The sequence below is a fragment of the Argopecten irradians genome, chromosome 4 (assembly GCF_041381155.1).
Source record: "Argopecten irradians isolate NY chromosome 4, Ai_NY, whole genome shotgun sequence".
Classification (NCBI taxonomy): domain Eukaryota; kingdom Metazoa; phylum Mollusca; class Bivalvia; order Pectinida; family Pectinidae; genus Argopecten; species Argopecten irradians.
In genome coordinates this window covers 50,460,730-50,709,809 of record NC_091137.1, presented here as the reverse complement: position 1 = coordinate 50,709,809, position 249,080 = coordinate 50,460,730, and the positions used below count along the sequence as shown (strand labels likewise).

Here is a 249,080-nt window from a genome sequence, read left to right as displayed (position 1 = left end):
ACTTAAGTATACCTGTTGATTTCCTTACTTAAGTATACCTGTTGATTTCCTTACTTAAGTATACCTGTTGATTTCCTTACTTAAGTATACCTGTTGATTTCCTTACTTAAGTATACCTGTTGATTTCCTTACTTAAGTATACCTGTTGATTACCTTACTTAAGTATACCTGTTGATTTCCTTACTTAAGTATACCTGTTGATTTCCTTACTTAAGTATACCTGTTGATTTCCTTACTTAAGTATACCTGTTGATTACCTTACTTAAGTATACCTGTTGATTTCCTTACTTAAGTATACCTGTTGATTTCCTTACTTAAGTATACCTGTTGATTTCCTTACTTAAGTATACCTGTTGATTTCCTTACTTAAGTATACCTGTTGATTACCTTACTTAAGTATACCTGTTGATTTCTTTACTTAAGTATACCTGTTGATTTCCTTACTTAAGTAAACCTGTTGATTTCCTTACTTAAGTATACCTGTTGATTTCCTTACTTAAGTAACCTGTTGATTTCCTTACTTAAGTAAACTGTTGATTTACCTTACTTAAGTATACCTGTTGATTTCCTTACTTAAGTATACCTGTTGATTTCCTTACTTAAGTATACCTGTTGATTTCCTTACTTAAGTATACCTGTTGATTTCCTTACTTAAGTATACCTGTTGATTTCCTTACTTAAGTATACCTGTTGATTTCCTTACTTAAGTATACCTGTTGATTTCCTTACTTAAGTATACCTGTTGATTATCCTTACTTAAGTATACCTGTTGATTACCTTACTTAAGTATACCTGTTGGTTTCCTTGTTACTTAAGTATACCTGTTGATTTCTTTACTTAAGTATACCTGTTGATTTCTTTACTTAAGTATACCTGTTGATTTCTTTACTTAAGTATGCCTTTTGATTTCTTTACTTAAGTATACCTGTTGATTTCCTTACTTAAGTATACCTGTTGATTTCTTTACTTAAGTATACCTGTTGATTTCCTTACTTAAGTTTGCCTGACGATTACCTTACTTTAGTTATACCTGTTGATTACCTTACTTAAGTATACCTGTTGATTACCTTACTTAAGTATAACCATTAGTACGCCTGTTGATTATCCTTACTTAACTGTTGATATACCTGTTTGTTTCTTACTATAGTATACCTGTTGATTTCTTTACTTAAGTATACCTTACTTAAGTATGTTTTGCCTGTTGATTTCTTTACTTAAGTATAAGCCTGTATTACTTAAAGTATACATGTTGATTTCCTTACTTAAGTATACCTGTTGATTTCCTTACTTATTAACCTGTTCATTATCTTACTATAAGTAACCGGTTGATTTTCCTTACTTAAGTATACTGTTGATTTCTTTACTTAAGTATACCTGTTGATTACCTGACTATAATGTATACTGTTGATTTTCTTACTTGAAAGTAAACATGTTGGTTTCCTTAACTTAAGGAAACCTGGTGTTGTTTTATTACCTTACTTAAGTAAACATGTTGAGTACCTGACTTAAGTTATACCTGTGATTACGCTTACTTAAAGTATATACCATGTGGTTTCCTAACTTCAGTAACCTGTTGATTTACCTTCTTTCAGTAGACCTGTTGGTTTCCTTGAACTTAAGTATTAACCTGTTGAGTGATTACTTGTGACTTAAGTATACCCTGTGATTACCTGACTAAAGTATAACCTTGTTGATTACCTTACTTAAGTATACCTGTTGATTTTCCTGTCATTAAGTAATATCCTGTTGATTTCCTTACTTAAGTAAACCTGTTGATTTTCTTACTTTTAGTATAAATGTTGATTTCTTTACTTAGGTAAACCTGTTTTTGGATTACCTGACTAAAGTTATAACCTGTTGATTACTCTTACTTTAAGTATACTGTTGGTATTCCTTTCTTTAAGTAAACATGTTGATTACCTTTCTTTAGTTTGCAGTTGTATTTCCTTAATTTAGTATACCTGTTGATTTTCTTACTTAAGTATACCTGTTGATTTCCTTACTTAAGTTTGCCTGTCGATTACCTTACTTTAGCTTATACCTGTTGATTACCTGATTTAAGTCTACATGTTGTATTCCTGTTTAGCTTATGTAAACACTGTGATTCTTTACTTATGTATGCAGGTTGATTACTTTGTACATAAGTTTTACCAGTTGATTTCCTTACTTATGTATACATGGTTGATTTTCTTTACTTAACGTATAACCTGTTGATTTCCTTACTTACAGTTTGCCTGATCGAATTACCTTACTTTAGTTTATATCCTGTTGATTACCTTACTTAAGTATACTTGTTGATTACCTTACCTAAGTATGCCCGTCTGGTTTCCTTTACTTAAGTATACCTGTTGGTTACCTTAACTTAAGTATATTACTGTTGGTTTCTTTACTTAAGTTTACCTGTTGATTTTCTTTTACTAAGTATACCTGTTGATTTCTTTACTTATGTAAACTGTTGAATTTCTTTACTTAAGTATGCCTTTTGATTCTTTACTTAAGTTTAAACTGTTTGATTTTTCTTACTTAAGTATACCTGTTTGATTCTCTTTTACTTAAGTATTACCTGTTGATTTCCTTACTAAAATGACCTGTTTTAGAGTCGTCAGCAAATAATTTTTACTTAAGTATACTATGTTGATTTCCTTCTTAAGGTCATTGATATATTCAGAAACAAGTATACTGTTGATTACTTTGTTGTATACCACTAGTCACATCTACAAGTCCAGAAGTTTCAACATGAATAACAACTCGTTGTTATAGGTTGGATAAGAAGTCTTCTATCCACTTCAGTACTTTTCCAGTGATATCGTAACCCTTTAGTTTTTTAAGTAGATGTTTGTGAGGGACTTTGTCGAAAGCTTTACTGAAGTCTATATAAATCGAATCGACATTACTCCCTTTGTCTATGGCTTATTCCCAGTGTTCAAGGACCTCCAATAGATTGGTAGTACAGGATTTACCAGATCTATAAAGCCATGTTGATGTTCTGTGAAGAGATGATTCCTGTCCATATGATCTACGAGCTTGTCCCTAATGATTCTTTGGAGAATTTTGCCTGGGATTGAAGTCAGACTTATTGGACGGTAATTCTCCACTTTGTTGTGATTCCCACTCTTGTATAAAGGAGTCACATTTGCAATTCGCCAGTTGTCAGTTTCCTTCGTCTTAAGATTTCCTGAATAATATTTCCAAAGGTTGTGATATTTCATTTGAAGTTTCAACAAGAAGTTTAGGATGAAAGATGTCAGGCCCTGGAGATTTATTAGGGTTTAATTTCTTTATAGTTTTTTCAATTAAACTCCTGTGGAATTCAATATCATCAAGTTCTGTTTGATATGGTCTCTCTTGGAAGTGTGGTGGGTCTTCACTTTCTGGTGGGTTAAAGACTGATCCAAAGTAGTTATTCAGCTCATTGGCGGTATCATAGTGGTTAGTGGTGTTAGTACCATCCTCTTTTACCACGTTGGTTATAGACATTCCTGTTCGTGTTTTTTCTCTGACATATTTCCAAAAGAGCTTGCTGTTATCTTTAATGTCTTGCACTAGTTTCTTTTCATAATAATAGTGTGAATGTCAAATCTGTCGTGTTGCAGTGTTCCTGGCTCTCTGATACACTTTAAAGTTACTTTCTGTTTTACAATGAAGGTATCGGACCCACTTCCGCCTTTTTTGTCGGATGGACTGCTTGGCTTCGTTGTCAAGATGGGGCTTCCAACGCTTCCTAACTGGGAATGTCTTGTTCACGGGTATTTTATCTTCAATTAGTTTGGTTATGGTTTCAACAAGAACATTCCATGCTTGGTTCGTTGACATGTCCTCAACCTGAATGATGTTTAGCCAGTTGACAGAGGTTAGTTCTTCGCGTATACCGTCGTAATGCCCTTTGTGATAATTCCTCCTCTCCTGTTTAGTATGATGGTCACAATGTAATACACTCAGTTTAAAAGGCAATAAAATATGGTCACTCCTTCCGATACTTGGAAGATAGTTAACATCGTTGACAATCTGTTCGTCGTTGCTAAAAACTAGATCCAGTACAGATGGATTTTGACCTTCCCTATGACCACAAGTAATTGTAAAACATACATATATATTGATAAAACATACCTGTTACCTGTTACCTCTTCTTAGACAGCGTAGTTAGCTGGTTCCAGCTAGTTGTGGCGCGTTTTGTTCAATTACTAGGTTATCGTCCGGTTGTGCCATATAAAAAACTGGGGTAAAATTTACATGGTACTGAATTCCAGTGAGTGTTCAGTCGGTTTTTTAAACGAGTTCAGAGTAGGGGCTTCTACTACGAAGTTTAGAAGGGAGTTCCACGAATCTACCACTCGCCGACTAAATATACTTTGTGTGACTTTAGTCCTGCTCTGTTTCTTAAAGAGTTTTAAACTATTACCTCTAGTACTAGCTGAAGACATTGTAAATAGCTTGTCTTTATCTAGTTTATCTATTCCATTCAGAATTTTATAGACTTCGATCACATCGTTCCTTTTACGTCTATATTCTAAGGTGGGAAGTCCCAACTTTTTAAGTCTTGAATGGTATGGTAGATCTTCAATAGAGTGAACTCTTTTAGTAGCTCTTCGTTGGACGTTTTCAAGAGCGATCTGATCTTTTTTTAGCAGTGGAGACCATACCTGGGTTGCATATTCTAAGTTAGGTCTAATTAGGCTTTTGTACATGGTTAAGAACATAGTTATATCTATATAGACAAATGTCCTGAATATTAGCCCCAGTACGCGATTTCCTTTGTTAACTGCTTGACTAACATGCTGACTAAATTTAAGTTTGTTGTCGAAAAGTACACCTAAATCTTTCTCACACTGTACCTTCTCTATTTGTTCATTTTGTGGGAAGGAATAATGCGTATCTTGTTCTAGATTACCTATATTGAGGTGTTTGCATTTTTTAGTGTTCAAGGCCATTTTCCAGTCTCTAGTCCAAGTGACTACACTGTCTATGTCTGCTTGAAGTTCTTGAGACTCAGTAGGGTTATTGTTGTTTCTAAAAATTTTAGAGTCGTCAGCAAATAATTTTATTGTGCTATGTTGGACTACTTCGGGTAGGTCATTGATATATATCAGAAATAGAACAGGACCTAAGACACTACCTTGTGGTACACCACTAGTCACATCTACAAGTCCAGAAGTTTCAACATGAATAACAACTCGTTGTTATAGGTTGGATAAGAAGTCTTCTATCCACTTCAGTACTTTTCCAGTGATATCGTAACCCTTTAGTTTTTTAAGTAGATGTTTGTGAGGGACTTTGTCGAAAGCTTTACTGAAGTCTATATAAATCGAATCGACATTACTCCCTTTGTCTATGGCTTATTCCCAGTGTTCAAGGACCTCCAATAGATTGGTAGTACAGGATTTACCAGATCTATAAAGCCATGTTGATGTTCTGTGAAGAGATGATTCCTGTCCATATGATCTACGAGCTTGTCCCTAATGATTCTTTGGAGAATTTTGCCTGGGATTGAAGTCAGACTTATTGGACGGTAATTCTCCACTTTGTTGTGATTCCCACTCTTGTATAAAGGAGTCACATTTGCAATTCGCCAGTTGTCAGTTTCCTTCGTCTTAAGATTTCCTGAATAATATTTCCAAAGGTTGTGATATTTCATTTGAAGTTTCAACAAGAAGTTTAGGATGAAAGATGTCAGGCCCTGGAGATTTATTAGGGTTTAATTTCTTTATAGTTTTTTCAATTAAACTCCTGTGGAATTCAATATCATCAAGTTCTGTTTGATATGGTCTCTCTTGGAAGTGTGGTGGGTCTTCACTTTCTGGTGGGTTAAAGACTGATCCAAAGTAGTTATTCAGCTCATTGGCGGTATCATAGTGGTTAGTGGTGTTAGTACCATCCTCTTTTACCACGTTGGTTATAGACATTCCTGTTCGTGTTTTTTCTCTGACATATTTCCAAAAGAGCTTGCTGTTATCTTTAATGTCTTGCACTAGTTTCTTTTCATAATAATAGTGTGAATGTCAAATCTGTCGTGTTGCAGTGTTCCTGGCTCTCTGATACACTTTAAAGTTATTTTCTGTTTTACAATGAAGGTATCGGACCCACTTCCGCCTTTTTTGTCGGATTGACTGCTTGGCTTCGTTGTCAAGATGGGGCTTCCAACGCTTCCTAGCTGGGAATGTCTTGTTCACGGGTATTTTATCTTCAATTAGTTTGGTTATGGTTTCAACAAGAACATTCCATGCTTGGTTCGTTGACATGTCCTCAACCTGAATGATGTTTAGCCAGTTGACAGAGGTTAGTTCTTCGCGTATACCGTCGTAATGCCCTTTGTGATAATTCCTCCTCTCCTGTTTAGTATGATGGTCACAATGTAATACACTCAGTTTAAAAGGCAATAAAATATGGTCACTCCTTCCGATACTTGGAAGATAGTTAACATCGTTGACAATCTGTTCGTCGTTGCTAAAAACTAGATCCAGTACAGATGGATTTTGACCTTCCCTATATCTGGTAGGCTTTTGGATATGTTGATATAAAAAAGTGTCTCAAACACACTCCAAGAAACGAGTAGATATATGGTTTTCTGACGTACTAGTTGTCCAGTCAGTCCAATTTATTTCAGGAAAGTTGAAATCTCCAGTGATCAGAACATGTTTTACGTTTCTATTTGACACTTCTCTCATTAAATTTGTTAGGTAGGTGAAATTTTCAGCTGTACTGTTGGGGCTACGGTAGATATTTGCATTAAGTAGCTTGTCACCATTACTCAACTTGATTTCAACAGCTAGGTACTCTTCAAAGGTTGTTGTAAATTTTACTTGCTGGACTGTGATTTGTTCCGAGATATAAATGGCTACTCCACGTCCTTCACTGTTGTTGGTGAAGCATCTAAATCCAGGTATTTTATAGAAACTGTTGTCCAGAGGGGTGAAGCATCTAAATCCAGGTATTTTATAGAAACTGTTGTCCAGAGGTGTGAAGCATCTAAATAGAGGTATTTTATAGAAACTGTTGTCCAGAGGGGTGAAGCATCTAAATCCAGGTATTTTATAGAAACTGTTGTCCAGAGGTAGTATCTTGTTCTTTTGGTGGATTTCAGTGAGTAGGATTATACTGGGTAACGATTTTTCTACAAGTTCCTGAAGTTCATCCATCTTACTAGTAGATAAAATATCTACATTTGAATAAAATACGAGAAGGTCGTTACACATATATTCATAAAACCACTTTGCTTTCATGACTTCTTTATTTTCCACACATTTGCTAATACATGTACATGTATTCGCGATCAAGTGCTCTTTTAGACAACTGCACTTTTATCAATTCCTTTAATACAATTATTCACAAAGCATTGTTATTCACATTCAAGCTCTCTTACGAAATTGCATGAAAAGTTGTATTTTACATGTTTATAATGAATTTCTATAACACACTGCTTAAGTTGTTAAGTCCCAAAAAGTTTGTTTTAACCATGTTTCTCTTTCAACTTTTATTTCAGTTGATATCTATCTGAAGGCAGAACGACCAAAAAAAGCCTTAAAATGGTGTAAGAAAACCAGAGAAAACCACAACGACAAAGAACTAGCACTCAGGTCTGTCAAAATTCTTATTTTCTATGGATTGTGTACACATGGTTTTTGGGTGTACATTATTAATTATTATTTCTTTACAAGTTAACAAATATTTCATATTATCATTTTTTACAGAAATAAAACGAGCAGCCACCAAAGAATATGTGAAACGTCATGTTTAATTACTTGATTGCGAAGAAGCCAAGTGTTACCTCCCATGTCTAATTCTATGATTAAAAGGAAGCCCAGTGTTACCTCCCCTGTTTAATTGTGATAACAGGGAAGCCCAGTGTAACTCCCCTGTTTAATTTCATGATTACATTTAAGCCCAGTGGTACCTCCCCTGTTTAATTGTGATTACATGGAAGCCCAGTGTTACCTCACCTGTTTAATTGTGATTACATGGAAGCCCAGTGTTACCTCCCCTGTTTAATTCTGTGATTACAGTGACGTCCAGTGTTACCTCCCCTGTTTAATTGTGATAACATGGAAGCCCAGTGGTACCTCCCCTGTTTAATTGTGATTACATTTAAGCCCAGTGGTACCTCCCCTGTTTAATTGTGATTACATTTAAGCCCAGTGGTACCTCCCCTGTTTAATTGTGATTACATGGAAGCCCAGTGTTACCTCCCCTGTTTAATTGTGATTACAGGGAAGCCCACTGTTACCTCCCCTGTTTAATTGTGATTACATGGAAGCCCACTGTTACCTCCCCTGTTTAATTGTGATTACAGGGAAGCCCAGTGTTACCTCCCCTGTTTAATTGTGATTACAGTGACGTCCAGTGTTACCTCCCCTGTTTAATTGTGATTACAGGGAAGCCCAGTGTTACCTCCCCTGTTTAATTGTGATTACAGGGAAGCCCAGTGTTACCTCCCCTGTTTAATTGTGATTACAGGGAAGCCCAGTGTTACCTCCCCTGTTTAATTGTGATTACAGGGAAGCCCAGTGTTACCTCCCCTGTTTAATTGTGATTACAGGGAAGCCCAGTGTTACCTCCCCTGTTTGATTGTGATTACAGTGACGTCCAGTGTTACCTCCCCTGTTGAATTGTGATAACAGGGAAGTCCAGTGTTACCTCCCCTGTTTAATTTCATGATTACAGTGACGTCCAGTGTTACCTTCCCTGTTTAATTGTGATTACAGGGAAGCCCAGTGTTACCTCCCCTGTTTAATTGTGATTACAGGGAAGCCCAGTGTTACCTCCCCTGTTTAATTCTGTGATTACAGTGATGTCCAGTGTTACCTCCCCTGTTTAATTGTGATTACAGGGAAGCCCAGTGTTACCTCCCCTGTTTAATTTCATGATTACATTTAAGCCTAGTGGTACCTCCCCTGTTTAATTGTGATTACATGGAAGCCCAGTGTTACGTCCCCTGTTTAATTCTTTGATTACAGGGAAGCCCAGTGTTACCTCCCCTGTTTAATTGTGATTACAGGGAAGCCCAGTGTTACCTCCCCCTGTTGAATTTTGATTACAGGGAAGCCCAGTGTTACCTCCCCTCCCCTGTTTAATTCTGTGATTACAGGGAAGCCCAGTGTTACCTCCCCTGTTTAATTGTGATTACAGGGAAGCCCAGTGTTACCTCCCCCTGTTGAATTTTGATTACAGGGAAGCCCAGTGTTACCTCCCCTGTTTAATTGTGATTACAGGGAAGCCCAGTGTTACCTCCCCTGTTTAATTGTGATTACAGGGAAGCCCACCTCCCCTGTTTAATTGTGATTACCCAGTCCCCCCTGTTTAATTGTGATTACAGGGAAGCCCAGTGTTACCTCCCCTGTTTAATTGTGATTACAGGGAAGCCAGTGTTACCTCCCCTGTATTGTATACTCCCCCTCCTGTTTAATTCTGTGATTACAGTGATGTCCAGTGTTACCTCCCCTGTTTAATTGTGATTACAGGGAAGCCCAGTGTTACCTCCCCTGTTTAATTTCATGATTACATTTAAGCCCAGTGGTACCTCCCCTGTTTAATTGTGATTACATGGAAGCCCAGTGTTACGTCCCCTGTTTAATTCTTTGATTACAGGGAAGCCCAGTGTTACCTCCCCTGTTTAATTGTGATTACAGGGAAGCCCAGTGTTACCTCCCCCTGTTGAATTTTGATTACAGGGAAGCCCAGTGTTACCTCCCCTGTTTAATTCTGTGATTACAGGGAAGCCCAGTGTTACCTCCCCTGTTTAATTGTGATTACAGGGAGGTCCAGTGTTGTTACCTCCCTTGTTTAATTCTGTGATTACAGGGAAGCCCAGTGTTACCCCCCCTGTTTAATTTCATGATTACAGGGAAGCCCACTGTTACCTCTGTTTAATTGTGATTGGGTAGCAGTGTACAGTAAGACCGAATAGCCATGGGTGAGATTTTTATTAAGCAGAAAGCCCCTGTTTTATTATATGCATAAAAAAATAAAAAATGTATATATCCTAAAATTGGTGAATTCAATCTAGAGAATTATATGCAGGCTTCACATTTGCATAAAGAAATTCCCCAAAACGGGTTCGAGATTAATGGTTTAGAGGGTATCCGAATGTGCGTCTCAGATGGAAAAACTCAATACTGTAGCAGCAGAAATTGATAGCCGGGGTACGAGGTAAGATAGCTCAAAAGTTTAATGATATACCTATGTCGAAATAGGCTCAGTTCCGCTATCACGGCAGTGATGCTTGGTTTTAAACTGTGCCCAAGAAAAAAAATTCTCCTAGAGGGGGTGTAATTTTGGGTTGAAAATCCCAATTTTTAGCATTTTTTCAAAAAAACAAATTTGGTTACCATGGTTTTTACAGGCTCACAAAACCACAAGAAGCAGACCTGTCCAAAAATGAACTCTGCATAACAATTGCAAATGTTGTGTAGATTAAAAATATATATACTTTTATATAGATGTCATTTAAGGTTAAAAAGCTGTGTGTACATAATTAAAGCCTGCACTTTATTTTGCTGAATTTTTCAAATCTACTGTACACTGCCACCTTGCAGGGAAGCCCAGTATTACCTCCCCTGTTTAATTGTGATTGCAGGGAAGCCCAGTATTACCTCCCCTGTTTAATTGTGATTGCAGGGAAGCCCAGTATTACCTCCCCTGTTTAATTGTGATTGCAGGGAAGCCCAGTATTACCTCCCCTGTTTAATTGTGATTGCAGGGAAGCCCAGTATTACCTCCTCTGTTTAATTGTGATTGCAGGGAAGCCCAGTATTTCCTCCCCTGTTTAATTGTGATTGCAGGGAAGTCTAGTGTTACCTCCCCTGTTTAATTTCATGATTACAGGGAAGTCCACTGTTACGTCCCCTGTTTAATTGTGATTACAGTGACGTCCAGTGTTACCTCCCCTGTTTAATTGTGATTACAGTGACGTCCAGTGTTACCTCCCCTGTTTAATTGTGATTACAGGGAAGTCTAGTGTTACCTCCCCTGTTTAATTGTGATTGCAGGGAAGCGCAATGTTACCTGAACATGAAGAAGTCAGATAAAGCTATTGAACTTCTACTGACATACTGTAAGGAGATGAGATCTTCAGGAGGGGGACCCAAAGGCATTAAATATGATGTACAGGTACAGTTCAAGTTCAAAGGTCATAGGTCACGGCTACTCAGGGGTTAATAATCTGCCGTAATCCTATAGTCTACATTGTAAGTTTTTATGTTTAAGGTACACAAATAGGCAGCCATTAGCACATCAACTGATCTCTGTACAAACTAATACAATAATAAAATCATTTGTTGGAGGACTTAAAGCCATCATACTTAATTCGTTTTCATGGGCAAATTCAACTCACTTTGCAAATATCTACTCAAGTTCCACCAATTTTGAAAGAAGTTTACATCAGTTTTAAGGCAAGGAAAAACTAACACAGTTTCGGAAAGCACACTTACGCATTTCATACTCAGGAAAAGCATACACATACATTTTATCTGTTTCTTTGTTTTTCACAGGTGATGTTAGCAAGAGCATATCTACAGAAGGACCAGAAGGATATGGCTATCACAGTATTACAGGTAAATATAGGTCTATGTAAGGTCATCACAATATTACTGGGAATTATAGGTCTATGTAAGGATATCACAGTATTACAGGAGAATATAGGTCTAAAGAAGGATATCACAGTATTACAGGGGAATATAGGTCTATAGAAGGATATCACAGTATTATAGGGGAGTATTGGTCTATAGAAGGATATCGCAGTATTATAGGGGAATATAAGTCTATAGAAGGATATCGCAGTATTACAGGGGAATATAGGTCTATAGAAGGATATCACAGTATTACAGGGGAATATAGGTCTATAGAAGGATATCACAGTATTATAGGGGAGTATAGGTCTATAGAAGGATATCGCAGTATTATAGGGGAGTATAGGTCTATAGAAGGATATCGCAGTATTATAGGGGAATATAGGTCTATAGAAGGATATCACAGTATTACAGGGGAATATAGGTCTATAGAAGGATATCACAGTATTACAGGGGAATATAGGTCTATAGAAGGATTCACAGTATTACAGGGGAATATAGGTCTATAGAAGGATATCACAGTATTACAGGGGAATATAGGTCTATAGAAGGATATCACAGTATTACAGGGGAATATAGGTCTATAGAAGGATATCACAGTATTACAGGGGAATATAGGTCTATAGAAGGATATCGCAGTATTACAGGGGAATATAGGTCTATAGAAGGATATCACAGTATTACAGGGGAATATAGGTCTATAGAAGGATATCACAGTATTACAGGGGAATATAGGTCTATAGAAGGATATCACAGTATTACAGGGGAATATAGGTCTATAGAAGGATATCACAGTATTACAGGGGAATATAGGTCTATAGAAGGATATCACAGTATTACAGGGGAATATAGGTCTATAGAAGGATATCACAGTATTACAGGGGAATATAGGTCTATAGAAGGATATCACAGTATTACAGGGGAATATAGGTCTATAGAAGGATATCACAGTATTACAGGGGAATATAGGTCTATAGAAGGATTCACAGTATTATAGGGGAATATAGGTCTATAGAAGGATGTCACAGTATTATAGGGGAATATAGGTCTATAGAAGGATATCACAGTATTACAGGGGAATATAGGTCTATAGAAGGATATCACAGTATTACAGGGGAATTTAGGTCTATAGAAAGGATAGGATGTCATCAGTATTAATAGGGGAATATAGGTCTATAGAAGGATATCACAGTATTTACAGGGGAATATAGGTCTATAGAAGGATATCACAGTATATACAGGGGAACATAGGTCTATAGAAGGATATCACAGTATTACAGGGGAATATAGGTCTATAGAAGGATATCACAGTATTACAGGGGAATATAGGTCTATAGAAGGATATCACAGTATTATAGGGGAATATAGGTCTATAGAAGGATATCAGCAGTATTATAGGGGAATATAGGTCTATAGAAGGATATCACAGTATTACAGGGGAATATAGGTCTATAGAAGGATATCACAGTATTATACAGGGGAATATAGGTCTATAGAAGGATATCACAGTATTACAGGGGAATATAGGTCTATAGAAGGATATCACAGTATTAACAGGGGAATATAGGTCTATAGAAGGATATCACAGTATTACAGGGGAATATAGGTCTATAGAAGGATATATCACAGTATTAACAGGGGAATATAGGTCTATAGAAGGATATCACAGTATTACAGGGGAATATAGGTCTATAGAAGGATGTCACAGTATTACAGGGGAATATAGGTCTATAGAAGGATATCACAGTATTACAGGGGAATATAGGTCTATAGAAGGATATCACAGTATTACAGGGGAATATAGGTCTATAGAAGGATATCACAGTATTACAGGGGAGGTCTCGGATATAGGTCACATAGAAGGGATATCACAGTATTACAGGGGAATATAGGTCTATAGAAGGATATCACAGTATTACAGGGGAATATAGGTCTATAGAAGGGATATCACAGTATTTATACAGGGGGAATATAGGTCTATAGAAGGATATCACAGTATTACAGGGGAATATAGGTCTATAGAAGGATATCACAGTATTACAGGGGAATATAGGTCTCATAGAATGGATAATCACAGAATTACAGGGGAATATAGGTCCTATTGAAGGATATCACAGTATTATTTGAATATAGGATCTATAGAAGGGATAATATTACAGGTCAATAAGAAGGATATCACAGTGATTACACAGGGGAATATAGGTCTATAGAAGGATGTCAATATGTATTATAGGGTAATATAGGTCTATAGAAGGATAGTCATAGTATTACAGGTGGAGTATAGGTCTATAGAAGGATATCACAGTATTATCAGGGGTATTAAGGGGACAGGATATCAGGAATTATAGGGGAGTATAGGTCTATAGAAAGGATATCACAGTAATTTACAGGGGAATATATAGGTCTATAGAAGGATATCACAGTATTACAGGGGAAATAAAGGTCTATAGAAGGATAAATCACAGTATTACAGGGGAATATAGGTCTATAGTAAGGATATCACAGTATAACAGGGGAATATAGGTCTATAGAAGGATGATCATAGGTATTATCACAGGGGAATATAGGTCTATAGAAGGATATCACAGTATTACAGGGGAATATAGGTCTATAGAAGGATGTCATAGTATTATAGGGGAATATAGGTCTATAGAAGGATATCACAGTATTACAGGGGAATATAGGTCTATAGAAGGATTCACAGTATTACAGGGGAGTATAGGTCTATAGAAGGATGTCACAGTATTATAGGGGAGTATAGGTCTATAGAAGGATGTCACAGTATTATAGGGGAGTATAGGTCTATAGAAGGATATCACAGTATTACAGGGGAATATAGGTCTATAGAAGGATTCACAGTATTACAGGGGAATATAGGTCTATAGAAGGATATCACAGTATTACAGGGGAATATAGGTCTATAGAAGGATATCACAGTATTACAGGGGAATATAGGTCTATAGAAGGATATCACAGTATTATAGGGGAATATAGGTCTATAGAAGGATATCACAGTATTATAGGGGAATATAGGTCTATAGAAGGATATCACAGTATTACAGGGGAATATAGGTCTATAGAAGGATATCACAGTATTACAGGGGAATATAGGTCTATAGAAGGATATCACAGTATTACAGGGGAATATAGGTCTATAGAAGGATATCACAGTATTACAGGGGAATATAGGTCTATAGAAGGATATCACAGTATTATAGGGGAATATAGGTCTATAGAAGGATATCACAGTATTACAGGGGAATATAGGTCTATAGAAGGATATCACAGTATTACAGGGGAATATAGGTCTATAGAAGGATATCACAGTATTACAGGGGAATATAGGTCTATAGAAGGATATCACAGTATTACAGGGGAATATAGGTCTATAGAAGGATATCACAGTATTACAGGGGAATATAGGTCTATAGAAGGATATCACAGTATTATAGGGGAATATAGGTCTATAGAAGGATGTCACAGTATTATAGGGGAATATAGGTCTATAGAAGGATATCACAGTATTACAGGGGAATATAGGTCTATAGAAGGATATCACAGTATTACAGGGGAATATAGGTCTATAGAAGGATATCGCAGTATTACAGGGGAATATAGGTCTATAGAAGGATATCACAGTATTACACAGGGGAATATAGGGATCTATAGGGGAAATATAGGTCTATAGAAGGATCACAGTATTACAGGGGAATATAGGTCTATAGAAGGATATCACAGTATTACAGGGGAATATAGGTCTATAGAAGGATATCACAGTATTACAGGGGAATATAGGTCTATAGAAGGATAGGATCACAGTATTACAGGTGGAATATAGGTCTATAGAAGGATATCACAGTATTACAGGGGGAGTATATAAAGGATATCACAGTATTACGGGGATACAGGGTCTATAGAAGGATATATAGTCTATAGAAGGATATCACAGTATTACAGGGGAATATAGGTAGGTCTATTGTAAGGATATCTACAGTATTACAGGGGAATATAGGTCTAATAGAAGGATATCACAGTATACAGGGGAATATAGGTCTAATAGAAGGATATCACAGTATTACAGGGGAATATATAGGTCTATAGAAGGATATCGCAGTATTTACAGGGGAATATAGGTCTATAGAAGGATATCACAGTATTACAGGGGAATATAGGTCTATAGAAGGATATCACAGTATTCACGAGGGAATACCAGGGGAATATAGGTCTATAGAAGGATATCACAGTATTATAAAGGATATCAGGGGAATAATATAGGTCTATATAAGAAGGATATCACAGTATTACAGGGGAATATAGGTCTATAGAAGGATATCACAGTATTACAGGGGAATATAGGTCTATAGAAGGATTCACAGTATTACAGGGGAATATAGGTCTATAGAAGGATTCATAGTATTACAGGGGAATATAGGTCTATAGAAGGATGTCATAGTATTATAGAATATTTCTATAGAAGGGATATCACAGTTCTTACAGGGGAATATAGGTCTAAGGAAGGATATCGCAGTATTACAGGGGAATATAGGTCTATAGAAGGATATCACAGTATTACAGGGGAATATAGGTCTATAGAAGGATATCACAGTATTACAGGGGAATATAGGTCAATAGAAGGATATCACCGTAGTATTACTAGGGATGTCATAGTATTATAGGGGAGGTCTATAGATAAGGATATCACAGTATTACAGGGGAATCATAGGTCTATAGAAGGATTGTCATAGTATTACATAGGGGAATATAGGTCTATAGAAGGATATCACAGTATTACAGGGGAATATAGGTCTATATCAGAAGGATATCACAGTATTAACAGGGGAATATAGGTCTATAGAAGGATAATCACAGTATTATTAGGGGAATATAGGTCTATAGAAGGATATCACAGTATTACAGGGGAATATAGGTCTATAGAAGGATATCACAGTATTACAGGGGAATATAGGTCTATATAAGGAAACATAGTATTATAGAAGGATTCACAGTATTACAGGGGGAATATAGGTCTATAGAAGGATATCACAGTATTACAGGGGAATATAGGTCTATAGAAGGATATCACAGTATTACAGGGGAATATAGGTCTATAGAAGGATAATATCACAGTAGGTCCTACAGGGGGAATATAGGTCTATAGAAGGATATCACAGTATTACAGGGGAATATAGGTCTATAGAAGGATTCACAGTATTACAGGGGAATATAGGTCTATAGAAGGATGTCATAGTATTATAGGGGAATATAGGTTCACATAGAAGGTCTATAGAAGGAATATCACAGTATTACAGGGGAATATAGGTCTATAGAAGGATGTCACAGTATTACAGGGGAATATAGGTCTATAGAAGGATTCACAGTATTACAGGGGAATATAGGTCTATAGAAGGATGTCATAGTATTACAGGGGAAATATAGGTCTCATAGGGAATATCACAGTATTAAGGGTATATAGGTCTATAGAAGGATATCACCCAGTATTACAGGGGAAATATAGGTCTATAGAAGGATATACAGGGGGAATATAGGTCTCATAGTATTTCACAGGGGAATATAGGTCTATAGAAGGATATCACAGTATTATAGGGGAATATAGGTCTATAGAAGGATGTCATAGAGTATTACAGGGGGATGTATAGGTCTATAGAAGGTATCATCACAGTATTTACAGGGGTGCAATATAGGTCTATAGTATTATAGGGATATAGGTCACAGTATTTCACAGGGGAATATAGGTCCTATAGAAGGATGTCATAGTATTATAGGTCAGGGGAATATAGGTCTATAGAAGGATATCACCAGTATTACAGGGGAATATAGGTCTATAGAAGGATATCACAGTATTATAGGGGAGTTTACAGGGGGAATATAGGGTCCTATAGAAGGATATCGCAGTATTACAGGGGGAATATAGGTCTATAGAAGGATATCACTCAGTATTACAGGGGAATATAGGTCTATAGAAGGATATCACAGTATTACAGGGGAATATAGGTCTATAGAAGGATATCACAGTATTACAGGGGAATATAAGGTCTATAGAAGGATATCACAGTATTACAGGGGAATATTAGAATGATATCAGGGGAATATAGGTCTATAGAAAGGATATCACAGTATTACAGGGGAATATAGTGTCTATAGAAGGATATCACAGTATTACAGGGGAATATAGGTCTATAGAAGGATAGTCACAGTATTACAGGGGAATATAGGTCTATAGAAGGATATCACAGTATTACAGGGGAATATAGGTCTATAGAAGGATTCACAGTATTACAGGGGAATATAGGTCTATAGAAGGATATCACAGTATTACAGGGGAATATAGGTCTATAGAAGGATGTCATAGTATTATAGGGGAATATAGGTCTATAGAAGGATATCACAGTATTACAGGGGAATATAGGTCTATAGAAGGATGATCACAGTATTTATGGGAGTATAGTTCACATATAGAGGGAGGATATAGGGGAATATAGGTCCTATAGAAGGATATCACAGTATTACAGGGGAATATAGGTCTATAGAAGGATTCAACAGTCACAGTATTACAGGGGAATATAGGTCTATAGAAGGAAATCACAGTATTACAGGGGAATATAGGTCTATATAGAAGGATATCACAGTATTATAGGGGAATATAGGTCTATAGAAGGATATCCTCAGTATTACAGGGGGAATATAGGTCTATAGAAGGATATCACAGTATTACAGGGGAATATAGGTCTATAGAAGGATATCACAGTATTACAGGGGAGTATAGGTCTATAGAAGGATATCACAGTATTACAGGGGAATATAGGTCTATAGAAGGATATCACAGTATTACAGGGGAATATAGGTCTATAGAAGGATATCACAGTATTACAGGGGAATATAGGTCTATAGAAGGATATCACAGTATTACAGGGGAATATAGGTCTATAGAAGGATATCACAGTATTACAGGGGAATATAGGTCTATAGAAGGATATCACAGTATTACAGGGGAATATAGGTCTATAGAAGGATATCGCAGTATTATAGGGGAATATAGGTCTATAGAAGGATATCACAGTATTACAGGGGAATATAGGTCTATAGAAGGATATCACAGTATTATAGGGGAGTATAGGTCTATAGAAGGATATCAGGATATCACAGTATTACAGGGGAATATAGGTCTATAGAAGGGATATCACAGTATTACAGGGGTAATATAGGTCCTAAATAAGGATATCACAGTATTATAGGGGAATATAGGGTATATAGAAGTGAATTCACAGTCACAGAATTAGGTTCTAGAGGGGAATATTATAGGGGTTAAATATGGTCTTAATAGAAGGATTATCACAGTAATACAGGGGAATATAGTCTATAGAAGGATATACAGTGGGAATAAAGGTCTATAGAAGGATTCACAGTATAATACAGTCTATAGGTCTTATAGAAGGATATCACAGTTATTACAGGGGAATATAGGTTCTATAGAAGGATATCACAGTATTATAGGGGGAATTATAGGTCTATTAGAAGGAAATCACAGTATTATAGGGGATATAGGTCTATCAGAAGGATATCACAAGTATTACAGGGGAATATAGGTCACTATAAGGATGTCATAGTAATATCATGGGAATATAGGTCTATAGAGGTGATATCGCAGTATAGGTCTATAGAAGGATTTGTCACAGTATTACAGGGGAAAGGATAGGTCTATAGAAGGATATCACAGTATTACAGGGGAATATAGGTCTATAGAAGGATGTCACAGTATCTGCAGTTAAAGGGGAGCTATAGGTCTATAGAAGGATATCACAGTATTATAGGGGAATATAGGTCTATAGAAGGATATCACAGTATTACAGGGGAAATATAGGTCTATAGAAGGAATGTTCACAGTATTATAGGGGAGTATAGTCTATAGAAGGATATCGCAGTATTAAAGGGATATAGGTCTCTATAGAAGGATATCACAGTATTACAGGGGGGAATATAGGTCTATAGAAGGATGTCACAGTATTATAGGGAATATAGGTCTATAGAAGGATATCACAGTATTACAGGGGAATATTAGGTCTTAAAGAAGGATATCACAGTATTACAGGGGAATATAGGTCTATAGAAGATAAAATCATGGGTAGGTCTATTATAGGGGAGTATATGTCCTATAGAAGGATCTATGCAGGATTGTCATAGTATTAGGAAGGTATATAGGTTATAGTAGGATATAACAGTTATTAAAGGTGAATATAGGTATATAGAAGGATGCATAGTATTATTGGGAGAGTATAGGTCTATAGAATGGCAGTATCGCAGTATTATAGGGGAATAATTGGTCTATAGAAGAATATCACAGTATTATAGGGGAGTTATAGGTCTATAGAAGGATATCGCAGTATTATAGGGGAGTATAGGTCTATAGAAGGATATCGCAGTATTATAGGTCTATAGCTGTGTAATATAAGCCTTCCACAATAGCCATGAATGTACTTATATTACATAACTGTAAACACCTGTAAATGTTATTACATTCCATCAATATTTCAATATTATCATAAGTTGTATGGCAACTAGTCATATTATGTTGTATGTTCACAAAAGGTAATAACCACTGGGTATGACTCGGTAAAAGGCTTACTTATGGGAAGACTTGATGGAGATATAATGACTATTATAATTATACACACAGGGCGTTTTGCGTGAAGATGAGAAGAATGTTGATGCCCTGGCAGAGTTTGCTCCCCTGATATTCCCCTATGCTCAGCCCAGTCAGAAGGATAACACTATGTCAGTGGTTCTCACACTCCTGTCAAATAACAAAGGTATGGTCATAACAATGTATGGTCCAACAACAAAGGTATGGTCATAACAATGTATGGTCATACAACAAAGGTATGGTCATACAACAAAGGTATGGTCATAACAATGTATGGTCATACAACAAAGGTATGGTCAAACAACAAAGGTATGGTCAAACTACAAAGGTATGGTCATAACAATGTATGGTCAAACTACAAAGGTATGGTCAAACAACAAAGGTATGGTCATAACAATGTATGGTCATACAACAAAGGTATGGTCAAACAACAAAGGTATGGTCATAACAATGTATGGTCATACAACAAAGGTATGGTCATAACAATGTATGGTCATACAACAAAGGTATGGTCAAACAACAAAGGTATGGTCATACAACAAAGGTATGGTCATAACAATGTATGGTCATAACAATGTATGGTCATACAACAAAGGTATGGTCATACAACAAAGGTGTGGTCAAATTACAAAGGTATGGTCATAACAATGTATGGTCAAACTACAAAGGTATGGTCATACAACAAAGGTATGGTCATAATAATGTATGGTCATACAACAAAGGTATGGTCAAACAACAAAGGTACTCATGGTCATAAACAATGGTTATGGTCATACAACAAAGTTATGGTCAAACAACAAAGGTATGGTCAACAAGGTATGACAAACAACAAAGGTATGGTCATACAAACAAAGTGTGGTCAATTACAAAGGTATGGTCATAACAATGTATGGTTCATACAACAAAAGTATGGTCAAACTACAAAGGTATGGATCAAACAACAAAGTGTATGGTCATAACAATGTAAATGGTCATACAACAAAGGTAGGGTCAAGACTACAAAGGTATGGGCCACACAACAAAAGTATGGGTCATAATAATAAAGGTATGGTCAAAACAACACAAGGTCATGGTTATAACATTAAAGGTATGGTCAAACAATATTTAAAGGTATGGGTCATAACAACAAAGGTATGGTCAACAAACTACAACAAAGATATGGTCAATACAACAAAGGTATGGTCATACATCAAAATGTATGGTCAAACAACAAAGGTATGGTCATAAATACAACAAAGGTATGGTCATACAACAAGGTATGGTCAAACAACAAAGGAATGGTCAAACAACAAAGGTATGGTCATACAACAAAGGTATGGTCATAACAATGTATGGTCAAACAACAAAGGTATGGACATACCAACAAAGTATGGTCATAACAATGTATGTCAAACAACAAAGGCATATGGTCATAACAATGTAGGTAAAACCAACAAAGTTAAAGGTTCAAACAACAAAAGGTATGGTCATAACAACGTATGGTCCAAACAACAAAGGTATGGGTCAAACAACAAAGGTAAGGTAATAAACAAGGACGGTTTGGTCAACAATCATAAGGTATGGTCAAACATCAAAGTATAGGTATGGTCAAACAACAAAGGTAATGTCAACAAAGTATGGTCAACAACAAATGGTAAGGTCAAATTACAAAGGTATGGTGGTCAAATTACATAGGTAATGGTCATGCAACAGTATGGTCAAACAACAAATGGTATGGTCCCCAGACAACAAATGTATGCGTCATAACAACATATGGTCAAACACCAAAAGTTAATGGTCAAACAACAACAAGGTAAGGTCAAACCACAAAGGTATGTCATATACAACGTATGGTCAAACAACAAAGGTATAGACTAACAACAAAGGTATGGTGCATATAACAAAGGTATGGACAAACAACAAAGGTATGGTCATACAAAAGGTAATGATGTCATAAAAATTACAGCCGTGCTACCCCAACTGAGGAACATGCGTGTATATAGAACCCCGACCGCTCTGTCGCTGACTTGTATCAATGTATTGGACTGAGTGAAGCTAGTTTTATTTATAGACTTGAGTACTGTCCCCAATCCACAGGTAAATCGCGTGCCGCTCTGGCAACATCAGCTTGTACCAAACACAATCGTAAATGTTAACAAATACCGTAAAATCTTGTGTTTACCTTACAACACCAGTGTACTTTGCACAGAGTATTTATCTTATGGCTCTCAAATGCTGGAAGAAAAATCATCTATCTACTAGTATCGGTAATATTTTGCAATTTTGGGGAAAACGAAGTCCGGGGAACCACAAGTTCAGTGTACTAAAGGTGGTAATTTCATTGCAAAATATTCCACAATTAAATACTTGACAAATTTGCACCAAAAGTTGTTGTCTTTAGAAGAATTAACAATAATTGGCACTGTGTTTTTTGTTTTCTTTTATGGACCACCGTAACTGAAAAACATGAAGATTAATCTTGCAGGAACATGTCAAAAACAATGGCATTCCTGCCGTACTCCGTACAAATGTCAATGTCTGGAGATATTAAGCACATGAATAGTTATTCAGCACTAATTGAAAAATAATATTATTTAGTTACATTAAAATTGCCACCATAAGTTTTTAAGTTGTGTTTGATGAACATTAACATACTGTACAGAGCAATTCCGATGAGCAATTACGTTTGCTTCAATAATCACATTGTGGGGGGGGGGGGGGGGGGGGGGGGGGGCCGGGGGGGGGGGGGGGGGGGGGGGATTAAACTCACTACCCTGTAACGGCACCAATCCAAGCTGATGGCTAATTAAATATAACAGTACGGTTTAAAATGCCACTAACCTTGTAGCTTGTCAGTTTTTTGCCTGTAATAATATTACAAAACCACCTTATTGAAAATCCTAAAATAAATCCCACGTGTGTTTTGGACTTTTGCACACGGCCTGCAGCCGGGAACAAAGTTTTGCCGGTTCCCTACGTAATGAGCAATAGCTAGATCTAATAAGGAGTTTCATATGCAGTTTTACCTAGAAATATTAAGATTTGTTAAAATATCTAAAATAAAGAAATACTAGTCAAGTGAATTTTTATTGCAATTTGAAGATATATTTGTTTTGTATATAAGTAAGATACAGACGCATTGTTTATAAAGATATAGATCGGGTTAAGCTAACTAGCCATTCAAGTTTCGTTAAGCTGGATGAGAGGCCCGAGCGTACACTCCATTCGAAACATCGATACAAGTCAGCGGATAGAGCCGTAGGGTTTATATACACGCATGTCCCCGTTCTCAGTTGGGGTAGCACGTCTGTAAAAGGTATGGGCAAACAACAAAGGTATGGTCAAAACAACAAAGGTAAGGGTCAAAACAACAAAGGTATGGTCAAACAACAAAGGAATGGTCATACAACAAAGGGTATGGTCATAACAATGTATGGTCAAACAGACAAAGGAACTGGACATACAACAAAGGTATGGTCAATAACTAAGTATGGTCAAACCAACAAAGGTATGAATCAAAGCAACAAAGGTATGGTCATACAACAAAGGTATGGTCATACAACAAAGGTATGGTCAAACAACCAAGGTATGGTCATAACAGGTATTGTTATACAATCTACAGGTATAATTATTCCTACCAATTTAACGGGTCCAGAAATTTGCTCAAAACAAAAAGTCCTATAAAAAGACGATATATAGAAACCGGCAGAATTAATGCATGTACGACCCTTGTAAAATTTAAAGTTTTAAGAAGATATTCAAATAGCAGATTCCAAATATATGCAACATTAACCACATGTTAGCATTGTTTTTCACACTCCTTGACACTTTGACTACTGCATCAAAACTAGTGGATGCGCGTTATTATCGTATAAGCGATATATTCCAGGTTCCAATTTGAAAACGATACGTATCGCGGTACCGATTTAGTCGTATCGGTTCACTCGGTAATTATACGGGGATTTTCCGTATATTTCCGTGAAAATTTCGTTTTTTTGACGGGAAATATATTTTTAAAATGAGATTTGTATAAAATTAATTAAACATGAAATATATATTTAACAACATTTCAAGACAAATGTATCAGGTTAAGATGGATTTTTGGGATGTTATTATACGTAGATTATGATTGATCTTGTTTGCTTAGTAACCGTTTCAAAAGGCGACCTTCATAGGCACGAAATGATAACCTCGTAAAAAATCCCAAGCAAAAAGCGGTTGTATGGCTAGCATTTTGGCCTTATAGTACGTAAAGGGGAAATAAATAGCGAGTAAAGCATCGCTTGATGTCGAATTGTGTACGGCAATCGTTAAATGTAGTGGCGGGAACAAGGAACCATGACGACTCACTTGCGATCGACATCACCCAGCTACTGAGTCCCCGTTCCAGTAGAAAGTGTTTGCAAAACATCGAGCGGTAAGTAACACAGACATTATCTCGCATTTTTAGATAAAAAAAACAAGAATAAAAGTGATATATTGACAAAACCATTTATCGTCCATACTCCTTTTTAGGTGATTGACAGAAAAAACCATGCAATTCTTTATTCTACAAAAAAATACCAAAATAACAATGATAACGTATCATAATACTCTTATGATGTATCGTGATATATCCGCGATACAAAATTTTTTCGCGATACCCAACCCTAATCAATACTGATGATCCAGCACAACAAAGTATACTCTATAAACAGTACATCAATACAAGTCAGACTGGTTGAGCGATAGTGGTTTATATACCTGCATCATTCTCAGTTGAGGTAGCACAGCAGTGAGGTTGATTGACTAGAATGGGCCTTGACCTTCTTGGACCTTTTTCATGTGTAACAATGTTAAAATTTTCCAAAACAAACAGCTTGTACTGGAGAATTCTGAGTAAATAATACAGTGTCTTTATTGGTAGTAAAAGGTGATCATTTTCAGCCTATTGATCTTTTATATTCTTTAGCCAAAGGGACTGACTGCAGTAATGATACTTTTCTGCAATAGTAAGATGAGTGAAAATGCATGGGCCTCACATTTCTGCTAGAATCAAGGGCGTAGTCACTGGTTTATAACTCCCCATATCACAGTAGGCCATTCTAACAGTAAGTGAATAAAAGTAAATAAGGGGGGGGGACTGACGGTAGTCGAGTGTGTTAAGATGTCCTCAACATATTATATCCAGCCCTCCACCCCTGGTCACAAATTCTAAATCCCCCCCCTGTGCAAGCAATTGCCAGGTACTGTCGCCTGGTCAGGGGGTATTCCTCTGGTTAACTCCAGCTTTCCTCCACCTAACAAATCTGGCAGTCGATACATGACCCCTGGCTGTAAATATTAGGGTAACACAGATAAAAAACAAACCAAATCCAAAGTTTAGTAGAAAAAATGACTGTTTGTTATTCCTGCCGTGCTAACCCTACAGATTAAAAACCAAGTTACTATTAGACTTTTTTTGATGTAATATATATTTTTTATGTATGAAAGAATTTTCCAATATTATATACTGTGAATAATTTTTGTTTTGCTTTTTCTAAAGATAACAGCTAATCAGGGAGAAATTTGCATCAATGTGGTAAAAGCTGAGCAAGGGACTGGAGGTGTTGGAGAGGTAATGCTTTGATTTTAAATATTCCCCGTTTGATAAATGAAAATAATGTAATAATCTCCTGTAAATCACTTCAAAGTTACAGGATTAGAGTTACCTTCCCCTTCTCTTAATCCCAGTTATCAATGTAAGTTAAATTCTCCCCCCTTCTCTAAACCCCCAATGTATCACTATAAGTTACCTCCCTTCTCTAATCCCCATGTGATCACCATAAAGTTACCTAACCTTCTATTATCCCCAGCTGTATCAATGTAAGTTATCTCCCCTTCTCTTAATCACCAAATTGTAACAATACAAGATTACCTCCCCTTCTCTAATCCTTTAGAATCAATGTAAGTTATCTCCCCCATTTCTAATCCCTAGAGTATCAATGTTAGTTTATCTCTCCTTCCACTAATCCCTTGTGTAATCAATATAAGTCTTCCCACCTTCTCTTATCCCTAGTGTAATCAATTTAGAGTTCTCTCCCTTCTCTAATCCCTCAATACATTTGTATCAATATATGTTTACCTCCCCTTTTCTCTAATCCCTAGGTGTAATCAATTTAAGTTATCTCCCTTCCTTAATCCTCATCAGTGTATACACTATAAGTTAACCTCCCCTTCTCTAAATCCCCTACGTGTATCATTATAAGTTATATCATCCCCTTCTCATAATCCAAAATGTATCAATACAAGTTAACCTCCACTTCACTAATCCCTATGTAAACCAATATAAGTTATCTCCCTTCCTCTAATTCCCTATAATATCAATATAAGTTATCCCCCCTTCTCTAATCCCCAATGTATCACTATAAGTTACCTCCCCTTCTCTAATCCCTAGTGTATCAATGTAAAGTTATCCCGCCTTCTTTAATCCCCAAATATCACTATAAGTTTACATCCCTTTCCTCTAATCCGCCAGTGTAATCTAAAGTAATTTATCCGCCCTTCTTTAATTCCCTAATGTTATCACTATAACTTAAACCTCCCCTTCTCTAATCTCCAGTTTATCATTGTAAGTTATCCACCCCTTCTCTAAGCCCCAATGTATCACTATAATTTACCTCCCTTTCTCTTTATTCCCCCCAAATGTATCAAATGTAAGTTATACCCCCCCCTTTCTCTAATCCCCCAATGTTATCACTATAAGTTATCCCCCACCTTCTCTAATCCCTTAATGTGTTTCACTATAAGTTATCCCCCCCTTCTCTAATCCCGCAATGTATCAATATCAAGTTACCATCCCCTTCTCTAATCCGCTAGTGTATCAATATAAGTTATCCCCTTCTCTAATCCCAAATGTATCAATACAAGTTACCTCCCCTTCTCTAATCCCTAGTGTATCAATATAAGTTATCTCCCTTTCTCTAATCCCTAGTGTATCAATATAAGTTATCCCCCCTTCTCTGATCCCCAATGTATCACTATAAGTTACCTCCCCTTCTCTAGTCCCTAGTGTATCAATATAAGTTATCCCCCTTCTCTAATCCCCAATGTATCACTATAAGTTATCTCCCTTTCTCTAATCCCCAGTGTATCAATGGAAGTTATCCCCCCTTCTCTAATCCCTAATGTATCACTATAAGTTACCTCCCCTTCTCTAATCCCTAGTGTATCAATATAAGTTATCCCCCCTTCTCTAATCCCCAATATATCACAATAAGTTATCCCCCATTCTCTAATCCCCAGTATCAATGTAAGTTATCCCCCTTCTCTAATCCTTCAATCAGTGTATCAATATAAGTTACCTCCCCTTCTTCTAATCCCTAGTGTATACCAATTTAATAATTATCTCCCTTCTCTAATCCTCCATCTGTGCCTCAGTGATCAAAATAAAGGGGCTACCTCCCCTGCTCTAATCCCTATTGTATCAAATATAAGTTATATCCCCTTCTCCCCCCCTTTAATCCCAAATGTATCAATACAAGTTACCTCCCCTTCTCTAATCCCTAGTGTATCAATATAAGTTATCTCCCTTTCTCTAATCCCTAGTATATCAATATAAGTTATCCCCCCTTCTCTAATCCCCAATGTATCACTATAAGTTACCTCCCCTTCTCTAATCCCTAGTGTATCAATGTAAAAAACACAAACAAAAAAAATTATCCCGCCTTCTACTTAATCCCCAAAATAACACTATAAGTTTACCTCCCTTTCTCTAATCCCCAGTGTATCAATGTAAGTTATCCCCCCCCCTTACTCTAATCCCTAATGTATCACTTATAACTTACCTCCCCTTCTATAATTCCCAGTTTATCAATGTAGTTATCCCCCCCTTCTCTACATCCCCCAATGTATCACTATATTTTACCTCCCCTTCTTCTTATTCCTAGTGTATCAATGTAAGTTATCCCCCCTTCTCTAATCCCCAATGTAATCACTAGAAGTTATCCCCCCTTCCTTAATCCCCTAATGTATCACTATATAAGTATCAATATTAAGTTACCTCACTTCTCGAATCCCTAGTGTATCCCCTTCTCTAATCCCTAATGTATCAATACAAGTCACCTCCTTCTCTAAGTTATAATATAAGTATTCTCCCTCTCTCTAATCTCTCTATCTATAAGTGATTCCCCCCTTCTTCTAATCCCAATGTATCAATAAGGTAAGTCCCTACCTCCCCTTCTCTAATCCCTAGTGTATCAATAAGTGAAATCCCTAATGTATCACTATAAGTTACTCCCCTCCCCTTCATATAAGTTATCTTCTCTAATCCCAAAGTGTATCAATAGAAGTTACCCTCCCCTTCTCTAATCCCAATGTAAGTGTATCCCCAAAATATAACAAGTTTACATCCCTTTCCCCCCAGTGTCTCTAGTTATCCCCTAGTGTTATCCTAATGTATCAATATAACTTATCCCCCCTTCTCTAATATGTAAGTTTATCCCCCTTCTCTAATCCCAATGTATCACTATAAGTTTATCTCCCCTTCTCTAAAAAATTTTTTTTTTTTTTTTCCCCCCCAGGTATCATATAAGTATCAATAATGTATCACTATACAGTTATCCCCCTTCTCTAGATCCCCCCTTCTCTAATCCCTTGTAACACTATAAAATGTTCAATACAAGTTACCTTCTCTCTAATCCCCCTTTCTCTAGTGTATCAATATAAGTTATCCCCCCTTCCAATCTAATCCTCCCTTCTCTAGTCCTAGTGTATCCACTATAAGTTACCGAATCCCCCTTTCTCTAATCCCTATGTATCAATGGGAGTTATACCCCCTGTCTCTAATTCCACCTAATGTATCACTATAAGTTACCCCCTTCTCTAATCCCTAGTGTATCATATTATCACCCTTCTCTATAAGTTATCATCCTTTCTCTAATCCCAGGGTATCAATGAGAAACGTTATCCCCTTCTATAATCCCCAATGTATCACTATAAGTTACCTCCCCTTCCCTTATCCCTAGTGTATCAATTTAAGTTATCTCCCCTTCTCTAATCCCCAGTGTATCACTATAAGTTACCTCCCCTTCTCTAATCCCTAGTGTATCAATATATGTTATCCCCCCTTCTCTAATCCCCAATGTTTCACTATAAGTTACCTCCCCTTCTCTAATCCCTAGTGTATCAATATATGTTATCCCCCCTTCTCTTATCCCCAATGTATCACTATAAGTTACCTCCCCTTTTCTAATCCCCAGTGTATCACTATAAGTTACCTCCCCTTCTCTAATCCCCAATGTATCACTATAAGTTACCTCCCCTTCTCTAATCCCCAGTGTATCACTATAAGTTACCTCCCCTTCTCTAATCCCTAGTGTATCAATATATGTTATCCCCCCTTCTCTAATCCCGAAGGTATCACTATAAGTTATCTCCCTTTCTCTAATCCCCAATGTATCTGTAAGTTATCCCGCCTTCTCTAATCCCAAATGTATCACTATAAGTTATCTCCCTTTCTCTAATCCCCAGTGTATCAATGTAAGTTATCCCCCCTTCTCTAATCCCTAATGTATCACTATAAGTTACCTCCCCTTCTCTAATCTCCAGTTTATCAATGTAAGTTATCCCCCCTTCTCTAATCCCCAATGTATCACTATAATTTACCTCCCCTTCTCTTATTCCTAGTGTATCAATGTAAGTTATCTCCCCTTCTCTATCCCCAGTGTATCAATATCAGTTATCCCCCCCTTCTCTAATCCCCAATGTATCACTATAAGTTATCTCCCCTTCTCTAATCCCTAGTGTATCAATGTAAGTTATCTCCCCTTCTCTAATCCCCAATGTATCACTATAAGTTACCTCCCCTTCTCTAATCCCTAATGTATCAATATAAGTTATCTCCCCTTCTCTAATCCCTAGTGTATCAATATAAGTTATCCCCCCTTCTCTAATCCCTAGTGTATCAATGTAAGTTATCTCCCCTTCTTTAATCCCCAGTGTATCACTATAAGTTACCTCCCCTTCTCTAATCCCCAATGTATCACTATAAGTTATCTCCCTTTCTCTAATCCCCAATGTATCAATAAGTCTCCATTTTTCATTTCATTGTGTTAATTTAGAATTATGTACCCTTAAGTGTATTAAAGATACTGTATAATTCAGCTGGCTAACTTTGACATTCTGATCTGTTACAGTGTATCTGGGGGTGCCTGGAAAAACATTTCAGCTCTCATCTTTATGGCCACATCTCTACGTGATTGCGGAGGTAAGTACTGATCGTGTCTTCACCAATCAAAACGTCATTTCAGACGGATCTAAACACCAATCAAAATGTCATATCAGACGGATCTAAACACCAATCAAAATGTCATATCAGACGGATCTAAACACCAATCAAAACGTCATATCAGACGGATCTAAACACCAATCAAAATGTCATATCAGACGGATCTAAACACCAATCAAAACGTCATATCAGACAGATCTAAACACCAATTAAAACGTCATATCAAAACGTCGATATCGATTCTAAACACCAATCAAAATAAAACGTCATATCAGACGGATCTAAAACACCCAATCAAACACATATCAATACAAAACACAATGTCAATTGCATGTCATATTACAGACGGATCTAAACACCGCAATTAAAACGTCATATCAGATTCTAAACACCAATCAAAACGTCATATCAGACGGATCTAAACACCAATTAAAACGTCATATCAGACAGATCTAAACACCAATTAAAACGTCATATCAGACGGATCTAAACACCAATTAAAACGTCATATCAGACGGATCTAAACACCAATCAAAACGTCATATCAGACGGATCTAAACACCAATTAAAACGTCATATCAGACGGATCTAAACACCAATCAAAACATAGTATCAGATCGGTCAAAGCACCAAACAAAACGTCATATCAGACAGATTTCAACACCAATCAAAACGTCATATCAGACAGATCTAAACACCAATTAAAACATCATATCAGACAGATCTAAACACCAATCAAAGTGTCATATCAGACAGATCTAAACACCAATCAAAACATCATATCAGACAGGTCTAAACACTAATCAAAATGTCATATCAGACAGATCTAAACACCAATCAAAGTGTCATATCAGACAGATCTAAACACCAATCAAAACATTTTGTCTCGCCTGAGACAAGAATCTTGTATTCCTATTGGTTAAAATGACGTCATGTGATATCCAAGATATAGTCATATCAGGTTAGTAGAAATTGTATCAGGTTTGGTTATCGTTCTTTGCCCCTAACATCATTAGTTACAAGGTGACCGTCAAGTAACGCTTCGCGACGACGTCACTCAAAAGAGATGGAGGCAAAATGTTCGAATGATAGCGCTGATGACCACTTTCAAAGCAAACCGAAATCAACAACACTTATTTAGGACTATTTAACAGAAATGGACCATGACAACGCATTCGAGTCTTCAATGAGGTGAAAATTGTCTACATTTTGAGTCATCTTGGTTTCCATACATAATGCATTTTGCAGTTATTTCATTGAAAGGGTCTTTGATGGGATAAATTTGCTACACAGTTTGTTAGTGGCTTAATATGGTAAAATCTTAAGTAAACATGTATCAGACTTGGCTTCCCTCGCCTCATACAAGTTTATTTTTGACCCAATATTTTTCCGTATTTGCCACTAACAAACTGTGTAACTAATAATATCAGACAGATCTTAACGAACTGTATTTTTAATTGTGGATACATTTAAGACATGTTTATATGAATGAATGTAGACATTGATTAAATACATTTTTTCTCAATATCAATCGGTTCATGTATGTTTTGATTTAGGGAAATGTTTCCTGATGTAGTCCAAAGTTAAAGTCTAGTAGGCATGACTGTTTCACTATACATTTGTATGTATTTGCAGCCGTGAAGGAGGCGTTGAAATTACTGGAACATGCCTACAAGCTGGAGCCATGTAACAGTCACACACTGCTAACATACGTCCACACCATGGAGGTAAGGAGAAATACAATACAAAATATATAGTGTATCAAAAGATAGAGTGTATCAAAAGATAGAGTGTATCAAAAGATAGAGTGTATCAATAGTGTATCAAAAGATAGAATGTATCAAAAGATATAGTGTATCAAAATATACAGTGAATAAAAAAATACAGTGTATCTAAAGATAGAGTGTATCAAAAGATAGAGTGTATCAAAAGATAGAGTGTATCAATAGAGTGTATCAAAAGATAGAATGTATCAAAAGATAGAATGTATCAAAAGATAGAGTGTATCAAAAGATAGAGTGTATCAAAAGAGTGTATCAAAAGATAGAGTGTATCAAAAGATAGAGTGTATCAAAAGATAGAGTGTATCAAAAGATAGAGTGTATCAAAAGATAGAGTGTATCAAAAGATAGAGTGTATCAAAAGATAGAGTGTATCAAAAGATAAAGTGTATCAAAAGATAGAATGTATCAAAAGATAGAGTGTATCAAAAAGATATAGTGTAAAAAGATAGATCAAAAGATAGAATGTATCAAAATAATGACAGTGAATATAGTGTATCAAAATATACAGTGGAATAAAAAATGATACAGAGTGTATCTAAAGATAAGAGTGTATCAAAAGATACAGTGAATCAAAAGATAGAGTGTATCAAAAGATAGAAATGTATCAAAAGTGGATAGTAAGTGTATCAAAAGATAATCCCTAGTGTATCAAAAGATAGAATGTATCAAAAGATATAGTGTATCAAAATATACAGTGTGAATAAAAAAATACAGTGTATCTAAAGATAGACGTGTATCAAAAGATATAGAAATGTATCAAAAGATAGAGTGTAGATCAAAAAGAATATGTGTTTCAAATGACGTGTATCAAAATATACAGTGAATAAAAAAAGATTTACAGTGTATCTCAAAAGATAGAGTGTATATCAAAAATATACAGTGAATAAAAAAAAGATAGTGTGTATCAAATGATACAGTGTATCAAAAGATAGAGTGATAGAATAGTGTATCAAAAGTGATAGAGTGTATCAAAATTTGATATCAAAGATAGAGTGTATCAAAAGTTTTAGTGTATACAAAATATTAACAGTGAAGAAAAAAATACAGTGTATCTAAAAGATAGAGTGTTCAAAATATAAGTGAATGTAAAACAAGTGTATCTAAAGATATAGTGTATCAAAAATGAGTGAAATAGAGTGTATCAAAGATAGAGTGTATCAAAAGATAGAATGTATCAAAGAGTGTAGAGTCAAAAGATAGAATGTATCAAAAGATAGAGTGTATCAAAAGATAGAGTTATCAAAAGATAGAAAAGATAAAGTGATATCAGTGTATCAAAGAGATCAAAAGATAGTATCAAAAGATAGAGTGTATCAATAGAGATGTATCAAAAGAATAGAGTGTATCAAACGATATCGAATGTATCAAAAAGATAGAATTTATCAATACATGTGTATCAAAAGAGTAGATAGTGTATCAAAAGATAAAGTGTATCAATCAAAGATAGAATGTATCAAAAGATAGAGTTGTATCAAAAGATATAGTGTATCAAAAGATAGAATGTATCAAAAGATATAGTGTATCAAAATATACAGTGAATAAAAAAATACAGTGTATCTAAAGATAGAGTGTATCAAAAGATAGAGTGTATCAAAAGATAGAGTGTATCAAAAGATAGAATGTATCAAAAGATAGAGTGTATCAAAAGATATAGTGTATCAAAAGATAGAATGTATCAAAAGATATAGTGTATCAAAATATACAGTGAATAAAAAAATACAGTGTATCTAAAGATAGAGTGTATCAAAAGATAGAATGTATCAAAAGATAGAGTGTATCAAAAGATATAGTGTATCAAAATATACAGTGAAGAAAAAAATACAGTGTATCTAAAGATAGAGTGTATCAAAATATACAGTGAATAAAAAAATACAGTGTATCTAAAGATATAGTGTATCAAAATATACAGTGAATAAAAAAATATAGTTATCAAAAGATACGGTGTATCAAAATATAGTGTATCAAAAAATATAGTATTTCAAAATACATCTGTATATAGTGTATCAAAAGATAGAGTGTATAAAAAATATATAGTGTATCAAAACATACAGTGTTTCAAAAGATAGAGTGTATAAAAAATATATAGTGTATCAAAACATACAGTGTTTCAAAAGATAGAGTGTATAAAAAATATATAGTGTATCAAAAATACAATGTATCAAAATATATAGTGTATCAAAATATACAGTGTATCAAAATATATAGTGTATCAAAATATATAGTCAAAAAATATAGTGTATCAAAAAATACAGTGTATCAAAAAATACAGTGTATCAAAATATATAGTGTATCAAAAAATACAGTGTATAAAAAAATACAGTGTATCAAAATATACAGTGTATAAAAAATACTCACACAGTGCATCAAAAGATAGAGTGTATCAATAGAGTGTATCAAAAGATAGAGTGTATCAAAAGATAAAGTGTATCAAAATATAGTGTATCAAAAGATACAGTGAAACTACAGTGTAACTATCAAAAGATACAGTCAATTATTGCAGTGTATCATTGTCAGAACAAAAACTTCTGTTACTTGTATTTCCAGCTTGTAGAAGAACACACCAAGGCAGTGAGGCTGATCAAGGAGTTTGTGGAGAAGTTCCCTGACCAGGCTGCTGGTTGTTTTACTTGTGGGATGGTGGTACCTATCCTTAAAGGTTTTACAGGAAATGTCTACTGTAATGGTGAGTAGATATCCCCAGAATGTCTACTGTAATGGTGAGTAGATATCCCCAGAATGTCTACTGTAATGGTAATATAACCCGGTGTCCTAGTAAAGTGAGTAGATATCCCCGCGAATGTCTACTGTAATGGTGAGTAGATATCCCGGAATGTCTACTTGTAATGGTGAAAGATTATCCCCGAATGTCTACTGTAATGGTGAGTAGATATCCCGGAATGTCTACTGTAATGGTGAGTAATATATCCCCAGGTGGTAATGGTGAGTAGATATCCATCCCCCGGAATGTCTACTGTAAATTGTGATAGATATCCCCAGAATGTCTACTGTAATGGTGAGTAGAATATCCGGAATGTCTACTGTAATGGTGAGTAGATATCCCCGGAATGTCTACTGTAATGGTGAGTAGATATCCCCAGAATGTCTACTGAAATGGTGAGTAGATCTCCCCAGGAATGTCTACTGTAATTGGTGAGTAGATATACGCCCAGAATGTTTACTGTTATGGTGAGTAGGTATCCCCGAGTGTCTACTGTAAATTGATAGGGAGATATCCCGAATGTCTACTGTAAATGTTGAAAGCTATCCCCGAAATGTCCTACTGTAATGGTGAGCTAGATAATCTCCCGGAATATCTACTGTAAATGGTGAGAAGATAATCCCCTGGAATGTCTACTGTAATGGTGAGTAGATATCCCCAGAATGTCTACTGTAATGGTGAGTATATATCCCCAGAATGAATGTCTACTGTAATGGTGAGTAGATATCCCCAGAATGTCTACTGTAATGGTGAGTAGATATCCCCAGAATGTCTACTGTATTGGTGAGTAGATATCCCCAGAATGTCTACTGTAATGGTGAGTAGATATCCCCAGAATGTCTACTGTAATGGTGAGTAGATATCCCACGAATGTCTACTGTAATGGTGAGTAGATATCCCCAGAATGTCTACTGTAATGATGAGTAGATATCCCCAGAATGTCTACTGTAATGGTGAGTAGATATCCCCGGAATGTCTACTGTAATGGTGAGTAGATATCCCCAGAATGTCTACTGTAATGGTGAGTAGATATCCCCGGAATGTCTACTGTAATGGTGAGTAGATATCCCCAGAATGTCTACTGTAATGGTGAGTAGATATCCCCGGAATGTCTACTGTAATGGTGAGTAGATATCCTCCACTGTAATGATGAGGTATGCTCTACTGTAATGGTGAGTAAGAGATATCCCCAGAATGTCTACTGTAATGGTGAGTAGATATCCCCAGAATGTCTACTGTAATGGTGAGTAGATATCCCCAGAATGTCTACTGGTAATGGTGAGTAGATATCCCCCAGAATGTCTACTGTGTAATGGTTAGAGTAGATATTCACTGTAATGGTCTCTACTGTAATGGTGAGTTAGATTATCCCAGAATGTCTACTGTAATGGTGAGTAGATATCCCCAGAATGTCTACTGTAATGGTGAGTAGATATCCCACAGAATGTCTACTGTAATGATGAGTAGATATCCCCAGAATGTCTACTGTAATGGTGAGTAGATATCCCCAGAATGTCTACTGTAATGGTGAGTAGATATCCCCAGAATGTCTACTGTAATGATGAGTAGATATCCCCAGAATGTCTACTGTAATGGTGAGTAGACTATCCCCCCAGAATGTTCTACTGTAATGATGAGTAGTATATCCCCAGAATGTCTACTGTAATGGTGAGTAGATATTCCCCGGAAATGTCTACTGTAATGGTGAGTAGTATATCCCCAGAATGTCTACTGTAAATGGGTGAGTAGATAATCCCCAGAATGTCTACTGTAATGGTGAGTAGATATCCCCAGAATTTCTACTGTAATGATGAGTAGATATCCCCCACAATGTCTACTGTAATGAATGAGTAGATATCCCCAGAATGTCTACTGTAATGGTGAGTAGATATCCCCAGAATGTCTACTGTAATGCGTGAGTAGATATCCCCAGAATGTCTACTGTAATGGTGAGTAGATATCCCCAGAATGTCTACTGTAATGGTGAGTAGATATCCCCGGAATGTCTACTGTAATGGTGAGTAGATATCCCCAGAATGTCTACTGTAATGATGAGTAGATATCCCCGGAATGTCTACTGTAATGGTGAGTAGATATCCCCAGAATGTCTACTGTAATGGTGAGTAGATATCCCCAGAATGTCTACTGTAATGATGAGTAGATATCCCCAGAATGTCTATGTAATGGTGAGTAGATATCCCCAGAATGTCTACTGTAATGGTGAGTAGATATCCCCAGAATGTCTACTGTAATGGTGAGTAGATATCCCCAGAATGTCTACTGTAATGGTGAGTAGATATCCCCTAGGAATGTCTACTGTAATGGTGAGTAGATATCCCCAGAATGTCTACTGTAATGGTGATAGATATCCCGGAATGTCTACTGTAATGGTGAGTAATGATATCCCCAATGAATGTCTACTGTAATGGGGGAGTAGATATACCCAGGAATGTCCTAACTGTAATGGTGTGGTAGTTATCCCCGGAATGTCTACTGTAATGGTGAGTAGATATCCCCAGAATGTCTACTGTAATGGTGAGTAGATATCCCCAGAATGTCTACTGTAATGATGAGTAGATATCCCCGGAATGTCTACTGTAATGGTGAGTAGGATATCCCCCTCCAGAATGTCTACTGTAATGGTGAGTAGATAGTAGATCCCCGGAATGTCTACCTGTAATGTGAGTAGATATCCCCATGAAGAATGTCTACGTACTGGGGAATATATCCCCGGAATGTCTACTGTACTGTAATGGTGAGTAGTAGATATCCCCTTGTAGAATGTCTACTGTAATGGTGATGTAGATATCCCCCAGAATGTCTAAACTGTAATGGTGAGTAGATAATCCCCGGAATGTCTACAGTATGGTGAGTAGATATCCCCAGAATGTCTACTGGAATTGGTGACGTAGTAATCCCCAGATTGTCTAATTGTGAGTAGATATCCCCCGAATTGTCTACTGTAATTGATGAGTAGATAAACCCATGAATGTCTACTGTAATTGGTGAGTAGATATATCCCAGTAATGTCCCCTACTGTAATGGTGAGTAGATTATCCCGGGAATGTCTACTGTAATATCCCCGGTAAGTAGATTATCCCCAGAATGTCTACTGTAATTTGGTGAGTAGATATCGCCCAGGAATTTCTACAGTTAATGGTGAGTAGATATATCCTGCCCGGAATTTTCTACTGTAATGTCTGAGTAGATACGCCACGGAAAGTTACTGTATTGAGTAGATATCCCTGAATATCCTACCTGAATGTGAGTACTGTCTACTGGTATTGGTGAGTAGATATCCGCGGAATGGTCTACGTGTCCTGATGAAGTAGATATCCCCAGAAATGTCTACTGTAATGAATATATATCCCTGGACTGTCTACAGTAATGGGTGAGTAGATATCCCCCAGAATGTCTACTGTAATGGTGAGTAGATATCCCCAGAATGACTTCTGTAAATGGTGAAAAGTAGATATCCCCCATAATGTCTAACTGTAATGGTGAGTAGATAGAAACCCCCGAGAATGTCTACTTGTAATGGTGAGTTATAATATCTCCCCAGAATGTCTCCGTACTGTAATGGTGAGTAGATGTCCCCGGGAATGTCTAATGTATTGGTAAGTAGATATCCCCCGGAAAGTTTTTCCCTACTGTAATGGTGAGTAGATATCCCCGGAAATGTCTACTGATTGTAAGTATATCCCCAAAATGTCTACTGTAATGGTGAGACTTCTACTGTAATATCCCCAGAATTTTCTACTGTAATGGTGAGTAGATATCCCCAGAATGGTGAGTCTACTGTAAATGGTGAGTAGATATACCCCGGAAAAGTCTACTGTAAATGGTGAGTATAATATCCCCAGCATTTTGACTACTGTAATGGTGAGTAGATATCCCCAGAATGTCTACTGTAATGGTGAGTAGATATCCCCAGAATGTCTACTGTAATGGTGAGTAGATATCCCGGGAATGTCTACTGTAATGGTGAGTACAGATCCTGGATCCCCGGAATGTCTACTGTAATGGTAAGTAGATATCCCCGGAATGTCTACTAGTAATGGTGAGTAGATATCCCCAGGAATGTCTACTGTAATGGTGAGTAGATATCCCGGAATGTCTACTGTATTGGTCTACTGTAAATGGAATGAGTAATGAGGTGAGTAATATCCGGAATGTCTACTGTAATGGTGAGTAGATATCCGCAAGAAATGTCTCCTGTAAATGGTGATTACCAGTAATGGTGAAGAAATGTCTACTGTAATGGTAGTAGATGGTGAACTGTAGGTGATATCCCCCAGAATGGTCTACTGGAATGTCTACTGTAATGTTCTACTGTACTGGTGAATGTCTACTGTCTATATCCCCCGGAATGTCTACTGTAATGGTGAGTAGATATCCCCAGAATGTCTACTGTAATGGTGAGTAGATATCCCCAGAATGTCTACTGTAATGGTGAGTAGATATCCCCGGAATGTCTACTGTAATGGTGAGTAGATATCCCCAGAATGTCTAATGTAATGGTGAGTAGATATCCCCAGTAATGTCTACTGTAATGATGTATCCTATTGTGTTAGATATCCCCAGAATGTCTACTGTAATGGTGATTAGATATCCCCTGGAATGTCTACTGTAATGGTGAGTAGATATACCCCGGAATGTCTCTACTGTAATGGTGAGTAGATATCCCCAGAATGTCTACTGTAATGGTGAGTAGATATCCCCAGAATGTCTACTGTAATGGTGAGTAGATATCCCCAGAATGTCTACTGTAATGGTGAGTAGATATCCCCAGAATGTCTACTGTAATGGTGAGTAGATATCCCCGGAATGTCTACTGTAATGGTGAGTAGATATCCCCAGAATGTCTACTGTAATGGTGAGTAGATATCCCCGGAATGTCTACTGTAATGGTGAGTAGATATCCCCAGAATGTCTACTGTAATGGTGAGTAGATATCCCCGGAATGTCTACTGTAATGGTGAGTAGATATCCCGGAATGTCTACTGTAATGGTGAGTAGATATCCCCAGAATGTCTACTGTAATGGTGAGTAGATATCCCCAGAATGTCTACTGTAATGGTGAGTAGATATCCCCAGAATGTCTACTGTAATGGTGATATATCCCCGGAATGTCTACTGTATATCCCCAGAATGTCTACTGTAATGGTGAGTAGATATCCCCAGAATGTCTACTGTAATGGTGAGTAGATATCCCCGGAATGTCTACTGTAATGGTGAGTAGATATCCCCAGAATGTCTACTGTAATGGTGAGTAGATATCCCCAGAATGTCTACTGTAATGGTGAGTAGATATCCCCGGAATGTCTACTGTAATGGTGAGTAGATATCCCCCTGGAATGTCTACTGTAAATGGTGAGTAGATATCCCCCCAGAATGTCTACTGTAATGGTGAGTAGATATCCCAGGAATGTCTACTGTAATGGTGAGTAGATATCCCCGGAATGAGTAGAGATATACTGTAATGTCTAACTGTAAAGTGAGTAGATATGCTTCCCCGGAATGTCTACTGTAATGGTGAGTAGATATCCCCGGAATGTCTACTGTAATGGTGAGTAGATATCCCCGGAATGTCTACTGTAATGGTGAGTAGATATCCCCAGAATGTCTACTGTAATGGTGAGTAGATATCCCCAGAATGTCTACTGTAATGGTGAGTAGATATCCCCAGAATGTCTACTGTAATGGTGAGTAGATATCCCGGAATGTCTACTGTAATGGTGAGTAGATATCCCCGGAATGTCTACTGTAATGGTGAGTAGATATCCCCAGAATGTCTACTGGTACATGGTGTGTGGATGAGAATTTCTACTGGGTGAGTCCTTATGATAACCTGTCTGGTGAGAAGATATCCCCACAGACATTCTACTGTAATGGAGAGTAGATATCCCCGGAATGACTGTAATGGTGAGTAGATATCCCCTCTTACTAGAATGTGTTCTACTGTATATGGTGAGTAGATATCCCACAGAATGTACTACTGTAATGGTGAGTAGATATCCCCAGAATGTCTACTGTATATGGTGAGTAGATATCCCCAGTGAATGTCTACTGTAATGGTGAGTAGATATCCCCGGAATGTCTACTGTAAGATGGTGAGTTAGATATCCCCGGAATGTCTACTGTAATGGTGCCGTGAGTAGATATCCCCGGAGAATGTCTACTGTAATGGTGAGTGATATCCCCAGAATGGTCACTGTATATCCCCGGAATGACTGTAATGTGAGTTGAGATCCCCCCCGGAATACTGTAATGGTGAGTAGGTGTCTACTGTAAATCCCCCAGAATGTCTACCTGTGAGTATATGTCTACTGTAATGGTGAGTAGATATCCCCAGAATGTCTAACTGTAATGGTGAGTAGATATCCCCGGAATGTCTACTGTAAATCTGGTGAGTAGATATCCACCGGAATGGTCTACTGTATTGGTGAGTAGATATGATTAATACCCCGGAATGTCTACTGTAATGGTGCAAGTACACAGATATCCTTCCTCTCAGAATCGTCTAAGTCCTTAATTGGTGATAGATATCCCCATAATATATCAACATGTAATGGTGAGTAGAACGAAATATACCCCAGATATGGTCTACAAATGTATATGGTGTGTATACAGATATCCCCGGAATTTTCTACTTAATAATGGTGAGTAGATAACTCCCAATGAATATCTACTGTGAAATTCATAATTTGAGACTAGCCTGTATATCGCTGCTTTCACCACAGAGATCAAATACTATTTACATAATGGAATGTCTAACTGGATATAGATGTGTTGAGTACATGAGTCAATATCCCGAATGTCTACTGTAATGGTAAGTCTACTAATATGATATACTGTTTATTTTTTAGGGGTCAATGTTCTATATTCTGTAGATGACTGAGTACACTAACCTCCCGAAACCGATCATGGTCGATGACATGTTTCGGTCGGCTTGTAAGAGAGGGTTCGGTTTGAGTAGAAATCCCGGGGAATGTCTGTTTTTTTTTACTGTGTAATGGTGTGAGTTTTCGTAGATATCATTGTAATGTGAAATGCTACAAAGGTAACTTGGAAGAGGATTAGATATCCCCGCCTTTAATAGTCTAGTTAGTAATTTCTTGGGGACGAGTAGACTATCACCTAGAAATCGCTCCGCGCGGTTACTGAATCAAATTATATTGACATCCATGGTTTCTAGGGTGATCGGTTTTGAGAAGGTTCGGTTTTGGGAAGTTCCACTGTACAATATTCATATTTGACTTGTTGCTCAGCATTCCTTTGGGTTGTGAGTTTGAATCCCATGTTGGGCAGTTGCAAGGTACTGACCACCTGGTCGGTGGTTTTTCTCCAGGTACTCCGGCTTTCTTCCACCAATATACCTGGCATGTCCTTAAATAACCCTGGCTGTTAATAGGATGTTAAAAACCAAACATCTATGGTGCCAGAGGGTCAGTGCTAAAAGTGCTCAGTTTGGTTTAGTTGATGTTTAATAAATAAATGCATTTGTCTGTGAAACTGAGCAATGGATATCACCCATTTTATGATACAATGTATTTACTAATTTAACCAAGTGAGTGATACAGGCCCAGAGGTTTCCATCTATGGTTATAATTTTATATTGCTTCACTTGTTTCCTGTGCCAGGTACTGAGAGACGGAGTCGCCCTGCCCCAGCCCACACCGGACACACCTTATGTATACTTTGTAGGGGACAGTCACTGTGTTACTCCTGCCTGGCAGAAAATCATCTACCAAGTAAGTATATCAATTTATCAAAACTTTTCATGGTGCTTTTTTATTTCATCAAACAAATTTGTCTTTGGCCTAAGATTAAACTCTTGGGTCCTGAATATTTGTGTGACCAAGTAACTTTCTAGTTGTAGCCACTTGAAGTTGTTTTCTCAATGGGTCATTAGTCATAACCCAGTTATACCCGGGGTTCAAATAGCCCATGACTATTCCCTGGGGTTTAAATGGCCCATGATTATTCCCCAAGGTTCAAATAGCCCATGATTATTCCCCAAGGTTCAAATAGCCCATGCTTATTCCCCAGGGTTCAAATAGCCCATGATTATTCCCCACGGTACTCCCCAAGGTTCAAATAGCCCATGATTATTCCCCACGGTACTCCCCAAGGTTCAAATAGCCCATGATTACTCCCCAAGGTTCAAATAGCCCATGATTACTCCCCAGGGTTCAAATAGCCCATGATTATTCCCCACGGTACTCCCCAAGGTTCAAATAGCCCATGATTATTCCCCAGGGTTCAAATAGCCCATGATTATCCTCCAAGGTTCAAATAGCCCATTCTTACTCCCCAGGGTTCAAATAACCCATGATTATTCCACACGGTTCAAATAGCCCATGATTACTCCCTAGTAGGGCTGTAACGAGTATCCGAGTACTCGAGTATTCACGAATTATTGAGAAAGATCGGATACGAATATTCGTTACTCCTGATATTTGTGGATCGCGATCTTTCAAAAGCAAAACATAATACCTTCTTTAATGCTGTCATAGCTCAAAAATGTGAATGAATGTACACTAAAGTCTGAATATCATCGATGTTTTCACTTTGAAGTAGACCGGAAGTACACAAGAGCTGCGTGAAGTAAAGCTAGCAACATGTTATTTTCGTACCCACGCTTCGATGCAATGTTGTAAATTCTTCATTAAGTAATAATGATAAATCATAATTATTGACTTCTAGAGATGTAAAAGATTATTATCGATTTCATTTTCATTACGGGTCGGAAATATGTAAAAATACGAATACAGAGGACTCCACATAATCGAATAACGGTTATTCGAATATTTCGGTTATTTGCATAAAATTCTGCGGTCCCGATTTTTTCCTTCTTTATCTTTGTTTTTCAACTCCGTGTATTTGCATAGACTTTTACATGACCTCCGGTTATTTGAATAAAATATTTTGGGAAATTCTAAAAATATAATCGAATATTTTTCAATTTTGCAATATATTTTTAGCGAAATTCGCCGATATATGTTTCAATTTTACTAGAAATCATCATGGTAACAGATTAACGTTAAAGTATGGCTTGTTATTTTATGCATGAATCTGCAAAGGTATTCGACGCTGTTACGATTTACATCAGCAGCGGTTGATCATAACTTTAGTATATTCACTGGCTCAAACATCTAATTAAAGCATTTGCACTTTCAAATATGTTTATTTATTAACGTAACGTACCTTAGTTCGCGATCGGTTGGAGAAACCATGCTTCCTTATAACAATCGCCATGCATGATCAGTAGTCTCGTTCAACCAGAGTCTTGTTGACTACGACAGACATGTGCGTATCAAGCGTCTCGTTGAACGAGACATAAAAGCATGCAAAGTCGGCGTGCAATGACTACCGCAAGTTTCGTACAGTATGTAAGCTTAGGATAAAAAAGATACTTGCTACGTTGTTTCATTGCTACTTGAATATGGATTAATTTCTGAAATGTTATCAAGCTATTCGCCGTATAGATCAACAAACAGGGAGAATTCTCAAAACACATTTAGGTCGAGTGAACGCATGGCTTCATCACCTGCCGCCATTTTCGAATTCATATGTGTAAAAACAACACTACTACTAGTTGATCGGCACTTTGAAGTTTAATCACGATCGTAAGTTCATTTTGCCAGGCAAATGTACGTAAATTTGTTTATTATTTAGGTTCAGAATTGTAGACACAAATCCAATCCTGTTTTGTAGAATCTAATAGCATTTGATATCGATCGTTTAGCTGTTTCTCAAATATTCACGTGTCGATCTAACGTAAACAAGAATCTAATATTGGAAATTTTTTGTTATTAAACAATTAAAATCGATTTACAACTTCGAAAATAATTACTTGTTGTTCGTTTTAAGTGTAAATAATTAACATATTTATCAAGTAAACGAAACGAAACCTATTTGCCTATTCACACATATGTGTGGGGTCAAACGGAGGTGCAAAATTTCATCTCCGCCTATTCGAATACTCCGGTTATTTGCATATTTTCTTCTGGAAAATGACCTATGCAAATAAGCGGAATCCTCTGTATATTATATTAGGCAACTGAGTACTGTAGATGTGAACCACATGTCAAAAACGAAAGGTAGGCTTAATTATGAGTCAAAATCATAAATCACCCGATTAAAAACTATAGGCCTAGAACCAAAGTAAATTGTAACTTCTCTTATAGATTTTAAATATTTGTTTTTCTTAATTTCAATGTTTTTCTGTATTTGACCAAAATAAAAGTAACAATGAAATGTTTTGATATGGTGATTTATGCCTTACCATGATAATTTATATACAGTGTACCTGTTCACAGATGGATTGACTTTGATTTATGCCGTAATTGATGTGCAGCAGTATTTTTGAGATAATGTTATTTCAGAATTCAAATGATTTGATTTTTTTTACAGTTACAGTGACTGAATCCTACTGTACTTCACCTGTAACTCTATTGCTTAATGACAAGAGCTGTTGGAGAACAGCAAAGCTCGCCTATTCAGAAGAAGTTGATGTTCAAGTATTTACTATTTAAACATGGAAATATGACAAATTAACAGACTCAAAAAACCCCTAAAGGGCCCAAAATTGGTTGTATTATCACGTTCAGCATCCATACACATTAGGTAAATAAAATCATAAACATTTATGATGACTTATGCTTAAAGGGCCACTACCTTTCCGAAACGGCTTTTAATTTTTAAAATGGGAAAGTAAAACGAGATCGATATTTTTGTATAGTCGCTAACGCTACACGTGTCATCACTTTCTGAACAATTTGATTGAAATAAATAAAATGTTAATTTTCATAACGCGGGTCGTCTTATGTTTCCCGCCGTCGTCCTAAATACCGCGCGGTAGTTGACTATCACTGCGGCAGACGGCAAAACAGTGAAATAACTCTCCACTGTTATCAAACATTACGCAGGAAATCTTGCATATGTTTGGTTTTCTAACCTCAGCTTAGGCCATTGGTATATATTTTCTGATGTTATTAATGTTTTTAAGAAACTTTTATGTTTTTTCTCTGGAAAGGTAGTGGGCCTTTAAACAATTGACAAAATAGAAACTTGCTCAAAAACTTTAAAGATGCTCCACCGCTGACAAATGTTATTTTTTTCACTATCAAAGACAGGATCAGACGATTTAGCATTTTTCTTCAGTTACAAAAGTTACTTACTTTACACCATTACCACCTTTGAAAAGTTTGAGCTTCTAATTTTACTCTAAGTTAAAAATATGAAAAATAATTAATTGCATCCCGAAAAAATTCTTGGGCACTTTATCCTATATGGAATGATGTACTAATTGCGCATGCATCAAAGGAAAACAAATTATTTATTTTTATTTTTTTCTGTTAATTAGACATATATATACACGATAAGACATCAATTATTGTTAAATTGATGAATATCATTTTTAACATGGAAATATGACAAATTAACAGACTCAATACTCCCTAAAGGGCCCCAAATTGGTTGTATTATCATGTTCAGCATCCATACACATTAGGAAAATAAAATCATAAACATTTATGATGACTTAAGCTTAAACAATTGACGAAACAGAAACTTGCTTAAAAACATTAACGTGAAATGGGACGCCAACACTGACGCCGACGCCGGGGTGACAACATTAACTCCCCCTATTCTTCGAATAGGCGAGCTAATAAGGAATGTAAGACTGCTAAAATTGGTTTTATTATCAATCAAATATTTATCAATATATAAGACCATTATTGATTTATCAATAAAAACAGTTTTACTGCAATTGAATCTTTTGCTTGTATCTAACTGGTGATTCGTGGTCCGGTCTGTGAATCGTCAACCCTGAATCGTGGATCGGATCGGATCGCCACATGTTAGACAATTCACAGCCCTACTCCCTAGGGTTCAAATAGCCCATGATTATTCCCCAAGGTTCAAATAGCCCATGATTATTCCCCAAGGTTCAAATAGCCCATGATTACTCCCCAGGGTTCAAATAGCCCATGATTATTCCCCAAGGTTCAAATAGCCCATGATTACTCCCCAGGGTTCAAATAGCCCATGATTATTCCCCTCGATTCAAGTAGCCCATGATTACTCCCTAGGGTTCAAATAGCCATGATTATTCCCCAAGGTTCAAATAGCCCATGATTATTCCCCTCGATTCAAATAGCCCATGATTATTCCCCTCGATTCAAGTAGCCCATGATTACTCCCTAGGGTTCAAATAGCCCATGATTATTCCCCAAGGTTCAAATAGCCCATGATTACTCTTTAGGGTTCAAATAGCCCATGATTATTCCCCAGGATTCAGTGAAATTAATTAATAAAGAACTAGCCCGTTAGGTATTGCTTACAAGTTTACCACTTTAACTGAGTGTGTCATTTTCAGGAAAAGCCAGTGACTGTCCATCCAATTCTCTCCACTGGCACCAAGATCTGGCATCTGCGGGAGGACAGTGTCTTTTACCCTAAAACTAACTTTGAGTCGGCAGTGGACACTGTACCTAATAATGCTACAGTGATGTTCTGTTTCGGAGAAATTGACTGTCGCGAGGCTCTCTTATACTGTGTAGAGCAGGCAAGATATGATGTGAGTTAACCATTTAGAGACTGTGACTTTCTGAAGAGGGTAGGGGAGCATAAAGGTTCCTATTTGGGCCCAACATCACTCTGTCTGTCTGTCCAAAATTACGCCACATTTACAGCAGCTAAGGGTCAACGAAATAGGAGTTGTCTAGTTGAGAAACAATTTAAGTAAACAGAAAAAGTTTCCACCAATTGTTACATTGTATTATATATTATGCAATCTATGTACTGTAGTGAGAGGAAACTCGCTCTCAAACTTACACACTTTTTTGAAACAACAAACATGTCCGTCCAAATCTTTATCTCAACAGTTCATGTTACAAGAAGAATTACAATCAATGGGATATAAATCTTTATTATCATTATTTCCTTTATTTTCTCCAATATTGAAGAGTTTTCAGAAAATAATAGATTCATAAACAAAGAAACAGTGGTCACTCTAACAAACACACATTACACATATATACTCATGTAACATGTTCTAAAAGTTACATAAAGTAAGCATAAACTCACAATCTCGCTTTGAATTCTCCTCCATGTAGTGTACTAGTAAGAGGCATTGGGGAACTAGCTCTTAAAGTTACATATTGTATTGAGTATCAGACTGTCAAGGGGAAATAACTCTTTATACGTCCAAACTAAATTATCTCCCTTAGACTGCTACACTTATCTTGCAAGTTTCATAATCATGATAGAAAATTGCATTATAATGAAACATTTTCATTATTCCTACCCTGACAAAGGAGTGAATGGTACAGGTTAACATAGTTAATGTCTATTTGCTGTTTTTGACAATTTAATAACAAGATTCGGTTTTGCTCTGACTTATCTAAATATAAAAAGAACTAAGTTCCACTATTTGTCTTCCAGACTCTGGAGGAGGCTATAGAATCAGTGATAGATATATACCTTGAGAAGCTGTCGAGCTTGAGGAAGGAGAAGAGTTTTGACGTCCATGTCCACCCAGTGATGCCTATCCTGGAGCCTACAAGGTATACCTGACAAGTAATGAGTTTTGCTTTTATTTTATGAGCAGTAAGAACTCCAGGAATATTTATCAAACGACCAAGTACAACAATATACATCAAGATTTTTTTATGTATAGGGTTTATATGTCCTGTTATCAGCCAGGGGCATTTAGAAAGAGGGAGACCCAGTAGATCTACAGTCAGTGTAGAGTGGTAATGTGTCAGCTCAGGCAAAAATAAAAAATATGTCTGCTTAGGTTTACATTGGCAAAAAAATAGTGTCGGGAGGTCGGGATTTTTTTTTGGTGTCTTTCACTTGAAAATAATGGCCGGAACCGGAGTCTGAGATCAAAATCCTGACTTTTAAATATTTTTTGTAGAAAAGTAGGGGAAAAAATTTAGGGTCGGTGGTAAAAAATTAGGGTCGGTCATGTAACCCTAAACAGACATTCGTCCTTCCGTCAACATTTCCTTTAAATCCGTCAACATTACCTAAACAGACATTCGTCCTTCCGTCAACATTTCCTTTAAATCGCTACTAGTCATAGAGTTCTGCATGGATTGTAACCAAATTTGGCCACAAACATCCTTGGGGAAAGGGGAACAGAACTTGTATAAATTTTGGCTCTGAGCCCCCTGAGGCAGAAGGGGCGGGGCCAATAAGGGAATTTTAGGTAAATCCTATAAATCGCTACTTGTCCTAGAGTTCTGCATGGATTGTAACCAAATTTGGCCACAAACATCCTTGGGGAAAGGGGAACAGAACTTGTATAAATTTTGGCTCTGAGCCCCCTGAGGCAGAAGGGGCGGGGCCAATAAGGGAATTTTAGGTAAATCCTATAAATCGCTACTTGTCCTAGAGTTCTGCATGGATTGTAACCAAATTTGGCCACAAACATCCTTGGGGAAAGGGGAACAGAACTTGTATAACTTATGGCTCTGAGCCCCCGGGGGCAGAAGGGGCGGGGCCCAATAGGGGAATTTGAGGTAAATCCAATAAATCACTACTTTCCTAGAGTTCTGCATGGATTGTAACCAAATTTGGCCACAAACATCCTTGGGGAAGGGGAACAGAACTTGTATAAAATTTGGCTCTGACCCCAGGGGGGCAGGAGGGGCAAGGCCCAATAGGGGAAATAGAGGTAAATCCTATAAATCGCTACTTATCCTAGAGTTCTGCATGGATTGTAACCAAATTTGGCCAGAAACATCCTTGGGGGTTAACAGAATTTGTATAACTTATGGCTCTGAGCCCCCGGGGGCAGAAGGGGCGGGGCCCAATAGAGGAATTAGAGTTAATATTCAAATATCTTCAGAAAAGAAACAATGAACTTGTATTCAGAACATTTCTAGGCATTACAAACCAGGTGAGCGATACAGGCCCTCTGGGCCTCTTGGTTTTTTTTTTGCTTCATTGTTATGATGTACTGTGGTGTTTTACAGGCCTGTGGTGATGCAGTTTAACAAACAGCTGGCTACACGAGTAAACAAAACCAAGAGACTACACTGGCTGGGGTTTGTGGAGGAGCTCCTGGTGGATGGTGATCTGAAGGCAGAGTTTGGTGAGTACAACTCAAAATAGCCAAAGGCAGAGTACGGTGAGTTCAATCATACACTCTGTAAAAATCAAAATGGCCAAAGGCAGAGTACGGTCAGTCCAATCATACACTCTGTAAAAATCAAAATGGCCAAAGGCAGAGTACGGTCAGTCCAATCATACACTCTGTAAAAATCAAAATAGCCAAAGGCAGAGTACGGGGAGTTCAATCATACACTCTGTAAAAATCAAAATGGCCAAACGCAGAGTATGGTCAGTTCAATCATACACTCTGTACAACTCAAAATAGCCAAAGAGAGAGTATGATCGGTTCAATAATATATCAGTAAATTTCAAAATGGCCAAAGAGAGAGTATGATCAGTTCAATCATACATCCGTAAAACTCAAAATGGGGAAAGAGAGAGTACGATCAGTTCAATCATACATCAGTACAACTCAAAATGATCAAAGACAGACAGAGAACGATGAGTTCAATCATACACTCAGTACAACTCAAAATGGCCAAAGAGAGACTATGATCAGTTCAATCATACACTCTGTACAACTCAAAATGGCCAAAGAGAGACTATGATCAGTTCAATCATACAGTCAGTACAACTCAAAATGGCCAAAGAGAGACTATGATCAGTTCAATCATACACTCTGTACAACTCAAAATGGCCAAAGAGAGAGTATGATCAGTTCAATCATACACTCTGTACAACTCAAAATGGCCAAAAGCAGAGTATGGTGAGTCCTACATTCAGTACAACTCAACATGGCCAAAGGCAGAGTACAGTGAGTTCAATCATACACTCAGTACAACTCAAAATGGCCAAAGACAGACAGAGGACGGTCAGTTCAATCATACACTCCGTACAACTCAAAATGGCCAAAGACAGACAGAGGACGGTGAGTTCAATCATACACTCAGTACAACTCAACATGGCCAAAGACAGAGTAGGGGGAGTACAATCATACACTCAGTACAACTCAAAATGGCCAAAGACTGACAGAGTACTATGAGTTCAATCATACACTCAATACAACTCAACATGGCCAAAGACAGAGTACAGTGAGTTCAATCATACATCATACAACTCAAATGGCCAAAGACAGACAAGTTCAATCAAAAGTACACTCAAATGCAATACAGTTCAATCATACATCAGTACAACTCAACATGGCCAAAGACAGAGTACAGTGAGTTCAATCATACATCAGTACAACTCAACATGGCCAAAGACAGAGTACGGTGAGTTCAATCATACATCAGTACAACTCAACATGGCCAAAGACAGAGTACTATGAGTTCAATCATACATCAGTACAACTCAACATGGCCAAAGACAGAGTACTATGAGTTCAATCATACATCAGAACAACTCAACATGGCCAAAGACAGAGTACTATGAGTTCAATCATACATCAGTACAACTCAACATGGCCAAAGACAGAGTACTATGAGTTCAATCATACATCAGTACAACTCAACATGGCCAAAGACAGAGTACAGTGAGTTCAATCATACATCAGTACAACTCAACATGGCCAAAGACAGACAGAGTACAGTGAGTTCAATCATACATCAGTACAACTCAACATGGCCAAAGACAGAGTACAGTGAGTTCAATCATACATCAGTACAACTCAACATGGCCAAAGGCAGAGTACTATGAGTTCAATCATACATCAGTACAACTCAACATGGCCAAAGACAGAGTACAGTGAGTTCAATCATACATCAGTACAACTCAACATGGCCAAAGACAGAGTACTATGAGTTCAATCATACATCAGTACAACTCAACATGGCCAAAGACAGAGTACAGTGAGTTCAATCATACACTCAGTACAACTCAACATGGCCAAAGGCAGAGTACTATGAGTTCAATCATACATCAGTACAACTCAACATGGCCAAAGAAAGACAGAGTACAGTGAGTTCAATCATACATCAGTACAACTCAACATGGCCAAAGACAGACAGAGTACAGTGAGTTCAATCATACATCAGTACAACTCAACATGGCCAAAGACAGAGTACTATGAGTTCAATCATACATCAGTACAACTCAACATGGCCAAAGGCAGAGTACAGTGAGTTCAATCATACACTCAGTACAACTCAACATGGCCAAAGGCAGAGTATAGTGAGTTCAATCATACACTCAGTACAACTCAACATGGCCAAAGGCAGAGTACTATGAGTTCAATCATACATCAGTACAACTCAACATGGCCAAAGACAGAGTACAGTGAGTTCAATCATACATCAGTACAACTCAACATGGCCAAAGACAGACAGAGTACAGTGAGTTCAATCATACATCAGTACAACTCAACATGGCCAAAGACAGACAGAGTACAGTGAGTTCAATCATACATCAGTACAACTCAACATGGCCAAAGACAGACAGAGTACAGTGAGTTCAATCATACATCAGTACAACTCAACATGGCCAAAGGCAGAGTACAGTGAGTTCAATCATACATCAGTACAACTCAACATGGCCAAAGGCAGAGTACTATGAGTTTCAATCATACATCAGTACAACTCAACATGGCCAAAGACAGAGTACTATGAGTTCAATCATACATCAGTACAACTCAACATGGCCAAAGGCAGAGTACAGTGAGTTCAATCATACATCAGTACAACTCAACATGGCCAAAGGCAGAGTACAGTGAGTTCAATCATACATCAGTACAACTCAACATGGCCAAAGGCAGAGTACGGTGAGTTCAATCATACACTCAGTACAACTCAACATACAACACAAAATGGCCAAAGGTAGAGATCATTCTCTGTAAGAAACAGTTCCCTCATTATCATTAGGGGAACCCTTCATGGTTCAGAACAGGGACTATTCATATAGCTTCCCAAATCAGGAACTCCAAAATAAATCTTAACTTTCATAAAATACATTCCAGGACTGGTACTGTTAATCCTTCTGTCCTTTATCATTAGTGTGAAACCATCCTTAAACACACAAGGTTTAAGCCTAGATAATAATTCATTAAGGGTAAATAAAAGAAAGTGTTTCTTTATGCATGATTTGAACTTTATATTAGCTATACATAGAATGTTTATGATTTTATTACCATTAGCCATACATGGAATGTTTATGATTTTATTACCATTAGCCATACATGGAATGTTTGTGAATTAATTACCATTAGTCATACATGGAATGTTTGTGAATTAATTACCATTAGTCATACATGGAATGTTTGTGATTTAATTACCATTAGTCATACAGGGAATGTTTTATGATTTAATTACCATTTGTCATACAAGGAATGTTAATGATTTAATTACCATTAGCCATACATTGAATGTTTGTGATTTAATTACCATTAGCCATACATTGAATGTTTGTGATTTAATTACCATTAGCCATACATGGAATGTTTATGATTTTATTACCATTAGCCATACATTGAATGTTTGTGATTTAATTACCATTAGCCATACATTGAATGTTTATGATTTTATTACCATTAGCCATACATGGAATGTTTGTGAATTAATTACCATTAGTCATACATGGAATGTTTGTGAATTAATTACCATTAGTCATACATGGAATGTTTGTGATTTAATTACCATTAGTCATACAGGGAATGTTTTATGATTTAATTACCATTAGTCATACAGGGAATATTTATGATTTTAATTACCATTAGTCATACATGGAATGTTAATGATTTAATTACCATTAGCCATACATGGAATGTTTGTGATTTAATTACCATTAGCCATACATTGAATGTTTGTGATTTAATTACCATTAGCCATACATTGAATGTTTGTGATTTAATTACCATTAGTCATACATGGAATGTTAATGATTTAATTACCATCAGCCATACATGGAATGTTTGTGATTTAATTACCATTAGCCATACATTGAATGTTTGTGATTTAATTACCATTAGCCATACATTGAATGTTTGTGATTTAATTACAATTAGCCATACATTGAATGTTTATGATTTAGTTACCATTAGCCATACATTGAATGTGTATGGTTTAATTACCATTAGCCATACATTGAATGTTGAATGTGTATGGTTTAATTACCATTAGCCATACATAGAATGTTTGTGATTTAATTACCATTAGTCATACAGGGAATGTTTATGATTTAATTACCATTAGTCATACATGGAATGTTTTTGATTTAATTACCATTAGTCATACATGGAATGTTTGTGATTTAATTACCATTAGCCATACATGGAATAATTATGATTTAATTACCATTAGCCATACATGGAATGTTTATGATTTAATTACCATTAGTCATACATGGAATGTTTATGATTTAATTACCATTAGTCATACATGGAATGTTTTTGATTTAATTACCATTAGTCATACATGGAATGTTTATGATTTAATTACCATTAGTCATACAGGGAATGTTTATGATTTAATTACCATTAGTCATACATGGAATGTTTATGATTTAATTACCATTAGTCATACATGGAATGTTTTTGATTAAATTACCATTAGCCATACATGGAATGTTTTTGATTTAATTACCATTAGCCATACATGGAAGATTTATGATTTAATTAACCTTAGTCATACAGGGAATGTTAATGATTTAATTACCATTAGCCATACATTGAATGTTTGTGATTTAATTACCATTAGTCATACAGGGAATGTTAATGATTTAATTACCATTAGCCATACATGGAATGTTTGTGATTTAATTACCATTAGCCATACATTGAATGTTTGTGATTTAATTACCATTAGCCATACATGGAATGTTTGTGAATTAATTACCATTAGCCATACATGAAATGTTTGTGATTTAATTACCATTAGTCATACATGGAATGTTTGTGAATTAATTACCATTAGTCATACATGGAATGTTTGTGATTTAATTACCATTAGTCATACAGGGAATGTTTTATGATTTAATTACCATTTGTCATACAAGGAATGTTAATGATTTAATTACCATTAGCCATACATTGAATGTTTGTGATTTAATTACCATTAGCCATACATTGAATGTTTGTGATTTAATTACCATTAGCCATACATGGAATGTTTGTGATTTAATTACCATTAGCCATACATTGAATGTTTATGATTTAGTTACCATTAGCCATACATTAAATGTTTATGGTTTAATTACCATTAGCCATACATGGAATGTTTATGATTTTATTACCATTAGCCATACATGGAATGTTTGTGAATTAATTACCATTAGTCATACATGGAATGTTTATGATTTTATTACCATTAGCCATACATTGAATGTTTATGATTTAGTTACCATTAGCCATACATTAAATGTTTATGGTTTAATTACCATTAGCCATACATGGAATGTTTATGATTTTATTACCATTAGCCATACATGGAATGTTTGTGAATTAATTACCATTAGCCATACATGGAATGTTTGTGATTTAATTACCATTAGTCATACATTGAATGTTTATGATTTAGTTACCATTAGCCATACATTAAATGTTTATGGTTTAATTACCATTAGCCATACATGGAATGTTTATGATTTTATTAGGTCATCTGACCCGAAGGGTCAGGATGACTTATAGTCATCATGTTTCGTCCGTCGTCGTGCGCCGTCCGCCGTGCGCCGTCCGCCGTGCGTTAACTCTTCACATTTTGAACTTCTTCTCAAGTTTGACCAGTGGGATTGAGCTGAAACTTACCTGAAATGATCCTGAGATGGTCCCGACAAAGTGTTGTTATTTTTCGGGTCGATCCGAAATCCAAGATGGCCGCCACAGCCGCCATCTTGAAAACACATTTTGAACTTCTTCTCAAGTTCTACCGGTGCGATTTGGCTGAAACTTGCATGAAATGATCCTGACATGGTCCCGACAAAGTGTTGTTATTTTTCGGGTCGATCCGAAATCCAAGATGGCCGCCACAGCCGCCATCTTGAAAACACATTTTAAACTTCTTCTCAAGTTCTACCGGTGCGATTTGGCTGAAACTTGCATGAAATGATCCTGACATGGTCCCGACAAAGTGTTGTTATTTTTCGGGTCGATCCGAAATCCAAGATGGCCGCCACAGCCGCCATCTTGAAAACACATTTTGAACTTCTTCTCAAGTTCTACCGGTGCGATTTGGCTGAAACTTGCATGAAATGATCCTGACATGGTCCCGACAAAGTGTTGTTATTTTTCGGGTCGATCCGAAATCCAAGATGGCCGCCACAGCCGCCATCTTGAAAACACATTTTGAACTTCTTCTCAAGTTCTACCGGTGCGATTTGGCTGAAACTTGCATGAAATGATCCTGACATGGTCCCGACAAAGTGTTGTTATTTTTCGGGTCGATCCGAAATCCAAGATGGCCGCCACAGCCGCCATCTTGAAAACACATTTTGAAATTATTCTCAAGTTCAACTCGTGCGATTTGGCTGAAACTTGCATGAAATGATCCTGACATGGTCCCGACAAAGTGTTGTTATTTTTCGGGTCAATCCGAAATCCAAGATGACCGGCACATCTGCCATATTGAAAACACATTTTGAACTTCTTCTCAAGTTTTACTGGTTCGATTTGGCTGAAACTTGCATGAAATGATCCTGACATGGTCCCGACAAAGTGTTGTTATTTTTCGGGTCGATCCGAAATCCAAGATGGCCGCCACAGCCGCCATCTTGAAAACACATTTTGAACTTCTTCTCAAGTTCTACCGGTGCGATTTGGCTGAAACTTGCATGAAATGATCCTGACATGGTCCCGACAAAGTGTTGTTATTTTTCGGGTCGATCCGAAATCCAAGATGGCCGCCACAGCCGCCATCTTGAAAACACATTTTGAAATTATTCTCAAGTTCAACTCGTGCGATTTGGCTGAAACTTGCATGAAATGATCCTGACATGGTCCCGACAAAGTGTTGTTATTTTTCGGGTCAATCCGAAATCCAAGATGACCGGCACATCTGCCATATTGAAAACACATTTTGAACTTCTTCTCAAGTTTTACTGGTTCGATTTGGCTGAAACTTGCATGAAATGATCCTGACATGGTCCCGACAAAGTGTTGTTATTTTTCGGGTCGATCCGAAATCCAAGATGGCCGCCACAGCCGCCATCTTGAAAACACATTTTGAACTTCTTCTCAAGTTCTGCCTATGTGATTTGGCTGAAACTTGCCTGAGATGATCCTGACATGGATCGACAAAGTATTGTTACATCTCTGGTTGATCCCAAATTGAAGAAGGCTACTATGACACTATATCTAATTAATTTCCTACATGTTAAGGCCCTTGGGCCTCTTGTTTGAAATAAAATTTGTTGAAGGAAATGGAAAATGATCCTGACATGGTCCTGACAAAGTGACACCATATGAAATTAATTTTACTATTGCCAAGGTAGTCAGATGACCGTTAAGGCCCTTTGGGCCTCTTGTTACCATTAGCCATACATGGAATGTTTGTGAATTAATTACCATTAGCCATACATTGAATGTTTGTGATTTAATTACCATTAGCCATACATTGAATGTTTGTGATTTAATTACCATTAGCCATACATTGAATGTTTGTGATTTAATTACCATTAGCCATACATTGAATGTTTATGATTTAATTACCATTAGCCATACATGGAATGTTTGTGAATTAATTACCATTAGTCATACATGGAATGTTTGTGAATTAATTACCATTAGTCATACATGGAATGTTTGTGATTTAATTACCATTAGTCATACAGGGAATGTTTTATGATTTAATTACCATTAGTCATACAGGGAATATTTATGATTTTAATTACCATTAGTCATACATGGAATGTTAATGATTTAATTACCATTAGCCATACATGGAATGTTTGTGATTTAATTACCATTAGCCATACATTGAATGTTTGTGATTTAATTACCATTAGCCATACATTGAATGTTTGTGATTTAATTACCATTAGTCATACATGGAATGTTAATGATTTAATTACCATCAGCCATACATGGAATGTTTGTGATTTAATTACCATTAGCCATACATTGAATGTTTGTGATTTAATTACCATTAGCCATACATTGAATGTTTGTGATTTAATTACAATTAGCCATACATTGAATGTTTATGATTTAGTTACCATTAGCCATACATTGAATGTGTATGGTTTAATTACCATTAGCCATACATAGAATGTTTGTGATTTAATTACCATTAGTCATACAGGGAATGTTTATGATTTAATTACCATTAGTCATACATGGAATGTTTTTGATTTAATTACCATTAGTCATACATGGAATGTTTGTGATTTAATTACCATTAGCCAAACATGAAATAATTATGATTTAATTACCATTAGCCATACATGGAATGTTTATGATTTAATTACCATTAGTCATACATTAAATGTTTATGATTTAATTACCATTAGTCATACATGGAATGTTTTTGATTTAATTACCATTAGTCATACATAGAATGTTTATGATTTAATTACCATTAGTCATACAGGGAATGTTTATGATTTAATTACCATTAGTCATACATGGAATGTTTATGATTTAATTACCATTAGTCATACATGGAATGTTTTTGATTAAATTACCATTAGCCATACATGGAATGTTTTTGATTTAATTACCATTAGCCATACATGGAAGATTTATGATTTAATTACCATTAGTCATACAGGGAATGTTAATGATTTAATTACCATTAGCCATACATTGAATGTTTTTGATTTAATTACCATTAGCCATACAGGGAATGTTAATGATTTAATTACCATTAGCCATACATTGAATGTTTGTGATTTAATTACCATTAGTCATACATTGAATGTTTGTGATTTAATTACCATTAGTCATACAGGGAATGTTAATGATTTAATTACCATTAGCCATACATTGGAATGTTTGTGATTTAATTACCATTAGCCATACATTAAATGTTTGTGATTTAATTACCATTAGCCAAACATGGAATGTTTGTGAATTAATTACCATTAGCCATACATGAAATGTTTGTGATTTAATTACCATTAGTCATACATGGAATGTTTGTGAATTAATTACCATTAGTCATACATGGAATGTTTGTGAATTAATTACCATTAGTCATACATGGAATGTTTGTGATTTTATTACCATTAGTCATACAGGGAATGTTTGTGATTTAATTACCATTAGTCATACATGGAATATTTATGATTTAGTTACCATTAGCCATACATTGAATGATTGTGATTTAATTACCATTAGTCATACAGGGAATGTTAATGATTTAATTACCATCAGCCATACATGGAATATTTATGATTTAATAACCATTAGTCATACAGGTAATGTTAATGATTTAATTACCATTAGCCATACATGGAATGTTTGTGATTTAATTACCATTAGCCATACAAGGAATATTTATGATTTAATTACCATTAGCCATACATGGAATATTTATGATTTAATTACCATTAGTCATACATGGAATGTTAATGATTTAATTACCATCAGCCATACATGGAATGTTTGTGATTTAATTACCATTAACCATACATTGAATGTTTGTGATTTAATTACCATTAGTCATACATGGAATGTTTGTGATTTTATTACCATTAGCCATGCATTGAATGTTTGTGAGTTAATTACCATTAGCCATACATTGAATGTTTGTGATTTAATTACCATTAGCCATACATTTAATTTTATGATTTAGTTACCATTAGCCATACATTGAATGTTTGTGATTTAATTACCATTAGCCATACATGGAATGTTTGTGATTTAATTACCATTAGTCATACAGGGAATGTTTGTGATTTAATTACCATTAGCCATACATTGAATGTTTATGATTTAATTACCATTAGTCATACATGGAATGTTTGTGATTTAATTACCATTAGTCATACATGGAATGTTTGTGATTTAATTACCATTAGCCATACATGGAATGTTTATGATTTAATTACCATTAGCCATACATGGAATGTTTGTGATTTAATTACCATTAGCCATACATGGAATGTTTATGATTTAATTACCATTAGCCATACATGGAATGTTTATGATTTAATTACCATTAGCCATACATGGAATGTTTGTGATTTAATTACCATTAGTCATACAGGGAATGTTTGTGATTTAATATCATTAGCCATACAGGGAATGTTAATGATTTAATTACCATTAGCCATGCATTTAATGTTTATGATTTTATTACCATTAGCCATACAGGGAATGTTTGTGATTTTATTACCATTAGTCATACATGGAATATTTATGATTTAATTACCATTAGTCATACATTGAATGATTGTGATTTAATTACCATTAGTCATACAGGGAATGTTAATGATTTAATTACCATTAGTCATACAGGGAATGTTAATGATTTAATTACCATTAGTCATACATTGAATGTTTGTGATTTAATTACCATTAGTCATACAGGTAATGTTAATGATTTAATTACCATTAGCCATACATTGAATGTTTGTGATTTAATTACCATTAGCCATATATTGAATGTTTGTGATTTAATTACCATTAGCCATACATGGAATGTTTGTGATTTAATTACCATTAGCCATACATGGAATGTTTGTGATTTAATTACCATTAGCCATACATTGAATGTTTATGATTTAGTTACCATTAGCCATACATTGAATGTTTATGGTTTAGTTACCATTAGCCATACATTGAATGTTTATTGTTTAATTACCATTAGCCATACATGGAATGTTTGTGATTTAATTACCATTAGTCATACAGGGAATGTTTATGATTTAATTACCATTAGTCATACATGGAATGTTTGTGATTTAATTACCATTAGCCATACAAGGAATATTTATGATTTAATTACCATTAGCCATACATGGAATATTTATGATTTAATTACCATTAGTCATACATGGAATGTTAATGATTTAATTACCATCAGCCATACATGGAATGTTTGTGATTTAATTACCATTAGCCATACATTGAATGTTTGTGATTTAATTACCATTAGTCATACATGGAATGTTTGTGATTTAATTACCATTAGTCATACATTGAATGTTTGTGATTTAATTACCATTAGCCATACATTGAATGTTTGTGATTTAATTACCATTAGCCATACATTGAATTTTATGATTTAGTTACCATTAGCCATACATTGAATGTTTGTGATTAAATTACCATTAGCCATACATGGAATGTTTGTGATTTAATTACCATTAGTCATACAGGGAATGTTTATGATTTAATTATCATAAGCCATACATTGAATGTTTGTGATTTAATTACCATTAGCCATACATTGAATGTTTATGATTTTATTACCATTAGCCATACATGGAATATTTATGATTTAATTACCATTAGTCATACATGGAATGTTTGTGATTTAATTACCATTAGCCATACATGGAATATTTATGATTTAATTACCATTAGCCATACATGGAATGTTTGTGATTTAATTACCATTAGCCATACATGGAATGTTTATGATTTAATTACCATTAGTCATACATGGAATGTTTGTGATTTAATTACCATTAGCCATACATGGAATGTTTATGATTTAATTACCATTAGCCATACATGGAATGTTTGTGATTTAATTACCATTAGTCATACATGGAATGTTTGTGATTTAATTACCATTAGCCATACATGGAATGTTTGTGATTTAATTACCATTAGTCATACAGGGAATGTTTGTGATTTAATTATCATTAGCCATACATTGAATGTTTGTGATTTAATTACCATTAGCCATACATTGAATGTTTATGATTTTATTACCATTAGCCATACATGGAATGTTTATGATTTAATTACCATTAGTCATACATGGAATGTTTGTGATTTAATTACCATTAGCCATACATGGAATGTTTATGATTTAATTACCATTAGCCATACATGGAATGTTTGTGATTTAATTACCATTAGTCATACATGGAATGTTTGTGATTTAATTACCATTAGCCATACATGGAATGTTTGTGATTTAATTACCATTAGCCATACATTGAATGTTTGTGATTTAATTATCATTAGCCATACATGGAATGTTTGTGATTTAATTACCATTAGCCATACATGTTTATTGTTTATGATTAATAAAGTTTTTTTTTGTTTGTTACAGAGTTTGATGGGACACATTGTCATCCAAGTTATGTATCACTGCTCGAGAAAGCACTTGCAGGGAACGTCTCAAAGGTAGCTTAGAGCTGATGGGGACATCTCAGAGGTAGCTCAGAGCATGGGGACATCTCAGAGGTAGCTCAGAGCTGATGGGGACATCTCAGAGCTCAGAGCTGATGGGGACATCTCAGAGGTAGCTCAGAGCTGATGGGGACAATCTCAGAGGTAGCTCAGAGCTGATGGGGACATCTCAGAGGTAGCTCAGAGCTGATGGGGACATCTCAGAGGTAGCTCAGAGCTGATGGAGGACATCTTATATCACGAGGCAGCTCAGAGGCAGCTCAGAGCTAAGACAATTACCAGTGCACAATTTATTTCTAACTTAAAAACGAATGGATACAAAGCATCCAACGTTATGAAAGTGTAATTGGAAATGTTTGAAGTTTCAGTTGAAGCTCATTAACAAAAACCTCCTATTATACAAGCTCAGTGTACTTACCAGTACTCAAATTTGAGTCAACAAACTTCATATGTACTTCTGATGCACATCAAAATTGTCATCTCCAACAAATCTGTGTTTCAGTTAAACTGTTAGCCCTTTATCAGTTCATGTGTTGATTTAAACCCAGTATAATAAAATAATCTTATAATAAAAAGTATTTGTTTAATTTATAACTGGTGAGGGGACATACATATAACAACAGTTTTCTACTTTACAGATTAAGGACACAGAATGGATGATACTCATGTAATACACATTATATTTCTGTTGGTGGCATTCACATTCTCACAATTTAATGGCTGTGACTTCATCATTGTTGCTGTTTGCTGGATCTTCTGTAGCCAAGGCATCTGATCTGTTTGACAGTCTGTTTTTTTTTACTATACAATTTTTGTCTAAGAAACATTAGAGTGCAGTCTTGGACGAACCTTAACGAAATCTATTACCTGTAAGTGATAGAGATAGGGTTATATCAGTGGAGAGTTCAGATTTTGTGACATAATCCCAACCTTGGCTAACGCCTCGGTTGGGATATTACAAAATCTTAGTCCGAGAGTGAGATACCTGATCTCCATCACTTACAGGTAATTGATTTTTTTTCTTGCATCTCTAATAACAAAACCCATGTATATATGCGTTCAGAGTGTAAAATTATCCTGTCTTGTGTCTCTTGGTTTAAAGCTGATTAAACATTTCATCTGCCCTTAGAATTCAGTCATTCCACATAAAACTATAGTTCGGTTATATCAAAGAAAAATGATGATCAATCCGTACATATATGTACAGTTTTAATAATTAAAAATCACCACCCTTACAATGCATGGTAAATGACTGAATGTACATATTTCTTATAATATTCATTATCTGAAGCATGTGACATCACAGATTTGAGAATATGACGTGCGTCACATGTGCGGACTGTTACAAGGATGGCATAAAATTCCGCCAAAAATCATGTAAAGGTACCAGACAGATTGGATGAGATAGAAAAATCTAGCACCGGGTATCATGTGAGATTTCCATGTCCGAGGTGTGAGAAAATATTTACTGTGAACATGTAGGCACTTAAGGTAGGTCCATACTATTGAAAACTGTGGTAATTTGTAAACGCTACAACGGAAGCTGCGGTGGTTGTTTCGAAGTCCAGAATGGTTTCAAGTGAAAATTGCCTACATATATATTGAATATCTAAAAATTATTAAATAAATCAAATAAAAGCAGTAAAGTGAAAATTAGATGATATCTCAGAGGTTTTGCTTTCTTTATCGTAAGTGGGAGTGGAATTTCAAACAACAGAAGTAATGTTGTTCACAATAAATGGTAAAAGGGGACCCATCTAGACTGAAATTAAAAAAATATAAAGAAAACCCAACAAGGACATAGTCATTCAGATCCCCCGCCAATGGAGATATCAAAGCTGAAGTAAGTTTGATTGTGGAGACTTATGTGTATGAAAAAAACAGGAAAAAGGAAGTTGAGCTAAAGAAAGATGGAGTATAATTCAAGTAGAGCGGGGCTGCAGTTGTTGAATCAGGTATACAGCCTTGACATTTATATTAGACTATATACACAAAGATGGGTGGAGTTTTGCAAGGTAACATTTACCATTTACCATGATATTTTCAGCAATGTTTCCATGGCAACGGAAAAAGTGCAAAAAATGAAAACCTAAAAATAGCAAAAGGTACTACTAGACCATACAAAGAATGTGTCTATGAAGTTTCATAGAAATACCTCTGCTGGTTTTAGAGTTATGCTCCGGAAATGAACCTGCTACAAAAATATGATATTTTCAGCAATGTTTCTATGGTTACAGAAAAAAGCACAAAAAGTGAAAACCTAAAAATAGCAAAAGGCACTACTAGACCATAAGCACAATGTGTCTATGAAGTTTCATGGAAATATCTCTGCTGGTTTTAGAGTTGTGCTCCGGAAACGATTCTTACACAAAAATCTTGCCATTTTCAGCAATGTTTCCATGGTTACAGAAAAAAGTACAAAAAGTGAAAACCTTAAAATAGCAAAAGGCACTACTAGACCATAAGACTAATGTGCCTATGGAGTTCCGTGCATATATCTAAACCGGTTTTCCCAGTTATGCTGCGGAAACGAACCTGGTACAAAAGTATGATATTTTCAGCAATATTTCCATGGTTACGGAAAAAGTGCAAAAAATGAAAACCTAAAAATTGCAAAAGGCACTACTAGACCATAAGCACAATGTGTCTATGAAGTTTCATGGAAATATCTCTGCTGGTTTTAGAGTTGTGCTCCGGAAACGATTCTTACACAAAAATCTTGCCATTTTCAGCAATTTCCAGTTTCCATGTGTTTGTGGCCAAATTTGGTTACAATCCATGCAGAACTCTATGAATAGTAGCGATTTATAGGATTTACCTCTATTTCCCCTATTGGGCCCCGCCCCTCCTGCCCCTGGGGGGTCAGAGCCAAAATTTATACAAGTTCTGTTCCCCTTCCCCCAACGATGTTTGTGGGCCAAATTTGGTTACAATCCATGCAGAACTCTAGGACAAGTAGCGATTTATAGGATTTACCTCTATTTCCCCTATTGGGCCCTGCCCCTCCTGCCCCGGGGGTCAGAGCCAAACTTTATACAAGTTCTGTTCCCCTTCCCCCAAAGATGTTTGTGGCCAAATTTGGTTACAATCCATGCAGAACTCTTGAACAAGTAGCGATTTATAGGATTTACCTCTATTTCCCCTATTAGGCCCCGCCCCTCCTGCCCCCGGGGGGTCAGAGCCAAACTTTATACAAGTTCTGTTCCCCTTCCCCCAAGGATGTTTGTGGCCAAATTTGGTTACAATCCATGCAGAACTCTAGGACAAGTAGCGATTTATAGGATTTACCTCTATTTCCCCTATTGGGCCCCGCCCCTCCTGCCCCCGGGGGGTCAGAGCCAAACTTTATACAAGTTCTGTTCCCCTTCCCCCAAAGATGTTTGTGGCCAAATTTGGTTACAATCCATGCAGAACTCTAGGACAAGTAGCGATTTATAGGATTTACCTCTATTTCCCCTATTGGGCCCCGCCCCTCCTGCCCCCGGGGGGTCAGAGCCAAACTTTATACAAGTACTGTTCCCCTTCCCCCAAGGATGTTTGTGGCCAAATTTGGTTACAATCCATGCAGAGCTCTAGGACAAGTAGCGATTTATAGGATTTACCTCTATTTCCCCTATTAGGCCCCGCCCCTCCTGCCCCCGGGGGGTCAGAGCTAAACTTTATACAAGTTCTGTTCCCCTTCCCCCAAGGATGTTTGTGGCAAAATTTGATTACAATCCATGCAGAACTCTAGGACAAGTAGCGTTTTATAGGATTTACCTCTATTTCCCCTATTGGGCCCCGCCCCTCCTGCCCCCGGGGGGTCAGAGCCAAACTTTATACAAGTTCTGTTTCCCCTTCCCCCAAGAATATTTGTGGCCAAAGTGGGTTACAATCCATGCAGAACTCTATGAAAAAATTCTTTTCCCCTTCCTCCAAGGATGTTTGTGGCCAAATTTGATTACAATCCATGCAGAACTTTAGGACAAGTAGCGATTTATAGGATTTACCTCTATTTCCCCTATTGGACCTCGCCCCTCCTGCCCCGGGGGGTCAGAGCCAAACTTTATACAAGTTCTTTCCCCCTTCCCCCAAGGATGTTTGTGGCCAAATTTGGTTACAATCCATGCAAAACTCTATGAAAAGTAGCGATTTATAGGATTTACTTCTATTTCCCCTATTGGGCCCTGCCCCTCCTGCCCCCGGGGAGTCAGAGCCAAACTTTATACAAGTTCTGTTCCCCTTCCCCCAAGGATGTTTGTGGCCAAATTGGTTAAAATCCATGCAGAACTCTAGGACAAGTAGCGATTTATAGGATTTACCTCTATTTCCCCTATTGGGCCCCGCCCCTCCTGCCCCCGGGGGGTCAGAGCCAAACTTTATACAAGTTCTGTTCCCCTTCCCCCAAGGATGTTTGTGGCCAAATTTGGTTACAATCCATGCAGAACTCTAGGACAAGTAGCGATTTATAGGATTTACCTCTATTTCCCCTATTGGGCCCCGCCCCTCCTGCCCCGGGGGGTCAGAGCCAAAATTTATACAAGTTCTGTTCCCCTTCCCCCAAGGATGTTTGTGGCCAAATTTGGTTACAATCCATGCAGAACTCTAGGACAAGTAGCGATTTATAGGATTTACCTCTATTTCCCCTATTGGGCCCCGCCCCTCCTGCCCCCGGGGGGTCAGAGCCAAACTTTATACAAGTTCTGTTCCCCTTCCCCCAAGAATGTTTGTGGCCAAAGTGGTTTACAATCCATGCAGAACTCTATGAAAAGTTCTTTTCCCCTTCCCCCAAGGATGTTTGTGGGATTATCCATGCAGAATTTAGGACAAGTAATTTATAGGATTTACCTCTATTTCCCCTATTGGGCCTCGCCCCTCCTCCCCGGGGGGTCAGAGCCAAACTTTATACAAGTTCTTTCCCCTTCCCCCAAGGATGTTTGTGGCCAAATTTGGTTACAATCCATGCAAACTCTAGAAAAGTAGCGATTTATAGGATTTACCTCTATTTCCCCTATTGGGCCCGCCCCTCCTGCCCCTGGGGGGTCAGAGCCAAACTTTATACAAGTTCTGTTCCCCTTCCCCCAAGGATGTTTGTGGCCAAATTTGGTTACAATCCATGCAGAACTCTAGGACAAGTAGCGATTTATAGGATTTACCTCTATTTCCCCTATTGGGCCCCGCCCCTCCTGCCCCTGGGGGGTCAGAGCCAAACTTTATACAAGTTCTGTTCCCCTTCCCCCAAGGATGTTTGTGGCCAAATTTGGTTACAATCCATGCAGAACTCTAGAACAAGTAGCGATTTATAGGATTTACCTCTATTTCCCCTATTGGGCCCCGCCCCTCCTGCCCCCGGGGGGTCAGAGCCAAACTTTATACAAGTTCTGTTCCCCTTCCCCCAAGGATGTTTGTGGCCAAATTTGGTTACAATCCATGCAGAACTCTAGGACAAGTAGCGATTTATAGGATTTACCTCTATTTCCCCTATTGGGCCCCGCCCCTCCTGCCCCCGGGGGGTCAGAGCCAAACTTTATACAAGTTCTGTTCCCCTTCCCCCAAGGATGTTTGTGGCCAAATTTGGTTACAATCCATGCAGAACTCTAGAACAAGTAGCGATTTATAGGATTTACCTCTATTTCCCCTATTGGGCCCCGCCCCTCCTGCCCCCGGGGGGTCAGAGCCAAACTTTATACAAGTTCTGTTCCCCTTCCCCCAAGGATGTTTGTGGCCAAATTTGGTTACAATCCATGCAGAACTCTAGGACAAGTAGCGATTTATAGGATTTACCTCTATTTCCCCTATTGGGCCCCGCCCCTCCTGCCCCCGGGGGGTCAGAGCCAAACTTTATACAAGTTCTGTTCCCCTTCCCCCAAAGATGTTTGTGGCCAAATTTGGTTACAATCCATGCAGAACTCTAGAACAAGTAGCGATTTATAGGATTTACCTCTATTTCCCCTATTGGGCCCCGCCCCTCCTGCCCCCGGGGGGTCAGAGCCAAACTTTATACAAGTTCTGTTCCCCTTCCCCCAAGATGTTTGTGGCCAAATTTGGTTACAATCATGCAGAACTCTAGAACAAGTAGCGATTTATAGGATTTACCTCTATTTCCCCTATTGGGCCCCCCCTCCTGCCCCGGGGGGTCAGAGCCAAACTTTATACAAGTTCTGTTCCCCTTCCCCCAAGGATGTTTGTGGCCAAATTTGATTACAATCCATGCAGAACTCTAGGACAAGTAGCGATTTATAGGATTTACCTCTATTTCCCCTATTGGGCCCCGCCCCTCCTGCCCCCGGGGGGTCAGAGCCAAACTTTATACAAGTTCTGTTCCCCTTCCCCCAAGAATGTTTGTGGCCAAAGTGGGTTACAATCCATGCAGAACTCTATGAAAAAGTTCTTTTCCCCTTCCCCCAAGGATGTTTGTGGCCAAATTTGATTACAATCCATGCAGAACTTTAGGACAAGTAGCGATTTATAGGATTTACCTCTATTTCCCCTATTGGACCTCGCCCCTCCTGCCCCGGGGGGTCAGAGCCAAACTTTATACAAGTTCTTTCCCCCTTCCCCCAAGGATGTTTGTGGCCAAATTTGGTTACAATCCATGCAAAACTCTATGAAAAGTAGCGATTTATAGGATTTACTTCTATTTCCCCTATTGGGCCCTGCCCCTCCTGCCCCCGGGGAGTCAGAGCCAAACTTTATATAAGTTCTGTTCCCCTTCCCCCAAGGATGTTTGTGGCCAAATTGGTTAAAATCCATGCAGAACTCTAGGACAAGTAGCGATTTATAGGATTTACCTCTATTTCCCCTATTGGGCCCTGCCCCTCCTGCCCCCGGGGGGTCAGAGCCAAACTTTATACAAGTTCTGTTCCCCTTCCCCCAAGGATGTTTGTGGCCAAATTGGTTAAAATCCATGCAGAACTCTAGGACAAGTAGCGATTTATAGGATTTACCTCTATTTCCCCTATTGGGCCCCGCCCCTCCTGCCCCCGGGGGGTCAGAGCCAAACTTTATACAAGTTCTGTTCCCCTTCCCCCAAGGATGTTTGTGGCCAAATTTGGTTACAATCCATGCAGAACTCTAGGACAAGTAGCGATTTATAGGATTTACCTCTATTTCCCCTATTGGGCCCTGCCCCTCCTGCCCCCGGGGGGGTCAGAGCCAAAATTTATACAAATTCTGTTCCCCTTCCCCCAAGGATGTTTGTGGCCAAATTTGGTTACAATCCATGCAGAACTCTAGGACAAGTAGCGATTTATAGGATTTACCTCTATTTCCCCTATTGGGCCCCGCCCCTCCTGCCCCCGGGGGGTCAGAGCCAAACTTTATACAAGTTCTGTTCCCCTTCCCCCAAGGATGTTTGTGGCCAAATTTGGTTACAATCCATGCAGAACTCTAGGACAAGTAGCGATTTATAGGATTTACCTCTATTTCCCCTATTGGGCCCCACCCCTCCTGCCCCCGGGGGGGTCAGAGCCAAACTTTATACAAGTTCTGTTCCCCTTCCCCCAAGGATGTTTGTGGCCAAATTTGGTTACAATCCATGCAGAACTCTAGGACAAGTAGCGATTTATAGGATTTACCTCTATTTCCCCTATTGGGCCCCGCCCTTCCTGCCCCCGGGGGGTCAGAGCCAAACTTTTTACAAGTTTCCCCGAAGGATGTTTGTGATCAAATTTGGTTTACAATCCATGCAGAACTCTATGACAAGTAGCGTTTTAAAGGAAATGTTGACGGACGGACGACGGACGCCGTTTGCCATGACATAAGCCAGGGCCAGGTGAGCTAAAAATGCAAAAAATGAAAACCTAAAAATAGCAAAAGGCACTACTACACCATAAGACCATTGTGTGTATGAAGTTTCGTGGAAATATCTCTACTGGTTTTAGAGTTATGCTCCGGAAACCATTCGTACGGATGGACAGACGGACGGACGGACGGACGGAACCCATTTGTATATCCTCCGCCAACTTCGTTGGGCAGGGGATAAATAGACATAAACCAGATGTAATATCATAAAAACATGTGGAATGGTGTTTTGCGACTTGTTTTTTTTGCTTATTCATTCGATTGGTTTACAAGATGGCCGACAGACTGCCATCTTTGATTTTGGTGGTTGAACTTTGTTACCGCTATTTCTCAGAAAGTACTGAAGGGATCTGTCTGAAATAGCATATCAGATAGGCTCTACATGGGTCCTAGTTGTGCATATTGCATTTTGGGACCGATCTATCATCAAGATGGCTGACCGGCCGCCATCTTGGTTTTTGATAGTTGAAGTATGAAAAGCAAAGAAAAGATCCATATCTCCTTCCCATTGTCAGAGATCATTCTTTGATGGATGCCAAGATCCGTCTGGGATCTCTTGTTAACTATAAATGGACCATTCTGTGTTGGAAGATATACTTTTATTTTTGTGCAAACCAGTTTTTTCAACAAACTATCAAAATCCAAGATGGCGGCCTGTCGGCCATCTTACTGACCAATCAGTCCCAAAATGCAATATGCACAACTAGGGCCATATAGGCTAATAAGGGAACCTAGACATGAAACTTGAGACAGATCACTTAAGTACTTTCTGAGAAATAGCGATAACAATGTTCAACTACCAAAATCCAAGATGGCGGCCTATTGGCCATCTGATGATGGTGGGCTAAACAAGAGGCCCAGAGGGCCTGTATTGCTCACCTAGTTTGTAATGCCAAGGAATGTTCTGAATAAAGTTTCATTGTTTCTTTTCGGAAGGAATTTGAATATTTGCCTTTAATTCCCCTATTGGGCCCTGCTCCTCATGCCCCCAAGGGGTCAAAGCCAAAATTTATACAAGTTCTGTTCCCCTTCTCCCAAGGATGTTTGTGGTCAAATTTGGTTACAATCCATGCAGAACTCTATGACAAGTAGCGATTGAAAGGAAATGTTTAGGGACAGACGACGGACGACGGACGCTGCGCCATGACATAAGCTCACCGGCCCTTTGGGCCAGGTGAGCTAAAAATGACTAAAAGTTTTGAGTATATTGTAAAATAAGGTTTATTGTTCAAAAACAATAGAAAGCTGTTACTCAAAATTGTCCTTTCTATATACGTACAGGCTGTGTAGGAATAAGGTATCAAAATCGCTCACTTAGGAATAAGGTATCAAAGAGGCCAAGAAGGCCTGTATCGCTCACTTAATTCCTTAACTATGACAAATCATTTTTCATATGACAAACACTTACTCTATCTGGCTTACGAAACAGTGTCATGCATTGCAATGTAATAACACAAACCTGTCTCATTTAAAAGAAAACCAAATAATTAAATTTATATAAATAAGAGAGATTTATGATTTTCCGAGAAATGTTTTAGAAATATGACCAAACTTGATTAAAACAAGGCAGCCCAACAATTTGACACAAGTACAAATTTGAATTCCTACCCATTAGAGATGCTACTAGCCAAATTTGGTGAAATTCCAATCAAAGGTTTTGAAGAAGTAAGTTTTTACTGATGGACGACGGATGCCTGACACCACTGACTGTCACGGGTCAGTGACTGTCACAGGTCAGTGCACAAGTACAAAACTCTTGTTACACTGATTCTGTTCAGTGTACAATCCCTGTGATATGTCGCTGTTTTGTAGTATTTTGGTAACCATAGCTACCTGCAGGTCACCACATGTACACCACCTCCTATTGGTGCAGTCTTCACTGTTCGTTATCATCAATCACTTCTATACCTTATACTCAGGCACCACTCCATTCCTCGACATGAGACAATAGTGCCCTCACAACCAGGCCATCTGTCTCGGATGTCTTCATTCTCCACACTATTGGACATGTTGTTGTGATATCACAGACATCTTTGTTTCTATATACCAATGTGTGTGGATTGTTGGATCTGATGACAGTTATGTACAGAACCGGACTGAGGTGGTCAAACATTGAGTTCTAAATCTTAAGCGCCACAAAGCTGGACTGTTGGAGGCTCCAGTGGAATGACGCTGCTTCTCCTTGATATGTATATCCTGTGGCAGAAAGATATGATCCACATCACCAAACTAACACTAATGGCTAACCATGGCTAAGTCCTTCACTTTGGTGTGTCCAGAACTTCAGGTGTTGCTCTGTCTCTGACGTATCCAAAACCGTTTAACATCGTCATGTCCTGCCCTTGATACCACCATTACACGTTTGGACGGGTTCTCCCAAGTCAACACATCCAAATCCTTTCAAATAAACGGTTAACACAGACATTACATACTGGAGTCAAATACACAAATACTAGTTAGCGAGAAATTATGTAATTATGTTGAGGACATGTAATATTTGTAATTTATACCAATGTATTATGAATAACAGAATTGTAGTGATAACAAGAGCTGTTGGAGAACAGCAAAGCTCGCCTATTCAGAAGAAGTTGATGTTCAAGTATTTACTATTTAAACATGGAAATATGACAAATTAACAGACTCAAAAACCCCCTAAAGGGCCCCAAATTGGTTGTATTATCACGTTCAGCATCCATACACATTAGGAAAATAAAATCATAAACATTTATGATGACTTATGCTTAAACAATTGACAAAATAGAAACTTGCTCAAAAACTTTAACATGGAAATATGACAAATTAACAGACTCAAAAACCCCCTAAAGGGCCCCAAATTGGTTGTATTATCACGTTCAGCATCCATACACATTAGGAAAATAAAATCATAAACATTTATGATGACTTATGCTTAAACAATTGACAAAATAGAAACTTGCTCAAAAACTTTAACATGGAAATATGACAAATTAACAGACTCAAAAACCCCCTAAAGGGCCCCAAATTGGTTGTATTATCACGTTCAGCATCCATACACATTAGGAAAATAAAATCATAAACATTTATGATGACTCAAGCTTAAACAATAGACAAAATAGAAACTTGCTCAAAAACTTTAACATTGAAATATGACAAATTAACAGACTCAAAAAAAACCTAAATGGCCCCAAATTGGTTGTATTATCACGTTCAGCATCCATACACATTAGAAAAATAAAATCATAAACATTTATGATGACTTAAGCTTAAACAATTGACGAAACAGAAACTTGCTCAAAAACTTTAACGTGAAATGGGACGCTGACGCCGACGCCGGGGTGACAACATTAGCTCCCCCTATTCTTCGAATAGGGCAAGCTAACAAAGTAAGTTTATGATTAATATAGTTATGAGAGTACAGTAAAAATATTCTCTAATACTTTAGAGATATCCCGTGGTTGCCAAGAAAAAGATAACTATTTCTTTCATACCTACACATGTAGTACTGGCTGGTCTAGGGCAATACACTCATGTCGCCTGAGGCTGTATTGCATGGCTACCCATGCAATAAAGCATCGTGACGTCACGGCGTCAACAAAATCTCTATTTCCTTGGTAAATTTTCAACATTTTTTTCACAAAATTCACTGGTTTTACTATAAAAGATGCAAGCAACGGAATTTGTGTTGAAAATATCACGTAATTTTTCATGTATGGAAATTGACTTCCAGTCGTGGATTTCTTCGAATTTATTTCAAAACGGCGAGATATTATAGTTGTAAAATTGCAATAAAACTTCGTGGTATGAAAGAAAAATACTCTTTCATAAGTGGATATGAAGGATAGGGATATTCTACCCTCGGGATCACAAAATGTTGCAAAACCCTCCGCAAGCCTCGGGTTTTACTACATTTTGTGACCCTCGGGTAGAATATCCCTATCCTTCATATCCACACATGAAAGAGACTTACAATCTTACACAGGAGGGTGTAATACAGCTCACACGCGCTACACAATTTCGTGACGTCATCAATACATGCGACGTAACTGCAATTTGCATTGTCAATGACGTAATCAATTTTGACGTAACATTCTTGTGATAATGGCACGATGAAAAAGCATCACACATGGATCTGTCAAGTGGACAGGGATATCACAATCATGAAAGATTTTGGCCGTCAACCCTCAGCAAGCTTCGAGTTGACAAGCCAAAACCTTTCACTTGAGTTCAGATATCCATATCCGCTTAATAGACGTGTGTAAGATACTATTAATGCGTCACTCACTTTTGCATAATCCCTAAGAAGTTCAAAGTCTGTCTGAGAGTTGAACTGACTATATAGAACACCGTCCGTGAACTTGAACCGGTCTCGCTCCATCTCCCACAGTCGAATCTGATCTGTGATGGTAGGGGGCAGTACAGGATTCTAAAAAATGGGCACAAATGTTAATTATCCTCTAAGTATACAACAGACCCGTCACAAATGTTAATTATCCTCTTAGTATACAACCGACCTGTCACAAATGTTAATTATCCTCTAAGTATACAACCAACCTGTCACAAATGTTAATTATCCTCTAAGTATACAACAGACCAGTCACAAATGTTAATTATCCTCTAAGTATACAACCAACCAGTCACAAATGTTAATTATCCTCTAAGTATACAACCGACCCGTCACAAATGTTAATTATCCTCTAAGTATACAACAGACCAGTCACAAATGTTAATTATCCTCTAAGTATACAACCGACCCGTCACAAATGTTAATTATCCTCTAAGTATACAACCGACCTGTCACAAATGTTAATTATCCTCTAAGTATACAACCGACCTGTCACAAATGTTAATTATCCTCTAAGTATACAACCGACCTGTCACAAATGTTAATTATCCTCTAAGTATACAACCAACCAGTCACAAATGTTAATTATCCTCTAAGTATACAACAGACCAGTCACAAATGTTAATTATCCTCTAAGTATACAACCAACCAGTCACAAATGTTAATTATCCTCTAAGTATACAACCGACCCGTCACAAATGTTAATTATCCTCTAAGTATACAACCAACCAGTCACAAATGTTAATTATCCTCTAAGTATACAACCAACCAGTCACAAATGTTAATTATCCTCTAAGTATACAACAGACCTGTCACAAATGTTAATTATCCTCTAAGTATACAACCAACCCGTCACAAATGTTAATTATCCTCTAAGTATACAACCAACCAGTCACAAATGTTAATTATCCTCTAAGTATACAACCAACCTGTCACAAATGTTAATTATCCTCTAAGTATACAACCACCAGTCACAAATGTTAATTATCCTCTAAGTATACAACCAACCAGTCACAAATGTTAATTATCCTCTAAGTATACAACAGACCGTCACAAATGTTAATTATCCTCTAAGTATACAACCAACCAGTCACAAATGTTAATTATCCTCTAAGTATACAACCGACCGTCACAAATGTTAATTATCCTCTAAGTATACAACCGACCAGTCACAAATGTTAATTATCCTCTAAGTATACAACCGACCCGTCACAAATGTTAATTATCCTCTAAGTATACAACAGACCCGTCACAAATGTTAATTATCCTCTAAGTATAAACGACCTGTCACAAATGTTAATTATCCTCTAAGTATACAACAGACCTGTCACAAATGTTAATTATCCTCTAAGTATACAACCAACCAGTCACAAATGTTAATTATCCTCTAAGTATACAACCAACCAGTCACAAATGTTAATTATCCTCTAAGTATACAACAGACCCGTCACAAATGTTAATTATCCTCTAAGTATACAACCGACCCGTCACAAATGTTAATTATCCTCTAAGTATACAACAGACCAGTCACAAATGTTAATTATCCTCTAAGTATACAACCAACCCGTCACAAATGTTAATTATCCTCTAAGTATACAACCGACCTGTCACAAATGTTAATTATCCTCTAAGTATACAACCGACCTGTCACAAATGTTAATTATCCTCTAAGTATACAACAGACCTGTCACAAATGTTAATTATCCTCTAAGTATACAACCAACCAGTCACAAATGTTAATTATCCTCTAAGTATACAACCGACCCGTCACAAATGTTAATTATCCTCTAAGTATACAACCAACCAGTCACAAATGTTAATTATCCTCTAAGTATACAACCGACCTCACAAATGTTAATTATCCTCTAAGTATACAACCGACCTGTCACAAATGTTAATTATCCTCTAAGTATACAACAACCCGTCACAAATGTTAATTATCCTCTAAGTATACAACAGACCCGTCACAAATGTTAATTATATCCTCTAAGTATACAACAGACCCGTCACAAATGTTAATTATCCTCTAAGTATACAACCGACCGTCACAAAAGTTAATTATCCTCTAAGTATAAAACCAACCAGTCACAAATGTTAATTATCCTCTAAGTATACAACCAACCCGTCACAAATGTTAATTATCCTCTAAGTATACAACCGACCCGTCACAAATGTTAATTATCCTCTTAGTATACAACCAACCAGTCACAAATGTTAATTATCCTCTAAGTATACAACAGACCTGTCACAAATGTTAATTATCCTCTAAGTATACAACAGACCTGTCACAAATGTTAATTATCCTCTAAGTATACAACCGACCTGTCACAAATGTTAATTATCCTCTAAGTATACAACAGACCCGTCACAAATGTTAATTATCCTCTAAGTATACAACAGACCCGTCACAAATGTTAATTATCCTCTAAGTATACAACAGACCTGTCACAAATGTTAATTATCCTCTAAGTATACAACCGACCCGTCACAAATGTTAATTATCCTCTAAGTATACAACCGACCTGTCACAAATGTTAATTATCCTCTAAGTATACAACCGACCCGTCACAAATGTTAATTATCCTCTAAGTATACAACCGACCTGTCACAAATGTTAATTATCCTCTAAGTATACAACAGACCTGTCACAAATGTTAATTATCCTCTAAGTATACAACCAACCCGTCACAAATGTTAATTATCCTCTAAGTATAAAACCAACCCGTCACAAATGTTAATTATCCTCTAAGTATAAAACCAACCCGTCACAAATGTTAATTATCCTCTAAGTATACAACCAACCTGTCACAAATGTTAATTATCCTCTAAGTATACAACTGACCAGTCACAAATGTTAATTATTCTCTAAGTATACAACCGACCCGTCACAAATGTTAATTATCTTCTAAGTATACAACAGACCCGTCACAAATGTTAATTATCCTCTAAGTATGCAACGGACCTGTCACAAATGTTAATTATCCTCTAAGTATGCAACGGACCTGTCACAAATGTTAATTATCCTCTAAGTATGCAACGGACCTGTCACAAATGTTAATTATCCTCTAAGTATACAACAGACCCGTCACAAATGTTAATTATCCTCTAAGTATACAACAGACCTGTCACAAATGTTAATTATCCTCTAAGTATACAACTGACCCGTCACAAATGTTAATTATCCTCTAAGTATACAAACAGACCAGTCACAAATGTTAATTATCCTCTAAGTATAAAACCAACCCGTCACAAACGTTAATTATCCTCTAAGTATACAACCGACCTGTCACAAATGTTAATTATCCTCTAAGTATACAACCGACCTGTCACAAATGTTAATTATCCTCAAGTATACAACCGACCCGTCACAAATGTTAATTATCCTCTAAGTATACAACAGACCCGTCACAAATGTTAATTATCCTTTAAGTATACAACAGACCCGTCACAAATGTTAATTATCCTTTAAGTATACAACAGACCCGTCACAAATGTTAATTATCCTCTAAGTATAAAACCAACCCGTCACAAATGTTAAATTATCCTCTAAGTATACAACAGACCTGTCATAAATGTTAATTATCCTCTGTTATGTATGACACTAAATACATGTAGTTATGAGATAAGGGAGATAACTCCTATAGCTTTTTTTATCAATACATCCTATGAAGGTCATATCATTGATTTAGGTTATAGAACTTTCTAGAATATAATCATGTATAAACAAATATGTTTGTAAACATGTTGATTTTAAGTAGAGATCTAGAATGATCTATTTCCAGAAAGTTATGTGTGTTTACTTGTTTACTGTTTTTAGTTAGATATTTCTAGATATTTCCAGCTGTCCAAGGCTAATCAGAACTGTAATGAGACCTGTAATAAGACATATCAAGAATTGTACAGCGCCATATAAGATTCTATTGGGAGAGCTATTGTGACTTTATCTGTGGATTATTACAACACTTTGTTTGGATTTATTCATATTGCCTGGAACTTTACAAATCATCGGTGGACATTCAATTTCCTTGTGGATTTGTGATTATTGTTAATTTGAAACCTGGAAGGATCAAGGATTATACCAGGACATTCGCATACAGATAAGTAACACTTTAAATCATCGTACTAGTCTTGTACCACCACCAATTACTTTAGATATTGTAAACCATCTCTGTATAATATTGTATATATAATTAAATTGTGTTTTGAATTTAGCTGCTGGTTTTCTCCTTTCTGTTATTCGTTAATGTAACACCTCTAAGTATACAACTGACCAGTCACAAATGTTAATTATCCTCTAAGTATACAACAGACCCGTCACAAAAGTAATTATCCTCTAAGTATACAACCGACCCGTCACAAAAATGTTAATTATCCTCTAAGTATAAAACCAACCCGTCACAAATGTTAATTATCCTCTAAGTATACAACCAACCAGTCACAAATGTTAATTATCCTCTAAGTATACAACCGACCCGTCACAAATGTTAATTATCCTCTAAGTATACAATCGACCCGTCACAAACGTTAATTATCCTCTAAGTATACAACAGACCTGTCACAAATGTTAATTATCCTCTAAGTTATACAACCGACCCGTCACGAATGTTAATTATCCTCTAAGTATACAACCAACCAGTCACAAATGTTAATTATCCTCTAAGTATACAACCAACCAGTCACAAATGTTAATTATCCTCTAAGTATACAACCAACCAGTCACAAATGTTAATTATCCTCTAAGTAAACAACCGACCCATCACAAATGTTAATTATCCTCTAAGTATACAACCGACCCATCACAAACGTTAATTATCCTCTAAGTATACAACCGACCAGTCACAAATGTTAATTATCCTCTAAGTATACAACCGACCCGTCACAAATGTTAATTATCCTCTAAGTATGCAACAGACCTGTCACAAATGTTAATTATCCTCTAAGTATACAACTGACCTGTCACAAATGTTAATTATCCTCTAAGTATACAACCGACCTGTCCTCTAAGTTATTATCCTCTAAGTATACAACTGACCGTCACAAATGTTAATTATCCTCTAAGTATACAACTGACCTGTCACAAATGTCACAAAGTGTTAATTATCCTCTAAGTATAAAACCAACCCATCACAAAATGTCAATTATCCTGTCAACCCGTCACAATGTTAATTATCCACTAAGTATAAAACTAAGTAAATTATCAAGTATACAACCGACCTGTCAAAATGTTAATTATCCTCTAAGTATACAACAGACCAGTCACAAATGTTAATTATCCTCTAAGTCACCAACCCGTCACAAATGTTAATTATCCTCTAAGTATACAAAGACCTGTCACAAATGTTAATTATCCTCTAAGTATACAACCGACCCGTCATAAACGTTAATTATCCTCTAAGTATACAACTGACCTGTCACAAATGTTAATTATCCTCTAAGTATAAAACCAACCCGTCACAAAATGTTAATTATCCTCTAAGTATACAACTGACCTGTCATAAATGTTAATTATCCTCTAAGTATACAACCAACCCGTCACAAATGTTAATTATCCCCTAAGTATACAACCAACCCGTCATAAATGTTAATTATCCTCTAAGTATACAAACAGACCAGTCACAAATGTTAATTATCCTCTAGGTATACAACCTGACCTGTCACAAAATGTGTTAATTATCCTCTAAGTATACAACCAACCCGTCATAAATGTTAATTATCCCCTAAGTATACAACCAACCCGTCATAAATGTTAATTTATCCTCTAAGTATACAACAGACCAGTCACAAATGTTAATTATCCTCTAAGTATACAACGGACCAGTCACAAATGTTAATTATCCCCTAAGTATACAACCGACCCGTCACAAAAAATGTTAATTATCCTCTAAGTATAAAACCAACCCGTCACAAATGTTAATTATCCTCTTAGTATACAACCGACCCGTCACAAATGTTAATTATCCTCTTTACTATACAACAGACCTGTCACAAATGTTAATTATCCTCTAAGTATACAACTGACCTGTCACAAATGTTAATTATCCTCTAAGTATACAACAGACCTGTCACAAATGTTAATTATCCTCTAAGTATACAACCGACCCGTCACAAATGTTACTTATCCTCTAAGTATAAAACCAACCCGTCGCAAATGTATATTATCCTCTAAGTATACAACCGACCTGTCACAAATGGTAATTATCCTCTCTAAGTATACAATCGACCCGTCACAAACGTTAATTATCCTCTAAGTATGCAACAGTCCTGTCACAAATGTTAATTATCCTCTAAGTATACAACCGACCCGTCACGGAATGTTAATTATCCTCTAAGTATACAACCAACCAGTCACAAATGTTAATTATCCTCTAAGTATACAACCAACCAGTCACAAATGTTAATTATCCTCTAAGTATACAACCGACCCGTCACAAATGTTAATTATCCTCTAAGTATACAAGTACAACCGACCAGTCACAAAATGTTAATTATCCTCTAAGTATGCAACAGACCTGTCACAAATGTTAATTATCCTCTAAGTATACAACTGACCTGTCACAAATGTTAATTATCCTCTAAGTATACAACCGACCTGTCACAAATGTTAATTATCCTCTAAGTATACAACTGACCCGTCACAAATGTAAATTATCCTCTAAGTATACAACTGACCTGTCACAAATGTTAATTATCCTCTAAGTATACAACCAACCCGTCACAAACGTTAAGTATCCTCTAAGTATAAAACCAACCCATCACAAATGTCCAATTATCACTCTAAGTATAAAAAAACAAACCGTCACAAATGTTAATTATCCACTAAGTATAAAACCAACCTGTCGCAAATGTAAATTATCCTCTAAGTATACAACAGACCTGGTCACAAATGTTAATTATCCTCTAAGTATACAACCAACCAGTCACAAATGTTAATTATCCTCTAAGTATATCAACCAACCCGTCACAAATGTTAATTATCCTCTAAGTTATACAACCAACCTGTCACACAAATGTTAATGTATGCCTCCTGTATACAACCAACCTGTTGTTATACACCGACCTGTCACAAACGTTAATTATCCTCTAAGTATACAACTGACCTGTCACAAATGTTAATTATCCTCTAAGTATAAAACCAACCCGTCACAAATGTTAATTATCCTCTAAGTATACAAACTGACCTGTCACAAATGTTAATTATCCTCTAAGTATACAAACCAACCCGTCACAAATGTTAATTATCCCCTAAGTATACAACCAACCCGTCATAAAATGTTAATTATCCTCTAAGTATACAAACAGACCAGTCACCATATGTTAAATATCCTGCTAGGTATACAACTGACCTGTCACAAATGTTAATTATCCTCTAAGTATACAACCCGACCTGTCACAAATGTTAATTATCCTCTAAGTATACAACTGAGACCCGTCACAAATGTAAATTAAAATCCTCTAAGTATACAACTGACCTGTCACAAATGTTAATTATCCTCTAAGTATACAACCAACCCTGTCACAAACGTTAACCTATCCTCTAAGTATAAAACCAACCCATCACAAATGTCAATTATCCTCTAAGTATAAAACCAACCCGTCACAAATGTTAATTATCCACTAAGTATAAAACCAACCTGTCGCAAATATGTAAATTATCCTCTAAGTATAACAACACAGACCTGTCACAAATGTTAATTATCCTCTAAGTATACAACAGACCCGTCACAAATGTTAATTATCCTCTAAGTATACAACCAACCCCGTCACAAATGTTAATTATCCTCTAAGTATACAACCAACCTGTCACAAATGTTAATTATCCTGTCTAAGTAGATATACAACCGACCCGTCACAAACGTTAATTATCCTCTAAGTATACAACTGACCTGTCACAATGTTAATTATCCTCTAAGTATAAAACCAACCCGTCACAAAATGTTAATTATCCTCTAAAGTATACAACTCGACCTGTCACAAATGTTAATTATCCTCTAAGTATACAACCAAAACCCGTCACAAAATGTTAATTATCCCCTAAGTATACAACCAACCGCGTCATAAATGTTAATTATCCTCTAAGTATACAAACAGACCAGTCACATAATGTTTAATTATCCTCTAGGTATACAACTGACCTGTCACAAATGTTAATTATCCTCTAAGTATACAACCAACCCGTCATAAATGTTAATTATCCCCTAAGTATACAACCAACCCGTCATAAATGTTAATTATCCTCTAAGTATACAACAGTACCAGTCACAAATGTTAATTATCCTCTAAGTATACAACCCGGACCAGTCACAAATGTTAATTATCCTCTAAGTATACAACCGACCTGTCACAAATGTTAATTATCCTCTAAGTATACAACCAAACCAGTCACAAATGTTAATTATCCTCTAAGTATACAACCGACCCGTCACAAATGTTAATTATCCTCTAAGTATACAACCAACCAGTCACAAATGTTAATTATCCTCTAAGTATACAACCAACCCGTCACAAATGTTAATTATCCTCTAAGTATACAAAACAACCTGTCACAAATGTTAAATTATCCTCTAAGTATACAACCCGGACCCGTCACAAAACGTTAATTATCCTCTAAAGTATACAACTGACCTGTCACAAATGTTAATTATCCTCTAAGTATAAAACCAACCCGTCACAAATGTTAATTATCCTCTAAGTATACAACTGACCTGTCACAAATGTTAATTATCCTCTAAGTATAAATACCAACCCGTCACAAATGTTAATTATCCCCTAAGTATACAACCAACCGTCATAAATGTTAATTATCCTCTAAGTATACAACAGACCAGTCCACATATGTTAAATATCCTCTAGGTATACAACTGACCTGTCACAAATGTTAATTATCCTCTAAGTATACAACCGACCTGTCACAAATATGTTAATTATCCTCTAAGTATACAACTGACCCGTCACAAATGTAAATTATCCTCTAAGTATACAACTGACCTGTCACAAATGTTAATTATCCTCTAAGTATACAACCAACCCGTCACAAACGTTAACTATCCTCTAAGTATAAAACCAACCCATCACAAATGTCAATTATCCTCTAAGTATAAAACCAACCCGTCACAAATGTTAATTATCCACTAAGTATAAAACCAACCTGTCGCACAATGTTAAATTATCCTCTAAGTATACAACAGACCTGTCACAAATGTTAATTATCCTCTAAGTATACAACAGACCAGTCACAAATGTTAATTATCCTCTAAGTATACAACCAACCCGTCACAAATGTTAATTATCCTCTAAGTATACAACCAACCTGTCACAAATGTTAATTATCCTCTAAGTATCACAACCGACCCGTTTCACAACGTTAATTATCCTCTAAGTATACAACTATCTGACCAGTGTCACAAATGTTAATTATCCTCTAAGTATAAAACCGAACCCGTTCACAAATGTTAATTATCCTCTAAGTATTTGGACAACTGACCTGTCACAAATGTTAATTATCCTCTAAGTATACAACCAACCCGTCACAAATGTTAATTATCCCCTAAGTATACAACCAACCCGTCATAAATGTTAATTATCCTCTAAGTATACAACAGACCCAGTCACATATGTTATGATTATCCTCTAGGTATACAACTGACCTGTCACAAATGTTAATTATCCTCGCTAAGTATAACAGAACCAACCCGTCATAAGTGTTAATTATCCCCTAAGTATACCAACCAACCCGTCATAAATGTTAATTATCCTGCTAAGTATACAACAGACAGTCACAAATGTGATAATTATCCTCTAAGTATACAACGGACCAGTCACAAAATGTTAATTATCCTCTAAGTATACAACCGACTTGTCACAAATGTTATTACCTCTAAGTACAAATGTTAAAATTATCCTCTAAGTATACAACCAACCAGTCACAAATGTTAATTATCCTCTAAGTATACAACCGACCCGTCACAAATGTTAATTATCCACTAAGTATACAACTGATGTTAATTATCCTGGGACACAAATGTTAATTATCCTCTAAGTATACAACAACTGACCTGTCTGCTCACAAATGTTAATTATCCTCTAAGTATACAAACAACACGACCTGTCACAAATGTTAATTATCCTCTAAGTATACAACAGAACCCGTCACAAATGTTAAATTATCCTCTAAGTATACAACCGACCCGTCACAAATGTTATTATCCTCTAAGTATACAAACCAACCCGTCGCAAATGTTAATTATCCTCTAAGTATACAACCGACCTGTCACAAATGGTTAATTATCCTCTAAGTATACAACCGACCTGTCACAAATGGTAATTATCCTCTAAGTCATACAACCGACCCTGTCACAAATGTTAATTATCCTCTAAGTATACAACCGACCCTGTCACAAATGTTAATTAAAATCCTCTAAGTATACAACTCTAAGACCAGTCACAAATGTTAATTATCCTCTAAGTATACAACAGACCCGTCACAAAAGGTAATTATCCTCTAAGTATACAACCGACCCGTCACAAAAATGTTAATTATCCTCTAAGTATAAAACCAACCCGTCACAAATGTTAATTATCCTCTTATCCTCTAAGTATACAACCAACCAGTCACAAATGTTAATTATCCTCTAAGTATACAACCGACCCGTCACAAATGTTAATTATCCTCTAAGTATACAATCGACCCGTCACAAACGTTAATTATCCTCTAAGTATACAACAGACCTGTCACAAATGTTCTAATTATCCTCTACAAATGTTAATTATCCTCTAAGTATACAACCGACCCGTCACAAATGTTAATTATCCTCTAAGTATACAACCAACCAGTCACAAATGTTAATTATCCTCTAAGTATACAACCAACCAGTCACAAATGTTAATTATCCTCTAAGTATACAACCAACCAGTCACAAATGTTAATTATCCTCTAAGTATACAACCGACCCGTCACAAATGTTAATTATCCTCTAAGTATACAAACCAACCCGTCACAAATGTTAATTATCCTCTAAGTATAAAACCAACCCGTCACAAATGTTACTTATCCTCTATGTATAAAACCAACCCGTCGCAAATGTAAATTATCCTCTAAGTATACAACAGACCTGTCACAAATGTTAATTATCCTCTAAGTATAAAACCAACCCGTCACAAATGTTACTTATCCTCTAAGTATACAAACCAACCGTCGTAAATGTTAAATTATCCTCTAAGTATACAACAACCTGTCACAAATGTTAATTATCCTCTAAGTATACAACCGACCCGTCACAAATGTTAATTATCCTCTAAGTATACAACCGACCTGTCACAAATGTTAATTATCCTCTAAGTATACAACCGACCAGTCACAAATGTTAATTATCCTCTAAGTATACAACCGACCTGTCACAAATGTTAATTATCCTCTAAGTATACAACCGACCTGTCACAAATATTAATTATCCTCTAAGTATACAACCGACCCGTCACAAATGTTAATTATCCTCTAAGTTTACAACCGACCCGGTCAGTAAAATTATCTATTTCCCCATCATGTATATGCCACTACACCGAGCTTTAGATAAAGGAATTTGTTTGGGTTTGGCCCTGTTTGGCTCCTAAATCCATCAAACTTTTATTAAGTACATTGATGCAAAAATCAAATTATTTGCATTTAGAATATGAAGTTACGAAAGTTAATCCTTCTTGCTGCTACAGTTGCTATTTCATCATAGTAACTGTCAAATATATGACTAAATAACACAAATCAATCCTAGAGTTTGATGTATTTATGTATAAACATATCGGATAAAATCAATGGAAGAATATACAGTTGGTAAATTGTTCAAGAATTTTCTCATTGATAATTAATATATGAAAAATTGGGTGAAAAATATCCATTAATGACTGCAACAAAATCTTCACATTTGCATGATTTATGCATATTTGAGTTTCCATGGCAACTACAACTGCAACACTACACAAATATATCAATTGCATCAGGGATGTCAAGATTTAAAATACAACAATTTAATCACTTGATTAATATAACATGTTTCAAAGTTGACAGACCCTAACTATACATATATTTGTTTAAAATCAGTAAGAACCTGTTTCAGCATCTTTGGGTGTGCATGGCTTTTGAGGAAACTGATAATCTGAAATAAGAAACAAACACTCATGTTATAATACCTGGGACCTAAACACATCTAACATACCATATAGCGGGAATTTTTCATGTTCGTAATATTTGGCGATTTGGCCATGGAAACTAAAAGTTAATATTTGGTGAGTTAAAATTCTAAAAAGTCTGAGGTTTTAATTTGGCTTTTAGTATACCAACATATAAATTATTCTGTTCTATCAACTATTAGATATCAATCGACGTCATTATAACCAAAAATGAGCTATTAATATAAATGTTGCCTGAAACTGAAAGACCAATATGTCAGAACATCTCAACAACTGAGGACCATTGGTCAGTGGTTTTTCTCTAGGTACTCCGACTTTCCTCCAACACCTCTGTAACTGTACACCACCCGTTCAGTTGTTTAACTAACAGCTCATGTCCTTTCTGACACTATTCCAATCCTCCCATTCTAATCAGACTTTATTTACCTGCTCTGCTGTGATTCCTCGACACAACGCCTCTCTCACACTTTCTCTAGACAAATTGCCAACAGCCATGTTCGGGAACCTTAAAAAAATTAATTGGGAGATTTTTAGAACCAAATACCGCGATCTCATCAATATCAAATCCAGTTGAGCTTTCTGAATATATTAAACACACATATAGCTTTAATGCCTACAAAAATAAACAAGAGGCCAACAGGCCTTAACTGTCACCTTATATTTGATACAAAGTAGTTATGTCATTTACTAGCCAACAGATATATTTTGTTCATGAATTAGGAACATAGATCTAATAGGTCTACATTCAAAGTTTCATTAGCTCGGTTTACATTTACTCAAGTTATCACGTTCACAAGGTCCAATAATAATTAGTAGTACAAAGGGCAATAATTTCAAAAATTACAGTCAAATCACCCTGATTTTCAAACTTGTCCAAGATATTACCAATGTTGGTCTACACACAAAGTTTCATTATGCTCCGTTTATATTTACTCAAGTTATAACAAGCAAATGTAAATGCACGACACACGACGCACGACAACGACAAAAGACAATAGGAATAGGTCACCAGGACCTATGGTCAGGTGACTTATTAACTAAAAGCATCTATTCTCTTGTTTTGAGGTTTGTGTCTATGGAAGGATGTATAGAAATGAATGTTTAAATGCAATATTCTGATAGTCTGTTATATATAATTACTCATCTATGGATGTATACACAGTGAGACTGATACATCACAAGGCTATACATACTCCTGCCTCCTCTTTCTCATTGCTCACCTGTACAGCATTTCACAGAACAGGGCTACCAAAGCGACCTTAAGTGGCGAGTCTGAAATCAAGGAGTTAAAATTCATATCAGTACAGGATAATTATAATACATCACAATGATTAACAATGAAAATCAATAACTGTATACTTCAGTTCTGAATACTGTAAATGTACTTCTGTTAGCGATATTTTTATTGAACAGTAGCACTTTTGGTACTAACTTTAAAACTCCAATTCATGTACAGGGTATTTCTGGTATCTAACCACAATTGTTTAAAATGATATCCATGTAAATAATGCACTAAAATCTGACTGCACTAAAATCTGTACAGTTATCAACTACATGCATTGTATTTCAGTGACAGCATATTCTTGTAGGTATATGGGTGAGTGCTGTGTTAAATTGTATCAAAGCTTTAATAATAAGTTGCCTTTACCTGTGTAAGCATATATCCTGTAGTTGGTTTACCTGTGTAAGCGTACACCCTGTAATTGGTTTACTTGTATAAGTGTACACTCTGTAGTTGGTTTACCTGTGTAAGTGTACACTCTGTAGTTGGTTTACCTGTGTAAGTGTACACCCTGTAGTTGGTTTACCTGTGTAAGCGTACACCCTGTAGTTGGTTTACACCTGTGTAAGCGTACACCCTGTAGTGGTTTACTTGTATAAGTGTACACTCTGTAGTTGGTTTACCTGTGTAAGTGTACACTCCATAGTTGGTTTACCTGTGTAAGCGTACACCCTGTAGTTGGTTTACCTGTGTAAGCGTACACCCTGTAGTTGGTTTACTTGTATAAGTGTACACTCTGTAGTTGGTTTACCTGTGTAAGTGTACACTCCATAGTTGGTTTACCTGTGTAAGCGTACACCCTGTAGTTGGTTTACCTGTGTAAGTGTACACCCTGTAGTTGGTTTACCTGTGTAAGTGTACACCCTGTAGTTGGTTTACCTGTGTAAGTGTACACCCTGTAGTTGGTTTACCTGTGTAAGTGTACTACACCCTGTAGTTGGTTTACCTGTGTAAGTGTACACCCTGTAGTTGGTTTACCTGTGTAAGTGTACACCCTGTAGTTGGTTTACCTGTGTAAGTGTACACCCTGTAGTTGGTTTACCTGTGTAAGTGTACACCCTGTAGTTGGTTTACCTGTGTAAGTGTACACCCTGTAGTTGGTTTACCTGTGTAAGTGTACACCCTGTAGTTGGTTTACCTGTGTAAGCGTACACCCTGTAGTTGGTTTCCACCATTAGGTAGCCCTGTTGGTGGGTCTCTGTGTTAAGACTGGTCACCCCTGATGCTAAGTTCACTGCCAGTCGTGTGGGATAGTATCTCATGGCCTTCCTCTACAACATTACCACATCCTCAACACAACTCTTGAAATTATCTAGTTAAAATATTTTTTTCTAAAAACAAGAGGCCCATGGGCCTTAACGATCACCTGAGTTAGAATATATAATGAAACAAATAATGAAACAAATCAAAGACATATAAACACTAAATGCTGGGCCTTGAAGTTGGTCAGTGATTTATGAGTTTGACTTTTTAGACTATGAAGAGTATTTGCTTCCATCAAACCTGTGAACTTAAGAGGGATTTTTTGAAATTTCAATCATTTTGACCCTGTTTGGTCCTGCCCCTCTGGTCCCCCAGGGGGTCATCGAGGACGGATATGGATGTTAAAATGCTATATCTTAGGCTAATAATTCAAATCAAGTTTGACTAATTTCCTATGAAAATTGGGCAAATAATGTTCACAAATATGTTTTTCCTATATAAACTTAAGTAAACTTGACCCCTCCCCAGGGGGTAACGTGAGACCCCAAGGTCATATAATTCACAATTTTTATAAAACACCTTACGACCTTTCCATCTATAATTATTTGATTCTACTATTGCCAGAATTTTAGAAGATATTTGAAGTTTTAGCCTATTTGACCCTTTTTTAGTCCCGCCCCTCTGCCCCCAGGGGGTCAGCCAGGACCAATGTGGATATGATATTAAAATGCTAACTCAGGCTAATAATTCTAACCAAGTTTGACTCATTTCCTATGAAAATTGAGCAAAAAATGCTCATTAATGTGTTTTTCCTATATAAACTATAGTAAACTTGACCCCCTCCCCAAGGGGAAACATGAGATCCCAGGGTCATATAATTTACAATTTTCATAAATCAAACTTTAAGACCTTTTCATCTATAAAGTGTATTTGATTCTACCATTTCCAGAATTTTAGAAGAATACTTTTGAAGTTTTCGCCTATTTGACCTTTTTTTGCCCCGCCCCTCTGCCCCCAGGGGGTCGGCCTGGACCAATATGGACATGATGTTAAAATGCTATCTCAGGCTAATAATTCTAACCAAGTTTGACTCGTTTCCAATGAAAATTGAGCAAAAAAAGCTCATAAATGTGTTTTCCCTATATAACCTATAGTAAAATTGACCCCCTCCCGAGGGGGTAACGTGAGACCCCAAGGTCATATAATTCACAATTTTTATAAAACACCTTAAGACCTTTTCATCTATAATTATTTGATTCTACTATTTTCAGAATTTTAGAAGATATTTGAAGTTTTAGCCTATTTGACCCTTTTTTAGCCCAGCCCCTCTGCCCCAAGGAGGTCAGCCAGGACCAATGTGGATATGATATTAAAGTGCTAACTCAGGCTAATAATTCTAACCAAGTTTGACTCATTTCCTATGAAAATTGAGCAAAAAATGCTCATTAATGTGTTTTTCCTATATAAACTATAGTAAACTTGACCCCCTCCCCAAGGGGAAACATGAGATCCCAGGGTCATATAATTTACAATTTTCATAAATCAAACTTTAAGACCTTTTCATTGATAAAGTGTATTTGATTCTACCATTTCCAGAATTTTAGAAGAATACTTTTGAAGTTTCGCCTATTTGACCTTTTTTTGCCCCGCCCCTCTGCCCCCAGGGGTCGGCCTGGACCAATATGGGTATGATGTTAAAATGCTATCTCAGGCTAATAATTCTAACCAAGTTTGACTCGTTTCCAATGAAAATTGAGCAAAAAAAGCTCATAAATGTGTTTTCCCTATATAAACTATAGTAAACTTGACCCCCTCCCCAGGGGGAAACGTGAGACCTCAGGGTCATATAATTCACAATTTTTGTAAAGGACCATAAGACCTTTCTATTTATGAAAAGTATTTGATTCTACCATTTCCAGAATTTCAGAAGAAGATTTTTGAAGTTTTAGCCTATTTGACCCCTTTTGACCCCGCCCCTAAGACCCTGGGGGTTAGTCATAGAAAATTTGTTAGTAGGATTAAATGGTCATCTCATACTGATAATTCTGACAACATTTGACTCATTTCCTATTACAAATGACCAAATAATGCTCAAAAATGGGTTTTCCCAATATAAACTATAGTAAACTTAACCCCCTCCCCAGGGGGAAACTAAAGACCCCAGGGTAATATAATTCACAATTTTTGGACCTTAAGACCTTTCTATCTATGAAGAGTATTTGATTCTACCACACAGTAAAACATGGTAATAACGAACTGTTGGGGACCATACAGTAAAACACGATAATAACGAACTGTTGGGGACCTTACAGTAAAACATGGTAATAACGAACTGTTGGTCACCATACAGTAAAACATGGTAATAACGAACTGTTGGGGACCATACAGTAAAACACGATAATAACGAACTGTTGGGGACCTTACAGTAAAACATGGTAATAACAAACTGTTGGGGACCTTACAGTAAAACATGGTAATAACGAACAGTTTAGGACCATACAGTAAAACATGGTAACAACGAACTGTTGGGGACCATACAGTAAAACACGGTAATAACAAACTGTTGGGGACCATACAGTAAAACATGGTAATAACGAACTGTTGGGGACCATATAGTAAAACACGATAATAACGAACTGTTGGGGACCATACAGTAAAACACGGTAATAACGAACTGTTGGGGACCATACAGTAAAACACGGTAATAATGAACTGTTGGGGACCATACAGTAAAACACGATAATAACGAACTGTTGGGGACCATACAGTAAAACATGGTAATAACGAACTGTTGGGGACCATACAGTAAAACACGGTAATAACGAACTGTTGGGGACCATACAGTAAAACACGGTAATAACGAACTGTTGGGGACCATACAGTAAAACATGGTAATAACGAACTGTTTGGGACCATACAGTAAAACATGGTAATAATGAACTGTTGGGGACCATACAGTAAAACATGGTAATAATGAACTGTTGGGGACCATACAGTAAAACATGGTAATAACGAACTGTTGGGGACCATACAGTAAAAACATGGTAATAACGAACTGTTTGGGGACCATACAGTAAAACATGGTAATAACGAACTGTTGGGGACCATACAGTAAAACATGGTAATAATGAACTGTTGGGGACCATACAGTAAAACACGGTAATAACAAACTGTTGGGACCATACAGTAAAACACATAATAACCAACTGTTGGGGACCATACAGTAAAACACCATAATAACGAACTGTTGGGGACCATACAGTAAAACATGGTAATAACGAACTGTTGGGCACCATACAGTAAAACAATAAAACGAACTGTTGGGACCATACAGTAAAACACGGTAATAACGAACTGTTGGGGACCATACAGTAAAACAGTAATAACGAACTGTTGGGACCATACAGTAAAACAGGTAATAACGAACTGTTGGGGACCATACAGTAAAACACGGTAATAACGAACTGTTGGGGACATACAGTAAAACATGGTAATAACGAACTGTTTGGACCATACAGTAAAACAATGGTAATAACGAACTGTTGGGGACCATACAGTAAAACACGGTAATAACGAACTGTTGGGGACCATACAGTAAAACATGGTAATAACGAACTGTTGGGGACCATACAGTAAAACATGGTAATAACGAACTGTTGGGGACCATACAGTAAAACACCATAATAACGAACTGTTGGGGACCATACAGTAAAACATGGTAATAACGAACTGTTGGGGACCATACAGTAAAACATGGTAATAACGAACTGTTGGGGACCATACAGTAAAACACGGTAATAACGAACCATACAGTAAAACAGTAATAACAACTGGGACCATACAGTAAAACATGGTAATAACGAACTGTTGGGGACCATACAGTAAAACATGGTAATAACGAACTGTTGGGGACCATACAGTAAAACACGATAATAACGAACTGTTGGGGACCATACAGTAAAACATGGTAATAACGAACTGTTGGGGACCATACAGTAAAACATGGTAATAACGAACTGTTGGGGACCATACAGTAAAACATGGTAATAACGAACAGTTTAGGACCATACAGTAAAACATGGTAATAACGAACTGTTGGGGACCATACAGTAAAAACATGGTAATAACGAACTGTTTAGGACCATACAGTAAAACATGGTAATAACGAACTGTTGGGGACCATACAGTAAAACACGGTAATAATGAACTGTTGGGGACCATACAGTAAAACATGGTAATAACGAACAGTTGGGGACCATACAGTAAAACATGGTAATAACGAACTGTTGGGGACCATACAGTAAAACATGGTAATAACGAACTGTTGGGGACCATACAGTAAAACACGGTAATAACGAACTGTTGGGGACCATACAGTAAAACATGGTAATAACGAACTGTTGGGGACCATACAGTAAAACATGGTAATAACGAACTGTTGGGGACCATACAGTAAAACATGGTAATAACGAACTGTTTGGACCATACAGTAAAACATGGTAATAAACGAACTGTTGGGGACCATACAGTAAAACATGGTAATAACGAACTGTTGGGGACCATACAGTAAAACATGGTAATAACGAACTGTTGGGGACCATACAGTAAAACAGTAAAACGAACGTGGTAAGTAAAACATGAATAAAACTGTTGGGACCATACAGTAAAACATGGTAACAACGAACTGTTGGGGACCATACAGTAAAACATGGTAATAACGAACTGTTGGGGACCATACAGTAAAACACGGTAATAACGAACTGTTGGGGACCATACAGTAAAACACGGTAATAACGAACTGTTGGGGACCATACAGTAAAACACCATAATAACGAACTGTTGGGGACCATACAGTAAAACACCATAATAACCAACTGTTGGGGACCATACAGTAAAACACCATAATAACCAACTGTTGGGGACCATACAGTAAAACACCATAATAACGAACTGTTGGGGACCATACAGTAAAACACCATAATAACGAACTGTTGGGGACCATACAGTAAAACACGGTAATAACGAACTGTTGGGGACCATACAGTAAAACACCATAATAACGAACTGTTGGGGACCATACAGTAAAACACGGTAATAACGAACCGTTCGGGACCATACAGTAAAACACGGTAATAACAAACTGTTGGGGACCATACAGTAAAACACTGTAATAACGAACTGTTGGGGACCATACAGTAAAACACTGTAATAACGAACTGTTGGGGACCATACAGTAAAACACCGTAATAACGAACTGTTGGGGACCATACAGTAAAACACGGTAATAATGAACTGTTGGGGACCATACAGTAAAACACGGTAATAACGAACTGTTGGGGACCATACAGTAAAACACCATAATAACGAACTGTTGGGGACCATACAGTAAAACACCATAATAACCAACTGTTGGGGACCATACAGTAAAACACGTAATAACGAACTGTTTGGGGACCATACAGTAAAACACGGTAATAACGAACTGTTGGGGACCATACAGTAAAACACACGGTAATAACAAACACTGTTGGGGACCATACAGTAAAACACGGTAATAACGAACTGTTGGGGATCATACAGTAAAACATGGTAATAACGAACTGTTCGGGACCATACAGTAAAACACGGTAATAACGAACTGTTGGGGACCATACAGTAAAACATGGTAATAACGAACTGTTGGGGACCATACAGTAAAACACCATAATAACGAACTGTTGGGGACCATACAGTAAAACATGGTAATAACGAACTGTTGGGGACCATACAGTAAAACACGGTAATAACGAACTGTTGGGGACCATACAGTAAAACACGGTAATAACGAACTGTTGGGGACCATACAGTAAAACACCATAATAACGAACTGTTGGGGACCATACAGTAAAACACGGTAATAACGAACTGTTGGGGACCATACAGTAAAACACGGTAATAACGAACTGTTGGGGACCATACAGTAAAACACCATAATAACGAACTGTTGGGGACCATACAGTAAAACATGGTAATAACGAACTGTTCGGGACCATACAGTAAAACATGGTAATAACGAACTGTTTCGGGACCATACAGTAAAACATGGTAATAACGAACTGTTCGGGACCATACAGTAAAACATGGTAATAACGAACTGTTCGGGACCATACAGTAAAACATGGTAATAACGAACTGTTCGGGACCATACAGTAAAACATGGTAATAACGAACGGTTGGGGACCATACAGTAAAACATGGTAATAACGAACTGTTGGGGACCATACAGTAAAACACGGTAATGAACGAACTGTTCGGGACCATACAGTAAAACAGTAAAACATGTTCGGGACATACCATACAGTAAAACAGTAATAACGAACTGTTGGGGACCATACAGTAAAACATGGTAATAACGAACTGTTGGGGACCATACAGTAAAACACGGTAATGAAACCGTTCGGGACCATACAGTAAAACACCATAATAACGAACTGTTGGGGACCATACAGTAAAACATGGTAATAATAAGAACTGTTGGGGACCACACAGTAAAACACAGGTAATAAACGAACTGTTGGGGACCACACAGTAAAACATGGTATTAACGAACTGTTGGGGACCATACAGTAAAACACCATAATAACGAACTGTTGGGGACCATACAGTAAAACATGGTAATAACGAACTGTTGGGGACCATACAGTAAAACACGGTAATAACAAACTGTTGGGGACCATACAGTAAAACACCATAATAACGAACTGTTGGGGACCATACAGTAAAACACGGTAATAACGAACTGTTGGGGACCATACAGTAAAACACGGTAATAACGAACTGTTGGGGACCACACAGTAAAACATGGTATTAACGAACTGTTGGGGACCATACAGTAAAACACGGTAATAACGAACCGTTGGGGACCATACAGTAAAACATGGTTATAACGAACTGTTGGGGACCATACAGTAAAACACGGTAATAACGAACTGTTGGGGACCATACAGTAAAACACGGTATAACGAACTGTTGGGGACCATACAGTAAAACATGGTAATAACGAACTGTTGGGGACCATACAGTAAAACACGGTAATAACGAACTGTTGGGGACCATACAGTAAAACACGGTAATAACGAACTGTTGGGGACCATACAGTAAAACACGGTAATAACGAACTGTTGGGGACCATACAGTAAAACACGGTAATAACGAACTGTTGGGGACCATACAGTAAAACACCATAATAACGAACTGTTGGGGACCATACAGTAAAACACGGTAATAACGAACCGTTGGGGACCATACAGTAAAACTCGGTAATAACGAACTGTTGGGGACCATACAGTAAAACACGGTAATAATGAACTGTTGGGGACCATACAGTAAAACATGGTAATAACGAACTGTTGGGGACCATACAGTAAAACACGGTAATAACGAACTGTTGGGGACCATACAGTAAAACATGGTAATAACGAACTGTTGGGGACCATACAGTAAAACATGGTAATAACGAACTGTTGGGGACCATACAGTCAAAACATAGTAAACAACAACGAATGTTGGGGACCATACAGTAAAACATGGTAACAACGAACTGTTGGGACCATACAGTAAAACACGATTATAACAACAACTGTTGGGGACCATACAGTAAAACATGGTAATAACGAACTGTTGGGGACCATACAGTAAAACATGGTAACAACGAACTGTTGGGGACCATACAGTAAAACATGGTAACAACGAACCGTTGGGGACCATACAGTAAAACATGGAATAACGAACAGTTGGGGACCATACAGTAAAACATGGTAAAACGAACTGTTGGGGACCATACAGTAAAACATGGTAATAACGAACTGTTGGGGACCATACAGTAAAACACGGTAATAACGAACTGTTGGGGACCATACAGTAAAACATGGTAATAACGAACTGTTGGGGACCATACAGTAAAACATGGTAATAACGAACTGTTGGGGACCATACAGTAAAACACGGTAATAACGAACTGTTGGGGACCATACAGTAAAACATGGTAATAACGAACTGTTGGGGACCATACAGTAAAACATGGTAACAACGAACTGTTGGGGACCATACAGTAAAACATGGTAATAACGAACTGTTGGGGACCATACAGTAAAACATGGTAATAACGAACTGTTGGGGACCATACAGTAAAACACGGTAATAACGAACTGTTGGGGGACCATACAGTAAAACACGGTAATAACGAACTGTTGGGGACCATACAGTAAAACACGGTAATAACGAACTGTTGGGGACCATACAGTAAAACACGGTAATAACGAACTGTTGGGGACCATACAGTAAAACATGGTAATAACGAACTGTTGGGGACCATACAGTAAAACATGGTAATAACGAACTGTTGGGGACCATACAGTAAAACACGGTAATAACAAACTGTTGGGGACCATACAGTAAAACACGGTAATAACGAACTGTTGGGGACCATACAGTAAAACAGTAAAACACGGTAATAACGAACTGTTGGGGACCATACAGTAAAACACGGTAATAACGAACTGTTGGGGACCATACAGTAAAACATGGTAATAACGAACTGTTGGGGACCATACAGTAAAACACGGTAATAACGAACTGTTGGGGACCATACAGTAAAACATGGTAATAACGAACTGTTGGGGACCATACAGTAAAACATGGTAATAACAAACTGTTGGGGACCATACAGTAAAACACCATAATAACGAACTGTTGGGCACCATACAGTAAAACATGGTAATAACGAACTGTTGGGGACCATACAGTAAAACACGGTAATAACGAACTGTTGGGGACCATACAGTAAAACATGGTAATAACGAACTGTTGGGGACCATACAGTAAAACATGGTAATAACAAACTGTTGGGGACCATACAGTAAAACACGGTAATAACGAACTGTTGGGGACCATACAGTAAAACACCATAATAACGAACTGTTGGGGACCATACAGTAAAACACCATAATAACCAACTGTTGGGGACCATACAGTAAAACACCATAATAACGAACTGTTGGGGACCATACAGTAAAACATGGTAATAACGAACTGTTGGGGACCATACAGTAAAACATGGTAATAACGAACTGTTGGGGACCATACAGTAAAACACGGTAATAACGAACTGTTGGGGACCATACAGTAAAACATGGTAATAACGAACTGTTGGGGACCATACAGTAAAACATGGTAATAACGAACTGTTGGGGACCATACAGTAAAACAATGGTAACAACGAACTGTTGGGGACCATACAGTAAAACATGGTAACAACGAACTGTTGGGGACCATACAGTAAAACATGGTAAAACGAACTGTTGGGGACCATACAGTAAAACATGGTAATAACGAACTGTTGGGGACCATACAGTAAAACATGGTAATAACGAACTGTTGGGGACCATACAGTAAAACATGGTAATAACGAACTGTTGGGGACCATACAGTAAAACATGGTAACAACGAACTGTTGGGGACCATACAGTAAAACATGGGGTAACAACGAACTGTTGGGGACCATACAGTAAAACATGGTAACAACGAACTGTTGGGGACCATACAGTAAAACACGGTAATAACGAACTGTTGGGGACCATACAGTAAAACATGGTAACAACGAACTGTTGGGGACCATACAGTAAAACATGGTAACAACGAACTGTTGGGGACCATACAGTAAAACATGGTAACAACGAACTGTTGGGGACCATACAGTAAAACATGGTAACAACGAACTGTTGGGGACCATACAGTAAAACATGGTAACAACGAACTGTTGGGGACCAACAAAATCACTCTGTTATAAGTTTGTTATGTAACATTATAAACATATCATATTAATCTTGACGAAACATGAACAATTCTATGTTATAGCCAGGAATTTGTTGTAAGCGTATTAAACATGAACAATTCTATGTTATAGCCAGGAATTTGTTGTAAGCGTATTAAACATGAACAATTCTATGTTATAGCCAGGAATTTGTTGTAAGCGTATTAAACATGAACAATTCTATGTTATAGCCAGGAATTTGTTGTAAGCGTATTAAACATGAACAATTCTATGTTATAGCCAGGAATTTGTTGTAAGCGTATTAAACATGAACAATTCTATGTTATAGCCAGGAATTTGTTGTAAGCGTATTAAACATGAACAATTCTATGTTATAGCCAGGAATTTGTTGTAAGCGTATTAGTTATAACCGTGTTATACATAACCATGTTATACTATATATCCCTCAATTCTTATTCTAATTCATAAACAGGGTGTCACATAATTCATGTTACACATATACTGTACTTACACACACCAAAAGTTCACTGCAACAAATTCTCGCATATATACACACATCAAAATTCTCACATATATATATATACACACATCAGAATTTTCTTAAGCTCATTAATCTAGTAGTCTAATATAAACTGATATTACCTTTCTTTGATAAACCAGACCAAACTCTCTGAGATGCTGTAGAAAGCGTAGCTGCTGTTCTGTCATACCGTCTGTGGAGTAATCCTACATAAAAAACATCTTTACTGTATAGATAACATACAACATTAACAAGACATCCCAGAGAGATCATTGCCCAATGATCTATGCCTGACAATTAATAGAGGGATCTTTTCTCTGTTCTTTTAACTTTGACTACATACTACATATGAATTTTGAAATTTGAGAAAGATCCCTTAAGTACTTTCTGAGATAAAGAAATTATCAAAATTGAAGATGAAGTCTTGTCGGCCATGTTCACCGATCAGTCTCAAAATGCAATATGCACAACTAGGGTCCTAAGGTAACCAGCATATGAAATTTGAGGAGACAGATCACTTCAGTGCTCTGAGAATAGCGGTAGCAAACTTTATCTATCAAAATCCATGATGACGTCCTGTTGTGAATACAATCTGTCATCAATTGGTCCCAAAATGCAATATGCACAACTAGACTCCTAGGGGAACCTCCATCTAAAATTTGAGATAAATCACTTAAGTATTTTCTGAGAAATAGCAGTAACAAACTTAAACAATCAAAATCCAAGATGGCAGCCTGTCGGCCATCTTGTTCATCGATCAGTTGCAATATGAACAACTAGGGCCCTAGGGAAACCTGCATATGAAATTTGTGTTAGATCCCTTCAGTACTTTATGAGAAATACTGGTAACAAGAACTGTTAAATGACGGAAGGACTGACCACGGATGAAAGGCGATGTGAATAGTAAATCACCATCAGACTGTGGCCTAAATATTTGATTAACAGTTACAGTAATTCAACCCATATTTTTATATTATGAATTACCAGTAACTTAATTATCATACAATTTTTCATGCAAGATTGTGCCTTAAAAATGCAATTACAAAGTTTCACTGTGCCTTAACCATTTGCTCACAAGATCCAATGATATAAATTGTTAAACCAGAAATTACACAAAATCCATCAGAAGTTAATTCCAATCCTCTGACCACATTAGCCCCAATCTGACATTGTACTGACCTTGCCAAGTGTGGAGAAGCTGAGCTGGAACAGGAAGGACAGGCACTGAGTCAGATCCATTCCTCGCGACTGCAACAGATGTAAACAATACATGATGTGTATTTAAATAAAACAAACTGAATATTGACTTAGCCTAAACAAAGACAGATTCTACTTTCTCCTTTTCTATCCCCTCTCCTGGGGGTAGGCATACAGTCATTTATAAATAACTGTCCTGTAACATTGTGTCCTCTAACTGCATTGCTTCATATCATATCTTCGCAACATCGGAATTTCTTGGAGGAAGCAACAACGAGAAGCCAGATTAGAAGGTTGATGGTACTAAAATCCTTAAGAATATCAATCTAAACAATATTCTGATGGCATTATGTACAGTACACTAGGAATTTATATTCTATAACCATAAAACGTAGATGACGTACCTCCACTGTATCCAGATATTGTAACATGAAGTACCAGACTTGGGCGGAGGTGTCCATCAACAGGAACTGGAATCCAGCTGGAGTGATGGATGGCAGGGCCTCATTAAGTTCACTGTAAGACAACAGGTGATAGAAGGCAGATGTGCCTCGTTAGACTCATCACTGGTCAGTCACACCAGGTGTTCTGTTATATTTACCAAATAAAATACTATTGTAATGGAACCATAACTCAAACATTACTTTCTGAAATTGCTAAATAGGTTACCACAAAGAAACTTATTTCTATTTAAGGTAACCTCCATGTTTTTGGTTTGATCAGTTTAACAGCCAGGGTCATTTAAGGACATGCCAGATGGAGGAATGTATACTGACTTTTTCATGAGTCCTGAGTGGAGTAGAACTTCTATGATGTCATTACCAACTCCATCTGTACCCTCGGACGACCCAACCATGAAGTGGAGTACACACTGTAACAGAAATCAGCTAATACACGATAACTTTTCCTCACACAATGTATTCAATATAAATAAAAGTTTGAAATACATATTTTGACAAAATCAAATTTAAGTGCAGTATTGATTTTGAGCTGGTTAGAGCAGTATTGATTTTGAGCACTCGTAATAATAGCTAGGTTATGTAGAAAATACAACTAGCCCAATTATATCAATGCAAAATGTCTAACGTGAAAAACTAGTATTACTGCTAAAATTTGTATGTTTAAATAGAGGTTACACAATGAGTGGTTGTTGAATATTGAATTTATTCAAAACGAGTGTGTTTAAAAGTTAAAAAAGAGATAAGCTTTAGAGAGTGTCTTTTGTAACTTTTAAAGAATAACTTAAATTCAATATTCAACAAGAGGCCCAGAGGGCCTGTATCGCTCACCTGGTTTGTAATGTCAAGCCATATTCTGAATACAGGTTCATTGTTTCTTTTCTGAAGGAATTTGAATTTTTACCTCTATTTCCCCTATTGGACCCCGCCCCTCCTGCCCCCGGGGGGTCAGAGCCAAAATTTATACAAGTTCGGTTCCCTTCACCCAAGGATGTTTGTTGCCAAATTTGGTAACAATCCATGTGGAACTCTAGGACAAGTAGCGATTTATAGGATTTACCTCTATTTCCCCTATTGGGCCCCGCCGCTCCTGCCCCTGGGGGGTCAGAGCCAAAATTTACACAAGTTCTGTTCCCCTTCCCCCATGGATGTTTGAGGCCAAATTTGGTGACAATCCATGCAGAACTTTAGGACAAGTAGCGATTTATAGGATTTACCTCTATTTCTCATATTGGGCTCCACCCCTCCTGCCCCGGGGGGATCAGAGCCAAAATTTATACAAGTTCTGTTCCCCTTCCCCCAAGGATGTTTGTGGCCGAATTTGGTTACATTCCATGCAGAACTCTAGGACAAGTAGCGATTTATAGGATTTACCTCTATTTCACCTATTGGGCCCCGCCCCTCCTACCCCCGTGGGGTCAGAGCCAAAATTTATACAAGTTCTGTTCCCCTTCCCCCAAGGATGTTTGTGGCCAAATTTGGTTACAATCCATGCAGAACTCTAGGACAAGTAGCGATTTATAGGATTTACCTCTATTTCCCCTATTGGGCCCCGCCCCTCCTGCCCCAGGGGGGTCAGAGCCAAAATTTATACAAGTTCTGTTCCCCTTCCCCCCTTCCCCCAAGGATGTTTATGGCCAAATTTGATTACATTCCATGCAGAACTCTAGGACAAGTAGCGATTTACGATTTATAGGATTTACCTCTATTTCCCCTATTGGACCCCGCCCCTCCTTGCCCCAGGGGGTTCAGAGCAAAAATTTATACAAGCTCTGTTCCCCTTCACCCAAGGATGTTTATGGCCAAATTTGGTCACAATCCATGCGGAACTCTATGACTAGTAGCGATTTAAATTAAATGTTGACGGACGGACGGACGGACGCCACGCCATGACATAAGCTCACCGGCCCTTTGGGCCAGGTGAGCTAACAACTACGAGTAGTGTGACCTGTTTCTACTATTCGTTTTTAGCCGATAGATATCCAGCCAGGATACGGTAACGTGTATTTACCAAAATATGCAAATCAGCAAAAAGACACTAATTAGTATTCCAAAGTCCTCGTTTGATAAAGAATCCATCGATATCAAATTCTTCTTATTGGGAACATCTTTAGGGTTAAATAATACTCATTTAACGTCTTATTGAGTTCAAATCTTCATAGTTGCTTCCAGAAAATAAAACTCAATGTCGCACTACACGTAGACATGTAAAAGCATTCGCAAGAAATGGCAATGTTTATTTCCCACCAGATTATCTTCAAGCCATTACCATCAAGATCAAGTTCGTTTCATACACGTTCAATCTATGAAACCCATCGAAATTCTTGTCCGTCAAGATGTATTATTAGTACCTAAGGTCAATTTCACATGTATGAAATAGTCACATATTTTGACACCGACCACAACGCATACATTTTCCAACAGCAGTTTTGGACGTCAAGCAGTGATCACAACATAGAATGATGTCATTTGATTATTGATGACGTTGACAATGATGATGTGACACTGGGTAATAAGTAATTTGGTCAAAGTTGACTGTGTCAGCCAATCAGAATGCGTATAGAGTTTATACCATGTGTGGTATAAACAAATTGTTAATCAACAGCTGCAATGTTTATTTAAGATCCTGAGAGTTGAATAATACCACCTATTGTGGTAGAATGTAAAATATTCTATATGTATTATAGTGTGTCACTGTTGAAGTTACAACTGAGACACCTTAAGTAACACTTGGTAGATCCCCTGGTTATTACAACTGATACAACTGAAGGAACACTTGGTAGATCCCCTGGTTATTACAACTGAGTCAGCTGAAGGAACACTTGGTAGATCCCTGGTTATTACAACTGAGACAACTGAAGGAACACTTGGTAGGTCCCCTGGTTATTACAAATGAGTCAGCTGAAGGAACACTTGGTAGATCCCCTGGTTATTACAACTGAGACAACTGAAGGAACACTTGGTAGATCTCCTGGTTATTACAACTGAGACAACTGAAGGAACACTTGGTAGATCCCCGGTTATTACAACTGAGACAACTGAAGGAACACTTGGTAGATCCCCGGTTATTACAACTGATACAACTGAAGGAACACTTGGTAGATCCCCTGGTTATTACAACTGAGTCAGCTGAAGGAACACTTGGTAGATCCCTGGTTATTACAACTGAGACAACTGAAGGAACACTTGGTAGGTCCCCTGGTTATTACAAATGAGTCAGCTGAAGGAACACTTGGTAGATCCCCTGGTTATTACAACTGAGACAACTGAAGGAACACTTGGTAGATCTCCTGGTTATTACAACTGAGACAACTGAAGGAACACTTGGTAGATCCCCGGTTATTACAACTGAGTCAGCTGAAGGAACACTTGGTAGATCCCCTGGTTATTACAACTGAGACAACTGAAGGAACACTTGGTAGATCCCCTGATTATTACAACTGAGACAACTGAAGGAACACTTGGTAGATCCCCGGTTATTACAACTGATACAACTGAAGGAACACTTGGTAGATCCCCGGTTATTACAACTGAGTCAGCTGAAGGAACACTTGGTAGATCCCTGGTTATTACAACTGAGACAACTGAAGGAACACTTGGTAGATCCCTGGTTATTACAACTGAGTCAGCTGAAGGAACACTTGGTAGATCCCTGGTTATTACAACTGAGACAACTGAAGGAACACTTGGTAGATCCCCGGTTATTACAAATGAGACAACTGAAGGAACACTTTGTAGATCCCCTGATTATTACAACTGAGACAACTGAAGGAACACTTGGTAGATCCCCTGGTTATTACAACTGAGACAACTGAAGGAACACTTGGTAGATCCCCTGATTATTACAACTGAGACAACTGAAGGAACACTTGGTAGATCCCCTGGTTATTACAACTGAGTCAGCTGAAGGAACACTTGGTAGATCCCCTGGTTATTACAACTGAGACAACTGAAGGAACACTTGGTAGATCTCCTGGTTATTACAACTGAGACAACTGAAGGAACACTTGGTAGATCCCCGGTTATTACAACTGAGTCAGCTGAAGGAACACTTGGTAGATCCCCTGGTTATTACAACTGAGACAACTGAAGGAACACTTGGTAGATCCCCTGATTATTACAACTGAGACAACTGAAGGAACACTTGGTAGATCCCCTGGTTATTACAACTGAGACAACTGAAGGAACACTTGGTAGATCCCCTGGTTATTACAAATGAGACAACTGAAGGAACACTTGGTAGATCCCCTGGTTATTACAACTGAGACAACTGAAGGAACACTTGGTAGATCCCCTGGTTATTACAACTGAGACAACTGAAGGAACACTTGGTAGATCCCCTGGTTATTACAACTGAGACAACTGAAGGAACACTTGGTAGATCCCCTGGTTATTACAACTGAGTCAGCTGAAGGAACACTTGGTAGATCCCCTGATTATTACAAATGAGACAACTGAAGGAACACTTGGTAGATCCCCTGATTATTACAACTGAGACACCTTAAGTAACACTTGGTAGATCCCCTGGTTATTACAACTGAGTCAGCTGAAGGAACACTTGGTAGATCCCCTGGTTATTACAACTGAGACAACTGAAGGAACACTTGGTAGATCCCCGGTTATTACAACTGAGACAACTGAAGGAACACTTGGTAGATCCCCTGGTTATTACAACTGAGACAACTGAAGGAACACTTGGTAGATCCCCTGGTTATTACAACTGAGACAACTGAAGGAACACTTGGTAGATCCCTGGTTATTACAACTGAGTCAGCTGAAGGAACACTTGGTAGATCCCTGGTTATTACAACTGAGACAACTGAAGGAACACTTGGTAGATCCCCGGTTATTACAACTGAGACAACTGAAGGAACACTTGGTAGATCCCCTGATTATTACAACTGAGACAACTGAAGGAACACTTGGTAGATCCCTGGTTATTACAACTGAGACAACTGAAGGAACACTTGGTAGATCCCCTGGTTATTACAACTGAGACAACTGAAGGAACACTTGGTAGATCCCCTGGTTATTACAACTGAGACAACTGAAGGAACACTTGGAGATCCAGGTTATTACAACTGAGTCAGCTGAAGGAACACTTGGTAGATCCCCTGGTTATTACAACTGAGACAACTGAAGGAACACTTGGTAGATCCCCTGATTATTACAACTGAGACAACTGAAGGAACACTTGGTAGATCCCCGGTTATTACAACTGAGTCAGCTGAAGGAACACTTGGTAGATCCCCTGGTTATTACAACTGAGACAACTGAAGTAACACTTGGTAGATCCCCTGATTATTACAACTGAGACAACTGAAGGAACACTTGGTAGATCTCCTGGTTATTACAAATGAGACAACTGAAGGAACACTTGGTAGATCCCCTGGTTATTACAACTGAGACACCTTAATTAACACTTGGTAGATCCCTGGTTATTACAACTGAGACACCTTTAGTAACACTTGGTAGATCCCCTGGTTATTACAACTGAGTCAGCTGAAGGAACACTTGGTAGATCCCCTGGTTATTACAACTGAGTCAACTGAAGGAACACTTGGTAGGTCCCCTGGTTATTACAACTGAGTCAACTGAAGGAACACTTGGTAGATCCCCGGTTATTACAAATGAGACAGCTTAAGTAACACTTGGTAGATCCCCTGGTTATTACAACTGAGTCAGCTGAAGGAACACTTGGTAGATCCCCTGATTATTACAACTGAGACACCTTAAGTAACACTTGGTAGATCCCCTGGTTATTACAACTGAGACACCTGAAGTAACACTTGGTAGATCCCCTGGTTATTACAACTGAGACAACTGAAGGAACACTTGGTAGATCCCCTGATTATTACAACTGAGACACCTGAAGTAACACTTGGTAGATCCCCTGGTTATTACAACTGAGTCAGCTGAAGGAACACTTGGTAGATCCCCTGGTTATTACAACTGAGACAACTGAAGGAACACTTGGTAGATCCCCTGATTATTACAACTGAGACACCTGAAGGAACACTTGGTAGATCCCCTGGTTATTACAACTGAGTCAGCTGAAGGAACACTTGGTAGATCTCCTGGTTATAACAACTGAGTCAGCTGAAGGAACACTTGGTAGATCCCCTGATTATTACAACTGAGACAACTGAAGGAACACTTGGTAGATCCCTGGTTATTACAACTGAGACAGCTGAAGGAACACTTGGTAGATCCCCTGGTTATTACAACTGAGACAACTGAAGGAACACTTGGTAGATCTCCTGGTTATTACAACTGAGACAACTGAAGGAACACTTGGTAGATCCCTGGTTATTACAACTGATACAACTGAAGGAACACTTGGTAGATCCCCTGGTTATTACAACTGAGACACCTGAAGTAACACTTGGTTGATCCCCTGATTATTACATACAACTGAGACAACTGAAGGAACACTTGGTAGATCCCTAATTATTACAACTGAGACAACTGAAGGAACACTTGGTAGATCCCCGGTTATTACAACTGATACAACTGAAGGAACACTTGGTAGATCCCCGGTTATTACAACTGAGACAACTGAAGGAACACTTGGTAGATCCCCTGATTATTACAACTGAGACAACTGAAGGAACACTTGGTAGATCCCCTGGTTATTACAACTGAGTCAGCTGAAGGAACACTTGGTAGATCCCCTGCTTATTACAACTGAGTCAGCTGAAGGAACACTTGGTAGATCCCCTGGTTATTACAACTGATTCAGCTGAAGTAACACTTGGTAGATCCCCTGGTTATTACAACTGAGTCAGCTGAAGGAACACTTGGTAGGTCCCCTGGTTATTACAACTGAGTCAGCTGAAGGAACACTTGGTAGGTCCCCTGGTTATTACAACTGAGTCAGCTGAAGGAACACTTGGTAGATCCCCTGGTTATTACAACTGAGTCAGCTGAAGGAACACTTGGTAGATCCCCACTTATTACAACTGAGACAACTGAAGGCATGTGGGGTACCGAAGTCTAATGAGATTGGCGGAAAAACCAAGAAAAAAAAATATATATATATATATATTCACATATAAAAATAATTAAAGTATAGAGTGTTGTTGTAGTGGAGGTAAAATGTCTTTCTAAATAACAAGTTACCTCCCATCTCTCCAACGCGTACTTGTCCAGGAATGGAATGTCTTTAGCGTGCTTGTCTGGCACCAGGGCTCCACCGCCAATCCAAGCTCTTTCCCTGTTTATATTAGAGGTGTATATTTTAAGGAATTTATCAAAACTAAAGTTATTATTGAATATTACATTGTTGTAGGGTTTTTGTGCTTGTCACATATAGTGAGTTTGGTTGTAATGATTTCCAGCTGTTAGTTACATTTTTGAGATGAACAAATTTACCTTGATTGAGAATATTCACATACTTTCTAGACAACATCTGAAATCTAAATAAAATATAACTATTTTATAACTGTTTCTTTGCTCCGACTATACCTCAAGCTGTAACAATAGATGCCATCACAGTCATGTTTTAAAAATTACAGATCAATACCCACCCTCCCACAGGACTAAATTATCACTTGATAGATCAATACCTACCCTCCCAGCAGAGCTAGCCTCATGTTCTGTCTGAAGGTGGGACTAAGTATCCAACCGGGAAGGCCTCCAACCATGCCTTGTTCCTGCCAGACCCGCAGTTCTGACAACACCCGTGCAGATGTCTTGTGTTCACTGAAACAAAATATCATTCTATTGGTATTCAGATATTCATACATTTAACCATTAAATTTTTCATTAGCTGCCAGCTATATCAACTAGGACTTACTCTAGGTGTTTGTTGGTGACCCACATAGACTTACTCTTGATGTTTGTTGGTGACCCACATAAACTTACTATTGGTGTTTGGTGGTGACCCACATAAACTTACTCTACGTGTTTGTTGGTGACCCACATAAACTTACTCTTGGTGTTTGTTGGTGACCCACATAGACTTACTCTTGGTGTTTGTTGGTGACCCACATAAACTTACTCTTGGTGTTTGTTGGTGACCCACATAGACTAGACTTACTCTTGGTGTTTGTTGGTGACCCACATAGACTTACTCTTGGTGTTTGTTGGTGACCCACATAAACTTACTCTTGGTGTTTGTTGGTGACCCACATAAACTTACTCTTGGTGTTTGTTGGTGACCCACATAAACTTACTCTTGGTGTTTGTTGGTGACCCACATAAACTTACTCTTGGTGTTTGTTGGTGACCCACATAAACTTACTCTATGTGTTTGTTGGTGACTAACATAGACTTACTATTGGTGTTTGTTGGTGACCCACATAACCTTACTCTTGGTGTTTGTTGGTGACCCACATAAACTTACTCTGGGTGTTTGTTGGTGACCCACATAGACTTACTATTGGTGTTTGTTGGTGACCCACATAGACTTACTATTAGTGTTTGTTGGTGACCCACATAACTTACTTACTCTTGGTGTTTGTTGGTGACCCACATAGACTTACTCTTGGTGTTTGTTGGTGACCCACATAGACTTACTATTGGTGTTTGTTGGTGACCCACAAAGACTTACTCTTGGTGTTTGTTGGTGACCCACATAAACTTACTCTTGGTGTTTGTTGGTGACCCACATAGACTTACTCTTGGTGTTTGTTGGTGACCCACATAAACTTACTATTGGTGTTTGTTGGTGACCCACATAAACTTACTCTTGGTGTTTGTTGGTGACCCACATAAACTTACTCTTAGTGTGTTTGTTGGTGACCCACATAAACTTACTCTTGGTGTTTGTTGGTGACCCACATAGACTTACTCTTGGTGTTTGTTGGTGACCCACATAGACTTACTCTTGGTGTTTGTTGGTGACCCACATAGACTTACTATTGGTGTTTGTTGGTGACCCACATAGACTTACTCTTGGTGTTTGTTGGTGACCCACATAAACTTACTCTTGGTGTTTGTTGGTGACCCACATAAACTTACTCTTGGTGTTTGTTGGTGACCCACATAGACTTACTCTTGGTGTTTGTTGGTGACCCACATAAACTTACTCTTGGTGTTTGTTGGTGACCCACATAAACTTACTCTTGGTGTTTGTTGGTGACCCACATAAACTTACTCTATGTGTTTGTTGGTGACCCACATAAACTTACTCTTGGTGTTTGTTGGTGACCCACATAAACTTACTCTTGGTGTTTGTTGGTGACCCACATAAACTTACTCTGGGTGACCCACATAAACTTACTCTATGTGTTTGTTGGTGACCCACATAGACTTACTCTATGTGTTTGTTGGTGACCCACATAGACTTACTCTTGGTGTTTGTTTGTGACCCACATAAACTTACTCTTGGTGTTTGTTGGTGACCCACATAAACTTACTCTTGGTGTTTGTTGGTGACCCACATAGACTTACTCTTGTGTTTGTTGGTGACCCACATAAACTTACTCTATGTGTTTGTTGGTGACTAACATAGACTTACTATTGGTGTTTGTTGGTGACCCACATAAACTTACTCTTGGTGTTTGTTGGTGACCCGCATAAACTTACTCTATGTGTTTGTTGGTGACCCACATAAACTTACTCTTGGTGTTTGTTGGTGACCCACATAAACTTACTCTTGGTGTTTGTTGGTGACCCACATATACTTACTCTTGGTGTTTGTTGGTGACCCACATAAACTTACTCTTGGTGTTTGTTGGTGACCCACATAAACTTACTCTTGGTGTTTGTTGGTGACCCACATAAACTTACTCTTGGTGTTTGTTGGTGACCCACATAAACTTACTATTGGTGTTTGTTGGTGACCCACATAGACTTTCTCTATGTGTTTGTTGGTGACCCACATAGACTTACTCTATGTGTTTGTTGGTGACCCACATAAACTTACTCTTGGTGTTTGTTGGTGACCCACATAGACTTTCTCTATGTGTTTGTTGGTGACCCACATAGACTTACTCTATGTGTTTGTTGGTGACCCACATAAACTTACTCTTGGTGTTTGTTGGTGACCCACATAAACTTACTCTTGGTGTTTGTTGGTGACCCACATAAACTTACTCTTGGTGTTTGTTGGTGACCCACATAAACTTACTCTTGGTGTTTGTTGGTGACCCACATAGCTATGACTGTTTGAGACACTGCTTGCTCTACAAACAACATCCTCATCACATAGTGCTTGGATAGCTCCGGCAACTCCCTACAATAAATACATGTATTGCAATAAACCAAGTTTTAAGTTGAATGATAGTGTTTATTGGTTGAATCTTCCTTAATACTTCATAGGTCATTACATGAATACCACTGCAGTGTTCAATAAATTTTGTGCTTAAAACTAGTTAGCATCATTTCAAAAACAAACACTACTTATAATTGAAATGATTTACTCATGTTTTTAATGTAATAGGCATCTGCTGAAAGTCATAAAACTAAATGCAATCGTAATGGCTGCCATTTTGGAATGGGGTAATTCTAATAGAGGAGCTGGATTTGTATAATTTCCAGGAATTAATTCACTGAAAAAAAAATACTTTTGCAAGGGGATTATTTCTCTTGATTATTGGTGTTAATTTTAGAACACAAGGAAACTCCTTGTTGAATTGTTGTTTCTGTAAATTCCGTTGAACAAATAACCCTCCACATATGGTTTGTTGTAAGGACGGTTTTTAAAGCCAAATTTCAGAAAAGCTTACATTTTGGGACATATTGGACAAACTAGGAACATGGGTCTTAGGTCCCCTTTATTACAACTGAGTCTAAAGTTCCCCTTGAAGGACACTTGGTAGACCAATGGTTCTTATTGACAACTGATACACTGAACCTGAAAACACTTGGTGGATCCCCGGCCATTAAAACTGACTTAAATGAAGGTTTTTGGTTGTTTGATTTAAACCCCATAGACAATTTTCATTACAACTGGAGACAACTGAAGGAAAAAAACTTGGTAGATCCCCAGCTAACATTAAGAAAATTTGCCCAACTGAAGGAACACTCAGATCCCTGGTTATGGTGATGACTCATATATAAAATAACACGATTGTAGATCCCCTGATTTTCAACTGAGAAATTGAAGGAAATCCATGGTGACCCAGTAGGATTTTTAAACTAGACATGAAGAAAATTTCCCCTTTGGATTGATTTGGACCCACACTGAGACAACTAGGGGTCGGACCAGGCTATTTATATTGATTGTCCTTCCCCAATGATGTTATTAAACTGAGATCAATCCTGAAGGAACACTTGTTGGTAGTTGTTGGTGACCTTACCTGAAAACTGACCTTTTACTCTTGGTGTTTGTTGGTTGACCCACATTACAACTTACTCACATTGGTGTTTGTTTTTGGTGACCCACATAAACTTACTGAAGGAACACTATCGGTGTTTGATTGAACCTTGGTGAACGATGTTTACCCAATATGGAGAAATTACTCTTGGTGTTTGTTGGTTGACCAGAGTCACATATAAAAATTGTCCTTCCCCAATGGTTTTTACCAACTGATGGATCCAACTGTTTGTAGGTTTTAAACTAACTGAAGAAAATTGGTGTTGATCCCCTTTTATTGGGCCCCCCACAGGGGAAGGACCACTTAATAAAACTGAATGTCCTTGTTAATGTGTTTGACCCCAAATTGGATGACCCACATAAAACTTACTCTTGGGTTTGTTGGTGACCCACATTGTAAACTTACTCTTGGTGTAGGATAGGTGTTGGATCCCCTGGTTTTGTCGGACCACATTTATATAATACTTGATTTGTCCTTCCCCAATGATGTTTTCATGTGGATTGAGTTAGGGTGCTTAAATTTGGTGATTTTTCCCATAAGTCCCCTCTACCCTAGGGGTCGGACCAGGCTGGTTTTATTAAAATAATGATTGTCCTTGTTGGTGACCCAATAACTTGAAATCCTCCAAGGATGTTTGTTGGATTTTAAAGCAAAGTTAAGAAAATTTGTACTCTTGGTTTGTTAGGTTATTGGACCCACATATAAACTTATTGTCTCTGATATTTTTTGTTGGGTTGGTGACCCACATAAACTTGGGCCCCATCCTCTTAGCAAACTTCGGACCAGGCTCATTTATATAACAATTGAATGTCCTTCCCCAATGATGTTTCACACATAAATTTACTTAGGATTTTACAAAAGCTTACAAAATTAAAGAAAATTTGCCCTTTTGACCCCATGATTATATAACTGATTGACAACTGAAGTGGGGTAACACTTGTAGATCCCAAATGATGTTTCACACCAAATATGGTTGAAATCCATAGGATGAAGGAGGAGTGATTTTAAAGCTTAAACGCTTAATAAATTTCCCCTTTTTGTATGTACCAGGCTCATTTATATGACAATGATTTTACATCAAATATGGATGAAACACTCAAGGATGAATGAGGAGTTGGTTTTAAAGCTTAAATTGACCCACACTTGGTAGTCCCAGGAATTTATATAAAACTGATTGTTCTTCCCCAACGATGTGGTATGAAATCCATCCAAGGATGAAGGATACAAAGTAGGACTTAAAGCTAAAGTTAAGTGTCCCCTTTTGTGTGATCGGACCAGGCTCATTTATAGAAAATATGATTGTCCTTCCCCAATAGATTTTACACCAAATATGGATGAAATCCATTGTTTGGTGGTGCCAAAATTAAGAAAAATTTGCCCTTTTGGGGCCCCATCCCTCAGCCCCTAGGGGTCGGACAACGACTTACTCTAGTGTTTGTTGGTGACCCACATAGACTTACTCTTGATGTTTGTTGGTGACCCACATAAACTTACTATTGGTGTTTGTTGGTGACCCACATAAACTTACTCTACGTGTTTGTTGGTGACCCACATAAACTTACTCTTGGTGTTTGTTGGTGACCCACATAGACTTACTCTTGGTGTTTGTTGGTGACCCACATAAACTTACTCTTGGTGTTTGTTGGTGACCCACATAAACTTACTCTTGTGTTTGTTGGTGACCCACATCTTACTCTATGTGTTTGTTGGTGACCCACATAAACTTACTCTTGATGTTGATGTTTGTTGGTGACCCACATAAACTTACCATTGGTGTTTGTTGGTGACCCACATAAACTTACTCTTGGTGTTTGTTGGTGACCAACATAAACTTACTATTGGTGTTTGATGGTGACCCACATAAACTTACTCTTGGTGTTTGTTGGTGACCCACATAAACTTACTCTTGGTGTTTGTTGGTGACTAACATAGACTTACTATTGGTGTTTGTTGGTGACCCACATAGACTTACTCTAGGTGTTTGTTGGTGACCCACATAAACTTACTCTGGGTGTTTATTGGTGACCCACTTAGACTTACTCTTGGTATTTGTTGGTGACCCACATAGACTTACTATTGGTGTTTGTTGGTGACCCACATAGACTTACTCTTGGTGTTTGTTGGTGACCCACATAAACTTACTCTTGGTGTTTGTTGGTGACCCACATAGACTTACTATTGGTGTTTGTTGGTGACCCACAAAGACTTACTCTTGGTGTGTGTTGTTGTGAACTACATAAACTTACTCTTGGTGTTTGTTGGTGACCCACATAAACTTACTCTCGGTGTTTGTTGGTGACCCACATAAACTTACTCTTGGTGTTTGTTGGTGACCCACATAGACTTACTCTATGTGTTTGTTGGTGACCCACATAAACTTACTCTTGGTGTTTGTTGGTGACCCACATAGACTTACTATTGGTGTTTGTTGGTGACCCACAAAGACTTACTCTTGGTGTTTGTTGGTGAACTACATAAACTTACTCTTGGTGTTTGTTGGTGACCCACATAAACTTACTCTCGGTGTTTGTTGGTGACCCACATAAACTTACTCTTGGTGTTTGTTGGTGACCCACATAAACTTACTCTTGGTGTTTGTTGGTGACCCACATAAAACTTACTCTTGGTGTTTGTTGGTGACCCACATAAACTTACTCTTGGTGTTTGTTGGTGACCCGCATAAACTTACTCTATGTGTTTGTTGGTGACCCACATAAACTTACTCTTGGTGTTTGTTGGTGACCCACATAAACTTACTATTGGTGTTTGTTGGTGACCCACATAAACTTACTATTGGTGTTTGTTGGTGACCCATATAAACTTACTCTATGTGTTTGTTGGAGACCCACATAGACTTACTCTATGTGTTTGTTGGTGACCCACAAAGACTTACTCTTGGTGTTTGTTTGTGACCCACATAAACTTACTCTGGGTGTTTGTTGGTGACCCACATAAACATACTATTGGTGTTTGTTGGTGACTAACATAGACTTACTCTATGTGTTTGTTGGTGACCCACATAAACATACTATTGGTGTTTGTTGGTGACTAACATAGACTTACTATTGGTGTTTGTTGGTGACCCACATAAACTTACTCTTGGTGTTTGTTGGTGACCCGCATAAACTTACTCTATGTGTTTGTTGGTGACCCACATAAACTTACTCTTGATGTTTGTTGGTGACCCACATAAACTTACTCTTGGTGTTTGTTGGTGACCCACATATACTTACTCTTGGTGTTTGTTGGTGACCCACATAAACTTACTCTTGGTGTTTGTTGGTGACCCACATAAACTTACTCTTGGTGTTTGTTGGTGACCCACATAAACTTACTCTTGGTGTTTGTTGGTGACCCACATAAACTTACTATTGGTGTTTGTTGGTGACCCACATAGACTTTCTCTATGTGTTTGTTGGTGACCCACATAGACTTACTCTATGTGTTTGTTGGTGACCCACATAAACTTACTCTTGGTGTTTGTTGGTGACCCACATGGACTTTCTCTATGTGTTTGTTGGTGACCCACATAGACTTACTCTATGTGTTTGTTGGTGACCCACATAAACTTACTCTTGGTGTTTGTTGGTGACCCACATAAACTTACTCTTGGTGTTTGTTGGTGACCCACATAAACTTACTCTTGGTGTTTGTTGGTGACCCACATAAACTTACTCTTGGTGTTTGTTGGTGACCCACATAGCTATGACTGTTTGAGACACTGCTTGCTCTACAAACAACATCCTCATCACATAGTGCTTGGATAGCTCCGGCAACTCCCTACAATAAATACATGTATTGCAATAAACCAAGTTTTAAGTTGTAATGATAGTGTTTATTGGTTGAATCTTCCTTAATACTTCATAGGTCATTACATGAATACCACTGCAGTGTTCAATAAATTTTGTGCTTAAAACTAGTTAGCATCATTTCAAAAACAAACACTACTTATAATTGAAATGATTTACTCATGTTTTTAATGTAATAGGTATCTGCTGAAAGTCATAAAACTAAATGCAATCGTGATGGCTGCCATTTTGGAATGGGGTAATTCTAATAGAGGAGCTGGATTTGTATAATTTCAGGAATTAATTCACTGAAAAAAAAATACTTTTGCAAGGGGATTATTTCTCTTGATTATTGGTGTTAATTTTAGAAACAAATTTTTTTATTTTTTCTTGCATAAATCAAACAAAAATGAGTCCAGTATGAATTCCAAAAAAAAGAAAAAGTGAAAAAAAATATTAAAAAGTAAACAAAATGTATATTTTAAAAAAAGTGATAAATAACATTGAAATAAAAGTATATAATAGATAAATTGGCATTTTTCATCTTCTAAATGTAATGTAAGCCTTAATTAACATTTAAAAAAAATGCAAAATGAGCCACCAAGGCCTATGGTGATAATCAAAGTTAAAACATAATTTGTTAACAAAATATGTTCTTGTAACTATTTTGCATATTATTGATATTTATATATCTCTGATGCGCCTCGAAAAATGCTGCATGCAATGCTTCTGAGTCAAAAATCTATCTCATTTTGGTCACCAAAGGTTTACATGTCTGGAAATGCTTGACCAGGATAAAGAATAAAACTTATTATGAAAAATCTGTTATAGCAATTTCCATTGGATTTTGTTACTTAAAATGAATTAAACCCTTACAAGCATTACAATCAATCTTATGGTCCTTTCATTTAACAATACATGTATCATGTATGTGATAATAAAACAGGCTATGAAAAAATGACTGCAAGGGGCCATAGATTGTCTATGGAAAATCCAGTCACTTTCAGACATTGCCACTGTATATATTAGAGAGTGCAGCTCTAACATGCCACTCTTAAGTTATGATAACCATTTCTCGCACCTCGGACAGGGAAATCTCACATGATACCCGGTGCTAGATTTTTCTATCTCGTCCAATCTGTCTGGTACCTTTACGTGATTTTTGGCGGAATTTTACGCCATTCATGTAACAGTCCGCACATGTGACGTCATACTATCGAATCGGTGACGTCACATAGTACACGCTTCAGATAATCAACATTATTAGAAATATGTGTATTCAGTCATTTACCATGCATTGTTTGGTTGTTGTTTTTAATTATGAAAACACTATGTACCGATTGATCATCGTTTTTTCTTTGATAAAACCGAACTATAGTTTTACGCGGAATGACTGAAATCGAAGCGCAGATGAAATGGTTAATCGGCTTTGAACCAGGAGGCCCAAGACGGGATAATTTAACACTCTGAACTCGTATAAATGGGTTTTGTTATATCTTAGAGGCGCGAGAAAAAAATCTATTACCTTTAAGTGATCGAGATCAGGTTATCTCAGTCTCGGGCTAAGATTTTGTAACATCCCAACCTCGGCTAACGCCTCGGTGGGGATTATGTTACAAAATCTTAGTCCTCGACTGAGATAACCCGATCTCGATCACTTACAGGTAACAGATTTTATTAGTCTCGTTAACATAAATTAACTTAATGTAAATCATCTATATATATAGTGTGTCCCTGTGATACAACAAAATATGAAAAAACAAATATTGAGACAAATCTGTTTTCCCCGAGCACTTTCGTAGCTTATCGCTTTTCTTCAGGGGATGTTGTGTATTATGAAGTTGATAAGGTTACCTTAATTATTTGGGTTTTTTTTCCATACATATAACATACATGTTATGATGTATATAATTTTATAGGTAGAGATGAAAAACTGTTTCCGTAAACTAGAAATGGAAATCACAACAAAATCCAGAGTTGCACAAGACCGTATCCAATATCACACTCTGACACAGGAGATTACAAAATACATGTATTCACAATTTAAGAATTGTTACATGAACGAATAACAGAACTGAGAAACCAGCAGCTAAATTCAAAACACAATTTATACAATATTATACAGAGATGGTTTACAATATCTAAAGTAATTGGTGATGGTACAAGAGTAATACGATGATTTAAAGTGTTACTTATCTGTATGCGAATGTCCTGGTATAATCCTTGATCCTTCCAGGTTTCAAATTAACAATAATCACAAATCCACGAGGAAAATGAATGTCCACAAATGATTTGAAAGTTCCAGGCAATATGAATAAATCCACACAAAGTGTTATAATAATCCACAGATAAAGTCACAATAGCTCTCCCAATAGAATCTAATATGGCACTGTACAATTCTTGATTATATGTCTCATTACAGGTCTCATTACAGTTCTGATTAGCTTTGGACAGTTGGAGCATATATAGCTAAACCCTAGTTCAAAAATATTGGAGAACCTTCTACTTCTAGAAATATCTAACTAAAAACAGTAAACAAATAAACACACAGAACTTTCTGGAAATAGATCATTCTAGATCTCTACTTATAATCTACATGTTTACAAACATATTTGTTTATACATGATAATATTCTAGAAAGTTCTACAACCTAGATTAATGATATGACCTTTATAGAATGTATTGATAATAAAGCTATAGGAGTTATCTCCCTTATCTCATAACTACATGTATTTAGTGTCATACATAACAGAATTCATAATGAAAGCATTCATGAAAGATAAACCTCCATAAGAGATTGCTAACGAAATCTACATTTACATTGCTTTACATCTTAACTTCGAAGCCATTAATGTGCCAATAAGTGCTATTAAAATAAAGCCAATATTCTGCTTCCCCCTGACTATGTCATTCTTGTGAGGTAAGATTTACCGAAATTCACCTGTTTTGTTGATAATTTTGGTATGTGTCATCTTTCTACACACAAAAAAATATAAAAATCGCATTTTGTATTTTGTGTCATTCAAATTCACAATATTTATTGGTCCATCACGTTAATCAGGTTGGGCACTTGTCTATTTATCGTTATCATAATGTTGTTTTTCGTCAGTTTCGTTTAGCTATAAATAGCTATTATAGCGATATATATCGATATACTAGCGATAAATAAACAAGTGCCCAACCTGATACTGGCTGGCGACATATTATCGTGAAGAATATATTATCGTGATTTTGATTGACGTGGCATACCGAATGCGATTTTTAAACGATTTTGTGTTTAGAAAGATGACACTTACCAAAATTACCAACAATATTTGTCAAATTTAGAAGAAAATTTAATTTTTAACATAAAATACCAAATTTCAGTAAATCTTACCTCACAAGTACAACATTAGTCAGGGGGGTGCATGATATCGGCTTTATTCTTAGATAATAGTTCCGATTTATATATCGTCTGCTTCCTCTGATGATGGACAACAGCGTTCAAAAAACGAAAGGTGTAAGGGAGGTAATTCAATTTTAGAAAAGAACGCTGATCGGGGTCACTCAAGCGCTTTTGACCAGACGACAAAATACAAGGTAGTAAACAATGCCGATTTTATTTGTTATTTTATTGTTTACAGAATTAATCACCACCAGAAATCATTCAAATATCTTTAAAATTTATTCAGAATGCTAATCATCTATACAAACATGAGAGAAATTTTTGTCATTTTACCAGAAATAGATCGGTAAATGGCGACCTCTTCATTTCCCGTGTCAGCGTAATCTAACGATTGGACATGTCATAAACAATACACGATTTCTCTCTTTTGCAACGCAGTTTTTACATCAATTATTTTTTTTTAAAATAGTTCAAATGTTTATCTTTATGTTGATACTAAATTTAATTTATTCCATCACACGTAACTATTTTTAATATTTTTTTGAAAAAAATCACGATAATATGTTCAGTAAAATGACACGAAAACCTATTTGACCGACTTTTTCCAAAGGGCTGTGTTTATTGTAAAATATTATATAAATTCACTTAAAGCTTATTCATTTGAAGTGTTGTGAACTAAAGATTACTTACAACTCTAAAAATCTAAATTTAAATACAATGTTTAGAAAAAAAAAAGAGAAAAATCGGCATTTTTTCACGATAATATGTCGCCAGCCAGTAATGGTAATGGGTCGCTAGCCAGTACTACATGGTTTGATGAAAACATGCTGCATTATTCTAGTCAGCTTACCGAAAAACTGCAAGGCATGTTGCCGGATGATAATATAAACTATCTAAAATTTCCGACGGTAGAGTCTTGAGATAGGTATGTAAATCTTTACAGTCCAATGTTTTAGCTGCAGCAGACAGCCCTGCCATGCCGGCTTCAAGTAATCTTCATCCGAACTATGTTACCTCCACGACAGAAGAGTTCTTAATCATTATTGTACTTTTCGAATATTTAGGCACGGTTATGAAATCAAATTTTCTAACCAATGCCCTAAAATAAATTATTGAATCCATATTCACGCTAGAGTTTATCAGTCTTTATTTGAATAACATGCGGAAACGTTGAATTTTGCCACTAAGTTTCACTTTCACTTTCAATACGCGCTCTTCTGTCATTGAAGGCGAATAAAGTAAATCCAACATGTCAGCCCCCATGACATACTGTATTTCAAAGACATGTTATAAAAAATTAGGGATCAGAATTTTATCAAAATACTTCTGTTGCAATAGGACAGTGAAATACAGATGTGCACGGGTAAAGAAATCAGGAGTGAGTTTGTTTACAACTGGACAGCTAGTAATTCCCTGGAGACTGACAATAACACCCATCGAACATTGCAGACAGTTCCACTGTCGAATTGCAACCCGCGCGAATACGAATGGACCCGACCAAGCAGTCATTAAATCGCATGAAAAAAGACAGGTAAGATATAACCTTAGGCAAAGTCTTTTTGTTCTATTATGATTTTTGATATGAATTTAAGGCAAAGCCTCAGAAGGGCGCAGCGACATATAAAAAATGTAAATATAGTTAGGATTATAACCCCAGAATGAGATTAAAACTGTTTAAACTTGTAGTCTGATCATTGATTTATAGTAAATGCTATTCTTCAATATTTGTGTCTAGCAGTCGTCATATACAGATCAGAAAGAAATATTCAACTGGATTATTTCATTTTTTTCCGATCTTATTTCTCTCCAATGCGGAAAACTTGGCAACATGTCATGCATCAAAAATGCGCGGGAATATGTGGCGTCATCTTTAGCACCAAGCTTCCTGACGTCACGGCTGATGGTGCCGTGCACTTGACAACACACAGACAGTATATCATTTTGACCAGTACATTTATTGTGTCGTTCTTGTCCTTGTGTAGTTATCTAAAACTACTTACAGTAGGTAATTTCAAAGTGTATCCTGGTGATACGTTTTGCCTACAGAGAAAATTTAAATCTCGTCGTGCTGATAACGAGAATTAAAACATGGCTGCCTGCATGGAGGCGCGAGACTTTTCCCGCGGGACACAGTTTCAAAGTTCAAGGGGTACTGGAATGTATTGGATTCTATATGCTCACACAGGTATTATGGTTAGTAGAGCTTCGCTCTTCGCGGTCTTTGGCCGCGCAGAGAGCCTCGCTCTTATTATTTAAGCAATAATTTTTTACCAAATGTTGGTACATATCCACAGGCGCTTGCAGATTATGATACAAAGTTGCTGTAAAAAGTATAACGGAATAGGGCTACTGGTAAATTTAGAGACCAAAGCTGGCATTTTCACCATGTGGAGATACACATCCACCCTACCTCAATCTCCTAAAAACCACATTATTTCCTAATAACATAAATACAAACTCACGATACAAAACGGTATTCAGGAAATATTTTCTTTCACCAACTGTATTACTAATTACTAACACTTTCATCCACACGTAGTAATCCAAAGCAGACAAGTGATATTGACAACTGACTTGCAGTTTGTGATATCATGTTTTTAAAGGTATCAAAAATGAAGTTTTAGTTATAATACCGTAATCTGCATGCGCCAGCAGAAACATATATACATAGAGATTGGCAACTCCTCCAATTTTACGATCGGCAGATGTACCTCTGTATGTGCATATAGGGGTTTTTAGATAAACTCTTAAATAATTGAATATAAAAGAATAACTTTGATATGTTGTAAAAGTTCAGTAATTTTCAGATGGTTTGAGTACAATTTTGGATAGAAAAAATAATATTTTAACTTATTTATTAATAAAACAAAACGCACTTCCGGTTTTGAATGCCTGATTTTCGAAAAACCAGCTAAAATTGCTTATTTCCGTGCATAAAAAAATCGTATTAAATAACATCAATCGGGAACTGATCACATCAAACCATGATATAATGTTTAAACTTTGTGTTGATGCAAAAATATCATGTTTAAAAGAATACACTTAAAGTAGTTATATCCAAGGTAAAATGCCTATAAACCGGAGGTCCCTCTGCCTGTCAACAAAGACAAAGAAGGAGTTTCAAATCTCTATGTTTATATGTTTCTGGCACCAGCGATCATACCCTGCTGAAACGGAGTTGAGGCAGGGTATATGAATCCCACCCAATTGCCGATGGTGTTGCAAGCCCTGATATGATCCACATCGGCCACTTTCAGGCCCATACATTTTTTTTGTATCATATCCATATGTTTTTGTATTGTTCTGACAACTAGGATCAATTTTCAATTCACAAAAATGCCGATTATAATGTGTCCTCAACTATAAGTGGTAAAATGCACAATACACTTATATTTCCGATCAAATACACTGCCATGTTTGATTTACTGCAAACCATGACAAATGACAGTGATGAACGAAACATGTACACACAGTTATTTTTCAAGGTATTTTGGGAGAAATGTTTTTGTAACAAATTAGGAATTTTTAATCGCAAAAAGAGCAGTTTTGGGGAAAATTTATACATTACTGAACATAGTATTATAGGTGATTAGATATTGTAAAAAGTAAACTGTGTCAATTTATCAAAAGGCGGCTTTCAGAGTAGTCCTAGTTTGTTTTTAGATTAAACAATACACATATATTTCTGATCAAATACACTGCCATGTTTGATTTATTGCAAACCATGACAAATAGCAGTGATGAAATGAAACACTTACACTGTCACAACCAACAGGTAAAATGTTTTGAAGTTAAGAAAAATAGATAAAATAAGAATAAACATTGTGAAACTCAATAAATGTAAGTATTATTTGGAATTTACTAGTGCTAAAATAATTAACCGGTTCACAGGTCGGTTTGAGCTAGCATTTTAGCTATCCGATAACCACTATACACATTTGGTATGGCAAAAATACTTCTCAAAGTAACGAAATTCCTCTACTTATGATGACTCTTCACTTACAATATAAGGTTATGAAACATGATTTCAAAAGTAATGAAGTTCTAACTGTTACAACAACAGTGTTGTTATCGGAAACTATAGATTGTCACTTTTTGCAAACGTTCTTGTGAATGTGATGTGCATATAGGCTAATTGCCATATGCAAATGAAACTATGTGCAGGAAGTATGCCAACTCTGACAAGTGAGTGTTTATACCGCTTTCCATTCACTATCATGGTTTTGTTAAAAGCAAACAAAATAAATCGTTATTAAATGTAATAATTGTTTGTGTCAAATGATTGTTTCCTGAAAGATGTGAGCGATTGTTATGAAATCCAGACAAAGTATGACAAATTTGTGGCATCAATGTACAGCTATAAGATTGAATTATCTGGTTACGATTCCGTTAATCTGATCAAGTTAACTAGTTGGCATTTTAACTAACCTTTCTAGCACTAGAATTTACATAAAGAAATGTTTAAAAATCGAGTTAAAAAAATCTGTGACTTTGTATTTCTGTCGTAGTAAAAAATTGTAGGTCATTTCATATGTGGTAAAGTTGCCATATTTGGAGCGCAAGACTTTCTAACGAGAAGCATCATGGCGGCCAAGTGAGCGGTGTTGGATATGTGACCCATTGAAATGTGCTTACAAACATGATTTAGACATGACATTGAAGTTAAGATTAAAAACAAAATGCCAATGTAAGATTATTAGGATTACTGAAAATGTTATTACTTTTTATAGGACTACAGTACTACAGAAGTCTCCAAACATGCAGCAACATATGATGTACCAACACCACCTGGTGAAAAAAAAGGTATGTAACCAGTATCATACATTGTAATACTCAAAGTATATATCATACATTGTAATACTCAAAGAATGTATCATGCATTGTAATACTCAAAGTATGTATCAAACATTGTAATATGCAAGTATGTATCATACATTGTAATACTCAAAGTATTTATAATACATTGTAAAACTCAAAGTATGTATCATACATTGTAATACTCAAAGTATGTATCATACATTGTAATACACAAGTATGTATCATACATTGTAATACTCAAGTATGTATAATACATTGTAATACTCCAAGTATGTATCATACATTGTAATACTTAAGTATGTATAATACATTGTAATACTCAAGTATGTATAATACATTGTAATACTCAAAGTATGTATCATACATTGTAAAACTCCAAGTATGTATCATACATTGTAATACTCAAGTATGTATAATACATTGTAATACTCAAAGTATGTATCATACATTGTAATACTTAAGTATGTATAATACATTGTAATACTCAAGTATGTATAATACATTGTAATACTCAAAGTATGTATCATACATTGTAAAACTCCAAGTATGTATCATACATTGTAATACTCAAGTATGTATAATACATTGTAATACTCCAAGTATGTATAATACATTGTAATACTCAAGTATGTATAATACATTATAATACTCAAGTATGTATCATACATTGTAATACTCCAACTATGTATCATACATTGTAATACTATTAGTATGTATCATACATTGTAATACTATAAGTATGTATCATACATTGTAATACTATAAGTATGTATCATACATTGTAATACTATAAGTATGTATCATACATTGTAATACTCAAGTGTGTATCATACATTATATGATTATAATACTCCAAGTATGTATCATACATTGTAATACTTGAGTATGTATAATACATTGTAATACTCCAAGTATGTATAATACATTGTAATACTCAAAGTATGTATAATACATTGTAATACTCAAAGTATGTATAATACATTGTAATACTCAAGTATGTATAATACATTGTAATACTCAAAGTATGTATCATACATTGTAATACTCAAAGTATGTATCATACATTGTAATACTCAAAGTATGTATAATACATTGTAATACTCAAAGTATGTATAATACATTGTAATACTCAAGTATGTATAATACATTGTAATACTCAAGTATGTATAATACATTGTAATACTCAAAGTATGTATCATACATTGTAATACTCAAGTATGTATAATACATTGTAATACTCAAGTATGTATAATACATTGTAATACTCAAAGTATGTATCATACATTGTAATACTCCAAGTATGTATCATACATTGTAATACTCAAAGTATGTATCATACATTGTAATACTCAAGTATGTATCATACATTGTAATACTCAAGTATGTATAATACATTGTAATACTCAAAGTATGTATCATACATTGTAATACTCCAAGTATGTATAATACATTGTAATACTCAAAGTATGTATAATACATTGTAATACTCAAAGTATGTATCATACATTGTAATACTCAAGTATGTATCATACATTGTAATACTCCAAGTATGTATCATACATTGTAATACTCAAAGTATGTATCATACATTGTAATACTTAAGTATGTATAATACATTGTAATACTCAAGTATGTATAATACATTGTAATACTCAAAGTATGTATAATACATTGTAATACTCCAAGTATGTATCATACATTGTAATACTCAAGTATGTATAATACATTGTAATACTCAAAGTATGTATAATACATTGTAATACTCAAGTATGTATAATACATTGTAATACTCAAGTATGTATAATACATTGTAATACTCAAAGTATGTATCATACATTGTAATACTCAAGTATGTATCATACATTGTAATACTCAAGTATGTATCATACATTGTAATACTCAAGTATGTATAATACATTGTAATACTCAAAGTATGTATAATACATTGTAATACTCAAAGTATGTATCATACATTGTAATACTCAAAGTATGTATCATACATTGTAATACTCAAGTATGTATCATACATTGTAATACTCAAGTATGTATCATAACATTGTAATACTCAAAGTATGTATCATACATTGTAATACTCCAAGTATGTATCATACATTGTAATACTCAAAGTATGTATCATACATTGTAATACTCCAAGTATGTATAATACATTGTAATACTCAAGTATGTATCATACATTGTAATACTCAAAGTATGTATAATACATTGTAATACTCAAAGTATGTATCATACATTGTAAAACTCCAAGTATGTATCATACATTGTAATACTCAAAGTATGTATAATACATTGTAATACTCAAAGTATGTATCATACATTGTAATACTCAAGTATGTATAATACATTGTAATACTCAAGTATGTATCATACATTGTAATACTCAAAGTATGTATCATACATTGTAATACTCAAGTATGTATAATACATTGTAATACTCAAGTATGTATAATACATTGTAATACTCAAGTATGTATAATACATTGTAATACTCCAAGTATGTATAATACATTGTAATACTCAAGTATGTATAATACATTGTAATACTCAAAGTATGTATCATACATTGTAATACTCCAAGTATGTATCATACATTGTAATACTCAAGTATGTATCATACATTGTAATACTCCAAGTATGTATCATATACATTGTAATACTATGTATCATACATTGTAATACTCAAGTATGTATCATACATTGTAATACTCAAGTATGTATCATACATTGTAATACTCAAGTATGTATCATACATTGTAATACTTAAATATGTATAATACATTGTAATACTCCAAGTATGTATAATACATTGTAATACTCAAGTATGTATCATACATTGTAATACTCAAAGTATGTATCATACATTGTAAAACTCCAAGTATGTATCATACATTGTAATACTCAAGTATGTATCATACATTGTAATACTCCAAGTATGTATAATACATTGTAATACTCAAGTATGTATAATACATTGTAATACTCCAAGTATGTATCATACATTGTAATACTCAAGTATGTATAATACATTGTAATACTCCAAGTATGTATAATACATTGTAATACTCAAAGTATGTATAATACATTGTAATACTCAAAGTATGTATCATACATTGTAATACTCCAAGTATGTATAATACATTGTAATACTCAAGTATGTATCATACATTATAATACTCCAAGTATGTATCATACATTGTAATACTCGAAGTATGTATCATACATTGTAATACTTAAGTATGTATAATACATTGTAATACTCAAAGTATGTATAATACATTGTAATACTCAAAGTATGTATCATACATTGTAATACTCAAAGTATGTATCATACATTGTAATACTCAAGTATGTATCATACATTGTAATACTCAAGTATGTATAATACATTGTAATACTCAAGTATGTATAATACATTGTAATACTCCAAGTATGTATAATACATTGTAATACTCAAGTATGTATAATACATTATAATACTCAAAGTATGTATCATTATAATACTCAAGTATGTATCATACATTGTAATACTCAAGTATGTATCATACATTGTGTAATACTCAAAGTATGTATAATACATTGTAATACTCATAGTATGTATCATACATTGTAATACTCAAAGTATGTATCATACATTGTAATACTCAAGTATGTATCATACATTGTAATACTCAAGTATGTATCATACATTGTAATACTCCAAGTATGTATCATACATTGTAATACTCAAGTATGTATAATACATTGTAATACTCAAGTATGTATCATACATTGTAATACTCAAGTATGTATAATACATTGTAATACTCAAGTATGTATCATACATTGTAATACTCAAGTATGTATCATACATTGTAATACTCCAAGTATGTATATACATTGTAATACTCAAGTATGTATCATACATTGTAATACTCAAAGTATGTATCATACATTGTAATACTCAAGTATGTATCATACATTGTAATACTCAAGTATGTATCATACATTGTAATACTTAAAGTATGTATAATACATTGTAATACTCAAGTATGTATCATACATTGTAATACTCAAAGTATGTATCATACATTGTAATACTCAAAGTATGTATCATACATTGTAATACTCAAGTATGTATCATACATTGTAATACTCAAGTATGTATCATACATTGTAATACTCAAGTATGTAAATACATTGTAATACTCCAAATAAAGTATGTATAATACATTGTAATACTCAAGTATGTATCATACATTGTAAAACTCAAGTATGTATCATACATTGTAATACTCAAGTATGTATAATACATTGTAATACTCAAGTATGTATAATACATTGTAATACTCCAAGTATGTATAATACATTGTAATACTCCAAGTATGTATAATACATTGTAATACTCAAGTATGTATCATACATTGTAATACTCCAAGTATGTATCATACATTGTAATACTATAAGTATGTATCATACATTGTAATACTATAAGTATGTATCATACATTGTAATACTATAAGTATGTATCATACATTGTAATACTCAAAGTATGTATCATACATTGTAATACTCCAAGTATGTATCATACATTGTAATACTCAAGTATGTATAATACATTGTAAATACTCCAAGTATGTTATAATACATTGTAATACTCAAAGTATGTATCATACATTGTAATACTCAAGTATGTATAATACAATTGTAATAAACTCCAAGTATGTATAATACATTGTAATACTCAAGTATGTATCATACCATTGTAAAACTCCAAGTATGTATCATACATTGTAATACTCAAAGTATGTATAATACATTGTAATACTCAAAGTATGTATCATACATTGTAATACTCAAGTATGTATAATACATTATAATACTCAAGTATGTATCATACATTGTAATACTCAAAGTATGTATCATACATTGTAATACTCCAAGTATGTATCATACATTGTAATACTCAAGTATGTATAATACATTGTAATACTCAAATATGTATAATACATTGTAATACTCAAGTATGTATAATACATTGTAATACTCAAGTATGTATCATACATTGTAATACTCCAAGTATGTATACATACTCATATGTAATACATTGTATACCAAGTATGTATCTACAAATACTCAAACTATGTATACATACTCATTGTAATACTTGAAATACTCCAAGTATGTATCATACATTGTAATACTCAAAGTATGTATATAATACATTGTATACTCAAAGTATGTATATCATTGTAAATACTCAAAGTATGTATAATACATTGTAATACTCAAGTATGTATCATACATTGTAATACTCGAAGTATGTATAATACATTGTAATACTCAAGTATGTATAATACATTGTAATACTCCAAGTATGTATACATACATTGTAATACTCAAGTATGTATAATACATTGTAATACTCAAGTATGTATCATACATTGTAATACTCAAGTATGTATATATACATTGTAATACTCCAAGTATGTATCATACATTGTAATACTCAAAGTATGTATCATACATTGTAATACTCAAAGTATGTATAATACATTGTAATACTTCAAGTATGTATAATACATTGTAATGTACTCTCAAGTATGTATCATACATTGTAATACTCAAGTATGTATAATACATTGTAATACTCAAGTATGTATAATACATTGTAAAACTCAAGTATGTATTCATATACATTGTAAAATACTCAAGTATGTATCATACATTGTAATACTGAAGTATGTATATACATTGTAATACTCAAGTATGTATCATACATTGTAATACTCAAGTATGTATCATACATTGTAATACTCCAAGTATGTATCATACATTGTAATACTCAAAGTATGTATCATACATTGTAATACTCCAAGTATGTATAATACATTGTAATACTCAAGTATGTATCATACATTGTAATACTCAAAGTATGTATCATACATTGTAAAACTCCAAGTATGTATCATACATTGTAATACTCAAGTATGTATCATACATTGTAATACTTCAAGTATGTATAATACATTGTAATACTCAAGTATGTATCATACATTGTAATACTCCAAGTATGTATAACATACATTGTAATACTCAAGTATGTATAATACATTGTAATACTCAAAGTATGTAATCAAAGCATTGTAAATACTCAAGTATGTATTAATACATTGTAATACTCCATTATCAATGTATGTGTATACATTGGTAAATACTCCAAGTATGTATCATACATTGTAATACTCAAAGTATGTATAATACATTGTAATACTCAAAGTATGTATCATACATTGTAATACTCCAACGTATGTATCATACATTGTAATACTCAAGTATGTATCATACATTGTAATAATACTTCAAGTATGTATAATAAATTGTAAATTTACTCGTAAGTATGTATCATACATTGTAATACTCAAAGTATGTATCATACATTGTAAAACTCAAGTATGTATCAATACATTGTAATACTCAAGTATGTATAATACATTGTAATACTCAAGTATGTATCATACATTGTAATACTCAAGTATGTATCATACATTGTACATACTATTGTAAAACTCCAAGTAAAGTATCATACACTTGTAATACTCAAGTATGTATCATGACATTTGTAATACTTCAAAAAATATGTATCATACATTGTAATACTCAAGTATGTATCATCACATTACAATACTCAAGTATGTATCATACATTGTAATACTCGAAGTATGTATCATACATTGGTAATACTGTCAAGTATGAATAATACATTGTAAACACTCAAGTAATGTATAATACATTGAATACTCAGAGTATTAGTCATACAATGTAAAACTCCAAGTAATGTATCATTACCATGTAATACTCAAGTATGTATACATACATTGAAATATTCCAAGTATGTATGATTCATTGTAATCTTCAAGGTATGTATCATACATATAATACTCAAGTATGTGAATCATTACATTATAATACTTCAAGTATGTTTCATACATTTTGTAAAACTCATGTATGTATAATATACATTGTAATACTACTCAAGTATGTACATACATTGTAATACTCAAGTATGTATAATACATTGTAATACTCAAGTATGTATCATACATTGTAATACTCCAAGTATGTATCATACATTGTAATACTCAATTGTATAGTATCATAATACATTGTAATACTCAAGTATGTATCATACATTCATAATATTCATCAATAATGTATATCATACATCATGTAATACTCAAAATATGGTATCATTGTAATACACATGTGTAATACTATGTAAGTATGTATCATACATTTAATACTAATGTTTGTATCACATTACTTACATGTGTAATAATGTAATACTCAAAATTTATGTATATATACATTGTAATACATCAATATACATTGTAAATTATTGTAGGTATTTTATTAATACATTGTATGTATCATACATTTGTAATACAATTATATATGTACATAATATTGTAAACTCAAATTGTATGTTATACATTGTAATATCAAAGTATGTACATACATTTTGTAATCAAACTAAATATGTATATACATTGTAATAAAACTTCAAGTATGTATAAGTCAATGTACATTACAGATGGTAATACTCAAGTATGTATATAATACATTTTAATACTAATTGTACTGTATGTATAATTATACATTTACATTAATACACTCAAGTATGTATACATACATTGTATATATTAAAGTATGTAATCATACATTGTAAATTTATAACAATGTATCATGGATACATTGTAATACTATTAGTATAGTTGTATAATACATTGTAATACTCAAGTATGTATATATTAATCATACATGTGTAAGTATATAGTAATAATGTAATAATACATTGTAATAAAATATGTATGTAATTATTACATTGTATACTGTGTATTCATACATATCATACATGTGTATAATAGATTCAACAGTGCTTCATGTATGTAGGTATACATTCATAATACTCAAAAGTTGTATCATACATTGAAAATGCCATATATAAAGTATGTAAGTATACATTGTAATACTCAATATGTATGTATACATTTAATGTTCCATTGATCCTAAGTATGTATCATACATTTGTTACATACTCAAAGCTATTGTAATACATTGTTTGACAATATTTTCAATGTGTATGTTATCATACATTTTAATACATTAATACTCACAGTGTTAAAGTATGTATAATACATTGTAATTACTTTAATATGTATTACATTGTAATACACTCAAGATTATTATAATAATTGTAATACTCAAAGTATGTATAATACATTGTAATACTCAAAGTATATGTATCATACATTGTAATACTCAAGTATGTATCATATACATGTAATAATACTAAAGTATGTATCATACATTGTAATTCTATAAATGTATGTATAATACATTGTGAATGTATGTATCATACATTGTAATACTAATATGTATCAGTACATTTTTTAATTTATTGAATTATAATACTCAACGTATATCATTACATTGTAATACTTAAGTATGTTTAATACATTGTAATACTCAAGTATTTATATACCATTGTAATTACTCAAAGTAAGTATATACATTGTAAAACTCCAAGTATGATCATACATTGTACAGAGTTCTAAGTATGTATAATTACATTGTAAAAATACCTCAAAGTATGTATAATACATTGTAAAAACTCCAAGTATGTATCATACATTGTAATACTCATAGTATGTATTAATAATTGTAATACTACAAAGTATGTATCATACTTTGAAATAATCAAGTATGTATAATACATTTTATATACTCAGGTATGTTTATACATTGTGAATACTCAAAGTATGTATTTTACATTGTATTACTCGAAGTATGTATCATACATTGTAATACTGATAAGTATGTATTCATTTACATTGTACATACTCATAAGTATTGTATTAATTCATTGTAATACTCTATAAGGTATGTTTATCATACATTGTAATACATCAAGTTTGTATAATAACTTTGTAATACTCCACAGTATGTATCATACATTGTAATTACTCAAGTATGTATCACCTACATTGTAATACTATAATGTATGTATCATACATTTTAATACTATAGGTATTATCATACATTGTAATACTATAATTATGTATACATCGAGTAAAATACTCAAAGTTTGTATTTTCATACATTGTAATGCTCAAGTTTGTATCATACGTTTTTATTTGATTATAATACTCAAGTATGTATCATACATTGTGAATACTTTAAGTATGTATCATACATTGTGATACTTCAAGTATGTACATACATTATATTCAATAGACACTTGTAACATCACAAGATATAGATTTATATCTTTACATTTATATATTGTAAAGATGATATGTAATTATGTTAGTGTGTCATCTTCATTCATGTTTTGATAAATTTTGTTAGAAATTTATATGTGCGGTTATTGCGTAATTTATTCATACTAACCAGTCAGAAGAAATTTTAATATTTTATTCACCACCAAAATTTACAAATATTTTGAGAATAACAATATACTTATCGGGGTACAACATGCATAGGTTTTAATTTAATTGAACAAATACAAATAAGAGCTGAAAAGTCGATTCTCGGCAGTTCTACAAAATCATTATATTTATGTCTACAGAGCAGTAAATGTAGTACATTACAGTCAGACCATGAAGCCAAGTTGTGGTCTACAATTGTCATTTCACACTTTTACCATGGTTATTAGTAATTGTTAAGTGATTTCTGCAGGCATGGATTCCATCTAAACATAACATAAGGCATACAAAACAAGAATTTTTACAATGTATAAAATCTGTGTCTGTAATTAACCTGTTTATAAGGCACCATACATGTCTGTCTGTCCATTTAATGTTACACCTGGCCACGCCACAGTTTTACCATTCATAATCAATGGATAACATTATAATTTTCATAAATTGGTAGAAAAGAATATATTTGTTAATTTTTTACCCAGTTTGGCATATATATAACTTAAAAGTTACATCTCTAATTGTTTATTTACAATTACCGATTTTTTTCAAATATAAAATTGTTACTTGCCATCAATTTATTTTTAGATAACTACAATTCCTCTGCCCCAGTGTTCTACAGTGCTAAATTTGTAAGAGGCAGCATTGTGATGTATTGGTGGGTAAGCCGGGCTACTTACACCCAGACACAAAGGTAATGTAAACTGTAGGGCCCCCCCCCCCCGGTACTCCAATTGTACACGTCGTCCTAAACGTCCCAGCCTGGTAGCGATTGGTGGGTAAGCCAGGGCTACTTCAACCCAGACACCAAGGTATGTAAACCTGTAGGGTACTAATTGTACACTCGTCCTAACCCCAGCCTGGTATGATTGGTGGGTAAGCCAGGGCTACTTCAACCCAGACACCAAGGTATGTAAACCTGTAGGGTACTAATTGTACACTCGTCCTAACCCCAGCCTGGTACGATTGGTGGGTAAGCCAGGGCTACTTCAACCCAGACACCAAGGTATGTAAACTTGTAGGTACTAATTGTACACTCGTCCTAACCCCAGCCTGGTATGATTGGTGGGTAACCCAGGGCTACTTCAACCCAGACACCGAGGTATGTAAACATGTACAAATGTAGGTACTAATTGTACACTCGTCCTAACCCCAGCCTGGTATGATTGGTGGGTAAGCCAGGGCTACTTCAACCCAGACACAAAGGTATGTAAACCTGTAGGGTACTAATTGTACACTCGTCCTAACCCCAGCCTGGTATGATTGGTGGGTAAGCCAGGGCTACTTCAACCCAGACACAAAGGTATGTAAACCTGTAGGGTACTAATTGTACACTCGTCCTAACCCCAGCCTGGTATGATTGGTGGGTAAGCCAGGGCTACTTCAACCCAGACACAAAGGTATGTAAACCTGTAGGGTACTAATTGTACACTCGTCCTAACCCCAGCCTGGTATGATTGGTGGGTAAGCCAGGGCTACTTCAACCCAGACACCAAGGTATGTAAACTTGTAGGTACTAATTGTTACAACTTGTCCATAACCCAGCCACTGGTATGATTTGGTGGGTAAGCAGGGCTACTTCAACACCAGACACAAAGGTATGTCAAACCCTGTAGGGTATTATTGATACACTCGTCTAACCCAGCCTGGTACAATTGGTTGGGTAAGCAAGGCTACTTCAACCCAGCACACCAAGGTATGTAAACCATGTAGGGGCATAATTGTTACACTTGTCCTAACCCCAGCCTGGTAAGATTGGTGGGTAAGCCAGGGCTACTTCAACCCAGATACCGAGGTATGTAAACTTGTAGGTACTAATTGTACACTCGTCCTAACCCCAGCCTGGTATGATTGGTGGGTAAGCCAAGGCTACTTCAACCCAGACACCAAGGTATATAAACTTGTAGGTACTAATTGTATATTTGCCTTGAGTAGAGTTTGCCTGTGGACAAATAAATTTTATAGTAAATATAAAGCCTTGGGAAAAGTTTTCAATAATAACAATTACATTTTGTAGGTATGTCATACATTTAGAATAAGATTGAAAGCTGGGAGATGTTGTTGACTGGAGACAACACATGGTGTTTTTATCAGGCTGCTTCATACTTCTAGATGAGTGAATTCTTAGTCTGGTATACACACTTCTTCAGTTTCAATCTAATTAAAATTTGGTGTTCATTATCTTCTCAGTAAGCTCCATATAATGAATGTTATATTTTAGGTCACCTGAGGCAGACCTTTTCTAATCAACTTTTTGTCTATCTTTGTACAGTTGTGCATCGTTCGGTCATGTGTCATATGCCTGTAAGCAAATTACATTTTCATCAACATAGATGATATATAATGCAGACAGTAACTAAAAAATTTGTTGTGTTTTCCAGATGAATCCAGAAGAGGAGAAGTTTGTCATGTGTTTACCTCCACCCAATGTGACAGGGACATTACACCTGGGCCACGCCCTCACCTGTGCTATACAAGACGCCATTGCTAGGTGGTAGGTATAGGATTAATGTTACACCTGGGCCAGCCCCTCACCTGTACTATACAGGACGTCATTGCTAGGTGGTAGGTATAGGATTAATGTTACACCTGGGCCACGCCCTCACCTGTGCTATACAGGACGCCATTGCTAGGTGGTAGGTATAGGATTAATGTTACACCTGGGCCACGCCCTCACCTGTGCTATACAGGACGCCATTGCTAGGTGGTAGGTATAGGATTAATGTTACACCTGGGCCACGCCCTCACCTGTGCTATACAGGACGCCATTGCTAGGTGGTAGGTATAGGATTAATGTTACACCTGGGCCACGCCCTCACCTGTACTATACAGGACGCCATTGCTAGGATGGTAGGTATTGGATTAATGTTAACCACCTGGGGCCATCAACTGTACTAGGTGGCCTTGGTAGGTATAGGATTAATGTTACACCTTGGCCACGCCCTCACCTGTGCTATACAGGACGCCATTGCTAGGTGGTAGGTATAGGATTAATGTTACACCTTGGCCACACCCTCACCTGTACTATACAGGACGTCATTGCTAGGGTGGTAGGTATAGGATTAATGTTACACCTGGGCCACGCCCTCACCATTTACTATACAGGACGTCATTGCTAGGTGGTAGGTATAGGATTAATGTTACACCTGGGCCACGTCCTTCCTGTACTATACAGGACGCCATTGCTAGGTGGTAGGTATAGGATTAATGTTACACCTTGGCCACGCCCTCACCTGTACTATACAGGACGCCATTGCTAGGTGGTAGGTATAGGATTAATGTTACACCTGGGCCACACCCTCACCTGTACTATACAGGAAGTCATTGCTAGGTGGTAGGTATAGGATTAATGTTACACCTTGGCCACGCCCTCACCTCGTACTATACAGGACGTCATTGCTAGGTGGTAGGTATAGGATTAATGTTACACCTGGGCCACGTCCTCACCTGTTAACTATACAGGACGGCCATTGCTAGGTGGTAGGTATAGGATTAATGTTACACCTGGGCCACACCCTCACCTGTACTATACAGGACGCCATTGCTAGGTGGTAGGTATAGGATTAATGTTACACCTGGGCCATGCCCTCACCTGTGCTATACAGGACGACGCCATTGCTAGGTGGTAGGTATAGGAATAATGTTACACCTGGCCACACCCTCACCTGTACTATACAGGACGCCATTGCTAGGTGGTAGGTATAGGATTTAATGTTACACCTGGGCCACGCCCTCACCTGTGCTATACAGGACGCCATTGCTAGGTGGTAGGTATAGGATTAATGTTACACCTGGGCCACGCCCTCACCTGTGCTATACAGGACGCCATTGCTAGGTGGTAGGTATAGGATTAATGTTACACCTGGGCCACGCCCTCACCTGTACTATACAGGACGCCATTGCTAGGTGGTAGGTATAGGATTAATGTTACACCTGGGCCACGCCCTCACCTGTACTATACAGGACGCCATTGCTAGGTGGTAGGTATAGGATTAATGTTACACCTGGGCCACGCCCTCACCTGTACTATACAGGACGCCATTGCTAGGTGGTAGGTTATAGGATTAAATGTTACACCTGGGCCACGCCCTCACCTGTACTATACAGGACGCCATTGCTAGGACGGTAGGTATAGGATTTAATGTTACACCTGGGCCACGCCCTCACTCTGTACTATACAGGACGCATCATTGCTAGGTGGGTAGGTATAGGATTAATGTTACACCTGGGTCACGCCCTCACCTGTACTATAATCAGGACGCCATTGCTAGGTGGTAGGTATAGGATTAATGTTACCACCTAGGCCACGCCCTCTCACGACCTGTACTATACAGGACGCCCATTGCTAGGTGCGTAGGTATAGGATTAATGTTACACCTGGGGCCTACGCCCTCTCTGTATATACAGGACGCATTGCTAGGTGGTAGGTATATGGATTAATGTTACACCTGGGCCACGCCCTCACCTGTACTATACAGGACGCCATTGCTAGGTGGTAGGTATAGGATTAATGTTACACCTGGGCCACGCCCTCACCTGTACTATACAGGACGCCATTGCTAGGTGGTAGGTATAGGATTAATGTTACACCTGGGCCACGCCCTCACCTGTACTATACAGGACGCCATTGCTAGGTGGTAGGTATAGGATTAATGTTACACCTGGGCCACGCCCTCACCTGTACTATACAGGACGTCATTGCTAGGTGGTAGGTATAGGATTAATGTTACACCTGGGCCACGCCCTCACCTGTACTATACAGGACGCCCATTGCTAGGTGGTAGGTATAGGATTAATGTTACACCTGGGCCACGCCCCTCACTGTACTATACAGGACGCCATTGCTAGGTGGTAGTATAGGATTAATGTTACACCTGGGCCACGTCCTACTGTACTATACAGGACGCCATTGCTAGGTGGTAGGTATAGGATTAATGTTACACCTGGGCCACGCCCTCACCTGTACTATACAGGACGCCATTGCTAGGTGGTAGGTATAGGATTAATGTTACACCTGGGCCACGCCCTCACCTGTACTATACAGGACGCCATTGCTAGGTGGTAGGTATAGGATTAATGTTACACCTGGGCCACGCCCTCACCTGTACTATACAGGACGCCATTGCTAGGTGGTTTAGGTATAGGATTAATGTTACACTGGGCCACACCCTCACCTGTACTATACAGGACGCCATTGCTAGGTGGTAGGTATAGGATTAATGTTACACCTGGGCCACGCCCTCACCTGTGCTATACAGGACGCCATTGCTAGGTGGTAGGTATAGGATTAATGTTACACCTGGGCCACGCCCTCACCTGTGCTATACAGGACGCCATTGCTAGGTGGTAGGTATAGGATTAATGTTACACCTGGGCCATACCCTACCTGTGCTATACAGGACGCCATTGCTAGGTGGTAGGTATAGGATTAATGTTTACACCTGGGCCACTTGCCCTCACCTGTGCTATACAGGACGCCATTGCTAGGTGGTAGGTATAGGATTAATGTTACACCCTGGGCCACGCCCTCACCTGTGCTATACAGGACGCCATTGCTAGGTGGTAGGTATAGGATTAATGTTACACCTGGGCCACGCCCTCACCTGTACTATACAGGACGCCATTGCTAGGTGGTAGGTATAGGATTAATGTTACACCTGGGCCACGCCCTCACCTGTACTATACAGGACGCCATTGCTAGGTGGTAGGTATAGGATTAATGTTACACCTGGGCCACGCCCTCACCTGTACTATACAGGACGCCATTGCTAGGTGGTAGGTATAGGATTAATGTTACACCTGGGCCACGCCCTCACCTGTACTATACAGGACGCCATTGCTAGGTGGTAGGTATAGGATTAATGTTACACCTGGGCCACGCCCTCACCTGTGCTATACAGGACGCCATTGCTAGGTGGTAGGTATAGGATTAATGTTACACCTGGGCCACGCCCTCACCTGTACTATACAGGACGCCATTGCTAGGTGGTAGGTATAGGATTAATGTTACACCTGGGCCACGCCCTCACCTGTACTATACAGGACGCCATTGCTAGGTGGTAGGTATAGGATTAATGTTACACCTGGGCCAGCCTCCCTCTACTATACAGGACGCATCGTTTTGCGCCATGTAGTTAATACTTTTCATTCTAACAACTATACCTGTAGGACGCCCAATTGCTAGGTGGTAGGTTATAGGACAGGGGTCAAATAGGCTAATGTTGTAATTCCACCTTGGGCCACGCCCTCACCTGTGTACTATATAGTACGCCATTGCTAGGTGGTAGGTATAGGATTAATGTTACACCTGGGCCACGCCCTCACCTGTACTATACAGGACGCCATTGGGCCATGCCCCTCACCTGTACTGTACAGGACGCCATTGCTAGGTGGTAGGTATAGGATTAATGTTAAACATGCCCTCACCTGTACTATACAGGACGCCATTGCTAGGTGGATAGGTATACAATTAATTATTATCCTGAAACCGGTCAGGAATATCTATTGTCTTCATGGCATCGTTTTGCGCCATGCGTAAATTTTCATTCAATCAAAACTTCTTCTCAATAACCTGTAGTTTGTTCAAATGAATGACTTTGATATATATTCAAGATCACAGGGGTCAAATAGGCTAAAATCTTAAACAACTTCTTGTAAATAACTAAGAGGCCTTAAGAGACTGGATATTGGATTTGTAGTAGTTTGGGGATCAAGGGACCTCCATTCATGGTCTAATTTATCAAATATATCAGAACCTGAACTTCTTTTATTAAAAGAGTTGTTTTATATTGCCTTAATTGTTTGCCACTACTATTTTCTTTGAGGTGTTGTATTGTGCTAATAGTCAGATGACCGTTAAGGCCCATTGGCCTCTTGTTATTATCAGGCACCGCATGAAGGGTCGGTCAGTGTTGTGGATCCCAGGATGTGACCATGCTGGTATTGCCACACAAGTCGTTGTAGAGAAACGACTCGCAAGGGAGCGCAACATCACACGACATGACATTGGTCGGGAACTCTTCATTCAGGAGGTTTGGAAATGGAAACAAGAGTATGTACAAGCTTCTCATATCTGACTGAATTTCATTCACATTAATTACTTTTACCATATTATAAGATTATTAGAATATGCAATACTATATAATATCTTAATAGTTATAGTAAATATTGGACTCTAAAACTTTCGTATCATATATGTTCACTAATAAGTTAACTTCATTATATTTATCGTCAAAGTTATTAGATTTTCTAAATACTTTGTATGTAAATATATATATCTAATGATTTACTGGGATGTAAATGTTGAATAAGTATACTGGGACAATATAATCTGGTTCCACTGTATAGCAAAAATCTTCTTTACATGGCATTATCTACCTGATGTCAAAGAGTTTTGATTATTGAATATCTTATTCATCATGCAGGAAAAAGATTTCTTGAGGTCAAGCATTTAAGAATTAGCTTGAAGTCTGCTAACTCATTCTCACCAGAAGGCTGGGGGATATTTATAAAGACAAACTGTAGTGTATGGTGTAAATTGGTTGATTGCGATCATTTCCATGTGTTTCCAGAAAAGAGGACTCAATCTTGGAACAAGTGAAGAGGCTCGGGTCCTCACTAGACTGGAGTAGGTCATGTTTTACCATGGACGAGGTTAGAAATATAATAAACATGTATATATCATGATCAGGTACTAAGTTTTCATAATTCCCCTATATAAACATGTATATATCATAATCAGGTACTAAAGTTTCATAATTCCCCTATATAAACATGTATACATCATGATCAGGTACTAAGTTTTCATCATTCCCCTATATAAACATGTATATATCATGATCAGGTACTAAAGTTTTCATCATTCCCCTATATAAACATGTATATATCATGATCAGGTACTAAAGTTTTCATCATTCCCCTATATAAACATGTATATATCATGATCAGGTACTAAGTTTTCATCATTCCCCTATATAAACATGTATATATCATGATCAGGTACATAGTTTTTCTATCATTCCCCTATATAAACATGTATACTATCATGATCAAGGTACTAAGTTTTCATCATTCCCTATATAAACATGTATTATCATGATCAGGTAATATAGATTTTCAATCATTCCTATATAAACATGTATATATCATGATCAGGTACTAAAGTTTTCATAATTCCCCTATATAAACATGTATATATCATGATCAGGTACTAAAGTTTCATCATTCCCCTATATAAACATGTATATATCATGATCAGGTACTAAAGTTTTCATCATTCCCCTATATAAACATGTATACATCATGATCAGGTACTAAAGTTTTCATCATTCCCCTATATAAACATGTATACATCATGATCAGGTACTAAGTTTTCATCATTCCCCTATATAAACATGTATGTATTCATCATGATCAGGTACAAGTTTTCATCATTCATTCCCCTATATAAACATGTATACATCATGATCAGTACTAAAGTTTCATTCCCCCTATATAAACATGTATATATCATAATCAGGTACTATAGTTTTCATCACCCCTATATAAACATATATATCATGATCAGGTACATTAGTTTTCATAATTCCCCTATATAAACATGTATACATCATGATCAGGTACATAGTTTTCATCATTCCCCTATATAAACATGTATACATCATGATCAGGTACTAAGTTTTCATCATTCCCCTATATAAACATGTATATATCATGATCAGGTACATAGTTTTCATAATTCCCCTATATAAACATGTATATATCATGATCAGGTACTAAGTTTTCATCATTCCCCTATATAAACATGTATATATCATGATCAGGTACTAAAGTTTTCATAATTCCCCTATATAAACATGTATACATCATGATCAGGTACATAGTTTTCATCATTCCCCTATATAAACATGTATACATCATGATCAGGTACATAGTTTTCATCATTCCCCTATATAAACATGTATATATCATGATCAGGTACTAAGTTTTCATAATTCCCCTATATAAACATGTATACATCATGATCAGGTACATAGTTTTCATCATTCCCCTATATAAACATGTAATATATCATGATCAGGTACATAGTTTTCATAATTCCCCTATATAAAACATGTATATATCATGATCAGGTACTATGTTTTCATATTCCCCTATATAAACATGTATACATCATGATCAGGTACTAAGTTTTCAAATCATTCCCCTATATAAACATGTATACATCATGATCAGGTACTAAAGTTTTCATCATTCCCCTATATAAACATGTATATATCATGATCAGGTACATAGTTTTCATAATTCCCCTATATAAACATGTATACATCATGATCAGGTACTAAGTTTTCATCATTCCCCTATATAAACATGTATATATCATGATCAGGTACATAGTTTTCATAATTCCCCTATATAAACATGTATATATCATGATCAGGTACATAGTTTTCATCATTCCCCTATATAAACATGTATAAATCATGTATCAGGTACTAAAGTTTTCATCATTCCCCTAATAAACATGTATATATCATGATCAGGGTACATATGTTTTCATAATTCCCCTATATAAACATGTATATCATAGATCCGAATAGGTACATAGTTTTCATAATTCCCCTATATAAACATGTATATATCATCATAATCATCAGGTACTATATTTATTTCAGGTCATTCCCCTATATAAACATGTATATATCATGATCAGGTACATAAGTTTTCATCATTCCCCTATATAAACATGTATATATCATGATCAGGTACTAAGTTTTCATCATTCCCCTATATAAACATGTATACATCATGATCAGGTACTAAGTTTTCATCATTCCCCTATATAAACATGTATGTACATACATTCCCCTATATTAATCATGGTACATAGTTTTCATACATAAGTTTTCATCATTCCCCTATATAAACATGTTATACATCATGATCAGGTACTAAAGTTTTCATCATTCCCCTATATAAACATGTATATATCATGATCAGGTACATAGTTTTCATAATTCCCCTATATAAACATGTATATATCATAATCAGGTACTAAAGTTTTCATCATTCCCCTATATAAACATGTATATATCATGATCAGGTACATAGTTTTCATCATTCCCCTATATAAACATGTATATATCATGATCAGGTACTAAAGTTTTCATCATTCCCCTATATAAACATGTATATATCATGATCAGGTACATAGTTTTCATCATTCCCCTATATAAACATGTATATATCATGATCAGGTACTAAGTTTTCATAATTCCCCTATATAAACATGTATATATCATGATCAGGTACTAAAGTTTCATCATTCCCCTATATAAACATGTATACATCATAATCAGGTACTAAGTTTTCATAATTCCCCTATATAAACATGTATATATCATGATCAGGTACTAAGTTTTCATCATTCCCCTATATAAACATGTATACATCATGATCAGGTACATAGTTTTCATCATTCCCCTATATAAACATGTATATATCATGATCAGGTACTAAGTTTTCATCATTCCCCTATATAAACATGTATATATCATGATCAGGTACTAAAGTTTTCATCATTCCCCTATATAAACATGTATATATCATGATCAGGTACTAAGTTTTCATCATTCCCCTATATAAACATGTATACATCATGATCAGGTACTAAGTTTTCATCATTCCCCTATATAAACATGTATATATCATAATCAGGTACTATAGTTTTCATAATTCCCCTATATAAACATGTATATATCATGATCAGGTACTAAGTTTCATCATTCCCCTATATAAACATGTATATATCATGATCAGGTACTACTGTAAGTTTTCATCATTCCCCTATATAAACATGTATATATCATGATCAGGTACTAAAGTTTTCATAATTCCCCTATATAAACATGTATATATCATGATCAGGTACATAGTTTTCATCATTCCCCTATATAAACATGTATATATCATAATCAGGTACTAAGTTTTCATCATTCCCCTATATAAACATGTATACATCATGATCAGGTACTAAAGTTTTCATCATTCCCCTATATAAACATGTATACATCATGATCAGGTACTAAAGTTTTCATCATAATTCCCCTATATAAACATGTATATATCATGATCAGGTACATAGTTTTCATCATTCCCCTATATAAACATGTATATATCATAATCAGGTACTAAGTTTTCATAATTCCCCTATATAAACATGTATACATCATGATCAGGTACTAAAGTTTTCATCATTCCCCTATATAAACATGTATACATCATGATCAGGTACATAGTTTTCATAATTCCCCTATATAAACATGTATATATCATGATCAGGTACTAAAGTTTTCATAATTCCCCTATATAAACATGTATATATCATGATCAGGTACTATGTTTTCATCATTCCCCTATATAAACATGTATATATCATGATCAGGTACTAAAGTTTCATAATTCCCCTATATAAACATGTATATATCATGATCAGGTACATAGTTTTCATAATTCCCCTATATAAACATGTATATATCATGATCAGGTACTAAAGTTTTCATAATTCCCCTATATAAACATGTATACTAAGTTTCACATCATGATCAGTGTACTAAAGTTTTCATCATATCCCCTATATAAACATGTATATATATCATGATCAGGTACTCAAAGTTTTCATCATTATTCCCCTATATAAACATGTATATACATGTATTAGATCATAGTGTACTGATAGTTTTCGCATCATTCCCCTATATAAACATGTATATATCATGATCAGGTACTATAGTTTCATAATTCCCCTATATAAACATGTATAATATCATGATCAGGAGTACTAAAGTTTTCATAATTCCCCTATATAAACATGTATACATCATAATCAGGTAACATAGTTTTCATCATTCCCCTAAATAAAAACATGTATACAAGACATGATCAGGTACATACACGTTTCATAATTCCCCTATATAAACATGTATACATCATGATCAGGTACTAAAGTTTTCATCATTCCCCTATATAAACATGTATATATCATGATCAGGTACATAGTTTTCATCATTCCCCTATATAAACATGTATACATCATGATCAGGTACTATAGTTTTCATCATAATTTCCCCTATATAAACATGTATATATCATGATCAGGTTGACTAATAGTTTTCATCATTCCCCTATATAAACATGTATACATCATGATCAGGTACTATAGTTTTTCATCATTCCCCTATATAAATCATGTATATAATCGCATGTATAAAGTTTTCATCATTCCCCTATATAAAACCAATGTATATATCAGGAACATAGTTTTCATCATTCCCCTAATATAAACATGTATATATCATGGATCAGGTACATAGTATTTTTCATAATTCCCCTATATATAAACATGTATACATCATGATCAGGTACTAAAGTTTTCAAATCATTCCCCTATATAAATACATCATGTATATATCATGAATCAGTCAGTACTAAGTTTTCATAATTCCCCCCTATATAAACATGTATAGCATCATGATCAGGTACTAAAAGTTTTCATCATTCCCCTATATAAACATGTATAATCATGATCAGGTACATAAGTTTTCATCATGTCCCTTATATAAACATGTATATATCATGATCAGGTACTAAGTTTTCATCATTCCCCTATATAAACATGTATACATCATGATCAGGTACATAGTTTTCATCATTCCCCTATATAAACATGTATATCATCATGATCAGGTCAGGTACTAGTTTTAAAACATGTATTCATAATCAGGTACCCCTATATATAACATGGTATATATCATGATCAGGTACATAAAGTTTTCATCATATTCCCCTATAATAAACATGTATATATCATGAATCAGGTACATAAGTTTTTCATAATTCCCCTATATAAACATGTATAATATCATGATCAGGTACTAAGTTTTCATAATTCCCCTATATAAACATGTATATAAACATGTTTTCATCATTCATGATCAGGTACTTATCAGTTTTCATTTCATTTCCCCTATATAAACATGTATATTCATGATCAGGGTACTAAAGTTTCATAATTCCCCTATATAAACATGTATATATCATGATCAGGTACTAAAGTTTTCATCATTCCCCTATATAAACATGTATACATCATGATCAGGTACATAGTTTTTCATCATTCCCCCTATATAAACATGTATATATCATGATGTCAGGTACCCCCTATAGTACATATATAAACATGTTTTCATAGCTATTCCCCCCTATATAAAACATGTATATATCATGATCAGGTACTAAGTTTTTCATCATTCCCCTATATAAACATGTATATATCATGATCAGGTACTAAGTTTTCATCATTCCCCTATATAAACATGTATATATCATGATCAGGTACTAAGTTTTCATCATTCCCCTATATAAACATGTATACATCATGATCAGGTACTATAGTTTTCATAATTCCCCTATATAAACATGTATACATCATGATCAGGTACTAAGTTTTCATCATTCCCCTATATAAACATGTATACATCATGATCAGGTACTAAAGTTTTCATCATTCCCCTATATAAACCATGTACATAGTTTAGTTTTCATAATTCCCCTATATAAACATGTATAACATCATGATCAGGTACTAAGTTTTCATCATTCCCCTATATAAACATGTATACTATCATCATGATCATCAATCCCCTATATAAACACAGTATACTAATCATTTACATTTTCATCATTCCCCTATATAAACATGTATACATCATGATCAGGTACTAATTTTTCATCATTCCCCCTATATAAACATGTATTTATATTCATGATCAGGTACTAAAGTTTCATCATTCCCCTATATAAACATGTATATATCATGATCAGGTACTAAAGTTTGCAATCAGTCCCTATATTAAAACATATAAGATATCATGATTCAGGTACTAAGTTTTCCATCTTTCCCCTATATAAACATGTATTACATCATCATGATCAGGTACTAATGTTTTTCATAATTCCCCTATATAAACATGTATACATCATGTATCAAGGTACTTAAGTTTTCATCATTCCCCTTTATAATCATGGTATACATCATAATCAGGTACATAGTTTTCATAATTCCCCTATTATAAACATGTATATATCATGATCAGGTACTATAGTTTTCATCATTCCCACTATTTTTTAACATGTTTATATCATGATAAGGTACTATTGTTTTCATAATTTCCCCTTATATAATCATGTATAACATCATGATTCAGGTACTAAAGTTTTTCATAATTCCCCTATATAAACATGTATATATCATAATCAGGTACTAAAGTTTTCATTCATTATGGGTCATGACAATCAGGTACATACTGTTTTCAAATTATACCCCTATATAAAGTTAGGATTATAATGATCACATCTTCTGTTCTAATTCATCATCCCCATCGTTTCATGTATAATTTAACATCAAAACACAAATCATTGTATACATGTATTATCATAATTTCAGCATTTTAGTGAACTTACAGCAGCACATTAAAATCTCATGACATGTTCATCATGAAATATAACACATATGAAAATCAAAAGGATGTTTTATGTCTTTGCATAATCATTATATCATGATCCAGTTTAGTTGAGTACATCATGAGTTTACTTACAGTTTTCATCAATGTCCCCTATATCCCCATGTATAACATATTAGTATAAACTTCATCAATTGAATGACAATATTTACAAAAATATTCTTCCCCTATATAACATATTAACATGGATATAATCACTTCATTGATGTTTATCATGAGGAGGGTAAATGCTGTTGATGATATACAAGTACCATACAGTTTATTGTTGAGCAAATCCCCAATATCTTACCTACAACATTAATCTTCCATCTTTATCATGTTTTATTATTTTTCCCCTATATAAACTTGTCTAATAACAGGTCCTATAACTATGCTTGTATGTTTTCTATATAGGTGCATGTTTAAAAATCACGCCTGCCCATGACCTTAATCGACACTGACATTTTTTCACATTCCCCTATACAACCTACTCAGCATCATGTATATAGTACGATGAAGGGAGGATGGAGAATGTCCCAGAGAAGTACTCTGGTATGAAACCTGTTGTTAGATTCCATGCACGGACAGCTGTCATACAAGATCTGAAGGACCTCGGCCTTTACCAGAGATACAAAAATACGCAATGAGTCCTACCCTATCTGATAGGTAAGTATCAAAGATCGTCAGCTGGTAAGGTCAAAGGTCATCAGCTGTAGAGTTCTACCTTTCTGTAGGTAAGGTCAAAGGTCATCAGCTGAAGCATTCCTACCCTACTGTACCCAATAAAGTCAATGGTCATCAGCTGGTAAAGTCAAAGGTCATCAGCTTTCATAGACCTACTGTAGGATAGTCATGAACAAAGGGTCATCAATTGTAGGTCAGGTCGTGTTTTGCCATCCATCATTAACATAGGATATCCCCATACAATTTCATCATTCCCATTTGTAAACATTAGGTCATGTAATCATATTGTATGTATAGATAGGAGGTCAAACGACCCATGTAAAAACATTAAGATCAGGTTGTAATAAATTTATAGATCATGTCCCCATCATTGACATGCAGCTATAGTTATGATCAGGTCTGTAACATTATATATATTGTCATTATGACCATCAATGTTTAGGACTAAGTGTTATTCATATTTTCCCCTTATCTCAAATCTATTATAAATGTTTACCAGTTTTATCATTTATGAAACAGTTGTATTTATTTATTACTGTCATTTTCACCTACCCATGTTTTTGTATCAGTCGATGTAAAGATTGTCATCAGCCTCCCCTACCAAACACATGATGTCTGTAGTCATGTATAAAGATATGGCAGTCCCCAATACAGGTACATGTAGTTATAGGATCAGGTTGTTCATATTACATTTATAACATGTTATATATCTTAATCATGTGTTCTAATGTTGTGAATTCCTGAAAAAATCATATCTTGATCAGGTACATAGTTATCCACATATATTACACATCATGATCTACATAGTTTCTTCATTATGTTACAGAGTGTGAAGACCGGGGAGTCATTACTATTGTTCCCCTACTCATCAAGTCCTGGTACCACTGGCTCAGTACTGGTAAATTTTCACTAATGATGTATACAGTATATCCTTCTTGATAGGTTAAGGTTTGTAATCCCGATTTATTAGTACAAGACAAGTCCTTTATTGTCACTATATTCAGTTAAGTATGGACTCTTATATTGACCATTCCCCTAGCCATCTGTTACATAGGATCAGTTCTGTTTTCATTATTTCTATATAAACATGTAGTCATGTAAATCATTTCTGACTTCCTAGTAAACATGTATATCAGGTCACAATAGTCATTTATAGGGAGATAGTGAACTTCCAGCACACTCCTTACCCACTGATTACACTTGACATCAGTATGTTTATACTTTTTATATAAATGGTCCAGTTTCTTGACCTAGTTTTCATAACTCCCCTGTTCATTATACATCATGAAAATCAAGTCTGTAAAATAACATTTGACATGAGAACTCACTTATGATAGGTACTAGGGTAATCTTATAAAAACAGCATACATGTAGGTACAAGTGGCTGTTTATTGTTATCATACAATATATACTGTAGGTTACTGGGAATCTTCCATCAGACAATCCATACATATATACAGTTGTCTATGCTGTTCTGTAGGATTTTAATAATCACTTCACCTCATGACCAGTACAAGATCACTGTCATGGTAAGTATACTATCCATAGTATAGAGATAGGGATTATGGAGATCAATGTAAGTTCTGGTATGAAAAATTCCACACGGTACAGTTTCATAGTTCCCAAGATCTGTAAGTATCACTACATTCAGGTATAGAGATGGGACAGCGACAATGTCCTACATCACTGTCAGTCAAAGTTTTCAGGTCTGTAATCAAAGGTATTTAGGGTTAGGGAGATCCCGATTCAGCAGATAAGTCCTGGTATCACTGAAGGGCTCACTGACTGTCAGTAAGTATATCTCACTATATAATACCATACTGTTAAGGTTGATCCCGGTTAGTGAGATCCTCAGCAGACAAGTCCTGGTAAGTATACTCACTCCATAGGCTCAGCAGACAAGTGACTGTCAGTAAGTATACTCACTCCATAGTACTTAGGGTTAGGGAGATCCCGACCCCAGCAGACAAGTCCTGGTACCACTGGCTCACTGACTGTCAGTAAGTATACTCACTCCATAGTATTTAGGGTTAGGGAGATCCCGACCCCAGCAGACAAGTCCTGGTACCACTGGCTCACTGACTGTCAGTAAGTATACTCACTCCATAGTACTTAGGGTTAGGGAGATCCCGACCCCAGCAGACAAGTCCTGGTACCACTGGCTCACTGACTGTCAGTAAGTATACTCACTCCATAGTATTTAGGGTTAGGGAGATCTCGACCTCAGCAGACAAGTCCTGGTACCACTGGCTCACTGACTGTCAGTAAGTATACTCACTCCATAGTACTTAGGGTTAGGGAGATCCCGACCCCAGCAGACAAGTCCTGGTACCACTGGCTCACTGACTGTCAGTAAGTATACTCACTCCATAGTATTTAGGGTTAGGGAGATCCCGACCTCAGCAGACAAGTCCTGGTACCACTGGCTCACTGACTGTCAGTAAGTATACTCACTCCATAGTATTTAGGGTTAGGGAGATCCCGACCTCAGCAGACAAGTCCTGGCTCACTGACTGTCAGTAAGTATACCACTTGGGTTAGGAGATCTCACCTGCACTGTCCAGTAACGTATACTCACTCCATAGTATTAGGGTTAGGGAGATCCCGACCTCAGCAGACAAGTCCTGGTACCACTGGCTCACTGACTGTCAGTAAGTATACCACTCCATAGTACTTAGGGTTAGGGAGATCCCGACCTCAGCAGACAAGTCCTGGTACCACTGGCTCACTGACTGTCAGTAAGTATACTCACTCCATAGTATTTAGGGTTAGGGAGATCCCGACCTCAGCAGACAAGTCCTGGTACCACTGGCTCACTGACTGTCAGTAAGTATACTCACTCCATAGTACTTAGGGTTAGGGAGATCCCGACCTCAGCAGACAAGTCCTGGTACCACTGGCTCACTGACTGTCAGTAAGTATACTCACTCCATAGTATTTAGGGTTAGGGAGATCCCGACCTCAGCAGACAAGTCCTGGTACCACTGGCTCACTGACTGTCAGTAAGTATACTCACTCCATAGTACTTAGGGTTAGGGAGATCCCGACCCCAGCAGACAAGTCCTGGTACCACTGGCTCACTGACTGTCAGTAAGTATACTCACTCCATAGTATTTAGGGTTAGGGAGATCCCGACCTCAGCAGACAAGTCCTGGTACCACTGGCTCACTGACTGTCAGTAAGTATACTCACTCCATAGTATTTAGGGTTAGGGAGATCCCGACCTCAGCAGACAAGTCCTGGTACCACTGGCTCACTGACTGTCAGTAAGTATACTCACTCCATAGTACTTAGGGTTAGGGAGATCCCGACCTCAGCAGACAAGTCCTGGTACCACTGGCTCACTGACTGTCAGTAAGTATACTCACTCCATAGTACTTAGGGTTAGGGAGATCCCGACCTCAGCAGACAAGTCCTGGTACCACTGGCTCACTGACTGTCAGTAAGTATACTCACTCCATAGTACTTAGGGTTAGGGAGATCCCGACCTCAGCAGACAAGTCCTGGTACCACTGGCTCACTGACTGTCAGTAAGTATACTCACTCCATAGTATTTAGGGTTAGGGAGATCCCGACCTCAGCAGACAAGTCCTGGTACCACTGGCTCACTGACTGTCAGTAAGTATACTCACTCCATAGTACTTAGGGTTAGGGAGATCCCGACCTCAGCAGACAAGTCCTGGTACCACTGGCTCACTGACTGTCAGTAAGTATACTCACTCCATAGTACTTAGGGTTAGGGAGATCCCGACCTCAGCAGACAAGTCCTGGTACCACTGGCTCACTGACTGTCAGTAAGTATACTCACTCCATAGTACTTAGGGTTAGGGAGATCCCGACCTCAGCAGACAAGTCCTGGTACCACTGGCTCACTGACTGTCAGTAAGTATACTCACTCCATAGTACTTAGGGTTAGGGAGATCCCGACCTCAGCAGACAAGTCCTGGTACCACTGGCTCACTGACTGTCAGTAAGTATACTCACTCCATAGTACTTAGGGTTAGGGAGATCCCGACCTCAGCAACAAAGTCCTGGTACCACTGGCTCACTGACTGTCAGTAAGTATACTCACTCCATAGTACTTAGGGTTAGGGAGATCCCGACCTCAGCAGACAAGTCCTGGTACCACTGGCTCACTGACTGTCAGTAAGTATACTCACTCCATAGTACTTAGGGTTAGGGAGATCCCGACCTCAGCAGACAAGTCCTGGTACCACTGGCTCACTGACTGTCAGTAAGTATACTCACTCCATAGTACTTAGGGTTAGGGAGATCCCGACCTCAGCAGACAAGTCCTGGTACCACTGGCTCACTGACTGTCAGTAAGTATACTCACTCCATAGTATTTAGGGTTAGGGAGATCCCGACCTCAGCAGACAAGTCCTGGTACCACTGGCTCACTGACTGTCAGTAAGTATACTCACTCCATAGTACTTAGGGTTAGGGAGATCCCGACCTCAGCAGACAAGTCCTGGTACCACTGGCTCACTGACTGTCAGTAAGTATACTCACTCCATAGTACTTAGGGTTAGGGAGATCCCGACCTCAGCAGACAAGTCCTGGTACCACTGGCTCACTGACTGTCAGTAAGTATACTCACTCCATAGTATTTAGGGTTAGGGAGATCCCGACCTCAGCAGACAAGTCCTGGTACCACTGGCTCACTGACTGTCAGTAAGTATACTCACTCCATAGTACTTAGGGTTAGGGAGATCCCGACCTCAGCAGACAAGTCCTGGTACCACTGGCTCACTGACTGTCAGTAAGTATACTCACTCCATAGTATTTAGGGTTAGGGAGATCCCGACCTCAGCAGACAAGTCCTGGTACCACTGGCTCACTGACTGTCAGTAAGTATACTCACTCCATAGTATTTAGGGTTAGGGAGATCCCGACCTCAGCAGACAAGTCCTGGTACCACTGGCTCACTGACTGTCAGTAAGTATACTCACTCCATAGTACTTAGGGTTAGGGAGATCCCGACCTCAGCAGACAAGTCCTGGTACCACTGGCTCACTGACTGTCAGTAAGTATACTCACTCCATAGTACTTAGGGTTAGGGAGATCCCGACCCAGCAGACAAGTCCTGGTACCACTGGCTCACTGACTGTCAGTAAGTATACTCACTCCATAGTACTTAGGGTTAGGGAGATCCTGACCTCAGCAGACAAGTCCTGGTACCACTGGCTCACTGACTGTCAGTAAGTATACTCACTCCATAGTACTTAGGGTTAGGGAGATCCCGACCTCAGCAGACAAGTCCTGGTACCACTGGCTCACTGACTGTCAGTAAGTATACTCACTCCATAGTACTTAGGGTTAGGGAGATCCCGACCCCAGCAGACAAGTCCTGGTACCACTGGCTCACTGACTGTCAGTAAGTATACTCACTCCATAGTACTTAGGGTTAGGGAGATCCCGACCTCAGCAGACAAGTCCTGGTACCACTGGCTCACTGACTGTCAGTAAGTATACTCACTCCATAGTACTTAGGGTTAGGGAGATCCCGACCCCAGCAGACAAGTCCTGGTACCACTGGCTCACTGACTGTCAGTAAGTATACTCACTCCATAGTACTTAGGGTAGGGAGATCCCGACCCCAGCAGACAAGTCCTGGTACCACTGGCTCACTGACTGGCAGTACCTAAGTATACTCACTCCATAGTACTTAGGGTTAGGGAGATCCCGACCTCAGCAGACAAGTCCTGGTACCACTGGCTCACTGACTGTCAGTAAGTATACTCACTCCATAGTACTTAGGGTTAGGGAGATCCCGGCCTCAGCATACAAGTCCTGGTACCACTGGCTCACTGACTGTCAGTAAGTATACTCACTCCATAGTACTTAGGGTTAGGGAGATCCCGACCTCAGCAGACAAGTCCTGGTACCACTGGCTCACTGACTGTCAGTAAGTATACTCACTCCATAGTACTTAGGGTTAGGGAGATCCCGGCCTCAGCATACAAGTCCTGGTACCACTGGCTCACTGACTGTCAGTAAGTATACTCACTCCATAGTACTTAGGGTTAGGGAGATCCCGACCTCAGCAGACAAGTCCTGGTACCACTGGCTCACTGACTGTCAGTAAGTATACTCACTCCATAGTACTCCCTAGATGTGCATATTGCATTTTGGGACCAATCAGTCAACAAGATGGCCGATAGGCAGCCATCTTGGATTTTGATAGTCAAAGTTTGTTACCGCTATTTCTCAGAAAGTACTGAAGGGATCCTTCTCAAATTTCACATTTAAGATCCCCTAGGACCCTAGATGTGCATATTGCATTTTGGGACCGATCAGTCAACAAGATGGCCGACAGGCCGCCATCTTGGATGTTGATAATTGAAGTTTGTAATTAATGTATATCTCAGAAAGTACTGAAAAGATCTTTCTCAAATTTCATATGAAGTAATATGTAGTAAAAGTTTGAAAAGCAGAGAAATTATCCCTCTTTCCATTGTCAGATGTAGATCATTCTTCGGTGGGTGCCAAGATCCCTCTTGTACAAACAGTATATTTCTTCAAAAAGTATCAGTATCGGTATCATTAAGATATCAGTATCGTTTTGTTGATACAGGTATGGTATCATACTGTTTCTATCTTAATGGTATCCAACCCTAGTTGCCATGGTATCTAATGAGGGGTAGCAGTGAGTGTATAGCTTTTTTACTGTTGTATATTGTGTATAATGTGTTTCAGAGACTGGTGTCTGTCACGTCAGATCTGGTGGGGTCACCGTGTCCCCGCCTACCTTGTTACCATCAGCAACCAGGTAATCCACCAATCAAAGCTTCACATGTGTTCAATTATAGCAACTTCATTTCTACATCAATTTTTACCAAAATTAACAAACATAATTAACATATAGTATTTGTAAAGTTGTAGGATGTAACAATGTAAGATGCAATTAAAGGAATGTCTTTAATAAACCATTTGTGTGAGATCAAACCCTCAACATAGCATTAAACTAGAAGGCCACCATATCAATAACACTGCTATATATCTGTTTCCTATCAATATATTTATATCTCTTATTTAGCCCAGTATAGAAGGGGTGTGGATATGTGGCCGTACAGCAGATGAGGCCAGAACTAAGGCTGCTGTACAACTGGGAGTGTCAACCGATATATTAAATCTACAGCAAGGTACAGTAACATGATATTAAATCTACAGCAATATACAGTAATATGTTATATCTACAGTAACGTAGAGTAATATTTTATATCTACAACAAGGTACAGTAATATGTTATATCTACAAGGTACAGTAATATGTTATATCTACAAGGTACAGTAATATGTTATATCTACAAGGTACAGTAATATGTTCAGTAATATGTTATATCTACAAGGTACAGTAATATGTTATATCTACAACAAGGTACAGTAATATGTTATATCTACAACAAGGTACAGTAATATGTTATATCTACAACAAGGTACAGTAATATGTTATATCTACAAGGTACAGTAATATGTTATATCTACAACAAGGTACAGTAATATGTTATATCTACAACAAGGTACAGTAATATGTTATATCTACAAGGTACAGTAATATGTTATATCTACAACAAGGTACAGTAATATGTTATATCTACAAGGTACAGTAATATGTTATATCTACAACAAGGTACAGTAATATGTTATATCTACAACAAGGTACAGTAATATGTTATATACTACAAGGTATAGTAATATGTTATATCTACAACAAGGTACAGTAATATGTTATATCTACAACAAGGTACAGTAATATGTTATATCTACAACAGGTACAGTAATATGTTATATCTACAAGGTACAGTAATATGTTATATCTACAAAGGTACAGTAATATGTTATATCTACAACAGGTACAGTAATATGTTATATCTACAACAGGTACAGTAATATGTTATATCTACAACAAGGTACAGTAATATGTTATATCTACAAGGTACAGTAATATGTTATATCTACAAGGTACAGTAATATGTTATATCTACAACAAGGTACAGTAATATGTTATATCTACAAGGTACAAATATGTTATATCTACAACAAGGTACAGTAATATGTTATATCTACAACAAGGTACAGTAATATGTTATATCTACAACAAGGTACAGTAATATGTTATATCTACAACAAGGTACAGTAATATGTTATATCTACAAGGTACAGTAATATGTTATATCTACAAGGTACAGTAATATGTTATATCTACAACAAGGTACAGTAATATGTTATATCTACAAGGTACAGTAATATGTTATATCTACAAGGTACAGTAATATGTTATATCTACAAGGTACAGTAATATGTTATATCTACAACAAGGTACAGTAATATGTTATATCTACAAGGTACAGTAATATGTTATATCTACAACAAGGTACAGTAATATGTTATATCTACAACAAGGTACAGTAATATGTTATATCTACAACAAGGTACAGTAATATGTTATATCTACAAGGTACAGTAATATGTTATATCTACAAGGTACAGTAATATGTTATATCTACAACAAGGTACAGTAATATGTTATATCTACAACAAGGTACAGTAATATGTTATATCTACAACAAGGTACAGTAATATGTTATATCTACAACAAGGTACAGTAATATGTTATATCTACAACAAGGTACAGTAATATGTTATATCTACAACAAGGTACAGTAATATGTTATATCTACAACAAGGTACAGTAATATGTTATATCTACAACAAGGTACAGTAATATGTTATATCTACAACAAGGTACAGTAATATGTTATATCTACAAGGTACAGTAATATGTTATATCTACAACAAGGTACAGTAATATGTTATATCTACAACAAGGTACAGTAATATGTTATATCTACAACAAGGTACAGTAATATGTTATATCTACAACAAGGTACAGTAATATGTTATATCTACAACAAGGTACAGTAATATGTTATATCTACAACAAGGTACAGTAATATGTTATATCTACTACAAGGTACAGTAATATGTTATATCTACAACAAGGTACAGTAATATGTTATATCTACAACAAGGTACAGTAATATGTTATATCTACAACAAGGTACAGTAATATGTTATATCTACAACAAGGTACAGTAATATGTTATATCTACAACAAGGTACAGTAATATGTTATATCTACAACAAGGTACAGTAATATGTTATATCTACAAGGTACAGTAATATGTTATATCTACAAGGTACAGTAATATGTTATATCTACAACAAGGTACAGTAATATGTTATATCTACAAGGTACAGTAATATGTTATATCTACAAGGTACAGTAATATGTTATATCTACAAGGTACAGTAATATGTTATATCTACAAGGTACAGTAATATGTTATATCTACAAGGTACAGTAATATGTTATATCTACAACAAGGTACAGTAATATGTTATATCTACAACAAGGTACAGTAATATGTTATATCTACAAGGTACAGTAATATGTTATATCTACAACAAGGTACAGTAATATGTTATATCTACAACAAGGTACAGTAATATGTTATATCTACAACAGGTACAGTAATATGTTATATCTACAACAAGGTACAGTAATATGTTATATCTACAACAAGGTACAGTAATATGTTATATCTACAAGGTACAGTAATATGTTATATCTACAAGGTACAGTAATATGTTATATCTACAAGGTACAGTAATATGTTATATCTACAACAAGGTACAGTAATATGTTATATCTACAAGGTACAGTAATATGTTATATCTACAAGGTACAGTAATATGTTATATCTACAACAAGGTACAGTAATATGTTATATCTACAAGGTACAGTAATATGTTATATCTACAACAAGTCAGAGGTACAGTAATATGTTATATCTACAAGGTACAGTAATATGTTATATCTACAAGGTACAGTAATATGTTATATCTACAACAAGGTACAGTAATATGTTATATCTACAACAAGGTACAGTAATATGTTATATCTACAACAAGGTACAGTAATATGTTATATCTACAACAAGGTACAGTAATATGTTATATATCTACAAGGTACAGTAATATGTTATATATACTACAAGGTACAGTAATATGTTATATCTACAAGTAATATATGTTATATCTACAAGGTACAGTAATATGTTATATCTACAACAAGGTACAGTAATATGTTATATCTACAACAAGGTACAGTAATATGTTATATCTACAACAAGGTACAGTAATATGTTATATCTACAACAAGGTACAGTAATATGTTATATCTACAACAAGGTACAGTAATATGTTATATCTACAAGGTACAGTAATATGTTATATCTACAACAAGGTACAGTAATATGTTATATCTACAACAAGGTACAGTAATATGTTATATCTACAACAAGGTACAGTAATATGTTATATCTACAACAAGGTACAGTAATATGTTATATCTACAAGGTACAGTAATATGTTATATCTACAACAAGGTACAGTAATATGTTATATCTACAAAGGTACAGTAATATGTTATATCTACAACAAGGTACAGTAATATGTTATATCTACAAGGTACAGTAATATGTTATATCTACAAGGTACAGTAATATGTTATATCTACAACAAGGTACAGTAATATGTTATATCTACAAGGTACAGTAATATGTTATATCTACAACAAGGTACAGTAATATGTTATATCTACAAGGTACAGTAATATGTTATATCTACAACAAGGTACAGTAATATGTTATATCTACAAGGTACAGTAATATGTTATATCTACAACAAGGTACAGTAATATGTTATATCTACAACAAGGTACAGTAATATGTTATATCTACAAGGTACAGTAATATGTTATATCTACAAGGTACAGTAATATGTTATATCTACAACAAGGTACAGTAATATGTTATATCTACAACAAGGTACAGTAATATGTTATATCTACAACAAGGTACAGTAATATGTTATATCTACAAGGTACAGTAATATGTTATATCTACAACAAGGTACAGTAATATGTTATATCTACAACAAGGTACAGTAATATGTTATATCTACAACAAGGTACAGTAATATGTTATATCTACAACAAGGTACAGTAATATGTTATATCTACAACAAGGTACAGTAATATGTTATATCTACAACAAGGTACAGTAATATGTTATATCTACAACAAGGTACAGTAATATGTTATATCTACAAGGTACAGTAATATGTTATATCTACAAGGTACAGTAATATGTTATATCTACAACAAGGTACAGTAATATGTTATATCTACAACAAGGTACAGTAATATGTTATATCTACAACAAGGTACAGTAATATGTTATATCTACAAGGTACAGTAATATGTTATATCTACAACAAGGTACAGTAATATGTTATATCTACAAGGTACAGTAATATGTTATATCTACAAGGTACAGTAATATGTTATATCTACAACAAGGTACAGTAATATGTTATATCTACAAGGTACAGTAATATGTTATATCTACAACAAGGTACAGTAATATGTTATATCTACAACAAGGTACAGTAATATGTTATATCTACAACAAGGTACAGTAATATGTTATATCTACAACAAGGTACAGTAATATGTTATATCTACAACAAGGTACAGTAATATGTTATATCTACAACAAGGTACAGTAATATGTTATATCTACAACAAGGTACAGTAATATGTTATATCTACAACAAGGTACAGTAATATGTTATATCTACAACAAGGTACAGTAATATGTTATATCTACAAGGTACAGTAATATGTTATATCTACAACAAGGTACAGTAATATGTTATATCTACCACAAGGTACAGTAATATGTTATATCTACAAGGTACAGTAATATGTTATATCTACAAAGGTACAGTAATATGTTATATCTACAACAGGTACAGTAATATGTTATATCTACAACAAGGTACAGTAATATGTTATATCTACAACAAGGTACAGTAATATGTTATATCTACAACAAGGTACAGTAATATGTTATATCTACAACAAGGTACAGTAATATGTTATATCTACAAGGTACAGTAATATGTTATATCTACAACAAGGTACAGTAATATGTTATATCTACAAGGTACAGTAATATGTTATATCTACAACAAGGTACAGTAATATGTTATATCTACAAGGTACAGTAATATGTTATATCTACAAGGTACAGTAATATGTTATATCTACAAGGTACAGTAATATGTATATCTACAAGGTACAGTATATATATCTACAAGGTACAGTAATATGTTATATCTACAAGGTACAGTAATATGTTATATCTACAACAAGGTACAGTAATATGTTATATCTACAACAAGGTACAGTAATATGTTATATCTACAACAAGGTACAGTAATATGTTATATCTACAAGGTACAGTAATATGTTATATCTACAACAAGGTACAGTAATATGTTATATCTACAAGGTACAGTAATATGTTATATCTACAACAAGGTACAGTAATATGTTATATCTACAAGGTACAGTAATATGTTATATCTACAACAAGGTACAGTAATATGTTATATCTACAAGGTACAGTAATATGTTATATCTACAACAAGGTACAGTAATATGTTATATCTACAACAAGGTACAGTAATATGTTATATCTACAAGGTACAGTAATATGTTATATCTACAACAAGTACAGTAATATGTTATATCTACAAGGTACAGTAATATGTTATATCTACAACAAGGTACAGTAATATGTTATATCTACAAGGTACAGTAATATGTTATATCTACAAGTAGTATATGTTATATCTACAACAAGGTACAGTAATATGTTATATCTACAACAAGGTACAGTAATATGTTATATCTACAAGGTACAGTAATATGTTATATCTACAAGGTACAGTAATATGTTATATCTACAACAAGGTACAGTAATATGTTATATCTACAACAAGGTACAGTAATATGTTATATCTACAAGGTACAGTAATATGTTATATCTACAACAAGGTACAGTAATATGTTATATCTACAACAAGGTACAGTAATATGTTATATCTACAACAAGGTACAGTAATATGTTATATATCTACAACAAGGTACAGTAATATGTTATATCTACAACAAGGTACAGTAATATGTTATATCTACAAGGTACAGTAATATGTTATATCTACAACAAGGTACAGTAATATGTTATATCTACAAGGTACAGTAATATGTTATATCTACAACAAGGTACAGTAATATGTTATATCTACAACAAGGTACAGTAATATGTTATATCTACAACAAGGTACAGTAATATGTTATATCTACAACAAGGTACAGTAATATGTTATATCTACAACAAGGTACAGTAATATGTTATATCTACAACAAGGTACAGTAATATGTTATATATACAACAAGGTACAGTAATATGTTATATCTACAACAAGGTACAGTAATATGTTATATCTACAAGGTACAGTAATATGTTATATCTACAACAAGGTACAGTAATATGTTATATCTACAAGGTACAGTAATATGTTATATCTACAACAAGGTACAGTAATATGTTATATCTACAACAAGGTACAGTAATATGTTATATCTACAAGGTACAGTAATATGTTATATCTACAACAAGGTACAGTAATATGTTATATCTACAACAAGGTACAGTAATATGTTATATCTACAACAAGGTACAGTAATATGTTATATCTACAACAAGGTACAGTAATATGTTATATCTACAACAAGGTACAGTAATATGTTATATCTACAACAAGGTACAGTAATATGTTATATCTACAAGGTAAGGTACAGTAATATGTTATATCTACAACAAGGTACAGTAATATGTTATATCTACAACAAGGTACAGTAATATGTTATATCTACAACAAGGTACAGTAATATGTTATATCTACAACAAGGTACAGTAATATGTTATATCTACAACAAGGTACAGTAATATGTTATATCTACAACAAGGTACAGTAATATGTTATATCTACAACAAGGTACAGTAATATGTTATATCTACAAGGTACAGTAATATGTTATATCTACAAGGTACAGTAATATGTTATATCTACAACAAGGTACAGTAATATGTTATATCTACAACAAGTACAGTAATATGTTATATCTACAACAAGGTACAGTAATATGTTATATCTACAAGGTACAGTAATATGTTATATCTACAACAAGGTACAGTAATATGTTATATCTACAAGGTACAGTAATATGTTATATCTACAAGGTACAGTAATATGTTATATCTACAACAAGGTACAGTAATATGTTATATCTACAAGGTACAGTAATATGTTATATCTACAACAAGGTACAGTAATATGTTATATCTACAACAAGGTACAGTAATATGTTATATCTACATGGTACAGTAATATGTTATATCTACAACAAGGTACAGTAATATGTTATATCTACAACAAGGTACAGTAATATGTTATATCTACAACAAGGTACAGTAATATGTTATATCTACAACAAGGTACAGTAATATGTTATATCTACAGTAATATGTATATCACAAGGTACAGTAATATGTTATATCATAATATGTACAAACAAGGTACAGTAATATGTTATATCTACAACAGGTACAGTAATATGTTATATCTACAAGGTACACAAGGTACAGTATATGTTATATCTACAACAAGGTACAGTAATATGTTATATCTACAACAAGGTACTGTAATATGTTATATCTACAACAAGGTACAGTAATATGTTATATCTACAAGGTACAGTAATATGTTATATCTACAACAAGGTACAGTAATATGTTATATCTACAACAAAGGTACAGTAATATGTTATATCTACAACAAGGTACAGTAATATGTTATATCTACAAGGTACAGTAATATGTTATATCTACAAGGTACAGTAATAATATGTTATATCTACAACAAGGTACAGTAATATGTTATATCTACAAGGTACAGTAATATGTTATATCTACAAGGTACAGTAATATGTTATATCTACAAGGTACAGTAATATGTTATATCTACAACAAGGTACAGTAATATAGTTATATCTAGCAACAAGGTATGTAATATGTTATATCTACAACAAGGTACTAATATGTTATATCTACAACACAGGTACAGTAATATGTTATATCTACAACAAGGTACAGTAATATGTTATATCTACAACAAGGTACAGTAATATTTTATAATCTACAAGGTACAGTAATATGTTATATATCTACAACAGGTACAGTAAATATGTTATATCAAACAAGGTACAGTAATTATGTATATCTACAACCAAGGTACAGTAATTATGTTATATCTACAAGGTACAGTAATATGTTATATCTACAACAAGGTACAGTAATATGTTATATCTACAACAAGGTACAGTAATATGTTATATCTACAAGGTACAGTAATATGTTATATCTACAAGGTAACAGTAATATGTTATATCAACAACAAGGTACAGTAATATGTTATATATCAACAAGGTACAGTAATATGTTATATCCTACATCAAGGTAGCAGTATCATGTTATAATCTAGACAAGGTACAAAATGTATATGTAATATGTTATATCTACATCTACAAGGTACAGTACATATGTTAATCATCTACAACAAGGTACAAAAGCAAGGTACAGTACACTGGCTATATATTGTTATGTTATATTCTAAAAGGTACAGTAATATGTTATATATACAAGGTACAGTATATATGTTATATCTACAAGGTAGGTACAGTAATATGTTATATCCTAACAAGGTTATATGTTATATCTACAACAAACGGTAATCAGTAATATGTTATATCTACAACAAGGTACAGTAATATGTTCATATATAGACAAGGTATAGTAATATGTTATATCAACAACAATGTATATCAGTAATATGTTATATCTACAACAAGGTACAGTAAGTATTGTTAATATCTACAACAAGGTTACAGTGGTACATATGTTATATCAATCTACAACAAGGTACACGTAATATGTTATATCTACAAGGTACAGTAAATATGTTATATCTACAACAAAGGTACAGTAATATGTTATATCTTACTACAAGGTACAAGGTAGTAATATGTTATATCTACAACAAGGTACAGTAATATGTTATATTCTACAAGGTACAGTAATATGTTATATCTACAACAAGGTTACAGTAATATGTTATTATCTACAACAAGGTACAGTAATATGTTATAATCTAATATGTCACTACAAGGTACATAGTAATATGTTTATATCTACAAACAAAGGGTACAGTACAGTAATATGTTATATGTTATAACTACCACAAGGTACAGTAATATGTTATATCTACCACAGGTACAGTAATATGTTATATCTACAACAAGGTACAGTAATATGTTATATCTACAACAAAGTACAGTAATATGTTATATCTACATGTACTACAAGTACATATGTTATATCTACAAGGTACAGTAATTATGTAAAATCATGTTATCTACAGGTACAAAGAGTGTACAGTAATTATGTTATATCTACAAACAAGGTACAGTAATATGTTATATCTCAACAAGGTACAGTAATTATGTTATATCTACAAGGTACAGTAATATGTTATATCTACAAACAAGGTACAGTAATATGTTATATCTACAAGGTACAGTAATATGTATATATCTACACAAGGTACAGTAAATATGTTATATCTACAAGGTACTGTAATATGTTATATCTACAACAAGGTACAGATAATATGTTATATCTACAACAAGGTACAGTAATATGTTATATATCTACAAGGTACAGTAATATGTTATATCTACAACAAGGTACAGTAATATGTTATATCTACAAGGTACCTGTACTATGTTATTTCTACAACAAGGTACAGTAATATGTTATATCTACAACAAGGTACAGTAATATGTTATATCTACAAGGTACAGTAATAAAAATATGCTTATATCTACACAAGGTACAGTAATATGTTATATCTACAAGGTACAGTAATATGTTATATCTACAATGGTACAGTAATATGTTTATACAACAAGGTAACAGTAAATATGTTATATCTACAACAAGGTACAGTAATATGTTATATCTTACAACAAGTACAGTAATATGTTATATATACAAGGTACATACAACCAAGGTACAGTAATATGTTTATATCTACAAGGTACAGTAATATGTTATAAGTCTACAACAAGGTACTACAGTAATATGTTATATCTACAAGGTAATCAGTAATATGTTATATCTACAACAAGGTACAGTAATATGTTATATCTACAACAAGGTACAGTAATATGTTATATCTTACAACAAGGTACAGTAATATGTTATATCTACAACAAGGTACAGTAATATGTTATATCTACAACAAGGTACAGTAATATGTTATATCTACAAGGTACAGTAATATGTTATATCTACAACAAGGTACAGTAATATGTTATATCTACAAGGTACAGTAATATGTTATATCTACAACAAAGGTACAGTAATATGTTATATCTATCTACAAGGTACAGTAATATGTACTACAACAATACAGTAATATGTTATATCTACAACAAGGTACAGTAATATGTTATATCTACAACAAGGTACAGTAATATGTTATATCTACAACAAGGTACAGTAATATGTTATATCTACAACAAGGTACAGTAATATGTTATATCTACAAGGTACAGTATTCTACAACAAGTAATATGTTAATATGTTTTATCTACAAGGTACAGTAATATGTTATATCTACAACAAGGGTACAGTAATATGTTATATCTACAACAAGGTACAGTAATATGTTATATCTACAAGGTACAGTAATATGTTATATCTACAACAAGGTACAGTAATATGTTATATCTACAACAAGGTACAGTAATATGTTATATCTACAACAAGGTACAGTAATATGTTATATCTACAACAAGGTACAGTAATATGTTATATCTACAAGGTACAGTAATATGTTATATCTACAAGGTACAGTAATATGTTATATCTAACAACAAGGTACAGTAATATGTTATATCTACAACAAGGTACAGTAATATTGTTATATCTACAACAAGGTACAGTAATATGTTATATCTACAAGGTACAGTAATATGTTATATCTACAACAAGGTACAGTAGTATTATGTTATATCTACAAGGTACAGTAAATATGGTATATCTACAAGGTACAGTAATATGTTATATCTACAACAAGGTACAGTAATATGTTAATATCTACAACAAGGTACAGTAATATGTTATATCTACAACAAGGTATAGTAATATGTTATATCTACAAGGTACAGTAATATGTTATATCTACAACAAGGTACAGTAATATGTTATATCTACAAGGTACAGTAATATGTTATATCTACAAGGTACAGTAATATGTTATATCTACAACAAGGTACAGTAATATGTTATATCTACAAGGTACAGTAATATGTTATATCTACAAGGTACAGTAATATGTTATATCTACAACAAGGTACAGTAATATGTTATATCTACAACAAGGTACAGTAATATGTTATATCTACAACAAGGTACAGTAATATGTTATATCTACAACAAGGTACAGTAATATGTTATATCTACAAGGTACAGTAATATGTTATATCTACCACAAGGTACAGTAATATGTTATATCTCGTGGGGCACAAGGTACAGTAATATGTTATATCTACAACAAGGTACAGTAATATGTTATATCTTCCAACAAGGTACAGTAATATGTTATATCTACAAACAAGGTACAGTAATATGTTATATCTACAACAAGGTACAGTAAATATGTTATATCTACAAGGTACAGTAATATGTTATATTACAACAAGGTACAGAAATATGTTATATCTACAAGGTACAGTAATATGTTATATCTACAACAAGGTAACAGTAATATGTTATATCTACAAGGTACAGTAATATGTTATATCTACAACAAGGTATAACAGTAATATGTTATATCTACCACAAGGTACAGTAATATGTTATATCTACAACAAGGTAACAGTAAATATGTTATATCTACAACAAGGTACAGTAATATGTGTATATCTACAACAAGGTACAGTAGGTAATGTTATATCGACATGTACAGTATTATGTTAGATTCTACAACAAGGGACGAGTAATATGTTAGATCTACAAGGGCACAGTAATATGTTATATCTACAACAAGGTAGAGTAATATGCGTTATATACAAGGGTACAGTTAATATGTTATATTCTACAAGGTACAACCAGTTATATGTTATCTACAAACAAGGTACAGTAATATGTTATATACTACAACTAGGTACTGTAATATGTTATATCTACAAGGTACAGTAATATGTTATATCTACAACAAGGTACAGTAATATGTTATATCTACAACAAGTACTGTAATATGTTTATATCTACATGGTACAGTAATAATGTTATATCTACAATGGTACTGTAATATTGTTATATCTACATGGTACAGTAATATGTTATATCTACAAGGTACAGTAATTATGTTATATATCTACTACAGTAATATATGTTATATCTCGTACAACAAGGTACAGTAATATGTTATATCTACAACAAGGTACCAGTAATATGTTATATCTACAAGGTACAGTAATATGTTATATCTACAACAAGGTACAGTAATATGTTTATATCTACAACAAGGTACAGTAATATGTTATATCTCTACAAGGTACAGTAATACTGTTATCTACAAGTTACAGTAATATGTTATATCTACAAGGTACAGTAATATGTATATATATACTACAAGGTACAGTAATATGTTATATCTACACAGGTATAGTAATATGTTATATCTACAAGGTACAGTAATATGTTATATCTACAAGGATACAGTAATATGTTATATATACTACAAGGTACAGTAATATGTTATATCTACAAGTACAGTAATATGTTATATCTACAACAAGGTACAGTAATATGTTATATCTACAAATAGGTACTGTAATATGTTATATCTACAAGGTACATATATTTTTATCTACACAGGGTACAGTAATATGTTATATACAACAGAGGTACAAGTAATATGTACAGGTACATATGTTATATCTACAACAAGGTACAGTAATATGTTATATCTACTTACAAGGTTACTGTAATATGTTATATCTACGTACAGTAATATGTTACAGTAATAATGTTATGTTTTCCAACACAAAAAATGTACAGTCGAAATATGTTACTATCTAATCTAGCAGTACAGTAATATGTTATATCTACAAGGTACAGTAATATGTTATCTCTACAACAAGGTTATACAGTACACAGGATATGTAACTATATCTACAAACAAGGATACAGTAATATGTACATATACAGTACAACATAGGTACAAGGGACAGTAATATGTTATATCTACAAGGTACAGTAATTATGTTATATCTACAAGGGTACAGTAATATGTTATATCTATCAACAAGGTTACAGTAATATGTTATATCTAACCATACAAGGTACAGTAATATGTTATATCTACAAGGTACAAGTTATGTTATATCTACAACAAGGTACTGAAATATGTTATATCTACACAAGGTACAGTAATATGTCTATATCTACAAGGGTACAGTAATATGTTATATCTACAACAGGTACAGTAATATGTGTATTATATCTACAACTCAAGGTACAGTAAAATATGTTATATCTACAACAAGTACAGTAAAATGTTATATCTACAGGGTACAGTAATATGTTAATATCTACAAGGTACAGTAATATGTTTATATCTACAGACAAGGTACTAGTAATATGTTATATATTATACGCTACAAGGTACAGTAATATGTTATATCTAACAACAAGGTACAGTAATATGTTATATATACAAGGTACACAAGGTACAGTTAATATGTTCCTATATCTACAAGGACACAGGTACAGTAATATGTTATATCTACAAGGTACAAGGATACAACTCCAACGTACAAATATGTTATATCTACAACAAGGTACTAGTAATATGTTATATCTACAACAAGGTACAGTAATATGTTATATCTACAAGGTACAGTAATATGTTATATCTACAACAAGTACCGTAATATGTTATATCTTACAAGGTACAGTAATATGTTATATCTACAAACAAGGGTGTACAGTAATAAGGTTATATCTACAAGGGTACAGTAATATGTTTATATCTATACAACAAGGTACAGTAATATGTTATATCTACAACACAGGTACAGATATTTGTTATATCTACAACAAGGTACAGTAATATTGTATTATCTACAACAAGGTACAGGTAATATGTTTATATCTACAACAAGGTACAGTAATATGTTATATTCTACAAGGTATCTTGTAATATGTTATATCTACAAGGTACAGTATATATGTAATATCCTATATCTACAAGGTACAGTAATATGTTATATCTACACTAGGTACAGTAATATGTTATATCTACTGTCAAAGGTACAGATAGTAATATGTTATCTATCTACAACATGGTATATACATACAAGGATAATATGTTTATATCTACAACAATAATATGTACAGTTAATATGTTATATCTACATCTAACAACAAGTGGTACAGTAATTGTTATATATCTACATGGTACAGTAATATGTTTATATCTACAAGGTACAGTAATATGTTATATCTCACACAAGGTACAGTAATATGTTATATCTACAAGGCTACAGATAATATGTTAATATCTCATACAAGGTACAGTAATATGTTATATCCTACAAGGTACAAAATATGTTAATATTACAACAAGGTACCAGTAATATGTTATATCTACAACAGGTACAGTAATATGTTATATCTACAACAAGGTACAGTAATATGTTATATCTATTACAAGGTACAGTAATATGATTATATCTACAACAGGTTACAGTAATATGTTATATCTACACAAGGTACAGTAATATGTTTATATCTACACAAGGTACAGTAATATGTTATATCTACAACAAGGTACAGTAATATGTTTATATCTACAACAAGGTACAGTAATATGTTATTATCGACAACAAGGTACAGTAATATGTTTATCTACAAGGTACAGTAATATGTTATATCTATCTACAAGGTACAGTAATATGTTATATCTACAACAAGGTACAGTAATATGTTATATCTACAACAAGGTACAGTAATATGTTATTATCTACAACAAGGTAATAGTTATATACAAGGTTTAACAGTTATGTTTAAATCTACAACAAGGTACAGTAATATGTTATATCTACAACAAGGTACAGTAATATGTTATATCTACAACAAGGTACAGTAATATGTCATTTATATTATATCAAGGCATACAGTAAGTATGTTTATATCTACAACAAGGGTACAGTAATATGTTATATCTACTACAAGGTACAGTAATATGTTATATCTACAAGGTACAGTAATATGTTATATCTACAAGGTACAGTAATATGTTATATCTACAAGGTACAGTAATATGTTATATCTACAAGGTACAGTAATATGTTATATCTACAAGGTACAGTAATATGTTATATCTACAACAAGGTACAGTAATATGTTATATCTACAACAAGGTACAGTAATATGTTATATCTACAACAAGGTACAGTAATATGTTATATCTACAACAAGGTACAGTAATATGTTATATCTACAACAAGGTACAGTAATATGTTATATCTACAACAAGGTACAGTAATATGTTATATCTACTACAAGGTACAGTAAGATGTTATATCTACAAGGTACAGTAATAATATGTTATATCTACAAGAAGGTACAGGTAATATGTTATATCTACAACAAGGTACAGTAATATGTTATATCTACAACAAGGTACAGTAATATGTTATATCTACAATTTTGACATGGTACAGTAATATGTTTATATCTACAAGGTACAGTAATATGTTTATTTTCTACAACAATGGTACAGTAATATGTTATATCTACAACAAGGTATGTTTTGGGTGTTAGTAATATGTTATATATCTAAGTTGTGTTGTTTATTAATATTGAGGTATACTGTAATATGGGACTGTAATATCTAAATCATGGTACAGTAATATGTTATATCTACAACAATAATATGTACAGTTATATGTTATATCTACAAGGTACCAGTAATATGTTATATCTACAAGGTACAGTAATATGTTATATCTACAAGAGGTACAGTAACTATGTTATAATCTACAACAAGGTACAGTAAATATGTTATATCTACAACAAGGTACAGTAATATGTTATATATGTTATATCTACAACAAGGTACAGTAATATGTTATATCTACAAGGTACAGTAATATGTTATATCTACAAGGTACAGTAATATGTTATATCTACAAGGTACAGTAATATGTTATATCTACAACAAGGTACAGTAATATGTTATATCTACCACAAGGTACAGTAATATGTTATATCTACCACAAGGTACAGTAATATGTTATATCTACCACAAGGTACAGTAATATGTTATATCTACAAGGTACAGTAATATGTTATATCTACATGGTACAGTAATATGTTATATCTACAAGGTACAGTAATATGTTATATCTACAAGGTACAGTAATATGTTATATCTTACACAAGTCACACATTCACATATACAAGTAATATGGTGGCCGTATACTCTACAACAATGTACAGTAATATGTTATAAATCTACAACATAGGTACAGTAATAGTTTATATCTACAAGGTACAAGGTACCAGTAATATGTTATATACTACAAGGTACAGTAATATGTTATATCTACAAGGTATATTCAGGTATATGTAATATGTTATATAAACAACAAGGTACTGTAATATGTTATATCTACAGCAAGGTACAGTAATATGTTATATCTACAACAAGGTACAAGTAATATGTTATATCTACAAGGTACAGTAATAATATGTTATCTTCAAGGGGTACAGTAATATGTTAATATCTACAAGGTACATCGTAATATGTTTTATCTACAACAAGGTACAGTAATATGTATATATCTACAAGGTAACAGTAATAAACGTTATATCTACAAGGTACATGTTAATATGTTATATCTACAACAAGGTACAGTAATATGTTATATCTACAACAAGGTACAGTAATATGTATATATCTAAACAAGGTACAGTAATATGTTATATCTACAACAAGGTACAGTAATATGTTATATCTTACAAGGTACAGTAATATGTTATATCTACAACAAAGGTACTGTAATATGTTATATCTACACAAGGTACAGTAATATGTTATATCTACAACAAGGTACAAGTAATATGTTATATCTACAAGGTACAGTAAGTATGTTATATCTACAACAAGGTACAGTAATATGTTATATCTACCACAAGGTACAGTAATATGTTATAAACTCTACAAGGGGTAGTAATTTATACTGTTATATCTACAACAAGGTACAGTAATAATATTGTTATATCTACAAGGATATAGTAATATGTTATATCATACAACAAGGATACAGTATATGTTATATCTACAACAAGTACAGTATTCGATATGTTATATCTACAACAAGGTACAGTAATATTGTTATATCTACAAGGTACAGTAATATGTTATATCTACAACAAGGTACATAGTAATATGTTATATCTACAAGGTACAGTAATATGTTATCATATACAACAGGTACAGTAATCTGTTTATATCTACAACAAGGGTACAGTAATATGGTTATATCTACAACAAGGTACAGTAATATGTTAGATCTACAAGGTACAGTAATATGTTATATCTACAAGGTACAGTAATATGTTATATCTACAACAAGGTACAGTAATATGTTATATCTACAACAAGGTACAGTAATATGTTATATCTACAAGGTACAGTAATATGTTATATCTACAACAAGGTACAGTAATATGTTATATCTACAACAAGGTACAGTAATATGTTATATCTACAAACAAGGTACAGTAATATGTTATTATCTACAACAAGGTACTGTACAGTAATATGTTTATATCTACAACAAGGTACAGTAATATGTTATATCTACAAGGTAACAGTAATATGTTATATCTACAACAAGGTTACAAGTAATATGTTATATCTACAACAAGGTACAGTAATATGTTATTATATCTACAACAAGGTACAGTAATATGTTATATCTACAACAAGGTACAGTAATATGTTATATCTACAACAAGGTACAGTAATATGTTATATCTACAACAAGGTACAGTAATAATGTTATATCTACATGGTACAGTAAATATGTTATATATACAGGCAAGGTTACAGTAATATTGTACCGACTTATAACAACAACCTTCTTTATATCTACAAGGTACCTTTGTGGGGCAGTAATTTGTTACTCCGGATCTACAACAAGGTACAGTAATATGTTTATATCTACAAGGTACAGTAAATATGTTATATCTACAACAAGGTTACAGTAATATGTTTTATATCTACAAGGTTCAGTAATATGTTATTTCTACAAAAGGTACAGTAATATGTTATATCTACACAAGGTACAGTAATATGTTTATATCTACAGGCTACAGTAATATGTTTATATCTACAACAAGGTAACAGTAATATGGTAGTATCATACAACAAGGTACAGTAATATGTTATATCTACAAGGTACAGTAATATGTTATATATCTACAAGGTACAGTAATCATGTTATATCTACAACAAGGTACAATATGTATTATTATCTACAGGTACATTGTAATTTGTTTATTAACTAGGTACAGGATATGTTATATCTACATGTAACAAATATGTCTACACAATGCTAAGTATATGTTATGTCTACAACAAGGTACAGTAATATGTTATATCTACAACAAGGTACAGTAATATGTTATATCTACAAGGTACAGTAATATGTTATATCTACAACTAAGGTACAGTAATATGTTAAATATCTACAAACAAGGTACAGTTAGCGTAATATGTTATATCTACAAGGTTACAGTAATAATGTTATATCTACAAGGATAAAGTAATATGTGATATTACATTCGCACCACAAGGTACAGTAATATGTTATATCTACAACAAGGTACAGTATATAATCGTGGTTTTAGTAGCTACCCTCACAAGGTTACAGTAATAGTGTTATATATGTCTACAACAAGGTACAGTAATATGTTATATCTACAAGGTATTAGTAATATGTTATATCTACAAAGGTACAGTAATATGTTATTATCTACAAAAAAGGTACAGTAATATGTTATATCTACAACAAGGTACAGTAATATGTTATATCTACAACAAGGTACAGTTAAATATGTTATATTATCACTACAACAAGGTACAGTAATATGTTATATCTACAACAATGGGATAACAGTAATATGTTATAATCTACAACAAGGTCTGCACAGTAATATGTTATATCTACAACAAGTACTGCGTAATATGTTATATCTACAACAAGGTACAGTAATATGTTATATCTACACAAGGTACAGTAATATGTTATATCTACAACAAGGTACAGTGTTATATATCTACAACAAGCGGTACCATTAAATATATGTTATATCTACAAGGTACAGTAATATGTTATATCTATACAAGGTATTGTAATATGTTATATCTACAGTACAGTAATGTTATATCTACAACAAGGTACAGTAATATGTTATATCTTACACAAAGGTACAGTAATATGTTATATCTACAGGTACAGTAATATGTTATATCTACAAGTGTACTAATATGTTATATCACAACAAGGTACAGTAATATGTTATATCTACAACAAGGTTACAGTAATATGTTATATCTACAACAAGGTACAGTAATATGATTAGTATATCTACACAACAGGTACAGTAATATGTTATATCTACAACAAGGTAGCAGTAATATGTTATATCTACAACAGGTACAGTAATATGTTATATCTACAAGGTACAGTATATATGTTATATCTACAAAGGTACAGTAATATGTTATATCTACAAGGCTACCAGTAACTATGTTATATCTACAAGGTACAGTAATATGTTATATCTACAAACAAGGGTACAGTACAGTAATATGTTATATCTACAAGGTACAGTAATATGTATATATATCTACAAGGTACAGTAATATGTTATATCTACAAGGGTACAGTAATATCGTTATATCTACAAGGTACAAGTAATAATGTTATACCTTCTACAAGGACAGATACATATGTTATATCTAACAAGGTACAGTAATATGTTATATCTACAACAAGGTACAGTAATATGTTTTATATCTAGCAACAAGGTACAGTATATGTTGTTATATCTACAAGGTACAGTAATATGTTATATCTACAACAAGGTACAGTAATGTGTTATATATACAAGGTACAGTAATATGTTATATCAACAACAGGTACAGTAATATGTTATATATCTATATCAACAGGTACAGTAATATGTTATATCTACAACAAGGTACAGTAATATGTTATATCTAACAACAAGGTACAGTAATATGTTATATTCACATGGTACTTAGTAATATGTTATTAGCTACAAGGTACAGTAATATGTTATATCTACAAGGTACAGTAATATTGTTATATCTACAAACAAGGTACAGTAATATGTTATATCTACAACAAGGTACAGTAATATGTTATATCTACAAGGTACAGTAATATGTTATATCTACAACAAGGTACAGTAATATGTTATATCTACAAGGTACAGTAATATGTTATATCTACAACAAGGTACAGTAATATGTTATATCTACAAGGTACAGTAATATGTTATATCTACTACAAGGTACAGTAATATGTTATATCTACAACAAGGTACAGTAATATGTTATATCTACAAGGTACAGTAATATGTTATATCTACAAGGTACAGTAATATGTTATATCTACAACAAGGTACAGTAATATGTTATATCTACAAGGTACAGTAATATGTTATATCTACAAGGTACAGTAATATGTTATATCTACAAGGTACAGTAATATGTTATATCTACAAGGTACAGTAATATGTTATATCTACAAGGTACAGTAATATGTTATATCTACAACAAGGTACAGTAATATGTTATATCTACAAGGTACAGTAATATGTTATATCTACAACAAGGTACAGTAATATGTTATATCTACAACAAGGTACAGTAATATGTTATATCTACAACAAGGTACAGTAATATGTTATATCTACAACAAGGTACAGTAATATGTTATATCTACAACAAGGTACAGTAATATGTTATATCTACAAGGTACAGTAATATGTTATATCTACAACAAGGTACAGTAATATGTTATATACAAGGTACAGTAATATGTTATATCTAACAAGGTACAGTAATATGTTATATCTACAAGGTACAGTAATATGTTATATCTACAACAAGGTACAGTAATATGTTATATCTCTACAACAAGGTACAGTAATATGTTATTATCTTACAGTAATAAGGTACAGTAATATGGTTACAGTAATATGTCTAACATCTACAAGGTACAGTAATATGTTATATCTACAAGGTACAGTAATATGTTATATCTACAACAAAAGGTACAGTAATATGTTATATCTACAACAAGGTACAGTAATATGTTATATCTACAAGGTACAGTAATATGTTATATCTACAACAAGGTACAGTAATATGTTATATCTACAACAAGGTACAGTAATATGTTATATCTACAACAAGGTACAGTAATATGTTATATCTACAACAAGGTACAGTAATATGTTATATCTACAACAAGGTACAGTAATATGTTATATCTACAAGGTACAGTAATATGTTATATCTACAAGGTACAGTAATATGTTATATCTCACAGTACAGTGTATGTTATATCTACAGTAACGTATAGTGTTATCTTATATATATACTAGTTCTAGTAATATGTATTGTTATTGAGATCTGGACACCATTTGGGGGGGGTCTACTCCTCAGCTTTATTTCCGTTTTCTATTCTCTGGCTGGCCCACTCAGGTGGGTAAAGTTGTTTTATCACTCCATCTCTTGGTGGCCACTCAGGTGGGTATATGTGATAAACACTCCTTCTCTGGGCTGGCCCACTCAGGTGGGTATATGTGTTATCATTCCTTCACTTGGGCTGGCCCATTCAGGGTGGGTATATGTGTTATCATCCTTCTCTTGGCTGGCCCACTCAGGTGGGTATATGTGTTATCATCCTTATTCTGGGATGGCCCACTCAGGTGGGTATATGTGTTATCATCCCTCTCTTGGCTGGCCCACTCAGGTTGGTATATGTGTTATCATCCCTCTCTTGGCTGGCCCACTCAGGTGGGTATATGTGTTATTCATCATTCCTTCTCTTGGCTCCTTATCTGCCCACTCAGGTGGGTATATGTGTTAACATCCTTCTCTGGCTGGCCCCACTCAGGTGGGTATATGTGTTATCATCCTTCTGGGCTTGCCCACACAGGTGAGTATCATGTGTCTAACATCCATCTCTGGCTGGCCCACTCAGGTGGGTATTATGTGTTATCATCCCTTCTAGGGCTGCCTGGCATCCTCTCTGGCTGGGCCACTCAGGTGGGTATATGTGTTAACATCCTTCTCTTGGCTGGCCACTCAGTTGGGTATATGGGTTAATCATCCCTCTTATCTGGGCTGGCCCTCAGGTGGGTATATGTGTTATCATCCCTTCTCTGCGGCTGGCCCAATCAGGGTGGGTATATGTGTTTATCATCCTTCTCTTGGCTGGCCCACTCAGGTGGGTATATGTGTTATCATCCTTCTCTTGGCTGGCCCACTCAGGTGGGTATATGTGTTATCATCCTTCTCTTGGCTGGCCCACTCAGGTGGGTATATGTGTTATCATCCTTCTCTTGGCTGGCCCACTCAGGTGGGTATATGTGTTATCATCCCTCTCCTTGGCTGGCCCACTCAGGTGGGGTATAACATCCTGTTGGCCCACTATCATCCTTTCTCTGGCTGGCCCACTCAGGTGGGTATATGTGTTATATCAACCCTTCTCATGGCTGGCCACTCAGGTGGGAGTATATGTGTTATCATCCTTCTCTTGGCTGGCCCACTCAGGTGGGTATATGTGTTATCATCCCTCTCTTGGCTGGCCCACTCAGGTGGGTATATGTGTTATCATCCCTCTCTTGGCTGGCCCACTCAGGTGGGTATATGTGTTATCATCCCTCTCTTGGCTGGCCCACTCAGGTTGGTATATGTGTTATCATCCCTCTCTTGGCTGGCCCACTCAGGTTGGTATATGTGTTATCATCCTTCTCTGGGCTGGCCCACTCAGGTGGGTATATGTGTTATCATCCTTCTCTGGGCTGGCCCACTCAGGTGGGTATATGTGTTATCATCCTTCTCTGGGCTGGCCCACTCAGTTTGGTTGGGTTATATAGTGTTATCATCCCTTATTCTGGGCTGGGCCCACTCAGGTTGCGTATATGTGTTATATCACTTCTCTGGGCTGGACCCACTTCAGGTGGGTATATGTGTTATCATCTTCTCTGGGCTGGCGCCACTCAGGTGGGTATATGTGTTATCATCTCTTCTCTGGCTGCCCCACTTAGGTGGGTATATGTGTTATCATTCCCATATCTTGGCTGGCCCACTCAGGTGGGGTATATGTGTTTACCATACCTTACTCTTGGCTGGCCCACTCAGGTGGTTATATGTGTTATCATCCTGTCTCTGGCTGCCCACTCAGGTGGGTTTATGTGTTTATCATCCTTTTCCTGGGCTGGCCCCTCAGGTGGGTATATGTGGTATCATCCTTCTCTTGGCTTGGCCCACTCAGGTGGGGTATATGGAGTTATCATCCTTTCTCTTGGTTGGCCTCACTCAGGTTGGGTATATGTGATATCATCTTTCTCTTGCATTCCCAAACACAGAGTGGGTATTATGTGTTATCATCTTCTCTGGGCATGGCCCACCAGTGGGTGTTATCATCCTTCTCTTGGCTGGAGGTAGCGTATCAGTGTTCTCACTCCATCCCTATATCTTGGGCTTAGCCACATAGGTGGGTAAATGTGTTATTCTTCCTTCTCTGGGCTGGCCCAGCTCAAGGTGGGTAAATGTGTTTATCATCCCTTCTCTTGGCTGGCCCACTCAGGTGGGTATATGTGTTATCAGTCCTTCTCTTGGCTTGCCCCACTCAGGTTGGGTATATGTGTTATGCATCCTTCATCTGGGGCTGGCCCCACTCAGGTGGGTAGATGGTGTTATCATCCTTCGTCTCCTGGGCTGGCCCACACAGGTTCTGGGTATATGTGTTATCATCCCTTTCTTGGCGGTTGCCAACACAGGTGGCGTATATGTGTTAGTCATCCTTCTCTTGGCTGGCCCACTCAGGTTGGTATTTATGTGTTATCATCCCTCTTTCTTGGCTGGGCCACGCAGGTGGGTATATGATGTTTATCAATATTTCTCATGGGCTGGCCACTTGGCGTATATGTGTTTCCCTTATCTGGGCTGGGCCATCAGGTGACGGTATATGTGTTATCATCCTTCTCTTGGCTGGCCCACTCAGGTGGGTATATGTGTTATCATCCCTCTCTTGGGCTGGCGCCCCACTCAGGGGTTCTGGGTATATGTGTTATCTATCCCTTCTCTAATGCTGTCCCACTCAGGTGGGTATTGTTTATGTCTGTTTATCATCTTCTTCTGGGCTGGCCCCACTCAGGTTGGGTATAGCATTGTCATGTTATCATCCTTCTCTGGGCACTGGCCCAACTCAGGTTTAGGTGCTATACTCGATTGTTATAGCATCCTTCTCTCTTGATGGATCTGGCCCACTCCAGAGAGTCGGGTGGTATATGTGTTATCATCACTTCTCTTGGCTGGCCTCACTCAGAGTTGGTATATGTCTGACTATCATCCCTCTCTTGGCTGGCCCACTCAGATTGTGTACTACAGGTGGGTATATGTGTTTATCATCCTTCTAAATGGCTGGCCCACTCAGGGTGGAGTATATGTGTGTTATCATCCTTCTCTGGGGCTCTGGCCCACTCAGTGTGGGTATATGTGTTATCATTCCTTCTCTTGGCCTTAGGGCCCACTTAAATCAGGTGGGTATATGTCGTTATCATCCCTTAGGTCTATGGCTTGGCCCACTCCTGTTGGAGTGGTTGGTATATGTGTTTATCATCCCTCTCTTGGCTGGGGCCCATACTCAGGAAATGGGTATATGTCGTTACTTTCATTCCTTCTCTGGGCTGGCCCACTCAGGTGGGTATATGTGTTATCATCCTTCTCTGGGCTGGCCCACTCAGGTGGGTATATGTGTTATAATCCTTCTTCTTGGCTGGGCCCACTCAGGTGTGGTATATGTGGTTTAAACATCCTTCTTCTTGGCTGGCCCACTCAGGTTGTATATGTGTTAGCATCCTTCTCTTGGCAGGCTCCCCAATCAGGTGGGTATATGTGTTATCATCCCTTCTCTTGGCTGGCCCACTCAGGTTGGTATATGTGTTATCATCCCTCTCTTGGCTGGCCCACTCAGGTGGGTATATGTGTTATCATCCTTCTCTGGGCTGGCCCACTCAGGTGGGTATATGTGTTATCATCCTTCTCTGGGCTGGCCCACTCAGGTGGGTATATGTGTTATCATCCCTCTCTTGGCTGGCCCACTCAGGTGGGTATATGTGTTATCATCCTTCTCTTGGCTGGCCCACTCAGGTGGGTATATGTGTTATCATCCTTCTCTGGGGCTCTGGCCCACTCAGGTGGGTATATGTGTTATCAACCCTTCTCTTGGCTGGCCCACTCAGGTTGGTATATGTGTTATCATCCTTCTCTGGGCTGGCCCACTCAGGTGGGTATATGTGTTATCATCCTTCTCTGGGCTGGCCCACTCAGGTGGGTATATGTGTTATCATCCTTCTCTTGGCTGGCCCACTCAGGTGGGTATATGTGTTATCATCCTTCTCTGGGCTGGCCCACTCAGGTGGGTATATGTGTTATCATCCTTCTCTTGGGTCAGGCCCACTCAGGTGGGTATATGTGTTATCATCCCTCTTCTCTGGGCTGGCCCACTCCAGGTGGGTATATGTGTTATCATCCTGTCTCTTGGCTGGCCCCACTCAGGTGGGTATATGTGTTATCATCCTTCTCTGGGCTGGCCCACTCAGGTGGGTATATGTGTTATCATCCTTCTCTGGGCTGGCCCACTCAGGTGGGTATATGTGTTATTCATCCTTCTCTTGGCTATCAGGTCATCCTTCATTCTTTGGCTGGCCCACTCAGGGTGGGTATATGTGGTTATCATCCTTCTCTTGGGCCTGGCCCACTCAGGTGGGTATATGTGTTTATCAATCCCTTTCTTGGCTTGCCCACTCAGGTGGGTTATCTGTGTTATCATCCCTCTCTTGGCTGGCCCACTCAGGTTGGTTATATGTGTTATCATCCCTTTCTTGGCTGGCCCCACTCAGGTTACGGTATATGTGTTATATGTTGTATCCTTCTCTGGGCTGGCCCACTCAGGTGGGGTACTATGTGTTATCAATCCTTCTCTTGGCTGGCCCACTCAACGCCCTCTTGGCTGGCCCACTCAGGTGGGTATATGTGTTATCATCCTTCTCTTGGCTGGCCCACTCAGGTGGGTATATGTGTTATCATCCTTCTCTGGGCTGGTCCACTCAGGTTGGTATATGTGTTATCATCCTTCTCTGGGCTGGCCCACTCAGGTGGGTATATGTGTTATCATCCTTGTCTGTGGGCTGACCTGTACTCTAAATTAAATCACAATACTATATAATGTTGACCAATTTTATTTCTGTTATTTTAGAAGTGGAGTGGGGGTATCAAGTCGTGGTACATTTATAGAAATTTAATATTTCAGATTTATTTTCCCATACTAAACGTTAAGAATTTAATTGCAATATCAATAACAGTACGCGTAATGATTGTGAAGTTTCAAAACCTGTCTTATAAAAGACCATCCTAGGGACAAGGATAAGTCGGTGCTTTATACAGTGTTATAATCTTTATTTAACAGAGGATGGTCTATATACACAGATGGCCTCGATATTAAAACCGGTTGGCTTTATACACAGGTTGTCTTTATCACAGGTACATTTATACACAGGTGGGTCTTTATACACAGGTGGTCTTTATACACAGGTGGTCTTTATACACAGGTGGTCTTTAATACACAGGTGGTCTTTATACACAGACTGGACCTTTATACACAGGTGTCTTTATACATCAAGGTTGTCTTTATATACACAGTTGGTCTTTATACACAGGGTGGCGCTTTATACACAGGTTTGTCCGATTATACACAGGTGTTACTTTTATACACATGTGGTCCTTTATACACAGGTAGGGGGTCTTCTATACACAGGTGGTCTTTATCAAGGTTATATATACACATTTGTGCCTTTATACAACAGAATTGTATTTTATACACAGGTTGTCTTTATATACACAGGTGGCCTTTATACACCAGGTGGTCTTTTATACACAGGTTTCTATTAATTACACAGGTTGTCTTTCTACACAGGTGGTCTTTATTCACAGTAGGTACTTTACACACAGGTTAGTCTTTTATACACAGGTGGTCTTTTATACCACAGGTGGCCTTTATACACAGGAGGATGGTCTTTATACACAGAGGCCTTATACATTGGTAGTCTATACACAGGTGGTCTTTATACACAGGTGGCCTTTATACACAGGTTGTCTTAGACAACAGGTGACTTTATACACAGGTTGTCTTTATACACAGGTGGCCTTTATACTTGACACAGGTTGTCTTATACCAGGTTGTTTTTACACAGTGTCTTTATACACAGTTGGTTTTATACACAGGGTTGGCCTTTATACACAGGATGTCTTTATAACACAGGTGATATTTTATACCACAGGTTGTCTTGTTACACAGGTTGGAGTGTCTTCCAGGTTGTCTTCATGGTGTCTTTATACACAGGTTTACTTATACACAGTTAGCCATTTATACAGGTGGTTTTTATACACAGGTATGTCTTTATATCACAGGTTTCCTTTATACACAGATGGTTTTTGACAGGTTGTCTTCATACACAGGTAGCCCTGTTAAACACAGTGGTCTTTATACACAGGCGTCTTTACATCCAGATTTATATACAGGTGGTCTTTAAAACACAGTGTGGTTTTTACTAACACAGGTGGCCTTTATAGACCTTATATACACAGGTTGTCTTTATACACCATACACAGGTTGTCATTATACACAGGTAGCCTTTATACACAGGTGTTTTTTATACACAAAGTTGTCTTTTATACACAGGCGTGGGTTATATACAAGGGTTGTCTTTATACACAGGTTGTCTTTATAAATCTACTGGTCTTTATATACACATGAGGTTGTCTTTATACCACAGGTGGCCTTTTACACAGATACACAGGGGGCTTTATAGGTCTCTTATACACAGTACGTGGTGTCTTTATACACAGGTTAGTCTTTATACACAGTGGCTTGTCTTTATACACCGGTGCCTTTATACACAGGTAGTCTTAATCACAACCTGTGTCTTTATACACAGGTTGTCTTTATACAAAGGTCTTTTTTTTTTATACACAGGTGGCCTTTTATAAACCACAGGTGTTCTTTATACACAGGTGGTCTTTAATACACAGGTGTGTCTTTTATACACAGGTTGTCTTTATACACAGGTGTCTTTATACACAGGTTGTCTTTATACACAGGTGATACCCGATTTAATACACAGGTGGTCTTTTATACACAGGTGTCTTTATACACAGGTGCCTTTATACACAGGTGGCGCTTTATACACAGGTGGTCTTTATACACAGGTGTCTTTATACACAGGTAAGCCTTTATACACAGGTGCGACCTTTATACACCCGTCAGGTGGTCTTTTATACACAGGTTGTCTTTATACACAGATGGGTCTTTATACACAGGTTTGTCTTTATACACAGGTTGTCTCTTTTATACACATGTGGCCACAGTCTTTATACACAGGTTTGTTCTTTTTATACACAAGTTTAGTACCCATGTGCCTTTATACACAGGTTGTCTTTTATACACAGGTCGCCTTATAAACACAGGTTGTCTTTATATACACAGGTTGTCTTTATACACAGGTGGTCGTTATACACAGGGATGGTCTTTATAACACAGGTTGTCTTTTATACGCAGGTGGCCTTTATACACAGGTGGCCTTTATACACAGATGTCTTTTTACTCTGGGTGTCTTCATACACAGGTGGTACTTATACACAGGTGGTCTTTATACACAGGTTGGTCTTTATACACAGATGTGACTTTAAACACAGATTGTACTTTATACACAGGTTTTCTTTATACACAGACGTGTCTTTTATTCACAGGTTGTAATTTTATACACAGTGAGTGTTCTTTATACACAGGTGGGTCTTTAATACACAGGTTGTCTTTATACACAGAGTGTCTTTATACACAGTGGCCATTTATACACAGGTTGTCTTTATACACATGTGTTTTTAATACACAGGTAGTTATCTTTATACACAGGTGGCCTTTATACACAGGTTGAGTCTTCTATAGACACAGGTTGTCTTATATACACAGGAGACTTTATACACGGTTGTCTTTATACACAGGACTATTTATACACAGGTTGTCCATTTATACGCAGATGGATTTTTATACAACGGTTGGCCTTTAAACACATGTGGTCTTCATACAACAGATGGTCTTTATACACATGTGGGCTTTATACACAGGTGCCTTTGATACACAGGTTGTCTTTATACACCATATGGTCTATATACACTGATGGTCTTTATACTACAGGTTGTCGTTTTTACACAGGAGTCTTTATACACAGATAGTCTTTTATACACAAGGTTGTCTTTATACACATAAGGTTGGTTTTATACACAAATGGTTTTTATACACAGATTTATATACACAGTTGGCCCTTTATATACAACAGGTGTTCCTTTATACACAGGTAAGTCTTTATACACAATGGTTTTTTTATACACAGGTTGAGGTTATACCTCTTCTATACACAGGATGGTCTTGTATACATAGGTTGTCATTATACACAGGTTTGCCTTTTCTACACAGGTGGCCTTTATACACAGCTTGTCTTTATACACCAGGTGAGTCTTTATACACAGGATGGGCCTTTTATACACAAGGTGCGTCCTTATATACCAACAAGGTGGTCTTTATTAACACAAGTTGTCTTAATACACAGGTGGCCTTTAATACAAATACAGGATGGCCTTTAATACACAGGTGGCCTTTTGATTACACAGATGGGTTTTTATACACAGGTGTCGCCTTTATACACAGGTGGTCTTTATACACAGAATAGTCTTTATACACAGTTTCAGCCTTTATTCAATACACAGATGCCTTTACACACATGGACTATTATACACAGGTGGTCTTTTATACACAACGAGTGGTCTTTATACACATGAGATAGTATTTTATAACACTAGGTAGTCTTTAATTCACAGGAGGCCCTTGTATACCACCTGGTCGGTGTTTATTACACAGGTTGCCATTTATATAATATAGCACAAGGTGGTTTGTATATACACAGGTAATGCCCTTTATATCACAGGTGGCATTTATACACAGATGGTCTTTATACACAGGTTGTGTCTTTATAACAGGTAGCCTTTTATCACAGGTGGTCTTTATACACAGGGTGGTAGGTTTTATACACAAGTAGCATTCTAATACTTATCATGAGGCCTTTATACACAAGTGGATTTATACACAATGTTGTTCTTATAATTATACAAAATGTCTTACTACACAGTTGTATTTCCTTAAAGATGGGTCTGTTATATACATATATACCACGAACGAATAGGTTGTCTTTATTTTTAAACCAGGTTGTCTTTATACATTACACAGTTTTGGTCTTTTTATACATAAAACAGGTTGTCTTTCTTAAATAACAACTAGGTGTCTATTATATATCACAGATGACTTTTTTTTTTAATTTATACAAAAGTGGTGGGCCCTTTATACACACATGGTGGAGGCAAGTGGAACAATGGTGATTTGGCTAACATGTGTGGCCTTTATATAACACAGTTGGAGAGGGCCCTTTATTAATTATTATAACACAGGATTAGGGCTATGATGGGCCAAGCCAAGGAGGTGGTTGTGGTGGTGGGCTGGTGTCCTTGTGGCCCTTTTATATTACACAGAATGGTTTTTTATATTATTAACAACAGGTGTGCTTTTATTACACAGTGGTGTTCTTTATACCACAGATGGCCTTTATGGATGTGAAAGTGGTCTTTTGTTACAGGTAGCCTTTATACACTGTGGTAGCCTTTATGATTGAGATAGCCTTTTACGTTACAGGTGGCCTTTTACACCTGTGGTCTTTATACACAGGATGAGTCTTTTACACAGGTGGTTTTTATACCAGGTTGACTTTATACACAGTGGTTTGATTACGTTACAGGTGTCTTTATACACAGGTAGCCTTTATACACAGGTGGTTTTTATACACAGGTGGCCTTTTACACCTGTGGTTTTTTATGGATGTGGCCTTTATAGTCTCGTTACAGGTAAATTTACACTGTAGTGGTCTTTATTACACAAGAGCATTACATAAATTTCAGATGTGTGTTGAAATATGATAATTGATTGATGAGAGTCTCATTTCAGAGAAAATTTACCTTGGTTGGTTTTTTGATGTTTAAATTAGGATTTTTTGTAATGCCTATATATCAAATCTGTGGTGTACTTTATATCCATAGCTGATAAAAAGTGTTCATCTCATTTTTCTTTTTAAGGAGCTCCAACAGCAGGTAAATCAGAGTTACCTTGACCCTCGAGGCACCAAAGTCAGGAAGGTCAAGCTAAGGATTATCACAAAGGCATCAACGCATGTGGTACAGATGCGGAATAACGAGGTTTGGACTTGCTCTTAGACTACAGTGGTATGTATTCTAAACTCTCAGGTTAGTGTATACATGACTACAAATTCTGATGTATACCATATTAATTGACTGATCACACCAATTGACACCAAATTCTGTTTAATACATGTAATTACTGATCGGAACCAATGACTCCAAATCTGTATGTTATATATTGTATTTACTGATCTGTCATACCATGACTTCCAAATCCTGTTGTATGAACATGTATTCTACTGTGATGACTTACCAAAGGTGCCAATCTGTAGTGTATACATGTCTCATTACTGATCTGACCAATGGCTCCCACATTCAGTAGTGACACCAAATACTCCAAAATCTGTTGTATACATGCAATTATGTAATTACTGATCTGACACAATGACTCTCCAAATTTGTTTGTATATATGTGTTTATACTGATTGACCAATGACTCCCAAATATCGTTGTTCTTACATGTTATTACTGTTTGACACTCAATGACTCCAAATACTGTTTGTATATATGTAATTACTGATCCTGACCAATGACTCCAAATCTGTTTTATACATGTAATTACTGATCTAGGACCAATGACTCCAAATTGTTGTATATATGTAATTACTGATCAGATCATTGGCAACCAAAATATGTTGTATACAATGTAATTACTGATCAAACCTATGACTTCCAAATTCTGTTGTATACATGTAATTACTGATCACACCGAATGGCACCAAAATCTGTTGTATACATGTAATTTCTGATCACACCAATGACTCCAAATTTGTTGTATACATGTAATTATGATGCTGACCAATGACTCCAAAATCTGTTGTATACATGTAATTACTGATCTGATCAATGACTCCAAATTGTTGTATACATGTAATTACTGATCTGACCAATGACTCCAAATCTGTTTGTATATATGTTAATTACTGATCTGATATTGACTCCAAATATGTTGTATATATGTAATTACTGAATCTGATCATTGACTCCAAATATGTTGTTGTATACATGTAATTACTGATCACACCAATGACTCTCCAATTTTTGTTTATATGTAATTTACTGATCTGTAATGAACAAAATCTGTAATATGTACTAAATTACTGATTTACTTGACTCACAACATATCTGTTGTACATTGACCAAATCTGTTGTTTTATATATGTAATTACTGATCTGAACCAATGACTCCAAATCTGTTGTATACATGTAATTACTGATCTGGACCAATGACTCCAAATCTGTTGTATACATGTAATTACTGATCTGACCAATGACTCCAAATATGTGTTGTATATGTAATTACTGATCTGACCAATCACTCCAAATATGTTGTTATTACATGTAATTACTGATCTATGATAATTGACTCCAAATCTGTTGTATATATGTAATTACTGATCTGACCAATGACTCCAAATCTGTGATGTTTACATGTAATTACTGATCTGACCAATGACACCAAATCTGTTGTATACATGTAATTACTGATCACACCAATGACTCCAAATCTGTTGTATACATGTAATTACTGATCTGACCAATGACTCCAAATCTGTTGTATATATGTAATTACTGATCACACCAATGACTCCAAATCTGTTGTATACATGTAATTACTGATCACACCAATGACTCCAAATCTGTTGTATACATGTAATTACTGATCTGACTCCAAAATGTTGGACTCCAAATATGTTGTATACATGTAATTACTGATCTGATCATTGACTCCCAAATTTGTTGTATACATGTAATTACTGATCTGACCAATGACTCCAAATCTGTTTGTATACATGTAATTACTGATCTGACCAATGACTCCACATATGTTGCATATATGTAATTATATGATCACACCAATTGACTCCAAATATGTTGTATATAAGTAATTACTAATGACCAATGACACCAAATCTGTTGTATACATGTAATTACTGATCTGACCAATGACTCCAAATATGTTGTATACATGTAATTACTGATCTGATCATTGACTCCAAATCTGTTGTATACATGTAATTACTGATCTGACCAATGACTCCAAATCTGTTGTATACATGTAATTACTGATCACACCAATGACTCCAAATCTGTTGTATACATGTAATTACTGATCACACCAATGACTCCAAATCTGTTGTATACATGTAATTACTGATCTGACCAATGACTCCAAATTGTTGTATACATGTAATTACTGATCTGCATCTTTGAACCAAATATGTTGTATATATGTAATTACTGATCTGATCAATGACTCCAAATATGTTTGGTATACATGTAATTACTGATCTGACACAATGACTCCCAAATCTGTTGTATATATGTAATTACTGATCTGATCATTGACTCCAAATCTGTTGTATACATGTAATTACTGATCACACCAATGACTCCAAATCTGTTGTATACATGTAATTACTGATCTGACCAATGACTCCAAATCTGTTGTATATATGTAATTACTGATCTGATCAATGACTCCAAATCTGTTGTATATATGTAATTACTGATCTGATCATTGACTCCAAATCTGTTGTATACATGTAATTACTGATCTGACCAATGACTCCAAATCTGTTGTATACATGTAATTACTGATCTGACCAATGACTCCAAATCTGTTGTATACATGTAATTACTGATCTGACACAATGACTCCAAATTATGTTGTATATAAGTAATTATGATCACACACCAATGTTGTTTTATACATGTAATTACTGATCTGACCAATGACTCCAAATATGTTGTATACATGTATTATACTGATAATACCCAAATCTGTTGTATATACATGTATTACTGATCACCTGACCAATGACTCCAAATCTGTTGTATATACATGTAATTTACTGATCTGATCATTGACTCCAAATCTGTTGTATATATGTAATTAACTGATCTGACTACCAATGGCTCCAAATCTGTTGTATACATGTAATTACTGATCTGATCATGACTCCAAATCTGTTGTTATATATGTAATTACTGATCTGGTCAATGACTCCAAATCTGTTGTATACATGTAATTACTGATCTGAACAATGACTCCAAATCTGTTGTATACATGTAATTACTGATCTGACCAATGACTCCAAATCTGTTGTATACATGTAATTACTGATCTGACCAATGACACCAAATCTGTTGTATACATGTAATTACTGATCTGATCATTGACACCAAATCTGTTGTATACATGTAATTACTGATCTGACCAAAGTGACTCCAAATTGTTGTATACATGTAATTACTGATCTGACCAATGACACCAAATCTGTTGTATACATGTAATTACTGATCTGATCATTGACTCCAAATTTGTTGTATATTGTAATTACTGATTTGACCAATGACACCAAATCTGTTGTATACATGTAATTACTGATCTGACCAATGACTCCAAATATGTTGTATATATGTAATTACTGATCTGACCAATGACTCCAAATCTGTTGTATATATGTAATTACTGATCAATGACTCAGATCAGTGACTCCAAATCTGTTGTATACATGTAATTACTGATCTGATCAATGACTCCAAATCTGTTGTATATATGTAATTACTGATCTGATCATTGACTCCAAATCTGTTGTATACATGTAATTACTGATCTGATCATTGACTCCAAATCTGTTGTATACATGTAATTACTGATCTGATCAATGACTCCAAATCTGTTGTATACATGTAATTACTGATCTGATCAATGACTCCAAATCTGTTGTATACATGTAATTACTGATTTGACCAATGACTCCAAATCTGTTGTATACATGTAATTACTGATCACACCAATGACTCCAAATTTGCTGTATACATGTAATTACTGATTTGACCAATGACACCAAATATGTTGAATACATGTAATTACTGATCACACCAATGACTCCAAATCTGTTGTATATATGTAATTACTGATCTGAACAATGACACCAAATCTGTTGTATAAATGTAATTACTGATCACACCAATGGCACCAAATGTGTTGTATACATGTAATTACTGATCTGATCAATGACTCCAAATCTGTTGTATACATGTAATTACTGATCTGACCAATGACTCCAAATCTGTTGTATACATGTAATTACTGATCTGACCAATGACTCCAAATCTGTTTGTATACATGTAATTACTGATCTGATCAATGACTCCAAATCTGTTGTATACATGTAATTACTGATCTGACCAATGACTCCAAATCTGTTGTATATATGTAATTACTGATCTGATCAATGACTCCAAATCTGTTGTGTATATATGTAATTACTGATCTGACACCAATGACTCCAAATCTGTTGTATATATGTAATTACTGATCTGATCAATTGACTCCAAATCTGTTGTATACATGTAATTACTGATCTGACCAATGACTCCAAATCTGTTGTATACATGTAATTACTGATCTGACCAATGACTCCAAATCTGTTGTATACATGTAATTACTGATCTGATCATTGACTCCAAATCTGTTGTATACATGTAATTACTGATCTGACCAATGACACCAAATCTGTTGTATATATTTTATTACTGATGTGGTCATTGACTCCAAATCTGTCGTATACATGTAATTACTGATCTGATCAATGACTCCAAATCTGTTGTATACATGTAATTACTGATCTTGATCAATGACTCCCAATATCTGTTGTATATATGTAATTTACTAATCTTATCAATGACTCCAAATCTGTCGTATACATGTAATTACTGATCATGATCATTGACTCCAAATCTGTTTTATACTTGTAATTACTGATCGACCAATGACTCCAAATCTGTTGTATACATGTAATTACTGATCTGACCAATGACACCAAATCTGTTGTATTACATGTAATTACTGATCTGATCATTGACTCCAAATCTGTTGTATACATGTAATTACTGATCTGACCAATGACTCCAAATCTGTTGTATACATGTAATTACTGATCTGATCAATGACTCCAAATCTGTTGTATACATGTAATTACTGATCTGACCAATGACTCCAAATCTGTTTTATACATGTAATTACTGATCTGACCAATGACACCAAATCTGTTGTATATATGTAATTACTGATGTGGTCATTGACTCCAAATCTGTTGTATACATGTAATTACTGATCTGATCATGACTCCAAATCTGTTGTATACATGTAATTACTGATCTGAACAATGACTCCAAATCTGTTGTATACATGTAATTACTGATCTGACCAATGACTCCAAATCTGTTGTATACATGTAATTACTGATCTGATCAATGACTCCAAATCTGTTGTATACATGTAATTACTGATCTGACCAATGACTCCAAATCTGTTGTATACATGTAATTACTGATCTGACCAATGACTCCAAATCTGTTGTATATATGTAATTACTGATCTGACCAATGACTCCAAATCTGTTGTATACATGTAATTACTGATCTGACCAATGACTCCAAATCTGTTGTATACATGTAATTACTGATCTGACCAATGACTCCAAATCTGTTGTATATATGTAATTACTGATCTGACCAATGACACCAAATCTGTTGTATACATGTAATTACTGATCTGACCAATGACTCCAAATCTGTTGTATACATGTAATTACTGATCTGACCAATGACTCCAAATCTGTTGTATACATGTAATTACTGATCTGATCATTGACTCCAAATCTGTTGTATACATGTAATTACTGATCTGATCATTGACTCCAAATCTGTTGTATACATGTAATTACTGATCTGACCACTGACTCCAAATCTGTTGTATACATGTAATTACTGATCTGACCATTGACTCCAAATCTGTTGTATACATGTAATTACTGATCTGATCATTGACTCCAAATCTGTTGTATGCATGTAATTACTGATCACACCAATGACTCCAAATATGTGTTGTATACATGTAAATAATCACACCAATGACTCAAATCTGTTGTATACATGTAATTACTGATCACAAATGACTCCAAATCTGTTGTATATATGTAATTACTGATCACACCAATGACTCCAAATCTGTTGTATATATGTAATTACTGATCACACCAATGACTCCAAATCTGTTGTATACATGTAATTACTGATCAGATCAAGCACTCATCCTGCTTTTTTTCAGCTCAAGCTGTAAATCTAGATATGGGACACATAGACAGCAAGCGTAGAATGTGTAACAAGATCTGGCAGGGATTTCATTTCTTCCAATCAAATCTTGGACCTGATTTCAAACCTGCTGTCAATTTCAAGGTAAGATGTCTGTAGGTTTTCCAACATTTTCTGTAACTTTCCTTCCCAGATGGCTAAAGATCTATCTAACATCAGGAAATGTGGGTAATATAAAATTTACTCATTCACTCTATAACTACATATTAAGTTCTTCCTGTCTTGCACGTTTTAGGATACAAATTTAACTTGTATAACAGATAAATGCACTTGAATAATTACATAATGAGCTTTTCCAATCTTCTTTGGCTGCAATAATGCTTTTATAATTGTAACTATAATATACATATGTATTTGAAAAGCTAAAAATTTTGATTATGATAATTTGACCTTTTGATTTATAGACTGATTTTGACCTTGGTATTGCAGGCGGACGTGACAGCCTCTGACTTGATGGACCAATGGATACTCAGTCGTTTAAGTCACATGGTCATGTCATGTGACACAAATTTCCAGGACTATAAGCTACATGGTGTGACGGAGAGTCTGCAGACTTTCTGGATCAACGATTTCTGTGATATATATTTGGTAAAGTTTAAAACACTGTGGTTGTGTTCAGTTTTGGTATTTTTTTAAACTTTCCAATATTGAATAGTAGTCCAGTAATTCTGCTTTATTTTAGAGCTGTGTCGGGCTTAGAATTGTTTTTGTCTATGATAGCAGCTTCATCTTCTAAACAGCTATGGAGACATTTTTGTTTTATTAGATAGAGGAAAGCCGGAGTATTGACTTGAAGGCAATACCTGGCAATCTGCCTCACCTAAACTATCAACTCACAAATAGATAGCAGACATTCACACACATGTGAACCACAATGAGATGACAGCAATTCATTGGACAAGAACTAGATGTTATCAAAAGTATTATTTTTTACAGGAGTCTGTGAAAGCTGTGTTAAGGGAGAACACTAGTCGGGCTAACACAGTCAGACAAGTGATGTGTTTCTGTATCGACACCTTTGTACGGGCGCTCAGTCCCTTCATGCCTTACCTGTCAGAGGAACTCTACCAACGGTTACCAATGGCAACCGACCGTCCAGAAAGCGTGTGCATCAGTTCATATCCATCCATACAACATGTAAGTCTATGTATCAACATTCAACTTATTTTCGAGTGTATTTTCAATAAGTTTCATATCATCCCAAAAATAACAAGTTTTAATTGGCTGTAATTAGCCCACCATCATTAGAAGGTGGGCTATTCAAATCGCTTTTCATCCGTGGTCCATTGTTCGTCCGTTCGTCCGTCTGTCCGTCTGTTAACAATTTTTGTTTTTGCTATTTCTCAGAAAGTACTGAAGGGATCTGTCTCAAATTTCATATGTAGTTTCCCCTAGGGCCCTAGTTGTGCATATTGCTATTTGGGACCAATCGATCAACAAAATGGCCGCCAAGGAGCCATCTTGGATTTTGATAGTTGAAGTTTGTTACTGCTATTTCTCAGAAAGTACTGAAGCAATCTGTCTCAAATTTTACATGTAGTACTCTTGAAAAGGTTTTATTCGGGATAACATGAGAAACATTATCGTAATTTATCCTTCTCCACTTGCTTTATTCATTATGATCTACATTTGTACCTCAATATTTTGTGAAACAATTTGTACAAGGATTTACTCTTATGCTATGGTAATGGTAACTGAATGCCCCTTATGCCAAATGTTATGTTTTATTAGCTCACCTGGCCCTAAGGGCCGGTGAGCTTATGTCAAGACGCGGCGTTCGGCGTCCATCAACATTTCCTTTAAATCGCTATTAGTCCTAGAGTTCTGCATGGATTGTAACCAAATTTGGCCACAAACATCTTTTGGGGAAGGGGAACAGAACATGTATAAATTTTGGCTCTGAACATTTCCTTTAAATCGCTATTAGTCCTAGAGTTCTGCATGGATTGTAACCAAATTTGGCCACAAACATCTTTTTGGGAAGGGGAACAGAACATGTATAAATTTTGGCTCTGACCCCCCCGGGGGCACAAGGTGCGGGCTAATAGGAGAAATAGAGGTAATAAATCGCTACTTGTCCTAGAGTTCTGAATGGATTGTAACCAAATTTGGCCACAAACATCCATAGGGGAAGGAAGGGGAATAGAACTTTTATAAATTTTGGCTCTGACCCCCTGGGGGCAGGAAGGATGGGGCCCAATAGAGGTAAATCCTATAAATCGCTACTTGTCCTAGAGTTCTGCATGAATTGTAACCAAATTTGGCCACAAACGTCCTTGGGGGAAGGGGAACAAAACATGTATAAATTTTGGCTTTGACCCGCGGAGGGCAGGAGGGGTTGCGCCCAATAGGGGAAATAGAGGTAAATCCTATAAATCGCTACTTGTCCTAGAGTTCTGCATGAATTGTAACCAAATTTGGCCACAAACATCCATTGGGGAAGGGGAACAAAACATGTATAAATTTTGGCTTTGACCCCCGGGGGGGGGGGCAGGAGGGGTGGCGCCCAATAGGGGAATTAGAGGTAAATATTTGAATTCCTTCAGAAAAGAAACAATGAACCTGTATTTAGAACACAACTTGGCATTACAAACCAGGTGAGCGATACAGGAACTCTGGGCCTCTTGTTACTTTAATATTTATGTGCTGTACTGATTTTCTAGGTGTCCTTCCTAAGGGAGAAGTTAGAAGAAGCTGTTTCCACTGTTAAGCTATTGAAGACCATAATTTTATCAGCTCAGGTCCGATATAGCATCAAATCTCGGACACTACCAGGTAAACACAGATATAGCATTAAATCCCGGACACTACCAGGTAAAGTCAATGACCCTGTATCGTTAATGTGACTGGAGATTTCTGTAGTGTTACATCGTTAATGTGACTGGAGATTTCTGTAGTGTTACATTGTTAATGTGACTGGAGATTTCTGTGGTGTTACATTGTTAATGTGACTGGAGATTTCTGTAGTGTTACATTGTTAATGTGACTGGAGATTTCTGTAGTGTTACATTGTTAATGTGACTGGAGATTTCTGTAGTGTTACATTGTTAATGTGACTGGAGATTTCTGTAGTGTTACATTGTTAATGTGACTGGAGATTTCTGTAGTGTTACATTGTTAATGTGACTGGAGATTTCTGTAGTGTTACATTGTTAATGTGACTGGAGATTTCTGTAGTGTTACATTGTTAATGTGACTGGAGATTTCTGTAGTGTTACATTGTTAATGTGACTGTAGATTTCTGTAGTGTTACATTGTTAATGTGACTGGAGATTTCTGTGGTGTTACATTGTTAATGTGACTGTAGATTTCTGTAGTGTTACATTGTTAATGTGACTGTAGATTTCTGTAGTGTTACATTTGTTAATGTGACTGGAGATTTCTGTAGTGTTACATTGTTAATGTGACTGGAGATTTCTGTAGTGTTACATTGTTAATGTGACTGGAGATTTCTGTAGTGTTACATTGTTAATGTGACTGGAGATTTCTGTAGTGTTACATTGTTAATGTGACTGGAGATTTCTGTGGTGTTACATTGTTAATGTGACTGTAGATTTCTGTAGTGTTACATTGTTAATGTGACTGGAGATTTCTGTAGTGTTACATTGTTAATGTGACTGGAGATTTCTGTAGTGTTACATTGTTAATGTGACTGGAGATTTCTGTACATTGTTAATGTGACTGGAGATTTCTGTAGTGTTACATTGTTAATGTGACTGGAGATTTCTGTAGTGTTACATTGTTAATGTGACTGGAGATTTCTGTAGTGTTACATTGTTAATGTGACTGGAGATTTCTGTAGTGTGTTACATTGTTAATGTGACTGGAGATTTCTGTAGTGTTACATTGTTAATGTGACTGGAGATTTCTGTAGTGTTACATTGTTAATGTGACTGGAGATTTCTGTAGTGTTACATTGTTAATGTGACTGGAGATTTCTGTGGTGTTACATTGTTAATGTGACTGGAGATTTCTATGTGTGTTACATTGTTAATGTGACTGGAGATTTCTGTGTGTTACATTGTTAATGTGACTGGAGATTTCTGTAGTGTTACATTGTTAATGTGACTGGAGATTTCTGTAGTGTTACATTGTTAATGTGACTGGAGATTTCTGTAGTGTTACATTGTTAATGTGACTGGAGATTTCTGTAGTGTTACATTGTTAATGTGACTGGAGATTTCTGTGGTGTTACATTGTTAATGTGACTGGAGATTTCTGTAGTGTTACATTGTTAATGTGACTGGAGATTTCTGTAGTGTTACATTGTTAATGTGACTGGAGATTTCTGTAGTGTTACATTGTTAATGTGACTGGAGATTTCTGTAGTGTTACATTGTTAATGTGACTGGAGATTTCTGTAGTGTTACATTGTTAATGTGACTGGAGATTTCTGTAGTGTTACATTGTTAATGTGACTGGAGATTTCTGTAGTGTTACATTGTTAATGTGACTGGAGATTTCTGTGGTGTTACATTGTTAATGTGACTGGAGATTTCTGTAGTGTTACATTGTTAATGTGACTGGAGATTTCTGTAGTGTTACATTGTTAATGTGACTGGAGATTTCTGTAGTGTTACATTGTTAATGTGACTGGAGATTTCTGTAGTGTTACATTGTTAATGTGACTGGAGATTTCTGTAGTGTTACATTGTTAATGTGACTGGAGATTTCTGTAGTGTTACATTGTTAATGTGACTGGAGATTTCTGTGTGTTTACATTGTTAATGTGACTGGAGATTTCTGTAGTGTTACATTGTTAATGTGACTGGAGATTTCTGTAGTGTTACATTGTTAATGTGACTGGAGATTTCTGTAGTGTTACATTGTTAATGTGACTGGAGATTTCTGTAGTGTTACATTGTTAATGTGACTGGAGATTTCTGTGGTGTTACATTGTTAATGTGACTGGAGATTTCTGTAGTGTTACATTGTTAATGTGACTGGAGATTTCTGTAGTGTTACATTGTTAATGTGACTGGAGATTTCTGTAGTGTTACATTGTTAATGTGACTGGAGATTTCTGTAGTGTTACATTGTTAATGTGACTGGAGATTTCTGTAGTGTTACATTGTTAATGTGACTGGAGATTTCTGTAGTGTTACATTGTTAATGTGACTGGAGATTTCTGTAGTGTTATATTGTTAATGTGACTGGAGATTTCTATAGTGTTACATTGTTAATGTGATTTTTGTTACATTGTTTACTCCAGTGGTGATACAGGTGAACGATGGAGAACTACTACAGACTCTGTCAGACCCTTCTCTGGTAAGAACTCTTCAGACGCTGTCCAAGGCTGGCTCGGTGCACTTGCTCTCACCGCACCAGGCGCCCCCTACAGGCAGTCTGACTCTGACACCTAACTCTCAACTCCAGGTCTTCTTAAAGTTAAAGGTAGGCATCAATCCTCACTGGATGGTAGAATGGTTTTATATACTGTACAAACAGGCTGATATTGGCCTTTTTGGATCTAATAAAATGTGAAGTCTTTATATAGAGCTTGCTCAGACAGGTTTTCCTGTACATTTGTACATGTATTTTAACGTGAGAATCAACAATCACCTCTGGTCTATCAAACAGAACAAACCTGAATATCCGGTTGCCAGACATTTCCAATTACCCAGCCATACTTGGAAAGACATGCAGGTGATTGCAATTGAGCACTGTTCTTACTGGACACAAACCAAGGGTCGATAGAAAGAGAGATTCTGGATTACCTATCTACAGACCCGCTATCCAAGGGGCATTAAGGAATGTTAAATATATATATTTTGCAAATTGACATCGATTGATCACTCGCTTTTCCATTGCTAATACCTACTTCCAGCATTTTACTGTTCTTTTCTACGCTTTTTTTGTCCTTTGCATGTGCTGCCCGCAAAAGGCAACTAAATTTAGGACTTTGTTCTTCTGCATACACATCTAGGAGATAAGTGACTAAATTTACATCCTATACAAATGAGCACTACATATTAAAATTTCGCCACACATTTCAAGTCACACGTGGCACGCTCTCCAGACACCGCTAATATTGTAGCGGTCTGCAGTACAGCATGGCTACTTTTAGTTTTTAGGTCATCTTACCAAAGGTCAGGATGACCTATTGTCATCGTGTTTTGTCCGTCGTCGTGCGCCGTGCGTCGTGCGCCATGCGTCGTGCGTTAGACTATTTATACAAAAGCCTACTCCTCATTCACCCTTGGATGAATTCATCCATATGTGGTTTGGAACATCATTGGGGAAGGACAATCATATTTTGTATAAATGAGCCTGGTCCGATCCCTAGGAGCTGAGGGGTGGGGCCCCAAAAGGGCAAATTTTCTTAATTTAAGCTTTAAAATCCTACTCCTCCTTCATCCTTGGATGGATTTCATCTATATTTGGTGTGAAACATCATTGGGGAAGGGCAATCATATTTTATATAAATGAGCCTGGTCCGACCCCTAGGGTCAGAGGGGCGGGGCCCCAAAAGGGCGAATTTTCTGAATTTTAGCTTTAAAATCCTACTCCTCCTTCATCCTTGGATGGATTACATCTATATTTGGTGTTAAACATCATTGGGGAAGGACACTCATATTTTATATAAATGAGTCTGGTCAGACCCTTAGGGGCTAAGGGGTGGGGCCCCATATGGGGAAATTTTCTTAATTTAAGCTTTAAAATCCTACTCCTCCTTCATCCTTGGATGAATTTCATCCATATTTGGTGTGAAACATCATTGGGGAAGGTCAATCATATTTTATATAAATGAGTGTGGTCCGACCCCTAGGGGCTGAGGACTGGGGCCCCAAAAGGGCTAATTTTCTTAATTTTAGCTGGCCCACGTCCTGTTTTCAGGTTTCGGTCTCCGATCTCAATGAAAATTGGTCTACAGGGGTTTTAATTGATGCTGAACAACATGCAAACATTTTCGTAAAGATTTTGGTATTCCAAGATGGCCGCTGGCCCACTTCCTGTTTTAAGGTTTCAGTCTCCGATCTCAATGAAAATTGGTCTATAGGGGTTTTAATTGATGCCGAACAACATACAAACATTTTTGTAAAGATTTTGGTATTCCAAAAAGGCCGCTGGCCCACTTCCTGTTTTCGGGTTCAGTCTCTGATCTCAATGGAAATTGGTCTATAGGGGTTTTAATTGATTCAGATGGGGGAACTTAGGTGAGGACAATCATATTTTATAAAGGACCGAGCTAAGACCTATGGGGATAGTACTGTGGAGGTCCAAAATGGGAGCTTTGCTAAAATTTGGCTTTAAAATCTGACTCCTCCTTATATTAATCCATGAATGGGTTACAACCATATATGGATGAAGGGCTACCAAGTTTGTTCAACAAATGACATTTACCTATTTCAGAAACTTACAAATTCAACTAAGGAGTTCCTTGTATTGTTTATATTAATTGTTAACCAATACTTTATACTATGACTTTGTTATTTTATGTCATGAGTCAGATGACTGTTAAGGCCCATGGGCCTCTTGTTTGTAGATCCGGCCTTCAGCTCCCACTTGTGGAAGGGTTAATTACGCTGTTGAATATTTGTCTTCTATCATTGTCCCGTTTTACTGCTCGTGTAATATTATGTAATCATGTTTGCTTTGTGTGTCTTGGTAACAATCTGATTAAAATACAGATCCTTATAACCACTCCGTTCAATAGAGGATCTGACAATATCCCATAAGGGGTCGAAGAAGAATGAAGAGTTTTACGTACCGTGACGCTAAATATAACGTTTCGGGGCACGAGAAAAGATAGGAAATGGAGTAGGAAGAGCAGAGTATATAGAGAAAGCATAGAGTGAGGAGTCGTCTGCTATACCTATATATCTATTAATTTGGAAGACGACTCCTAGATTCTAAAATGTCCTACCATGGCATCGTCTAGCAGTAACTAGCCCTACCCATCAAGAGCAGAGGGAAAGGAAGGAACCTAATCTATCAATTTTGTATATAGATTCTATAATTTTGAAGCCCTTCTAATTTATCTATGTGAAAATATCTAAGCTATGACCTGTACCTATACCTAACCTATGGGCCGGCGTTATCACACCTACTCTTCATCGAAAGACCGCAGAGGGGTTTTTATCGTGCAAGGCTGGGCATCCTCACACGGGACACCGTCTTTAAGTCCCATCCGACGGACTAGGTGTTAGTAGTTAGTGGTTGTCGTGCGTGTGCTTGTGAATTTTTTGGTGTCCCTACATTTAACCACAAACCAAGACTGATTCCTTACAAAAACTGTTCATCTTGTCAATGTCTCTGCTCCAGATGACCTTTATACCACGTGTACTTCAGAGCAAATGCAGTTTCTACAACTTACAACATCAATTGAAAACATCTTTTCGCCCCAGTATACATATGCAATTAGCTTTGTTGTGCACTTCGGGCGAGATGACTACATACAAGAAAATAATTTGGACAGCTTTTTCAAACTATTTCGTCCCCAGTCAAGATTCTGGCAGTGCCAATTTGATTGGCCTTTTAAAAAGGTCATCTTGACTTGACCCCTAATGCGATGTTCTCAGATCCTCTTATCCAACATAGTGAAAATAAGGATCTGTATTTTAATCAGATTGGTCTTGATAAAGGGGCAGATTGCCTTGAAAATTTGACAATGTTTTTGTCCACAAGGTTAGAATTACTTCTTTGTCCCATATTTACCATTTGAAGTAATTCATATCCAACAGACTTACATTTGATGGGATCCCGTGTCATCTGGAAAATCTTGTTGATATTACTTCTTTGACCCTTATTTTAGAATTTATGAACATTTGAAATACAAGTGCAGTGGTAATGAATTAGGTTTGACCTCTAGTCACCCTATAACAATCCTCATGTTGACTATTATTTATGTTGTATTGTAGGGCTTCCTTAATCCCCTGAAAGAAATTGAGCGGCTGGAAAATAAGCTGAAAAGGCTAGAGAAAACTATGAAAAATAAGTCAAAGAGGAAAAAGGACAATACAGCAGAATTTGTAAGTTTTACAGTACTGTATTTGTTTATTATATCTTTGTATGTTTGTCAATTTCTCATATGTTCATTAATCATTCTTGAAAACATAATTATTTTTATGGTATATAAATTATCATTATTCTTAATTGCAACCAAATAGTATTTTTATAGGTTTTGCCTTTTTATTTCAATTTATGCCAGTGTTCTATGTATTTCAGGCTAAATTACAAGAAGAAAGGGACAGTTATATAAAGGAAATCGCTGATATGAAAAAATATGAAATGGAGCAAACAGAGTGAGCGGTTACTTGAGTATTCAATAAAATCACAGATTGTCAACATTAAACACAACAGTTTATTCAATAAAATCGCAGATTGTCAACATTAAACACAACAGTATTCAATAAAATCACAGATTGCCAACATTAAACACAACAGTATTCAATAAAATCACAGATTGTCAACATTAAACACAACAGTATTCAATAAAATCACAGATTGCCAACATTAAACACAACAGTATTCAATAAAATCACAGATTGCCAACATTAAACACAACAGTATTCAATAAAATCACAGATTGCCAACATTAAACACAACAGTATTCAATAAAATCACAGATTGCCAACATTAAACACAACAGTATTCAATAAAATCACAGATTGCCAACATTAAACACAACAGTATTCAATAAAATCACAGATTGCCAACATTAAACACAACAGTATTCAATAAAATCACAGATTACCAACATTAAACACAACAGTATTCAATAAAATCACAGGTTGTCAACATTAAACACAACAGTATTCAAAAAAATCACAGATTGTCAACATTAAACACAACAGTATTCAATAAAATCACAGATTGTCAACATTAAACACAACAGTATTCAATTAAATCACAGATTGCCAACATTAAACACAACAGTATTCAATAAAATCACAGATTGTCAACATTAAACACAACAGTATTCAATAAAATCACAGATTGCCAACATTAAACACAACAGTATTCAATAAAATCACAGATTGTCAACATTAAACACAACAGTATTCAAAAAAATCACAGGTTGTCAACATTTAACACAACAGTATTCAAAAAAATCACAGATTGTCAACATTAAACACAACTGTATTCAATAAAATCACAGATTGTCAACATTAAACACAACAGTATTCAATTAAATCACAGATTTCCAACATTAAACACAACAGTATCCAATAAAATCACAGATTGTCAACATTAAACACAACAGTATTCAATAAAATCACAGATTGCCAACATTAAACACAACAGTATTCAATAAAATCACAGATTGTCAACATTAAACACAACAGTTTATTCAATAAATCACAGATTGCCAACATTAAACTATTCAAACTATTAGAATATATTAAAACACATATATACATATAATTAAAGTGTTTTAAAATTGAAGGCCAGAATGTTGACATTGTGACTTTTGCCAGAATAAAATGATGGCACCAGCTTCTTTGTTACTGTGAATGCAATGGAATTTGCTGTGTGATTCTGAAGTGCTCTTCATGGTGTGTTAGCCAAGCCGAGTATGTGATGTGTTAGCCAAGCCGAGTATGTGATGTGTTAGCCAAGCCGAGTATGTGATGTGTTAGCCAAGCCGAGTATGTGATGTGTTAGCCAAGCCGAGTATGTGATGTGTTAGCCAAGCCGAGTATGTGATGTGTTAGCCAAGCCGAGTATGTGATGTGTTAGCCAAGCCGAGTATGTGATGTGTTAGCCAAGCCGAGTATGTGATGTGTTAGCCAAGCCGAGTATGTGATGTGTTAGCCAAGCCGAGTATGTGATGTGTTAGCCAAGCCGAGTATGTGATGTGTTTAGCCAAGCCGAGTATGTGATGTGTTAGCCAAGCAGGTAGTGATTGTGTTAGCCAAGCCGAGTATGTGATGTGTTAGGCCAAGAGTATGTGATGTGTTAGCCAAGCCGAGTATGTGATGTGTTAGCCAAGCCGAGTATGTGATGTGTTAGCCAAGCGAGTATGTGATGTGTTAGCCAAGCCGAGTATGTGATGTGTTAGCCAAGCCGAGTATGTGATGTGTTAGCCAAGCCGAGTATGTGATGTGTTAGCCAAGCGAGTATGTGATGTGTTAGCCAAGCCGAGTATGTGATGTGTTAGCCAAGCCGAGTATGTGATGTGTTAGCCAAGCCGAGTATGTGATGTGTTAGCCAAGCCGAGTATGTGATGTGTTAGCCAAGCCCAGAGTATGTGATGTGTTAGCCAAGCCGAGTATGTGATGTGTTAGCCAAGCCGAGTATGTGATGTGTTAGCCAAGCCGAGTATGTGATGTGTTAGCCAAGCCGAGTATGTGATGTGTTAGCCAAGCCGAGTATGTGATGTGTTAGCCAAGCCGAGTATGTGATGTGTTAGCCAAGCCGAGTATGTGATGTGTTAGCCAAGCCGAGTATGTGATGTGTTAGCCAAGCCGAGTATGTGATGTGTTAGCCAAGCCGAGTATGTGATGTGTTAGCCAAGCCGAGTATGTGATGTGTTAGCCAAGCCGAGTATGTGATGTGTGAACCAAGCCGAGTATGTGATGTGTTAGCCAAGCCGAGTATGTGATGTGTTAGCCAAGCCGAGTATGTGATGTGTTAGCCAAGCCGAGTATGTGATGTGTTAGCCAAGCCGAGTATGTGATGTGTTAGCCAAGCCGAGTATGTGATGTGTTAGCCAAGCCGAGTATGTGATGTGTTAGCCGAGTATGTGATGTGTTAGCCAAGCCGAGTATGTGATGTGTTAGCCAAGCCGAGTATGTGATGTGTTAGCCAAGCCGAGTATGTGATGTGTTAGCCAAGCCGAGTATGTGATGTGTTAGCCAAGCCGAGTATGTGGTGTGTTAGCCAAGCCGAGTATGTGATGTGTTAGCCAAGCCGAGTATGTGATGTGTTAGCCAAGCCGAGTATGTGGTGTGTTAGCCAAGCCGAGTATGTGATGTGTTAGCCAAGCCGAGTATGTGGTGTGTTAGCCAAGCCGAGTATGTGATGTGTTAGCCAAGCCGAGTATGTGAGTGTGTTAGCCAAGCCGAGTATGTGATGTGTTAGCCAAGCCGAGTATGTGATGTGTGTTAGCCAAGCCGAGTATGTGATGTGTTAGCCAAGCCGAGTATGTGATGTGTTAGCCAAGCCGAGTATGTGATGTGTTAGCCAAGCCGAGTATGTGATGTGTTAGCCAAGCCGAGTATGTGATGTGTTAGCCAAGCCGAGTATGTGGTGTGTTAGCCAAGCCGAGTATGTGATGTGTTAGCCAAGCCGAGTATGTGATGTGTTAGCCCAAGTAGTAGAACCGAGTATGTGATGTGTTAGCCAAGCCGAGTATGTGTGATGTGTTAGCCAAGCCGAGTATGTGATGTGTTAGCCAAGCCGAGTATGTGATGTGTTAGCCAAGCCGAGTATGTGATGTGTTAGCCAAGCCGAGTATGTGATGTGTTAGCCAAGCCGAGTATGTGATGTGTTAGCCAAGCCGAGTATGTGATGTGTTAGCCAAGCCGAGTATGTGATGTGTTAGCCAAGCCGAGTATGTGATGTGTTAGCCAAGCCGAGTATGTGATGTGTTAGCCAAGCCGAGTATGTGATGTGTTAGCCAAGCCGAGTATGTGATGTGTTAGCCAAGCCGAGTATGTGGTGTGTTTAGCCAAGCCGAGTATGTGGTGTTAGCCAAGCCGAGTATGTGTGTGTTAGCCAAGCCGAGTATGTGATGTGTTAGCCAAGCCGAGTATGTGATGTGTTAGCCAAGCCGAGTATGTGATGTGTTAGCCAAGCCGAGTATGTGGTGTGTTAGCCAAGCCGAGTATGTGATGTGTTAGCCAAGCCGAGTATGTGATGTGTTAGCCAAGCCGAGTATGTGATGTGTTAGCCAAGCCGAGTATGTGATGTGTTAGCCAAGCCGAATATGTGGTGTGTTAGCCAAGCCGAGTATGTGATGTGTTAGCCAAGCCGAGTACATGTATGTGATCACAACAATGAACACACATGTGCAAAAGTGACCGAATAGTGTTAAAGGCCCATTACCTTTCCGGAGCAAAATATAAAGGTTTCTTAAAAAACATTAATAACATCAGAAAATGCATACCGATGACCTAAAATAAGGTTACGATACCAAACATATGCAAGATTTCCTGAGTAATATATGAAAACAGTGGAGAGTCAATTCGCTGTTTTGCCGTCTGGCACAGTGATAGTCAACTACCGCACGGCATTTAGGACGATGGCAGGAAACATAATACAACCCGCGTTATGAAAATAAATATTTTATTTGTTTTAATCAAATCGTTCAGAAGGTGATGATAAATGTAGTATTAACGGTAAGTTAATAATTTTTGCGACTCTACAAAATTATCAGTCTTGTTTTACATTCCCATTTTAAAAATTAAAAGCCGTTTCGGAAAGGTAGTGGGCCTTTAAGTATATTATAATGTAATGTTGGAAGGATCACTAGAACTTAGGGCAAATATAATAAATACTGACATCACATCAGTCAGTTGAATTAGCTTCCAACTTCTGGTTGTGAGATGAAAACCCCTGGTGACTGAAACAGCTGTGTATGAAAGAAAAAATTACATTACATGTATTTATTTGTTAGGATTGTGTAGCTCACCTGGTCCGAAGGACCGAGGTGAGCTTATGGGATACCGCAGCGTCCGGCGTCCGGCGTCCGGCGTCCGGCGTCCAGCGTCCGGCGTCCGTCAACAATCGACTTCTTCTCCATAACCGCTGGTCGGATTTCAACAAAATTTGACTGGTAGCATCCTTATGGGCTACTAACTGAAAATTGTACAAATGATGGGGCTGATCCCCCCAGGGGCCTGAGGGGCGGGGCCAAAAGGGGTCAATTTGGCTATTTCCATATAAACGACTTCTTCTCTGAAACCAAGCATAGGATAGCACCCATAATGCAATGGTAGCATCCTTATAGGGTGGGGATTCAAAATTGTACAAATGATGGGGCTGACCCCCCGGGGGCCTGAGGGGCGGGGTCAAATGGGGTCAATTTGGCTATTTCCATAAAAACGACTTCTTCTCTGAAACTAAGCAAGAGATAGCACTCATAATGCTATGGTAGTATCGTTATAGGGTGGGGATTCAAAATTGTACAAATGATGGGGCTGACCTCACGGGGGCCTGAGGGGCGGGGTCAAAAGGGGCCAATTTGGCTATTTCCATATAAACGACTTCTTCTCTGAAACTAAGCATGGTATAGCACCCATAATGCAATGGTAGCATCCTTATAGGGTGGGGATTCAAAATTGTGCAAATGATAGGGCTGACCCCCACGGGGGCTTGAGGGGCGGGGTCAAAAGGGGTCAATTTGGCTTTTTCCATATAAATAACTTCTTCTCTGCAACTAAGCATGGTATAGCACCCATAATGCAATGGTAGCATCCTTATAGGGTGGGGATTCCAAATTGTGCAAATGATAGGGCTGACCCCCGGGGGCCTGAGGGGCGGGGTCAAAAGTGGTCAATTTCCATATAAATGACTTTTTCTCTGCAACTTAACATGGGATTACGCTCATAATGCAATGGTTACATCCTTATAGGGTTTGGATTCAAAATTTTGCAAATGATGGGTCTGACCCCCCGGGGGCCTGAAGGGTGGGGTCAAAAGGGGTTAATTTAGCTATTTCCATATAAACGACTTCTTCTCTGCAACTAAGAATGGAAGAGCACTTATAATGCAATGGTAGCCTCCTTATACGGTTGGGATTTGAAATTGTAGGGCTGACCCCCGGGGCCTTAGACAGCAATAGATGCGAGGTCAAAAAGGTCAATTAGGCTACTACTTTCATATAAATTACTTTGTCTCTGAACCTATGTATTGGATAGCATATTTGTATGGTATCAATAGCATCATTGTATGGTTGTGATTCAAAATTAAACTTTGGGAGTCAATTTTGCTTATTTTTCTAATTGTCAGAGTCTTGTGATAATTACTAACAAAAAACCAGGTGAGCGATACAGGCCCTCTGGGCCTCTTGTTGTATGTATATGTGTATACATGTAGTTTTAAATGGGTTTGTCACTGAAATGGTTATACAATTCTAATCATTAGCTATTTCTAATAAAACAAGAGGCCCAGAGGGCCTGTATCATTCACCTGGATTTTTTTTTTTTTTTTTTTTTTTTGCTAATTATCACAAAAACTCTTACAATCAGAAATAGCTACAGTGACCAGAGGATTAGTTTAATTTTGAATCCCAACCATATAATGGTGCTATCAATGTAATATGACTATGAGTGTTAGTCAATGCTAAGTTTCGGAGAAGAAGTCGTTTACATGAAAATAGCCAAATTGACCCTTTACTCCCTGCCCCTCACGCCCCCGGAGTGTTAGCCCGACCCTTTGCACAGTTTGAATCCCCACCCTTTACGGATGCTACCATTGCATCATGAGTGCTACCCCATGCTTAGTTTTAGAGATGAAGTTGTTATTATGAAACTAGCTAATTTGACCCAAGCATCAAAGAGTCCTGATATTTGGTCTGTAGTATACCTTGATAAAGGTCACTAACCAAGCACAAAAGAACCCTGATATTTGGTCTGTAGTATACCCTAATGAAGGTCACTAACCAAGCACCAAGAGCCCTGATGTTTGGTCTGTAGTATACCCTAATAAAGGTCACTAACCAAGCACAAAAGAACCCTAATATTAAGTCTGTAGTATACCTTGATAAAGGTCCCTAACCAAGCACAAAAGAACCCTGATATTTGGTCTGTAGTATACCCTAATGAAGGTCACTAACCAAGCACCAAAGAGCCCTGATATTTGGTCTGTAGTATACCCTAATAAAGGTCACTAACCAAGCACAAAAGAACCCTAATATTAAGTCTGTAGTATACCTTGATAAAGGTCCCTAACCAAGCATCAAAAGAACCCTAATATTAAGTCTGTAGTATACCCAAATGAAGGTCACTAACCAAGCACAAAAGAACCCTGATATTAAGTCTATAGTATACCCTAATGAAGGTCACTAACCAAGCACAAAAGAACCCTGATATTTGGTCTGTAGTATACCCTTATGAAGGTCCCTAACCAAGAATCAAAGAGCCCTGATATTTGATCTGTAAGATGCCCTTATAAATGTCCCTAACCAAGCACAAAAGAACCCTAATATTAAGTCTAGTATACCCTGATAAATGTCCCTAACCAAGCACCAAAGAGCCCTGATATTTGGTCTGTAGTATACTCAGATAAAGATATTCGTAACCAAGCACCAAAGAGCCCTGATATTTGGCCTGTAGTATACCCTGATAAATGTCCCTAACCAAGCACCGAAGAGCCCTGATATTTGGTCTGTAGTATACCCTGATAAAGGTCCCTAACCAAGCACCAAAGAACCCTGATATTTGGTCAGTAGTATACCCTGATAAAGGTCACTAACCAAGCACCAAAGAACCCTGATATTTGGTCTGTAGTATACCTTGATAAAGGTCCCTAATCAAGCACCAAAGAGCGCTGATATTTGGTCTTTAGTATGCCCTGATAAATGTTCCTAACCAAGGACCAAAAAGCCATGATATTTGGTCTGTAGTATACCCTGGTAAAGGTTCCTAACCAAGCGCCAAAGAGCGCTGATATTTGGTCTTTAATATACCCTGATAAAGGTCCGTAACCAAGCACCAAAGAACCCTGATATTTGGTCTGTGGTATACCTTGATAAAGGTCCGTAACCAAGCACCAAAGAACCCTGATATTTGTCTGTAGCATACCTTGATAAAGGTCCGTAACCAAGCACCAAAGAGCGCTGATATTTGGTCTTTAGTATACCCTGATAAAGGTCCGTAACCAAGCACCAAAGAGCGCTGGTATTTGGTCTTTAATAAACCCTGATAAAAGTCCCTAACCAAGCACCAAAGAGCCCTGATATTTGGTCTGTAGTATACTCAGATAAAGATATACGTAATCAAGCACCGAAGAGCCCTGATATTTGGTCTGTAGTATACCCTGATAAAGGTCCCTAACCAAGCACCAAAGAACACTGATATTTGGTCTGTAGGATGCCCTTATAAAGGTCCCTAACCAAGCACCAAAGAGCCCTGATATTTGGTTTGTAGTATACCTTGATAAAGGTCCCTAACCAAGCACCAAAGAGCCCTGATATGTGGTCTGCAGTATACCCTGATAAAGGTCCCTAACCAAGCACCAAATGGCCCTGATATTTGGTATGTAGTATACCCTGATAAAGGTCCCGAACCAAGCACCAAAGAGACATGATATTTGGTCAGTAGTATACCCTGATAAAGGTCACTAACCAAGCACCAAAGAACCCTGATATTTGGTCTGTAGAATGCCCTAATGAAGGTCCCTTACCAAGCACCAAAGAACTCTGATATTTGGTCTGTAGAATGCCCTTATAAAGGTCCCTTACCAAGCACCAAAGAGCCCTGATATTTGGTCTGTAGTATACCCTTATAAAGGTCCCAAACAAAGCACCATTGAGCCCTGATATTAAGTCTATAGTATACTCTTATAAAGGTCCCTAACCAAGCACCAAAGAGCCCTGATATTTGGTGTGTAGTATACCCTGATAAAGGTCCCTAACCAGGCACCAAAGAGCCCTGATATTTGGTCTGTATGATACCCTGATAAAGATCTCTAACCAATCACCAAAGAACCCTGATATTTGGTCTGTAGTATACCATGATAAAGGTCCCTAACCAATCACCAAAGAGCCCTGATATTTGGTCTGTATGATACCCTGATAAAGATCCCTAACCAAGCACCAAAGAGCCCTGATATTTATTCTGTATTATACCTTGATAAAGGTCCCTAACCAAGCACCAAAGAACTCTGATATTTGGTCTGTAGGAAGCCCTTATAAAGGTCCCTAACCAAGCACCAAAGAGCCCTGATATTTGGTTTGTAGTATACCTTGATAAAGGTCCCTAACCAAGCACCAAAGAGCCCTGATATGTTGTCTGTAGTATACCCTGATAAAGGTCCCTAACCAAGCACCAAATGGCCCTGATATTTGGTCTGTAGTATACCCTGAGAAAGGTCCCGAACCAAGCACCAAAGAGCCCTGATATTTGGTCTGTAGTATATCCTGATAAAGGTCCCTAACGAAGCACCAAAGAGCCCTGATATTTGGTCTGTAGTATATCCTGATAAAGGTCCGTAACCAAGCACCAAAAACCCTGATATTTGGTCTGTAGTATACCCTTATAAAGGTCCCTAACCAAGCACCAAAGAACCCTGATATTTGGTCTATAGTATACCCTTATAAAGGTCCCTTACCAAGCACCAAAGAGCCCTGATATTTGGTCTGTAGTATATCCTGATAAAGGTCCGTAACCAAGCACCAAAGAGCCCTGATATTTGGTCTGTAGTATACCCTGATAAAGGTCCGTAACCAAGCACCAAAGAGCCCTGATATTTGGTCTGTAGTATATCCTGATAAAGGTCCGTAACCAAGCACCAAAGAGCCCTGATATTTGGTCTGTAGTATACCATGATAAAGGTCCGTAACCAAGCACCAAAGAGCCCTGATATTTGGTCTGTAGTATACCCTGATAAAGATCCCTAACCAAGCACCAAAGAGCCCTGCTATTTGGTCTGTAGTATACCCTGATAAAGGTCACTAACCAGGCACCAAAGAGCCCTGATATTTGGTCTATAGTATACTCTTATAAAGGTCCGTAACCAAGCACCAAAGAGCCCTGGTATTTGGTGTGTAGTATACCCTGATAAAGGTCCCTAACCAGGCACCAAAGAGCCCTGATATTTGGTCTGTAGTATACCCTGATAAAGGTCCCTAACCAAGCACCAAAGAGCCCTGATATTTGGTCTGTAGTATATCCTGATAAAGGTCCCTAACCAAGCACCAAAGAGCCCTGCTATTTGGTCTGTAGTATACCCTGATAAAGGTCACTAACCAGGCACCAAAGAGTCCTGATATTTGGTCTGTAGTATACCCTGATAAAGGTCCCTAACCAAGCACCAAAGAGCCCTGATATTTGGTCTGTAGTATACCCTGATAAAGGTCCGTAACCAAGCACCAAAGAGCCCTGCTATTTGGTCTGTAGTATACCATGATAAAGGTCCCTAACCAAGCACCAAAGAGCCCTGATATTTGGTCTGTAGGATACCCTGATAAAGCTTCCTAACCAAGCACCAAAGAACCCTGATATTTGGTCTTTAGTAGTAGTATACACTGATCTGCATTCATTGGTCAAATCTATATCTACCGCTTTTAACAGGAATAAGGAAACCGTTTGGTTCAGCAAATTGTGGAGCGAAAACACCGGTAGTAAATTGAGATCATACAGAATACATAAAAAGGACAGGATCACGGAACATTATATCTCGTCAATTATTCCACGCCACTGTCGGAGCTAGAACGAATATACGTACCCGGCCTACTATACCTTTCGGTCGGGTACTATGTGTCGTAGTGGAGCACTGCCTCTTAAAATCACTTGGGCACAGTTTTCTATACTTTGTTGTAGGTTTCCAATTATCTGATGCGTATACATGCATTTACATATTATTTTCGTCCAAAACAAACATAACTACCATTTTTAATATCTATCGTACCGCTCACACGATATTCACAATTTCTGGACTTGCCTAAAAATCCCCATCAGAAAGACCTTCATATGTATTACGTAAAAAAAATAATTCCTCGGTGGGAATTTGATAACCTACGAGGTTCAGTTTTATTGCCTAGTAAGTTAGCGATATCGAACAAGTAAGATGAAATACAAATAAACGTTTTATAATGGTTTGCATAATCATTACTTTGCTCCATTAGCAGTAATAGGCACCAATTGTAGCTCTATAGACGACACCGTTTTCTGTCTAAAAGTCTTTTGAGCTACAATATTGCAGCTATATCGGAGCCTCCTCGCCAAGCTTAGACTCGGTTGTCTCCATTTACTATTAGAAACTGGATGATACACTAACTTGCCAGTAGACAGCGTAAATGTCTTTTTGTCCAAATAAAGTGGAAGATGAACCTCATTTACTCTGTGACTGCCCTGTTATATAGCGATATCAGACACTATCTGTTCCACAGGGACCTGGCACGAAAAATTTTAACCAACAGTATACATATATATATATTATAGATACTATAATATATATGTATACTGTTGGTTAAAACATTTCGTGCCAGGTCCCTGTGATCTGTTCGAAAATACAGCGAACTGTTCCAGCAATTTTAATGAGCTCACTTCAATTGAAAAGATGTTTTATTTATTCTGTGATAATGAACTTCAATTTCTATTATCTAAAACAATCTATCAAATGATGAAACGAAGAAGGCTAATTTTAAGAATATAAAGAACTATTTTTAAATGATACCATAATGAAATTATACTTGTATGCCAAACTCTGACCCTTGCAATTGGAGTAAAGCAACTTCTGTCTAGAACTACTCGCATCATTCTTACAATTGTGTGTTTATCGTATTTCGTGCATGGTCCTGTCTAAAAAGTAATTGTATTAACTACTCGGTGGTTATGTATTGCATTTGTTTTACTTACGTGACATATATTGTACCCGCTGAATGTTATTGCTATACGATTTGGAATTTTAACGGTTTCAATTAAAATACTTCACGATGTTGTGGAGTTGTTTACAATTCCACGTCACAATCAATACCTACCCACAAGTGCAAATAACTCTGTAATATGCAAATCCAGGAATACATTTATGCCAAACTTTGCGGTTATGTAACAAAATTAACATGACTTAATTGTCCCTTTAAGGTTGAGGACGAATTAAGCTAAAATATTTAAGTGAATACTCATTAAAAAGGGGTCCCTGCATATTGTTGCTCAATTGTCCGTGGTTTTGCATATAAGTTATTAGCCTATATAGTACGTACATGTATGTCTTTTACGAACCTGGTATTGACGCAAAACTTGGAACTTACACAATCCATTTACATCTCATTTACATCTCATTTGCATACTTTTTATCGCGATACTATTGCCAGGTTAACCAGGAAGTGACGTCAGTCTTTTAGTTTGGTTCCGACCACAGAATGTATGTAGTCTACAGACTTACAAGTGTCGAGTTTGTCAGCGATATTACCTAAAGTGATCAATATGGTGTTTAGTTGATTACTATGAATCTGATGCTAATCCAATTATAACACATGTTGTGGTGTATAACTGCTGTATTGTGAGCTCCACAATGTTTTTGTGTTGTCGCGATAAGGAAAGTCGATAGACAGGATTTCCTGTGTCTAAGTTTTCTTATCAATCATCAACAATGTTCTGCTTGGCAATCAATGCTCCCGTCTCCCCGTGGTTGTATTGCGGCAGTTCCATGGTTCATTCGGTCATTTAACCAATTCTCATATGCAGTATTATTCGTATGGATGGGACGCATGGAATTGCATTTTGCCTTTATTTATCAGTAAAAGTAAATGACCTTTGTTTCTCCCAATAAGGCCATGCCGCTCCTGCCAAAACTCTGTTCCTCTCTCCTTGAAGGACAGATAATGGATACCGCGCCATGGCAGCCAAACGAGCTAAAATGGTAGAATGGGTAGCAATATTGGACCAAACTTCTTACAAAAATGTACATGGCGTGTGACATTAGCCCATATAGTGTTAGTATTGTATAAATGACATTAGTTATAAACGTTACGGTTGGAATTCGATATGACAGGCAGACACTCTCCAAAACCGCACCCTGGCATACACACAAGGAATGCGATATGACAGGCAGACACTCTCCAAAACCGCACCCTGACATACACACAAGGGATGCGATATGACAGGCAGACACTCTCCAAAACCGCACCCTGACATACACAAAAGGGATGCGATATGACAGGCACAGACACTCTCCAAAACCGCACCCTGGCATACACACAAGGAATGCGATATGACAGGCAGACACTCTCCAAAACCGCACCCTGACATACACACAAGGAATGCGATATGACAGGCAGACACTCTCCAAAACCGCACCCTGACATACACACAAGGAATGCGATATGACAGGCAGACACTATCCAAAACCGCACCCTGACATACACACAAGGGATGCGATATGACAGGCAGACACTATCCAAAACCGCACCCTGACATACACACAAGGAATGCGGTATGACAGGCAGACACTCTCCAAAACCGCACCCTGGCATACACACAAGGAATGCGATATGACAGACAGACACTCTCCAAAACCGCACCCTGACATACACACAAGGGATGCGATATGACAGGCAGACACTTTCCAAAACCGCACCCTGACATACACACAAGGAATGCGATATGACAGGCAGACACTATCCAAAACCGCACCCTGACATACACACAAGGAATGCGATATGACAGGCAGACACAATCCAAAACCGCACCCTGACATACACACAAGGAATGCGGTATGACAGACAGACACAATCCAAAACCGCACCCTGGCATACACACAAGGAATGCGGTATGACAGACAGACACAATCCAAAACCGCACCCTGACATACACACAAGGGATGCGATATGACAGGCAGACACTTTCCAAAACCGCACCCTGACATACACACAAGGAATGCGATATGACAGACAGACACTCTCCAAAACCGCAACCTGGCATACACACAAGGGATGCGATATGACAGGCAGACACTATCCAAAACCGCACCCTGACATACACACAAGGAATGCGATATGACAGGCAGACACTCTCCAAAACCGCACCCTGACATACACACAAGGAATGCGATATGACAGGCAGACACTATCCAAAACCGCACCCTGACATACACACAAGGAATGCGATATGACAGGCAGACACTCTCCAAAACCGCACCCTGGCATACACACAAGGAATGCGATATGACAGGCAGACACTCTCCAAAACCGCACCCTGACATACACACAAGGGATGCGATATGACAGGCAGACACTCTCCAAAACCGCACCCTGACATACACACAAGGAATGCGATATGACAGACAGACACTATCCAAAACCGCACCCTGACATACACACAAGGAATGCGATATGACAGACAGACACTATCCAAAACCGCACCCTGACATACACACAAGGGATGCGATATGACAGGCAGACACTATCCAAAACCGCACCCTGACATACACACAAGGGATGCGATATGACAGGCAGACACTCTCCAAAACCGCACCCTGGCATACACACAAGGAATGCGATATGACAGGCAGACACTTTCCAAAACCGCACCCTGACATACACACAAGGGATGCGATATGACAGGCAGACACTTTCCAAAACCGCACCCTGACATACACACAAGGAATGCGATATGACAGGCAGACACTCTCCAAAACCGCACCCTGACATACACACAAGGAATGCGATATGACAGGCAGACACTATCCAAAACCGCACCCTGGCATACACACAAGGAATGCGATATGACAGGCAGACACTCTCCAAAACCGCACCCTGACATACACACAAGGGATGCGATATGACAGGCAGACACTTTCCAAAACCGCACCCTGACATACACACAAGGAATGCGATATGACAGGCAGACACAATCCAAAACCGCACCCTGACATACACACAAGGAATGCGATATGACAGGCAGACACTCTCCAAAACCGCACCCTGGCATACACACAAGGGATGCGATATGACAGGCAGACACTCTCCAAAACCGCACCCCTGACATACACACAAGGAATGCGGTATGACAGGCAGACACAATCCAAAACCGCACCCTGACATACACACAAGGGATGCGATATGACAGGCAGACACTTTCCAAAACCGCACCCTGACATACACACAAGGAATGCGATATGACAGGCAGACACTTTCCAAAACCGCACCCTGGCATACACACAAGGGATGCGATATGACAGGCAGACACTTTCCAAAACCGCACCCTGACATACACACAAGGAATGCGATATGACAGGCAGACACTTTCCAAAACCGCACCCTGACATACACACAAGGGATGCGATATGACAGACAGACACTATCCAAAACCGCACCCTGACATACACACAAGGAATGCGATATGACAGACAGACACTATCCAAAACCGCACCCTGACATACACACAAGGAATGCGATATGACAGGCAGACACTATCCAAAACCGCTCCCTGACATACTCACAAGGAATGCGATATGACAGGCAGACACTCTCCAAAACCGCACCCTGACATATACAAAAGGGCTGTCGTCCCTCAGTGAATTCTGTTATTATTGATACAATGCGATCGGATTTCACGAGATTATTATATAGTTGTACTTTCCACCCTCCCTTACTGTAGCGATAATAATTAGTAGTAAAGTGTATTAAAGTGGATAATTGAATGTCTATGGGAAAAGCAAATACAGCTCTAGACCTTTCAATATAAATCGTGTTATTGGTAAGGGTATTGTAACAGATCAATGCTATGGTTGTACCTGTCCAGGTGGCTACTCTAATTTATATAGTGTGTAATCCGGATATACATGTATACAAACAGGTGAATACGACTACAATACACTGGGTTAGGTACTCTACAGTGTACACTGACCTTCACATGTATAATAACACTGGGTATGAAACGTAAGTGGCCTAATTTACAGAAAAACTGAAAAGGAAATCGATTAAACAGGAGAAAAGTAATGAAATAACGGGTGATTACCGCGGTAATTATCAATATAAATGTGCCGTTCGGTATGTCGGCCCGGAGACCATATCTAACGACTAATTATAGGTAGAACTAGATCACGGTCGACATTGTTAGACGGCTTTGAAATGTCCTTATATTACCATATTAGGTTTTTTTATATCCAGAATTATGAACACGTGCAGATATATCGAAATGACAGTCAAGTCATAGGAGACGGGATAACGTCGCCTGTTCAAAACACATACAGGCACTTTCATTTGAAAAGTTGTTTTAAAAACCTAAACCGAGCAGGGGTGTTGGTAATATGTCAGTGTCGAGATACAAAAACGACGTGGGTGAAGTACAATTTACCCAATCTCTCCCAGGGTTCATTGCGGTCCCCACATTCAAAAATTGAAATTGTTGGGACCACAAGTACCCTGAGAGAGATTGCAAATTACCGTCGATTAGTCCCATCTTCCGCTAATTGTAACGTCATATTTTGACGTGAATTTTCTGATGCCATAATCACTGGAAGGTGACTAATCGACAGTAATAACTTGTTATATTTTAAGGAACTTTATAAATTGCAAGCACAAGTGGTTCAAAGACGTAAAGAGTCGCTATCAACTTGTCATGGAAACCAGTAGTCGCAGAAAAGGATGGCAAAACAATATTGGAGATATTATATAGATGTGGAATGCAATGAGACTTGTAGATCATTTGGTCTGAGCATTAACCAGAAAAACACCTGGAATCATTCTTTTTGTTCACACAAACAATTCACTAAAATGGTGACTTTTTGTTTCCCTTGAGAAAAACGAAGCAATGTCGACCGCAGCCATAGAAGTACATGTCACAAATACAACAGGTCTGAGAAAAGGGTGATGATATTACCAGCCTTGGAAACCCAGTGTCTAAACTCCACTACTATTTATGACGACTCCATAGACAGATTAACGTAGGTAACCGACGATGGATGATTACATGCATATGGTATGCCGGTGTTCAACGTTCACCGATTGACTACCACGATTTAATGGATAGATAGCGATTTACTCCGTCAGAAGCATGCATTGGTGTGAGAATGTTGTAATCCACTTCTCTTAACTCTTAATGGTGATTAGATAACTTTAATGACGTTTTCTAGTTTCTAATCACATCAATAACTCATACACCTTTAACTTTATTTAATTTATTTCGTCTCGCGAGACACTTCATTATCACATTATAGATTTATTATAAATAACTTAATCGCATTCCAATCTATTTACATCCTGTGTATAAATACCTAATTAAATATTTCTATAATATAATTTATTTATGATAGCACCATTCCATAATCTACAGGAATTCTTACACGAACACAATCGGATCCACTCGGAGAAATTTCCGGTAATCTTCGGAATATTTCCGAAGATTCACGGAAATTACTCCGAGATGTCGCGATTGACACGTACACTATCACTTACAAGCCCTATCTGTTACCCACAGTCGAAGATTGCGTCACTAGAAACATCTTGATCACCAGTAAAATTACCAAAATCTTAATTCTTTCTACAAAATAACAGTACAATAAACGCTCTAATGGGATATGGAAAGAAAATACGAAACTAAAACGCGAAAATAAAATACGAAACTAAAACGCGAAAATCATATCACTAAAGACCATCGAAATTAAACGGTATTAAAGTACGTCATCATTTCGGTATGTTTTCTTTTGTTTTTGTGCAATTAAATAAACTTTTATTAAATCGTAGCAATGAACATAAACCCACAATTTTGAAGAAAATAAAAACCGCAAAGAGGTATACATGTATGTTGCGCAAATCGACTCGTTTCGACCAAAAGGTGACAATTTTAGGAATCCAAAAATAAATATCAATATATGAAGTTTTTTAACACATATGGTTTACGTCTAACATGAAAATGACTTTATTTGGGGAAATGTAATTTGTTAACTGTAAAAATAATCATAAGGCCGCAATATTGTATCACCATTATGACTTTTGGTAGGGGTTTTTCCACATATATTTTTTTTCGTCAAGGCCTCTAAGCTTTAACTTAGGATTGATTTCTAAGTAAGCAAATGATTAATGCCACATTATAAATTATGGCAACAAATTAACTGAATTCAACAACTCAAGTTTTGAAATGTCCTCAACAGAGATTTGATCAATTAATTTTTGAACTGTCAAAATAATATACATGTAATCTATTTCTATCTATTCAAACAATGTCTTTATTGCTTTCGGCTAATTTTGACTAAAGTATATACATATTCCTACCAGATGTGACGTCACCAACATAAAGAACCGAAGCACAATCAGCCAGTACAGTTACCTCCCGATCACAGTAATTACAATACGGTTTCCTCCCGGTCACAGTAACTACAGTACGGTTACCTCCCGGTCCAAGTAATTACAGTACGGTTACCTCCCGGTCACAGTAATTACAGTACGGTTACCTCCCGGTCACAGTAATTACAGTACGGTTACCTCCCGGTCACAGTAATTACAGTACGGTTACCTCCCGGTCACAGTAATTACAGTGCAGTTACCTCCCGGTCACATTAATTACAGTACGGTTACCTCCCGGTCACAGTAACTACAGTACGGTTACCTCCCGGTCACAGTAATTACAGTACAGTTACCTCCCGGTCACAGAATTACAGTACAGTTACCTCCCGGTCACAGTAATTACAGTTACCTACCTCCCGATCACAGTAATTACAGTACGGTTTCCTCCCGGTCACAGTAACTACAGTACGGTTACCTCCCGGTCACAGTAATTACAGTACGGTTACCTCCCGGTCACAGTAACTACAGTACGGTTACCTCCCGGTCACAGTAATTACAGTACGGTTACCTCCCGGTCACAGTAACTACAGTACGGTTACCTCCCGGTCACAGTAATTACAGTACGGTTACCTCCCGGTCACAGTAATTACAGTACGGTTACCTCCCGGTCACAGTAATTACAGTACGGTTACCTCCCGGTCACAGTAATTACAGTACGGTTACCTCCCGGTCACAGTAATTACAGTACGGTTACCTCCCGGTCACAGTAATTACAGTACGGTTACCTCCCGGTCACAGTAATTACAGTACGGTTACCTCCCGGTCACAGTAATTACAGTACGGTTACCTCCCGGTCACAGTAATTACAGTACGGTTACCTCCCGGTCACAGTAATTACAGTACGGTTACCTCCCGGTCACAGTAATTACAGTACGGTTACCTCCCGGTCACAGTAATTACAGTACGGTTACCTCCCGGTCACAGTAATTACAGTACGGTTACCTCCCGGTCACAGTAATCACAGTACGGTTACCTCCCGGTCACAGTAATTACAGTACGGTTACCTCCCGGTCACAGTAATTACAGTTACCTCCCGGTCACAGTAATCACAGTACGGTTACCTCCCGGTCACAGTAATTACAGTACGGTTACCTCCCGGTCACAGTAATTACAGTACGGTTACCTCCCGGTCACAGTAATTACAGTACGGTTACCTCCCGGTCACAGTAATCACAGTACGGTTACCTCCCGGTCACAGTAATTACAGTACGGTTACCTCCCGGTCACAGTAATTACAGTACGGTTACCTCCCGGTCACAGTAATTACAGTCGTCACAGTAATGTTACCTCCCGGTCACAGTAATTACAGTACGGTTACCTCCCGGTCACAGTAATTACAGTACGGTTACCTCCCGGTCACAGTAATTACAGTACGGTTACCTCCCGGTCACAGTAATTACAGTACGGTTACCTCCCGGTCACAGTAATTACAGTACGGTTACCTCCCGGTCACAGTAATTACAGTACGTTACCTCCCGGTCACAGTAATTACAGTACGGTTACCTCCCGGTCACAGTAATTACAGTACGGTTACCTCCCGGTCACAGTAATTACAGTACGGTTACCTCCCGGTCACAGTAATACAGTACGGTTACCTCCCGGTCACAGTAATTACAGTACGGTTACCTCCCGGTCACAGTAATTACAGTACGGTTACCTCCCGGTCACAGTAACTACAGTACGGTTACCTCCCGGTCACAGTAATTACAGTACGGTTACCTCCCGTCACAGTAATTACAGTACGGTTACCTCCCGGTCACAGTAATACAGTACGGTTACCTCTCGGTCACAGAACTACAGTACGGTTACCTCCCGGTCACAGTAATTACAGTAACGGTTACCTCCCGGTCACAGTAATACAGTACGGTTACCTCCCGGTCACAGTAATTACAGTACGGTTACCTCCCGGTCACAGTAATTACAGTACGGTTACCTCCGGTCACAGTAATTACGTCAGTTACCTCCCGGTCACAGTAATTACAGTACGGTTACCTCCCGGTCACAGTAATTACAGTCACGGTTACCCTCCCGGTCACAGTAATTAACAGTACTGTTATCCTCCACGGTCACAGTTAATTACAGTACGGTTACCTCCCGGTCACAGTAATTACAGTACCGGTTACCTCCCGGTCACAGTAACTACAGTACGGTGTTACCTCCCGGTCACGGTAATTACAGTAATTACAGTACGGATTACCCGCGGTTTACAGTAAGGTTACCTCCCGGTCACAGTAATTACAGTACGGTTACCTCCCGGTCACAGTAATTACAGTACTAGTTACCTCCCGGTCACAGTAATTACAGTACGGTTACCTCCCGGTCACAGTAATAACAGTACGGTTACCTCCCGGTCACAGTAAATAACAGTTAACGGTAATCCCCTCCCGATCACAGTAATTACAGTATCGGATACTCACGGTCACAGTAAAATACCAGTACGGTTACCCTCCCGTCACAGTAACTACAGTACGTTACCTCCCGGTCACAGTAATACAGTACGGTTACCTCCCGATCACAGTAATACAGTACGGTTACCTCCCGGGTCACAGTAACTACAGTTACGGTTACCTTCCCGGTCACAGTAATTACAGTACGGTTACCTCCCGGTCACAGTAACTACAGTACGGTTACCACCGGTCCCAGTATTCACAGTAGGTTACCACTCCGGTCACAGTAATCACAGTAGTTACACCCCGGTCACAGTAATACAGTACGGTAACTTACCTCCCGGTCACAGTAATCTACTAGTACGGTTACCTCCCGGTCACAGTAATCACAGTAGGTACCTCCCGGTCACAGTAAATACAGTACGTTACCTCCCGATCACAGGTAACTTACAGTACGGTACCTCCCGGTCACAGTAACATACAGTACGGTTACCTCCCGGTCACAGTAATACTTGTTACCTCCCGGTCACAGTAATTACAGTACGGTTACCTCCCGGTCACAGTAATTACAGTACGGTTACCTCCCGGTCACAGTAATTACAGTACGTGTTACCTCTCCGGTCATAACAGTAAACTACAGTACGGTTACCTCCCGTCACAGTAACTACAGTACGGTTACTTCCCGGTCACAGTAATTACAGTACGGTTACCTCCCGGTCACAGTAATGTACAGTACGGTTACCATCTCCGGTCACAGTAACTACAGTACGGTTTATCGGCGATCTTGCTATAGACGTAAACATTTTCCCTGACCTTCCCCTAGATCGGCGATCTTGCTATAGACGTGAACATTTTCCCTGACCTTCCCCTAGATCGGCGATCTTGCTATAGACGTGAACATTTTCCCTGACCTTCCCCTAGATCGGCGATCTTGCTATAGACATGAACATTTTCCCTGACCTTCCCCTAGATCGGCGATCTTGCTATAGACGTGAACATTTTTCCCTGACCTTCCCCTAGATCGGCGATCTTGCTATAGACATGAACATTTTCCCTGACCTTCCCCTAGATCGGCGATCTTGCTATAGACGTGAACATTTTCCCTGACCTTCCCCTAGATCGGCGATCTTGCTATAGACGTAAACATTTTCCCTGACCTTCCCTTAGATCGGCGATCTTGCTATAGACATGAACATTTTCCCTGACCTTCCCTTAGATCGGCGATCTTGCTATAGACGTAAACATTTTTCCTGACCTTCCCCTAGATCGGCGATCTTGCTATAGACGTAAACATTTTCCCTGACCTTCCCCTAGATCGGCGATCTTGCTATAGACGTAAACATTTTCCTGACCTTCCCCTAGATCGGCGATCTTGCTATAGACATGAACATTTTCCCTGACCTCCCCTAGATCGGCGATCTTGCTATAGACGTGAACATTTTCCCTGACCTTCCCCTAGATCGGCGATCTTGCTATAGACATGAACATTTTCCTGACTTCCCTGACCTATAGCGTGAACATTTCCTACCTTCCCCTAGATCGGCGATCTTGCTATAGACATAACACATTTTCCCTGACCTTCCCCTAGATCGGCGATCTTGCTATAGACATGAACATTTTCCTGACCTTCCCCTAGATCGGCGATCTTGCTATAGACGTGAACATTTTCCCTGACCTTCCCCTAGATCGGCGATCTTGCTATAGACATGAACATTTTCCCTGACCTTCCCCTAGATATACGATCTTGCTATAGACATGAACATTTTCCCTGACCTTCCCCTAGATCGGCGATCTTGCTATAGACGTGAACATTTTCCCTGACCTTCCCCTAGATCGGCGATCTTGCTATAGACGTAAACATTTTCCCTGACCTTCCCTTAGATCGGCGATCTTGCTATAGACATGAACATTTTCCCTGACCTTCCCCTAGATATACGATCTTGCTATAGACATGAACATTTTCCCTGACCTTCCCCTAGATCGGCGATCTTGCTATAGACATGAACATTTTCCCTGACCTTCCCCTAGATCGGCGATCTTGCTATAGACGTAAACATTTTCCCTGACCTTCCCCTAGATCGGCGATCTTGCTATAGACATGAACATTTTCCCTGACCTTCCCCTAGATCGGCGATCTTGCTATAGACATGAACATTTTCCCTGACCTTCCCCTAGATCGGCGATCTTGCTATAGACATGAACATTTTCCCTGACCTTCCCCTAGATCGGCGATCTTGCTATAGACGTAAACATTTTCCCTGACCTTCCCTTAGATCGGCGATCTTGCTATAGACGTGAACATTTTCCCTGACCTCCCCTAGATCGGCGATCTTGCTATAGACATGAACATTTTCCCTGACCTTCCCCTAGATCGGCGATCTTGCTATAGACGTGAACATTTTCCCTGACCTTCCCCTAGATCTATACGATCTTGCTATAGACATGAACATTTTCCCTGACCTTCCCCTAGATCGGCGATCTTGCTATAGACGTGAACATTTTCCCTGACCTTCCCTTAGATCGGCGATCTTGCTATAGACATGAACATTTTCCCTGACCTTCCCCTAGATCGGCGATCTTGCTATAGACATGAACATTTTCCCTGACCTTCCCCTAGATATACGATCTTGCAATAGACATGAACATTTTCCCTGACCTTCCCCTAGATCGGCGATCTTGCTATAGACATGAACATTTTCCCTGACCTTCCCCTAGATCGGCGATCTTGCTATAGACGTGAACATTTTCCCCTGACCTTCCCTAGATCGGCGATCTTGCTATAGACATGAACATTTTCCCTGACCTCCCCTAGATATACGATCTTGCTATAGACATGAACATTTTCCCTGACCTCCCCTAGATATACGATCTTGCTATAGACATGAACATTTTCCCTGACCTTCCCCTAGATCGGCGATCTTGCTATAGACATGAACATTTTCCCTGACCTTCCCCTAGATCGGCGATCTTGCTATAGACATGAACATTTTCCCTGACCTTCCCCTAGATCGGCGATCTTGCTATAGACGTGAACATTTCCCCTGACCTTCCCCTAGATACGATCTTGCTATAGACATGAACATTTTCCCTGACCTTCCCCTAGATATACGATCTTGCTATAGACATGAACATTTTCCCTGACCTTCCCCTAGATCGGCGATCTTGCTATAGACATGAACATTTTCCCTGACCTTCCCCTAGATCGGCGATCTTGCTATAGACATGAACATTTTCCCTGACCTTCCCCTAGATCGGCGATCTTGCTATAGACATGAACATTTTCCCTGACCTTCCCCTAGATCGGCGATCTTGCTATAGACGTGAACATTTTCCCCTGACCTTCCCCTAGATCGGCGATCTTGCTATAGACATGAACATTTTCCCTGACCTTCCCCTAGATCGGCGATCTTGCTATAGACATGAACATTTTCCCTGACCTTCCCCTAGATCGGCGATCTTGCTATAGACATGAACATTTTCCCTGACCTTCCCCTAGATATACGATCTTGCTATAGACATGAACATTTTCCCTGACCTTCCCCTAGATCGGCGATCTTGCTATAGACATGAACATTTTCCCTGACCTTCCCCTAGATCGGCGATCTTGCTATAGACATGAACATTTTCCCTGACCTTCCCTTAGATCGGCGATCTTGCTATAGACGTGAACATTTTCCCTGACCTTCCCCTAGATCGGCGATCTTGCTATAGACGTGAACATTTTCCCTGACCTTCCCCTAGATATACGATCTTGCTATAGACATGAACATTTTCCCTGACCTTCCCCTAGATCGGACGATCTCTTGCTATAGACGTGAACATTTTCCCTGACCTTCCCTAGATCGGCGATCTTGCTATAGACTAAACATTTCCCTGACCTCCCTAGATCGATCTTGCTATAGACTTGAACATTTTCCCTGACCTTCCCCTAGATATACGATCTTGCTATAGACATGAACATTTTCCCTGACCTTCCCCTAGATATACGATCTTGCTATAGACATGAACATTTTCCCTGACCTTCCCCTAGATCGGCGATCTTGCTATAGACGTGAACATTTTCCCTGACCTTCCCCTAGATCGGCGATCTTCGATCTTGCTATAGACGTGAACATTTCCCCTGACCTTCCCCTAGATCGGCGATCTTGCTATAGACATGAACATTTTCCCTGACCTTCCCCTAGATATACGATCTTGCTATAGACATGAACATTTTCCCTGACCTTCCCCTAGATCGGCGATCTTGCTATAGACATGAACATTTTCCCTGACCTTCCCCTAGATTACGACTATAGACTGACCTTCCCCTAGATCGGCGATCTTGCTATAGACATGAAACATTTTCCCTGACCTTCCCCTAGATATACGGCGATCTTGCTATAGACGTGAACATTTTCCCTGACCTTCCCCTAGATCGGCGATCTTGCTATAGGACATGAACATTTTCCCTGACCTTCCCCTAGATCGGCGATCTTGCTATAGACATGAACATTTTCCCTGACCTTCCCCTAGATCGGCGATCTTGCTATAGACATGAACATTTTCCCTGACCTTCCCCTAGATCGGCGATCTTGCTATAGACATGAACATTTTCCCTGACCTTCCCCTAGATATACGATCTTGCTATAGACATGAACATTTTCCCTGACCTTCCCCTAGATATACGATCTTGCTATAGACGTGAACATTTTCCCTGACCTTCCCCTAGATCGGCGATCTTGCTATAGACATGAACATTTTCCCTGACCTTCCCCTAGATCGGCGATCTTGCTATAGACGTGAACATTTTCCCTGACCTTCCCCTAGATCGGCGATCTTGCTATAGACGTGAACATTTTCCCTGACCTTCCCCTAGATCGGCGATCTTGCTATAGACGTGAACATTTTCCCTGACCTTCCCCTAGATCGGCGATCTTGCTATAGACGTGAAACATTTTCCCTGACCTTCCCCTAGATCGGCGATCTTGCTATAGACATAACATTTTCCCTGACCTTCCCCTAGATATACGATCTTGCTATAGACATGAACATTTTCCCTGACCTTCCCCTAGATCGGCGATCTTGCTATAGACATGAACATTTTCCCTGACCTTCCCCTAGATATACGATCTTGCTATAGACATGAACATTTTCCCTGACCTTCCCCTAGATCGGCGATCTTGCTATAGACATGAACATTTTCCCTGACCTTCCCCTAGATCGGCGATCTTGCTATAGACATGAACATTTTCCCTGACCTTCCCCTAGATATACGATCTTGCTATAGACATGAACATTTTCCCTGACCTTCCCCTAGATCGGCGATCTTGCTATAGACATGAACATTTTCCCTGACCTTCCCCTAGATCGGCGATCTTGCTATAGACATGAACATTTTCCCTGACCTTCCCCTAGATCGGCGATCTTGCTATAGACATGAACATTTTCCCTGACCTTCCCCTAGATCGGCGATCTTGCTATAGACGTGAACATTTCCCCTGACCTTCCCCTAGATCGGCGATCTTGCTATAGACATGAACATTTTCCCTGACCTTCCCCTAGATCGGCGATCTTGCTATAGACGTGAACATTTTCCCTGACCTTCCCCTAGATCGGCGATCTTGCTATAGACATGAACATTTTCCCTGACCTTCCCCTAGATCGGCGATCTTGCTATAGACATGAACATTTTCCCTGACCTTCCCCTAGATCGGCGATCTTGCTATAGACATGAACATTTTCCCTGACCTTCCCCTAGATCGGCGATCTTGCTATAGACATGAACATTTTCCCTGACCTTCCCCTAGATCGGCGATCTTGCTATAGACGTAAACATTTTCCCTGACCTTCCCCTAGATCGGCGATCTTGCTATAGACATGAACATTTTCCCTGACCTTCCCCTAGATCGGCGATCTTGCTATAGACGTGAACATTTTCCCTGACCTTCCCCTAGATCGGCGATCTTGCTATAGACGTAAACATTTTCCCTGACCTTCCCCTAGATCGGCGATCTTGCTATAGACGTGAACATTTTCCCTGACCTTCCCCTAGATCGGCGATCTTGCTATAGACGTGAACATTTTCCCTGACCTTCCCCTAGATCGGCGATCTTGCTATAGACGTGAACATTTTCCCTGACCTTCCCCTAGATCGGCGATCTTGCTATAGACGTGAACATTTTCCCTGACCTTCCCCTAGATCGGCGATCTTGCTATAACTGACATTCTCCCTGACGATAGACATTTCCCTGACCTTCCCCTAGATCGGCGATCTTGCTATAGACATGAACATTTCCCCTGACCTTCCCCTAGATCGGCGATCTTGCTATAGACATGAACATTTTCCCTGACCTTCCCCTAGATCGGCGATCTTGCTATAGACATGAACATTTTCCCTGACCTTCCCCTAGATCGGCGATCTTGCTATAGACATGAACATTTTCCCTGACCTTCCCCTAGATATACGATCTTGCTATAGACATGAACATTTTCCCTGACCTCCCCTAGATATACGATCTTGCTATAGACGTGAACATTTTCCCTGACCTTCCCCTAGATCGGCGATCTTGCTATAGACATGAACATTTTCCCTGACCTTCCCCTAGATATACGATCTTGCTATAGACATGAACATCTTCCCTCCATTACTGTACTCACTGATGGCAGCTGTGATATCCATACACAAAATTATTTTGCAATCCTATTTTCCAAATATTTTTTTGAATGGTCGACATCAAGAGAACACAAAATCATTATGTTCAATTGACACTGATGTGGAAAAAGTGGTTTTAACGAGATTTTGATTACATGATTAGAATGACGGTTGTTTGAAACTGGGTATAAAGAATACCAGCGGATATGTTTAGTTAACAAACATTAGCGAGTAAGATATCTAAGCTGTAAATCATTGCCTTATCTTTCAGTATGTGTCGCGTATTATATATAATATTTGTGTAAACCCGTGATAGCATGGAGAAAGAGGCACCCCCCCCCCCGAAAAGTAGCCACTTTGATTTCAAGTGTATGTTTCAGTGAATATACTTTTACGCCATGTTGGTGATTATTGGTGATTATGAGAGGAGAAATTATTATTTAAACGTCGACTTTAGTTAGGTCTACTCATTTAAAAAACTACTCATTTTCAATTTGGGACGAATTATGATGTTATATCGCCAGAATCAACACCAGAACCCTAATGGTGTACAGCAGAGTAAGACTGCATCCCTAACCCGTTATCCTGGTGTCATGGCAGACATTGACAGTGTTACAAAAAGCACCAAACGCTATGACAAAAGTGACTCTGAATGCCAACAATATCAGCTGTTGTCTGACTTAGATACCGGTCGGTACAAGTATTGATTTTTATAAACAAACAAACTTTTATACACAACATGTAAAAGGTCGTTGTCTAAACACGTCATATGGCGGTTATAAATTGTAAAAAGATCGTTGTGTTTGGTGATAGTAAGGCAGCATATCAAACATTAGTACGTTCTCTTTGAAGAACAAATAAGTTGCGACAATTATCTAATCTTGACTAAACAGCGGGGATAAGACTACCGCCTAACGGTGGCCATTTAAAGGTTTCTCTTGGTGACAGCAGGAGCAATGGCCACGACGCCGGCCGGCGTTCCTGGCCTAGTCCATAGGCGGATCTGGTATATACATAAACATGGATAATAGGTTCATGTAAATGACTGTAATCAATGCTGAGTCGTCACCATATTGACTTAAGGACAGCTCTTGTACTCGACCAAGTTCTGTCAATACACATTTCTAGACCTACATACGGTATACTAGAAATAGCGTGTTGATGTGACGGTGCGATTAGCCAGCTTCCTGTAATACAGAAGCGAGATAAAAGTCACTCCTGGCATGGCCTGGTTGTACAGGAGACGAACCTTCAGTGAATAGAAACAAATTTGAACAAAGTACTTATCTATAGACGGTCATTCATAACTCGTTGGGTTATGAAGATATTAGAATTTCCCCGCCAACGAGATTGTCTCTGTTGGTCATTGACGGCAAAAAGATAAGAAAACACATTCAAACATAACGAACACTTGATTTAAAGGTATGTTAGGAACAAAAGGCTCTACAATAACGAACGTTTTGTTAGCTTAAACACGTAACCCAAACATTGACCAGATACGTGGATCATCCACAGGTGGGTGTAACAAACAAAGGGTCAAGCATGTGGAACAATCACACGGAACACACCAGAGACAAACATGCACACACTGTGACGGGCGATATTTACCGTCGGCGCTGCCATGGCCGATATCGCTTGCAGCCACACTAGCTTGGACACTAGATTCACTTGTTTCTAAAACAAAATAGATGCCAAAGACTAAAAAACGTCATAACTAGGCATGACTTGTTTCAGAGCAGGTCGGCATGTTATGGTAGAACAATCGGAAATACATCCACAATTAGCCATCACTAAGAAAAGGCGTCATGACAATGGTACAGAAATGTTTCGAGGAAGCAACAACGCATCCTTAAACTGGCTAGTAAAATTTGTTTCTTTAGTGTGATAAAAGTTACAATCAAAAGTTTTCATACGAATATACCAATAGTAACGATGGAATTAAGGTAAAAAGATCAATACTAGTCTACATCAAAGGGTCACCAAGGGTCAGAGTTCAATACTAGGCTACATCAAAAGGTCACAAGGGTCAGAGTTCAATACTAATCTACATTAAAGGGTCACCAAGGGTAAGAGTTCAATACTAGTCTACATCAAAGGGTCACCAAGGGTCAGAGTTCAATACTAGTTTACATCAAAGGGTCACCAAAGGTCAGAGTTCAATACTAGTTTACATCAAAAGGCCACCAGAGATCAAAGTCCACAGGTCATAGAAAGATTGGTAAATGGGATCAAAACTGTTTAATGAAACCTGCAAAGGGGAGGAAGGGTTCCCGTTTGTTAAGCGTCCATTTGGTAAAAGAGGAATTGGATGGTTGAAGTATAGTTGTCAAGAAGAAAGCGGAATGGATAATGAATGTTTAGCAGGAAGGAAGTGTAAAAAAAGACTTGAAGGATTACTCATTATTCCAGTACCAGTAGGACAAACAGTAAATATCGGGGTCACACTAGTTTACCCTTTCTACACGAGGTACTGGCATCTACTGTCGATTGCCGACTGTCTTCCTCAGTCGGTTCTACAATAGATATAGTCATTCCATATGCTGAGTGGTAAAATCACGTAATGAAAAACAATCATGATTCATAATTCAGAGTTACAAAGTTAATGGTATTGTAGCATAACAGACTTCCATTTTCTAGACTAGAGAGTCATTGAGGATCTGACAACATCCCATTAGGAATGACCTTTATACTATCTGTACTTCAGCTCAAACACATTTTCTCCATTTGACTTCATCAACTGGAAAGGTAGATATGCATATAGCTATATGATGTTCCACAAAGGAAATGACAACATAAACGGAATGATTCTATCAGCTTTGCGAACTATTTCGTCTCAATCGGTTTGGTTTGTTTGAAAGGTGAGAACGTGACCCCTATTGGGATGTTGTCAGATTCTCTAAGGAGTGATGATAAGGATATGTATATTGATCTGCCTTACCTCGGCCTCTCGGCTGTACCCGTCGCTTATGGAGTATCCTGAGGGTGTCCGAAGATAGTTTCAATACCCGGATTCTCTTTAGAACCGCGTTTTTCTCCTCGATACTAGTGATCCTATCCTTTATTGACTTCACTTCAATTTCTATTCCAAGAAGGGAATTCTTCATGTCGTCTTCTTCGTGACGAACTGTGACGGCCTCGACCTTCAACTCGTAAGTGCGGTCCGACACCTGCTTTAGCTCGCGCTCTAACCGCACCTGTTGTCGTTCACTGACGCTCTTCCACTCACGTACTCTATCTAGGTTTTCCTCTGTCCGGTCCAATCGCAGCCCGAGCTCCTCCTTATCTCTATGCGACCGCGGCGTCTTGTCCCCGAGGCTTGTGTTTAACTGGGTTATCTCCTCCTGTTTCTGCCGCTGCTGCTGGTCTAGCTTCTCGATCTTGTTTGTCACAGTCTCCAGACTTGCTTTTAGTTTCTTCTTTTCCTTTTTATAAGTGAGATGTTGCCGGTGTAAGTATGCGAAAGTCTTGTGTTTGCGTTCCAAGCTGCGCTCAGCGTCCCTGTGTTTAGCGTTCAGACGGAGAATATCTTCCTCCAGGTTTTCCTTGTATGAGTTATTGAAGAAAATTTCCTGAAGCAATCTATCAGGGTAGGTGGCGTCCTCAGCCACCCACTGCTTCACAGTGTGAGATACCTCCACCACGGCCACACAAACCTCCTCCATCAGGCTCCCGTGCACACTGCCCTCACTTATAAACTTGTCAAATGGAGTTTTAAGCTCTCCATAAGTCAAAATATTAGTATTGATCTGATCGATCTTGACATCTATGTCCGATTTGTAGCCCTTCAAAGCCTCCTCGTAATCAAACACAGGCCGGATGTCAAGGCTACCCATTTCCTCTATAAAACTTTTGCAGTATTTCTGGAGATGCTCACGGGTACATTTCACCAACTTTTCTCGTATTCCAGGAATGTTTGTTTCAAACGATTTAGCTCTATCGCAGATATACAATAGATTTTTGTAACTTTCCGACTCTCTCATTTCTGGCCGTATCTCTCTAAACTTTAATTTGTCTGAAAGTTCTTTCCATGTTTTAAAATCTGATGCATCCATTTCCCAAGATCGGAGAAGTTCCGAAAGGCACTTATCACACTCTGCATATTCCACTGCCTTCCGGTCTAAATACTTCCGGGCGAATTTCCGTATCTGTAGACATACGTCATTCACCTTTGTGATAATGGCTTTGTACTCCGCCTCGCGGGTGGGAGGAGGGTGCTCACGCCTCCGGACTTTCTTCTCCGGCACGTGGGCGGGAGGATTTGGCATATCTTCCCAAGTCACGCGCGGCATCTTGATGAATGTTGACACTAGCTATCACGTACGTGGTCACCTCACCATCATATAGACACTCCACATTTCATCCTGAAACAGAAGGAATTAGTAAATTACTATAGTGTTGTGGTACTCAGATCCACCTCTCAACACGTATGTTATAGTCCATACTCTCGTTATTTTGGCATCGAAAGCTATTTGTTTTCTTCAAAATCTTTATACCATCCGATAGTATTAGGCCTATATCGTCCAATAGTATTAGGCCTATACATCCAATAGTATTAGGCCTATATCATCCAATAGTATTAGGTCTATATCATCCAATAGTATTAGGCCTATATCATCCAATAGTATTAGGCCTATATCATCCAATAGTATTAGGCCTATATCATCCAATAGTATTAGGCCTATATCATCCAATAGTATTAGGCCTATATCTTCCAATAGTATTAGGCCTATATATATATACCATCCAATAGTATTAGGCCTATATCATCCAATAGTATTAGGCCTATATCATCCAATAGTATTAGGCCTATACCATCCAATAGTATTAGGCCTATATCATCAAATAGTATTAGGCCTAAATATACCATCCAATAGTATTAGGCCTATACCATCCAATAGTATTAGGCCTATACCATCCAATAGTATTAGGCCTATATCATCCAATAGTATTAGGCCTATATCATCCAATATATTAGCCTATCCATCCAATAGTATTAGGCCTAAATATACCATCCAATAGTATTAGGCCTATACCATCCAATAGTATTAGGCCTATACCATCCAATAGTATTAGGCCTATACCATCCAATAGTATTAGGCCTATATCATCCAATAGTATTAGGCCTATACCATCCAATAGTATTAGGCCTATATCATCCAATAGTATTAGGCCTATACCATCCAATAGTATTAGGCCTATATCATCCAATAGTATTAGGCCTATACCATCCAATAGTATTAGGCCTATATCATCCAATAGTATTAGGCCTATATCATCCAATAGTATTAGGCCTATATCATCCAATAGTATTAGGCCTATACCATCCAATAGTATTAGGCCTAAATATACCATCCAATAGTATTAGGCCTATACCATCCAATAGTATTAGGCCTATATCATCCAATAGTATTAGGCCTATATCATCCAATAGTATTAGGCCTATATCATCCAATAGTATTAGGCCTATATCATCCAATAGTATTAGGCCTATCATCCAATAGTATTAGGCCTATATCATCCAATAGTATACCATCCATAGTATTAGGCCTATATCATCCAATAGTATTAGGCCTATACCATCCAATAGTATTAGGCCTATATATCATCCAATAGTATTAGGCCTATACCATCTCAATAGTATTAGGCCTATACCATCCAATAGTATTAGGCCTATACCATCCAATAGTATTAGGCCTATACCATCCAATAGTATTAGGCCTATATAATAGTATTAGGCCTATACCATCCAATAGTATTAGGCCTATACCATCCAATAGTATTAGGCCTATATCATCCAATAGTATTAGGCCTATACCATCCAATAGTATTAGGCCTATACCATCCAATAGTATTAGGCCTATACCATCCAATAGTATTAGGCCTATATCATCCAATAGTATTAGGCCTATATCATCCAATAGTATTAGGCCTATACCATCCAAATAGTATTAGGCCTATACCATCCAATAGTATTAGGCCTATATCATCCAATAGTATTAGGCCTATATCATCCAATAGTATTAGGCCTATATCATCCAATAGTATTAGGCCTATATACCATCCAATAGTATTAGGCCTATACCATCCAATAGTATTAGGCCTATACCATCCAATAGTATTAGGCCTAAATATACCATCCAATAGTATTAGGCCTATATCATCCAATAGTATTAGGCCTATATCATCCAATAGTATTAGGCCTATATCATCCAATAGTATTAGGCCTACATGATCCATCAATAGTATTAGGCCTATACCATCCAATAGTATTAGGCCTATATCATCCAATAGTATTAGGCCTAAATATACCATCCAATAGTATTAGGCCTATACCATCCAATAGTGTTAGGCCTATATCGCCACCTGTACGCGTGTCGCATTATGAAGTAAGCCAATCGACAGCAATACTGGCGTAGAAATAAGTTTGTTTTCAAATAATTTCTACAAACAAATGTCTTTTTACAATGCAAATCCTTGTTGTCCGGTTTCGGGAAGAGCAGCTTTTGGAATACGGTAATAATTTTTAAATAGTAGCCAGATATGCAATGTACATTGTGTAATATGCACATTTGTCAATGTTGTAACCATGACTACTTATTTATACGCGTTTATACGGTGTGAGTCGTATTGTATTAAAACTGATACATAGACATATGACGAACACTCGTGGTTAATGAGATAATATTGTTTCCATTGTCTACAACATTTTAAACAGGCTTTTTATTTACTAGCATCAATTACAGCACGATCGATGTTTAGTGTCACAAACGACAATAAGGTTTTAGAAGTTCATCAATGGGTATAGAGGTTGAAATACAATGCTTATTGAAGGTTTAATATTTAATAACATTACTAACATTGTCATTGATACAAATATAATGGATTACACGGGGATCGTGATAGGCACGTTTTATCTGGAGTCTCCGATAACATAATGATATATATACAGCTTATATCATAATCAACTTTATTTTAAAAAATAAATACCTACTGTATATACCATCAACATAAATACTCACTGTATATATCATCCACACAAAATACTCACTGTATATATCATCCACATAAATACTCACTGTATATACTATCAACATAAATACCCACACAAATACCCACTATATATAACATCCATACAAATACCCACTATATATAACATCCACACAAATACCAACTTTATATAATATCCACACAAATACCAACTATATATAACATTCACACAAATACCCACTATATATAACATCCACACAAATACCCACTATATATAACATTCACACAAATACCCACTATATATAACATCCAAACAAATACCCACTACATATAACATCCACATAAATTTCCACTATATTTAACATCCACATAATTACCCACTATATACATAACATTCACATAAATATCTATTATATAAAACATCCACATAAAACCCACTATATAAAACATCCACATAAATACTCACTATATCTAACATCCACATAAATACCCACTATATATAACATCCACATAAATACTCACTATATATAACATCCACATAAAAACTACCCACTATATATAACATCCACAAAAATACCCACTATATATAACATCCACATAATATACCCACTATATATAACATCCACAAAAATACCCACTATATATAACATCCACATAAATACTCACTATATATAACATCCACATAAATACCCACTATATATAACATCCACATAAATACCCATATATAAAACATCCACATAAATACTCACTATATATAACATCCACATAAATACCCACTATATATAACATCCACATAAATACTCACTATATATAACATCCACATAAATACCCACTATATATAACATCCACTAAATACCCACTATATATAACATCCACAAAAACAATATTAACCATCCACATAAATACCCACTATATAACATCCACAAAATACCCACATAAACAACATACCCCACTATATATATAACATCCACAAAAATACCCACTATATATAACATCCACAAAAATACCCACTATATATAACATCCACAAAAATACCCACTATATATAACATCCACATAAATACTCACTATATATAACATCCACATAAATACTCACTATATATAACATCCACATACCACTAATATAACATCCACTATATATAACATCCACATAAATACCCACTATATATAACATCCACATAAATACCCACTATATATAACATCCACATAAATACCCACTATATATAACATCCACATAAATACCCACTATATATAACATCCACATAAATACTCACTATATATAACATCCACATAAATACCCACTATATATAACATCCACATATAACATCCACATAAATACCCACTATATAAAACATCCACATAAATACTCACTATATATAACATCCACATAAATACCCACTATATATAACATCCACATAAATACCCACTATATACAACATCCACAAAAATACCCACTATATATAACATACCACTATAACACAAAAATACCCACTATATATAAACATCCACATAAATATCTATATATACACCAATATATATATACATCCACATAAATACCCACTATATATAACATCCACATGAATACTCACTATATATAACATCCACATAAATACCCACTATATATAGCATCCAAAAAAATACTCACTATATATAACATCCACATAAATACTCACTATATATAACATCCACATAAATACCCACTATATACAACATCCACAAAAAATACCCACTATATATAACATCCACATGAATACTCACTATATATATAACATCCACATAAATACCCACTATACACAACATCCACATAAATACCCACTATATATAACATCCACATAAATACCCACTATATAAAAACATCCACATAAATACTCACTATATCTAACATCCACATAAATACCCACTATATATAACATCCACATAAATACTCACTATATATAACATCCACAAAAATACCCACTATATATAACATCCACAAAAATACCCACTATATATAACATCCACATAAATACCCACTATATACAACATCCACATAAATACCCACTATATATAACATCCACATAAATACCCACTATATATAACATCCACAAAAATACCCACTATATATAACATCCACAAAAATACCCACTATATATAACATCCACATAAATACCCACTATATATAACATCCACATAAATACCCACTATATATAACATCCACATAAATACTCACTATATATAACATCCACATAAATACCCACTATATATATATAACATCCACATAAATACTCACTATATATAACATCCACATAAATACCCACTATATATAACATCCACAAAAATACCCACTATATATAACATCCACATAAATACCCACTATATATACAGTTGTTACATCCACATAAATACCCACTATATATAACATCCACATAAATACCCACTATATATAACATCCACATAAATACCCACTATATATAACATCCACATAAATACTCACTATATATAACATCCACATAAATACCTACTATATATAACATCCACATAAATACCCACTATATAATACAGTTGTTAGATCCACATAAATACCCACTATATAAAACATCCACATAAATACTCACTATATATAACATCCACATAAATACCTACTATATATTACATCCACATAAATACCCACTATATAATACAGTTGTTAGATCCACATAAATACCCACAATATATACATTTGGGACATCCACATAAATACCCACTATATATAACATCCACATAAATACCCACTATATATAACATCCACATAAATACTCACTATATATAACATCCACATAAATACCCACTATATATAACATCCACATAAATACCCACTATATATAACATCCACATAAATACCCACTATATATAACATCCACATAAATACCCACTATATATAACATCCACATAAATACCCACTATATATAACATCCACATAAATACCCACTATATATAACATCCACATAAATACTCACTATATATAACATCCACATAAATACTCACTATATATAACATCCACATAAATACCCACTATATATAACATCCACATAAATACTCACTATATATAACATCCACATAAATACCCACTATATATAACATCCACATAAATACCCACTATATATAACATCCACATAAATACCCACTATATATAACATCCACATAAATACCCACTATATATAACATCCACATAAATACCCACTATATATAACATCCACATAAATACCCACTATATATAACATCCACATAAATACCCACTATATATAACATCCACATAAATACCCACTATATATAACATCCACATAAATACCCACTATATATAACATCCACATAAATACCCACTATATATAACATCCACATAAATACCCACTATATATAACATCCACATAAATACCCACTATATATAACATCCACATAAATACCCACTATATATAACATCCACATAAATACTCACTATATATACAGTTGTTAGATCAACATAAATACCCACTATAAATTGTAACCGCTGAATTTCCCGGCACACCGCTCTCCTCCTCGATGATACTAGATGGAGTCACACCCAGTCCTTCGTCAAATCGGGCACAAATATCGACACTAAAGCCTCGCTTTACCCAAAGTAGCGTTCACTTTATAACGATTTCAATAAAATATCCGGTGCCGATGAGCCGGTCTGGGATACACCCGTGGCTTGGGAAACTTTGAGAGAGCGACTACTGTCCGGCAATGATAGCGAGACACCGCTATTGACATATAATGTGTATTGGCTTGTGTATTGGGGCCTAAATAGCGCAGATTAGTGAAACTGAATGAAAAGACGTATGTTTACGGGTTTGCTGATTCCGAGGGCCGATTCTACCTGAGCAAACGTATATATCAAATATGGACTCTTTAAATACACCCACTATATATGTATATGGCAAATCTTATCTGGGCCCCTAGTAACTTACGAGCTGTGAGTCAAGTATGCTGATCGATCTAAGGTTACGGGTATTGACTAAAACTTTAAGAGTAGAGACATTTCTACCCGGGCTGTTAATAGCCAAGGACGTGCCAGGGTGTCTGGTCGGATGATATCTGGAATTCCTGTAGAAAAACAACCGACCTGCGGTCAACGCAAATCACCTATCAAAAATGTTGAAACAGAAAATATTTCTTATCATTGTATCTTTCACTTACTAAATTTGCCGCATATATAAGTCAAGGACCTTTCCCGATCGTTATGATGAATAGTCTTACTGATATCATTAATTAGTAATTATAAGAATTAAGCAAGTCTGAAATGTGAGAACTTTGGAGATTGCTTGCCGCTAAACGTCCTCAGGAACACGAAGACCTAGTGTCAATAGACGTTATGTGGACGGTGTTGATGTTAGGACTTGAGAACAGCATTACTAAACGCGTTAATGCAAATCTCTTTATAATACATTATCATATAAACAACATTGACCTGTTTTCTCGTGGTTAATCCGGGGGACCACGACCAGCTTATTCTAAATATGGCACTTCCATGGGTAAATATTATCATTTATAGTTTGAACAGATTTAATATTAGTATTGATGCCCTCCTATTAGCTAAGAAATCTCACAGCATCCTCGATAGTCCAGGGTTAATTACTGTCATATATCCACAACAATGATAGTAACCCCTACAATATCAAGGGTGATCTGACAGCTATCGCGGTTGTTTATTTTGATTTAGATACATGTACATGTGCCCGCTTTTTTACCCTGAAAAATGTTGGAGTGGCAGTAGAAAATCCTGTCTGTAGCTAGTACATTACGTATACCTCAAGTGATTGAACTAGCGAGCAGGCGGGGTATAGCACCGAAATGTGAAAAGAAATTCGGTCTATTACAGCTGCTGTCTGCACATTTATTTGGACATAGTTTCGTTTTTACATTTCTATAAAAAAATATGTGTATATACATGTATTAAATTTTAGGTTCGGCAAAAAAATGCATATTTGCGTTAACTCCATCTTGATACCTATTAATATTAATGTACGTACTGAACATAGAAGACCTAGAATTCGTTTCATGTTCTATAAACAGGTGTCATGTGTCCTATGTGACTTTTGTGTTGTATTGTGTCGAGTTGCCCAAGTAAAACGTGACTGTTACGTACATTATAGGACTCCCTCTAAGCCCAAAACGAAATATACCGTTTAATATATCTATCGACATTGAACAGATCAATTTATTGAAACGAAATCCCGACTGGCATGTTTTCATGTGTAATAACCCAAAAAGTTGGGCCTATTTATTGGTGCTTGTCGATCAATCACTGCTACGGTTTATCTTCTTAATGTGTTTATATCGCTTCTATACCCAAGGTGCGAAATTAAAAGGTGTTTAAAAACTTGCTCTTTTCTATTTGACTTTTTGAAATCAATATACACGCACGCATTTATCAAACATTTCACCATTGAAGTTTCATTATTTGAAAAGGGAAAACGAAACTTTTAAATCGGCATTGCTGGATTGTGATATTATCACTTTCTGCAAAGGCCATCCCTCACCTGTCGGGATATAGGAGGGTACGCTAGGGCCATATCTCATCTGTCGGGGTATAGGAGGGTACGTGAGGGCCATCTCTCACCTGTCGGGTATTGGAGGGTACGTAATGGCCATCTCTCACCTGTCAGAGTACAGAAGGGTACGTGAGGGCCATTTCTCACCTGTCGGGAAATAGAGGGTACGTGAGGGCCATCTCTCATCTGTCGGGATATAGGAGGTTACGTGAGGGTCATCTCTCACCTGTCGTGGTAGAGGAGGGTACATGAGGGTCATCTCTCATCTGTCGGGGTATAGGGGGGTACATGAGGGTCATATCTCATCTGTCGGGGTATAGGGGGGTACATGAGTGTCATCTCTGACCTGTCGGGGTATAGGAGGGTACGTGAGGGTCATCTCTCACCTGTCGGGGTAAAGGAGGATATGTGAGGGTCATCTCTCATCTGTCGGAGTACAGGAGGGTACGTGAGGGCCATCTCTCACCTGTCGGGGTATAGGACGGTACGTGAGGGTCATCTCTCATCTGTCGGAGTACAGGAGGGTACGTGAGGGTCATCTCTCACCTGTCGGGGTATAGGAGGGTACGTGAGTGTCATCTCTCACCTGTCGGGGTATAGGAGGGTATTGTGAGGGTCATCTCTCATCTGTCGGAGTACAGGAGGGTACGTAAGGGCCATCTCTCACCTGTCGGGGTATAGAGGGTACGTGAGGGTCATCTCTCATCTGTCGGGATATAGGAGGGTACGTGAGTGTCATCTCTCACCTGTTGGGGTATAGGAGGGTACGTGAGTGTCATCTCTCACCTGTCGGGGTATAGGAGGGTACGTAAGGGCCATTCCCCATCTGACGGGGTATAGAGGGTACGTAAGGGCCATCTCTCATCTGTCGGGAACTAGGAGGGTAGGTGAGGGTCATCCCTCACCTGTCGTGGTAGAGGAGGGTACATGAGGGTCATCTCTCATCTGTCGGGGTATAGGGGGGTACATGAGGGTCATCTCTCATCTGTCGGGGTATAGGGGGGTACATGAGGGTCATCTCTCATCTGTCGGGGTATAGGGGGGTACATGAGGGTCATCTCTCATCTGTCGGGAACTAGGAGGGTACGTGAGGGTCATCCCTCACCTGTCGGGGTATAGGAGGGTTTGCGAGGGCTATTTTCACCTGTCGGGGTATAGGATATGTAATTACACTGTAATCTATGCTGTCTAAATTAAGTAGACATATGTGGGTTTTTTTTAAAAGAGCTTGTAAAAATAAGCAGATCTTCTAACAAATTCGATTGAAATGTTAGAAGAGGGATATCACACACATACCTAAAACAGTCAAGTATATGTATCGAGCACAGACTATATACAATTCTCTTTGCCTTTAAAATAATTATTCGTGTGATAGACGTATCTGTGATGAGTTTACTGTAGATATTGTATACTTACCAAGTCCAGTTTACTTACCAAGTCCAGTTTACTGTAGATATTGTATACTTACCAAGTCCAGTTTACTGTAGATATTGTATACTTACCAAGTCCAGTTTACTGTAGATATTGTATACTTACCAAGTCCAGTTTACTGTAGATATTGTATACTTACCAAGTCCAGTTTACTGTAGATATTGTATTGTTAACTACCAAGTCCAGTTACTGTAGTATTTATTATACTTACCAAGTCCAGTTTACTGTAGATATTGTATATACTTACCAAGTCCAGTTTACTGTAGATATTTTTGTTACTTACCAAGTCCAGTTTACTGTAGATATTGTATACTTACCAAGTCCAGTTTACTGTAGATATTGTATACTTACCAAGTCCAGTTTACTGTAGATATTGTATACTTACCAAGTCCAGTTTACTGTAGATATTGTATACTTACCAAGTCCAGTTTACTGTAGATATTATATACTTAGATATTGTCCAGTTTGAGTTTACTGTAGATATTGTATACTTACCAAGTCCAGTTTACTGTAGATATTGTATACTTACCAAGTCCAGTTTACTGTAGATATTGTATACTTACCAAGTCCAGTTTACTGTAGATATTGTATACTTACCAAGTCCAGTTTACTGTAGATATTGTATACTTACCAAGTCCAGTTTACTGTAGATATTGTATACTTACCAAGTCCAGTTTCTATATCCATGTTACCGTAAAACAGGAAGGATCGAACTAGTGTAACCAGCTGTTCATTGTTTGTCTTCATATAGCGTTCTCGGTCTTTTGGAAAGCGTCATTAATTGTTGTGTAAAAAAATATACACAATATGTAGGTAAAGAAAGCCCAGGAACGTGTGCGGAGATGTGGGAACGACTTGTACCTCTATATCAACTAGTACACTCGTGTAAGGCCATCTTTAATACTTGAATATTTCAAGCGTGCAAATATTTTCATAATAAATATCTTTTCATAATTAACAAAAGGAACAGATGAAATGTCTTGTCAAACAATGAATACCCCATGGATTGGTAGACCTTTACAAACGATTCTTCAAAGTTTGTCTCGGTTGGCTGGAGCAGTTTTTGTGTAAATGAAATGTAAGTTAAATCAACTATCGGGACCGCTCAAATCGCGAGGTAGAAGAATTTGAAATCGATGGATTCTTTATCAAACGATGACTTTTGAATACAATTAGTGTATGCCTTTTTGCTGATGAAAATATTACTACACCTTATTTGCATATTTCGGTAAATACACGTTATTGTCATGTATGTATTTCTAGTCACTTATTGTCAGTAATAATCTACATGTCGGTAATTAGTATTACATACGTCATGTGAGTGTTTGAATGTCAAGTCTCTTATAAGCGTTTGTATGACTATGATTGGTTGTCTAATAAACATGTGAAGTTAACATGGAGTCGTTGGTTCATGACATGGTGTCATAATCGGATTTAATCGACGCCTAGATATTGCCATCAAGGTTGAAAATAGCTGCGAATCGTCCTTAAAACCGACTTTATCATGGCTATGTTTAGTTTGGCTGGCGAAGTCCCAAAGATGGACTGGAGTGCCGAAGATTTGGAGGCAGAATGGAAAGCTTTCAAACAGCACGTGGACTTTATGTTCACAGGCCCCTTGAAAGGAAAATCTGAAGTCGAAAATGCAGTTACCTAATGATATGGGTTGGCGAGAAGGGAAGAAACATCTATACTACATGGAACATGACAGAAGAAGAGGTAAAAAAAGCTTAACTCTTATTTTACAAACTTCGAAGCTTATATAAAACCAAGGTCGAACATTATCTACAATAGATACAGATTCCAAACCAGAATGCAAGGCATTGATGAGACTTTTGAGCAGTTTGTAACAGACTTACAAATCAGAGTGAAAGATTGCCAATATAACGAGCTCCGAGAAGAAATGGTCAGAGACAGAATTGTAATAGGGATAAGAAACCCCAAAATCCGTGAGAAACTAATAGGCATAGGATCGGAATTGACTTTGGCAAAAGCTCTAGATGTTGGTAGAACATACCAAGTGTCACACAGTCAGGCAAAAACTATGTCTAGTAGTAGTAGCTCAACTACAGAAGTAAATGCGGTACGTAGACAGAACTTTGGTAACAAGCAGAAAAAGAACAATGTATCACATACTCGGACCTCGGGCAAAAATACACCATCAACTAGTAATGAATCCAAATGTTCCAGATGTGGATATGTTATGGAATCAACGCCGCACAAATGCCCAGCGAAAGGAAAAAACTGCAATAAATGCAAAGGGAGAGATCACTTCTCCAGTATGTGCAGAACTAAAATGAAAAAAGTACACACCGTCGAGGAAGCCGCCGCCTATTACAACACAGACAGTGAATCATCAGCCGATGAGTTCTTTGTAGGACACATTGAAATCAACAATGTAACATCGGAAGAGTGGTCAGAAAATATGGAAGTTTGTGGAGAAAAAATCAAATTCCAGTTGGATACAGGTGCACAATGCAACATCATACCATACAACTTTATTGAGAAAATATCAAAAACCTGTGATGTGAAACAATTCCAGTCCACACTGAAGTCGTATTCCGGACATCGTATAAAGTTTGAAGGTAAGATAGCATTACCATGCACTGTTAGTGATAGAACTTATAAGAAGACATTTGAAGTTGTGAGGGGTAATGTCAGACCAATATTGGGAGCTCAATCATGCTCAGACATGGGCTTGGTACACAGGAATGTGAATGAGATTTCACAAACATCAATTCCAGAAGACATAATGAAGGAATATGGAGATATATTCCAAGGTTTAGGATGCATGCCAGGTACTCATACTATTAAGACTGATAGTACCATAACGCCAGTTGTCGACGCACCACGGAAGGTTCCGTACGCCTTAAAGGACAGAGTGAAAAAGGAACTCGACCGTATGGAGCAAGAAGGTGTTATCGTAAAACAGGAAGAACCGACTCGATGGGTAAACTCAATGGTTACAGTAGTGAAACCTAATGGGAAGATTCGGATTCGCATAGATCCAAAGAACTTGAACAATGCAATTATGAGAGAACACTTTCCCATGAAAACTGTTGAAGATGTAATAGCCAACATGCCACATGCAAAAGTATTCACAAAACTGGACGCAACATCAGGCTTTTGGCAGTTAAAACTTGATGAAGAAAGTACTAAATTATGCACATTCAACAGCCCATTTGGAAGGTACAGCTTTCAAAGATTGCCATTTGGAATAAAATCGGCACCTGAAGTATACCAAAGAGCGATTTCTGAAATGGTAGAAGACCTGGAAGGTTGTGATGCGATCGTTGACGATTTGCTGATATGGGGAGAAAACATACAGCAGCATGATGCACGATTAAAGAAAGTTCTTGACCGAGTACGAGAGTACAACTTGAAACTGAGCGCAGACAAATGTAAATTTCGTCAAAACGAGCTAAGCTATGTTGGACACAAGTTAACTGACGAAGGTGTCAAACCTGATGACGAAAAAGTACGCGCCGTAAAAGAAATGAAAACACCAGAAAACCGAAAAGAACTACAAACATTCCTAGGGTTTGTAACTTACCTGGGTAAATTCCTGCCTAACTTGTCGGAGGAGAGTTCACCACTTCGGAAACTACACGTCAAAGACACAGAGTGGGTTTAGGAAAAAAGATCAGGAGAATAGTTTTCAGGGACTAAAACGCCTTGTGACAGAAGCACCAGTTCTCAGACACTACGACCCAAGTAAAGAGCTCACACTTACAGTTGATGCTAGCTCTACAGGCCTTGGTGCAGCGTTAATCCAAGATGGGCAGTCAATTGCCTATTCCTCGCGTGCTTTGACTGAAACTCAACAAAGATATGCCCAAATTGAAAAGGAAACACTGGCTATAGTATTTGGATGCACAAAGTATCACCAATTTATATTTGGTCGAGAAGTGACAATCGAATCCGCTACAGGCGATATTCAGAAAATCACTACACCGTGCTCCACCGAGATTACAGAGACTTTTGTTGACATTACAAAAATATACACTGAATGTTGTGTACAAGCCAGTCTCTTATAAGCGTTTGTACATGTGAAGTTAACATGGAGTCGTTGGTTCATGACAGTTACCTTATCCCTGGCGTATTTCTATTGGCTAAAAACGAATATGGTTGTGGTAGGAACAGTGTTGAATTTATTCCACACTAGTAAGTTATTTTTTAAAGGTTACAAAAGTCATTCGCAAAAGCTCGTGTCTTTTGTAACTTTTAAAAATTAACCCACTCGTGTGGAATAAATTCAATATTCAACAACCACTCATTGTGTAACCTCTATTTATATGCTATCCGTAAAATACAACATATAGTACAATGAATGTTATTTAAAGTCGCATATTTCATACCATAAGCTCTTGTGAGCTATTATCGCAACAAACAAAAATATACATGCGTTGTAAATAACAGACAAAAGTTGTATATGTATTGTTACATATATATGTATTCTTTAGTTACATAATGTACAAAGTCTGTTTTCTAAAAGTACTTAAGGTTGAGAATACCGACCTGTTTCTATATCAGCTTTTAATTACCACTTCGAAATTTAGCTAACACCTGTCTTTGTCTAAAATCCATGATATTGGAATCATATGCTTCGGTATAATTACTGGTTTTATACAATCGGTGTGTTCTAACTTTATTACCATTTATACAATTTTTGTCATTAAATAACTCTTTTTTTCCAGTTATCATTATCGGTATTAGTGAAATGATGTTTAACTAATTTTTACACATAGTCTACGGACACTCTAGTGAACGTAACTAATTTTTACACATAGTCTACGGACACTCTAGTGAACGTAACTAATTTTTACACATAGTCTACGGACACTCTAGTGAACGTAACTAATTTTTACACATAGTCTACGGACACTCTAGTGAACGTAACTAATTTTTACACATAGTCTACGGACACTCTAGTGAACGTAACTAATTTTTACACATAGTCTACGGACACTCTAGTGAACGTAACTAATTTTTACACATAGTCTACGGACACTCTAGTGAACGTAACTAATTTTTACACATAGTCTACGGACACTTAGTAAACGTAACTAATTTTTACACATAGTCTACGGACACTCTAGTAAACGTAACTAATTTTTACACATAGTCTACGGACACTCTAGTGAACGTAACTAATTTTTACACATAGTCTACGGACACTCTAGTGAACGTAACTAATTTTTACACATAGTCTACGGACACTCTAGTGAACGTAACTAATTTTTACACATAGTCTACGGACACTCTAGTGAACGTAA

The 249,080-nt window shown here is 36.8% G+C and overlaps 5 protein-coding genes and 1 long non-coding RNA gene across 9 annotated transcripts; 4 read left to right on the top strand and 2 right to left on the bottom strand.

The window, feature by feature from the left end:
* Window positions 1-7,477: 7,477 nt before the first annotated feature.
* LOC138322344 (uncharacterized) lies at window positions 7,478-62,498 on the top strand. Its single transcript, XM_069266383.1, has 14 exons — window positions 7,478-7,571; window positions 10,980-11,100; window positions 11,481-11,543; window positions 20,251-20,418; window positions 25,764-25,792; window positions 30,351-30,421; window positions 32,078-32,169; window positions 34,771-34,909; window positions 42,217-42,296; window positions 42,589-42,699; window positions 47,331-47,531; window positions 48,398-48,519; window positions 49,939-50,057; window positions 62,170-62,498. Exons 2-14 carry the CDS (start codon window positions 11,002-11,004, stop codon window positions 62,250-62,252), a joined length of 1,377 nt encoding a protein of 458 aa, XP_069122484.1. The 5' UTR covers window positions 7,478-7,571; window positions 10,980-11,001; the 3' UTR covers window positions 62,253-62,498.
* Window positions 62,499-71,356: 8,858 nt separating this feature from the next.
* LOC138321961 (general transcription factor IIH subunit 4-like) lies at window positions 71,357-120,471 on the bottom strand. Of its 2 annotated transcripts, XM_069266010.1 has the most exons (14): window positions 120,288-120,471; window positions 115,940-116,044; window positions 108,573-108,704; window positions 108,123-108,216; window positions 101,319-101,413; window positions 100,947-101,058; window positions 100,525-100,593; window positions 99,468-99,551; window positions 88,950-89,082; window positions 87,750-87,801; window positions 86,956-87,034; window positions 86,448-86,495; window positions 74,293-74,433; window positions 71,357-72,428 (listed from the first exon to the last, which is right to left on the bottom strand). In XM_069266010.1, the coding sequence occupies exons 1-14, from the start codon at window positions 120,413-120,415 to the stop codon at window positions 72,315-72,317; spliced, it is 1,386 nt and encodes a 461-aa protein (XP_069122111.1). In that variant the 5' UTR covers window positions 120,416-120,471; the 3' UTR covers window positions 71,357-72,314. The 2 variants fall into 2 exon arrangements, with proteins under 2 accessions (XP_069122111.1, XP_069122112.1); XM_069266011.1 differs by lacking the exons at window positions 115,940-116,044; window positions 120,288-120,471 and adding an exon at window positions 111,076-111,465.
* A 14,588-nt stretch (window positions 120,472-135,059) lies between these two features.
* On the top strand, window positions 135,060-141,417 carry LOC138321963 (valine--tRNA ligase-like). The gene is made up of 4 exons (XM_069266014.1): window positions 135,060-135,131; window positions 136,113-136,225; window positions 140,618-140,782; window positions 141,303-141,417. The coding sequence occupies exons 2-4, from the start codon at window positions 136,113-136,115 to the stop codon at window positions 141,415-141,417; spliced, it is 393 nt and encodes a 130-aa protein (XP_069122115.1). The 5' UTR covers window positions 135,060-135,131.
* A 13,589-nt stretch (window positions 141,418-155,006) lies between these two features.
* LOC138321964 (uncharacterized) lies at window positions 155,007-156,118 on the top strand. Its single transcript, XR_011208366.1, has 3 exons — window positions 155,007-155,057; window positions 155,673-155,745; window positions 156,013-156,118. It is a non-coding gene; the product is annotated as an uncharacterized lncRNA (long non-coding RNA).
* Window positions 156,119-193,873: 37,755 nt separating this feature from the next.
* Window positions 193,874-204,617, top strand: LOC138321962 (valine--tRNA ligase, mitochondrial-like). Its single transcript, XM_069266013.1, has 7 exons — window positions 193,874-194,029; window positions 194,375-194,533; window positions 194,882-195,082; window positions 196,609-196,720; window positions 199,158-199,339; window positions 202,807-202,917; window positions 203,114-204,617. The coding sequence occupies exons 1-7, from the start codon at window positions 193,922-193,924 to the stop codon at window positions 203,192-203,194; spliced, it is 954 nt and encodes a 317-aa protein (XP_069122114.1). The 5' UTR covers window positions 193,874-193,921; the 3' UTR covers window positions 203,195-204,617.
* Window positions 204,618-231,246: 26,629 nt separating this feature from the next.
* On the bottom strand, window positions 231,247-248,049 carry LOC138321959 (myosin-13-like). Of its 3 annotated transcripts, none has more exons than XM_069266009.1 (3): window positions 247,538-248,049; window positions 232,798-234,220; window positions 231,247-231,533 (listed from the first exon to the last, which is right to left on the bottom strand). In XM_069266009.1, the coding sequence occupies exons 2-3, from the start codon at window positions 234,146-234,148 to the stop codon at window positions 231,328-231,330; spliced, it is 1,557 nt and encodes a 518-aa protein (XP_069122110.1). In that variant the 5' UTR covers window positions 234,149-234,220; window positions 247,538-248,049; the 3' UTR covers window positions 231,247-231,327. The 3 variants fall into 3 exon arrangements, with proteins under 3 accessions (XP_069122110.1, XP_069122109.1, XP_069122108.1); XM_069266008.1 differs by lacking the exon at window positions 247,538-248,049 and adding an exon at window positions 244,470-244,680; XM_069266007.1 differs by lacking the exon at window positions 247,538-248,049 and adding an exon at window positions 240,333-240,749 and having other exon boundaries at window positions 231,248-231,533.
* Window positions 248,050-249,080: the final 1,031 nt, after the last annotated feature.

Bases quoted from the DNA above. Each gene is read 5' to 3' on its own strand.
- LOC138322344 (XM_069266383.1), top strand. From the start codon at position 11,002: ATGAAGAAGTCAGATAAAGCTATTGAACTTCTACTGACATACTGTAAG. The intron at 11,544-20,250 runs GTAAATATAGGT...TTATACACACAG, and splicing joins TGGCTATCACAGTATTACAG to GGCGTTTTGCGTGAAGATGA. The intron at 30,422-32,077 runs GTAAGTACTGAT...ATGTATTTGCAG, and splicing joins ATCTCTACGTGATTGCGGAG to CCGTGAAGGAGGCGTTGAAA.
- LOC138321961 (XM_069266010.1), bottom strand. From the start codon at position 120,415: ATGGCAGGGCTGTCTGCTGCAGCTAAAACATTGGACTGTAAAGATTTA. The intron at 87,035-87,749 runs GTGAGCAATGAG...AATTTTTTTAAG, and splicing joins TTCTGTGAAATGCTGTACAG to GTTCCCGAACATGGCTGTTG. The intron at 74,434-86,447 runs GTTCTTACTGAT...CCCATTTTTTAG, and splicing joins ACCCAAAGATGCTGAAACAG to AATCCTGTACTGCCCCCTAC.
- LOC138321963 (XM_069266014.1), top strand. From the start codon at position 136,113: ATGAATCCAGAAGAGGAGAAGTTTGTCATGTGTTTACCTCCACCCAAT. The intron at 136,226-140,617 runs GTAGGTATAGGA...TGTTATTATCAG, and splicing joins CAAGACGCCATTGCTAGGTG to GCACCGCATGAAGGGTCGGT. The intron at 140,783-141,302 runs GTATGTACAAGC...ATGTGTTTCCAG, and splicing joins GTTTGGAAATGGAAACAAGA to AAAAGAGGACTCAATCTTGG.
- LOC138321962 (XM_069266013.1), top strand. From the start codon at position 193,922: ATGGGACACATAGACAGCAAGCGTAGAATGTGTAACAAGATCTGGCAG. The intron at 194,030-194,374 runs GTAAGATGTCTG...TTGGTATTGCAG, and splicing joins AACCTGCTGTCAATTTCAAG to GCGGACGTGACAGCCTCTGA. The intron at 199,340-202,806 runs GTAGGCATCAAT...GTTGTATTGTAG, and splicing joins AGGTCTTCTTAAAGTTAAAG to GGCTTCCTTAATCCCCTGAA.
- LOC138321959 (XM_069266009.1), bottom strand. From the start codon at position 234,148: ATGCCGCGCGTGACTTGGGAAGATATGCCAAATCCTCCCGCCCACGTG. The intron at 231,534-232,797 runs GTAAGGCAGATC...ATTTTGTTTTAG, and splicing joins GGTACAGCCGAGAGGCCGAG to AAACAAGTGAATCTAGTGTC.